The sequence below is a fragment of the Triturus cristatus genome, chromosome 9 (assembly GCF_964204655.1).
Source record: "Triturus cristatus chromosome 9, aTriCri1.1, whole genome shotgun sequence".
In the NCBI taxonomy this organism is placed as follows: domain Eukaryota; kingdom Metazoa; phylum Chordata; class Amphibia; order Caudata; family Salamandridae; genus Triturus; species Triturus cristatus.
The window spans coordinates 580,467,771-580,756,128 of NC_140592.1; the positions used below are offsets into that span (position 1 = coordinate 580,467,771).

Sequence of the window (288,358 nt, forward strand, 5' to 3'; positions counted from 1 at the left end):
ATCTACAGGTTACTCACTTCACAGTATGCCTTATACAAAAGTAATATGATTAGGCTGTCCGGTTTTAGGTTTAAACCTATAATAACTGATAAAACTTCACCGAAAGGGAAATAGCCCTCACCAGTGTAAACATATAAACACTGGAAAAACACCTGCAGAACCACAAACTAAATGCTACTCAAAGAAAGGAAGAGGAGAGTGAAAGTGTCATTTTGTTCTTCCTGAAAGGGCCAATACAATGTAACTTTGTTATACAAGCTAGCAGCAAGAAAGACTGGGCTAACATTATTCTGCTTGAATTTTGTTGTCTAGGGGTATCACTAAAATACTATTTCTTCTTCCTTTTGCTTTTTTCAGTTTTGTAGTCTTTGGTCTAAAGATGCAAGGTTTAGAAACATGTTTTAGGTCTTATTTAATGATTTTATAAACTGTAGAGAATCAGGAAACATCAAAATCATATTTGACATTTTGGCTGTGTTCGATTCTTTCACTGATAGGTGAAATGGCTGGCTTCGTAAGAATCTTTCCCAATATGTGCCATCACATTTACCTACAGAGAATGGGTAAAAACCCTTGATATATCTGCCCCCAGATACTAGTGAGTCAGTATTGATACACATTTAATGCAGGGTATAGTGACAAGTATATGTGAAAAGAGTGCTGTCACCAAGCATCTGGGATAGTGGTGAAACCAGACTTTTGGAAAACATGGAACGCAATGTCATTTGGAATGCTGCTGCAAAAAGGTTATTTCCAAGTTCAACAAAGATTTAAGTGATATTGTTTGGCTTGCAGTGATTCAGCTACGTATATGAAAAAGTTGTGTGATGACCTGTCAAATCGATTCCTGATCTGAAGTGCTTCCCTGTAAGAGATCCTTGCCACTTGTTAGATGATATACTGAAAGCATCTTTACAATCTTCAGAGTTATTGAAGAATGCTATTGACTTTTTAGTCCACTCTGGTGCACTGTTTTGTTATGTGTTGGAACTAAAATGCAAATATTCCTCTTTGTGTGGCATCAAAGAAAGAGTCATCCCAACTGTGTCACTTAGCTGATGGTTCTCAGTCCAAGAGGCTGTGAATGCTATATTATCTGATTCTGATTTTTGTCTTTATTTCGATTCTTAAAATCATAAAAGACACATATAATTACAATACAACACTTTAAAGGGAATTCATGCAAATATGCATCATTTATATAAAGACTAAAAATCATATAGTCCTAAAAATACCTTAAAAATCTATTTATAAATTATTTTGCTGAGAACAATAAAACTATTCTATAGCAGCAATCAGTTCCACTATTATCCATGTGGCAACCGTTTACAGAATTGACGATGCCAAAGGCAAGAAATGTGAGGATCTATTATTGCATATTGATAGTGATGTGAAAAAAAGTACACTCTACTGCATTCTTAGACTTTTACAGGAAAACATAACTGCTGTAGCGGACATAATAAAACAACTAGAGTCTGAAAACACCCTTGTCTGCCAAGTGTTCAGCGTAGATGTGAAACATCTCTTTGAGAGTAGGCTGGGCGACATCATTAGTGACTTTGGCACTGCAACATGTTCCATGTTAGAGTGCTTGCTACCTAGTAAGCAAAGCAATGTTGACAAGCAATTCAGGAACTTTCATTTTACAGTTTATGAGAAATGCCTTGCAGTGATGCATAGAAGTGTCCCTTCACCAAACATGGCATTTGAAGTTAATGAAACCTTACTGTGAGGAGTTTTCTCCGTAGTTTCAAAAGTGTTGCTTCATTTTTGACTGCTTCAATAACTCTAATGGCATTAGCGCCCAATTCAACAAAAATGTTCCTGATCCTGCCTAGAGAATCGCAATCTTCAAGTGCACCATTATTGGCATGGAAAGCTATGTCAGTGGCCAGAGTTAGCAAATTGTGTACTGGCTATTTTGGTGTTGCCCATCTCAAGTGCCAATGCTCAGAAGGCCTTTTCACAGATAGCAGTTTACATGGAAAGGAAAGAGCGAGCGCTCATGACTAAAGATTCACTAAAGAAGTATTGTATGGTACACTACAATAAGATTGATTTGCAAAATTGTATTCGGACCTCATATATACTGTATGTACACTGTCTATATACCCTTGACTATCAGTGCAGAAAGCAAGCAATAATAAAAGCAAAACGTTCCAGAAGCACCGGAAAAACACTGTTTCGGTTGTTTTTAATGGCGCGAAAATGTGTAACCACTGATAACCACAGTTTTTTTAAGGTATTGAAATCACTTTAAAACACTGAAAAAACCCCACCAGAATTTACCAAAAATAGAAACTGAAAACAGGAAAGCCTAAATATGATTCATGAAAAACAGCAGAAACAAAACATGCTGTAAAAAGCAAATTAACTTGGAGAATTCAGGAGTAAGGAAAATACGTGAAATATAAACTGGAACATTATAACTGACATAGATCACCTTAATGTTTTTAAAGTCATTGTTCAGAAATCGATCAGTATTTTTGCCTGTGAAGTTAAGGACCTCAATAGAGGGCCTGGTAGGGACCAGTTTCAATGTACATTTTGAACTACTGCTGTGTCTGAGACCCGCCCCACTTAAAGCCTTGCCCTTCAGGCCTCCATCATCAACAACTTCCTTCTCAACTGTCTTTAGTGATACTTATTTATTTTTATTGTTCAGTTCTGTAGCCGACGGATCCACTCCCAACTCCTCTATCACAACTGCACTTACCTTTTTCTAAGTGTCCTTCCTCTCTTGAAATCACTACATCACCCACAACTCCAATGGACCTCTCTCTTATCACCCGCTGCCACCTCCTTTTTATCTCCACTTTTTATTCCCATACCTGGCTTCAGTATGGTGATCTCTCTCCACATCCTTGTGCCCTGCCATTAATGTCTTTTTACTCACCTTAACAGCCTCTCCTCAACCTCCCTAGTGCAGCCTGAAAGACACTAAGCTCCCTTCCTCTGTCAGCACCCTTCAACCCACCCAAATTCCCTTCCCCGAACACCAATCATCCTCTTAACTTTTACCAATCCCTTCAACTACTCAGCAGGGGTCCCGGTCTCCGATGGGTAGCTCTGGAGTTCCTGGAAGCTCAGCAGTGCCCTGGAAGTGGCTCCCTGTACTGCAGTCCAGCCCAGAAAGTAATTCAGAGGGTTTAGTCATTTTAAAGATGAAGCACCACACATGTCCGAATCTTCAAAATAAAATTCAGAAAGAATCTCTTAAGAGTGTGTTGACACAATTTAGAATGTGCACATTAGATAGAAAAAAACATTTTAGGAAACTGATATGCTGATGTTTAAAAACGAATGTATTAAAATCCAAAACATATTTAAAGCCTATATTTGAATGATAGTTCAAACCAAGTTGTGGAGATGTATAGCTGTTAGAATTCTCTTTGTGTCAGGCAGCATTTTCTGCTATAGCTGCTATTTCATATGGCATTTTATATTGATAAAGCCTTTCCCAGCATTCCTGTTAGTAACACTTTCTCTTTTAATTTCTAAAGTTTGTATTCATTTTCAGAGATAAGGTGAATTTTACAAAGCAATGCATGATCTATGTATTATTCATTAGGAAAGACAACATATGATAACAAAATCCCTGTTGTCCAAAGGGTATTGATTGCATAGCTTGGAAATTATAATTTTCACATTGCCATATTCATCAAATTTTCCAAGAAGAAAATTAAACAAGCACTGGCATAGCCAATACGTCTCGCCTTTGGAACCTTATCAGTATTTAGTTATGCAGTACAATATCCTTGGTGCAACAACATCAACTGTTGCATAGCTGAACACTTATAAGGTCCCAAAGGCGAGACCTATTGGCTATGCCAATGCTTGTCTTGTTTCTCTATGTTGAGAAAGGGATATCCAGCAAAAGACGTTGGTGGTCACGTAGCTTTGAGGAAAAGGGTTCGGTTCTGAGAACGAGGCTTGATCCGCAGCTCTGAAGACCCATTTGCCTGTATCCCAGTGATGTCATCAGCCAACAACTTTGCACACGGTGCGGCCCATTGGCGGGAATGTCCTTCCTTCTCTAGGTTGGGAGAAGGCGTCACCAACACTTGCTTCTTGACAGGAAACCCTCACGGCGGCGAATACGCTCTCTGAAAGGCGGGGACAGACAGTTTACACGTCCAATCAGCGGTAATGAGGACAGCATAGCCCTGCCATCTTCACTCTTCGTTAAATAAACTTACCACAAGTATCCCATCTTTTCACTTCAGCTCTCACTCTCCTCAACTTTACAGCAGATAAACTCTGTGTCCTACTCATGTCTTAGTGCTATCATGTCCAGTCTTACCATCATTGACATCTCATCACATTTTCAAAGAACATGAGCATTCCTCTTTGACCCCTCTACATTCATTCACTCTACTGCTAAGCAACCCATTATACTCCACTCCTCCTTTCTTCTTGCTCCAATAGAACTGATCTCCATTGTCCCATCTACCAACACTTCCTTGTTTCTTCTGAACCAATCTGCCTCATACTATCAACCAACCTGCTCTTGTTTTAACAGTTTTACCCAACCTTTCTACGCAGGGAGGGTGGGTTTGCCGTATATTCTCTTCTGAGTGCCTCCGAAGCGGACTAATGCCAGCTGGCAACGGAGGAGCAACAGCCACTGAAATATCCCCGGAGGTGGAAAACGAGCGTCGGGGATTTTACCTGCAGGGGTCCATATTATCGAAGGATAGGGGAGCCGACCGTGAGGAGGAGAGAGCCCCTACAACCGCATGCGTCACGGAATGTACACCCCCTGCTACCCTGCGCTGGCTTATGTGGTACATTTTGTGTGGCTATCAGGCGAAAGAGACAGGTGACGCTGGCCCTGGGCAGAGGGGTGTGTACTGTCTTGAGTTGTTTCTACCCTTGCATTTAGTTTTATCCGTAGCCGTAGACTTGAGGTGATTGCTGCGACAGCTGAAACTAGACTCCACGCCCCCCCACTCCCAGCGCGAAGTAGAAGGTTCGGCTTTTGTCACTGGTGCCAATCTTGGGTGAGCGAGCCCACTGTCAAAACCGAGATCCTTCAACGCGGAGGTAAAAAGTAGACCCGCCCCCTCTTCTTGATTTTGGTCTGCTGTTTTCAAGGCAGTGTAAAGACTGCCGAGTGTATCCTGGTGATCGGAGTGTTGGAGCCGGTCAGCCCCCACCGGAACGCTGTCAGTGATTATGGTGAGGAAACCAGGGAAAAAGGGATCGTTGATGTATGAGCTGATGTTGAGAAATATAATTTACTTCTTTCGTGTGAGTGATTCGTAGTTCAGTCGGCATGTATTACCTCAAGTGATTGAAGTTACGTTGTTGGCAGGGCACAAGTACTAAACAAGCACGCGAGTGGCGCGTGCCACAGCGAGACATCTGTTTTTAATTATCGCGCACGCGTCTGGGCATGATAATTCAAAACAGATGGTGCATGTGCGGGTAACCGTAAGCAATAGGCCATGGGCGGAGCAAAGGCGGGACATGCACCCACCTTTGCCCAATTACATGCTGTCTTTCTTAGAAAGACACACGCAAAGACCAATAGCCTCTGATCAAAAACAAACCACATGCACAAGCGTGTGGTGAGATTTTGAAGCCCCCTTAAAAAAAGTCTCGCAGAGCAACGCATGCGAGCTGGCACAGGGGAGACCTAAAAAGGATAGTGAAAAAAACTAACAGATCAGGATTGTGAGAGAAACAGCGCCCATTACACAAAGGGGGAGAGAGAGGAGGGTGGGCTAAACAGTGGTGTTCGAGGGTAGGGGGATGGAGAGAGGCGTTTGAGGTTCAAGTAGTTCCATAATTAAAAGGGATAGAAAGGATTGTGTAAGCATTAATGGAGGTTTCATCTTGTGTAGGTATAGATCTAAATTGTTCCATATGGGTTTGGAGGATCTAGTGGTGTAGTTCTTATTGATAGAATTTTATCTAAACGTCTCATAAAGCAGACCCATGCCCACCAAGTGTTTTGTGAGATATTGTTGGAGTTATTCCACTGACACAGGATTGTCCTAATATCATTTTTAGGAGTAAGTCTATGAGAGAAAGGTCATTATCTGCAAGTGTGATTGAAGGGTTCATGTGCTAGGGGCCAAATGTAGCACTGCATGGGTTTAAAGCAGAATTTAATTGGAAGATGTCATTTATTACTCGTCCAAGCCCAAAGTATTCTCTAATTAATGCAGTAAAATAGCAAATAATCCAGATCTGCTTGCTTTTCCGAACAGCTCCAACATTTTGAGGCTCAATAAGGTCTTGTTTATGTAGCTTTCCGGGAGACCACTATTTATGTTCAACTGAACTTGCCTTATTCATAGGAACTTAATTTCTTCAAGTTATTTTGTTATAAAATCTACATCTGCATAACCAAAGTTCAAATGACTCATTCCAAGGGTGCAGTGTGACCTCCCCACTACAGGACTTTACCAGAATGTATATACCATGGCGGATGTCATGAATGCTGTGGCAATGCCTTCAACCTACCTAGAGTTACCAGGACCACCCAGGGCACGATTAATTCCTTAAGTTAGAAGTATTGAAATGCATTTGATGGCTCAGAGTACAGTGTGGAACGTAAATGACCATTGCTGTACAGCTGTCTGAGTGCTGAAGGAAGATGTCTTTTTGATAACGTAGCACACGCAGTGAAACCAGAAGTTAAAATCAACTTATTACATTGAAGCAAAAGAAGGTTGGAAGAACATTTCAAAATATCTCCCAGCATCATAAGGGAACATCACAGTTTTTACTACTGATACCAGGCCCTTGGAGAGCCAGTTTAAGCATATCTAGCTGAATTGCTCATGTTAGCGCTAACATGTGCACTTAGCAACATGAATGAAATGATCTTGATAAGGTAGTCATGCGCAATACCTGCACCAAAGCACAAGAGAGGCTATTGTGCCACAAGAACCCAGGTCTTGAAAAGTTTGTGAACACAATCAAAAGTGGGGGGCATGGCCAGGCAAGATGACCAACAGGACATGCTAGAGGCGAGCTCCTCAGCACCCTGTCCACATCCGGTCTCATCCTCTGAATTAGACAGCTGGTGAGGCCTTTTGTACTCCCCACGGGACGCCGCTCTAGGGTCGAGCATGAAGAGCCCCTTGCGGAGCCGCTGGATGCTGCCGGCCTGGTGTGGCTGCTCCTGGGCTTGGCCGACCGAGGAGCGATGTGGCAGTAGAGGGCAGCCCTGCCAAGTACCATGCATCAGGCATGAGACTAACGCATTTCAGTGTGCTGGTCTGCACCACTGCACTGAAATGCAAAGTCACGCATAATAGCACCTCCTCAGCTGTCGAGTTGGAGAGCTAGTATTCATGCATAAACTGGAGTGGCAGCACTGCTCCCGCATGCTTGGGGGCTGGCTCAGAGTCCATGGCTCTAGCTGGTACTCTGACACAATGTAACAATGTTCACCCGACACTGCACCGCTCATCTTTGTTACAGGCTGCAGTTGCCATGGCAGTGCTGCTCGCACCGTGTGTGCCACAGAAAATTATCTAAAAATTGAGTTCCCGCGAACGGGTCCCCCAACGACCACCACCGGTGGTTGCGTGAACCGTACGGAACAGGGAAGAGGCCCAGGTCCGTCCTCCTGCTCAGCTGCCGCCCGCAGTGGAAGTGGGCAGCATAAGTAAATTTCGGCTGCACTTTGAAGTTTTGGGATTAAGAAGAGGGCCGCAGTAGCTCCTCTGACCTTGCTGCTCGCACCGTAATGGGGAGCCAGGCCGTTGTTTGGTGCATGTGTCCTGCAGTGTTGGGCGCCACAGCAAGGCAAAACCAGCAGCTGCTCACCAATGCCACAGCCTGTAATATAATAATTAATATTGGAATATGGGATTCGGCCCGCGGGACTCGACCCCAGTCCCACCAATGCCGACCAAGAGGGACTCAGTATGAGGCAGGCCATTGTCACTACAGTCAGTAAGAGGAGTTAATGCAGCAAATATAGGTCACAAGGCAGTGTAACTGCACATTTGAGCAGGAGGGACCGGACACAACCCCAGGCAACTGGGCCGGTACGCATGCTGCATGATATGTGCATGAGAGAGTGAACGCTGGTAAAGGGTATTTGTCCAAATTCAACTAACTAAACATTATTTGTGCCACAAATTGTGTGTTAATTTCTTATATGAATAGTAGCCTGTGCAACGTAATTTTTTTTGTACTACTCAGTCTGTGTCTCTTTTTAAAAATAAATTTGAGCCTGTGACCTCTAGGCTGTGAGTGTGCCTCTGTCAGCCTTTCCTGCCCTTCCATTTCTGGTGCTTCGCAGCAGTTCTAAGATCTTCTTAGGGTTTCCCGTTTCTCAAAAGGGTGTCATTTCTGTTATTTATGTGTTTCCCTCGTCTTCATTGCTTTATTTTGCTTGTGAGAAAGTGTCACTCATAGTTGTTGAAAGGTCACTCACAATTACACTAACATTATGAAAATGTCACACATGGCATCTGAAACCTTGGCAGCTATGAGATGGCATAGCCTGGAAGACTGCAAGATGCTGCGGGCCCATTGCTGGGGCTGCCCCTGGTGCTGATCTGCAGTGCCTGGCTAGCGAGGCATAGATCTGTCGGCTGCCACGAGCGGTGCCAGGTGGCCCGTGTGGTGGTGCTTTGTGGCCCGAGACTGCCCACTTGGAAGTTCGTCGGAGGCCTCTGCTCTCCTCTCCAAATTGCTGAGTCAGAGGAGTGCTGTTGGACAGGGTCCTGGTGAGAGAGGTCCTGTGGCTGCAGGTGCCACACTTGGGAGTCGTTGAGGCCTGTGGAGCAGTGGGAGGCTCAGACGGCATCTGAAGGCATGGCCTGTGTCTGGGGACCGCTGCTACGGGGAGAGAGATGCCGAATGCCACTGGAGTCAGGGACTGGGCCCCTGGGCTTCGTGGGACCTCCTCTGAATCCGCCCGTTGCGGCTGTACTGTTGATGATTGCCACTGGGCGCAGCCAAGTGCCCTCAGGATGAACTGCTGAAGTGCCATGGATGGGGGAATTGGGGGAGGGTTCATAAATTCTGCCACACAACACCAGGTAATCAGGACTGACCTGGAGGAGTTTGAAACTCCGGGAGGGAGCCCCTAGCGTGAACAGAGCACTTTCTTGGAGGTCAGAGAACTATATCTTGCCCTGCGGACTGGTGGCTACAGAGGCCAGGACAACACGGGTGAGGCTGGAGCCAGAGGCCTCCCCCTTGCTTCATGTGGTGCTCACTTTGCCACTGGATTCAAGCTAGCCTGGCTGATGATGGCTGATTAGCCAGAAACCGATCCCAGGGTGCTTGTTTCCGGTCCAGGGAAGACATGGCTTGGCAGTTCGGGCTGGACTGTTCCCATGAGGCACAGGGTCAGACTGATTTGCATATGGCCATGTCTGAACTGGGGTGGTGGAGTGAGCTAAAGAATGATGATGGATTAAACCCAGATCAGTTGACTGGGGGTGAGTGCTTGCAATGTTCAACACTCCGTCCATCATCCCCTTTGGTTTGGTCAAGTGGTGTGAGGGCACCTGCAGAATCCAATTTGGAAGTGACAGAGGACATACTATCAGCTGAGACAGCAAAGATTTCTGCACCCCTCCCCCACATTGACTGTCCTGAGTGGATGGTGACTTGTCACCCCGGTGAGGTCTGGCAGGCTGGAGAACACGAGGTATGGCGCCTACTGACTTTGATTGGGTGAGTGTTCATATGGTGCACCTTCCCTGGGAGTATCTGCCCAGAGAGCACAGAGATTGGCAAAACCAGGGTGAAAGACACTGACGCTGCCCCAGTCTCTCAGGGATTTCAGACGGCTGACTGCTAGCAATCCGCAAGCGGTATGGAACAGGTGTCCCCTGCCCTACAGCTGAGTCTTGACAAGATACTGGCTGCCATTTTGGATTCAAAAGCTACCCTGCAAATGCAGATCGTCAGGGTCTCGGAGGAATAGGGCCTATGTTAACAGACAGGGTCAAGGTGACGGAGGTAGTTGTTGGAGAGCTGGAGCAGACTTAACAGTCCCTGCGGTGGCCCCTGTGGCACATGACTTCAAGGACGTGCTGAGTGACTGTGGGGGGGCCCACCAGGCTGTGGCCCGTGTCCATCTGACACTCCTGTGTTATTAATATTGTCATTGTTCTCTTTGCAATGGTTGATGATCTTCCAGAGGGGGAATCTAGCCTTCTGTCACTGCTTGAGGACCTACGAAGGGCTATTGGGGACCCTATTTGCTCCCCGTGTCCCATGGTGGCAATGTGAGTGGTAAAGCTGCCTAGATGTGGGGGTGCTGGATGGGAGCGGTTGCTGACACGTGTTGCTTCTGTGGCTTGCTTACCCCCACATGCATACCCATTACCACTGCTTAGTTGGTAATAGTTTCAAGCTACAAGTTTTTCTTTTCATCAAGGCTAAATTTGAGCGGCTGGCCGTTGCCAATGCAGTGGCATAGATTAGAGTGGCGCAGAGTGCAGTGGCGAAGAGTGGTGGAGAATGGAGTGGCGTGAAGTTGAGTGATGTAGAGGGCAGTGCCACAGAGTAGAGTCGAGTGGTATGGCGTACAGTGATGAAGAGTGCAGAGTAGAGTCTAGAGACAGAGTGCAGTATCTTTGAGTAGCATAGAGTGGTGCAGAGTAAAGTGCTGTGGCATAGAGTGGAATAGTGCAGAGTAGAGTGGCGTAGACTTCAGTGACAGAGTGCAGGGTTGCAGAGTAGAATGTCAGAGTGCAGTGGAGTAGAGTGGAATATAGTACAGTGATGCGGTGTAGAGTGCAGTGACAGAGTGCAGTTGTGTAGAGTGCGCTGACGTAGAGTTCAGTGGTTGAAAGCAGAGTGGAATGGAATAGAGTGGAGCGGAGTGGCATAGAGTGCAGTGGCATAGAGTAGATTGTTTCAGAGTAGAGTGAAGTGCTGTAGAGTGGAGTGGTGCAGGGTAGAGTGCAGTTGCATAGAGTGGCATAGTGTAATGGTGCGGAGTAGAGTTGCATAGAGTTGAGTGATGCAGAGGGAAGTGGCACAGAGTAGAGTCGAGTGGCATAGAGTGCAGTGGAGTAGAGGAGATTAGCACAGAGTGGAACAGAGTAGAGTGCAGTGGTGTTGAGTGGCATATAGTGGACTGGAGTATTCATGGTGTGGTAACACACTGCCATTACATACAACACATTTTCAATTGAAATGACCATTACATTTGCAGGCCATACTGTTTTACTAATAGAACTATATAGTGAATGGCTGAAAATGTGTGAAACCCAGAATGCCGCTTGCCCACTCAGAAGGAGGACCCGCAGAGGGGAGCACTACATTCCTTCCCGCAATGTAAGAAATCACGCTGACGCCATGGCTGGACTTCTGAGCCCAGAATCCCGCTTGCCCACACAGGAGAAGGAGGACCAGTGGGGGATAGTGCTACAAAGTGTGAAGACTCTTTTCGCAATATGGGACGTGCTTGGACAGAGGCCGGAGCAGGCTGGGCTGGTTCACCCTTCTAAGGTGTAGTATCTAGTGTTTATTATGTTGATTTGCTTGTTTATTAATTTTTGCTCTTTTTTGAACTGTAACTGTTACGTGTCACTTTAACAAACACATTTTCGAACATGGCCAAAAGGAAATTATCTGCTCAAACAACAAATAAAGATAGATGCCCTAAAGCTTCCATTGCAAGTTATCAACTGCAAAGGGGCATTACAAACTCCGAGACTGAAAATGTGGAAGAAGACTGGCTACGTCACACTGGGTCCAACAATCCTTATGTGAGGTTCACAATGGTCCAGAGGCCTCAATTCTACTCAGTGGCCCAGAGGGCAGGGGGGCAGCATCCTCACATAAATGTAAGTCCGTAAATCCATGTGCAGGATCTACTTCTGAAACCAATACCAGCGCCTCTTCCCTCCCAAATAGAAAAGAGAAGTGCCATGACTACAATGAAAAAGAGGGAATGTTACGTCTGACATAGAAAGTACCCAAGTCTCCAGCCAGATGACAAACTATTCCAACAAAAATGCGGCATTGGATTGTACCCACTTACCTGATATCGGTGACACTTATGCAGCTTTGCTAAAAGAAGACTTTGTGAAGGAAATGCTGATGGAGGTTATGTTAACATCAATGAATGTTCTTGTGAAAATGAGAAATCCAATTGAATTAGCTTGTTAAAGCTCTGCTGATATCACTAGTACCTCACCCGACTCATCCCAGACCCCATAGCCAGGTGATATTGCACTCAAACTCATAGGCTATAACATCAAACACATGACCACGCTAAAACGGTTAAAGGATGGGGCATTCAAGGGAGCAACTCGTGTGTACAGAAGCATAATGTACCAGAGGAGAAACACGCTCCAATAAATCTTTCCTCTGAGATAAATTTGGTACAGGATAATCAGATAGTACACTTACCTGTCCCGAAACAACTTGATCCTTAAAGGTGTTCCATCCTTGCCCCACAATCAAAATGAACCTGATAATACACTGAGAAATAAATCGATACATTGGCTATCTAATAGATTTAGCAACTCTTAATGGCTAGAAGAGGAAAATTTGTTGGTAATAAGACTATACAGGATAGGTACGCTGAGGAAATCCTGTGAGGTGACTGTATTATTCTTAATTTCAGAGAGCCTGCTTTTGCGAGATATTCCCTCAATACACCAAATTCCTACCCCTACCCCAACACTGGAATATCAATTGTTCCCTTAGGATATTTTTATAAACTTGAGATTTTTGGCAAAAGGGGCACTAACGAGCAAACCCGCTATAGGGGCCCAGAGTCTAGATTTAGCATTCCAACTCACAATAGATATACTTGTTCAGCCACACTGGACGAATAGGGTTGACTCTCAAATATTTTGTGAGCAACATTAGTCCAACCATCAGACCATACCATGGTTTGATATATATGTGGGGCTCCAAATAGTCCAGTGATCGCCAACAAAAGTGCAAACTTTGTCCCTTCTCATGATTATGTAGGCAACGGGAAACTCTTAAACTGGCCTGTCAAGAGGGAGGTAATCTATAAATGTTATGTTATATAATTTTATAACGCGCGCAGCTACTCCGAGGAGTGTCCCGGCGCGAACCAAGAGGAGTCAACAAACTAACACTAGGCAAAAAGGTAAGTTTTTAGATGTTTCATAAAGGCCAAAGGGTCATGAGTATTGCAAAGCACAAAAGGAAGGGCATTCCTTGCCTGAGCGGCTTTCACGGCAAGGGAACAGCCGCCCAGCCTGTGGCGAATGAAGCAGGGAACTTAAGCTGAAAGAAGTGCTGATCAGCCTAATTGTCTCAGCAGGACATGGAAGGAAAACCGCTTCCGCAGATAGGCGGGACCATGGAGGGCGCGATGGGCAATAACAAGGGATTTAACCGTAACTTGTTCGGCCACAGGAAGCCAGTGAAGTGAGCGTAGATGTTTGCGCATGCTACTCCTAATGGGAATTTCAAGGAGAAGCCTGGCAGCCCCATTTTGGACAACCTGGAGTTTATTCAATGAATATCCCGGGATGCCCACATACAGAGCATTGGCATAATCCAAACGGAAGAGAATCAGAGTGCGGATGACGAGGGAGAAGAGGGAGAAATCTCCTTAAGGTTTTAAGGAGACCAAAGCAGCTTCCTGAGAGATTCTTTACCTGGGTAGAAAAGGATAGATTGTCCTAGAACCACACTCCCAGGTTCTTAGCGGATTTCCCATTGGGTATCGGTAGGGGGAACCCTGGAGGCCAGATCGTGTCTCTGAAACTGGGGGGAAAATTACCATAAAGCAGGATCTCCGACTTGTCTTTGTTGCATTTGAGTTGAGCGGCAGCAAGCCACTTGAAGATAGAAGACAAACAGTGCTAGACAGAGGATACAGAGTCTGCATCCTTTTCCCAGGTGAAAAGGAGCTGGGTAACATCTGCGTAGGCAATCACCTTAGCCCCCAAGTCTGTGGCCAAATAGACCAGATGAGTGACATAGATGTTAAAAAGAAGGGGGCTAAGGGAGGACCCGTGTGGGACCCCTGTGGCGACCGGCTGAGGGGCTGACGCGGCCGGCGTCAGCTAGACCTGTTGCACCCACCCTTCCAAGAAGGACCTAAGCCAGCCCCAGGCAGAGCCTGAGACGCCAATCTCAGTGAGCCGGGTGAGCAGCAGTGAGTGTGGGACCATGTCGAACGCTGCCGACAGGAAGGTTTACACTTTTTAACTTGGAATGCGGTAGTGTACTGCTCGATTTTCCCGGCCTTCTTGTGTTGTAGAGCGATTAATATGACTTCAGTCTCTTTCCATCCAAGTCTAAGGATTAGAGTAGTGAATAGAGCCCATTTATTAGACACTTTGACACGATCCTGTGCTCCTCCCCATAGATCAGGGCTTACATACATAGCCTAGGGGATAGATTCGTTAGTATTAAGGATAACCTGCCCTATAGTGAGGGTATTTCATGGAGTCGTGCTGAATTCAGGCCTGGTAGGCCTCAGACAGGAGAGACTCCATCTTTCTTTCTGCCCCGGCAGCTTGGGACATTTCTAGGTGAAGGGTGATATTTTAGTTATGAGGTGTTATTCGCTCGGAGAGAACCGGTTCAGGCCGGCCCTTATCGAAGGAGTGTATTTTTCCCCTGTCGAAGACACTACATCAGGCCGGCCGGCTGGGAACGTGTCCTTGGCACGGGGAGGTACAGGAATTTGGTGGGCGGCAGGTTTCGAGCTGGAATTTTCCATGAGAGAATGCACCTCTATATTAGTGAAAGTCTGAGTTAGATATTTGCACTTGCTTCTAGTCCATAGGCGGCACCTGGCCGTTAGCAGAAAAGCTACTACTTATTTCAGGGAAGACAGATGATGAACTTGAATCTAAAGAGGAGAGAGTAGCCGATGAGGAAGAGGTTCCAGTGACTCGGGGAGGGAGAAGGGAGTAGATCCGCGACTGCGGAGGTGTGACTTCCAGGCGAAGCCGAGGCACAGACGAGAAGGGAACCTAGATGACCATTGAGCACAGGCTACATACGACTAAGGTGATGTCGACCCCTTTTTATTGAAGTGTATAACTTAACCTTTTACTTTCCTTGCAGGTTGTATATATGATGTATTCTGTGAGTGTGCATGTAGCAATTAAATAAAGTATTTAGCTTGTTGTGAGTCAGCATGTGTTGTGTATCCTTGTATAGGAGGATAGCCTATTCTTCTAGTCAGATTCAACTTGACATGAACAGATGTTAATCCTGATCAGGTAAGTGGTAACTGAATGAGGGAGAAAAGAGCCCCTCGAACTAAAGAACAGGTTGTGCTCAACTAATAGTCTTTGTGTGATCTGATACATAGTAACCCCGATTCCCCTGTCGTGTACCACGGTAATAATAGGATGAGCTCGTGCTAAGGCTGCCGTCTGGGTAGGAAGTACTGGGTCTGTTCGAGACCGCGAGGCTAAGGCTGCCGTCTGGGTAGGAAGTTCTGGGTCTGTCTGAGACCGCGAGACTGTGGCTGCCGTCTGGGTAGGAAGTTCTGGGTCTGTCTGAGACCGCGAGACTGTGGCTGCCGTCTGGGTAGGAAGTTCTGGGTCTGTCTGAGACCGCGAGGCTGTGAGGTCTGAGACTGCGAGACTGTGGCTGCTGTCTGGGTAGGAAGTTCTGGGTCTGTCTGAGACCGCGAGACTGTGACTGCCGTCTGGGTAGGAAGTTCTGGGTCTGTCTGATATCGCGAGACTGTGGCTGCCGTCTGGGTAGGAAGTTCTGGGTCTGTCTGAGACCGCGAGACTGTGGCTGCCGTCTGGGTAGGAAGTTCTGGGTCTGCCTGAGACCGCGAGACTGTGGCTGCCGTCTGGGTAGGAAGTTCTGGGTCTGTCTGAGATCGCGAGACTGTGGCTGCCGTTTGGGTAGGAAGTTCTGGGTCTGTCTGAGACCGCGAGACTGTGGCTGCCGTCTGGGTAGGAGGTTCTGGGTCTGTCTGAGATCGCGAGGCTGTGAGGTCTTGATATATATATATATATAATAGGAATTCCCTGTCCTTAGGTGGTACATATATATGTGGTTATTTAGGTGTAAAAAGGCCCTAGGGAGGGGGTAACGTTCTGGTTTGGGTTAGAAAGGCTCTGTTGAGCGGGTTCCACCTGATCCGAAAACCCAAGCAGAACAGGTAGGTATAGGAAATAAATTAGGAATAGAAGTGTGAGCAAACAATTGCACTAAGTATTATAATATCTGCATACAAGAGACAGGGTCGACAGAGGAATTCACAGTTGATAATATATAATTTACAATACACCCGCCCGCGCCGTTGGGGACGGTTAGCTATTTTTGTTTGAATTCTTCTTCCTCTAGAACTGCTATGGTCTAATTTAAAATCACAATTTTTCGAATTAGTATTTGTAGGATGGGGAGAAAAATCACAAACATTTAATTGTGAATTTGTATAAGAATATATATTAAATTCCCACCAGGTGGACCCACTAATATGGCTGGAAAAGCAGTTGGAAAAACTGGTTTGCCCTAATAATAAAATATGATATTTGATATGAATAGGGGACTTCAATGCACATTTATGCATGAAACCTACCAAGGAAATGTGTGGCTACGAAGACATCTGTGGTGACGGTCAACTTCATTTTGTGAGCATCTCCAGTATGTTGCGGAATGACGAACACTTGTAGTTGATGCTGAGTGCTCTACAGCTCTTAACATGTTGCCAACTTTCAATGCTAGAGGGACCTCTTCTAATATTGACCATTTAACAATCACAGATAATCTGATTCCTTTCGCCAGGGAATGTAGGGGATATCACACATTTTGGAGCGATTACAATATTGTATCTACAGAAATAAATTTGCTTAGCCCTGAAACTATGCATCAGCAAAAACATAAGTAATATGGTGACTCATAGAAAAAACTGTTATCAATTAAAGTGGTCTGGGATTAACCAGGAAAATATTTTAGCTGGCCTGGTAGGTCTAACAGCAACTGACTTTGATGAGTGTCTTCAGCTGCATCCCTCTCCTATCAGGTTATTTACTCTTTTGAGAATATTTGTGGAACTATACAACTCCTGCTCACTAAGCCCAACAAGCATTTGCAATGCAACGTTCTCGCCTTTAGGATCTTAAAAGTATTTAGCTATGCAACACATTATCCTGGCTGTTATATTAAGTCTTGTCATTTAGCCTTACACAACTGCTTTAACCGGATGAAAAGAGCATTTGTTTTCAGTAGGGCGCCATGGAAAGGGGTTAAGGTAACTGTTAGTCCCAAACAATAAAGTTTTACAAAAACCAGCATGCATTGACAAAGCTAATGCATTGACAGAGTAAAACGGCTGTCATCATATGTCGGACCAGCTGGACCAAAACGCACAATGCGGCCCTTGTTCCACACAGACATTGTAGCGAGGAGGGCAGAAAAGAAGCGGGTAGTTAGCATTTTTTTTGTTTTAGGTGGAGGAAAAGAAAGAAATAATGAAGCAAAACAATGACAGTGACGTTTACTTACTTGTTGGTTAGGAAGAACGGGGTTTGCAGAGGGAGATTAGAGGGCTTGAACCGAAGGGCGAGGATGAACACAATGACGCAGATGCCGACAGACGGCTTATGTGGTCACACTGAGAAACCTTTTAGAGTATATTAGTTTGTGTTCTAGCAGCTGTGATCTTCTAACAAAGAATTCTTCGAGCAAGTGCCAGACAAACAACCCACCCTGCTTAGAACCCATGATCTTAGCGCCGCCATGTTTGAAGAGAACACCTCCACCCAAAACACGCTTATGGCCAAGCTGAACAAAGCCTTTGAGCCTCAAGCTGAGGTATTCACACCAAGTTATCGCACTTCCAATAAAAAAAAACCCACGCAATAACAAACCCCCCAAAAAAAGGGAAACCTCGCCCCACCCCATACACTATCTCTGTCAGCCTCCTTCTCAAACAGCCTGACTCCCCTGCAGGGATCATAGGGGCCTTTTGTTATGAAGGGGTGACTGCGCGGCTGCTCCCCGGGCCGCAAAGACCCTCTGCTTTTCATTACTCCCCACACACACACACACACACCCTGCCCAAGTCAACCGCTGAGAGCCGATCCAAGCCCCTGCCCTGTGATGTAGGTTTCTTGCCACGTATATTGTTGGTTTTTTTGCAGTTTTTTTATATAGTGCAAACTCGACCCGTAGATATCGGGGCCCTCTATGTGATTCCCAGTTGCGTTGCAGACACATTCATTTTTAGGCACGGTGCGATTTGTCCAGCTTCACAAGATGTTGAGCCTCGCGCCGAGACACGGACCCAGTTCCTCTGCTTCAAAGTCGGCCGCTCGAGCCGATAACGCATCTATTAAAAGCCTCTGCTAGTGACGCTAGAAACTATTGCGGGAAACTATCTGCAAGTGCTAGGAGCTGCATTAATAGGAATTTGAAGAAAGGTACACCCCCTGCCCCGTACAAAAAAGAATAATAGGGCAGAGTTTACTACTAATGTCACTCACAGGTATAGAAAGTGGAAACAGACACAACACAACCAAACCGCTCACAAAGATATCACCACACACGGGTACACGCAAACACACCTGCACCCGCGCACACACGTACGTTCTACTAGATAGTCCGATACCTAAATATATTGAAGTACAAGGCATGTTCATACAAGGCATAACTATGGCAAAAACATAGGCAAACGCACAGTCAGAGAGGCACTGAAGGCAATGCACACATGCAAACACGCATACAGACAGACGCAGGCAAACAGGTGCGGGCACGTAAGTAGACAATCACTTGCAAAAGTGGCACTTGGGCAGATGAGCGTGCGCACCCACAAGGCACACAAAGACCCGCCCACCCAACTCACATACACTCAAACACACAGATACAATACACAGAGGCGAGGAGGCAAAAAGACAGTTGCAAACAAACACGCTGCGAGGCCCAGAAATGCACATAGACAAGCAAGAAGAAACATAGATACCGACACACACACACAAACGCACGCACACACACAGACACCTGCATACAGACACAAGCACAGCCCATCAACAGTCAGCGCCTATCAATCAGACGCATGCCGCGTCTGCCTTTGGCCCTCGCCTTTTCTCATGAAGTGCCCATAAGCCAAATGATAATCGTGTGCCCCGGAGGACGCGTCTATTTAGCCAACAACAAGGACAAGGTATAATTGAACGAGACTGGCCAGCCAAAAAAACATGACTGTTATGTAAATTCCGCAGCGAAATCTCTCACCTGGCAGAAGCTTCCAATGCATGCTTTAATACGGGCGTGGTGTTGTAGAAGCAACAGTGACACACTGCCGCTCGCAAAGGAGTACTTGACCTGTGTTGCCTGCAGCCTTCTGGAGCATCGCACGGCATTGGCTTCATTCGTTGGGCATTGGAATCTGACCGGGGAGCTGCTGTACTGGAGGACGGGACTGCGAGGACCAGCAGGCTGTGCGTGCTCCATCTAGCACACCTGCCGCCTCTTCCCGCGACCCCGCCCCCTGCAGACCGCTGAAAACTCCTCGCGGCCCCCGCTTCGCGGGAGCCGCTCGCAAAGGAGTACTTGACCTGTGTTGCCTGCAGCCTTCTGGAGCATCGCACGGCATTGGCTTCATTCGTTGGGCATTGGAATCTGACCGGGGAGCTGCTGTACTGGAGGACGGGACTGCGAGGACCAGCAGGCTGTGCGTGCTCCATCTAGCACACCTGCCGCCTCTTCCCGCGACTCCGCCCCCTCTATCCACAGCCAGTATAAGACCTGAAGGTATTACGCGTCAGCGGGACGCGTGTGCGGGACATCACCCGGGACAAAGCCCGGACTAAGGGCGGACCCTCTGAGACCCTCCGAGGCCGATCGAGGCTGGGCTGGGCCAGGAGTGACTCTGCTGCATCGTGGTAATTGGGAGTTTCTTCTTCTTCTTTTAAATTTTGCCATGGCTTCTAGTGAGAATGTTATGCCTGGGGAGAAACCAAGGCCAGTGGTAAATGGCCCCCTTGATAGATATTTTAAAAAACCTCTCATAACGGATAAGGAGCTGGACACTACCTTGGAGGAGCGCAGACTAGAACGTCGTCGCTCTATTGAAAACATGAAACGTAGAGCTCCAGAGGTTGCTTCCCCAAACATTCCTGTTGTCGATAGTGGTAGTAATGGTGTAACCGACACCCCCCTCTCGCAAGAGGGTGTTCCGCTATTGTTTCGTGACTGTTCGCCCACAAACTGTGTCCCTAGTGTTCAGGTTATCAGCGATTCTCCCCCCCCCACATGCCATAAGTCATTCTAAAACTCTTAATACGCGGCTCGTGGGACGGGGGGTAGGAAAAAAGGCTAAGAACCCGAAAATGGGGATTATTCACGGCCCCCCTCCCAGGAAAAAAAGGCGTAGGGTGGGGGTGATCAATGGCCCCAGGACACAGCATTCTGAATTTGGCCACTATCTTTCTAATGGGTCTGTTTCAGGGTCTTTAATTGGGCCAGATCATAGCCAGACGGTGGCCATTAGTACCTGTTTAATGGCTGTGAACCCTGCTGTGACCCCCCCAGTGCCTGCTCTATCAGCTGTAGATATTCCACAGGCGCCTATTCCCTTGGATTTTTTACCCCAACTGGGGGACATGATTAGTATTCTCCTTTTACCCATTACTGACACCTTAAGGAAGCTGGAGTATAGGCTAGAGAACATCGAATCTACATTGAGAAATATGGCCGTTGTAGGTAAGGTTACAACGGATGGCACTAGTAAACAGGCTGGAGCCCCCCTTATAAATCCACCTAGGGAACTTCCTGATCTCAGTAGGAATGTAATGCAGACTGTGGGCCACCTAGCCCTGGATCAGGGCAGAAATGGACCTTTGTTGCATAAGGAACATTTAGTTAGTAAGCCCGTTATGGATTTGGTGGAGGAAGCCAGTATTGCCCCAGTAGGGAGTACTGTCCAGGCGCAGGATAACCCTAGGTTGGAGGGGGTCCCTGGGATTCATGGTCTTCGGGTTGATTTACCCCCAGAAGCCGCACCCTTAGTGGTGGTGTTGACTGGGGTTCCTGTTTTAGCTGATAATAAGAGTGAGGATTACGCCCAGCTAAAAAATAAAATTATCCACTGGTTAAGAACATATAGACCTATAAATAGGAAAGTAAACGGTGAGATATTGCATGTTAGACGTCTCCCATGGCTTGGTGGAAGGAATAAAGACGTCGATGGTGATATAGTTCTGATTAATTTCAGAGACCCAGAAGCGGTAGCTCTTATATTGAACTGGCCCCTGGGCAATGGTAATAGTCAAATTCGCCCTCGATCTTTGACCTATTTTTATCCCAGGTCCTTGGTTTTCCCCACATCCTATGTAAGGAAAAATCATTCAGTTTATACAAATGACCCCACTGCCCTTTATGCATCAAATCAGCGTATCGATCACCAAGGTTGGAATATGGTTCCCTTTAGTGGCCACAGGAATAACAACATTCGGAGAATGGAGCACCTGAGGCCTTTTACACCTTTAGAATTAGGGAACAGGTTTGATGTTTTTTCCAGCATGGATGATTGTGATTAAAAATTACAGTGCGGGCAGGGGAAGAGGGAGAGTCAAATTGGAGGTGGAGTTGTGGGGAACGTTACTGTGTTACTCAATGTGGTCGACGACCCTCAAAGCAGTGATGGGTCTCTCCAGGATGTGGAAAATATTACTATAAGAACTTCTAATGACCCAACTGTGTTAGATACCACCATATGTACTGCCGAAAAACGCATGATAAATCCAACTATTCCATCGGCCACAATAGTTATTAACTCATCCCAAGTAGCCTTAGAAGAGAACCTTAGGGCTATTACGTGGAATATAGCCGGGCTAGCCTCTAAGGTAAATACCCCTATATGGGCTGACTTTATCAAACAAGGTTATGATATTATTTGCCTGCAAGAAACTTGGGATAGGGCTGAAGTACATGTTGAGGGTTATACTTCCTTTAACGTGCAGGCTGTGGCATCCCAAGCCGGTCGAGCCAAGGGTGGACTCGTGACCCTGATATCCACTGCACTGACTGAGTTCTGTGCTAGTGATCATGTAGTTCTAGGTGAACATGCCTCGGTTCTGCGTATGATCCATAGTGGATACAGAGACTTAATAATAGTGAACTTTTATAACAACATTGCCGGGCACAAACAGGGAACGTTTATTTCTGACATAGAGCAGGCCATTGATGCCTTTTTATTGAGTACACCCAAACCTGCTGCCATCATATGGGTGGGAGATTTTAACATTAAATCATGTACTTATGCACTCAAGGGGGCGTGTGGCCATAGGGAGGAGTACTCGGGAAGGGAAGCAACAAGTGTATATAATCATTTCCCGCATAACAACTATGGTAGTGCCCTGAATAACCTATTGGCCAAATATGACCTGGACCTCCTAGAATGTAATAAGAACAAAAACAATGTTAGATGTCCGACATTCCATGGGAGGAACAGCCAATCATTTATTGATCATATTATGATATCTTGCTCTGTAGCTTATATCAATGTTTGGGTGATTGAACAAGAGGTCAGTGATCACAACAGTGTAACCGTTGAACTATTGGGTTGGGGAATCAAAAGGAATACCTTTGGTCAACCAATTCAGGATATTGTTGCAGAAAGACCGAATGGGATGAGAGTGAAATGGACAAAAGTTGACCCCACTAAACTTGTTGCCAATGTGATCACAAACTGTTATGGAGAGGTCGAGTATTGTTTATTGCTCGACCCATGCCCACGAATTCTGTTATCCAAATTCCTAATTATTTCAAAAACCATTGAGAAATCCCTGACACACAAACCTCGGAATCCAAGGAAAGTTAAGGCGGTGTGGTTTGATGACCATTGTGCTCAGTCATTAAAAAGGTTAAAAACCTCACTTGATGCCACTCCAAGAGATGTTGGTAAGATCAGGGAAGAACGCCATAACTATAAAACTGCACTTTCTATTAGGAAGAAGGAATTGCAGGATGCGGCATGGGAAAAATTAGATCTGGCTGCAGATACTAAAGATCATAAACTTTTTTGGGACACCATAAATAGTCCATTCCTGAAGAATGACAATGTCCCTGAACTAACCTCGCATGTCAGTTGTCAGGCCTGGATAGCTCACTTCACTGGGATTTTTAATTCTGATTTTACCTCTGATTTTACTTCTGTTCTTAATTCTAATGTCTTAACTGATACTCCAACCTGTTTTAAATGGGAGAAATTACTGTTCTCGGTGACTCTAAGTGAGGTGACTGTGGCAATTGAAAAGAGTAAGGGGGGGAAAGCCCCGGGTCCAGATGGGGTCCCCGTGGACTTTTTCAAATCTGAAATTGTTCTATGGGCCCCCATTTTAACCCGTTATTTTAATGCAGCAATCGAGGACGAGTTACCAACCTCATGGGGTCAATCCATCTTAGTACCACTTTTCAATAAGGGCTCTAGGGCCGAAGCACGAAATTATCGCCCAATTTCACTTTTAGACTCGTCGTTAAAGATTTTGAGTCGTATACTTCTGGTGAGACTAGAGACCTGGGCCGAGGACAATAATGTTCTTTCGCCTGTTCAGTTTGGGTTCCGAAGGGGTCTAGGAACTATGGAGCAGTGCGTGAACCATGAACTTATCATCGGCAAGTACACTAAAGCCAAGGAGGGGAATTTGTTTATGTGCTTTGCCGATCTAAGTTCTGCATTTGATTTAGTGGAACACGCACTGCTCTGGCCAGTACTACTTGACATGGGCGCACCACCTGAAATCATCCACCTCTTGGCCAGAATGTATAGTAACCTTTCAAGTAAGGTTAGATTCGGAACAAATGGTGAATGCACCCCCCTTTTTAAAATTGGTAGAGGGATCCGACAAGGGTGCGTGCTTGCCCCCCTTTTATTCTCACTTTTTATAAATCAGGTTGATCAATTTTTACAAGAATCTTATGCTGATGCTCCCATCATTAATGGAAAGCAAATACCCGTCCTATTATATGCGGACGACGCGGTCCTGATTTCCAGGACTGCGAATGGGTTGCAAAAGTTAATTGAGAAGTTTCATATTTTTATTCAGGGCAGAAAGCTTAAAATTAACAAGGGTAAGACTATGACTATGACTTGTGGTAAGAAAATATTGAAAAACAAGTCATTCTTTTTAGATGGGGATAAACTTGAGGCAGTCCGACATTTCTGCTACTTAGGTATTACCTTTTCAGGTGATGGGAGATGGGTAAACGAGCAATCCTGTGTTGGTCTGAAGATGACCAGAAATACAAATTGCATCTTCAGATTCGCCTCCAAATTGGGGGGTCGCAGGATCCGAGAAATGATTTCCATCTATAATTCAAGGTGTATGTCCTCTGCCTTGTATGGAGCAGGAATATGGGGATATAATCGTCAGATTGCTCTGTCCATCCAGCAAGAGGAAAATAAGTACCTGAAACGATTATTATGCCTCCCCGCTTCCGCCTCAAACGAGATTACCCACAGAGAGCTAGGCATAAATTATGTCGCTGATCTGATTGCATTGCGTCCCTTGTCCCTATGGCGGTCCATATGGGCCAAAGAAGAAACTAGGTTTACCCAGGAAGTAATTTTGGACTGTATTAAACTAGATTGGCATTCGAAAATCCCCTGGCTAGAACATATTCACTCCTGGTATAAGACTCTCTTTGGCCAGGATATTTTTAAAGATATTTTAACAACATCGGTTTTAACAAAGCGTAACCTTAAAACCACCTATTTGGACCATGCAAAAGGGACCAGAACGAAGGAGTATGCAATGCAAAGTACATTCAAATTATACTTGGAGTACAACCTTAGTACAAGTCTCCCACCCTATCTTACATTTGTTAGTATTAATTCTCATCGCTTCGTTCTAGCACGCCTGAGGCTGGGAATAGTCCACCATTTGGTGGCTTTCCCAACTGTAAAAAAACCCGGGTTATGTCTGTGCCCATGCGATGGGAAATCTAAACAGAGCATCTGTCACTTTTTACTCTTTTGTAATTTTTATACTGGTTTTAGAAAGTTTTATTTGAAGCAACTATTTTTAGAATATAAGATATACAACACAAGAGCCGCAATACAATTGTTGTTTGATTTGGCTTCCCCGAATGTGTGCTATCGCGTGGCCACCTATATTTTAAAATGTACCTGGCACAGGAAATCAATTATTATATGATTCCCTCCTTTCGTTATCCCCGTTCACCCGTTGGCTATTATGTTTTATGACTATTGGTGATTTACTGTTAAATTACATTGTTGTTGTGTATTTATTTTTGCATTGGCATTTGCACAAACTTTTATTACAAACAAACTGCTGCTAAAATGTCTAAACTGAATTAACTCCCCCCTTAACAACTACTACTAGAATGTACCTAATGATTAAATTTAACCCTGTACACAAAGTGATATATTACTGATTTAACAATATTGGCATGGATAGTGATGTAATTTTAAATGTTTCATTATTTAACTTTCATAAATTTGATTCTTTACTGTTTTGATGTATGTTGCTATATGGTTGTACTTGTACATACCGAATAAAGCATTTTGAATTGAATTGAATTGAATTGACACACTGACTTCATTCATTCCCTTTCACCTGCACAATCTTTTAATTATGGCTTGTTTTACAGAGCACGACCTCTCCGGGTGCCCCGGAGCTGTCTAATAACGAGTCAACAGATCGACACAGGGTTGGACCAGTCCTGTGGGAATGCAGTCCTGTAACCTACGGGTCACTCAAAGATCTCTGCAGAGCAAGCATTAACCTACTGAACTGCCTTCAAAATTATCACTTTGAGTCAAAACAGTAAGCGCAGTGTCTCTGAAGCAGGCACTATGTTTATCTTTAAAGTAAAGGAGCGCTCCGCCCTCAGCAGAACAGCCGCAACGCTCCAGTGAACACAAACACACCAAATACAATCAAACACGCCCAGAAAGATAAGAAAAACTTTATGACAAATGGAAAGCAGGTGAGCCAGTCCAAGTGGGACGGCATAAAAAGCCAAAAGGAGGCAACATACATAGCTTATTTCCAATGGCTGGCCACCGTTTAGCATAAACGGGGACGCCAGCCAATGGAAATGAGGGGCGGGGCTTAAAGCCCTTTTGGAAAAGTACTCATCTGCATTAAATCTCGCCGAGCGTTGCTACGCATGTGCGCAGCAACTCTAGGCGAGACCTAAAAATGGGAATCCGTGCTGTCAGTGGGGCTGGTTTGATAAGAAGTGTAGACAGGTGCAGGATAACATCCAAACTGCATTGAAATCCACACCAAAACATACAAGTATGATACGGGAAGCAAGTGCAATATATAAAAAAAAGTTATATCTGAGAGGAAAATTACTCTGAGGCAAGAACCATTGGATAATCTTATGAAAGCCAGTGCCACCAGAGATATTTTATCCTAAAGAGTTATTAGTTCTCCTCTTTTTTCTGACTGATGGTATGGTCCCTACACTTAGTGCTGAGGTAACAGAAGCACAATGGATTGCCAATTTTGCCAATATTTTTAATGAGAACAAATGTGTATTAGATAATGCTCTACAGAGGGACCAGAATATGGGATGGATCTTATTTACCACAAATGACGTGCTTTCAGATTTAAGAAAGAGTCCCTCAGCAAAGACAGCAGGCCCAGATGGGGTACATTTGGTTATGTATAGAGGAAATATAGATCTATGGGCATCACTTTTAACTAATGTTTTAAACTCAACAAGAGACGGCCTATTCCCACAAACCTGATATGAGCCAATTATAATGTCTATTTTTTACGAGAGGGAAAAGAGCCAACCCACATCGTTATCGACCAATTTCCTTATCGGACTCATTCATTAAGATTTTCACCAGGATTATTTGGGAAATATTTGGGAAATATTGGAGGATTGGACTGACCAAAATTCGATCATCTTCGATAGTTAATAATTGGCAAAAATAAGGAGGCTAAGAAGGGCATCATCTATTTGAGTTTCATGAACTTGAGCAGCTCTTTCAACTGTGGGAGTCATACTAAACTTTGGAGTATTATGATATCTTTGGGTGTGGACAACTCTTTTATTGTTTTATTAAGCCAGTCATCCCAACATGCCACTACTTGTGTTTGAATTGGGCCTATGGGGAAAGCTCCAAGCCCTTTAGGATTAGAAGTGTAAGACAGGGCTGCGTCCTAGCCCCTCTTTTAGTTAATCTATACATGAATGGACTGGAAAAACCAATCCTCCAAACGCCAGCTGATAAACCCAGGATTGGTGCGCAAAACATTCTGGAATTTTCTATAAGCAGATGATGCTTTCCCTCTAACTTGAACTCCTACTTAAGTTATTGAATGCTTTCATACATTTTATGGAAAATGTAAATTTGAAAGTGAATTTAACAAAAAGTTTCAGCCGCAGCCTGTGCAGGTAAGAGCGGTGGGGCTGGGTGAGGGGGATTTTTACGGATGACGACTAGGGAAAATGTATTATTTATTTTAATTTCCCCTCATCATTGTCCCTCAAAATCCGCCCTCACCCAGACCCACACCCCACCACTCTTACCTGCACAGGCCACGGCTGAATTTCACTATGTTTTGCGGGAAGGGTAAGTTTATGTTAAAAGCTTCTGTTTTACCAAAAGTTGAAACATTCTTCTATATGGGTATGCTATATTATCAAATAGGTAACTGGAGCCACCTCTGTGTTACTAAGGAACACGTTTTAACCCCTTCAGCGCGGCGCGGATTACCGCGATGTGCTGAAGGGTTCGTGCACGGGCGGGGCCGTGACGGAGCGGTTCCGTCATCCGCACAGCGCGACCGATGTGCATGACGGAACCGCTCCGTCACAAGCATCGAAAGGGTTAAAGAAGTATATTGAGGGCATTTTGAGATTTGTCACTAAACGTGACAATAAGCCACTTAAAGAAATGTGCATGATCTCTACAAGTAAATGTATTTCGGCAGCTATATATGGCTCTGGTATTTGGGGTATGCAGACCTACATAGCCTACAGATAATTGAGAACAGTTTCACAAACGGCTGCTAGTGGTACCAAAAAGAGTTCATCCCCTGCACCTCTGGTAAACAATGTGGAATAAACCAGAAACAGAGCTAAACAGGGCACTTATTATGGACTATTTAGGCCTGGATAATGTGTCTAATATTCCATGGTATGTCCTATATTAGGAAAATGTTACAGAATATGGGAATAGCTTTCAATGTGACAAATCCAGGGACATCAATCATAATATCAACAAGCATTGGCATAGCCAATAGGTCTCGCCGATGGGGCCTTATAAGTGCTTGTTTTCAGAAACAGCAATGGAGCAATAACAGCACTCTGTTTATAATGTGCTGCATTGATATTATAGCCAGATATTGATTATAATTTGTTGTAATGGGGGAAAACACAAAAGCAATATTATTTAAGTAAGTAATAAAGATGCATAAAAGTAAATTACGTGCGTGGACGGGCACAGGCTGTCTGAACATGCAAGCTGTAGGGAGAGATGAAGACGGTGTTGTGCAGCTAACACTTGTAAGAAAGTGGCTCTGTATATACTGTTCCCTAATAGGTACAGTGTGCACAGAGTCCACAGACCTCAGAGGTTTGGCAGAGGCTAAAGTTAGATATAACCTTACTCTCTAAAGTGGTAGCTTGGTCGAGCAGTAAGGCAGTATCAGAGGACAGTGTAAAGCATTTGTTGTACACACTCAGTCAGAAAATGGTCTAACACACTCAAGAACTGAACTCTAGACCAATGGTTTGTATATAAAAATATATAGTTGTTTAATTTTAGAACCAACAATAGGTATCAAAATATACTTTCTCAGAATGAGATGCTTTAGATAAATACTTTTCAATAGGCAATAGACTTTTGAATGCCATAGTTACAGTTGTTGCAATAGGCAACACAATTTCAAACACAATTATACATTGAGCTCAATGGGAATTTCTGGTTAAATGCAATTGATTACTTTTTGGGTTACTTTTCTTACCACAGGACTGGATCCTAGATTCAGTCCTGGGACATCTCCTGGTTACAGTTGTGATTTTTTAAGGAATATTATTGTATTTTAAAAGATTACACAGAAACTTTTTCACATAGAATCACCAATATTATCCTATGGGAGGAAATTCACTAAGCAGGTAAGAAGGGTTATCGTTACTTTTTCTTACTCAGTGTTGGATCCTGGATCCAGCACTGATGCAGCTCCTGTAAACAGTTGAAAGAATGCGTTTTTGTTATACAGGCGATTTGTAACGAATATTTGTAAGTTTGCAAAATCGACAGAAGAATTTCTGGCAAAAACCAGGCAATGTTATCCTATGGAGGAAAATCAAGTTAGCAGTAAGTACGGTTGTAATTACTTTGCAGGGTCAGTGCTGGGATCTCTCCTGATAACAGGTGAGTAAAGTTGTTTTCGTAATCTGGCTGATTTTAGGTGAATATTTTAAAGTTTCAAAACTCGACAGAAGAATTTCCAAGTGAAACCAGTCAATGTTACCCTATGGAAGAAAAGTGAGTTATCGGCTTTTGGGTAAGTACTCCCACTGGCAGAGTTAAGGTTCTGGGCACAGACTCAGGGGTCTCCCGGGGTCAGGTAGGTACAGTTGTTACACCCTCAGCGGCACAGGGGCAGCCGGGTGCAGAGTGAGTTAGGCCCAATGTTATCCTATGGGAGGCAGGGGGCCCTTGGTTGGTGGCTGCTGGCTAGCAGGCCACGCGGCTGTGGGAGCTGGGCTCCTGGTCACTTACTCAGGGCAAGTGGGGAAATAGATTAGGATAGAGGTTGCACTGCCAGGGGCACTCGGGCGGCTGGGTGCAGGCTGCTTTTGAGCCGTCGGACGCTCAATGGATTTCATTGGAGAAGCACAGTGACAAACAAAGGCTGCAAGCTCAGGGAGGAAGATTCTTCAAGTGAGACCACCACTTCGAGAGGTAAGTTGGGAAGCTGTGGGTTAGGTTGGCACCCAGGAGCTGGGCACAGGGGACCTGCAGGGCGCCAGGGTGTCGTTTCGCATCGGGAAATCTTACCCTCAGCTGGTCGCGGTTGGGGGAGTCTCTGGCGTTGAGGCTGCAGGCGTCGTCAGAAGCGTCGAGGAGGGTCCTTGGGTCACAGTCGCCGGGGGGACGTCCTTGTGGTCTTTGTCCACTCTGGCACAGGCCAGGCTTTGCGGGTGCAGTGCGTGCAGGAGTCGCGGTTCCTGGCTGATGCCAGGGGCTTTTTATTTGCTTTGAGCAGTACCACTGCTCGTGGGAGTCCCAGTTAGTTAGAGTCACAAGGCAGTCAGGTCCTCCGGGGTTTTGAGGTTGTTGACGACTGGAGACGCCGGGGTTTAGCAGGAGCAGGTTTGAGGGTCGACAGGACGGTAGGCTGGGGCCAAATCAGTTGGTGTCTTCCTCTTGTTAGCAGCTGCATGGCAGGTCTTCTTGTTTCTTGATCTTCTTGCTTGTTTACCAGAATCTGGATCTGAGGAAGGAAGGTTCAGGGTGCCCCTAAATACTAAATTTAGGGGTGTTACAGGTAGGTAAAGGGCAGGGACCAATGGGTCCCTTCCCTGGGGTGGGTACACCCCCTATCCTGCCTCTCCTGTGGGAGGGGGGCAGTAACCTAGTCCTGATTGGGCAGGGCTCCCCATCTTCAAGATGGCGAGAGCCCGGAGATGTGCTTCACCTCGCTTCCCCCCACCTGAGGGGTAGGGTTGGCAGAGGCTGGCACACCCCCTTTCCTTCTTTGGGGTTTCCCGCCACTCTTCCCACCAGAGTGGGGGTCAGAACCAGTGGGGGTCAGTTGCTGAGTACAGCAAGTGGCCTGGAGAAGCTCACAAAGGCGGCATGCCTTTGAAGCTTCCCCTGCCCATCCTGGGGGAGGAGACCGAGCACCTTGCCCAGTATGTGCATTGTTGCAGGCCCAGGAGAGCGGATGGCTCTCTACCCAGGGGTCCAGCAACATGTCTGCTGTGTGGCAGCCTAGGCAGCCTCTCAGAAAAGACGTGGATTGTAGGTTAGGTTCAGGGGGCAACTCTAAGTTGCCCTCTGTCGTGCATTGTACATTAAATCCCACCCTGGCATCAGTGCGGGTTTAATGTGCTGAAAAGTTTGATACAAAACTTCTCAGTCTTCAGTGTTGCCATCATGGTGCTGTGGAGTTCGTGTTGACGACCTCCCAGCACCATATACTCTTAATGGCAGCACTGCACTTACAGTGCCCAGGAATGGACCTGGGTACTGTAGGGGCACAGGGCTCATGCACCTGTACCCACACCACTGGCATAGGGCACCCAGCTAGAGGGGTGACTGAGGTATGCCAGGGCAGTGTGTGTTGTGGGCATGGCACACAGGGATGTGTGCCATGTCGACTCTCTGTTTTGTTCAGCACCCAGACACTCAGCCTGCAAAGGCAGTGTGTGTGTGTCAGGGTGCAGGGCCTCTAAGGGTGGCACAATAAGTGCTGCAGCCCTTAGGGGCCTTCTCTGGTCACAGTGCCCTGGGTACCTATGGTACCATTTACCAGGGGCTAACCTGTGGCCAGAGATGCCAATTGGGTTTAGGCTGTAAGGCAGTTTTTAGCGAAGGAACACAGGCCCTGGGCACCTGATTGGCAGAAGCCCAGGGCACACCAAGGAAAAGTGCATCAGTTACCAGGCATAAGTGGGGTGGTTACTGCAACAGAAACCCACTTCCTTACAACACTGCATTAAAGTTAACTTTTACCCAGTTTGTGGTGTGCAAAGCACAATAGCAGTGAGACCTGCTGCCCTCCCTGGAAATGCCTGCGGCTATTTAATGCAGAGTCCGGGGTGGGAAGTGTTGTTGGGTCCAGAGAGCGTCTTGGCCAGGTTGTTGGGCAGAGTTCACTGAAGCTAAAGGCAGTAGGGCTGTGGTAGCCTTCTGTGCTGCTCTCTCTGGTTGTGGCCCTGTGATGGTCTCGGTCCCGTCCCCGTTCAGTACTGTGAGGCAAACCTGCAAGCAGGGAAGAGAGCAGCACACCATTCTCGTGCACTGCTGATGGCCCAGAAGAATAATTCAGGGACTCCGATGCAACACGGTGGTCCCACAAGGAGTGGTTGCACAAGAAGAGTTCCAACATCCTCTTCATACATGTTCCTAATGCAGAGTGGGGCTGGGAAAGGAGAAGTATTCCCTCCTTTATACACTACTAAAATGAATCATTAATGAACCTTGTGGTTAACACAAGTGTTCTTAAATGAGCAAGAAATAATAACGAAAAATGCTGAAGCAACAATGCTGTTATGCAGTGCATCACCTTGAAGCACTGTATTCAATAAAAGGGAAAGAAAACTTGCAGTACATGTCTAAAGTGGTCTAGCAGAGACATACTTCAGCCACAGCATTATTAATGCAGGGTGCACAAGGCACAGCTCTCAAGGGCTGCATGCAGGGCTCACATACACCCCATTCTTCACCACCCTGGACAAGCCACAGGGGCGGACTTGAGATTACTCCAAACACCTGCCTAACATTATCCACCCATTCCAGGAGACTTCAAAGTGCTGTCCGGGGTGAGGGGTGCACTAGAAAGGGGCGAATGGACCCTGTCTGCATCTGCGGGACCCTCAGAGGTCTAGCGGGCTCCGCCTAAAGCCAATTAGCCATGCTCCGGGCTTGCTGACCAGATGGAGCCTGGTGCAGACAGAGCTGCTGAGAGGTTTACTCTCAGGGGCTGCTCGCCTATTTGCTGCTGTCTGCTCCACTGCAGAGGCAGAGACGCGAAACCTGACTCTCAGGAGCAACGCCTGCCCTCTGATGTGCATCATCATACCAAACTGTCAAGGGATTAGAGTCAACGCTACCAGGCACCATGCACTCAACTATCTAGAGCAGTGCGGCTATAGCGTGTGCTGGCTGCAAACACTGGCAACACAAAAAGAGGAGCATTTAAAACATCAAAATGCCAGGGATGACAGCCAACGTGGAGACAGTAAACCCAGGGGCCTCACTTGTTCCTACTCACTGCTTCTCCATTTTATCAGTTGGTCAAATTACCTCACTCCCTGTATCTTGGCTACCAAGCCTAACATTACTACTTATGTATTAAAAAATAAAACAGGCTGCCACCCAGAAATTAACTGCACTAAGATAAAACTTGAATACTGTAGGTACCCTGTGCAATCTGATCACAGCTTCCAATGTGAAAACGGCTGAACCGGTCTTTCATCCTCACGATGTCGATAAAAGAAGCACAAATGTGACGTCGAGAATGATACCGAAAGTGTTAAAGTGCAACTCCAAACAACGAGCCAGTAATAGTCTTCACACATGCAGCCCAAGTCTTTCTTTAAGCATTGGAGGGTCTTTGGGACAGTCTGATCACTCTCACATTATTAGTTTTTCTACTTGTTTAAGATGCCCAGAAGCTGTTTTTCGTCAGTAGGGGATGGTGGCTCATCATAGGCAGCAGCCGTGCCATCAGGGCTTTGGAGGGCAACCCGGCCCAGGGGGTGGGTCATTTGGCTCGTCGAAGTCAGCTGACTAATTACTGATCACTTCAAAGAAATGACTAGCAGTCCCTCACTGATTTCTCCCCAAAAAAGCTATTTGGCAATCTCAGCTACGCCAGCAGCCAGGCACAGATACAACCACTTTTCCTAACAGTTGATAAAAGCGTGCAGTACCGTTTTTTTCTGCAGACTATAAAGGGTCCTCAATAGAAGCAGGCCTTTAAGAAACAAACTTTAAAAAAAAGAAGCAACATCAGAAATGAGTTAAAAGCCAGGTCATTAATTTTTTTTTACAAAAGAACGGAACATGTCCTTCCGCCCTTAAATGTTCAGGCAGAATGTTTTCTCCCCCACCCCACTTTGTGAACCCGCTGTGTGCAACAGTAATTGCAGTAGTCAATACATGACAAACAAGTAAGCATATGTTCGCCGAGCAGCGTTGTGCTTTAAAACTTTTCTCGCGCACGAACACCATGAAAAAAAAAAAGCACGACCGCAAAAGACAAGATAACGATCAGGGAGGAATGCAGCTGGCACAATGAGCGCCGCTGCTCTCTCCCGAGACCCCTAGGCCATGGGAGTGAAAGTTTTGAGGGAAGGCGGGACATGCACCCGTCTTTGGACATTTGCGTGCTTTCAATTATTGAAAGCCACACGCAAAGGTCAATAGGATGTGTGGGAGGAGGCCGACCCACATGGAGAGGTCTCTTGGAAGTCTGAAGTGATTCCAAGAGGCCCTCTCCTAGCGCAGCGCATGAGATTCGCTAGACGAGACCTAAAAGTGGATATGGAAACTACAGCTTAATTATTACTGGAATGGGAGAGGGAGCACATTGATTATGGCAAGGTAATTGTAGTGCACCATGATTTACTGATAAGTGGAAAAATTCCACCCTATCTTGTACCAGTGACAAACGTTTTTGATCGATTCCTATTGTCTAGATTTCAGCACAACCGGATACATTTTCTAGTTGCTTGCCTGATAATGGGCCAGTGGTTCAGGGATTTGAGGTCCTCTCCTTGTGATAGAGTCTCTTATAAAGCACATAGCACTCTGCATTTATGTGTAAATTTTATAAACATCCACATTCCAGTTTTGTTAAGCCCTTGATTCGGAATTTTAGACAGTGTAGACCGGCCCTTATTGATTTGCTGAGATTAGAAAAAATAGATGTTTGTGCTGCTCTTATAGAATTCTTTAGGACGTCTCTTTGAATGAGGAAAGTGCTTTGATTTCTAAAACTCTGTACGATAACATTTTAATGGTTAACCTATATTACTTCATATGTGTATTGCACATCCAGCTACAGGATGCCAACTATTGCTCTTAAGAATTGATAGAGTTTAAACATACAGAATATTTGGATTAGATGTGGTCGTATTGTAATTGTTTTTATATGTGTATTGTTATGAACTGTGTATGTTTATATGCCAATATGATTTTATGTATGTGTTTGTGGTAGTCGGTATAAAGTATGAAAACCAGATAAAAATATTCGAATTTAGTGCTGTGGTGTTCATTTATTCTCAAGTAAACACTTACAGTCGTCATACCCATGTACTTTAGGTCACAGAACACACGATATAGACAACATTCATAGAGTTGCAATTGGTGAAATGCTTGAGTTGCCAGGGGATGAGTAAGCCTACGGAATTTAGTTGCCTTTTGTGTCAGAGCGCACAGACATAATTCGGCCATTGCCCAGTGGATAACCAGTATCTTGTTTCCCCCACACCCCTACATTTACCGTGGCCATTTTGCCTGTGGCATCCTCCTGCCTAGTTTGTCTGCCCATTCGTAGTTGAACCCTGGGAGGTGTTCCACGTTTAGTGAAAGCCAATAGCCCACGTCCACAGGCCACGAGACTCTTCCAATATGTTTTGTCTTTAGGTCTCTCTTAGCTTGTTAACATAAAGCATAGGCCTTGGTACTGTCAGTTTGTATGTAAAGAAACTAGGAGTCTTATTTACTTATGTGTGCAGAATGCAGAACACATAGAAAGAGGGTAGAAACAAGGATAAATAAAAGTATTTCTCTTTGCTACCCCTCCCCTGGGGAGGCGTAGGATTCTGAAACATTCCCAGGTTTACAAAAGTTTGTAAATCGGGGATTGCGGCAGAATCCATTGGTGCTGCATGGTAACATCCACAACAACATCCATGGCACGCCCCTTTCACACTAAGTGATGCGTGAAAAGGGGCCGTATTTAGAAGGCCATGAAAAGCCACGCAGGTTGGCTTTGCCTGGCCTTGTAAATATGGGGCAGCACACTGTGCCACCGGTCCATCAAAAAAACGGACGCACCAGCAGCGCAAAGTGCTTGTAAATAAGCCCCAAGGTCTCTCCTTATGGTTGTGATTCATTGGTGTTAGGTTTTCTCTATGATTGAGTTAATAATCCTTTGGATGAAAGGTACTGCAGGTGGAGGGTCAGAACTTCTATATAACTTCACATAACTGAAGTCTGTTAAATAAAGGATAGTCCTGCACTGAAATGTTTCTGCCGATCCACAGCTGAATAGATAACTTGACTCAGCTATCAATTACAACCTTCTCCTCGAAGGAGCACTAAGGTTCTATCGCTTTGGGTCTAACTTCTTCTGAAGCACCAAAACACGCTTCCTGCATGGCAAGTGTGTGGATGTTAAGGGGCCAGGGCCTCTAAGGGTGGCACAATAGGTGCTGCAGCCCTTAGAGGCCTTCACTGGTACTTTTTACAAGGGGCTTACCTGTGCTCAGAGATGTGCCAATTTTGGGTACAAAGGTACAGCTTTGGGAAAGAACACAGGTCCTGGGAACGTGATTGGCAGGGACCCAGGGCACATCAAGTCAAAATGCATCAAATGTCTGGCAAATAAAAGTGTGTGGGGGGTTTACTGCAACAGAAACCCACTTTCCTACAGGGGGCTCCTTAGAGGACACCCCCATGTCTACCTGTGTAGCCTTGCAGGGTCCGTGTTCAAGCCAGTGCTGCTGCCGACCCCAAACACGGTTCTGCCCTCCTACTGCTGAGTTTAAGACAGACAACAAACTGCAGAATATAGGATTTCCTGTAGAGGAGAGGTGTAGCCCTTTCTCCTTTAGAAATAGGTGTCTTAAGCTAAGCTGTGGGATGCTTCCGTGTATCTCTAGACTGCTTTGAAGGACACATTTAGTGTCCTCCTTGCATAAACCGGTTTGCCCCAGTCCAGGAGCTCTTGGCTCCTGCTCTGGTGCGAAACTACACAAAGGACAGGGGAGTGACCACCCCCCTGTCCAGCTCCTCATATGGGAAGTGCCCAGAGCTCTACCAGGTAGGCACTTGATTCTGCTATCTTGAATCTTAGTTGTGCAGAGGCCCCTGGGAGCATCAGACTGGTCATTTCATTAGAGTAGTGTCACTGACACCCCCCACCCCTTACCCCCAATAGATAGGTGGGTCACTGCAGACGTACCACTTTATGTATATAAACACCAAACCTTTGCTGAGGCAGGAAGAGGAGAAAAAGGACTTCCATGCTGATGCAAGATGCTGAGGTTCCTGCACGCGGACACTCCAGCTCGCAGTGGTCTGACATCCCTCGCTGGATGTCCATCTCGAGACCAAGATGGGGTCCCACAGTCTCTCACTTCAGGTAATGGGGTTGGCATTATCCTAGAGGGATTCTTGGCTCTACATCTACATACATGCTAGGTACACTTAGGTACAACTAGTTAGGGTTGCATCATAGGAGTAACCATTATTACTGTCATGTATTTTTATACCTGCCTGTATTCATTGTTTTAGCTTTATGGTAGAAATCTACCATCCTTTTACTCTGATGGTGCTTATAATCATTTATATCTGTTTCTGTCTAATAGTTGTTTCAGCACACCTATTTTACACTAGAATGACGCTGGTTCAATAAATACTTATTGAAAACGTCCCCATCGTTTATTCTGTGTATCTCTCTGACACAAAGTGAGCACGAGTGACTGAGCAAAAAGTACTGTATTGTTTCCACGATCCCTGATGGGACAGAGTTGTCATGTTCCATAGCTGCCAAGAACTATTCTCTCCTTGGTAAGAGGGTTTCTAAGGGCACTGTGAGCTAGCTGGTATACAGGCAAACATACCCGGTGGGGGTGTCTGGAATCAGTCTGGACACCAATCCCACAGTCTATGTTGTCTAAACGTGCAGATCCTATAAAGGGTTATAGGCACTACACGACATGGCGCCCAACGTTGGTTTGGCATTTATTTAACAGTCAAATCTGAGTAGTTCAGTCGTGCTATTCTCAGAGACCCCTACTCACATTTTTCCAGAGACATCGGGAGTGGGAAGGGAACAATCCACCGCAGCTGAGTAGGCATATCCTATGTGTTGGCTGTAGGTTTATCAAGCTTGAAAGACAAATAGTTCCGATTGTGCATAAAACCTTATCCCAGTTTCCTTGAAACTTCCTTTTTTTAATAATGGCTGACGAAGACGCCATTGCAAATAAACAAACAGATTCTACCTATTTTAAAATATATCCTTCCTAATCTAGGAATTCTATAATGATGGTGGGAAAATCTGTTAACCCAAAGAGTAATCCTGGGAAACACTATGTGTTTTTGGAAGACGCCATTGCACCAGCATAACGTGCTGCAGCAAGGGAGGAAGAACAAGAAGGTGAAATAAACATTTCAGAAAATGTTAGAACTGCTCTTACTTTGAAATGAGCAGACTATGGAGTCACAGCTAGGGGTGGGACAGTAACATTTCTGATTGAGGCACACGAATCATATAGAACAGAGGTATTCTATTCATGGGTTAAATTCCCACAAGCAGATGCATGCACAAATACATGTCATTCTTACACTGATGATGAAACACCAGATCAATACTGTCCGTATGAGGACATTAAAAAAGGGATAAACAGTAATTTTATCTGCCTTTTCCAACTTCGTTCCCATATACTTAAAACATACATACTCGCAGGAGTGTGCGGTAGCACTTGCTCAAGCATTATATTGCAACCTTGTTGGGTGGGATGCTGAGTTACTTTACCATGAAATCTTAGTAAAAACTACCCCAACTCCACAGAGACAGTATCCAATAAAACAGGAAGCGAAAAAAAAAGGCAGGAAGATTTTAGATCAACTTGAATATCAGGGTGTAATTGAAACTTGCACCTCTTCAATGAATAATCTTTTGTTTCCTGTAATGAAACCTGATAATTCATACCGTCTAGTTTTATACTACAGACATCTGAATACATGCACTAAAACATTTGCAGTACAGAAAGCACACAATGCCGCATTAATGAATAACATTGTGCGGAAAAAATACAAAACAACATTAGATTTATCAAATGGATTTTTCTGGCAAAATATAGTGCCTGAAAGCAGATATTTGACAGCATTCTTAGCTGCTCAATTCTCATCGTCAATTTTGTCGACTACACCTAGGTTATAAGAATAGCCCTGGGATATTCTCCGCTAGGGTAACAGAGTTACTTCAGGATTTGGATGAAGAGGCATTGTCCTATGTAGATATTTATCTGATGGATGATGATTTTAAAAATCACGTGACCAGGATGAGCAACATCATTCTGGGGTTCGCCTCTGAGGGCTACAAATTCAACTTGAAAAAATCAAAAATAGCCCACCTCAATGTCCTATTTTTGGGATATGAGCTTTCAAGTGAAGGGAAAAGCCTGGAAGCTAACTTTTTTTTAAAGTGTGTGCTACTCCCTAATCGTTGAAAAACTTACAATCTATATTAGGATTCTTAAATTTTGGCAGAACTTACATTTTAGCGTATTCAGAAAAAGTTAAACCTTTCTACGACCTAATAAGACCTGATATTTCAGTTAGGCATTGGACACAGGAACACACAGATATCCTTCATTCCTTATAATTTGACATGATAGTTTCCATACACCTACACTCACGTGTAAACACCACAAATTTGGTGATCCGTGTTATCACTGGTCAATCTGGGTATAATTACCTGACCTTCAATGCGAAACAGTACCCATAGCATACAAATCATACTTGTACACAAACGCTGAAATGCATTTTGCTTCTACAGAACAAATTCTGACAGCAGTACAGACTGCTGTAGTGAGGGAAAGAGCACTGGCTCAGGGGAAATGAATAATGATTGTAACTCCAGTACTGGCCTTAGAGGCTGTTACAAAAGCAAGCCTTCCAAATGCTAAAGCTTTACATCCAAGATAGGTACAATGGGCTAATTCTCTCACTGCAACAGTAGATTACAAATTTGCCGCTCAACTTAAGACGCAAGCATTTCTGCAATATGAACAAGAATACCCTCGCACCAATAAAATAATGCCTCTAGATCAGTATGAATATATTTTTTACACTGACGGGTCTGTTCAGCCGGCCATAGGAAGTAAACAACAATACAGCGCAGCATGTGCGATTGTGAAGGGTCTTATGCAGGATGGCAAGTTCCATCCTAGCAGTACGAAAACAGTCTCTAGGAGCACAGCACAGTTGGCAAAATTAAAAGCCCCGTTACTGACACTAATAAATACGGATTGAGAATTCCCGACACTGGTTTTGTGCAATTAATATTAGTGTCCAGTCATACAATGAATATCTTCACTACTGGGGTCAGAAGGGGTTTAAAGACTCAAAAGGTTGCACAATTAAGCATAAATTGCTATGGGAACAGGTAGCTGAGTTGAAAAACGAACTACCAAGAGCTCACGTGATACATACGTTGAGTCATCAACGTGATGGTGTTAACGTTGAAGGGAATTCATTGGCTGATGAAGCCGCAAAAGGGGCAGTACGAACTGCTGCCATAGCTGCAATCACTCGTTCTAAAACAAGAATATACGAACAGATAATGGTAGCTGTCATTACTTCACGCAAAAGCAACACAGCCTTGCCGAATGCATTTCCACTCAAGTACTCCTACAAGATAGATGCAAATAACATTCCGTATGCTCAAATTCCAGGAGTGGGGGATACAGTAATACCAAACATGGCTCGCAGAATAGGTTTGATTCTAGGTGCACACAAAGGTCTAGGTTCTGTGCACACAGAGATTACCGCAAAGGTTTCTTTACTGAAACAATGGTATTGGTGGCCAGGACTAGCTAAATAGATGAAGACTTGTCTTAAAGAGTGACATCTGTCAGCAGCTGAAGGGTTCCACTGTGACGCGTTTACTAATATCTGACAGACCACTCGCTTGTGTCTATTTGGACCACTGCAGCCCCCTACAATCAGATGGAGCTTACAAGTATATCTTGGTGGCAGTGGATTCATGCTCTAGATTTCTGTGGGTTTGATCTCAGCGCTCGGCTGACGCTCTAACTGTTATAAAAGATTTGCGAGTCTTCATAGGGACATACACAGTTGGCACATGACATTCTGACTGTGGCCCTGCATTTTGCTCTAAGGCTTACAAGGAAGCCATGGAAAGTTTGGGTGTTGCACTGCGGTACTCCTCTCCATACCATCCGAAGGGAAATTTGGTCGTGGAAAGACAGAGACTTAAAGCAATCTTTAACAGCAAGAGTATTAGGTGTGGGTGGTAGTTGGGTCAATCACTTGTATGGTGTCCAGAGGGCTCTCAACAATATATGCCAAACAGTTCCCTACAAGGTGTCACTCCTTACGAAGTCCCATTTGGGATGAGAATGTGGGTACCTGATCTCGATTATAAAAGCACAGTGGCAGATGAAAAACCATTTGACATCAATAAACGTTTGGCTGTTTTACAGGATCTAAATGAATTCCGGGCACTATAGAGCAACGTGCAAGTAAAACGCACCACCACTGGGGACATCTTTACTTTAGAAACTTTTTCGATCTTTATCCAATTAAGATCATAAAAGTACATAAAACAAGAATACAAAAACAGCAACAGTTAACATAGAATCCCAATTCCTGTTAGTTAAAGAGTGGGCAGTCAAATTCATTAAACATTTTGTGCATATACACTTGTATCCATTTAAAATACAAGTTAAAATATCAGTTAATAAATGTCGGAGTATGTAAAAATAAAGAATAAACAAGTCCAAATCCTGGTTATGGGCCCACTAAAAAGACGCTACTGAAAACCAGACAAAAGGGTTGGACAGGGATTTAAAAAAATATAATGCAACCCGACATAGTTCAAAATTATGCCGCTTTAAAATCGTAACGATTAATTTCTTTCTTTCCTGGGGAATTCAAATCAATCACAGCAAGACCTGCCTGGATCCCAAAAGTCGGGGATCTGGTCAGAGAAAAGATTGTGGACAAAAACAAATTTAAGCCATCATATAGAAAGTCTGTTCCTGTCCTGGCTGTCGAAGGCACAAGAACAATACTTTTTACGCCTCGAGTCGGCAAAAAAGAAAAGATATTTGTCTCCATCGATCTGATCAAACCACACAATGTAGCCAATACTGAATAGTAGGGCTCTTGGGAAGCCAAAGCTTTCCTCTCACTACTATACAGGAAGTTCAGACAGAAAGACTCATAAAATTTGAAGAGTCACCAATTCAAAATAATGGACATTCCAACAATGAAGTGGAACTTGTTCATTTTATTTTTTTTATTTTTTTTTAAACATCTTTATTCAGACACCATCACATAATCATTTCTCTAACGTACATATTAAGCAAGTATGCATAAAGTGCATAAACTACGTAACGTGTCAATTTTTCAATCTTTGATTAAATAAATCCTCCCACCCCTCCCATGCACCCAAGAGAGAATAAATCCGTGAAATTTTTTTTTTAAACTGTGTTTATTATTTTCACATTCAAGGCACATATCTTTCTGACAAATCGATACAAGTACATATAAACCATTTTTTGACAGTAATGCAAATGATAACACTTGGTCTTGTAAGGTCCCACATCCGGCAAATCAGTTAAATTTGATGCGTACACAGCAATACTTAATTCATAATCATTAAGGTTTCACCGAGTGGTTTGGCTGTAACAATTTAAATCAAATTATATCAAGCTGAGGCATCATTAATCCAATTGGTTATTGGTCCCCACATTTCAAGCCCCCTTTTCTTTGCTTTAATACCAGAACGTAAAATCACTGCTCTCTCCCAGCGATAAGTGGCTAGAAGCTTCCCCAGCCAACAGTGAACTGAGGGGGGTTCTTTGTCTAACCATACAGTAGCTATACAGATCCTAAAGACTGCCATTGCAGCAAAAAGCAAAGCCCGTTTTGAAGCTAACATTTCCTGATTACTTACTCCCAGCATAATAACTTGCGGGGTAAGGGCTACCTCAAAGCCAAATATATTCTCAATATATTTACCCACTTCACACAGCATGATTGACAGTCTAGGGCATGTAGCAAACATATGCAGAATATCTGCAGCAAAGCAATGACAGCGAGGAAAATGTATACCAGAGGAACCTCCCCATTTAGAAATTCTCGCTGGAGTGATATATAAGTTCAACCACGTTTTAAAGCATTGTACTTGCAAATTGGCTGAGACAACCACAGTCTGGCTCATTGATAAAGAGTCCTCACACTTCCCGGTCCCTGCTTGCAGCAGTTCCTGCCAACGATCAGTGTGTTTTATAAAATCATCCTCCATCTCATTAATAAGTAATTTATAAAATTTCGAAATTGGCGAGGAAGCCCCTAAAGTAAGCTCCATTAAAGGAACTTTATGCTCCGTAATAGCTTTTTTAGATAGGTAATCCCTCACTTGTAAAAATTTGAAGAAGTAGTTATTGCCAATTCCATATTTCTCTTTAATTATGTCAAACGAATACATAGCATTCTCCATCATAAGATCACCTATGTGCCTAATGCCCCTAGAGATCCATACCTTCATAAAGCCATCCTGAAAAATTTCTGGCAATAAATCGTTACTTGCAATAGGAGTATATCTATGAATCCTATTCATCTTAAGTTTCTTCCTAACAGTCGTCCAGATCTTAAATACACCTATCATAATTTTAAATGTTACTCTTTTGAAGTAGGCGTAATCGATATGGCGCAAAAGACAGCCATTGGCCTCTGCCCCCATTACTAAGCTAAATATTGAGGTGTACGAGTTTTCCTCTAATACTACTTCCTCCTTCCCCAACAATACCGACATATCTTGTATAGCGACAGCCCAATAATAAATCTGAAGATTGGGAACTGACCACCCCCCCCCTATCTTTAGGCAGCATCATATATTTAAGCGCTCTACGAGGGTGTTTCCCTGCCCACAGAAATTTAGAGATTAAAAGATTAAAAGCAGAGAACCAGGTCTTATTTATTTTTACAGGAATGGCTCTGAAGAAATACAATATTCTGGGCAAAAACAGCATCTTTATAATATTGCATCTCCCTAAAAGCGTAAGATGCAAGCCGTTCATTCTGTTAAAATCACCCCTAGTCTTTTGTAGCAGTGGTTCCAGATTGATTTGTACTATCTCATCCACATTAGAGGAAATCTCAACCCCTAGGTATCTGGCATTTCCCACAATGCGTGTATCCTCCAGGCACGCCTTATAATTTTTAATGATCTTTGTCTTGTTTTTATTAAGAAAATACCCTGAAATGTTACCGAACTCTTCAGCCTCTCTTTCCACTTTCTTTATTTCATCTTGTGGATTAGTTGTTATTACCGAAAGGTCATCTGCATAGGCCAATATCTTTGTATCCCCACCGATACATCGAGCAGCCACAATCCTATTGTTCTCTACTATTTTATTAATTAACGGATCTATGTAAAGCGCGAAAAGCAATGGGGAGCATGGGCACCCCTGGCGCGTACCACGAGTAATCTTAATTATATTGGATAAAGTATTCATCAAACTTATCCTGGCAACAGGTTCTAAATACATACATTTAATTGCCCTAATAAAACCTTTACCAAGGCCTTTCCTCTCCATAATCAGCCATAAAAAGGGCCAGTTGACCCTATCAAATGCTTTTTCAGCGTCCAAAAATATTGCAGCCATAGGGTCTCCTGTCACCTTTGCACTGTCAAAAAGAGTAATAATGCGCCGGATAGACCTGCTGAAAGGGAGAGACCAATTTTAAAATAACCGAGGCTAACCTTTTCGCTAATATTTTAGAATAGATTTTAACATCGCTATTTACCAAGGTAATTGGTCGATACGACCCCAATTCCATGGAAGTTTTCCCTTTTTTCTGAAAAACTATAATATTAGCACTTTTCCAAGAGTCGGGGAAGCTAGTTCAAATTGTGCTCTATGAAATACCTCCATCATAAGGCCCAGAAGTTGAGTCCTAAATTTCTTATAAAATTCCCCTGGGATCAAATCACAGCCGGTAGCTTTACCCGTCGGAAGGGAATCTATAGCCTCGGCTATTTCATCTATTGTAATTGGTGCATCCAGACCCGCTCTCTCCTCAGTAGAGAGTTGATCAAAGATTTGCCCCCTCAAATAATATTCCATTACCTGGTTATCAATCAGCACATCCTCCGTATATAGTCCTTGATTAAAGTTTGGAAATGAGGCGAGAATAGCATCTGGTTCACTTATCAAGCCAACCCCCGGATCTCTAATTTCCCTAATCTGTGTTTGGGCCATTTTCTCCCTTGTACGAACAGCCAGCATATGGCCCACTCTCTCATTGTTCTCATAGACCCTACTTCTCCAAGCAATATATTTACCCGCCGCCATTTTTAGTGATATCTCTGTGATAGCGGATCTCGCAATAGTAATCTTTAATTGTGCCGCCACAGCATCCCCCCCTATATTTAATATCTCAATCAGATCACTTTCTGCCTTACCCAGATTCTCATATAGTGATTGTAGCAGAGTTCTATCCTTTTTCTGCACCTCGCAGCCATACCTAGAAGTTTCTCCTCTAATTCCTGCCTTTAGTGCATCCCATACTATACCAAACTAGTGCTCCCTAGATTCTCCTCAATAAACTTCGGAATCCATACCTTTAATTGTTGTTCATACCCCTCATCACTTAGTAAGGCCCTGTTAAATGTCCAGCGTGTCTGTAGGGGTTGTCCACCCGTTTCTAACTCAATCACCAGGGGATTATGGTCTGACATGACTTTCGAAAATTTACTTATCAAACACCTACCTAAAAGTTCAAATGATACAAAAAAGTAATCCAATCTAGCGTGCATTAAATGTGGTGCAGAAAAATATGTAAAACCTGGATCAGACCCCTTTGTCTCTGCCTAAACATCTACTAGCCCGTGCAATAACTCAAGTTGTTGAAATGATTTAAAAACTCTGGGTTTCCGCCCTTGATACATAAGCCTGTGGGTAGTGACCTGACAGCTCATGTTAATGTTAACCCCTTCAGTGCCCATGACGAGCTGGACTCGTCATGGGCTGCGGTGGCGCTGTGCCCATGACGAGTCCAGCTCGTCATGAACTCCGCCCGCTAATGCAAGGCGCGGCACTGGGCGGGGAAAGGGGCGGGCATGCAAGGGGTTAATATTTACATCCCCGCATAATATCAGGGGAAGAGGCCATCCCACAAGTTCTACTTTCAGCCAATCATACAGTGTAGGATCATCCAACACAGACCCATACACTGCACAGAGAGTGCACATTTTATTATCCAGGTCCATTTGTACAATGGCCCATCTTCCCATTTTATCAGTGAGAACACGTGGATAGCTTCCCATCCCTTTCTTAGCCAAAATCGCCACTTCCCTCGTCCGAGTTTCTTGAGTCGTGTACGCAACAAGTTGATACCCTTCAATCTCTAAAGCCCCTTTCCTACTGCCCTTAATATGGGTTTCTTGAAGGCATAAGATGTCTGCTTTCAAAAATTGGACATCCAGACTGATTCGCCTTCTTTTTGGGGGATTTTTTAATCCACATATATTGACCGATGCGATTCTAATTTTCCTCATTAAACCAAAAACACAAATTTCCATCTATTTCTAAGCCAAACCAAGAGCACCACAAAATACCAGATATTAAACTATGTGCATATCCCATACAAAAAAAAACTCCATCCCCCCTTGAGTCCCCCACTCTTCCCCCCCACCCCAATCAAAAAGGCAAAAAAGGTCAAAGACCCTTATGATGCCTCCTGCATGGTGTTGTGTGTGCCCCCTAACCGCCTCCTACCAGCAGAAAAACCAAAAGAAAAAAATGTACAGAAGAAGAGAAGAAAGAAAAAAGAAAAAAGAAAAAAAAGAAAAGGCATGAGTATACTAAACCAGTTCAATTCTTAAAGGAACACCTTACACCAGTTCTTGAAGGTATTCCTGTGCCTTAACCTCTGATGTAAATACCCTAGTCGAATCTTTATGCACGACCTTGAGTTTGGCCGGATTCATTAGGAACACCTTGCATCCAGATTTCTGAAAAGGAGTGATTAATTGACGAAGCTGCCATCTTCTCTCCACAGTAGAGTGGCAGAAATCGGGCCGTACGAAGAATGAATGTTCTGCTACTGTCCTCCTTGCATTTGGCCTGGCCTTTTCAAAAATAGATTGCCGTAGAAGAAAATTACCCAAAAAAATAAGAATGGCTCTAGGTTTATCATCTTGACCTGCCCTTCTCTTGAGCATTAGGGGAAACCGATGTACCCTTTAGACCTCTGAGTCCCAGTGCGCTAACTCAGGGAATGCTTCCCTAAGAAGCCTCAATGTAAATCCACGGATATCGTCCCGCTCAGCTTTTTCTGCAATACCAAGAAGTTGCAAATTATTCCGGCGCTGCTTATTTTCAAAATCCTCGAGTTCCCAAAGGACATCGGTCATCCTGCTCTCATGGGAGGTCGTCCATTGTTCTGAGGTTTCCACGGTGGCCTCTAATTGCACAATTCGCTCTTCCAGTGCATTGGTGAGCTCCGCAATATCTGAGTAGGTTTAATGACTTTTCGCACCGCACCCTGCAGCTTTTTAGTTGCCAAATGGGCCCTCTTATGCTCTTGACGTGCCTCCATTTGAATTTGTTTTAATGTAGCATATATTAGTTCCATCGAAGGAGGGGATGCCTGACCCCCTAGATCGTTACGAGCATTTACATTGGTTTCTGGGTTAAGCGTAGGAGTATTTTGGTCATCCGTGTGAAAAGTTGGCCTGATGTATGATGTCACTAGTTCTAGTGTACACCTTATATCAGTCCAAACAACCCTTATGGTGATTGGTTGTAAAGTCAACCTTATAGACCAGTTATCCTAGTGGTAGCATGGACAAGAGCAGTCTTAGGCTAAACTCTGAATGGCATGTGAAGCCAGCTGTGATACCATATATAATCCCTTGAATACCAAATGAAAGGACACCACAACAGATATATATATAAAATAAAGTGTATTTATTCTAGTCAAACCCTCAGCACTCTTTATGAGATTAGAGGTAAGTACAACACAGTCTTATTTAAGCATACATTAAGTCACACAGGTAAGTAATACAGTTAGGCTCTAGGGGCCACGCAAACCATATACTAAAGAAGTGGTATAAGGACCACTGTCACGGAAATAGGATAGGCCTAGGCCTAGGGAATCGCTGGGGCTACACTACACTAGCAACAGTTAGGAAGTGGGAGGCCCACGGGATTCAGGTGCAGAGTGGAAACACTCACGCGTAATGCGTAAAAGTCGATAGAATTACTAGCAGTTAAAAATTAACAGTTTAAGGACACTTCTGAAGCAGCTAGAGAGCCGAGACTCGGAAACTAGACCCTAGGATAGTCACTACCCTTGTGAGCACCGAAGTACCCAAGTTACCTAGCCCACGGGCTGCGGGTGCATAGGTGTGAACTTGCGTCGGGTTTCGTCGTGGACTTCTATGGATGCCTGAAGGAAAGTTGCTGACAGGCAGTCAGTGAAGAGTGTCCGGTGGATCCCAAGGCTGGGATCAAGAAGAGAGGATACCTGCAAGCAGAAGGGACAGAGTCAAGGTCACTAGCCAGTGACCACGTGGAACCAGGAAGGAACCAGGCGATGTCGTGAAGATTGCAGGTGAAAGGTGAAGCTTGTCGATGCAGTCACGGGTACCAGGAGACGTCAAGGACGACCAGGACCAGGAGGCGAGCTGTCCCACGAAGGCACTTGCTGTTGGCGGCGTCGAAGTCGAACTAGGACTCACCAAGCCTTGGCAAGCGGAACCCACGAAGAACGGAGGACTTGCTTCTGGTGCAGACCAGGAAGGTCTGGGGTGCTTCTCTTTTGCAAAGAAGCGGGAGCCAGTCTGGAGGAGCCAAACCAGCAGTGAAGATTTCAAGGGGTGTCGTCACAAAGGCCGCTAGCCAACGGGCAAGCAACCGGACAGACGCGGCAAGCAGGAAAATGCAGAAGGGCCCCACGCAGGACTCGTGGAGTGTGGGGGGCTGATCTTCGGTGCAGATGGTGCTTGGGGTTGGGGCTTCTCAATCCCCGGTGCACAACTTCGAGGGTACCTCAGAAGCTGCGCTGGAAGATACTCGTCACTTTTCCCAGGTAGCCGGTCCCACGTCTCTTGTCGCCTCCACGGATCTCAGCTCGGCTGTGGATGTGGATCAGGGTCGGAGAAGTCTGGAAGTCAAGGCTCTGGTCGGGCTCTGCAGTCGGTCCCTCGTAGAACTTCAACAAAGCAAAGGGTAGTCTCTTGATGGTGCCTGTTTGCACAGGGTAGCCACTCCTTGGCCATAAGGGAGATTCTTCAGTCTTCTTCTTTCGTCGAATGTCGAAGGTCCAGAGTTTCTGTTCAAGTTGCAGGTTCAGGATAATCTAATCTCCTGGGGTCCAGCTAACACTCTTATACTAATCTGGGGGGCTGGGTTGCCTGCTAGGTCACGCCTTATGGGTGGGACCTGGGAGGTGGGTTACACCCCCTTCCCTTTGTCCAGTTTCGCGCCAGGACTGGGGCTGGAGTGCCCCAGCACCGGTTTGAACTGGACTATGCATGGAGCACCTTGTGTGCCCCAGGCAGTGTCTCGTTTCATTCATCCCTCCCTGCCCCAATACACTAAGGCCTGTCTGGGGTGGTGCTCGCACCTCCCAAGGCCGGAAACCTATTGTCCAAGCCTCCCTTGCCGGGATCACTCCCAGCAGCAGGAGGTCAGACTTGTGTCTGTGGCAGCAGCATCCATTTTGTGATGCTGGGGCTCTGGTTAACTTTAACCGGGTAAGTAGGTTACAACATGTCTTCTCCCTCTAGAAGGGAGGGATAATATCCTCATCCCCAGAAATGGGATGGGGGTATTATTCCAAAGTGTTAGACAGCTTACATGACATGTTTTGATAAAGCCAAACCATAGTTACCATAACCGTTTAAGATTATAAGGCACTTTAAGAGTATATGGTAGACTACATCATAGAACAGCTATAAGGACATGGTTCCGAAAGCTGCAGACAGGCTCAGCTCATGCTAGAGCACCATCTCACATGTTACCAAGCACTCTGCCTCCAGGATTGTTAAGGCCTGCCATAGGAGTGGCTGATAGGTACACATGTGTCTATATGTAAGTTAGATATAGGAATACTACACCTAAGCAAGGAGTGATTACACGACCTTGCCCCAGCTGAGTGATCAGCCAGTTGTGTCATAATGGAAGGCCAGGCCAGGGGTGGCATAATACGTGTTGCAGCCCCTGGTAGGCCTAGGGTACACCTATGCCCTGGGTACCTAAGGTACACTGTACAGGGGCCAATAAGGTGATCCTATCCAAATGGGTTATGCACCTAAAGTACATAGTATCAATTTAGAGAGAGAACAGCAGGGCTGTGGGTCTGATTAGCAGGCCCACAGCCACATCTAAGTCGAAAACCAGTAAAGCAAAAGCAAAAAGTGGGGGTGAACATAGAAAGCAGACCCTACTCTCCTACAATCCGCCATTCTTCTATTGAAATGGGACGCATAGTAATCCCATTTCATCAAACTTGACTGGCTATTATCTGATGTAATCCCATTATCCTTATCCTTGTCATATCCCCTCACACTCTTCTTCTTTGTGCGACATGATTTACGTTTCTGGGTATCCGGCTTGAATGTGAGGCTGCTACTATCTTCTGTAAGATCATCCTCCATCATATCTTTACTGCTATTAGAGGATACATCAGAATCATCGGTCAGCGAGAAGAACTTGTCACCTTCCGGTGTCCCTAGAATTGTGCCTTCATCCGGAGCGGGGTCTCCATGTATCTTTTTAGAGACTGGAATCTTAATTAGCGTGAAAGGGGCCTGCATTGTAGTATTATCCCCCTCTGCTGGGATATACCCGTCTCTTGAGGCAGCTTTTCTGTTGCTCCCTGTGTGGCTGCATCCAAAATATCTGAGCCCCCAAAATCACATCCAATGGTAATAGACTCCTCACCCCCAGGGCCATAAATTAATGATATTCCTGCTGGAGCCTTTGTACTACCGCTGCCATTATTATTATTCATTAAGGCATTAATGCTTTTACCTTTGGGCGATTCCGTTCCCACAGAAGCAGACGATGGACCTCGCCCCGCAAACATCCCCGGAACTATCGGTTGTTTGGGTCGGGTAGTTTTTTCCGGCCTCTTTTCCCTTGGCTCGGTATCACACAGTACTTTCTTGGAAGCTCCGCTCTTACACAGTCCTGCCTGTAGAGCGCTGTTTGCAGCCTGACTCGAAATCGGATTCAGGCTTCTCCCCTCATCAGCTGCACGCAGAATCATCAATGCTCCTCTGGCTCCTCCAGACACGCTTGGCTCCTTCTGCAGAGTTTTTCCTTTCGGCGGCATCACAGCAATAGCAACGACAGAGTTTCTCTTTGCCGTAGGAAGTCTGAGCGAATCCCTTTTAGATACTATGTATCGGCGAAGACCTTTGGACTCCCACAGCACCTCGTGTGTAGTCACGAACGCCGCCGCTGTCAAAAGGCGTCTTAAAGTCTGCACCGCAAAGAAACCAGCCTCCGTCAACAGCCTCATCGATTTCCCCCAGTCAAATACAGCCGTGAGTAGATATTAGAGTTTGAGTTGCCACATTTCCCTCTTCACTTCATAACCTTATGAACACTGGTAAAGAGACGGCTACCCGCAACACTCACACAGCCGCCATCTTGCCTCGCATAAAAAGCCAACTCTGGAGAGCGGAACTCGTTCCTATTAAAACAGACATCAAAATACAAATGAAAGACAAATATCAATTCGGCTTACCACCGATATCTACATAAATATACCTCTACAAGAGACATCTGCCAGTTCAGCAAAACCTGCTGAGCTACCAAAAATAGACTGAACTGTGTCTGGCTACTTCATTGATTTTGATACCTTCTCTCTTGATCCCAGTGAACCTGAGACGTCAGTTACAGTGTCCCATAAGCAACAACTTCATGATTTTTATATTTTTCTGAAAAAGATTTACCTGGTCTCAACATGGCTACAACTCTGGATAATAACTGCAATACTGTTTTTTCTAATCTGGATTGGCCTAGTTGCTGTCTTTTGCTTACTCATGAACGGTAACTCTTTCCCAGAACGCTCTGCAGTATCAAAGGTTAAATTGGTAATGAAACCTCATATGTCATCTCGTCGTGAACAAAGAGACCGTCCTTCGTGAACATTACAGCTGTTCTAATTCCTGATGGTATCGTTTGGAACAGAGTTTCATATGATATATTTGGTCCCACTGAACTTTTGAAAATACTTCTTGTATTCAAAATTTCTTTAAATGATATCATTACCTCCAGTACATTTTCAGCAATTGGGATTTTGAAACTGTAAATAATATGTGGTCTGATTTAGAACAATCTGCTGCATTTTTAAGCATTGAAATGTTAGACGACACAACTGATTACAACACTATGTACTGTTACCAACCTTATGGTAATCACTTTTTACATAAATCCAGTATCCCACGTAATGTTATTACATACCACCAATGGGAACATTGCCCAACACCGCCGAAAGGTAGTTCACAAATGTTTGCACAGAAATGTTCTTATTTTTCAGGGTTTAACACTTCTGACCCAACCTCATGTTACTATTAGGTTGCACCTACAACTGCACAGAAAAATATGCTAACGCCAAACAGATTTATTCTGCATCCTTTATTTCCCAACTGTCTGAACAGGGTTTCGATTTATGGAAGGACACTATAGACATAAAAATCAGTCTCAGGGTTCAAAGGAATGGCAAGTTCAGGGAAAATAAGCACTATTTTGAGCATGCCTCATTCCACAGCAGATAATTTTTCTGAATGACACTGTACAACAGACTTTGTCTTGGACTAGCCAAGAACAAAGACTTGAACACACCTCGGATCCTCACACCATCCCACTTTGAGGGGTGGCAAAACTTTATGACACATGGTGGGGATACAGTAGATGACATCATACATGTAGTTACATACAATTAATCAGAATCCAATTGGAAGGGATGGTTAGTTTGGCCTACAGACACAAATAGATGTCAGTCAAGATTCAGAGGTACCACCGAAGGGTTTAGTATCCATAGGCCAGAACAACGATATGTACAAAGAGAACATCCAGGGGTGGTGACAACATACAGTGTGGGGAAGTTATGCCTCGATTGGCTTAAAACCTTGCCTCTGTCCCATGTAAAACAACACTTATCCTTAAAATCAGAAGACATGGATCTAAGGGACTTTTTATTAGGCCCCCGAAAGTCACATCAGAATCGTTTCTTATACGCTGTTTATAATTAAATCTGGAAAATCTCTCAACAAGAAGCTGCGGAGAGACTTCGTGAAATTGATAGAATTAACCAAGAAAAGCATTATTTGTAGTTGATAATGGTATGACTACATTAACTTCCAGGATTTATTCACTGGGCAACATTGTATCTTCTGCTATAGATGTACTAGAACAGGATTTGTCCATACTACAGCACGGACAGTCTCAATTACGTTCTATTATGCTGTTAAGCTGGACGCTACAATCTTTGCGTTTCGGTTATGTGCCTTGGCGATTTATCAACAGTACGTCTCGACTCTCTGCATACAATATAACTAAGAATCAGATAATGATGGCACAAAGGGGTGCAACATATACAATGCTGTGTATTGAAAAACTGGACCAGTTACCTTTCACTGTGGCAGAGTCACCATCCACATAATGGTTAATCCATGGCCATACAACATTACCGGTCACAACTTTCCAGTTTCAGTATTGCCTAGAACAACAACAGGCAGGCAGATGTGAAGCGATGGGTAGGGAATTCATCAAGGAATCTTGGGAATTGCCTTACAGATTTCGATGCAGGAGTAGGGACTGGGGACATGGAAGTGTTTCTAAGTGGTACAAACTGCGAAAACTCTAAGTGGATCTCTCATATGCCTGGATATCATGCTTCACAGGCCTGTAATGGTTCAGTTGCAAACCTATCCTGTCAGTGAAAGGTTCCCCAGCTGCCGTGATGAATCCAGTGTTCAAGTTGCTCTCAAATGGAAGTTACTTGGTGCTGAATGATTATGGTTGTTGTGGGATGCTTCCGGGCATCGCATATCTTGTCACTGTAAACTCCAGGGTTATTTGTTGTATGCAAGCATTGATTTCACAGACCCACACAGTCAGGGAGGCACCGTTATGCCCTTTGTTGAATGATTCCTTTATACCGTTTGATACTCTGAGCTGAATGAAAGCCATGCTTTTACAGAAAACTGTGCCCTTAACCTCCGCCAAAGAGACTTTTGATCTCCAGGTCGCAATGTTCTCAGCTGAGATACAGGCACTAGTACGAACAAACTGCCCTTTCCATTTCACAGAAATGGTACAACGTATCTTCACATGTCTGATAAGATGGGTATAGTACACCTATTTAAGACCATAGGTTCTGGACTGCTGAGCACCTTTCAGACAGTCTTCAGAGTGATTCCAAACTTCATGCATTTTTGGAGGACTTCCGCTGATCCTGTTCCTAATAGTAGGAATCCTGATTGTAATTTTTCTGCTACGCAATTACCTCCCAGTCACCAAGGATATGGAAAAAAATGCTCCTGAAGCACCGATACAGTGATCGCATGGTATTCCATCTGGGCACACCTCACCTTCGCGAACTGCGCGAGTCTTAGTTCCTGTCCTTTAGACCAGTCTGGATCTACTGTGTTCTGCCTGTCCTCCGATGCCTGTTCTGCAGACAAGAATGCGTGTTGGATCTCTGTCTAACATTTCTATCCGTTGTGCCACCGGACGTGGATGCTTTACTGGACCCGATAACGGCCCATGTACTGCTGCGTCCTCAGCGTATTCCCATGTTGATGTCTGCATTCTTAGAGCCACCAGATGATGCTTCAGCTCCTGTTGGAACTGATACCGGCTCCTCTACAAACACTCAGGCCTTGGATATAACACAGGCTTCCCCAGCATCGGCTGTGGACAATACAGAAGATTATCTGTGCTCAATTGACCTGATCTGTGAAGTGTTGCAGAGACCGTCGTCTGCGATGGCAAGCAACAGTGATTTTGTATCTCCCAGCCAGGACACATAAACCTTTGTCTCATCGTGTGCTGGAAAAAATTTGTCTTTTCTCAAAACAACCAATTTTGGAATTTTAAACAATAGACACGTTTTCTTGCTGAACTGCATGGCTTTCAGACACTCATAGTTGTTCGAACTATATATACAAACATATTTTAGTAAGACTTCTACTGCTTAAAATACAATTTTAGCATTTCTAATTTATTTCATTTTTTACACACTATTATATGGACTAATTAGTTGTTTGCGTACAATGCCTAGAAGTACATTAAAATTTTAGCATGCCGTCCAGTCGGATGAGGAGTGGGTGTTATGTTTCATATAGGTACCCCAATATAGGCTCACGTAGCAACCAAACCTTTTAGCTATATTTCCCCTGCCATTACACTAACTGACGGTTCTTGGGACTGACCTTTTACCTAGTTACAGTTAACAGGACATGGGGTTTTCCCTGAAAACTAGCGTCATTCATTATGCATGAGGATTCTTGGAAACTCAGCAGGACTACCATCTCCTGCATATAAGGGTCATTCCTTCCGTCATCCTAAGTCCGACATGACAAAGCAATTTAGATACCCTCAGGGTACCACTTTGGGTATATAAACACCATACCTTTGCTGAGGCAGGAAGAGGAGAAAAAGGACTTCCATGCTGACACACTGACACGAAACGCAGAGGTTTCTGCAAAAAGACACTCCAGCTCACAGTGGTCTGACATCCCTTGCGGGGTGTCCATCTTGAGACCAAGACGGGGTTCCACAGTCTCTCACTTGAGGTAATGGGGTTGACATTATCCTAGAGGGATTCTTGGCTCTACACGTACATACATGATAGGTACATTAAGATACATATACTTAGGGTTGCATCGTAAGAGTACGCATTATTACTGTCATGTATTTTTATACCTGCCTGTATTCATTGTTGCAGCACTATGGTAGAAATCTACCATACTTTTACTCTGTTGACGCTTATAATCATTTATATCTGTTTTTATCTAATGGTTGTTTCAGCGCACCTATTTTACACTAGAATAATGCTGGTTCAAGAAATACTTATTGAAAACGTGCCCACCGTTTATTCTTTGTATCTCTCTGAGCCAAAGTGAGCACAAGGGACTGAGCGAAAAGTACTGTACTGTTTCCACGATCCCTGAAGGGACAGAGTTATCATGTTCGATAGTTGTCAAGAACTATTCTCTCCTTAGTAAGAGGTGTTTCTGGTGGCACTGTGAGCTAGCTGGTATACAGGCGGACATGCCCGGTGGGAGTGTCTGGAATCAGTCTGGACACCGATCCCACAGTCTATGTTGTCTAAACGTGCAGATCCTATATAGGGTTATAGGAACTACAAGACAGTAGTCCTACCCCCTTTCCGGTTTAGGACCCCCTGAAGGTGGATCCTTAGATACGTGTGGACTTTGTCTTCAAGAACCGACTGGCTTCATGTGAAGATTTGTCTAAAGACTCTTCTGCTGCTGAACACAGAACTCTGCTGCTGGACCGAGCCAGGAACCAAGACAAAGAGTGCTTCTGGTAGAAAGGCTCCAACTGCAACCTTTGTCTCCGTGCTCTTCCAAGCTCTGCAACCTGTGCTGTGCATCCTGCTTAGTCCCCCACGACTTTGCATGCATCAAGATAGCATGAAAGAATCTCCCTTGGAGTGAAAAAGTCACTCCCCTGCATGCACAGGCACCTCAACGATAACAACCGACTTATGGATCCTGCTGCCTCATGGAAACCTCCCACCTCTACAACACAGGTTGTGGTATGTTGACTCTCCAGAGGCCCGACCAGTCGTGCCTGCTACTTGGGAGACTATAATCCCTCTCCAGTCGACCGGAACCGTATCCTTATGCACTCCGTCTGTTTTCCGTTGCCAGGGCGTGTTGTCACTCCTGACCAAAGATCTTCGAGCTCCAAGAAGCCCCAGCCTCAAGCATCACACAGCTCCAAGAGTGACGTCCCTACTGCATCTCCTGCAATGTGGGCATCCATCTTCTGTGCACTGCCGAGGCCTCCCTGCGACTCAGGGTGCCTGCTCCCAGAGGGCCCTCCTGAGGTCTCCGTTGATTTCTGCTGGCTCTCCTGCTTCCTGAGGGGTGGCCTTAACTTATCTTTGCTGGGTGAGTCCCCCAGACCTTGCAAGTCTGCAACTACACATGGTTTCCTGCAACATGTCTGTTGCATTTGCCAAAGGCTCTTTGATTGTACTGCTGGCCACTGACCCTCCTGCATTAATCGACCGGAGAGGGTCAGCTCGTGGATGGCTCCGCAGCTGCATCCTCAAGACCACCGTGCTACGGTATAGTACCTCAGACAAGTGCTGGCATTGTGCTCCTGTTCTTCCTGGACACCTCTGGGTGGTCTGGACTCTGTCCCCTCTTTTTACAGGTACTCCGCATCTGGAATCCATGTCTAGGTTCCATTGACCTGGTCCACAAGACTCTGTAGCAGCTGGACATCCGAGGTTCCCTATTGACATCAACAGGCGGTTCTGACACCACTTCGCACCTATGCACCCGGGCTCCCTTGTGTAGCTATCCTGGTTCTCTGGGTATCCAAGGGTGAGGGTGTCCTCAAACCTCCCTGGTTTCAACAGGTTTCCTCTGGGAAGGGTCCTGAAACAATAAAACTCCAACCATGAGTTCCATACATTAGTCTATGGACACTGACCCAGGGTTCACCTCTGCACACGGACACCTACCAACTATTACCTACTTATCTGTGGTGGTTCCATGCTCCTTCTGTTCCCTAGTTCCTTGGGTATTAGTCTTGGTTTGATACTTACCTTGCATTCCATTTACTTAGTGTGAGAAGGTGCCTCTTTTTGCATGGATAGCCCCAAACTGGTTTTGATGTGGTTTCAATTGTAGTGCACAGGGTCCCTGCCATCAAGGTCCCCTGTGCCAGTGCTTCTTCCCTAAAAAAAGATCCCCAATTCGTTCTTCTGTCCCCTGTAAGTCCCTAGTAAATGGTACCCTGGGTGCCTAGGAACTGAAGAAGGTCCCCCATGACCCCCTCACAGAGACCATGCCGCTGCCCTTGCAGCTTTCAGACCCGTGTAAGAGGAAAAATGACAGTCGACATGGCACCCTACCTGGGTGCTATGCCAGTTAGCACTGTCTGATGGTATAGGGGAGTCACCTCTCTAGCAGGCCTCACAGTCCTAAGGCTAGGTGCGCTATACCACAGGTGAGGGCAGATCTGCATGAGCAGATATGCCCATACAATATTAGGGGTCATTCCTTGATATTTTAAGTGCCAGTGAAGCCACAGATAGTACGTGGGCTCGAAATTCGACAACTCGAGTTCTAAAGCACCGTGATGGCTTCACTGAACAAAGGAGTGTTGGGTACCAAACTACTTCTCTCAATAAATCCACACTGATGCCAGTGTGAGATTTGCTGTACCATGTACTCTCAGGGCACCTCAGAGGTGTCCCCCTGAAAACCTACCAACCCTGGTGTGGTCGCTGACCGGTTCTAGGCAACCAGCCACCACCAGATATGTTTCTGGTCCCCTTGGGTAGAGAGCCCCTGCTCTCTGGGACCAGAAACAATGCACATCCTGGGTAGAGGTGTCACTCCTCCTCCCCTAGGATGGGCCAGAGCTCAAAGGAGGAAGCTTCAAAGGCCTGCCGCCTGTTTAATGCGAGCCCCGGCCTCTAGTTCATTCCCCCACTTTGGGTGGGAAACCTCAGGAGAATAATAGGTGCGCACACCTCTGCCAACTCCACCCCTAATGTTTCAGTCCCCGCCATCTTAAAGATGGGGAGACCCCTCCAATGAGGGTTAGGTCTATGCTCCCTTCCACAGAAGGGTGGCATAATAAAAGGTGTAGTCCCCCCCCCAGGTAAGGTGCCCATTGACCCTACCTGCTACTCCCCTAAAACATCCCTAAATCTAGTAATTTGGTTTCTCCTCAAGACCTAAAAACTAGATCTACGATGACCTAAGACGAAAGAAGACGACTGCCTTGGCCCCAGCCTTACCGGCCTGTCTCCAGCTTCCGTGAACCTGTGACCTGTCATACAGTCAGCGACCTCTGAATCCCTGGGAGGACTGCTGAAAAAAAACTCCAATCTCCCTGTCCAGAAGAAATCAACTTCAAGGACTCCAGATCCAGGCAGATCCGCGTTTCCTGCCTGTGCTGCACCCGACGTCCATGGCTCGAGTCTGAGTGGCTCACCTATGCAGTGAAGTCTCCCTGGCGACTCTGACATCAAGTCCAGCGTTGGCTGACCTCTCCAGGGCTCCCCCTGACTGCGACCGTCTCCAGTAATAAGACTCTGACGTCGATAGGCACACTTGCACCCGAAGCCCATGGGCCTTGGTGAGCTGAACCGACTGTGTCCCCATGACCCCCTACATCTCTACGTACCTCTGCTTTCGTTGGTCTCCCTACTGCACCCTCCATTGCCACGTCTGCAGCCTGTTTGCCAAAAGAAGAAACCCCATTGAAAAGCATTCGGCGCACAATGCTGAATTTGCACCCTGTACCCGTCTGCTCCTGTGCCGCTGTTGGTGTATGTTTGGTGCTGCATTGTGGCCCCGTGCTTGTCCTAACCCCCTGTAACTGATTTACCTACCTGCAAGCAGTGTGGCTCCAGGCACCCCCAGCATCCATTGAAAAGCATTGGGCCGAACTTCGAATTTGACTTCTGCTCCCAGCCACCCCTGTGCTGCTGGTAGTGCAGTTTTGGTACTCACTTTACCCTTGCTGACCTTTGGTCCCAAAGACTAGAAGTGTAAGTGTATTACTTATCTTTTTAACCGCACTATTATTTTCCCTATAGGATAACATTGAACTGTTCTGAAGTTTCTAAGTGTCGATTTTTCAAAGTGAAAAGCTTTTTATTTTCTTTAATGTAATTACCTTATTGCGAAGATCTTGGTCTAAAAATAAAGTACCAACAAAGCATATTTTTCTAAAATTGGTCTGGATCTCCTCCTTGAGTAGTGTGTCCATTATTGGTCAATGTTGTGCAATAAATGCACTTCTCTGTGTTGGGCCTCAGGCTACCCGCCCACACTACCACTAATAGATCACTTTGGGTTTTACATTGAGCCCTGTACACTTTTGGGGAACCCCTGGACTCTGTGCACGGTATAACCACCTAGTGGCAATACCATATACAGAGCAAGTTCCCTACACTCAGTCTATGGTTTGGCCACACCTTAGGGGCCCATGGGTTTTATGTGCTTAACTTACCTGTTTTGAAGTGTATTTTATTTTTGTATTGATATCTCCAGGTAGGTAATATACCAAAGTAGTTTTAGTGTTGGTGTATAATAAATACACTGGTGTGAGTCTTTCCTGTGTGTAAGCTTCACTGACTGACTGTGTGTTACGGTACCCGCATTACACCCTCCTGACTACGCCTTCGCTGATCTCCACAGCTACCCCTTGAGAGCTCTGGTTATCAGGGACCACTAAGGGTTGCCTGGACTCAGTATAGGGTGCCTCACCAATAGGTGTACACCATATACTGAGCCAGCTTCCTACGGGAAGGAACTCCACATTTGCAGGATATCTTTCTGAGCTGCTTGTCTGACAACTCCCACTCGCGAGATTCTTTCAGGGACCTGCTTAACTTGTTCGTCCACCCACTGGCTGGCTGTGCCTGTAACGTGATCTGTCTTCATGGAGGTTTTGTCTCTTAGACACCAGCTCCAAATGTCCTGTGCTTCCTGGGTTAGAGGACATGATCTTGCTACACCCTGTTTAAGTCAAACATTGTGGTCATGTCTGTTAGAACCAATGCTTCTGACCCCTGCAGTCTCTGCAAGAAGGCTTTGAGCCCTAACTCTACTGCCTTCAGTTCCAGTATTAGGATGTATTTCTTCTTTTCTTTGTATCACCATTTTCTGTGGACTTCCACCTCTTGGAGATGAGTTCCCATCCTTCCATTGAAGGATCCGTTTTCATAATGAGACCTGGAGTACTTATAAGGAATGTTGACCCTCACTGCAATGTTTCTTTGCTCTTCCTCCACTGCATCACACGCACCAATTCTGGTGTTATCAGTACAATGCTGGGTCATCGATGAGCCAGTGTCCTGCACCCATTGCTTGTCCAAGTGTTCTTGCAATGGTCTTGTGCACAACCAACAGATTGGGATGAGTAGGATGCATGACATTATTGTTCCTAGGATTTATTTAAATTGCCTTACTAAAGTGGACCCTTTTCTTGAAAGGAAAGATCCCAGTGTCACAATCTGTTTGACCCTCTCTTCTGTCTGTTATACCTTGCAAATGTGTGTCAATGACAGCTCCCAGAAAAGAGACTGCTGTTTGTGGAATAATACAATATTTGTCCCTGTTTAGATGGAGGCCCAGGTTCTGGAAGAGGTGCAAGCATGCACTTGTAGATTACCTTTGAAGAATTTGCCATTATCAGCCAATCTTCCAGGTATGGAAATACCTGGTGTCCTTGTCATCTGAGATAGGCTGCTACTTGTGGCATGCAGTTGGTGAAATTTCTCTGGGCTGATTTTAGAACTCTGAATTGGTAGTGACTTTTGGCCACCTCGAATCGGAGATATCTTCTGTGGCCTGGCGGAGATCGAACACCTGTCGCCATTTGCTATTCTTCTTCCTTGGGAGAAAGAAGTTAGAGTAGAAACATGCGTGCCTGCAGTTTTGTGGGACTTCTTCTACTGCTCCCTTGGACATCAGAGTTGATTTCCTCTCTTAACAGCTGAAGATGCTTGTGCTATCATCTGACAGGAGGATGATACAGTTGATTCTGGACAAACTCCTGGGTGTGACAAACTTTATTATGTCCAGCACCCACCTGTCTGAGGAGAAGCAAGTCCAATGTTTAGGTCGAGCTTTAGCAGCAGCGCGCATGTGCTGCTCGCTCTGCAAGGCATGCAGTAGTCTGGTATGGGAAGACAAGCTTCCCACACTCTCCGCTCATATTTTTCATTGGCTTCTATGTTAGTCCTTCGTAAATTTTGTCTTCTGATTAATGAAGAGGCTTGTTAGTCCCGCCTTATCATGCCATGTTGTCATTTGTATCCTTCTGTGGCAATTGGCCCTCTACGTCGAGTGTAGCATGAGCACTCTTTTCTTTCCATGACTTCTCTTCCCCATTCCGCTGTTCATGCCTTCTCTCCCCCCTCCCCCTCCCGTTGTTCGTGCCTTCTCACCCCCTTGCCCCCCCACCAGCCTGCACTCCCGTTTGCAATGCAATAGGTCTCGCGTAAATTAGAGTCCAATCACATTGCAAATGCTTGTTCCTTCAGCCCCTCCTTTGCCGTTTCACCTTGCCTGCTGAGAAACATTTAGCTGTAGCCATCGTAAAGCGTGGCGGCCATAATTTAGTGTAGATGTTCTGCATTTTACAATGTATTAATTACCAATGTAAATGTCCTGCGATGTAATTTTTTTTTTAATGAACAGCTTTTTAAATTTTTTTACACCACGACCTTTCAAGACAGCTTGTCTATTTTCGAGGAACGATTCTTTGTATAATGATTTCATTTTTCCGACTTTTTTTTTACTCCCAATTGGGATTCAACTTTCGGATATTCATTCAGGTTTGATCTTTTCCAGTTAAAGAAGGTGGGATAACAAGAAGGGGTACACAGTACAGAAAAGTACCCCCTACGAAGCGGAAAATAACTTTGGATGTTTGAAGTAAATTACAGTGGGGTGGTTATTGGGGGTCGTGTTAAAGCACGCAAATAACTATTTCATGGCACTCTCCCATACAACAATAGCTGGCTGTCACCGACAAAAAAGGGGAGCGAGGTTGTGGTACAGAACCAGGTCAGAAATTCAAATATGTGATCCTGATATATAAGTGTGACCAGGAAACGAACCGCAGAGCTTAAAGATCTTTACTGACCCGGAAGTGATTTAGGGTGTGTTACTCATTCTAGACAGAAGGGGGCATTCAAAGGAGTTTTTGTAGTGTGCGTTACGTACATTAACTTTCATTTCATGTACTACTGATATCAACATGCTTTACTTTAGATCATTAAAATCATCCTAAGCAGTATAAAAAGAACACTCATGCAAATCAAAATGCATACACTCTTGCAGGTTGTCCAAAAAGTTGCAGAAAATAAACACCATTAGTCAGGTCCATTGAAGGCCGTTATTCGCCTAGCTTCCTTCTATTCAAAAACATATATTCATTTGAATTATTTGTTTAATTTGTGCTGTGACATGGTAAAACACTGCCATAGATTACCACTTTTTGGACTAGTAGATGACTCAACTGTGTATGTTAATTGAACTAAGTTTCCCAGCCTTGGCGTGAACATTTCATACTATTTTATCACTTTGGTCTTAGTCACATTAGCTATTTGTACGTCAATAGGCATGAATAGCACAAAATGATCTTTGTAGTCCAACCGGAATATGATCTAAAATAATTATACCATCCATATACAGTTGGGAGAGGGACGTGCTGATCGCCTATTTTTGGTAGGAAACATTTTAAGCCCTGACAATTCAAATCCAGACGGTGTATAAAATGGGCAATAAAGGGACTAGTATTGCGCCCCTGTGTAAGGCATGGTTGGGATCCTCTTAGTGACTGTAATCATCTTTGACCTTGACACAAACCCATGTTTTCCAGTGTAGCATTTGGATAGCTTTAGGAGGGAGTAAGCATTTACCAATTCAGCGAGCTTTAGCCAGAGTATTGTACAATGTATCATATCAAATGCAGCAGAGTAGACTAAAAAAACGAGACATAAAGAGGAATTGATCAGATTCCCGATTTTGTTCTAAGATGTTTTGGGCTGTTGCTGTATCTGTCTTCCTGACACCTAACACTTTGCTTAAGTAGAAACCCGAACTCTGGCTAGCTTAGGGAATTTAGGCTTCAGACTCCATTTTGTCCATGACGTTTTATTATACCACATGAATAGACTTGTATTTTCACGTCTCACTATAATAAAAAGTACTTGTGTTCCACAGGCAAGGCCAATGACCCTCACAAGCTGCTCTGAAAAAAATGATAAACATTCAAGTTTAAACCTATCTGTCCCAAGGAAAATCCCACACGATGTAACCACTTTGTTCAATATGCAGGTCGTGTCTGTGACACCTCTATGTTGTAGTTTTGGCCAATGTATTTAGTTGCAAATGTTTCTCTTTAATGTTGATTGGTCTAGGCTACGGGAACCATACACAACTGTAGTAAATATATCAAATGCATTGTCCAGCAGCCCTGCCAAGCAGCACACATCAGGCGTTAGTCTAACGCATTTTTCTGGTGTCCTTATTTATCACTGCACTACAATGCAGTAGTCACGCAATTTGCACCCAAGGCCTGCCCACGAGGCGCACTCAATAAGGAGCTGCAATTAAAAGGATTGCGCCGATAATCATTGCGCTGTGCTGAGACTGTCTCACTTGTTTACTTTACTGAAGGGAGCTTCCAGTCTTTCGCCGTGTGTCTTTGTTTGTCCATGGCACAGTCTGCAGCAGGTCCTGTAATTGTCTCTCGCCCTCTGCTTACATCCCCTACGTGTCCCGGTCTGGTTTTGTTGCCCTTGGTTTGCCTCTTGGGCTTTAGAGCACAAGAGCGGTGAAAGGTTCACCATCGCAGTAGTGGTTGGCACAATTGAGATGAAGAAATTGGCATAAGTGAGCGACCTGTAGTTGTAACTGACTGAGGATTGCCACAGCTATTGTGTCATATAAATTTAATCCAAGCTTAATCCATAACAGGCTACCGATGCCTGATAGTTCCTTAAATATGAATGGTGCACTTAGGACAGCAGAGCAGGTCCGTTTGAAACCTCTGCATTCCTTTTATTAACAATTAACACCTTTGCAAAGTATGCGTTGTTACGGGTTCCTCCAAAGCCCTCGTACATCTAATGTAAATTTGTCTAATGCACACACTTTTTTTTTCTTTCTCACGCTGTCCAAGGCACAGTTCCTGTCAGTAGCAATAGTTAGAGTTCTATTGTCGGCGTTGCCTCAACATCCTGTGGTTCTGGGCAAATCACTTAATCTTGCTGTGGCTAAAAAATAAATATGGGCTTCTGTAAGATAACGATACGGTCAAGATAAACTGGTGGTGCTCATGCAAAGGGCTCCAACACGGAGCTTGCGCTACATAAAACTAAGAAGCACAGTTTCAAGCACTATGACCCTTGTATCAAATCTAAATCAGCAGAGGGCGAGTCAGCAACATAGATTCAGTCAGCCAAGTTTTTTTCTTCTGGTTCATGTGTGATGGATGGTCAAGGCTGGGTTTTTTATTTGAATGCTGGGACTTGTAGTCTTGCTTACTTCATTATAAAACAGGACCACAAGTCTCAGAATTCAAATAAAAAAACCTGGATTGAAATAGCACATCACGGATGGAACCAGGAAAGTTGGAAGCTATGAAGACTGTATTTAACATTGTTTGATATAACTTATATTACTGGTATTTGTACAGCACTTTCAACCTTTGTCATGGCACTGTACCACTATTTTCATCTGGGCAGAACTAAAGAGACCATCTTTTAACAATGGGGGATATTTTATTCACTCTATAATTTTGACAGGCATTTGTGTAGTAGGAATGAGCAGTGCTCTTCATAGTCACATAACATGACCACATGAACTCTAGCACCACACAGGCGAATGATTCATATTAATGAAATGAAAATAGGATTTCTAAAGCGCACTCATACCTGTGGGTGAGTAGGCGCTGAAGCTCCAAGGGGAGAGAGAGGAAGGGTAGCAAAACCACAGACAGCAGCGAGGCTCCCAAGACATGAAGGAACATATTTGAACTAATTATTAAAAAGCGCTTTGCGAAAGGTGGGCAGATTGCTTGAGGTTTTGAGGGTAAGTGGCATAGTATTCCAGAGTTTAGCAGTTGTGACTGCAAAACTCTTTCCACCCCAGGTAGCCCTCCTGAACTTGGGGCCAACCAGATTAGCCTGGGCGTCCGATCTTAGGTTTCTGGCCAGGATATAGCGATGGAAGAGTTGCCTAATAGAGACTGGTCCCTCGGAGTAGAGGGCTTTAAAAGCTAAGCACAAGGATTACAACATAACCCTTTTCTTAACCGGGAGCCAGTGAAGTGATGGGAGAGACTTGGATACCGACTGATAGTTTGGAATCCCTAATAGCAGCCTGGCAGCCGCGTTCTGGACCTATTGTAGTTTGTCTAAGGCTTTCTTGTGGGCTGTCAGGAAGAGCCTGTGGCAATAGTCTACATTAGCAAAGACTAGAGTGGTGCTCACCGCTTTCTGCAGTTCCAGAGGGATGCAGGGGAAGATCTTCCTGAGAGATTTAAAAATGAAAAAACAAGATGAGGTGATAGCATTGGCATGTCCCACAAAGGAAAGTTTTTCATCAAACTGAATTCCCAGATTTTTCACCTTTGGCACAGGAGTACGGTGTGGACCCATTTCTTGGGGCCACCAACTGGGGCCCCAAAATTATGGATTGCTGCCAAACAGTAGCACCTCCGTTTTATTGAAGTTCAGTTTCAAGCAGTTGGTAGATCTCCATGTCCCTATTTGCAGCATAGAGTTGTGGAAACAGTTAGCTGTGTTGTCAGCATTCTCTGTGACTGACACCACAATCTGGGTGTCGTCAGCATAGGAGACAACCGAGAAGCCAAGGCCTTTGATCACTAAGGCCAGAGGTGTAACTTACAGATTAAAAAGAGTGGGACTCAGTGAAGACACCAGTGGAACACCACAGGGAAGGGTGAAAGAAGTAGCTCTGTGGCCGTTACATTCCACGTACTGCATTCTGTCAGAGAGAGAAATGAGCTAAGGAGACTAAGCACAGTACCTCCGACACCCATCTCGAACAACCATTTGATCAGGAGTTGATGGTTTACAGTATTGAACGCTGCAGAAAGATCAAGAAAAGTGAGGGCAGCGTTCCCTCCTTTGTCAAAAGTTGCTCAGACATATTCTGCAGCTGTGATCAAAGCTGTCTCAGTGCTATGTTGGCCTCTGAAGCCAAACTAGGAGGAGTCCAGTAGATCGTGTTCCTGGATGTAAAGAGAGAGTATTGATCGCGGTGTGATCTTATTTATAAAGAAATTGTATTTAGTTTTGGTCAGGAGTTTTTTGTACTGTTGCACTTTCTCTTTATAGGAGTCGTTGTCCTCCCTGCAGTAATTCAGCCTCTATTTCCTTTCTAGCCTGCTGTATAGTTGTTTGGCCAGTCTAAGCTCTTCATTGAACCAGGGTTCAGATGGAGAGGTTCTCTTATTGTTTCCTCGTTTGGCCGGAGCTAAGCTATCAATAGAGCCACTGATCCATGTATGGTAGTCCACCGTTGCTTGATCCAGGTAAGGAGCTATTGGCATGATGAGGTCTTTAAGGGCCCTTGAGAAAGTGCCTTCAGAGATCAAGTGCCAGGGTTGATGACTAGTCCTAGGTACGCTCTTGGGCTCTTTCAGGCTGTGATCTCCAAAGTTCAGGTTGAACATTACCGCCCTATGGTCGGACCAGGTTAACGATAAAGACTGGGTGAGCTGAATGAGGGGACAGTCTGAGAAGATGCCGTCTAGGGTATGGCCTGCGGAATGCGTAGGACCGCGGACTAGTTGTGATAGCCCTAGAAGAGAGAAAGAGGCAGTAAGATCAAGAGTATCTGGATCCTCCATTTTCTCCAGGTGAAAGTTGAAATCACCAAGAATAGTGAAATCGAAGGAGTTGGATTTTATGTCCCATGGGGACTTATCCATATCTAGGAAGGGCTTTCTAGGGCCAGGAGGGCAATAAATCAGGACTCCATTGAAGGAGTAGTGGCTGGTAAGATTAATTTTAAAGATCAAGGCTTCGCATCCAGGGTGAGGTAGCGGGTCAAATCTTAGTTTAAAGTTGACTCTAGAGATAATTGCTAGGCCACAGCCTCTATTCCCAATGCGGTCCAGTCTGGTTAGCAAGTAACCAGGAGGGGTGGCAGTAACCAGGCCTGGGCCAGATGCGACATCAGCCCATGTCTCTGTTATAAAAGCTATGTCAATAATCAGGCTGTCTAAGAAGTCAGTCATTTCCATTGCATGTTTGGTAAGAGACAGGGCATTGTAGTTTAATCGTCCTGCCGTGCATTTTTGCGAGCTGCGCGCGGATTGTTCAAGAGATTTTATTGTTAGGTGCTTGAGCTTTAGAGAACAAACTGGGCAAAAATAGCAAAATGGTGTATCCCCAAGGGACAGAGGGGGGCCTGAGCAGTGCTGTGTTTCAGTATTACAGGAGAGTAATTCTTCTCTGCTGTAATTCCAACCAGCCTGGTGCTGAAAAGCAGACCCGCTGACTCGGGGCCAATCATGGGGGGCCACAACTGGTAGGGGGGCTGGCGCTGAGCACGCCAGGAGCGCGGACGGGCGAAGACTAACTTGCCTCAGGTGCGCCTGCTGCGACCCAGATGCCGAGCCTGAGCGCATATATCATGTGTCTGTCTGTGTCACGAAAAACAACTCCAGAGTGTCACAAATTTGGCTGTAGAATGTCACTGCTGAGTACACTGAAACCATATAAATTGCACACATAAGCAAACTGAAAACTTGTAAGCTATGGTCTAGAGCACTATAAAAGTGTGTGTTTTCTTGATGTAACAGGAGATCTTTTCCCACTTATCTTAGGAAGCAAATCCATGCCGGGTCGCTTCCCCATTCTCTACATTGCATCTTGATGCTTAGAGCTTTGAATTTTTATTTGATTCTGTACCTTAACTGAGCTTTGCACTTTGATTTATCAACTATTTGATTTGGGCTATGTGAAATTGATTTCTGTATGACTCAAATTCTAAAATAGAGCCTTTAAGATTAATACTTCCCTGCACGGGAGTAACCAGAAAAACAAAATACTCCCCACTCGAACCATAAATCTAATCTCACACCAAGCACTCAAGGCAAGCAAACCTGACCCTCCCTAGAAATGTTCTCTGCACACTTATCCTACTTCCATCCATTTCAACATTCTAACTAGTAAATCTTTCATTCATCTGTAAATATCTTCACCTTTCCAGGTGTGAGCACTATTTTCTTCCCGTGCCTTCTCCCCCACCCTCTTGCAGTCCGTGCCTTCTCGCCCCCCGCACTCCCGTTTTTCATGCCTTCTCGCCCCCTGACCCCTACCCGCACTCCCGTCTGCAATGCAGTAGGTCTTGCGTAAATGTGAGTCCTATTGCAGTGCAAATGCTTGTTTCATCCGACTTAAACCCCTGGATAGTCTGACGGACGGATAGAGCACACATTATCATGGTAATACCACTTTAAAAAACATAAAATGTCAACAACAAAAAAATCAACAGATTCTGGTCAGGAATTCCAAAACACTGGCAAGAACCTGGCCTCGCAACAAATCGACTTCGGCCTCCGTAGAATAAGAAGACTGCTTTTAAGCCAAAAGTAAACTGTATGAATAAAAAACCTGTTTTAGGTACTATGGAAGCAGCCAGACATCGCGGATTATAAAATGATCGGAAAAGAAAGCCATTCCATGATGGCAGCCCGTAAAACATAGTGTGAATGATTGAGTTTCCTCGTCTTACACCACTTTAAAGAATGACTACAAGAGGCGTGATCTCACTTCTGGTTTTTCTTCTTATAAGCATTACGAAAGAAGTGCCTTATTCAAGTGTGTTCTGAAGTTGTGACATTCCGAAGGACAGTGTAGCCTGTATCATAGGTTTCAGAGTTAGCATCATACTGACAGCCCAGACTGCAGAGTCGTTTCCAGATGGAGAATGTGAGTCATATTCCCTAAGGCACCGTGGTCCTTCTGAGCCGGTTGATAACCACCATCTCATCAGACGGCCTGGACTTATGCAGCCTCTTGGAGCAGGAGGGGAAGTGTACCCGGTGCTTGAAAACACCATTATTGTGAAGGGCGATGAGTGGAATGCAAAAGACCCTTTACCAGACTTGGGGGGCTCGCCCCCAGTCCGTAAGGGGCAGGAATAGCGAGCCAGTCACCGGTGAAGGGGGGCACTGCGTTGCAGGCCCTCGGCTTTCTGCCCTACCGTCCTTAAAAGTAGAGCAAGAGGAGGATGACGATGATGACCACCTTCTGGTTGTGGTTAATGAGGCGGAGAAGACCCTGGCTCCCACCTGTTAGCAGGCTTCGGAAAGACAGGCTGAAGTGTGCTCTGGGGCGGGGCTCTTGCAGGCAGGCTCCGAGACCCTGTCAGGGTTCGATCTGGCAGCCGTGAGTGCCTGGATTTACCCTACCAATGTGCCGATCAGAGACTATCAGTTCAACATCGTCTACAGCGCCCTGCTGCAGAACACCCTGGTTTGTCTACCCACTGGCCTGGGAAAAACCTTCATCGCAGCTGTGGTCCTGTACAACTTCTACAGGTGGTATCAATCTGGCAAGATCCTATTTATGGCCCCCACCAAGCCTCTAGTGGCCCAGCAGATTGGAGCCTGCTACAATGTAATGGGTATCCTGCAGGAACATATGGCTGAAATGACAGGTGAGAATAGTTGTAATGTATTGTAGTTTCTGTGCAACTATTACTACCCCTATGTGGTGTGCCAAAGCGCTTGCCAATGCTTGTAGCTCGCAACACTGTGTGGGTGTGTGCTAGAAAATGTGTTGCTTTTGCTGTGAGCCTATGTGTGATGGGTTTCTATGTATAGCATGATGACCACCACACAGTTGAAGTGTTATGGGTTGCAGGTAGAAGTGGTCAACCAACAAATTATAAGGGCGAGCCAAGCCAGAACCCAGCCAAAAGCATGACTTTGTTCTTACAACCCATGCATGAGCCTAGCCTTGAAAATGTATGCCATGTAAATCATACAACCAACATCACGTAAAATATGATAAAGTTTTTTCAAAATTCGAAAGCCTTGATGTGAATACCTCACCTAGCACTGCACAGAGAGGTACTTATTAAAAGTGATAGATTTTAAATTTGAACTTAGAAGAACTATTCCCATCCCGGCCCTCTCCATGGCGACAGTGCCATTAGTGAACTAAAAGGCAAGAAAGTTGTCATGCGATACCTGTAATCCTAGATTTTTATAGATAGAGCAACATTATACATTATTAACTCATTAACAATGGGTTTTTGTACAGTTCGTATTCTAAGATCACATATTTGAAGGTGCTCTCGTATGCGATAGTGAATTAAAAGGAGGATTTGTAAAATAAAATGTTTGCCTTATATTATACTTTGTGTTAAGCGGTAAGTGTTCAACTGCCTCCATTTAACTGTCTTGATAGAAAACGACCGGTAGAGGTCAGTAGAATACCAGAATTGCTTTCTGCTGAGGGACTTTCTTGTTTTAATTTTTCTGGCAACTGACTCTATTTAACTTTTTTGATAGAAAACGAACAGCAGAGGTCAGTAAAATTCCAGAATCACTTTAGCTTTCTCTAGATACCTGTCCATAGATATTGTCTTCCATGAGCACCCGTAGACAATATTTTTTTCGAATCTTGTATTTTCAGTGATATGACTACCGACGGCCCTGATTTTATATTAAAAACCGAGCTTTGAACTATACAATTTCTGGCTGAAAGGCAATATTTTTCTCCATTCGTTCCCATACCTGGCGTGTCACGCAGTTTGGTGCTTAGTTTCCCTCCGTGTTATAGACCAGTAGTTGTTTCAGTACCCAGGCTAAAGTGCTGCATAGCTAAATACGTATAAGGTCCCAAAGGCGAGACCGATTGCATTGCAAATGCTTGTTGTAACAGCTGAGAAGAGTGTCTCTGAAATGCAAGGGAGGTGAAGGCACTGAGGTGACCGGTATCACGGTCTTGTCACTGTCTTCTGGAGGATTCTTGACCCTTTACTGCAGCTCGTCATTTACCTCCTTGTCTGGAGTAGGTTGAGGTCGGAGCTGGCCTATATTGTTGGGAGAATTGCTGACGGTAACCCTGTGCTTGTTAATGATACGGTTGGTGCTGATAAGGTTGATATCCCCCACGAAAGGAGTATTGTCCTCTGCCTCGACCACCTAGAGAAGATGGCATTTTTTTCTGTTGGAGGGATCCCAAGGATTGAGTAGTCTCTGGGTCAGCCTTGATGGATTGCAAGTTGTCAATGTGCTTTCCAAACAAGGCCTCTCCATTATACGCATGTATAAGATTTCTGACTGCTCCACCGGCCAAAAACTAGGTTCCCTTGAGCCAGCCCTGTCTTCTCAAGACTTCTGTCCCTGCCATCTGTCTGAAGCTTGTTAGGGCTACATCTATCTGTATCTATCATCTCTGAAGATGTGATTTCCCCTTCTTGTAGGATGGTTCTAGCTTCCGTTTACTATCTTCCGGCAAAAACATCTAGGACCTGAGCGAGGTCCAACCACATTTGTTGGTCATATATGCCTATGATGGCTCGAGCATTAGACACCCTTATAGTGATCGCTGTCATGAGGGACAATCGTTTCTCTATATTGGCTAAGTCGCCTGTCCTCTTTGTCTGGAGGAGGGGAACATGGTGCTGCCGCATTCTTTGATCTTCTTTGTGACACTTGCATCACAACAGAGGCCGGCTTAGGATGGCCCATCAAGCAGGCTGGCGAGTCCTCTGGGGCCTTGTACTTCTTGTCCAATGTCGGTATCGCTGCGGCCACTGCGACTGTTCTACATGACCTTGAGGCCATAATTTCAAATGTAATCAACAATGGTTATGGATCGTACTGATTTCTTGTTTGATTCTTTAAAATTGTATAAGAAGCACTCCATCTGCTGTACTGGAATTTGCAGATCAGAACACTTCGCCATTCTTTCAAGAAGCACATGGAACCCTCCAATGTCATCAGGAGGCGAACTAGCACCTGGAGGTGTTGGTGTCGCTGATATGGCGGTTACATAGTTGTCCCATTCCCTATCCACAGTAGTGGTTTGGTCCTGCTATATTTCTTCCTCTTCGGGTTCTTTGTCATTGCATCCTTGGTCCACATAATCACGTATGCCAATGGTTTCTAATTGCTTTGGCTGTGAATTCTCTGTATGCTCTGGTGTCGGAGATGATTGCTGCAAAGGAGGTTCTCTTTGTGGTGCCTCTGCTTGCCCCATTTCTGAAAGCGTTGTTCCCTTTGGGGGAGCCTCTGATAGTCCTGCAACATTATTTGAAGACCTGTAATCAAAGCTACAGGGATTTCCATTGTTGGTTCCTGCGATTGTTGTGCCACTAAAGCAACATCATAAGGCTCATTTCAGGAATCCATCCATCATAGGTTTTCTTTCTTTGTCTGTCCTGAAACACAAATTCACCCTGCATGTACTGTCATTCCTGTTCGTCATCATCGGAGTCTTGATATTTGACATGGAGTTGAGAAGGTCTTGTGGCATCCCCCCAAAATCCATTATTATCATAGTCATCCTCATTTTCTCCTATGTCTCCCATTTCAAGATGTACAGGTGTCAATGGTGAAACCAAGCATTCGTTGTGAAGATCTTCTGAGAAGAGCATCTTCCCACGGGTCTTACAAGGCCGAAATAAACGATTTTCTTGGGCACTCTGACATGCTGGTAGAATCTTTCAGAGTATCTACTAAAGGTCAAATAAATATCCAAGTTCACCTGGAGGACACCAGTGTACAAAGTCAGGTTCTGAAAGAAAAAGAACTGAGCAGAGCTCAGGGAGACTCCCTAACCACAACGCACAGTAAGAAATCTGAGGTGTGAAGTCACTGCACAGGAGGAAAGGGTGCAAGCTCTGCTCTGATTGTTTAAAGTACTAAACGATGTGGATTGCTACTCAATCCTATGAAGCAGTGCTCCATTTAAATGGAAGATATTTACTTCTAGCTAGAATTACTGTGGGAATCCCACCTCGGTGACGGGGAAGATTCAAGCATGTGAATCTATGAAAGATTCAATACTAGAGAATCTAGGATGTGTTGGGTGGGTGTTATGAAATACTAATATCCATACAAGTTGTATTCTTGTACATTGTTGAATGTGTCGGAGGTGATGACTAATTGATTGTGTTGTAAGTTCATATATATTGTTAATTTGTGTAACATGTTGGGAGAAGATGTGCACCAAACAATACAGCAGGTCTGTTCTGTGTTGCTTGTACAGAGTTCTTTCTGCCTAACATGTTCCTCAAAGTATGTGCTAGTGCCGTTGAGGCTCCATGATGGTCATTTTTGTAAGATTTAAGATTAATTGGGTTTGTGTTTTTTTATTCTCTTTCCAATGTACTGCTGGAAAGTGTGCATGTTCCCTTACCAATGCAAGTAATCCAGAGACTAGGTAGGATGTGTCTTCCAGGCATGTTGATATGCAAATATAGTGCATCTAAGGCAGCCTGTCACATTAGGCAAGTACCATAGATTATCAGCAGAAACAGGACACACATATTTTGTCATTCGTGGCAGGATACCATGAAGAATTAGTGAACAAAGAACTCAAGACAACCTGTGTTGCTGGATCTGTTACCATGTAGATGTGTGTTACGTTATTAGTAAGGCACCAAAGGGCTCTCTTAATCTACGCATTTTTGTCTTACACTTGGTAGGCTGGTGCTTACCAATAAGACACAATAGAGCAAGTGTGACAGAGAAAGAAAGTGGCTGTCTGCTGGCAGACACTGGAACTATCATGCAATTAAATTTAAGGAAAGCTGGGTAAAGGGATACTAGGCCACGGGAATCCCAGGGGAGTATCAGGATGACACCTCTTTACCCTCTCATGATGCATACCACTAGTCTACACACTAACCTGTGCTACCAACAAGCTGAAGATGGAGCTGGTGAGAGTTAAAAGATGGGGCTAGTTCATTTCCTGTTAATTTCTCTTGGTCTCTTGACTTCAGAGATTGCACAAGCATCAGATTTAAAACAAAAAGAAAAAAAGGAGAAGAGTGGTCTAACACTCACATAGCTTTAGGCATCTTTAGATGAGTGTAGGGTCCCATCCAAGGTTACCTTGACGAATCTCGTATAGGAGCCCATATGCTCCAGGCTACAGTTGGTCTGGGCTCAATTAGGGAATAGACTGGCATTTGTGACGAGTTAAAGGGCACTGGGTGCAGACCCCTGCCATGTTTCCTTTAAGATCTTTAACAAGTAGAGGGTGACTGCGTGAATGAGCAACCGCAGAGTCTCTTAAGATACAGAGTATGGCAGGGAGCACAGGAGCATTTTAAATCATGAATTGGTAAATGAGCAAGCAGGTAAATGAGTCAATGAATGAATCCACCCTATATGTCTGTGGCATACATAGATGGAAGAGGAAGCATGAGTGTCTGAAAGACAGGTTATAGAGGAGCATTTCAAAATAAAAACTGCTACCTCAGCACCCTTCCCCAACTTACCAAATCCAAAGCAAGCATAAAATCCTTGTGAGCCTCTTTGCCCCATTTGATCGGTCACTTGCAAACAAGAGTTCTGAAAAGTGCACAAAGGACAGCAGATACATCACGAAACTCACCTCTCTCTCCCCCTTTCAATCTTCGGCCAGCCAGTATCTCTGAACAGAAAGTTAAAATATATTGGCATACATAACTACAGTGAAAACAATTAGCACACCTTCAGTAATTAATATGCACATTCAACCATGTAAAATATATGATACATTTTCACATAACCCCAGCACCCAGAAGTACATATAGTTTATAGCTCATCCACTAAAGAAAAGCAAGCATGAAAACGCTTCATGGCTCAGTAAAGAAGAGTATAATGTCAGAGAAACCAGATTTCAATGAAATGTAATTGGCAGGGCTGCCAATGTCAATCTATTGGGGCTAGGCTCGATTTTACCTTCATGTGAAAGCTTGCCAGCAAGATTCAAAAGTGAGCAACGATCAATCAATGGCGACATAGTGAGAAAAGAAAATTCTTTAGTATAAATAAGGAATTTTTGCAGAACATCCAGTTTCATAATTTAACACTTCATAACATCCAATTACAGCAGGTAGTTAAGGTGGCGAGGAGCCAATGTCCTCTGGACAGCAAGGTTGGTTCCTGTAGTCTTTCTTCGTGTGGCAGGGAGTTAGTTCACAGACATTCATCAAGAACAGTTCCTCACAATAAGTTTTGTGCAGCTGGCAGTCAAGCCAAATTGTAATCTTCCTCCGCCGTGGTTAGTCAAAGCACAGTGAAATCCCAATGAAATGTAAGACTCCATGGTTTATCATGCAACTATGCCATGCTACTTTAAGGAAGGAGTTTTTAAACTCCAACTACCCTGCAGGTCCTCTTTTTCTTTGGAAAGAAAACGTAAAAAGTATTCGCAGAAGTCGGGGAAAATATTCAGTGGTATTTTGAGTTCTTCACTGTCACGAGGAAGAGTGTCATTTTCCACCACTAGTCAAAAGATGTAGAGATGAAAGAAAACTGGTCCAGGCATTTCCAGATGGCATTTTTTGAGTAGGCATATGGCAAACAGGGCAAGAGTTCTACATATAAAGTTCCATCTGATAACAGAGCAGTGCCTTAGACCCTCGCACTGCAGCAGAATATAAACGACTCACTGGTTAGCACAAGAAATAAGGTGTAGTTCACAATATCGCAGTCTCCCCTATCAACATCTATTAATCATGATTTGCACAGTAGACATAAAGGCAATATTAAATAACTGGATAGGACAAAGACTTGCGTGTTACATATATTTGGGTAGCGAGAGAACAGCTCACTCAATATAACAATAGGACTGTTGATGGTATAGTTAACTGTAAATGACATAAAACTGGAACTTACTGCCCCACAATTACATCTAACCCTGAACCCACTTAGTGCATTTACGACAAAGGTGTTTTTTTTCATAGCAACCTTCAGAAATAAGCACTCACTGTTCAGAATTTTCAAATCAATTAAACAGCATGACACCGGGTCATGGTACCTACAGATTGCTCTTAAAAGACGGTACCTGATATATCAGTTGTGACCACCCTCACATATCTGGCATATATGCATGTGAGCCTGCTTTACTTTTCATACTTCAGACATACCTCAAATAAAAAGTGCATATACTTTCCACCATCAAAACAAATCTATCAGTTACTGTTGTTGTATAGGAACAAATTATGTTCATTCATGGCAAAGGTCAAACTGTCCGTGATAATGGCTCTGCAAAAAACTGGCTAATTTGGCAGAAAAACAGACCTGTCATTCTAATGTTAAACATATTTGGTCTCTAGGACTCCAACATCCGATACCCCTCTGTGCTGGAGGTTTAGGGCTAATAATTTCGTCACATGCTGCCTTTCTTCCCTCAAAAGGTATTATATGAAATGTCTGCCAAACAAGTGTAACCTCTGTAAGACATTTCTTTAAAAGCATTTCAGAACTCCCATTAGAAGACCCACGTCATCAGCACCTAACATGACTTCCCTGCAGCAGTGTGACACAACACGGTGCCTCAGCACTATCCACCCACTCCAATGTTGCCAGAAAAGGCGTCCAGGCAATTCCAAGTGGCATAATAAAGATGGAAGTGAAATAATACTGGGAGGTATACCTCCTTCTTTGACAGAATTAGAGTTTCCAATAAGTTTCTGCAGAACAGTGAAAAGCATGAATGGAACAAATGGGCATGGTAATCTCAATTAATGAAAACATTCTTTGTTATTTTTTTAAACTAAAGGGATCAAAAGTTAAATATAAAATTTGTAGCTGGCCCCAAGAGATCTTGCTCTCTATACCCTAATGTGGCTTCCTTTTCATGTAACAATTGACTTGAGGTGAGGTTAGGTTACAAAAAAAGCCTTGAATAGACGGTCGGCTGTGCTGTGGTAAAGCAGATAATTGCACCTTCTAATAGGTGTTAGATTTTATCTCCTGATGGATACATTGAAATTGCTTTAGGATGAATCCTTCCAAAAGCCTGCTTCTACTTCTCCCAAACAATCCTAGCATCTTGGATGGCATACTATGGCCTACGTCCATGATTCTATTATACACTCGGCCGATGCACTGTGCAATTTAGGGAGTTAAGTTTGATTCAGAACTGCCACAGACAAACCGATTTAATCTGTTTTCAAATATTGCTTTGATAATTTAAGAACGCTATGGAATTCTTCCCCATAGGATCCTAATAATGATACGTTCCATCATAATTTCTGCAATTTGGTTTACCTTAGTTGACCCATTAAGTAATGAAAACGATTGCAACGTAATATGAGCACGCATGAATGAACGCTGCCGCAAGAAATTGATTTGATTTCGGTTCAGATTCTCAAAATGTATTGTCTTCGCAGAAGGACACAAGACTTTGAATCTGAGATGTGCATCATTTCTATCACACTTAAAATATTTTACCTTCAAACACTATAAAACATTACAGCAGAATATTTGCTCTGCTTCTAATGAATTGCTTGCTACTCCCAAATTCAGGGGGGGGGGATCTTTCAGAGTACAAGGATCCGGGTCTTTTTCAACTCTATTACCCAGCAATTAAAATCAGAACTAAATCATCTTTCTTTTGTAAAGGAAATGAATACATGGCTTTTCGGTGAATTGGCATGTCAGCAGCAGCAGTTTGTACCCTCCGGGCAGAACACGTTTTTTCTAAAGAGACAAGAGACTTGTTGCAGTGAACATCTGCAGATCTAGAAGCACGACCGTAGCTTGAGGGCTAGACAGAGTTCAGTTCTAATGAACCAGAATTCTTACAATATCTGGGTTGCAATCCACATGACAACATGAGTAGTGTTATTTTCCTGTATGTTTTTGATTTCTCTCATTTATGTTGTCATTCATGTTTGCAGCTTCCCTGTACTTTTGAGCTAAAAAAGTTATGTATTCTTCAGTAATGCCTTTTCTGGTGGATACTTTAACTGCAGATTCCTCACCTTTTAAAAACCCCAGGTGCCAGATATGATCTGGATTTTTTCAAGCAGCTGCTCCAGCATGCTGGTAGGTAGCACCATCGGATTCTGCAGCAGTCTTACACCGCTTCTGGCAGTGATGGTGTGGAGTTGCAGATAGGCACCTCCGTGAGCACTGACGTTAGTTCATCATCAACTTGTCTGCTCCCTGAGACACAGTTCTAGTATGAAATATTGGAGGCAACAGTGGGACAAATCTAACGCGACACATTTTTATGATCACCACATAGAGTGGGGAGGAGGGAGTGCGGTGAGGAATCTGTGATTAAAGATTCCATCAGAAAAAGTGTTACTGAAAAACTTAACTTGTTCTCTGGACAGATATCTCTAACCACGGCGCAGTCACCTTCTGAACAGACACCCAAGCAGCAACAGCTGCCAAAAGGTGAAGTGTCTGAGGAGGGGACTCGCAGCAAGAAATCCTGGGTTACTGAGTGGCCAAAAAAGGCCCTCTCCATGGACTTCATTATAGAGGTAGTAGTGCTTTGTGCACATATGCAAAGACACCAATGTAGCTGGGCAAAAGATAGGATGAGCAACAAAACATCAGATAACTTTGCCCTTAGAGGATCAAGTTGACAGTCCCCACACCAGGCCCCAATTACACCCCCAGAACTGAAGCAATACATTAGGCAAAAGGCACTTAACCACAAGAATCCCATCCACTACTTCAGGAGGTACAATAAAACTAGAAGGACAAAAGATTGGTGATCATCGTCTGGAGTTGGCCTGAGCCTGACTGCCGCAAGCTCTCCTTCAGCATCTAATTGTCGAGGTACAAGAAAATGTATATTCCCGACCTGCTAAGATGAACCATGAACCCTGTCATTATTTTCATGAAAATCTGACGGCCACAGGTAAGGCCGAAGCGTAAAATGGCAAATTGGAAATGCTGCCGACCTCACTCCAAATCAAGGATGGCTGGCGCCTGTGGGACTGCAGTACAAGCACATGGAAGTATGCATTCTGCAGGTCCAAGGACTCAATCCCATCCCCTCGAACAGAAGTGAAAAGCACCTGGGCAAGAGTTAGCATCTGGAATATTCCTTCCGCAGGAAGACATTCAAGGAGACAAAGATTCAAAATCAGCCTGAGCGCTCCACCTTTATTTGCCACCAAAAAATAGTCAGTGTAACATCCCTTTCCTTTTTCTGCCCATGGCAATTTCTATGGCCCTATGTCCAAAGATGACTGAACATCTTCTGGAAGGATGGCAGCAAGAACTGCTTAAGTTAATAGTGAAAACAGGTGGGATGTCGGCAGAGGGAGATGTGAAGAGCAGAGCATAACTCTTCTGAACAAATTGCACCACCCTCTCAGCTGATATTCTAGCTCTCCACGTGGGTAGAAGAAATCGAATTCTTCCCCCTACCAGACAATCTTAGTCATGGCTTGATGACTGTTGAGGCAGGTAAGGGTGAAGATTGTCGTCCTTGGTGGTGCAGACGAACTCTACAATCACCATGTCCACTGTGGCATAAAACAAAATTGGCTGACTGCTGTACGAGCTGCGACGGATGCCTTTGGGGGTAAGCTAGGCTCTACAAGTATCTTTGGAATTTTTTGTACTGTTGGTGGAACTGATGGGTCAGTGAGAGTCAGCCTGTAATGTTGCTATTGTTAAAATTCTCAATCACTGGAGAAACAGGTGCACACAACCAGGCATTGCATCTGGTCAGGACACTGGTGCCCATGGCATAGCCCACACAGTCGGTGGTGTCCAGGGCAGTCACATTTTGCAGCGTCCTATCCATCTTGGATTGTTTGGGCAAGGGTGTTTCTGAATTTGTCAGGGACAAACAAAGTTCTTGCTGGCCAAATCCCAAAGGAGATTTGCATATTAGCAAAGGAGACCAACAGCTTTCAGGGACCTTAAAGCCAAGCTTGCAGAAAATAGCCCTTTTGCCAAATGCATAAATGCGTTTTTACTCAATGTCTGGCAGTGCAGAAGAGAAAGCATGAAGGTTGACTTTACTAAGGAAACTTAGACCACCAAGCTGTCAAGAGTTTGGGACACAGTTAGAAATGCCGGGTTTCCAGAGATTCTGCTATGCTGTGTGGCCACTCTGAGACTAACTGGGGGGGGGGGGGGGGGGGGGGTGCTAAGCACAGCTTCCTCCATGATATCATGTTAGGGCCTCATTAAATGATAGTAAGAGCTCAAATGTAGCACGTCCAGGCTGCAAAATCTCTGGTAAAAGGCAGAGTTTAGTTTACATAGTCAGAAGTTAGAGGTCTAGCACTTCTGCTGTATTCCAGACAAAAACTGTGAAAGATGCAATTTCCTCAGTGGGGAAGGTTGTGGGGATTCCAAGTCTGTTTTGAAGAGAGATATCTAAGCTCCTAGCAGTTTGTAAACCTAGGTATAGTTCAGCATGAGTATAATGAGGGAGGGGGACACGTTATCAGCTTTCTAATCGCTGTTCTCTTCCTGTGAACTATTTTGGAGCCCTTGCACCGTGGTTAGCTCAATGTGAGACATGGAACTGGTGTAGGAGGACGTTGGTTTCACATTGGAAATGGGTGTCTGAACTAGATCCGGATCGGGTGCCGCTGCAATCTGTGTAGGTGCTGGAGTGGTCATGACTGGCGTGGCCTCAGAGACCGGAAGCAGGAAGTGGCTCAATGGGGTCAGTTGGTACCAAGGAAGGGGTCGGCATGGTTCCATGGGAGCTGAAGGTGCACCAGAGGGAGCCATCAGCACTAACTTGGCCTTCATGCGCTTAATGGAGCAACTTGGTCTTTGACTTACCCAAAGACTTGGAATGCAACCAGGCCTTGGTGCAGCATCAGTCCATGACTTGGAACAAGAATGGCTCTGTGACTTGGAGCAAGTCTGTTGTTTAGAGCGCGATCTGCCCTGCTTTTTGTGTTCTGTGAAAGAGTTTCATCTCCCGCTCCCTGATTGCCATCGGGAAGCATGTGCCGCATAAGTTGAGTCATAAACAGAACCCAGATACGGGAGGCAAACACGTGCGCATCGTGACCAATATCTGCTTCCTACAGATGTCAACTCAAGGATCCGCACAACCAGACTGCAGTTTCAGCAAGGCTTAAAATCTGTGGTCTTGGGGCGAGAGATTTTCCGAGCCACACTGTTAAATTTATGTAAAATTTGGGGTCAGAAGAAACGTCAAAAGTTTGGAGCAGCCCTGTAGATCCGCATCCAAGGATGCATAAAGAAAGGCCTAGATGTCAGTGCAGAAGCACCTCCTACTTGCAAGTCTGGCGCCACTCTTCCGGAGGCGATTCAAGGCCGCTGTGAACTCAGATGGTGCCACCTACTGACAGGAGAAGCAATTTAGTGTAAAAAATCTGGATCAAGTCTGACACATGGGGAATCTGCAGTTAGAAATAGCGTTTCCATCTAATAATTACACTTTAGTTGCAATAGACTTTTTTCTGCATCCTTGATTTTGGGCTCCATTCCACATAGTTTCAAACTGCCAATCCAGAGCCTTTTGTGAAAATCTTTTAAATTCAAATGGTTGCATAAGGGAATGTGTGTGCAGTCATTTGAACAATAATGTGCAAATCTAAAATCTAGTGGAGTGGTTTACTTAGCCACCTTTGTATCATCTGAAGCATTTCAGTGCAATAAACTTTACCCTGAACGAGAGTAAGTCAGGACAAAGATCAGAATAGCAAACCTTATTTTTAGGTATAGACAGCCATAAAACGGTTGGGAAGTGCCAATTCTTGGCGGACGTCTGTCAGTTGTTGCCTGTCTTGTGCATTTCCACCCTTGGTTAATCGAAGTTCCAAAGAATTCATTACGTTCTATTTACAGCAACCAACTTGAAAGATTTGATTTATTTACCAAATCAATCTAGAGTATAGCAACGTGATCTAGTTATTTTTAAGAACAATTTTGTTGAGAGACACACCACACTCCTTTCTTTCTCAATAATAGTCTCTTTTGTAAATTAATGGTATGATTGTAGGGTGTCACCTTCTGATCCTAGGTGCACATTTATAATGTTCAATAGCACTAATTCCGACGTAGGATAGTGTCTCTCTTTAGCACCACCAGTTGTAGCGGATGGGTTTCTATACGCAATACTTTTTGAATGCCAAGAGACTGTCGCTGTCTGAAAACGCCCCCGTGAAGGACCTTCATGGGTCTGAATTGCATTGGGGGCTGGATTTGCTCTAAATCACATGGGGAATTTGGAATGCCCCTTTGGCAGTATGTATAAGGGATTTATAAAAATAAAGAGATCGAATAACAATTGAACTCTAGATTACTTATTGGATTATGAATGTTTTACTCACTGCAATAACAATAGTAGACTTAAGTATCAAATTTAGAAACCCATCAGGGTCAACAGGTGGTGCCAGAGGAAGACACTAGCCTAGGTCAGGATTCATGCTATTGAACAACTAGTTTATTTTTAAACCATGATCATTACTACCTGAAAACTATCTTGTATGAAACGTTCTAGCCTAACCTCCTTGTTCAAATTGTGTTGCTGCTTTTCATCCCCAATTTAAGAACCATCTTCGCAAGTGCCGCCTGCACATCATCACTAAGGTTCACTATTAGTCATGCGTCTTAAGGAGCACTTGGTTCCTCTCCATATGGTGTGATGACCTTTCTGACTCAGGCGGTCACCTTTCAGGAGTCTTCACTCCGAGCACAAAAGGGGCTGCACCAGAGGGGTGGGGTTTAAAACCCTGCACTGGCCCCAGGCTACTGTAGCAGCGGCTACACAAGGCTAGGCATATACTCCACCCACATCCTAATGGTCTACTAGGCACAAGTGCAGTAATGATGCCAAAAAAAATACGTTTTGTGACCTCCAATAACTTGATTTATCTCAAACATATTCAAGAGGGTTTACGCTGGGCACATGGCTGGCTGGAGGGGGGCTGACCTGCTGGTGAATTTCAGGGTTCAACACGGTATGATCTTTTATGGTGTGATTGATGGCAGTTATGTGAAGAGCTGATCAGAGACCGTGTGGGAAGAGGCTTCTGGATTACTGGTTCTGTAAACATGCTGCTGCGCTGCAGGTCATGTGCTTGTCTTGTCTGTATATCACCTATTTCGATGTCTCGGCCATGCCGCCTAGCCTTAAGAGGAATGTAAATATTGAACGTGTGAAGTGTTATGCCAACATTGTGCACGCTGTCTAGGTATGTTATTCATTGTGCCTGCATATAATCGGCACCCCTTGTAACATGCAATATCCTGATATGTTTGGAAATAATTTTGAGCTATGCCCTTCTATTAAATAACACAAATTTGGCAAGTGTACTTTTGTGATAAATGGTTGAAGGATGGGAACCTCAACACTACATATGTGCACGCTTTGGACAGGTACCAAATTTGATTTGTGGGCTGGAAACCACATGGTCTATGCTCCTTGACTGGAGTGCAAAGCTGAACAGTAGTTCTGCTAATTTCTGTGTTAAGAGAAGATGCAGTGTTTACCGGCAGTACTAGTCCACGGGTGCAAAGGAGATTAATGACGCGCACACACAATGAATAATTATTTGTAAATATGATCATCTTCACACACACAATAGTTTGTGAAAGGGTGGGGAGTGAGTCCAAAACAAAGTCCTGCGGCTGGGTAACATAAATTGGCATAGATAAAGATCACTTTTCCAGTTTTAGGCGCTCCGGTCAGAGGAAAATTAACTGAAGACTTACCAAGCAGTGTATGAAGATAATTTTTGCACTTATCTATCACATTCCTTAGCTGAAATGCCATTTCTGCACAAATCAACCAGTGGAAATGTAACTTTGAGCTGTTTTTTCAGTACTAAATATTATTGTAACATTTGTCATCATTAGTGCAAATCTGGTTTTAAAGCTATTAAAGGCTTCTTCTTCTGCACCTCATGGTACATCTGTCAATCTCTGAGCTTCCTTGGACTTCTAGATCCTAACATACCATAAAAACATGTACTGCAGGAGCAAAAATAGTTCGTCTAATGACTGACAAATATTTAGAATCATTTCACTAGGCATTTAATTTGGACCATGATAGCTAATTACATAGGCAAAAGTAAGAATGGTTATAAACTTAAGCGACCAATACAATTAGCCAATTTAAGTTTAGAAAACTCCTGTCTCAGCCTAAAGAATTTACTACCACTATCAGAACGAACACAGATAAAAAAAAAAAAACATGGTCCTATTCACCATAATTTACGCTAGGTCGTTTGAGACTTTATAGCTGGAAGTGTGGGGAAATGCTTCAAGTTCAGACTTGGCTGCATCTTTATGTAAAAACCTACATCTATCATAATTTAATTCACTGTATCCAAATAACTATTCATATACATATTTGACTAACTATTCTATGGAAGAGATGGTGCAGGCTCAGGCAAAATCATGTGTGCACATCAAAGGTATGCATTCGCATCACTAACAGTAGCTTTGAAGGACCGCTCTGAAACAGGCAACCGTAAACTTGCAAGACAACAACTAGATCGGAAAATATTTGTTAGCATTTTGATGTGCCCCAGGCAGTGGCAGCAAATTTTTCTGCTATAAGGCAACAACTTTATTCTGGTAAGCATTAAAAAGGAATATTCTTTGGACACTGGAACCCTTGGTTTGGGGAGAAACACGGTCATGGAAAATCTAAACTAATTGCGAAGTGCCAGGGACTTTAGAAAAACAAAGATACGTCTGGTGAGGAGCCCTAAAGAAGTCAAATAACCAGAATGTTTTTTTCCAAACACTGAAAAAGCAAAAAAATATGCCATGTTCAAAGACAGTGATTTAGAGGAGGAAGGAGAATAGAGTGCAGGGCAAAAAGAGACTAACATTTATTGTTTTAGTTCGTAGCTGCCCAAAAAAGTGCAATGGAGGCGCGGAAGGTATTGCTGCAACAGAGAGCATATTTGTTGGACAATATCCTGGAGTTTTAGTTAATGATAAGAGTAATTTAAAGGCAGTAAAGACAAACAAAAGATCATACTCTGTTCTTTACACATTAGTAAAGGAAGAATTAGGAATCGTAGATGGAAGTTTCCATGAACAAGGAAGTACAAATAGATTTACAAAAACGAAAGTTTTGTGCTTAATTAAGAAGCCTGGAACAGAGCCGTGCGGGGTTTTTTGTGTGTGGGCATATGTATACACACATACAGGTGTTTGTAGGGAGGCATAGGGGTGTATCCGTGAGTGTGTGAGCATGCAAGTGTGTGTCTTTTTTCATGTTCACAAGCTAAGATTTCAACAGGTCAAGGAATTGAAACTTGGTTGTCAGGTTCAACGCAAGGAGAGTTCTACGATATATTTAAGGAACACAGAGGAAGGAGTGACAAGTAAAAAATCTGGAGGCAGGTGGACATTAATGAGGAGTATATGGGCCCAAGCTTGTCTACAGGAAGAACATTACAGCATGGCTATGTGAAACTGGAGTGAGACAGAGCTCTGAGCACAAGGACATTCACATTTTCAGGAGTATAACATCTTTGAAACGGAAGGTATGGACATAATTAAAGATGAGACACCGTGATGGAGTTGGATTATACATAGAGGAAAGAGATCAGAAATGATAGGATGGAACACAGAAAAAAACACAAACTATGAACAATCAGCAACATATACCCATGGAGATAAGGTGAAGGGATATCACCCAGTATGCAGCAGGAGACTAGCTACTTTAAAGACAGATTTCCAAATGAACGAATGGGAACTCCATTACTGGAACAAACATGGTCCTGTGCTGTTCTCAGTACAGGGTGCTGAGTACTTCGGAGGGGAAGCCAATAAGCTATAACAGAGGCTTTTAGTATCACTAAGCAATGGTTCGACATACAAGAAAAAGAGCACACATTCTTAAGTCAGATGGGAAGAGAGGTTGGTGAGTGGGTGCAGGTATCTTTTAACAGTATGACAAATATTCACTTTAGGAGAGCAGGAGTCAAGTAAACATGAGGGAAATGCGAAAGAATTGCTGCCATACAAAAACACAATGCAATCAAGATGGGGTAAGCCAAAACGGGCAAGATGAAATGCTCAGATCGAGGCATTGTTGGGATAGCATTTCCCCATTAGTTTGTTCAAACAAGTTCAATCTGCCAATACGTTATTTGTTCTCTATAATGACTGATAGATCTCTTTTTTGTAAAAACTGATACTATTTACAGGGATGACTGTGTGTGCGTGTGTATGTATATATATATATATATATATATATATATTATCTCCTTCATTAATATTTTAATACAATTAATAGCTCTGTATATACATCTTAAATTAAACATTTAAATATTAAGTTAGGTGACTGTTGCAGCTTGGCACCGAAGCGAAGGAGCTTCTGGTGAGGTTCCATGGTGTGCTACATGAAAGTGGGTGGCATTAGGGCGCCAGAAGCACGGTTTTGAAGGGACCAGATAAGGGAGTCGGTAAGATCACAGCATTTGGCTCATACCACTGTCCCACTTGGTGAGTTACCGTTCTGTGCCGTCAATGTCTGTAAGAAAAAACACAACAAAAGGCTTTAGTCACAGACCCACCCATTAAGTTATTCTCCTGAAAATAACCTTTTTATCAACATACATTCAGTATCGCCATGCAGAGCTATTTTCCAACATGATTATGCGATTTACATTATCTTTTGGTAAATAACGTTGCAGTTACATTGTACAGATGGTTCCCCTAACTTATGTACAGCCCAAAGGATAGCTTTTTTTGCACAGATATCCAGTTAGGAAAGCAAATACAAATTTGAGACCCTTTTTTAACTTCCTAATAAGTGTCTGAACTATGAAATACATAGAGGTGGAAATTTCCTTATTATTAAGCACGCATTACTATTAACCACTGCAAGAAGCCAACATGCATTGGGTGGATCGACCTATCCCATTTTTCCAGACTCAATGCATACTTGGTAAGTCGTATGCTGCACAAGTCAGCATCACTAATCGTATGGAAACGCTGGAAATTTAGAATCTGTCTAAAAATGAGAATTGGCAAAAATGTAATCACATGGGTCCCATATGCAATGATCATTAATTGCACAAATTCAACAGCTGTTACAGACAGCTCTGAGAGTAAGCAGTTCTACGTAAGCTTCGGGCATAGGTCTATACATATGCTGCCAAAGCACATTGTTTTTGATTATTCTCTCTAGTGTAGCACTATTGTTTGTAGTGACAAACACAGATTCTGGTCTGGCACAAGAATGTGCAGCCCACTTGATCTCAGCTTCTCCAACTAGTCTCTCCTTTTGGACAGCCCTAAAAAGAAAAGTGAAAGATTTTCACCATAATTACTTCAGTATTTTTAGGCCTACAGTCATCCGTTGAGGCATCAAACAAGTCACTAAGAGTTTGCAGCGTTGCTGCATCACAGGCTCTTCCCAGTGAAGCATCCTGCTCCTGGATGCCATGTATCCCTTTTTCTGGGCTCAAGTCTATTATTAGAATGAAAGACTAGATACCATCGTAACAACATTTCGGTGGGCAGACTCATCCCCTATATTCTTCATCTTATGAAGGAGTCCCTGGCAGTGGGATCGGAGTAGTGCCAGTAAGCCAATAAAGGCATGCAACACAGCTCAGGCAAAGTACCCATCAATGTGTATCAGAGACATAAGGCTGCAGTACTTCAGACAGTTCTAGGTTATTATTTTGGATCCATTAATTACTAAGGTATTAATCCCCCCCTCCCCCACACCCTCCTCGCCTGGCGGTTGCCACTACGTAGTTATAGTTCAGACCATGTTTCCATAGGCAGAGGATTTTTTGAATACCTACAGTGATTCTAGTTGTGTATGAAATGTTTATTGGCGATCTGTCAAGTGGGGCTGAGGGGGGGTCCAAAAAAAAAGTGCATTTGACATGTTAATTCCCATAGGGATTTTGAACATGCCTACAGCCCGATCCACTGGTCGGACTTACACCACATTTGGCAAAACGCTAGCTCTTGGTCCACAAAGAGTGCTTTTTCTTATTTGGGGTAAATCCGTTCAGTAGTTTTTGAGTTATTTAACCCTCCAGATCTCGTGCTGAGATCTGATTGGTTGCCAACTTTTGTGACTCTGCTTCAGCCAAGTCCCTCAAATAAGGTTAAGGAAAAAAAGGAAAATGGGGCACAGTAGGAATACCCTGGCCCCTAGCTCTAGTACTGGGGTCCCAGAGGAACCTTGGAAGGACAAAAACAAAAGCATTTTGGGGATGAGCATTTTCACCAAAAATCGTAGGCAATTTGAGACTCCCGCAACTTTTTAAATTTTTGTTTTAAACTAACAAGCACAGTCTCCCGCACTTGTTTACAGTTTAGCTTCTAGGTGGGCAGTTCCAGGGGCATGCGGGAATAAAGAAAGAAAAAATTGATGGATTATTAATGCATATCCTTACATTCAAGCATCCACTCAATTAGTTTTCAATTGTCTGGCACATTTGTAGTACTGTTTAAATACATTTTCCAGTTATATGCACAGGTGAAGATTTCCTTTGAAAAGTGCAAGATAACAGTAACCTAAAGAAAACAAAATAGGCAAGCACATGGTCAGCTCTGCTGGGCTGTGTCTGTGAATAGCGGGTTGATTCTTCCAGACGTGGCTCACTGTCGCTGCAAGAAATTGCCTTAAGTGACTGAGCGACGCGTTCCCTCACTATCTCGCCAAGCATTTCCCCAAGTCCAGTCTGCAACCACTCATTCTCATTCAATGCGTAACAGAGGGAGGCTGGTCCGATGTTCTGTGAAAAAGCAGCTTTGGATATCGGGGGAGGTCAAGGCAGGGACTTTCGGCCAAGCAGCCGTGAGCAGCCTGGGCTTCAGGGCGCTGTGCTAAACGTCACCAAAGGCGGAGAGGTGCTGGAGAAGATAGAAATGTCTCTAGATTATATCATTAGAATGAACAGGGCACAGCAACACTAGCTGAATAGCAGATTCTATCCATATGCAAATGGCTATTTCAGACCAAGACGGAGCAAGTAGGGATTCCAACAACAGAAAGGTTTTGGCCGGGGTCACTATGGTTACAGATTGCGTATAATGGTTGGAAGGAGGAACCCTTATAAAGACTGGCCTGGCAGCTTGGAAGTCATAAAACCTTTGGCAAGAAGTCAGTTCTCTCAACCGCCTGCCTCTCAGCAAGAGAAGTATACAGCGTCCGATGTATAAAATGAGAATTACCCCACCGAGTTCAACAGAGTGATGGAAACCCATGCCAGGTCTACAGTGAGGGTTGGATTGGTAAGGCGGGCACTTGGGCAATGGGCCAGTATCTGAGTTGAAGCTGTGGGTTGCCTATTTGGCCAGCATGGTGGCCGATTTGGGCTGTCTCTGTTCAGAGGCTGCTGGAGGCCTGCGAGGCCTTTCCGGAAGAAGATGGGCCTCTACTGCCACCCTTTTAGAGGTGTCATTCCCAGGCGCTTGCTGGGCCAGCCCATTAACGTATGCAGACTGAGCAGGGGCAAGGGGCCTGAGCAGAAGTGGCCTTACTTATATTGGGGTGTGGTTAACCATTGTAAACTAATCTACGAACAAATAATCCTGGGAACTTTTTTTTTTTATTATCCCAGTGTAGTTAAAAAAGCATGCCTATTGAGGAAACCCCTCCCTCCCTTCTTTCCACTACACTTAAAACACTGAACTAACAATTAACCCAGCCAGATGCGTGATTATCCCGTCCTATTCTGGGTCCATTTTTAATGAAGAACCCATCGCAACAGAAAGCTTTCAAAGGAGTAGCATTACAGTTTGACATAAACAGCGTAGGTATACAGACTGAAATAACATTGAACGAACGATTCCGAATCCTGTAAGAGCAAAGAATTACCTTGACTCCGAGCAAAGGAACCAGATTTGTCACTACGGGATAGCATAATATTTTGCTTTTTTTTAGGCTGGGAGAGAGCTAAGGATGCCAGAAGACTGGGATCATACAGCCTTTACTAATCTTTGTTTTGTGAATTATTCACCAGAGCTCCACAACTGGAGGATAGGGTAGGCTTACGGAAACACGAGCCCTGCACAATTCGTTTTCTGTAAAGGTGCACATGGGACATTATTTTGTAATGGTTTTTACTCTAGAATTGTTGAAAATAATGAGGGCTATCTTCAAATGAAATAGTGGGTGGACGCTGCTAAATTAAATCATGTAGATCAGTGCAATTTGTTCTGAAAAGTAAATTTTTATTAAAGGCGCACCATAATGTTATTAAATTCCCATTGCTTCAATCATCAATACTCAAGCTTAAATTTTTATTCCGAATGACTCTTAGAGGACACTGTTTAGAGCTGACCTGGGAAGTCCGCAATCAACTTGACAGGAACGTTATCCCAACTTGAATGTAAGATTTTACGTCTCAAGACTAAGGTAGTGCAAAACTCAACAACCTCCTCTTGCTTGTTCGCGGGACAACAGGAACACGTCTCGCTGCTGGAACTTCTACACTGCTTGAACTAGGTGGCACACTCCACCAAAACTCATGCCACTGCCAACAAGTCTGGGTCACTACTGGCGTGTCTGACACGCTCTGAACAACTAAGACACCCCATCGTGGCACTACGCTCCACTGCTGGCCACTTGCTTTATACCCAATGTGACATACACCGTGAGCTGACTAGCCACTATGTCTTTTTCTAAGGATCGCACACTACCGATACATCACAAGATATTGCCTCCTTCCTCTTCACCGTACCACTTCCCTATAGCACACCAGACCAGCGGGAGGAACTAGATGACCCTATGACACACTTCGAAATACAGGAGGCCATTGGATCTCTTGCTACTGGTAGTGGCTCGGATGGCCAACCCACCGAGTTTTACAAGACCTATGTCCGCTTCTGGCTCCCCAGCTGCTGACAGTTTACGAGGAGGCCTTATCGTCCTCTTGTCTTCCCGCTCACCTACGTGAAGCGCCACTTGTATCTCTTCCTAAGCCAGACGAAGATAACAATGATCTGAATTCTTACAGGCCTTTGGCACTGCTCAACATAACTACAAAATACTGGCGGACTGGCTAGCACCTCTGGTGCAGACTCTGGCTCACCCGGACCAGAACAGGTTTGTGCCAGCCCACAAGACATCTCTGAACTTATGATGCTTCTTTTGTGTTCCCATGGTATGCTGCAAGCCAATAGCCCCGGGTGAGATGTCTGTTGCTGGATTTGGCCAAGGCCTTTGACTCACTGGAATGGACTTTCATGTTTGAACACTCGACGGCATTGGAAATCTCTTTCTAAGGCTCATCAAGCTCCAATACACTTGTCCAGTGGCTAGAGTCAAGAGACGTCTTTTGATTACGGATTCAATACAAATACAAGGGGGCACCCGTCATGGCCGCCTGCTCTACCCCTAGCTCTTCTCCCTAGTAATAGAACCACAGGCCCTTGCGCTTCGTGAGAGCAGCGGAAACTGGGGTATACCTCTGGGCAACAGGCTTCACTCCATCTCACTTTATGCAGACATTCTGCTTATTTACCTCAGATGTGCATTCACATACTGGCGTGACTGCCCTGACGCTTGACCGTTTTGCTGACCTCCCCAGCCTACGAGTCAACTGAGCTAAGTCCTGCTCTTTTCTCTTTGATCCTGAACTGCTGGAACCCACATCTCACAATTAATGGGATCTGCGTGATCTGGCAACCCATCATGTTTCTGTATTTGGGCATCCAAGTGTATCACTCCCCTACAGATTTATTCCATGGAAACCTGACTCGGGCCATAACGTCTTTGCAGGCACAGATGAAAGTTTAGCGTACGCTGCCATGATCGGAAGTAGGGTATTTTTCTTCAGAAAATGGTCATCCTTCCCAGTCTTAGCTAATATTTTGCCAGACTACCCCTCTTCCTACAGCCAGACTTCCTTTTTTTACCACCTTGAACAGCTGACAAGGGAGTTTATATGAAACAACTTGAGCTGTAGTGTTGCCCTGTCGAAGTTATATCTCCCCACGGACCAGGGTGGGCTTGCTGTGGCTAACTTCGAACATTATTACCTAGCTTCCCAACTCCAATGGATAGGTAAATGATTGGCAGGCCTGCAACGTCCAGACACTGCAACAAAACGAACTGCTTAGTGTCTGCCGGATGCCTATCATCTGTTCCACACTTGGACGCAAGTGCCACTACCTGACCCCTTACTGTTGGCAGTGGTGTGCCACTATCTTCGCCGGAGCCTCTGACTCAAACAATGACCCACTACGCTCTAGCATTGGCTCTGCTTGGCACTCTTAGAGGTCGGATTTCCATCTCGTTGGCAGAACTAAATCTCTGGAATGCAGTATGCATCCATACCCTTGGTGATCACAACCTTGATGGAGGCCTTCTCCTATACGAATCCCTGACAGAAGATACAGGTCTGCCCTCAGGGCAATTCCTTTTATACAACTCCTTGGTTACTGCATTAGGGAACAAATGGGGCAACATGATACAAGAAAGTCCGGTACACCTCACATTACAATATCTACATGTGATGGGGTTGGGCAGGCACTTAAGCCATTGGTTTGCAGAGTCACTCTGCATCCACGCAGCACAACCACTTAAACGTCTCGGACGCTGCAGGAGGTAGGATGTTCTGGCTCGTCCTGCACAGACAAAGAATGGGCAGCCTTGCTGGAAAGCATGGTTCATGTTCCCTGTAATGCCTGTTTCTGTCGTATTCAGTTTTACATTGTACACACTGCCAAGATCAACCGGTACTTCCACCGCACGGATGCTGCCTGCCCCCTTTGTCACTTGATAGATGCTGATTTTCTCCACATGTTGTAGGCATGCCCACCCCTGCAATTATACTAGTGAGGTGTCACGCGCCTTCTGGCCACCTGCACTGGTCGCCCGGCACTTCATACATGGGAAACATGTCTCCTTGGCCTTTACAGTAGACGCAAGAAGCAGAGAGTCATGTCTCGCTTTCTTGACCTGGGGTTTCTGAAGGTAAAAACAACTCATTCCCCATCGTTGGAAATTGCATGAGCCCTCAACCTCGAAGCCTGGATGCAAACCCTTATAGTGTGGGCTGTGGTGGAAAGTGTTGCCCTACAGCGCGAAGACTATTTTGACTGACCCGCAAACGACTGCTCGGGATACCCCCGATGCCTCAACAAACAATTGAGAGAAAAAAAAGTTGTGTAACACAAATAACGCATTGTTCCTCTACACGCCATACACCAAGTGTGCAACACTCTCCCCACGCACGCCGTTCCAGAAGTTCACTCCATTGCCCTGAACATACATAAATAGCTAATAAGTATGGTAAATCTGTACATTGTACTTCGAGAAATGGGTAGACCGGAAATAAACAATGTACAGAGATGCCGCATTTAGAATGTGGCCTATCTGAAAACCCAATTAGCAAGAGGCGAGATCCTAGAGTACAAAAGCAAAAAAACATTTATTGAAATTTGAGGTCTTAGTGAAAAGTATTCAAATACCTAATGGCAGTCCTGTTGTGCTAAAAATTGCTAAAGAAGAAAAGGTCCTAAGTTAGCCTCTACCATCCTATCTCGAGATACTGCTCTTTTTACAATTAACCGTGCAATAGTTTACTACAATCGCATCAATATGGACCATAATGTTGCACAGGTAAAATTAAAGCATTACTCAAGTGTTTGCTTTAGGATTGCACAGCTAGACTTTTTGTGCTTAATGGAAGCAAGTTTTATAAATGTTTAAGGGCAGTCCATTGAGAGAACATGATGAAATGTAGGGATGGAGGAAAATGTCCCCCATATGGCTCTCGACAACATGCAACTCTTGCTATCACCATAGAGGTCGCTTTCTGACCCACTACCTGCTAAGGATTGTGGTTTTCTGGCTTCTCCCGTGCTTTCAGATTTCTAAAAGGGTTTCTCAGTCCTCTATAACCCGGTCCTTTGCCTATTCATATGGGAGCTTGATTTCGTGTGTGTACATTACTTTGATATGTAAAGCCTTATTGAGGAGCATGAGTGACGCTTCTGGCTGTGGACATACTAAGTTCTATTATTCGAATTTCCAAGATGGAGGGCTAGAGGGTAGAGACAGACCCTTTCAGGGATCCTTTGCTGTGGGTCAGACTCTGGATCGTTAAGGAGAGGAGACAGTGGGCCCCTTTGAAGATAGAGAGCTTCCCCCTGCCCTTCCCTGGAACATTGTTCCATGAAGGGCTACGTCCTTCCTCCTCAGTTTAACAGGTAAAGGGGGACAGCCTCCATTGCCCTTGACTTCTGAGTTGCCTCAGGAGACTCCCAGCTCCACCCCACCTCCTGCTCGCACTTCGGGACAAATACTTCACCTAGACCAGTCTGAATGAAATAAACAATACAGCACTGCTTCTCACCCTGAACCAGACTCAAAATTGACAACTGAAAAACACCATGGCTATTTGCAATTTTGATATAAACAAAGAGACAGAAACTTATAGGCATCAATAACTCTCAACTAGATTGACATCTCCATACCAGTGGTGCATAGAAAACCTTTGCCCCAGGGTTGATTTATGCACGGTTATCTCCCATTGCCAGGTTCAGGTCTAGTAAATGTGGGAAACTTCACGTTGGACAGCCAGAAGTTGCTGTTTGGACCGTACCCTGAAAAAGAGAATGGACCCCACTTATCAGGAGGGACCTGAGGAGCCCCTGCTGGAGGCAGAAGTTGCTCAGAGGAAGTAGGGCCATCGAGGAGCTGATTCAGGATAATCAAAAGAAATCCTGTGCATATCAGTGGGAGAGATGTGCCTCTCAGTGAGGTTGGAATCCAAGAGCAGCAGAGGTGATGCTAGAGCATGACTTAAATCCATATCATGTGGACGAAGAGTTACCTGGGAAAGCCAAGTCTGTAGAAACCCCTTAAAAGTGGTAACCACCACAAGAAGCCATCTGAGGAGCTTCAAGAAATTAGACCCGCTGTCGGTGCTCTACACTGAAAAGAAATCTTAGAGCATTGTCCAAGAAGACAGCATTCTAAACATAGTACTCATTTGGGATGCGCACCTACCTGTTTGGGTGGTGGGTTTGTGTCTGGGCAAGAGGAAGGTTCCCCAGCCGCAAGATCCATTAAGGTGTGACAACCCAATCTTCTCACAGCTGCCTCTGTTCACCTGATCTATCTGCCTTGCTACAGATTCCAGCCGCACACCAGTCAGTTAAGCTGGGATGAGACCACTGCTCCCTGAAAATAGAGGTCCATGCGAATCACTCCACGAGCAGCGAGGATCAACAAAAGACCCAAGTCACACAGGCACATCCTGTGACAAAACTCATCTAAAGAGCTATACAAGAGCCTGCATGGAAAGGGGGGGGTCAACTCTTAGGCAAAGGAGAGGACTCTAGTTCTGACAGCCCCATTGACCTCCTGAAACAACCTCATTATCAGGGGAATCCCGAGAGACTGCTAAAGGTAGCACCCTGCGGGGGTTGTCACACAAGAGTAGCCTAAGCGGCCTTCAGTGTTAATCCCGGTGATGGGTAATATAGACACCCATTTTAGCCTTTGCTTCTGAACGATGTATTTACAGTATTGTGTTGTGTGTGATTTACAGTAAAGTACAGTTTCTTTTTAAAAGGTTAAGACTGGTTTGACATTCAGTTAACTTAGGGTGATGCTCTGTTTAGATCTGAGTCTCTAACTCCACACTACCTCCTATAGTAAGTCTTTAACTACATGCTTTAGGAATCTTAAAGGTCATGTGCTAAAGGGGTGCACTTGATGCTAGGTTTTGGGGTGCAACAGTAATATTAAGCTCTTGGACACCAGCAGTAACACAACATACAATTAGATCTTTAAATAACGTATGTGGGGAAACTAAAAAGTTCTTCTCTAAGGAGAATAAAGGTAGGCTCATTAGTAGCAACAAAACTGAATGGTATGATGAGAATTGCAAAGCTTCTAGAGCCGAGTTAATGGCCACTGTCAAAAATGAAAATAGGATTCTTTTCAGCAAAATGCAGGAAAAAAATATAAAGCAGCACACAAAATGGGCAAAAGAAACTGGGAGGAAGCCCTGTGGCGAGGCCTCCTTTATGCAGCAACAGTAAAAGATGGCAATCAGTTTTATGGTAGCAGAGGGTACCAGGAATAGCATAATGGATAAAACATCTCACATTCAACCACATCTCTGAGTTCATCATTTTAGTGCGTTATACGCAAACTTATCTGAGACACTCCGATGGAAAAGACTGCCTAGGGGTGTTGTGTTTTGTTGCCTCAGATATTTTCAGTTTAGATGATACAAGGATGTCCCATTCCACACTACAGAAGAATAAGACTGCAGGCTGGACAAAATTCAGAGTGACCTTTAACTCTCTGAACTAATAATTCGGAGCTTTATCCTTAATCAATGTATCATTGCAATTTTATTGGCGGGCGGAGGGGGGTGGGGTGATGCCAAATTACCTGGTTAGGTGCTGATGCGGTGCCAGTTTAAAAAAAAAAGCATTTGCAATGCAATCGGTCTCGCCTTTGGGACCTTATAAGTGTGAGAAGTTGGCCTGATATATGATGTCACTAATTCTAGTGTACACCTTGTATCAGTCCAAACAACCCTTATGGTGATTGGTTGTAAAGTCAACCTTATAGACCAGCTATCCTAGTGGTAGCATGGACAAGAGCAGTCTTAGGCTAAACTCTGAATGGCATGTGAAGCCAGCTGTTATACCATATATAATCCCTTGAATACCAAATGAAAGGACACCACAACAGATATATATAAAAATAGAATGTATTTATTCTAGTCAAACCCTCAGCACTCTTTGAGATTCGAGGTAAGTACAACACAGTCTTATTTAAGCATACATTAAGTCACACAGGTAAGTAATACAGTTAGGCCCTAGGGGCCACGCAAACCATATACTAAGTAAGTGGTATAAGGACCACTGTCACGAACACAGGATAGGCCTAGGGAATCGCTGGGGCTACACTATACTACCAAAGGTTAGGAAGTGGGAGGCCCACGGGATTCAGGTGCAGAGTGGAAACACTCACGCGTAATGCGTAAAAGTCGATAGAATTACTAGCAGTTAGAAATTAACAGTTTTAGGACACTTCTGGCATAGCTAGAAAGTCGAGACTCGGAAACTAGACCCTAGGATAGTCACTACCCTTGTGAGCACCGGAGTACTCAAGTTACCAAGCCCACGGGCTGCGGGTGCATAGGTGTGAACTTGCGTCGGGTTTCGTCGTGGATTTCTATGGATGCCTGAAGGAAAGTTGCTGACAGGCAGTCAGTGAAGAGTGTCCGGTGGATCCCAAGGTGGAGATCAAGAAGGAAGGAACCTGTAAGCAGAAGGGACAGAGTCTAGGTCACCAGCCAGGAGCCGGGAAGGAACCAGGAAGGAACCAGGCGATGTCGTGAAGATGCAGGTGAAGAGGTGAAGCTTGTCGCAGCAGCCACGGGTACCAGGAGACGTCGAGGACGACTAGGACCAGGAGGTGAGCTGTCCTACGAAGGCTCTTGCTGTCGGCGGCGGCGAAGTCGAGTCAGGACCCAACAAGCCTTGGCAAGCGGAACCCACGCAGGATGGAGGACTTGCTTCTGGTGCAGACCAGGAAGGTCTGGGGTGCTTCTCTTTCACAGAGGAGCGGGTGCCAGTCTGGAGGAGCCGGACCAGCAAGATGAAAGTAAAGGTTCGTCGTCGCAGAGGCAACTAGCCAGCGGGCCAGCAACCGGACAACACGTCGAGCAACACAGGTTCAGAAGGGCCCCACGCAGAACACGTGAAGTGTGGGGAGCTGGTCTTCTTTGCAGATGGTCCTCGGGAGTGGGGCTTCTCAATTCCCCAAGCACAGCCTCGAGGGAGCCTCGGAAGTCGCGCTAGTCAGTTACTAGCCACTTTTCCCAAGTCGCCGGTCCCACGTCCCTCGTCGCCTCCACGGGTCTCAGCTTCGCTGGAGATGTGGATCTGGTTCAGAGGTGTCTGGAAGTCTCGGCGCTGGTCAGTCTCTGCAGTCGTCCCTCGTAGGATTCAGTCGCAAAGCAAGCAGCGGTCGCTGGATGGTGCCTGGTTGCCCAGGGTGGTCACTCCTTGGCCACAAGGGAGATTTCTTCAGTCTTCTTCCTGAGTTCGAATGTCGAAGGTCCAGAGTTTCTGTTCAAGTTGCAGATTCAGGTTAATCTAATTTAGCAGGGCTCAGCTAGCTACTAATATACTGGGCTAGTGGGCTGGGCTACCTGCAAGGTCCCTCCTATGGGTGGGACCAGGAAGGGGAGTGGCTACACCCCCTTTCCTTTGTCCAGTTTCGCGCCAGAGCTGGGGCTGGAGTGCCCCAGCACCGGTTTGAACTGGACTATGCATGGGACACCTTGTGTGCCCCAGGCAGTGTCTAGTTTCATTCAACCCTCCCTGCCCCAATACACTAAATCCTGTCTAGGGTGGTGGTCGCACCTCCCAAGGCAGGAAACCTATTGTCCAAGCCTCCCTCGCTGGAAGGACTCCCAGCAGCAGGAGGTCAGACTTGTGTCTGTGGCAGCCGCATCCATTTTGTGATGCTGGGGCTCTGGTTTACTTTAACCGGGGAAGTAGGTTTCAACATATCTTCTCCCTCTAGAAGGGAGGAATAATATCCTCATTGCCAGAAATGGAAAAGGGTATTATTCCAAAGTGTTAGACACCTTACACAACATGTTTCGATAAAGCCAAACCATAGTTACCATAACCGTTTAAGATTATAAGGTACTTTAAGAGTATATGGTAGGCTATATCATAGAACAACTATAAGGACATGGTTCCAAAAGCTGCAGACAGGCTCAGCTCATGCTAGAGCACCATCTCACATGTTACCAAGCACTCTGCCTCCAGGATTGTTAAGGCCTGCCATAGGAGTGGCTGATAGGTACACATGTGTCTATATATAAGGTAGGTATAGGAATACTACACCTAAGCAAGGGGTGATTACACGACCTTGCCCCAGCTGAGTGATCAGCCAGTTGTGTCATAATGGAAGGCAAGGGGTGGCATAATACATGCTGCCGCCCCTGGTAGGCCTAGGGTACACCTATGTACTGGGTACCTAAGGTACACTGTACAGGGGCCAATAAGGTGATCCTATCCAATTGGGTTATGCACCTAAAGTACATAGTATCAGTTTAGAGAGAACAGCTGGGCTGTGGGTCTGATTAGCAGGCCCACAGCCACATCTAAGTCGAAAACCAGTGAAGCAAAAGCAAAAAGTGGGGGTGAACATAGAAAGCAGACCCTACTCTCTTACAATAAGTATTTAGCTATGCAGCACATTAGCCTGGGTGCGGCTACATCTACTGTTCTTTAACATGGAGGTAAAGTAAGCACCAAACTGCGTGACATGCCAGGTATGGAAACATATGGAGAGAAATATTGCCTTTCAGTGGGAACTGGTATAGTCCAAAGCTCTGTTTTTAATATTAAATCAGGGCCTTCGGTGGTCATATCACTGAAAATACAATATTTAAAAAAAAATCTTATTGTCTACGGGTGCTCGTGGAAGACTATTTCTATGGATTGGAATCTAGAGAACCTAAAGTGATGCTGGTATTTTACTGACCTCTGCTGGTCGTTTTCTATCAAGAAAGTTTGTAGTATCTTGTTAATGTTAATATCCTGTTATCTCTCTACCTGCTTAGCTCAGTGTGAATGTGCCGTGTGCTCTGTGGAATGTTGGAGTGATGATGTTGAATGGAATGTTTGGGTGCCTGTGAGGTAAAGTGTAACAGTCGGAGCATGGGCTGAGCAGCAGGCAGGCTGCTCCTGGCGGGGCTGCTTCACAATAACTCAACAACCTGTAACTGAACTTAATAAATCTACTGAAACTACATCTTGCCTGCTGGACTTAATAACTACAAAGTTACATAGTGGCAGTTGCCAGCAAAATAAAAAAAGAAAGTCCCTCAGCACAAATCAATTCTGGTTTTTTACTGACCTCTACTGATCGTTTTCTATCAAGAAAGTTAGAGGCAGTTGAATAGGAACAAAGTCCCAAAGCGGAAGCAGACAAGTCCTAGGGCTGATCTCCAGAGCCCACAAAGTACATAGACATATAAGTATATACTAAAGTATATACAAGAGGTCTTGAATGCTCAACCTAAATGGAGACAAGCGCTTTCAAATTACAGGCCAATATGCCTTTTTGATATATCCCAGAATTGCTAGCAGGGTTTAGAGCAAACAAGTACTATGGACCACATTTTTAAACTTCCTCTAATTCTTTGGAAATATGGGACCATCAATAAAGAACATATACATGTAGTATTTGTTGGTTTACGTGCAGCGTTTGACCTTATCCCTGCCCTAAAACATATGGGGGTGTCCCTGCATGTCATAATAAGACTCCACACCAATAATTATGCCCAGACAAGATAGGGGTCAGAAAGATGAACTGACCAAACTTATTAGGGTGGACAGGTGAGTCCAACAAGGTTGTGTATTGGCACCTACCCTGTTCACCTTATACATTAATGGGTTGATAGAGTCATTGGTTAATTGTACTGGGGATCTCCCTACGATTGCTGGCCAGAGGATATTGTCACTATTATTTGCTAACTATACCCTTTTAGTTTCTAATCCTCTATGGGGCTGCAGAACCTACTGAATCGATTTTCGCTTTTCTGAAGGTATTTTGGGTTAGAAACAAATGTAGCCAAAACTAAATTCATGACATTCAACCCACATAGGTCTTTTAAAGGGAAGATTAGGCTGGGTGATACATATCTGGAACAGGTGAAACGATTTGATTATTTAGGGGTCAGGTTTATCAATACGTTAGCTTGGTCCCCACAAATATCTAGGAGCCAGACAACACTACAACATGTGTGGTACTCCATTTCCAAAAAGCTAGAGAATTCAAACTTTAGACCCATACTACCGTTTATTGACATTAATAGGGCTAAAGACAGTACCATAATTGAGAACAATTTCATATGAACTGTTCTTGCTCTTCCTCGCTATGGCCACAAACTCCAATTCACTTAGACCTTGGTTTGAAAAATGTATCTCAATTGGCTGCATTTAGGCCTTTGGCTTTTAGGGTTAGACTCTGGACAAATGACTCTCCTCTCTCCCTACGAGAACCAGTTGTGAAGATTCTTGCTTCAGATACAAAAAGGACAATACCCTGGTTTAAGCATGTCAAGAAATGGTTAAATAGTCTGGGGATGTCTGAGTTCTGGACTAACTCTGCAGCAATGTCGGGACCATATTAACAACCAGTGGTTAGGCCGCTCCCATGTTGGAGAGCTAACAAGCAGATTTCTGGACTTTAAAAACAGAATGATCTGTGAGGCTTTTCTTAATTGAATCAAACCACTAGAGGAAAGATCCTTGTACTTAAAATTCAGATAGGGAAGTTTTCCATTGAATGTGATTCGGAGCAGATGGATGGGAAGAACTAGCTCGCCAAACTGTCTCTTCTGCCCTGCTAAGTCTGAATCTCTGGACAATTTCCTGATTTTTTTTTGTCATAAATACACAGCTACCAGAAGAGTTTGGTTGTACCCAATCAGTCGTACTCTATCCCCAAGGCACGTAACGGAGGTTGTCAGAATTCTTAAGAGCAATACCACGTCTTAGTTAGTGTTCGCTGTGTCAAGATACTTGTATGCCTGGCGGGTGAGACGTAAAAACAATCCACCTACATCAGGGACATAAGCTGGCATCCAGATGGTCATTTTGTAACATGATTGTTCCCCTGCGTATAATATCAGATTACATAAGAAGGCATTTATAGATAAATAAGAGCATTACTAAGCATTTGCACTTTATAGAATCACACTGACAATGGAACAGGTCGCATGCCTTTTAGTATTGAGAAGCATCTATATTTTTGTATTAGAGTGGTATAATTGTAGGGTATTTATTCATTGTTTGCTGCTTTACCTCTTGATAAGTCGAATATTTTATGGGCACTGTGATGAATTGAATTGTTTTTATGTATCAGGATGTATGATGTGTGTTTATTGCATTTCATGTGGTTTTATTGTTTTAAGTGATATCACACTTTGTAATTATTTGTTTTACTATTAATGCACTTTTATGGTTTCTAATCGATACAGAATAAAGAAAGATTACACCAGCTGTAAATGCTTCTGACTGAGGTCCCCGACTTAAGTTCCTTGGGATATTGAGTTGTCTACCGAAAACTTTGCCCAGTTTTCTTTTCAGACTTTGTAGGACACTGTTAACCAGATACCCAAAACTTGATGCTCTGCCCACTCTACTGTTTTTGCCAAATAAATAGCACCCCGAAACCTAGGGGGTTGAGGATTAAAATGGGGGCCAAATTAGTTTGGGAACACAACTGATGTAGCACTGGTTCAGGCCCACTATGCAAAACAGAAATGTGATAGGATGAATGCTTGAATTAATGTCAGTCACTGGAAATTATCCAGGTACTTCTGAAAAAGTTCCCACATGCCAGTATAATTGTCATTATAAAGCATACTGAGCTAAGGCCAACTAAGCACAAGAATTGTGTTATAGGTTCAATGTTTGAATTAACATTAGCTGGGCCGTATGCCAGTCTTTTTGGTTATTGTGCCACTAAATATTTAGACCAACCATGTGGACATCAGAATTGGTCCTGCTCTATTTTGAGCAGAACCAAGGCACAGTTAGCAATAGAGTCTGAACACTGACGTGCAGCAATACAAAGAGAATTTGTCACACTTTTGTAACTGATAAATCTGAAGAGTCCTCTTGGTCAACTAATGACACAAATAGTGAACTGCAGAATGACTGCACTGATCACAATCTGTGGATACTGCAATATCACTTTTAGCAGATTATTTGGAGTTTACAGGGCAATGTTTTCTATGTGGTGGCAACCTTCTTGGGGGGTGATAGGCGCAAATGACTTTGTTTTCCACATACTGCTAAAGAAACAGAAAAGGCTTCACCACCAGTGGGCCACCCCTAAATCTAAACAATAATTACATACAGTATGGATACAAGTCAAGTACCACTTTAGAACGTCTTGAATTGGTGCTATAACGACATTTAACCCTGAATAAGAAAAATTAAAAGTATGATGAAAGATTCAAAGTATAATTTTTCTTCTTACATTGTGGAATTCTAGAACATGTAATAAATGACTAGGTTTTCGTTTTAACAATAACTCAATTACATTCAATAAAGTATGCTTGGCAATTGGGTACAATGCTGCTAAAATTGGGAAAAGCCTCCCTTCAAGGTGCTGTATGAACCTCCAAATAAAGCACGGGAAGATCCATACCCTGTTAACTGTTGGTGAGGTTATTGTACTGTAGCTACAGAGGGACAGAAGGCAGGTTTAAAGTGACCTACACCTTGTTTTAAGAATTGGACTGGAGCTTCACCTGTTGCCCAAACTTTGTCACAGAGAACAGTTCAGGTCAAATTGTTTCAGAATGGACGAACTGGCACTGAATGATTTTGCTTCAATCTGAATTGTCAGCAGCGGATAAGGGAACATTTCCATGAAAAGCTAAGACAGTGACTTGGTCAGTACCTTTTTCCATTAGACCCCCTGGGACATAGCATGAGCTAGTTATTAGTTAGAACTCTACTGAAAAACAAGTGTTTAAACCACCTCCTGAGCCTATGATGAGCTTAAAATTACAGACCTCCGTTCCATTCCGAAGGAGGATTTCACTTTGTCTCCATCTCAAACCTAACAGCTATTAAAACTATCCACCACAGTCCATTCACTTACCTGAAATTCAAATGTGCAGTTAGATAACTGTTTTTATCCTGTCGTTTCCAACTCTTGCGCACTTCCTAAAAAAGCCTAAACCAGTTGGAACTGTCAGCCTCCCAATATCAGCCAAAACAACTACTAAGTTGGCACGAAGACGGTCTCATACTGATGGGTTTATTATTTGAAGTACTGTATTAACTGTCAAGCTAGAGGCTTTCACTTGAAAGAACAACTTAATTCTTGTGTGGAGTGCTTGTTGACGGAACTTCCCACTTTCTGATAATGTTGTACAACACATCATAATAAAGAGAATTAATGCCAACAGGTGATGATTAAAAAAACAAGTATTAAAGGGGAAAAAAAAGAAGAAAATAAATTACCAAAGGACTAGATTTTAAAGCAGATCCTTGAAACTGGTTTTGGGAGTAACGTTCACAAAAAGCATGCAAGGCACTGTACTTGAGTGCAAGAAAAGAAAACCCCACTAAAATGATTAACTGATTAGAAGAAATAGGAACTATTCTCAACCACATAAATCCTTTGGTGGATCTCAAATAACAAGACAAGTTAAGGTGTTAGGCTGCAAATATGCCCCCATTACCACCACAAATGCCAAGCACTTCTTTCTGAATTGGAGATGAATGGATAAAAGTATAAACAGCGGGCTAATTAACCCTGGCTTTTAGGTAGGCCCAAGGGTTTCCTTTCAAGCTCGAAGGTGTTTCTGCAACCACTGGAAGGCGGTGATGCCAAATCTCTCACAAAGTCACATGTTTTCCCCTTAAACATGTTTGGACTACTAAGGCAAATTTGCACTTTTAAGGTAGGGGCACTATCTAAATGCCATCAGATCAGAGTAAGGTTTCAGAAAATAGACTGCCTCAGGCACCAATCGTAGGAATTCAGCTCAGATTCTGCTATACGTTTAGGAAGATTCACCCAAAGTTGAATAAAACGGGCCAGTTCAGTGTTGTACCAAGGACACGGATCCCCACAAAGTAGTGCAATCTTCTTGTCAGGGAAGAACACAGGCTCCCATAATAAGGACTTCACAGACCTCATGCAGAAATCTCTCACTGCTAGTGGAGCCTGGAAAAACCTGTCGATGGATACCAAGGCCCTCATTACGATGTCGGGCGGGTTGAGGAATCGGGACCGACTGACCTCTGGTCGGCAGTCCAGACCGCATTATTAGGATGCGACCGCACATGGATTGGTCGCACACTCTAATTTCTCTATGGGAGCTTGTGCTGCGGCTGTAAACCAATGTTTTTGTTAATCCCTGCACCACGTGGTAGGGATTAACAGGGAGGCATCATAGGTGCCCCCCCCCAGGCCTCAAACCGGAGGCCGCTGTGGCAAGGGGACCCTGTTAGGGGCCCCCTTAGTCGCTTTCCGACAGGCTTTTAATGCTGAAAAGCCCGGCATAAAAAGCCTGTCGGAAACAGACATCCCAATACCCCCGGCAGAAATGCTGCACATAGGGGATTATGAGCGGCCTCAGACTGTCTGGCTGCAAATCCGACAGCCTACATCGTAATAAGGCTGTCGGTATTGAAACCAAAGATGTAAGTCCGAAAGCCTTACATGGTAATCGGACCCGAAGTGTCCTCTACATGGGCAATAAATTTTGGTGGTGTATGCGAAGCATAAATATGTAAATAAGTAAAGTTTATTTCTACAGTTAGGATTTTAAAAATGATCAACAATCTCTAACAAGCATTTGCAGTGCAATAGGTCTCGCCTTTACGAGAGTTTGAGCTATTGGCATTGTAAATGACAATGCCTTTTATTTATGTGGTTTGAATACATGGAAGAGGTGCGTAAACACACACTTTGTACTTAGTCACGTTTGTGAGTGATATACAACTCATATACAACGTTTAAATTACACAAACGCGAATTGTGGACTCAATTGCTGTACATCGACCTCAAAATTGGATTAGTTGAAGAATTCCTTCTCTTGTACACATTGGAAATTAAAGAAGAATTTTCGTACGATTGTTCAGCAAATCAAGCTGGGATCTTTTTTGATACATGATTGGACTAGTTTCGAATTTTGCCCTGAGGAAGCCCGTTGTCGGGCGTAACGCGTTGGCTGTCTTGCTGCTGCTATACACGGTCACCTTGCAACATTAAAGAAAACATTTTGTATTAATGAACAATTTGGACTCAAATGTCTATTGTACAGTTTTTGTATTTTGGAGTTTTGCCTCTCTATGTGTTATCTATATGTGCTAGAGTTATATGGTCTTAAGGCAGTGGACCAGAGAGGAGGGCAAACTGAATCTAGAAATCTTTTTCACATTTTGTGTGTATAGGAGGGTGGTGCAGCTGGTGTTTTCCTTAACTGCCTAATTTTGCTGGGGGCTCATTATGATATCGGGCAGATCGCCACCGCCGATCCCCCCGCCAAATGTCCCTGGTTCACCCCCGCCATATTATTATGGCGCGGGGCACCGCAGCGGACGGAAAGACCGTCTGCCGCTTATACGCCGGTCTGATTACCAGCCGGGCGGAAAAGGGACACAATATGGTGGCGGTGCCTTGCAGGCACCGCCATCCATATTAGTATGCTTGCGGTTGGATGCCTTTCCATGGCGGAGACTCTGCCATTGAAAGGCATGCGGGGAAAACTTTGGGGGCCTGTTGCGGGCCCCCAGGGGGTTGGGGGGGTGAGTGGCTGCACTTGGGGGGTACCTATGGTACCCGTCCAACTTTGTCATGCACAAGGTGGCAGGCACCGCCCGCCACAATGTTAAATATACGGGAAGCGACCGCCAGGGTGTCGGTCGCATCCTAATGGGCACAGCAGGACTGCCGCACCTCTGGCGGTCGGTCCCGTTTACCGTTACGGTGGCGGACCCCTTTGTGTTTAAGCCTTCATAACCTTTTCCCACAAAAGGTATCAACTAAAACTTTGTGATATTTCTTCCCAACCTCTCCCCCACACACACACATTTTGGGGATTCCAGTATTATCCAGGATTTGTGTTTCTCCTGGACGTAAAATAGAAAATAGACAAAATAAAGCAATTTTTGTTTAAGAAATGGGGGAAAGTATTCTGCGAGAAAGTATGTCTAATTTTTGTAAAAATTGCATAAACACAAGGTTTGCTCTGCTAACATCACAATTTCCCCAGCTTTCAGGAGCTAGCAGTGTTGTAAAAGAAAAACAATGTTGTACCATAGTTTTTACATTTCTCAAAGTAGTAGTCCATTTTCCTATTTTTTTTTGCAGTTTATACTCATTTGCAGGTTGTATTGGAAACAGATGTGAAACCCAAGGGTGAACCTAAAATCCTACATATTTCTTTAAAAGAGAGCAAATTCTGAATTTAGTAAGGGGCAATTTGTGTAGATTGCTTATGGTTTTCCCAAATAAACTAATTATTACAATAACACAAGTAAACCGTGGAGAAAATAATTTAATCTATATCCTTTGCCCTGAAAGTGAAGGCCAAACTACAAAAGTAATATATTATTATGTCCTTCAGACGACGCTGGTTGCAAGGATATACAGTGTTTGCTGGATGACCAACAACAAGTGAAAAGCAGAGCCAACAACTGAGCTGCAGCTTATAATGATTTGCCATGCAGCAATTAAAATCTAGTGAATGAAATATGGGTACGAAGGAAAGTTATGTATTTAAGGTGCACAAGATACTTAAGTAAGGAATAGTGGTTTGTCGTACACCTGTATTTAGAGTTACCCATACTATCATGTGATTCAGAGGGTATTTTGCAAAATGTGTGCCTTGTTGAACTTGTTTTTTTTTTTTTTTTTGAAACCGTTTATTACAAATCTCAAGAATATACAGGTATGGGCCTACAACCTTCCGGCCGGCCGCTAGGATGACAGGAGCATATGACATACGTTCAGAAAACACTTGGTGTTGCAGAGGAGCATAATCAGGAGGTATCAATGCCGTAAGCCATATCAGTCAGACCCCACAATACGGTTTCATTTTATATAAACAACAAGAAAAAACCACACCCACAAGGCAACCCGCAATCGACAGTAGCAGCACGTGCTCCCCGAATGGGGGACCCCAAGTAGCCACAGGAGTCTAAAGAGGGGAAGGGGAACAGAGCAAGGACTGGGGGAACCCTGTGCCCGGGGCTGGGGGAAGGAGTCAGCTAAGGGGACGGGGCTGGTGAGGCAGCAGGCAGCAGTGGTGGCGCGCAGATACCCCCACGATAGGCGTTCCAGGGGCCCCATACTTTCACCCATGTCCCAGGCTTACCCCTCGCCACATACACCACCTTCTCTCGAAACATGCACCAGTCCATGTGTTCTTTCCAGGCCGACACCGCCGGGGGCTTCTGGGATCCCCACAGTTGAGCAATATCATGCTTAGCTACCATATATCCCAGAGTCACCCACCACATCTGCGGAGCCGAGTAGTCAGTCGGTTCCCACACATTCAACAGGCACCTCCTCGCTTCAGGCAGCAGCGCGACACGCGTAACCACTCGCAGGACCTCGTGCACACCACGCCAAAATCGCTCCACCTTCGGACATTCCCACAAAATATGCAGAAAGGTCGCCAAAGCACCACACCCACGCTTACACAGCCCATCCTCAGCATAGCCCATACGCAGAAGCCTTGGCCCCGTCATGTAGACCCGGTGGAGTATCTTCAGCTGGACGAAGCGAAGGCGAGCCGGTATGGCCACCTCCTTCGGAGAGGCCACCGCGGAGGTCCAGTCCTCGTCGTCCAACTCCAGCCCATCGGCAACCCAAGCCTCTCGGAGGCCGGTTAGCAAGCCCGAGCGGTCATTAATCAGCTTTTTGTAAATAAGGGAGATCGTGCTGTCTGGGACATGGCCATCTAGCACTCTGTCCTCCAGGGGGGAAGACTCCGGGATGGAGGCAACGTCTGGGAAGACGGAGCCCAGTGCATGACGGACCTGCAGGTACCGAAAGTATTCACTGTCCTGCAGCTGAAACTCCGTCTGCAGCATCTCGAATGTTTTAAATCCCCCCCTCGTCCAGAGATCCCCGACTTTACTGATGCCTATCATGTCCCACTTCTCGAAGCCCTTCGAGGTCCACAGGGAGCCCAACCTCTCAGATGCGTACAGCGGTGACGCCCGGGTCAAACGGTCCTTCCACCCCATAGCTGCATTAGCCGCGTGCCATACTCGCACCATGACACGCGTAGGTCCCGTCAGGCGATCGTCGGGCGCGCCAGAGTAGAGCGCTCGATTGTAGTCGCCACCGGGCAGTAGCATCTTGTCCATTTCAAAGGCCGGGTTCAAGGCGGGTCCGTAGAGGCCATGGTTGATTGCAGCTAACTGGGAGGCCCAGTAATACCGTTTAATATCCGGGAGGGCAATCCCCCCGTCGTACCATGGGAGCGTCAACTTCGCCAGGGCAATACGTGGCCTCCCGTCCCAGAACAGGCGGCGCTGTAGACTCTCCACCTCACGGAAGTAGCGCGCCGGGACTAAGTCCATAGTGTTCTGGAGAGCGTACAGGAAGCGTGGCAACGACATCATTTTAAACAGCGCCGCCCGGCCGAGCGGCGAAAGCGGCAGGCGCCGCCAGCGCGCGACGTCCTCCTTCAAGCGCTGGAGGGGGGGAAGCAAGTTCCGCTCATAGCGGGCCTCCGGGTCCAGAGTAATGTAGACACCCAGGTACCTAAACCCCTGAGCGGCAATCTGGATCGGACAGCCCCGCGGGAGGACGGGAGCCTCCCCGGAGAGCACATACACACATGATTTAGCCCAGTTGATGACAAGGCCTGAGTTGCGGCCAAATGAACGTAAAACATCAACCAGGACTATTAGTGATTTACGTGGGGAGGCTAGGTACAAAAGGATGTCATCAGCGTATAGGGACACGCGGTCCTCGTACTCGGGGGTCCAACGGAGACCACGGATGGAAGGATGCCACCGCAGCCACTCCGCCAGGGGCTCCAAGGCCAGCGCAAACAGGAGCGGCGACAAGGGGCAGCCCTGCCGCGTGCCCCGGCCCAGCTCGAATGGGGCCGATACTCTTCCGTTTACCACCACCTGCGCCAATGGGCCCGAATACAACAATTTGACCCAACTGATGAAACCCGGGCCAAATCCAAACTTCGCCAGCATCGCCCAAATGTATGGCCACTCAAGCGTGTCAAACGCCATGGTGGCGTCTAAGGACGCCAGTATGGCCGGCTCCCGCACGAATGGAACACGTGCGAGCACCCCGTGCAAGCGCCGCAGATTAAGGGCTGTGTTGCGATGGGGATTAAAGCCGGACTGGTCTTGATGGACCAGATCGCCCACCACGCCGACCAGCCGATTGGCCAGCACCTTGGCAAGAATTTTGGGCTCCGCATTTAAGAGCGAGATAGGCCGATAGGATGTAACCCGGTCCCGAGGTCTCCCTTCCTTGTGGATCACCACGATTGTAGCCAGACGCTGGTCCAGCGGGAGGGAGCCCAGCGAGTGGGCCGCTAGGAACATCGCGCGAAGGTGGGGTGCCAATGCATCCGGTCGCAACTTATACAACTCGATAGGGATGCCATTCGGGCCCATGGCCTTGCCAGAAGCGACCGAGCGTATGGCGAGGGCAATTTCGTCGGAGGTGGGAGCGGCATCCAACGACACCCTGTCCTCCTCCGAAAGGGAAGGGAGCGCGATATCCCTAAGCAGGGCATGGGAATCCTCCTCCGAGCAGGGAGAAACCGGGGAATACACTTCACGGAAATAGTCCGCGAAACAGGAGACAATTTCTTCTGGCTCGGTTACACTCACTCCATCCATCCTCTCAATCAGCGGGACCACACGATTCGCTCTCTCCTTTTTATCCAACCACGCCAGCAGTTTACCAGCCTTATCACCCACATCATACAGTCGCCCCTATTGCTCCCTACTGAGGCCCCTGGCCGCCTCCGTGACGAGGGCCCTGTAGGCCGCCTGCTTAAGCTGTAGGACATGTAGCGCAGCATCTGTCACCCCACCCTCTAGATCACCCTCCAATTCGACAATTTCGGCCTCCACCCGGGTCACCTCCTCCCGCTCGCGCCTCCGGGCATGGGAAATAAGGGATAGGGCCTCCCCTCTGAGAACTGTCTTGAAGGCTTCCCACAGGGAGATAGCCGAAGAGACGGACCCCACATTCTCATCAAAGTATCGCTGTAAGGATTTAATCAAGTCAGCGCGAATGATGGGGTCGCGCAGGTACCAGGCATTGATTGGAACTACCCTGCCCTCACCCCTCGGGAAGACATCAATGTGTAACAGGAGCGGGGAGTGATCTGAAATACCCCGCGCCAAATGGCGCACCTCTCCTACCCTCCCAACATAGGCCGCCGGGACAAGGACATAATCAAGCCGTGAGAGGCTACCATGGGCCCCCGAGTGGAAAGTGTACTGCAGCTGCGTGGGATGTTTTAAGCGCCAGCAGTCCACCAATCCCAGTGTATCCAAGAGGCCGGACAGCCACGCCTGTGCCCGGGGGAGGTCCCTAGGGGGGTGACGATCCACAGTCCCAGAAACCACCGCATTGAAGTCCCCCCCAACCACCAGAAGCCCCCCCGGAAGGCCAAGGAGGAGGCGCCCCAAGTCTGCAAAAGTGGTCGACTGTAGCCCCGGTGGGACGTATACTGATACAAAGACAACTACTTTGCCCTCCATTCTCCCCACCAAGACAGTGTAGCGTCCCCTATCATCATGAAGCACCTCATCAATTTCCAACGGGAGCGAGTTCTTCACCATGATGCCCACACCCCGTGAGCCCGACGTGAAGCCCGAGTGGGCCACTAAACGGTAGCCACGCCGATTCATGGCACAAAAAGAATTACCAATAAGGTGTGTCTCCTGCAAGAAGACTACATCGGGTGAGATTCGTTTCAAATACTGCAGGACCACACCTCGTTTGATCCTATCCCCCAGTCCATTAACGTTCCAAGACAACAAAGTCAAGTCCCTACCCCCCATCACACACAAAAGCCATCATTCGTCCCCCGAAGAGCACCTTAAGACCAATACAAAAAAGGGTTTGCCTTGTGGTAAAAACAAACACCCCACCCCAACCCACCCACCCCAACGGAACTCCCCCCTCCCTGCACCCCTGCATGAGCCCAAACAGCCCCCCCAAAGTGCAGTGTGCCTGTCGCCCCATAGATGGTTAAACTAACTAAGCCCCCAGAGGAGGAGGGAGAACCCCCAAGAGACCCCACACGACCTCCACAGGAGGGGAACTTACTCGAACAGACGAACAGTCCAAAGTGACATCAATTTTGTCCAGAGCGAGGCCTAATATTAGTCCCTCAGTCCTGATCCGGCGAGCCCTCTCCCCCAACCGCTCCCCCCCCGCCCCCCCGAGCCCGATCCCCAGGCAAAGTATCCAGCCAGTCCCCAGCCGCTTCGGGACGATCAAAAAAGTGTGTGCGGCCATCCACCTCCACCCGCAACTTAGCTGGGAAAAGCATCGCATACTTGAGGTTAAGGTCTCGTAGGCGACGTTTGACTCCGAGAAAGCTCAGTCTCTGCTTTTGGACCGCTGGGGTGAAATCAGGATAAAAATTGATGTCCATGTTGTCGAGTCTGACCGGTCCCTGTAGTCTGGAGGATTGCAGAATAGCATCTCTGTCCCGAAAGTTGAAAATCCGGGCAATGAGAGGCCTCGGAGGGGCTCCGGTCTTAGGCCTTCCCCCGGGAACCCTGTGGGCCCGTTCCACCGCGAAGAATTTACTCAGTCCCCGGGGATGGAGATGAGTGAGAATCAAGTCCTCCACGAATAGGTCCGCCGCCGCCTCCTCACGTCCCTCAGGCACCCCGATAATGCGGACATTGTTCCTCCGGGCCCGACCCTCGGAATCCTCCAAGCGGCGGTCCATCAGCACACTCGCCTGGCCAAGCCGGCGCACCTCCTTTTGGAGGATCGCCACATCTGTCGTGAGGCCCGATGTGGTGTGGGCCAAAGAATCGACCCGATCATTGGTCTTGGATAGATCGTCCCTCACCAAGCCAACATCCACGAGGACCGAGTCTATCTTCTGCGCCAGTGTATCAAAACGCTGGCTCACCGAGGCCTTCATCTCGGCGATAGCACCCATGACATCCCGCAGGGTCAGATCCGCGGGCAGGGCAGGAGCATCAGTCGGGCCCTCGGGGGACCTACGCGGCACCTCAGGAGATCCCTTCTGGAGGGTGTAGCGGTCCATGCTGTTAGACTGCTGGGCTGCGCCACGTCGGGTCGATTTCACCTTTGCCCGGTCACCATCCTGCTTTGTGGACATGGTTCCAGTCCCCCGATCGTGCCAATCACGTCGTAAAGGGCAGGCAAGCCGGTTCTCGGGCTCGGGGGGGGGGCCACCACAGACCCGCGGGGTGGATCACAGCCGGCGGGCCGGCAGGGCACCCCAACGAGGCCACACCACCTCACAGTGCCCCGCGACCCAACCTCGCCAAGACAGCAAGGAGGGTGCAAAAGCGAAAGTGAAAGTGCGGGGTACGCGAGTCGCCGAGCCCTGCCCGCCGCTGTTGTTCACTTTGTCTCCGGATAGCCCCACAGATCTAATCCGGGGTCCGGCGTGGAGAAGGCCGCAAACCTCGATCGATGTTCCCGCCGGTGTCCGAGGTCCAATTTGGAAGCGGAAAACGGGTGCCGCCTCAGCTCGGGCTCACCAAAACAGCCCCCTCATCTAGGACAGGATATTTTCAGGATATGTGTAGGCGGTCACGGAGGTCCTCGGGAGCCTCGCACCTACGCGGCCATCTTGGTTGCGCGCTAGGCTCCTCCTCCCTTGTTGAACTTGTTGTTACCAAACTTCTCCTGATAAAAAAGGCACCCAACTTGTTTTGCAGTGCCTAGGTTCTACAAATGGAAAGGCCTCAAAATAAGACATGGAGAGAAATATATTAAACCCAGACTCTTCTGAAAATTAGAAACGCAAGGCAGGCCGGGGTGATGCAACCTGTGTTGATTCCATTAACTTTTCCTACTCAGAATGGACGGCAAACCACAAACTTTGGAGAAGAAAAAAAATAAAACCACATTATCCTCACCTCTCTGTGTAAAACATCCAGTCCACCCTCCCCAGAGACTGTTAGGCTCATCCTAGGGTGGGGGCAAGGCCTTAAGACTGGACAGCCCCCCCCCCCCACACCCCCATCCCATCCTTGTCCATTTTTTTTATCTGGTGGTTCGTGGGCTTTGTCACTCCAGCACCCTGGGAAGGAAGTCTATGGTTAAAACTCCCTTATCCACTCTGGGAAGAGGGCGCCGCAATGCCTTGGGTTGCTGGAGAAGCTCATCAGAAGCTAGCCAAGCGCAGAGATACCCCTCCGGGAGTAGATTCTGACGCTTAATAAATAAATAAGTAAAATAAAAATAGCCTGACCTGAAGAAATGAAAAACGAATGCCTCCGATGCCAGTACCAGAAGGATTTCCTGGCCAAATGCTTTTGATATATGGTAAGCCAAGAGAGTACAAGCCAATATTGCCAACACAGTATTTCCTTTGGTGCATCCCCACTATACAGCACATATTAAACAATTGGTAACCACATACTAATGTGAAAATCCTCCAACACCACCCGTCCTATGTAAATCTCCTCGTTTGAGATCATACAGATTATACCTTCCTAGGTCGTTGTCAAGTGTCCAGGGCTGCCTGCCACATGGTTCTATGAAAATGCCTCTGTATTGACACCAGTCTTTCCAGATCCGTTGATCTTTATATGGGCATTCCCTAGCAGCATAACTTGGTCTTTCTAAACTCCTAGTGGTCCAGCCCTGTTTTCCACCTCTCAAATGACTGAGGGTCCAAATCATTCCATGCTTTCGCAATGCCTCTCTCAGCCACTAAGACACAGCCACAGCAAGGCCGTTTTGTATCGATCACTGTCTCTATTTACTATGACATGTAGAGGTGCTAAATTAGGGACTAGGTGAACCTTTGAACCCATTACCCCTCTTAGGGAACCAAGCACCCCAGGAGTAATCTCACAGCTTCATACAGTGCTTAACAAGTTTCATTGTAGGGATGCACACCACAGACAATACAGTGGCTCCACCACCCCATCGTCCACAATCTATTGTGTGTAAAATAGGCCCTATGAAGATACTTTAATTGTATGGCTCAAAATTATGATGCTGTTGCCACTTCGTGTGGAGCAGCCCTGGCCCCTCCAAAACATCCCCAGAAGGGGCCTAGGTCTCCTTCCCAAGCCTCCTGCAACTTATCAAAGGAAGCTGGGGCGAATTAACCACTAGAGGTGGATAAATATTGGAAATCTTATGATACACAAGCTCCCCCAACAGGACCCTAGCTTCCAATGGGCCATATTCTGGGAGTTCCATCAAGTCAGCAAGATATGGTGTAAGTGCAAACCAGAGCAGTAGGTATCGGAAGAACTGGCTGAAGTGAAGATCATATTCCACCTACAGCTCTGCAAATGATTTTATCACCACACCAGATATGACATCTCCACCTTTTGATATACCAATAATATCCCACCTCCTAAAGTCCTGTAGCTCAGACACCTGCTGAAGCCAGCGCCTTTGCCAGAGTCTTTTGAGGTGACCTCTATATCCATAGCACTCAAAATGTTGGGCTGCGAATGTGGAGATCACATCAACAGCATCAGATGGATTAATCACCATGAGTTACAGTAGCAGAGACTTAAATCATAATATTTGCTTTACGTTATTAGTTTGGAGGTGTATTTCACCTGAAACAGCCATTTTGACGCAACCGTTACAACGCATGCAATTACATCGCATGCCGTTGCAACGCAAAAGGTGTGCAGCAGTGGGTAGAAGGTGTTGGATTGAACTCCAACACCTTCCCTACTGTTGCACACACTGGAGTTGGAATAGAAAATTAATCTATTCCAACTTCCAGCTCTCCCTCCCAGAAAGTAGGGGGTAAAGTTTTGCGTTGCAACGGCATGCGATGTAATCGCATGCGTTGTAACATCACATATTCGTATTTCACGCATGAATTCGCCGAATCACTTAAATTCATCACCCTGCCATGGAGCACAAGGTGGCAGCCATGCACAAGCAAAGACTTTGTTGAGCAGGGACTTGAACCAAAAATCTAAAATCAATCTCCAATGTGAGCAGGAACACAAAATGGTGGTGTGTGTGTGTGTTCTGTAGTTACATAAAGGGCAGTCTCTTTATTAAAAAAAAAAAAACCATACACACGCAATAGTTATTTCCAATACCTTTTAAATTTTCCTGATCGTATTAGTAAGAACCACCAGTGAAATCATTTGTCGCTAATCAAGGAGGAGAATGAAAAATTTCCTAGCTATCGTAACGAAAAGTTTCAAATCTATTAAGGACTCGAAGGCGAGGATTATGCGATCCTTTCTCTGGTTTGTTCAATAGCAGCCATTTTTTTTTTTAATCAAACCTAAAGAACTATAACTCCCATGCGACATTTGGGAATGTTAAAAACAATAGAGTTCAACAGGATGACAGTCCCACTTTCCAAACAATCAGCTGTCTCCAACACGGGTCAGAGGCAATCATCTCAGACCACTCGTCCTCTTTCACCGTGCAAGATCAGCCTCAGCCTTCAACTCACATGTCCTGTTTATTCGCATCCATTCCTACAATCAAAGGACATTTTTAAAACCCGTTCATGACTAAGGTTTAAGCCTCAAAAAGAAAAGGCAAAGACCACAGACCCGCAGATAAAGCAATACAGTCAATGCAAATTAGCATAGTGAGAAAACTCAAACCTTGTTACTTACAAAGTATAGGGAGGGCTCCAACAATCTGTGTTCTCTGGGTGAGATAATCCTCACCTCCTAGTCCTTAATAGAATTGAAACTTTGTTACGATAGCTAGAAAATGTTTCATTCTATGTCAGGACCAGAGGCGAGGATTATGCAAGTTTAAAGCCTATTTACCACCAAGAGGGCCAAAGCCAGGATCGGTCTGAAGTAAAACCTTTTGAACGTAGAGTCCGAAGACCAATCTGTGGCGTTAAGTATATCTTCCAAACGAGCCCCTAACGCAGAGGCCTTTGAAGCAATCACTCCATGGAATGAGCTCCAAACAACTGCAAGACAATGCCCACTTCCTGCAGCACCCACCTCATGCAACGGTCGAGTGTTGGAGAGGAGATCGCTCTTCTGCAGAGCCATAAGGAGTTGTCGTTCCCTGGAGAGGAAGGGGGGTGGGGCGGTGGGGGGGGGAGGGGGTTGGGAGTGGCAGGGTGAAATCAGCAATTCCTCCGACATCTTTTCATAGGCTTTATGACAAGACACCGTGCACAATTATGGAGGGTCTGGAGATAGACTTCGTCCCGCATTTGATCTGTCTACGGATCATGACAGTTACCCCTGAAGGGGAGCAAATCCGGTCAGTGATGGCCAGAGCTCTAACATCAGACACCCAGATGCAAGAGATTAGGCAGAGTAGGATGGTCAGCTTTGCCGAAAGCTCCTTTCTGGATAGGAATCTATTCGGCAGCCAAGAGCGAAAAAGGTTCAGCACCTGGTTCACATCCCAGAGTGCTGAGTACCTAGGTTCCGGGAGAAGGGATGGTCTGATCCCCGCAACGGGACCATCTTCTCCAGGTAGACTTCTAGCGCTTGTGCCATCTGCCCAGGCCTTGGACATGAATATCTCAGCTGGGCCCGAAAGGCCTGGGATCGACCATCGTCCCCGATAATCTGCCACGCCATGAGTAACAGTGACCCCTGCAGGGTGAGTGGGTGGGGTTGCTGCACTTCATTGAGTAACAGTCTGATCCCCCGCAAGAGACTACAAAGAAACAGGTGCTCCCCTGCCGATGACCCATCAAACACTGCATGTCCCGCCAAGATAGAGGACCGGAAGGTGTTAATGGTCCTGTAGGCCAAACCCTGCACGGCCAAAGAGGCCAGGAAATTCAAGGCATGGGTCACATCCACTGCCACGGGATCGAGATCAAATCGCAGACACCAACAGGACCATCTTCTTCAGGTAGACTTATAGCGCTTGATTGTGCTGTCTGCCAGGCCTTAGACATGAACTTCTCAGCTGTGCCCGAAATGCCTGGGATCGACCACCGTCCCCAGTAATCTGCCATGCTATGAATGACAACACTGCAGGATGAGTGGGTGGGGTTGCTGTGCTGGATTGAGTAGCAGCACTGGAAACAGGGAGAGAGATTGGAGAATCCCAAGAAAGTTCCAGAAGAACTGGAAACCAGACTTGTGACTTCCAAATCAGCGTAACAATCAACAAGTCCGACAACTGCCTCCGGACTTGTGCCGAGACTCTTGTGATCAAGGTGAACCGGGGAAAAGGCATAACCCTTCATCTCCCTCCAATCCTAGTGAAACACATCCATGGCCACCACTAGGGGATCCAATCTCCAGCTGAAGAACCTGGGAAATTGATGGTCCGGGCAGGAGGCAAATAGATCCACTGAAAAAGGACCCCATTTGTCCCAAAAATCTGAGAATACCCCCACATAAAGCTTCCACATGCTCACATCCTGGAAGTTGCAGGACTGAAAGTCTGCTACCTGGTTGTCCTGACCCAGAAGGTATTTTGCCGTAACAGAGATCTGACGATCCAGGCAATATTGCCAGAAGCTGGAGGCGAGGTCGGAGAGGGCCTTCGAGCGAGTGCCCCTAGGTGGTTGATGTAACGAGCCGCCAACACATTGTCCATCCTGAGCAGAACACAAGGTTGGATTGTGTCTAGGGCTCAACATCGGATCGCAAAGGACACCGTGAGAAGCTTCAAGCAGTTGTTATGTAAATGTTGTTCAAGAGGGGACCACAAACCTCTTGTGGAAAACTCGCCACATCTGGCACCCTAGCCTAACTTGCTGGCGTCGGACTCCATGACGATGTCCGGAGCGGAACCGAATATTGCCCGACCATTCCATGCTTCCATGCTGGCCAACCACCAGTGGATCTCTTCCCTGGCCTCCATGGAGAGAGTCACCTGTTGAGAGTACAAGGGCCCCTAGCGCAGGTTAGCGGCCATCAAGCATAGGAGTGCATGGTAATGAAGAGGTCCTGGAAAGATGGCCTGAATGGAGGAAGAGAGCAGGCCCACCAGGTGTGCTACCTGCCTCAGAGTGATTCGAGGTTTGGTGAGTGCCTGTCGCAATTCGTGGAAATTTTGGTCACTTTCCAGGAAGGAAGGCTGAGTGAAGTCTCAACTGAGTCGATCAAGAAACACAGAAAAATCACCTTCTGAGATGGAACTAGCAGGGATTTGGACTTGATTACGAATCCCAGGTTCTGCAGGATGTCAACCGCCGTCCAAAGTAGCAGCGCCAGCTTGTTAGGGCACTGAGCCATTATCAGGATGTAGTTGAGATAGACAATGTTTCTCATCCCCTGCGACCGCAGGTGTTCCACTACCGGCCTGAGGACCTTTGTGAAGAATCATAGTGCTGAGGGGTGGGTAAGGGGGGTGGGGGGTGTTTAGCCAGCAGCTGAGAAGCTGGGAATCGGGGTCGGAAGGGGCCTGCATCTTCTCATGTGTCCCTATGGCCCTCGTCTTCCGGTGTGGCAATTAGGCACCCTCTATCTGTGGGAAGACTGCACTGCAGAGCTGCACTAGATGCAAGCGGCTGCGAAGGCTTGCATCTGCTACCGCCCGCCCTGCGGTTACATAAAGAAATATGGTAAACAATAGAAACAAAAGAGGCATAAATCAGTAACGTGTGAACCCAGTTGGCAAATTAGCATGCACTAGAGGATATCGAGGATCAACAAAACATTATCAACATTGTAAAGTTGAGAGCAAAAACACCACTTATCTTTGGCTGCAAGCAGCGAAGACAGGTGGCAAGAGATGATGGACTATGGCCTATGTTGGAGACACCTGATTGGTTGGAAGGAGGGACTGTCATCCTGTTGGACTATTATTATTGTTAACATTCCAACGGTCTCATGGGCATTGTAGTTTAAGTTTGGTTTAAAAAAAATAAATAAATAAAAAAGTGGTGGCTGCTATTCAATAAAGTGGAAACAGGATAGCATAATCCTCGCCTCCGGTCCCGACATAGAATGAGTCATAAATAGCTTTGAGCATTGCTTAAAGAATACATATTAACTATAAACTACGAGTGATTGTTAGAAAAAAAACTCAGGGAACTCTCCTTACTAAGATTCTCGGTTAATCGTTTGCATTAGTTCCTCCTTTAGTGTCAAATATGAAACTTGCCACCGTAAGTGTTGCAAAGTCATCCTGTGCCCTGGGCACCCCCCACATTTTTGCTGAATGGTACTGGTGGTAACTGACTGTCCTTGGGCTCTGCCTAACCAGGCCCAAGGCAAGTGCTATGCTGAAAGAGACACAATAGTTAAAAACACCTACATACACTAGGGTACACAATGGTATGGTGGGGGTACCCCTGTGATTGGCATGACCTCCCCTATAGGACCCTAGTATATAATAGGGCAGGGGGGTTGAAACTACCTAGAAGTCCCACATACCCTGGCAGTTTAAAACCCAGCAGCCTTTTTCTGCACTTGCATGTGTGCACTGCTGAAGACTGAGGTCAGTTTAAAAACAGCCCTGGGTGCCAGGACTGCTTTTAAAAGGTAAATTGTGCCCAAACTCGACTTTGATGTTTGGGGCACTTAAACATGGATACCCTACAATTTTTTGGCATATTAGGGACCCCCAGGGTCTCCCCTGGGTATCCCAGGGGTGGGGGTGTCAGGTATTTATAAGGTACACCCTTATAAAATGAATTTTTATATGCCTGGGTAAAGTGAAATTTCACATTTCACTCCCCACATTGTAGTAAAGTGCTGCTCAAATTCGACGTTGATGCTAAGAGCACTGTGGAGGGATGATCTGCAATATTTCTACAGATTCAGAACCCCTAATGTCTCCCCTAGTTGTCCCATGGGGTGGGGGTCCTGTAGCTTAAAGCAAAGTACTTATAAAATATGTTTTTGTAAGTCCTGGTGCTGGAAAAATGGCCCAAGTCATTTTTCCATTGTAAATCCCCTCCCACATAGGTTAACATGGTAGGAAGTTATGGATTGATAACTCTTGATATGAGAGGGCTAGAAATGCCATTCAAAGACTTCCCAGAATGGTATTCATAAATCCAACAATATCATATTGTTGAATTTCTCCTAAAGTGTACATACAAGAAGTTATAAGACTTTGTAAGTCCCAATTCAGCCTTCCAGTGGTCTGTCCTGATTGGTCAGAGTTAAGTGGATTAGCCAGGCTGCCTTGTAGAGGTGATAAAGAGCCCCTGGGGTTAACCAGCTCTGCTGGCAGAGCAGTGTGCTGTCCCATAGGAATGCCAGGCCAGGGGGAGGAGTTGTAAACTATGTTCTTCAAAGAGGAGAGCAGAGAACAGTGTCATTTACAACTCTAAACTTCCCACCTTAGGCAGGTGGTAGGATTAAGGAAGGTATGAGCAGATGCAAGGGGGGGGGTGAGAGTCTAAGTGAAGTAGCCATCCTAGGGGTGTGTTTAGCCAGATCTTAACTCCTGGCTGGAAAATCAGCCATTATGGATTTGGAAGATTTGATGCACTCTGGGACAAAATAATGCCACACTCTACAGGATATGATCAAATCTTTGAGGAGTTACCCTGCTCCCATTGGTCAGAAGTGACCTCCTGCTTGACCCAGAGAACTTGGAATAAATATCTGAGAGGGGCAGAGCCCTCCAGATCTGCTGCTTGAAACTTATTGAAGCAAGAAGTGCCCTGCTGAGAAGTTTTACTGTGCAAAGATTTCTAAGGCCTAACCTCGGAAGACAGCACCATCTGAAAACTCCAGCTCTGTGGATTATCTTGCTGAAAAGGAACTAAAGAGTGGACACCCTACATGTTAAAAGAGCTCATCTGGAACATCACCAACTAAATCTACACCTAGGAGAACCATCAGTGGATGTGTAAGGGTTTTGTACCAGTGGATTGTGGGAACGGACGTCCTTAACTTTCAAGGACCATCTTGGAGCTTCCAGACCCTTGGAGTAAGTTTGAGACACTTTTGGACCCCTTGAGGAACTTCATGAAGAAGTTCAAGAAGTTTGGAGAACTTTGGAGCAACTTTGAAAAAAAGCTCCAACAAGGGACCGACTCAACCTGGCCAGCCAGGCTGCCTGCCTTCAACCAAGAGCCGGCCAAGCCATCCAGGTTGTCCCGCTAAAAGCTCCATGGGTCCAACTTCCATAGTTTGACCGGGACTAGAAGAAAACTGAAGCCGGCGAACCCTCACCGGATCCGGCTACATGAGTAGCATCGAGAGACCCCGCGAGAAAAAGCTCCAGAAAAGTTTCTAAGTCTGCTCATAGAAAAGGTGACCGGGAGCAACCACGAGAGCCAAGCCGCCTGCCCTACATTGCATGCCGGCCTGGATTCCTGGGTTGTCCCGCTTAAGCAATCTTGAGAAATTTGCTACGTCCGCTCCAGGGAATTTAACCGAGACCTCGTCACAAGTCAATCCCGCGTACCCTCACTGGATCCGACTGGCTGGGAGCTTTGAGGGCCCTCGGGAAGAAAAGCTTCAGAAAAAGTTTCTAAGTGTGAAGGTAGAAACTAAGACCGGGACCGCCGTGAGCAGTAGCCGCTCAGGGCTCCATCACACCCGGCCTATCGCGACAGGTATCACAATATGGTGCTATAATCTTCTAAGTGCTATATTTTATTAAATCTTTGAAAATTCATATCTCCGGTTCCCTACATTGGATTTTTGTCGTTTTGGTGTCATTTCAAAGATAAAAATATTTCCTATTTTTATAATCGGTGTTAGATTTTTATTATGTGTTGTGTCTTAATTATTTACTGAAATGGGGTTTTTAAATTCTTTACATACCGATCTTTGAAGTTAAGCCCGTCTGCTCGCAACCACGTTACCAAAGGTTGAGCATGGGAATAATTTTCTAAGACCTATGGTGAGTCCTATCATGTGTTATTGGCCTTATTGCCAGTGGCAGACCTACATTTGCCCTTACCAATAACCCACTTTCCAACAGTAAGCTTCAACCGCACATCAACGCCCGTGTCATAGTTCGAGAAATTCGAGAACTTGTCCATAGACCAAACACGTTGTCTTCTTGACACTGCCAGATCAGGGTCACCATTTGACCCTTGTCCAGTGGCTGTTACCAAACTAGCAGTAGAACCCTTCAGCATGGCACTTACACCAGTTTTTAATGCCATGATTGATACCGGGTTCTTTCCCAGGCTCTGGAAGAGGGCATCAATTCTACCCCTTCTAAAAAAGCCTAATTTAGACCTGGCCAATCCCACTAATTTTCGCCCAATATCTAGGCTCCCTCTTCCAGCAAAAATGATAGAAAAGGAATTAAATGCACAGTTGGGTGCATTTCTCCATAGAACCCAGACCCTGGATCCAACCCAATATGGCTTCAGAAGTGGCCACAGCACAGTCAGCCATCATAAAATCCACTGATGAGATCAGGAAAGTTGTTCATCAAGGTGGAAAGGTCGCCCTGATCTTACTAGACTTGTCCGCGGCCTTTGATACGGTACATCATGATCTTTTGGTGGACCGGCTAAAGTCATGCGGACTTCGGGGCAAAGGCCCTGAATCTTATAAAATCCTTCCTCATGGATAGATCTCAAGTGGTATCAATGGGTGACTACCATTCAAGGCCATTTGTGCTGCCCTGCGGGTTTCCACAGGGGTCATCATTAAGCCCGACGTTGTTCAATGTTTAGTCTCTGGCCCCTATTATTAAGACCTTGGGTTTTGATCTCACATCCTATGCCGACGACACCCAAATTGTGGTGTCTCTTCGGCCAGGACAGGAGGGGGGCATGGACAACCGTTTTCCTAAGGACAACCTTGTCCAGATGAACAGCCAGGAAAGGAGGCTTAGTCTGGAGGTGGGCGACGACAGCCTGGAGTGAACCTGCCTTCAACAGCCAGTCGTCGGGATCTGGGAAGACTAGAACCCCTGATCTGCGCAGATGAGCTGTGATCACCGCCATCACTTTTGTGAACACCCGATTGGCGCTGGTAAGGCCGAAGCGGAGCATAGTAAACTGAAAGTGCTCGTAGCCTACCCTGAACCGCAGGTAACGCCGGTGGGCCGACAGCACAGGGATGTGAAAATAGGCATCCTGCAAGTCCAATGCTACCATCCAGTCTCCAGGGTCGAGGGCAGACAAGACCTGGACTAACGTTAACATTTTGAACTTCTTCGGGGAAAGCGGTTGACGTCCCTGAGATCCAAGATAGGACGCAGGCCTTTGTCCTTCTTGGGCACTAGAAAGTAGTGAGAATAGCAACCACAACCTACTTCTGGGGCAGGAACTCGCTCGATAGCCCCCTTGGCCAAGAGAGCCTAACTTCCTGATGGAGAAGGCCAAGTGATCCTCCGACATGTGATGAATTGGAGGTGGCATGGATGGAGGGGTAGTCTCAAAGGGGAGGGAGTAGCCCCTTCGTACTATCTGCAAAGCCCACCTGTCTGATCTGATGTTGCGCCAGTGGGGGAGGTGATGGCGGATCCTGCAGCCCACTGGCAGCCCTGAAAGGACAGACTAGGAGGGTTTGGAGGCTGCAGAAGAGGGGGTGCTGGCGGACCGCCCAGCTCGCTGGCCCCCTGACCCACGACACTGCGTCCCCGGCCACGTAGGGGCTGAACAGTATGTGCAGGCCTGTGGTTCTGGTTGGGACATCACTTCCTTAGCCATGAAAGGGGCGAAAAGCAGACTGCGCGGGGCGAGAGGTGGTAGCAAGGCCCAAGCATCTGGCCGTAGCCCTAGAATCCTTAAATAGCTCAAGCGCGTTGTCCGCTTTGTCGCCAAACAAGTGACCGCCATCAAAGGGCATGTCCAAAAGAGTCAACTGAACATCACCTGAAAAGCCAGTGGATCTCAGCCAGGCCTAGCGTCATAGGGCTACCGACGTTGAAATTGTTCTGCCTAGCAAGTCGGTGGTGTCCAGCCCACACCTAATGGCAAACTTTTCTGTATCTCTACCCTCGGCAACTGCGTGGGAGAGAGTGGCCCGGGCCTCCTTCAGGCACTGTGGCAGCACCTGCACAACTGTATCCCACACTGAGTGAGAATAACGGCCCAAAAGACATGCGGTGTTCACCTACCGCAGTCCCAAGCAGGCAGAAGAAAACATCTTCTTCCCAAGATGGTCCAGCTTTTTGGAATCCCTATCTGGGGGAGCAGAAGAGAATGTGCTCTTAGAAGTAGAGGCTCTCAGGGGTAGGGTGTTGGGGAGAGGAAAAGTGGGTCACCCAGGGCCGGGCCGTAGCTTCGGGCAATCATCCTATCCACAGGAGCCCATGTGCTGGGCTTGGACCAGGTGCCCAGAAGGATGTCAGTAAGGGCCACACTGAACCGCAGCAGGGGCTTAGAAGAGGCCGCTGTCAGTTGAAGCACCTCGGTCAGGAGGTTAGTCCTGACGGCCACTGTAAGAAGCTCAAGGTTTAAGGCTTCAGACGCCCTATGCAACATCACTGCGTATGACGCTCCCTCCTCCTTAGCCACAATAGGGGGAGAAAGCATACCACAGTCTGGCAAAGTATCCAGACCACTGTCATCACCCAACTCCTCTCACCAGTCCGGTTCACTCAACTGGTCAGCTAGTGGGTCACCAGACCCCTCCCAGTCCTCTTCATCCTCTTTCGGCTGCCACTCAGGAAGGAACACTAGCACAAAAGTACCACTCTGTGCCGGATCCGGCGTTGGCCGGCGCCGGTCCGGCTCCGTGTCCGGGTCAGGATGGAGGCCGGGATCACCGCCAGCTGGGAACACAACCGGAATCAGACAGGGAGGAGGTGTCATCAGTGTATTCGACACGGGAGGAGTCGTCGTAAGGCTGACCGGGGGCCGATCCAGATCTGGATCCCTGGGCGCCCTGAGGCGCCAGCACCAAAGCCGGTGGCATCAAAGATCTAGAGCCCCCAGCAGAGTCCGAGGGGCCCAAAGGCGCGCCAGCAGAGGCGGGCTGCCCAAAGGACTGAGTTGAGGCCTTTGTAAAAACTATGTAGTTGGGCAGGGGTTGCCCCGTCTCCCGCAGGGAGGGAGGCTCAGAGTCGACCCAACAGGCTCCGCGGGTGGAGCCGGACGACTACTATCCACATCCCGCGTCACGTCGGCCGACGGACGGGGAAATGCGAAGAGCGACGATGCTTCTTCACCTTCTGTTTGTGCTTTGACTTACACGAAGACTTCGACGAGGAGTGGTGGTGATGGCTCTGCCACCGGTCCCGCAACCTCCCTCTCGACCGGGACCTCAAGTGGCTTGGATCGGACTGCTTGGCCTTGAGAAGCCTTCGGGACCGCTCCTGCAAAGACTTCGTGTTTATGGCCCGGAAGTCGGAGCACGACTTCGGGTCGTAGTCGTGCTCCAAACACCAAAGGCACACGAGGTGCTGGTCCATAACCGACATCAATATGCGACAGGAGTCGCAAGTCTTGAAGCCGGTTTGAGAAAGGGGACATCCCTGCGTGAACCAGGAGTCGAACGACTCGAAAGGAAGTCGACAAAAGTAAAAAAGTAGAAGTAAATAAAAGTGACTAGAGGTACCGCTCTCCCCAGATCTGCGCTGGCTGGAGCAGAAAAAGAAAGAACCGACATCAGGGCACGAGGGCGATGTCTAAGTAGATACCGCAACGTCATCCCGGCGATCTCGACGCACGCGGTGTTGACCAATGCCACCTACCGACGCGCAGGGGTACTGCTACGAAAACATTTCTCCAGATCCAGTCTGACTCCTAGGGGTAATTCTAAAGTAAGTAATCCGTAACTAATTGTCTCTTTAAGATAGCAGGATCAGCTTTTAATTTTGTTAGGATGGTTGTATGTAAAATAGATTCATGTGTCAGGTCCAGTAGATGTCTGCAGGCTAAATAATAAATAAGGGCAAAGTCAATTAGCAGGCAAGAGGGATATACTTACAATACCGTGGATAATAGATCAGGAGGTCATTGTTCCCTAGAAACAATAGTCTCACAAATGAGCTATCTGTTCAAGGGAGACAAAAGTTTATTTTTTTAACACTTGAGGAAAGGGGATTTTCTTTTTAATTGGGAGCATTTAATATTTTCAAATGAATGTTCTAAACATCAAATAAAGGTATTTCCTTTGTTAGTGGACTTTGGGTTTTATAACCATTTTTAAAAGGTCAAAACACTTTGACTTTTTCCCTGCAAATACACCATGGCTAATTATTATGGTCTCTCATACAGTGTCCTTTCATTAGTTTTTGACACCATTAATTTTGATGTATTCCCCCAGTGCCTTGCCTGCAAATTAGCTTACTTCAAAATAATCTCAGAGCTAGTCTTAATGAGAATTGTCAAAATAAAATCCATACTGAGCTCATCTACAGGATTGTCTAACTCAAATGCACATATATATTAGATTAGGATTTAAAACAATTGTTTGTGGTACACGTAAGACTTTATATTCTCAAAAGCTACATATGCAATGTCTAATATGCTGGGATGCATCTTTTACTTCATCTATAAATAGAAGTTTTAGATGGCATACTTAAACCAAGGACTAATTCACCATAATTTAGGGAAATTAATTGTGTAATGCAATTACCTTGAAAAACCATTTTGGAAAACCAGGTAACACTGCTTTCAGTGACCTAGTGAAGTAGCAGATTTAGCTGTACTGCTTTCACAATTGCCATGTAACCTAAAATTTCACAACAGTCCTCTTCAGACAATTCTGATATAAATCTGCAATGGGACAGAGGGGAAGGGGTGTATAGCTGTGGTGAATGTGTGGGACTTTCAGCTTCCACTTCTTCACTGAAACCTCAAAAATACATGTGTACCGTGAATTCAAGCAATTTCGGATGCCATTAGACAGGGGCTGTAAACCGAGAGAGCTATTACAATTCGCTGTTGGACCACTGTGAATGAGTGCCCTCATGCAGACAACTCTGGAAGTGGCTAGTGTGTGAAGAGATGATGTGATTGCGATTAGGAGTGCTAAAAAAAAAATGAGTAGCTAAAGAGTGAGCTTCCAAAGCAAGGAAGAGGCTTGGATGAAAAGGAAAAATAAAAAGCACCCTAACGTTGCCCAGCAGAAACTGTGCGGACAGTCACAGAAAAGTTAGCTGCGACTGCAACCACGGTTACATATTATAGACTAGGAAACCAGGCCTGCCCCAGATCCTGCACACGTATTTTCCCAAAAAAGAATGTAGGCAAAACCCCTGGCTTCACTATTCAAATGTTCAATAGACTCTCTCGCACAACTGGCTCCAGTTCAATCCAAAGACCATTGCTTTCAAACCATCCACAACTAAAAGAGTGGAGAGGTAACCCATGCTGCTACGTGGATCAGAATGAAAAAATATAGAATTCTGTTCGAAGATTATAAACGTATCTTTTTGGGTGTTCAGAGAGTATCCAACTATAAACTGCAGGCGGTCCTGAGGAAAAAGAAAAGCCTAACTTGGCTACAGGACTGGGTTACCCCGCGATTGTGAGGAGACACGATATCAGAACTCTAAAACGAGTTCTTTATCAGTGAATGAAATGCCACGACGGAGTGCATTAACAAAATGCAGGAAAGGAGACCGACTCAATTTTACATATGCAGCGAGAGCATGGTTTCCCAAGGCACGTTCGAGCAGCAGGCTCAATATAGACCCGTGCACTAAGAGGAGGACCATAAAAAATGTTAAGCCACGGCCTTTTTGATAAGATCGTTAGTTAAAATCGTATTGTTTTTCTTTGCAGTTTTCATGAAAATCCCAGGAAACAATGTTTCAAGCCACTTTATTGGAGTAAGTTATCTCCAACAGAAGTGATGCTCTTGCTTTATGTAAAAATACAGAATATGCAGCTTATAATTCAGCAAATGAAATTTGTAAAGCATGGAGAACAAGCATTGACAAAGCTAACAGGTCCACTGGCTTTGTCGATTTTTTTTTAGCCACACTGCCATGTTGCACAGCTGTGCTGCTGTGCACATGGCAAAATAATAATTGACAAAACCGTAAGATCTAGACATAGGCGAGCTCTATTGGCTTTGCCAATGCTTGTTAAAAGTGTGTGGATTCCTTGCCTGGAAGTAAACTGAAACCACATCTTACTTCAATACAGCAGAGGCTCTGTATTCGAGTAGAAGCAACTGCAGCTGGTGCCTGCCTCAGTATTCACATCGTGCTAAGTTAACAAAGCCTGAAAGCCTGAAAAGAGTTGGAGTGGGACAGGAGGGACTTGGAGTGAGTATCATTTCTTCCATCTGAAAAGCTGAAGAATCTTCCAGCTCAGCAAAACTCATCGACGGTTGTAACTTCTTCGCTTGAAACTTAACAGAGTACAAGTTAACCCCAACTTTTGCTGGAATTGGAGTGATATTTGCTGGCCATCTAATCAACGCGAAACCTAACTCCTCACAGAAAAATAAAAACAGCTGCTGACCAATGAAAACAAAATAAATGAGTGACAAGTCAACCAATGGCAAGTAGGGGGTTGTCTCTAAGCTTTACCTTGCAAGCGACAGCACATGCGCTGTCTTAGGTGAGACTTAAAAATTGGTTGTGTAACCTCTGCAGCAAGATCGCAAATATTATCTGGTAAAGAGAAAAATGAAGGGTATGGGAGTGGTATACATATTGGTTTAGTAGAAGGGAATTAGCAATTGATCAATTTAAACCCAATTTGTAAAATCATGGCTAAATGCTATTGCTGGACATGAGAAACAAATGGGAAAAGTTTGGCCTTTTCAATACGTTTCATCTGAGGTATGGTCCTTTAGTGTTTTATTGTATATCAACAACAACAAATTCTTTATTTTGATTTAACAAACCATAAAAGAAACAATCCTACAAATCATGAGTGTATATCATAAACTGTATCGATTACCAATTGACTCCCTAAAGAGTATGGTTTACTAGTAAAAGTGGAAGCCGCCCTGTGTCAACACTTTCAAGCTTGTAGACGTGTGGGCTTGGCAGTGGGGGGGCAGACAGTGGTCCAGAAAACACTGCAGATCCCTCTCAAACGCTCCCCCTATACGACTATAGCCAAACATATTTTTTAAAGTCGGCTTGACAAGTAAAAAGACATGGGCTCATTTAAGAAGGAAATGAAGGTATTCAGTGAATGCAGAATCAAAAAAGGAGGCCTGCTGCCCAGCTCAAACATTAAAAGGGCCTAACAAAAGAACTCTCCCCTCAAATAATAACGATGCACTAGCTCATGCAACTCACTACAAATGGACATTTTTCTATGCAACCATTTACAGTAGTTGCAGCAAAAAAATAACGGGGGTTGTTTCAAAACGAGCAGTATGCAGAGAACAGCAGTTTTAAAATTCACCTAAATGCATCGGGCCTGAGATTACCCCAAGCCGGGAATTACGTTTTTTAGTTAATCTAAGCTTACTTAACTCAAAAATGTGCAAAGTAAGGAAAATATTTATCAACTGTACGTCTTACAACACAGCACCTTTCTTTGGGGGTCACAGAAGTCAGAATTCCAGCAAATCATCAAATCTTATCCTTTATTTGTAATATAACACTTGCCGAGAATGCTTGAAGGGATTTTAACCACCTGCAGTCTGAAGTCAAATCTGCTGCGGTAAAACCCAGGATATTGGTGTGAGGGCCAGAAACAGCTCCTTCCTTTATAAGAGCAACCCATTGCATTTTTAGTCATTTAAGACAAAATATTTGGCAAACGCAGACAAAATTAAATATGCACTTCTGTTTAGTAAAATCAAATGTAATGCAACAATGAGTAAAATGTATATGTTGGTTAAGGAACCATCCACTTCGGTTTCTTGCATTAGTTCTCACTGTATATTTGATGTCTGGAGAAACGGAGGAAAGAAGCAACATGTGTGTTGCATTCACGTCATTCAGACCCTCTGCCTTAATAAAGGCTAGTGTGAATAAATGCTAAGAGCAACAGCTGGAGAGTGATAGGAGACAGCACAGAGGATGTTTGTATGCAAGGACATTGGAAAAGAGCTAAAATGGGGGCAGGAAGGGAGAGAGTCCATATCAAAGCAGAGAATTCGTGAGGGAGAACAAGGAAGAGCCATTAAAGACAAGCATTTGCAATGCAATAGGTCTCGCATTAACGTGAGTTTAAGCTATTGGCATTGTCAATGACAATGTCTTTTATTTATGTTTTAAAAACAAAAAACAAAATAAAAGGCATTATTATTTGCAATACCAATAGCTCAAACTTGCATAAATGCGAGACCTATTGCAGGGTAAGCTAGTTAAGACTCTTTTTGGAGCCCTTAATCCATTGTGTACCCATTCAGAGCAGGCTATTTGGTGGCTATTCAGTCATTCTGCATAGTATCAACCCAATAAGGCAGGGGTTGCTAACGTAGTACCAGGAAGACTTCCCTTTAACAGGTTTTCTAGATTTAGACACGACAAAGGTATATACATTTAATCTAAATAAAACTAGTTTAAATATTCAGTGGGTAACCAGAAAGTTTTGCAGGTGTGGCTTTCTGTCGTACACACGACACCCCTGAGATAAGGTATCCACGTACATTTTCCCTAACTACCAAACAGATGGCAATGAAGAACTAAGTAGCTTACACTGTACAGCACCATCCCTCGCCTCCCTGACTGCTGTAGTGGAGATGAATGCATCGCACACGGTGTCCCTCACTGCACCTTGCCTCCCTTTCTGCTGCAGTGAGGCTACTACACTGCGCACTGGTACCCGCACTGTACTGCACCCATCCCTTGCCTCCCTCACTGCTGCAGTGAATGCTCATCACTGTACAGGGGGGCTTCCTCATGGCAGCAGAGGGGGTGTCACTGTACTCGCGGACTACAAAACTGACAGAGCAGTGGGGCGCCCATGTGCGTTTTATTTGAAACTGCCTAGGCCCTCACAGTGCAGCAGTGACAAGCGGTGACTGAACCATACCTTGCCCCCACAACACTACACCAGAGACAAGGTGCCACTGAACATGTACCTGCATTGCTCACACTACAACAGCAGCAATCAAAGTAAAGTGAGGGGAGGGGCGGGGTGGAAGAGTCACTGCTCACCTAACCGAGCAGCGCTCACCAAAAAGCAGTGATGATGTGTCTATATTCCTTTTTTAAAAAAAAATATTTTTATTCTTACATTTTTCCATATACATACATCCCCTCCTTATCCACCCCCCACCCTATCCTGAACATTATTATTCTTTGTACACGCATGAATCAGGTAAATTTATAATAACATAAGCATTACATTATACTTCAACTGTCAAATAATTATATTATAGTATTTCAAGGGTTCGCCAAACCGGAGACTTTTTGGCCGTGTATTATCAGAGCCTTTCCATTACATTTCATAGTTTGAATTGTTTAACACCTACTCTCGTGGGTCAAGGTTTTGCATCCACTGCAACAAGGGATCCCAGATTCCCAGCCCTTGTTTCTTTTTATTCCGCCCCTTCCTTCTATAGATAGCTATCTCGAGGCTATAAGACGCCAATAATTGGGCCCGCCACTGTTGAAAAGCCGGTGGATTTGGGTCCAACCAGACCGAAGCCAGACATATTCTAAGGCTTGCCATAGATATAAATATCAACCCTTGCATGTTATTTGGTCGAATATTGCCGTCTATACCTAGCATTATTTCTCCTGTTGTAATTTCGATTCTTACATTGAAGATTTCGGAAAAAAAGCCGGAGATATCCCTGATCAGGCCTTGTAATATGTCACAGGTTGCAAATATATGTACAATGTCGGCCTCATACAATGAGCATCGTGGGCATTCTGTACCTTTACCCGACCCCCATTTGGCTATCTTATTTGGTGTATAGTATAATTGAAAAAACGTTTTATAATATTGGGCTTGCAATCTTGCAGATATTAATATGGATTGGGAAAATTCATAAGATCTCATGCATGACTCTGTTGTGATCCCCAGTTATTCCTGCCATTTTGCGACAAATTTATTCATGTCATCGGGGAGTACGGTGACCAAACTATCATACATTTCACAGATCTTTATTGCTTTGTTCCCCTTTATTATTTCAACGGTCTGAATGCTCTGAAATTTAGAGCGTCCGCCCCCTTTCTTTATCAAAAAATCTCTAACCTGAAGAAATTTAAAAAAGTCTCTATGCTCTAGCATGTATTCATTTCTTAAGTCTTCAAATGATTTGATCCCCAATGATGAATAGAAGCAACCAATTTGGGTGATCCCAGCATTTAGCCAGTTATTCATATAAGTATCATTAAAGATCTCTGGGAGATTACTATTTTCCGATAAAGGAGTGTAATAGCAAAACCTTCAGATTCCAAGCAGTTTACGTATATTATTCCAGGCGATATGTATGCCGGTTAAGGTTTTGAATCGTACTCTTTTAAAGTAGCAGTTGTGTACATGTCGCCATAGGTACCCACTAGCCTCATTACCCAAGATTAGCTCTTGTGGTGTTGGTATATCCCTGTTTGGCCTGTTGTCCCTATTAGAGATTAATAGTACTTTACAGTATTTCAGGATTGTGGCCCACCAATATACTCTGAGGTTGGGCAGGGCGAGGCCACCTCTTTCTTTTGGGAGAAAGATGTATCTAAGTGCCCTGCGAGGTCTTCTATATCCCCATATAAAGCATGAAAACATGTTGTCTATGATTTTAAATGTTTGTGGTCTAAACTCCAAGCATATCGTCCTGAGAAAATATAGAAATGTTGGGAAGAAGAGCATCTTTATCACATTGCATCTACCTCCAATCGTTAAGTGCAGGTTATTTAATCTATTTAGGTCTTTTTCGGTTTGTTTTATAAGCGGATCTAGATTAATCTTAACCAGATTTTTCAGATTGGCCGTTATATTTACCCCCAGATAGATGGCACTCTCTACCACCCGATCGCCGTTGCTCATGGATTTATCATTAAGAACTATCTGGGTTTTATCCTGATTCAGCTTATACACGGATACCTTCCCAAAGTTTGCCTCCTCTTCCATCGCATTCATTGCTGTGCCTGGGTCGCTTGTAACCAGAGCAATATCATCTGCATAGGCTAAGGTCTTTGTGTCGCCATTTGGGGACTTTATTGGTGGGATTGCTGGATTATTTTCAAGTCTATGGATAAAGGAATCAATAAAGATTGCGAACAATAGGGGGGAGCATGGGCATCCTTGCCTTGTTCCTCTGGTTATATCTATTTTTCCTGATACTGCCCCATTCACCATTACTACTGCTTCTGGATTTATATATAACATTTGAATAGCTTGATTCCCCTATACCGCACTTCGACATTGCTAACCAAAGATATCGCCAGGAGACCCTATCGAAGGCTTTCTCTGCGTCTAATAATATAAGTGCCATAGGGTCTCCTGCAATCTCGGTAATGTCAAACAGTGTGATCACTCTCTGTACATGGTCGGTGGTTGATCTTCCCGGGATAAATCCAGGTTGTCGGTTCGATACGATTTTGTGAATGATTGGTGCTAATCTGCTGGCAAGTAATTTTGCATATATTTTAGAGTCGCAATTTATTAGAGTGATAGGGCGATAGGATCAAAGTTCTGCCGCGTCTTTATTTTTCTTCAAAAAAACTACAATTTTGGCGCGAGCCCAGGATCCCGGCGGATGTCTTTGAATAAGTCACTTAAAATCCCTTTTAGTGATTTATGGAATTTAACATAAAACTCTGCTGGTATACCATCCAACCCGGCTGCCTTCCCTATAGCTAAGCTGTTTATTGACAGTAATATTTCCTCCCATAGTGGTGTTACATCCAGACTGACTCGATCCTCTTGTGACAACTTTGGTTTTGATGTCTGATCGAGATATTCCTCAATCTCTTTCTGTTGAATATAGCTTTCCTCATATAATTCTTGGTAATAGCTCTGGAATGCAGCTCTTATCTCTTTGGGGTCAGTTCTAAGGCCATATTTTGGGTCTCTGATCTCCATAATCATATTGGCTGTATTTTGTTGTCTTGTACGCACTGCAAGTTGATGCCCCACTTGTTCGCTCAACTCATACATATTCTCCCGATTCATTACGGCCTTACATATCGCTTTTTCCATAAATATGTCGATAATGTTATTTTTAGCCAACGCTACCCTAGTCAGTGCCCCTTCGACATTCTGGCCTTCTTGTACCACCCTTATCAGTCAATCCTCTACTTCAGCCAGCTTTTTTTGTAGCATCCCCATTTTTAATTTAGCCTCATGGTTAAGTTTTAATGAAAACAGTAGAGTTTCTCCTCTAATTCCTGCTTTGAGAGTGTCCCAGACTATCGCTATTGAGGTACTTCCCAAGTTATCCTCTAAAAATTCAGGTATCCACTTATTTATATGTTGACAGTACTCTTTATTTAAGAGCAATGCCCTTTCGAATGTCCACATATTCTGTTCGTCATTCCTTTTCCCACTGTTAAAGCTCATGATTAGGGGAATATGATCGGATAACACTCGTGGTAATTTGTCTATTATACAGTCTGAAATGATGGCGTTAGTTACAAACACATAATCTAATCTGGCAAATTTAGTATGTGGATTGGAGAAAAAGGTGTAACCTGGATCTTTAGGGTGTTTTGCTTGCCAACAGTCCCTCAGACCGTGTGTATTACATAGTTCTTTAAGGGCCTGATATACCTTAGGTTTCCTCCCTTTATATATAAATCCCGGCTCTAATGACCAATCACATGGCAAATTCAGATTAAAATCTCCACACACAATCAGTGGAAGTGGCCAGTGAGCCAGTTCATTAGTAATATATTCAAATACAGCTGGGTCATCTGTGACATTACCATATATGGAGCATATAGTTAATTTTTTCCCATTGTTAAGTTGGCATTCCGTGATTGTCCATCTACCATATTTATCGGCTGCAGATCTAACAAATTGCATACCCCTCCCTGTAGCAAGAATGGCTACCCCCCGTGTTTTTGTCGCTTGCGTAGTGGCAATAACCAGCCTATATCCTAGAGTTTTAAGGAGATGTAGTTGCGACCCTTCCATATGTGTCTCTTGGAGACAGATAATATCAGCCCCTGTTGCTCTTATTCCGACCGCCACTCTGTCTTTTTTTCGGGTCATTAAGGCCACAAATATTAATAGACAGAATTTTTTATTTAGCCATTTAAGATTCTAAATCCCTTTTCCTCGATCGATCTTATCTTCCCTTTGTGCCATTCATACTCAGCTTGACCTTTATACATTTTAATGCCCCACAGTTTGTTTATCCTGATTGTGTGCTTTATATCTGTTGAATACTTATACCCCTGACACCCCACCCCCACCACCAGACTGTAAATTCACTCCCTCCTCCTACCCCCTTCCCCCACCCCTCTTGAGGCAGTCAAGCTCAATCCTGAGCTTGTGTGATAGCATCTGAATTGTCCCCCACTCCCTCCATTCTCCCGCGACTTTACCATATGCTCCATCCAGTTTATATGTAAGGGAGATAGATTAGTTACTGTTCAATTCTCTCATTTAGTCTCAGTAGATTTCTTCCCTCCTGCTATAATTTCATCTAGCAATTTTTGTGCTTGTATTTCGGATGTAAAGAAAAAGTTCCGTCCTTGATGAATAATTTTTAGTTTAGCCGGATTTTGTAAAAAAACTGATGCACCAATTTTTTGAAAAGGGGTTATGAGCTGCCTGAGTCTCCATCTCTTTTTCACGGTGGCATGTGCAAAATTCGGTTTAGCGAAATAGGAGAAATTTTCCCCCTTCCTTTTCATGTTGGGTCTGGCCAGATCATAAACAGCCTGTCGGAGTAAAAAGTTTCCAAAGTATATTAGAATCACACGTGGATATCCTTGTGAGTTTGCAGGACGCTTGGGGGCCGACAGGGGAAACCTATGCACCCGTCGAACTTCCTTATCCCAGTCCCAATGCGTTAGTTCTGGTAATGAATTTTCAATAAGTTAATTGTGAACCCCCTAATATCCTCTCCTTCAATATTTTCCGGAATTCCCAGCAGTCTCAGGTTATTCCGGCGCTGGCGGTTTTCTGCTTCCTCCAGCTTCCACATCTTATCTTTTACCATACTGTCTTGTGAGGACGTCTGTTTTTTTGTGTATCCACCGTGTTTTCTAGATCTTCTGTACGTTTCTCCACCATGGCCAACCTCTCTGCGATCTCAGTGCAGGTTTTCCCGACCTTGCGCATAGTGCCTTGCAGCTTCTTTGAGGCAAGCCGTGCTGGATGATTTTCGGTCTTTATCTCATCCTGAAAAAACTTTAATGACAGCAAGATCATTGACAAGGAGGTTTCTGGGGTTTCATCCCGGATCGGTTCCATCCTCTGATCGGGCTGTTGTTTTTTTGGATATTTTTCTGCTCCTTTAGGGCTATTAAGGAATAGCATTTGAGTTGCTGAGTAGTCCCATCCAAGCTCTCCTTCCTCAACTGGGTTTTTCTTGTGGCTATGTCTCTTCCCTTCTGACCCCCGTTTGGTCCTTTTCTGTATCTTTTTTTCCTCCGGTTGACTGGGGTCACTTGTAGAGGTATCCTCTTCCATCCCATCACTGCTGCCAGAGAGCCCGAATTCTGAATCTACTGACTCTGCCGATTCTTCGTTCAGGGAATAAAAAATTTCCATGGAGTCGGGGGAGAGATAACCTGCCTCATAAGACTTTTTTGGAATAGCCCCCTCTTCATTGGCTATCCGGTGAAGCTGTTCAAGTCCAGTTTCCCTTGTCTTACCGATTCCGGGATTCTCTCTCAGGCGATCCTCCGTAGGAGACCCCAGGACCGTGTTTTCGTCGCATGACCCCCAAGATGGCCGATTTTCAGTGAACATTACTTCCTGGGTGTCCAAATCTCTTTCCTTCGGTGGCGCACCTGGCGCTCTCACCCCTTTGTTACTGTCAATAGGGGAAAACATAGAAGTTATTGCAGTTTGTTTTTTCTCTCCCATCCCTCCCGGCAGCATACCTTTCAAATCTGTAACTTTTGAGTATTTAATAGCCTTCGTCTTATCTTTGCCCCTTTCTTGTTTGGCCCCTTTACTGGCACGAGTATCTGTCTTCTTCGCCTCCATCTCACTCTTAGGGGCAATCTCCTTTCGAGATATGCCTATCGTGTTTAACCTCGCCCTACCACAACCTCCTCTCACAGCCATGAGCTCTGTGGGGTAGTTGCCACAATCTTTCTCTGTCTCTGCTCCCCCGCTCCTAAGCAACCCCTGGATTTCATTGCATTTTCTGACTCGGCGTGAATAGGAAGGGTCCGGCTGTCCTCGCATTTCTTGCCTGCAGCCTGACCTCCCCAAACCCTCGGTATCCACTACTCACGTTCCGCCGTACCGTTCTGTAACCAAGTCGGAGATCAGCGATCGGCAGTCGGATGATAATCTCCTGACATCACAACACCAGACCAGCGACCCGCAGTCAGCAATGAGCTCTGCAACCCCCCGGTATCCACTTCTCACGTTCTATCTGGGTCACTCTGACCCCACGAATTTCCCGCTGCACCGCTTTTCAGCCAAGTCGGAGATCAGCAACCTGCAGCAGGCGGGTGATAATCTCCCCCACACATCGGCATCAAACCTTCAGGTCTTCATTTCTGCATCGCTCCTGTCATCACCGGAGCTGCCCTTCGCCAGAACAACCCGCAGTCGGCACAGAGCTCGGTAAGCCAGCGGAACGGAATGGAGGTGAGTGATGTGAATCTCACTCAGACGCCATCTTGCCCCCTCTTTTCTTCTTCTCAATCAAAGTAAAGGGAGGGGAGGGGAGGGGCGGGGTGGAAGAGTCACTGCTCACCTAACCGAGCAACGCTCACCAAAAAGCAGTGATGTTGTGTCTATATTCCTATCGAACCTCCCTCACACTGCAGCAGGGGCCAGAAGTTTCTGCATTCATACCTCAACTCTGATACTAGTAGTGGCAGGCTACCCTCATACGTCGAGCTCTCGCACTGCAGCAGTGATCAGATGTTACTGCATTCACTGCTCGGCTCTGCAGCACCGATTAGCTGCCCTCGCACACGTGGATCCCTTGAGTCATAGGGCAGCAGTGGGCAGTTGTTACTGCATTCATATTTCGGCTCTGTAGCATAGATTGACCCACCCGGTACGTACTTCAGGCTCTTGGGCTATACCAGTGACCGGTGGTACTGCACTCACTGCATCAGCTCCCCGTTACTGTAGCACCGAGGCTTTCCCCGTACGCTTTAAGTGATTTGCCCAGAATCACAGGATGTTGAGCGGACGCTTTGGTAGCTCTGGTTGTTACGTCACATCTCCACTTTTTTGTTTACCTCAAACCAACATTTGCGTTAAGTAAACCTCAATATAATGCTTAATTAAAATAAATACAGCAGAGAAAACACATCAACAACTTGGCAGTCGTGATAAACATTTGCGCTGCATGGAAAAGTGTTGAACAGAGGAGATTACTGGATCAATCCATTCACTCCTTCTCAACAATGCATGCGTGTGGGTTAATAAGAATCGTTCTAAGCTCCCTTTATGTCGGGCTGAAGCAAGCACAAGGCACTACAAAACTAAAGTGATAATGTTTTGGAGAGCGCACTGCAGAAGCGGAGGGACTCTGGGCCAGGGCCGGTTCTAGAACGGTTCAGTGGCCCAGCGCCGATATTACCCGATGAATGTGCTGTATAGAAAATATACCTGCAGGTCTGTGGGCTGTGAGGGTCGGTGAGAAGTAGGGGGGGGAAGCAGCGCACTGAGTACAGGGTCACCAGTAGCGCCTGCCTGTGACAGGGGGAAGGTATCATCGCAGCACACCCTGACTACCGTTCAGCGCAGGCTTTCTTCTCAGGGCTTTATAGTTTAATTTGGTATCAGTATAGCGCTGTCCGCGGCCCACGACCCCAAAGCGCTTGTAAATGCCGCAATCCTGAGAGAGGGCCCTTGTTGTGCTGCAGAGCCGAGCGACCTCGGCCGCGCTCACTGAAGCCGGCAACGCTGTCCGCGCTCATTTCACAGAGGGGAGAGTCTTTCCTCTGCAGCTCTAGTCCCGCACCAGGACTCTGACCCCGCGTTTAGCTCGAGTTTAGCAAGGGTCTTCCTGAAGCGGCTCGGAAGTGTGCTTTTAAGGGACGCTGGCACCAATGTGCCCGTCCTTGCCACTTCTGATTACGTGAACGGTTCAGCGGCCCAGTGCCGATATTACCCGATGAGCGAATGCGCCAAAAATGATTTTTATTCAGTAAGCATTTTAATTGCCAAGAAAGGGCTCTTCTTAAATTATTTGTAAATGCTTCCACCGTCCCTCTAAAATCATCTTGTTAAGCATTCTTCTGTCGGAGCAGCTGCGACTTGCGGGAGGTGGTGGGGGATGCCCCAGGGAAATGAGGTGATTTATGGCAAACAAAGCGCGGCCGCCCGGCACAATTCTATCATCCAATGCTGCTGCTGTAGTTACAGAGGCTGATCCCACAAAGGAGCGTCTCCAGTTAGACGCAGGGGGTGATCTACAAAATAAATAAACAACTCTGCACACTGCACGCAATTAAAACAAGTGCGAGCAGAGCGGATGAGAACTGTAGTTAGGCGCCACTGCTTCGGGACTACACGGAAGTCAGCATAGGATCAAGAGCAAACCGAAAGCTAGATAACAACAGCAATGATACAGGTAAACCAATCACAAGAGGAAAAAGAAATTACATGGAGTTTGAGCCAACATCCAGATTACTTTAGGTCTCGCTGAGACAACTCGCTGAGACAGCGCATGCAGCGCACGCGCTGCCAAGGCGAGACCTAAAAAAGGAGAAAATGGAAGGGGAGAGAGGAGCGAGGAGGGGGGAGTGAGCAGGTTAGAATAAGGTTGAGGGAGAAGGGGGGTGTGGCCAGGCAAGATGGAGGGAGAAGGGGGAGAGAATTAAGGAGACCGAGCACAAATGATACGGAGACAAGTAGCTAAAGTATGAACAGTTACCACTGCTCCAGTTAATCCCCTTGATCAGTGGCTTTGAACTGAGGTCCGGGGACCCCTGGGGGCCGCAAAGCCGTGTTGGGGGAGGGGGGGGGGGTGGGGTGGTTAGTGACTGCTTGGAAAATTAAATAATATTAACAGATTAATAACGTGTATATAAATAAAGAAGCAAAATGTAACAATGAACATTTTTCAAAGTTCTGGAAATTTGAAGGCATTTCAAATTAGAGCCTAAAACTTAAGTTAGTATCTTCAGATTGACCATGGGAGAAGGGCAAGCGTATCAAACAGAATAAAGTATGGACAAAGAGTGGACTCAATTGAATTTAGAAAAACTCCAACCTTCCCATTAAAATTTAAGTTTTTAATTGTATGTGAATTAAATAAGATATTTCATAATTTGTGTATTTGTTTGATGAATGATCGTTTCTGCATCTCTTATGTATTGCTTTGCGGTTCAAATCATCAAAAATGCTTAGGCTGGGGCCTGGGGCTTTCAGTAATGACTCAGTGAGGGGTCCTCAGATTCCACTTATGATTCAGCATATATCCCCGGTTTCCAGTAATTATTAATTGGGGGTCCACAGAAGACAAAAGGTTAAAGACCACTGCCCATAATCATAAAAAAATTCCCACCATGCCCAACTACCAAGATAAACCCATCTAGGCCTTTCCTGGATAAGCAGGGGTCGAACATTAAGTACAAGCTGCAGGAGGCCTCAATCTCACCACTCTAACTCCTCTCTTTTCTTTAAATTATCACCTTGATTCGGTGCCAAGATAAGTCTCATTGTTCTGCCTTTTCTGTCAAACCAGAAATCATATCAATTAAAACGGTCATATTCATACCATAACCCCATTATTTTTTACTCTTGTCAAGCAGTTTCTGATATTCAGAGTCCACTCCAAGGATACATGGGAGTCTAACAGCCCTTTAAAGCAGAGCTTTCCAAAATGTGTTGCGACACGGTACTGTGTCGCCTCCCATCTGTGGGTGTGTCGCGCGCCGATGACGTCTGCGGCCAGATTAGGGCGAATGCTCTTGCATTCAGTGACGCAGTACGGCGTAGGAAGGAGAAGCGTGCAGTGACCACCGAGCCTCCTCTGCTCCCCAGGTACATTTTCGAACTTTTAAAACTCTGTTTAGGCCCCAGGCGATCGTTCTTGTTTAGTTCCAATATTATGTGCATTCAGGGAGGTTGAGTTGTATGACGCTGGGGGGGGGGGGGGCGAGGGGGGGTGTCTGCTGTTAACCTGCTCTGTAGCGCCTCCCTCCACCCTGGGCCCAGCAGGCACCAGTCTCGCCTGTCAAGCGCCAGCCTCAGCCAGCCGGGGGCACCGGCTGCTGCGAACAGGATTCCTGCTCCTTGTCGGACACCTGGCAATGGCAGCTTCCGAGCAGTGTCGGAAGGAGTCTCTGCTTGGCTCACTGGTTCAAGGCGCTGCATCTTATTACTTAGAAAACTCAGGCGTTAGCAGAGAGGCGGGGACTCTGTCCAGCCTCAGGTCTATGGGCTTTTTATCCTATGACCTCCGCATTGATTTACGAAACGTTACATAACATTTTATGTCTGTCTATTTTGTTGAATTTATTTCTCAGTAGTTGCACTTAATAATTATATCAGAATCAACGGCTCCTTGTAATGCACAATCAGCAGAGGCAATGCTTTTCCAGGGGCGGCTCCGGCAAGAAGTTCCTGAGAGAAGAGTAACGACGAAAGGGTGCCACAGAGATATTGGGGGGGGGGGGGGCGGGGTGGGTGAGAGACAGAGCGAGAGAGCGGAGAGAGACAGACAGAGAGAGAGAGTGAGAGACAGACAGAGAGAGAGAGTGAGAGAAAGAGAGAGAGAGAGAGAGAGAAAGAGAGAGAGAGAGAGAGAGAGAGACAGACAGAGAGAGAGAGAGAAGGGCTAGAGAGACAAAGATGGGGAGAGAGAGAAGAAAGGGAGAGAAAGAGGGAGAGAGAGGAGGGGAAGAGGGAGAGAGACTGAAGGATGGAGGGGGATGGAGGGGGAGGGAGAGGGAGGGAGAGGGAGAGGGAGCGAGAGATGGATAGTAAGGCACAGTGATGTAAGGATGATGTGCCTTTTGGTGCGCTGCGCTGAGGAAAGCGGTCCCACCTGAGTTCACTGCGCAGAGACCGGCTGATAAGTATAAGTTGCACGATTGTTTTACCACTCACAATTCCCCCCTTCCTGAACGGATTTTCGTATAACTCATATTCAGCAAGGCAGCAGGCTGACTTTGTGCATGGTTGAAGGGTTGGCAGTGCGTGCACCCGCCCTTTTTGTGCCGTAAATCACTGGGGCATGTGTCAATGTGTGCATGATTATATTCTTGTTTCAGGCACAAACCTAACCTTGCTTACACCCAGTTTTGCCAGTCACTGTCTTTGTTAGAATAGATTCACAATTGCTTTATTAACCTTCCTGCTTTCTCAAATTTGATTGAAAATGCACCATTTGCCCACTATTTTTTCTATTTTTTCTCGGGGGAGATCCCCCCCCCCGAACACCCCTTAGGTGGTTTGGGCTCACTCGCTATACCGTGTCGCAAGATGAAGATTGTCTAAAAGGTGTATCACCAACATAAAAAGTTTGGAAAGCTTTGGAAAGCTGTGCTTTAAAATATGTAACGCGTATTAAAATAAGACAATGCAGAGGTAGCAAGCATTACTCACTGCTTTTCCCGGCCTGGCCCAAGTGCACAGTGACCCCTCCTGGCATGCAGTGATGATGCAATCTTCCAAGAAAAGAAGGACAGTCAGTCTCTCATGGGCAATCTTCTTGCATATCAGGGGCTCCAGGAGTGGCACCTCATTGATACGTGGGCATAGCCCAGTACCCAGGATTTTGGTAGTGTCCAACTTGTTTCTCGGTGCCATGTTGATCTTATCATTACTCTTGCTAATATTGCCAAGGCTGTGATAGCGTTTGTGCTCCTTGTCAGCATTTTTGTCCTTCCTATCCTGCAGGGTCAGTGTAGCAAATCTCCCAATGCTGAACGGAATAGCACCATCAGTCACATGGCTCTTGTTGGCGCTTGCAACAGCAGGGTGTGGCAAGCTGTTGGAGCGGGATAGGGAACGGGGAATAAGTGGAACAGTGGCAGTCACTTCATTAGCCAGATTGCTGCCCCCACTTACTGATGGTGGTATGCCGGCACTGAAGGTGTTTGTGAGAGTGCGTGCCCTGGAAAGAGGTGGGTGCGGGTACAGTACATCCTCTGTAAGGTCCCAGAGACAGAATTGGGTGTCCTGACCAGCAGAGCCAAATCGATACGTCACAGAGGGGCTGCTTTTGGCGCTGTGCTTTGAAAGACGAGACAGTGTACTGCTAGTCCTCACTCTGCTAAAGTGTGTGGCATCATTTAGGTCATCATCACTTCCGCTGAATTCTTCAGGTTCATCGCAGTCTTCCACATTGCTAGTGTATGGGTCAAACGCCACTGCATTGACCCAGGACTTATGACCATGGCCTCGGGCAATGACACGTCCCTCGCTAAAGGACCACACAGTTACAAGATCATCCTCACCACCAGTGACAACATACCGCCCATCAGGACTCCAACAGACACAAAGCAGTCCTCCAAAGTAGCTCTTCATCATGCCATGCAACTCCATGGAATCAAAGTGGAAGACCCGCAGACATCCATCCTGGCTCACACAGGCTAGGTATCGACCATCTGGTGAAAAGGAAAACTCATTCAAAGCCCCTTCACCAACGGCCCATTTTACCAGTGGGTTGCGGGCATTTTTGCTTTTGCAGGTGTGCACTGCAAATCCCTCCCCTTGCTTTAAAAGAGTGTACTGTGGGGAAGCAGAGCTGCAAGGATGATCAACATTGTAGAGGTAGAGGTGGCCGCTGGCATGCGAGGCGAGAAACAGGCTCTCCGACTCTGGGATCCACTTCACGCAAGTTAGCTTTGTTTTATCAATGAGCCTCTGAATAAAATATAAAAAAGGAAAAAAAAGAGAACAGTAAATAAAGACGAACAGGAAGGTTATTAAATAACATGCATCAGGGCTACTAAGAGCCTAAGGACATTTGAATTCATTAATTTGTGAAGAAAATTCAGACACGTCATGAGCTTGTATGAGGTGATGCAGGGGTCTTTGACCCGAAAAAAAGAGTTCAACATTTTCTTGCAACTATTAACATATACTTCTATAGGAAGAAGTCTGTATATCTGAATAATACGTTGATCACGTGCAACTGTAGGTGTAGGCAGGTAACTCAGATAGCACAAAGATTCTTTTCTGGGAAGATATGACTAACATAAACCCTCTCCTTTAATGATCACCCCCCCAAAAAAAAGGAGGGGGTGTCAAATCATTACCACACCGAAGTGAGTGTAGTAAGAACACTGTAGCCTAATACCAAAAGTACAACAGTGAGGCAATGGCAAGAATATTTATCTATTTACCATTATCAGTAAAACATTTACATCCTGTGGAATTTCAAAACTGTGCAAAGATGGTGATGATGGAAAATATTTTATCAAAGGAGGATAAATGATTTAATAAATAAAGGTATCTGAGCAACTCTACACACCGGGTAATTTAGTCTCACAACACTTGCCTAAAAGTGGAAAGGATAGACCTGCAATGAGAATATAAGTAAATTTAGCACTTTACTGATCAGCGCGTTCCTAAGAGGCCTACGGGGTTGTTGATCAAGGCATACTGCCTATAAGAGCTTGCTGATTAGAGTGAGAATTTGCTTCTTGAGCATAAACAAATGTTGATGGTTTGCGAATGGTTCTTTTTAAAATGAAGGTAGGTTATGAGAAGGGATGGAAGAAATGCTGGATGAGAATGGATGGAAGAAATGTTGGATTTGAAGTGATGGAAGAAATGTTGAATTTCTCCTTTAAGCTCGGAACACGCTTCGAGGATGAGGTTAGTAGATTTACAAGCAGACCCTGAATGCAACCATTCACTGAAAAGATTCGGGCTGAAATTTGAAGCCTCCTGGCGTTTGCACCTGGATACCTTTTTAATTCTGGCATTTGCAGATTAGCTGCATTTTGTGCAAATTGCTCTTACATATTGAACTGCAGGGTTTTTGTTACTTGGAAATGGAGAAAGGTTTCCGCTCTTAACTGGTTCAGGAGAGTATATAGGAATTCAAGATGGCTAGCTTGCAGCCGTGGCTGCTGCAGGTAAGAGCGGTGGGGCCAGGTGAGGGGGGGCGGGTTTCGAGAGCCGACCACAAGGGAAAATTAAAAAAATAATTTTATCTCGTGGTCGTTTCTCGGAAAAAAAAAAAAAAGAAAAGAAAAAAAACCAAAAAACTCACTTGGCCTGCCGTGCTTACCTGCAGCGGCCGCGGGTGATGGCTTGGAATATCTTCCGGGCAGTATGTACAGGAAAACTGGACACTAGAGAAAAGGGATGCCTTCAAGAGCAAGAGCTATGCTTTTGGTTTTCTGGCAGTTAACTTTGAGAAAGTTCAGTAGCATCCAGTCATCACTTTCTTAGTGGTACTCTACTTTAACAGACAACAGTGGTGACTTGTTTATCAACAGCATAGATGTATTTTTGGAGCGTTAATTTATGGAGATTGCAATTCAAGGTCTTGAGGTATATTTTCAAGAGTAGTATGCAGAGGTTTGTGCCCCGTGTTATTACAAAGGAGATTTGGCTCGTGTGGAGATTAAAGTTTTAAAATGTACTTTTTAATTAAAATATATTCTGTGAAGAAAAGGGCATTTAAGGTACTGCATCACAACTGTGCCTCGATTGTGGCTGCTTTAGTAATATAGAAATGTCAAGCGAGAGGAAGGTCAAAAGTAGAAGAGCTGCATTTGTTCACGGTATCAGAATGCCATCCAGGAAGCAAGCAAAGTTGGTTTAAATGTTTTTGAACTTGGAACGAGTATAAGTGATGCTGAAACCTCAATTTCAAGGATATTACCGAAGAAGAGCAGGTTAGCAAATAAACACAGGCTCTCTGCTATGGTGCGGGGTCAATATTTTTCAAAAGGGAAATAACCACTTCTATTTTAAGTTTATTTTGCAGTATTCCCACCTGTAAAGATGACTTTTGAACTATGAGCCATGTTTATCAATATCTTTCTCCGTGGAGGAGCTAGAGAATATGTTGACCAGGGAGGACTAGGATTTGCCAGATTTGACAATTTTTTGTAAGTGTAGAAGAGTAAACAAATGCATTCAATAGAAACCTCCCAAGTATGCTCACAGGATTGTGCTTTCTTTAACAGTTAATGTAAAAGATGCCAATGCACCACGTTTAAACCCCCGCCAATGGGGTGGCACTAGTTGACCTCATTAAAAAAATAAAAAAAAGTATTTCTCCTGGTCTACTTCTGATGTGCCACTAGTTCACACGTCAGGTGTCTGTCTGACAAAATGTTTGAGTGTTTATCATGGAGCAATTAAGGGTGTTCATGCCCATTACTATGTTCCCGAGTAGGGAACTGTGATTTCTGGTTTGTATTGAGAACATAGACTATATTAATGCCTCCACAACACAGATATTGCCTGCTCGGATAATATGCTTTCAAGGTGTGCAACTGTAGAGAGGAATGGCACACTCCAGTTCTTTCTCAAAAGGGCCTAAGAAGGAACCACTCTCCAGTTCTTTCTCAAATGGGCCTAAAAAGGAGCCAGGCACCATCTCCAAAGAAAGGAACTCAGGTAACCAGAACCTGGCATGGGAAGCTTTGAGAATTATCCATCACTACATGCAGTCTTTGAATTTCAGGAGTAAAGGATCATGTGGATCTTCAGTAAGTGGAAGAGGAACTGAATTTAACGCTGATGCATCATAAAGAAATGGAGCTGTGCTTGACATCTTGACCTAAAAGATCGAGCTAACAATTCTTTTGTTGAATTCCCACTTTGTGCAAAGTCTACACCTGCTGTTACATGCAGCACGGGAACCACTGTAATGTAGAACACAAGAAGAATATTCTCTGCTCTTTGTGTAACAGAGTAATTACTTGTATATGACAGACAGTTACCATATTTGATGAGATAATTTGGGATAAAGGGTCTCAAGGACCGCATTCAACTTTAACGTTTATCTGATCTGTCCTACAAAGTTTTTATAAAGAGATTCCCATTGTGCTTCATTCGGTAGAACTCGAGACAGCCAATCAGAGGAGACTTCCGGAGGAGGAAAGAGATGCCTATAAGGTTGGGAGCATGTATGTACTTGTATGGTATTTCTATAGTGCAAACCTAGCCAAAAGGGAGCAGGGTGCTGTACACGACCAAAGACAAGCATAAAGTCAATGAGTAATAGGAGAGAAAACTCGGATGTGGATGGTTAATGCATTGCGATGTATGTTCTGTAAATAGATGAGGCTTTAACTGTTTTATGAATTGGATCAGCCTTGGGCCTTGTGGATACAGGGCTGCTGTTTCAGCTGCTGGGTGCATAGGTGGAAGACTTCCTAATCTGCAGTCTGATTGTGTCCTGGCTCTGGGTGGACTGAGCACCACCAGAGATGGGGAGATTGTCTGCATAAGTATGCAACCACCAATTTAGAGACAAAGGAAGGGCAGTTGGACTGAGTGAGGTTGGTTGTCAGAGTGTGAGTGAGGACTTCTGTAACTTGAAATGGAAAACCACTGTTCTTTGCAAAGCCGAAAGGCGAACAACCCTCTGAACCCAGTGATTAGGCTGTCAATGTTGTATAAGAAGTATAGATGCAGAAAGTTAGAGTCTAGCAGATGTCCCGTCTGTCCTACTTAAAGGGGTAGAGGATGAGTGGTTTTCAAAGTAAAGGTCACACAGGAAACCCTGTTCAACACTGCAAACCCTTGTGAGAAAGTGCCATCTTTCTTGCATGGTATACCCCACTTTTTACTGAAATTCTGATGTACTTTGACTGAGTGTGCCCTGGGCTCCTGCCAATCAGGTACCCAGGACCTATGTTCCTTCCCTAAAACTGTGTTGAAGCCTAAACCCAATTGGCATCTCTGGCCACATGTCAGCCCCTGGTGCTGCTGCTACTGGTCGAAAAGCCAGGTCTTGAGTTGTCTCTTGAAGGTCAGTAGGTGTTCGGCTTGTCGTAGGTAGAGGGGGTGGGTGTTCGAGGTCTTGGCGGCACGGTGGGAGAAGGATCTGCCTCCTGAAGTGGTTCTATGGATGCGCGGGACCGACCGTGGCCCGGGCGTGGTCAGCGGAGCGGAGTATCCTGTTGGGTACGTAGAAGGAGAGTTGGCTGTTGAGGTAGGCTGGGCCGGTTTTGTGGAGTGCCTTGTGTGCGTAGATCAGGAGCTTGAAGGAGATCCTTCTGTCGATGGGGAGCCAGTGTAGGTTCCTCAGGTGGGGGGTGATGTGGTCGCGGGATGTCAAGGATCTGGCGTGCAGAGGCGTTCTGGATTCTTTGCAGTCTGTTGATGAGCTTGGACGAGGCTCCGGCGTAGAGGGCGTTTCCGTAGTCGAGTCTGCTGCTGACTAGGGCCTGGGTGACTGTTTTCCTAGTGTTTGTCGGGATCCATCTGTAGATCTTGCAGAGCATGCGGAGGGTGTTGAAGCAGGTGGAGGAGACTGCGTTGACTTGTTTGGTCATGGTGAGTTTCGAGTTGAGGATGACTCCCAGGTTGCGTGCGTGGTCGGTAGGGGCCGGGGGTCCCCAGTGATGCGGGCCACCAGGAGTCGTCCCCTGCTGAGGGATTGGACCCGAGGATGAGAATCTCCGCCTGGTCTGATATTCAGCTTAAGTCGGATTTCCTTCATTCAGTCGGCGACAGCCTTCATTCCCTGGTGGAGGCTGGATTTGGCGGTGAGAGGGTCCTTGGTGAGGGAGAGGATCAGCTTCGGGTCGTCGGCGTACGAGCTTATGTTGAGGTCGTACTCTCGGGTGATGCGTGCTAGTGGTGCCATGTAGACGTTGAACAGCGTCCGGCTGAGGGAGGATCCCTGTGGGACGCCGCAGATGATCTTGGAGACCTCGGACCGGAACGGGGGGAGGCAGACTCTCTGAGTTCTGCCAGAGAGGAAGGAGGTGGTCCAGTCCAAGGCCTTCTCCCAGATCCCTGTGTCTTGGAGGCGCGTGCGTAGTGTGTGGTGGCAGAAGGTGTCGAAGGCGGCGGAGAGATCCAGGAGGATGAGGGCCGCCGTCTCGCCGTTATCTAGAAGGATCCTGATGTCGTCCGTGGCGGCGATGAGGGTGGTTTCGGTGCTGTGGTTGCTGCGGAATCCTGATTGGGAGGTGTCCAGGATGTTGTGGTCTTCGAGGTGATGGGTGAGCTGGATGTTAACTATCTTCGCGATGACCTTACCTGGGAATGGAAGCAGGGAGATGGGCCGGAAGTTCTTGAGGTCGCTCGGATCCGCCTTGGGTTTCTTCAGTAGGGCGTTGATCTCTGCGTGCTTCCAGTTCTCAGGAAAGGTAGCGGTCTCGAAGGAGAGGTTGATGATGTTGCACAGGTGGGGTGCGATGGAATTGCCGGCTTTGTTGAAGATGTGGTGTGGGAGAGGGTCGGACGGGGATCCAGAGTGGATTGTGCTCATGGTCTTTATTGTGTCCTCGGTGCTCACGATGTCCCAGGTTGTCAGGGAGTCGTGGACGGTGGAGTGCGGTGGGTCCGGTGCGACGAGGCCCGCAGGGGTTGTCCGGGGTTTGAAGCCGTCATGGATGTCGGTGATTTTTCGGTGAAAGAAGGTGGCGAGGGAGTCGCACAGGTCTTGCAATGGCAGGATGTCGTTGGCGCTGGAGCTGGGGTTGGAGAGTTCCTTCACGATGTTGAGAGCGTTGTTGTCAAGGCGGTCTGTGAAGGAGGTCCTTTCAGCGGTCCTGATGAGGTGGTGGTGGTGGCTGCGGATGGCGTTTTTGTGGGCAGCGCGGCTGTCCGGCGTCTTGTCGCTATGCCATATGTTCTCCAATTTCCGGCAGGTGCGCTTTGAGGCGAGGAGTTCCGGGGTGAACCAGGTGGCTCTTTTGCTGGTGTCTTTGTTGGTGTTTTTTTTTCAGCGGGGCTATGGTGTTGGCGCAGTCGTTCATCCAGCGTTCGAGGGTGAGTGCACCATCATCGGGGTTGGTGGGGTTGGTCGGAAGGTTGAGTGAGAGGCTGGTCTGTAGTTGTTCTTCAGTGACTTTGCCCCAGCAGCGGCGGGGGATCTGTAGGGTGCGGTGGTGTGTGGGGGGTTTTCGGAAGGAGAAGTGGATGCAGTGGTGGTCTGTCCAGGTGAGTTCGGAGGCGTGGCTGAAGGTGATGTGGGGGTTTGAGGAGAAGATGGCATCAAGTGTGTGACCGGCGATGTGGGTCGGCGTCGTGAAGTGCTGTTTTAGTCCGAGGTTGTAGATCAGGGTGGAGGAGTTGTCGTCGTTGTTGTTCTCCAGATGATAGTTCAGGTCTCCAAGCAGGATGTAGTCGGTGGAGGTCAGCGCGTGCGTGCTGATGCTTTAATGTACAATGCACGACAGAGGGCATCTTAGAGATGCCCCCTGAACCTAACCTACAATCCACGTCTTGTCTGAGGGGCTGCCTAGGCTGCCACACAGCAGATATGTTGCTGGACCCCTGGGTAGAGAGCCATCCGCTCTCCTGGGCCTGCAACAATGCACATCCTAGGCGAGGTGCTAGGTCTCATCCCCCAGGATGGGTAGGGGAAGCGTGAAAGGCATGCCGCTTTTTGTGAGCTTCTCCAGGCCACTTGCTGTACTCAGCAACTGGCCCCTACCGGTTCTGACCCCCACTCTGGCGGGAAGACTGTCCGGAAACCCCAAAGAAGGAAATGGGCTGTGCCAGCCTCTGCCAACCCCACCCCTCAGGTGGGGGAGGCGAGGTAAAGCACATCTCTGGGCTCTCGCCATCTTGAAGATGGGAAGCCCTGCCCAATCAGGACTAGGCTACTGCCCCCCTCCCACAGGAGAGTGGCAGGATAGGGGGTGTACCCACCCCAAGGAAGGGACTCATTGGTCGCTGCCCTCTACCTACCTGTAACACCCCTAAATTTAGTATTTAGGGGCACGCTGAACCTTCCTTCCTCAGATCCCGAATCAGAAACAAGCAAGAACATTAAGAAACAAGAAAATCTGCTGTGCAGCTGCTAACAAGAGGAAGACACCAACTGATTTGGCCCCAGCTCTACAGGCCTGTCGACCCTCGAACCTGCTCGTGTTAAACCCCGGCGTCTCCAGTGGTCAGCAACCTCAAAAACCCCGGAGGACCTGACTGCCTTGTGACTCTGACTACCTGGGACTTACACGAGCAGTGGTACTGCTCAAAGCAAGTAACTGACCCCTAGCATCAGCCAGGAACCGCGAACCCTGCACACGCCAAGCCTGGCCTGTGCTGGAGTGAACAAGGAACAGGAGGACGTCTGTGAGCCCGAATCCAGCACCCAAGGACCCACCTCAACGCTCCTGACGACGCCTGCAGCCTCAGATCCATGGACCCCTCCAACCGCGACCAGCAGAGGGTAAGATTTCCTAACACCAAAAGGCACCCTTACACCCGGCGGCCCCCGGTGCCAACTCCTGGGTGCCTACTTATCCTCCAACTACCCAACTTACCTCTCGAAGTGGTAGTCGCACCTGAAGAATCTTCGTCCCTGAGCTTGCAGCCTTTGTTCGTTCTTGAACTTCTCCATTGCAATCCATTGAGCGTCCAACGGCTCAAAAGCACCCTGCACCCAGCCGCCCGAGGGCCCCTGGCCATGCAACTTCTACTCTAATCTACTTCCCCATTTGCCCTGAGCAAGTGACCAGGAGCCCAGCTCCCACAGCCGCGTGGCCTACTAGCCAGCAGCCACCAACCAAAGGCCCCCTGCCACCCATAGGATAACAGTGGGCCTAAATTCACTATGCACCCGGCTGCCCCTGTGCCGCTGAGGGTGAAACAACTGTACTTACCTGACCCTGGGAGACCCTTGAGTCTATGCCCAGAACCTTAACTCTGCCAGTCTAGTACTTATCCAAAAGCCGATAACTCTCTTTTCTTCCATAGGGTAACATTGACTGGTTTCACTTGGAAATTCTTCTAAGTGTCGAGTTTTGAAACTTTAAAATATTCATCTAAAATCAGCCGAATTACGAAAACGAATTTACTCACTTGTTATCAGGAGAGATCCCAGTGCTGGATCTTGGTGCCCAGAACTGACCTTGAAAAGTAATTACAACCGTACTTACCTAAACCTGATTTTCCTTACATAGGATAACATTGCCTGGTTTTCACCAGAATGTCTTCTAAGTGTCAATTTTGCAAACTTACAAATACTCGTTAAACGTCGCCTGCATAACAAAATCACATTCTTTCAACTGTTTACAGGAGATGCCCCAGTGCTGGATCCAGGATCCAACACGGAGTTAGAAAAGGTAACCATAACCCCACTTACCTGCTAAGTGAATTTCCTCCCATATGATAACATTGGTGATTCTATGTGAAAAAGTTTCTAAGTGTCAACTTTTAAAATACAATAATATTCCTAAAAAATCACTACTGTAACCAAAACGTTTTTACTCAACTGTTTACAGGAACTGTCCCAGGACTGAATCTAGCATCCAGTCCTGTGGTAAGAAAAGTAATCCAAAAAGTTATCTATTTCATTTAACTAGAAATTCCCATTGAGCTCAATGGATAATTGTGTTTGAAATTGTGTTGCCTATTGCAACAACTGTAACATTACATTCAAAAGTCTATTGCCTATTGAAAAGTATTTATCTAAAGCATCTAATTCTGAGTAAGTATATTTTGATACCTATTGTTGGTTCTAAAATAAAACAAGCATATCTTTTTATATACAAACCTTTGGCCTAGAGTTCAGTTCTTGAGTGTGTGAGACCATTTGCTGACTGTGTACAACAAATGCTTTACACTGTCCTTTGATACTGCCTTACTGATCGACCAAGCTACCACTTTAGAGATTAAGGTTATATCTAACTTTAACCTCTGTTAAACCCTTGGGGTCTGTGGACTCTGTACACCCTGTACCTATTTGGGAACAGTATATTCAGAGCCACTTTCTTACAACCCTTTCTTATGGTTCCACTTTGGAGGGCAATCACAACCCTAAGATCAAACAAGAGAAAACATTTCCAAATAATGCAACTAAAATTAGCAATGTGCATTAAGCTGGATAAACTCACTCAGGACTGTCTCTTAAAACCTCTAATTATTCTTTGGCAGCCACCAGTGTATTCCCTTCTACCACTTCTGTGGTATCCTGAACTAAATAGTTACTTACCTTTGGTGCTGTATGTACAAGTTACTTACCTTCAGTTTCTAGTGGGTAAACTATCTAAACGCAGAATCTTCACCCTGTGTATCCTCCCATACTCCAGACTTGATCCAGAAGTATGCAATAGCTCTGGTATGACAGCAAGGGCCAACATCAAACTCTGTGTCCTGCATGCTCACGTCAGGTTATCACTATATCTTTTGCACCCTCAGACAAGGAGCAAGGGACAGATTAGAATAGACAGTGTGCAAAATGTAACATGGGACCTTTTTAACATGAAATATCCATTCCACAAAAAGCAAAGAGAACATAAGGAATCTGCAGTCAAGAGTATACACCAGAAACAGTGTCATAGTAGGTAAGTAACTTGTTCTTCTGATGGAGACCTCTAACCACAGAATCCTCACCATGTGAATCGATGCAGTACCTCCAAAAAGCTGGAGGGTCTGTGAAGTGCACTTTAAAACAGGAAGACCCACAGAATGAAGTAGTCAAACTACATCTCACAATGGACCTCAAATTCAAGGCATTAGTGCCTGGTGAAAATGAGGACAGACACCAATGTAGCAGCCTAGCAGATGTCTAACGACGAAACATCTCTAGCCAGAGCTGTAGTCGTAGCCTTGACAGGCCAAATGAGCCCAAAAGTCCTTAGGAGGCTCTTTTCTGGCCAAAGATGGGCAAGTATTGATAAGAAGGACAATCCATCTCAACAGGGTCCTCTTCTGGGCTGCTCTTCCTTTCTTTGCCCCAGTGAAGACAACAAAAAGCTAATCACCCAGTGTTCCCTAGTCCTATTAATGTAAAAACTTGGGATCCGCTTAGAATTCAACTAGAGGCACCTCTCCGTCTCCTTAGAGGTATGTCGCAAAAAGAAGAACATGGGGAGTTCAATAGACTGCCCCAAAGTGATGGGCAACACCACTTTTGAGACAAAGAACACAAGAGTCTGGAAATTCAAATTATGAGGGAAGAATATGGTGTAAGGCGGCTGCACAGATTATGTTTGCAGCTCACCGACATGTTGTGCACAAGTGAGTTCGACAAAAGACAGTTCAAGCATTAGCACCCTCAGGGAGCAACTGTGTATGGACTCCAATGGGGTGCACATCGCAAATTTAAGAAAACTAAGGTCTCACACAGTGGCAAATAATAGGGCACAGGATAAAACATAACTAAGACCATTCAAAAAATGCATCACACTAGGTTCTTTGAACGAGGAGGGGTGATCAAGCAAATGCAGGAATCCCAGAGGAAAACAATAGGTAATCCTTAACAGTGTCTTGGTCCAGGCAAGGCCATGCGTGGACCAAGACAAAACAAACCGGAGTATGTTAAATAATTTAACGTGAAGAAGTTTTATGCATCAGCCCCCACACCAGGCCACTAACTTAGCATTAGTGAACTTAATGACAGGGCATCGAGCTGCCAAGATCATACTCACAACATCTGTCAGCATAACAAAACAATTAAGCTGGTTCCACTCAAGCTGGTTCCACTCAATCTCCCTGCAAGCAGGTGTAGACTGTGGAGCTTCGGAAAACTGATCTGCTGCTGCAACAGAAGAACGTTACGAAGGATGTAGCCAGATGGAAAAGGACTGATGCTCATGCTCAGAAGTTGTTACACGAGAAGGGTATACAGTTCCTCTAGTTGTACAGGAGTGTGAAGAATACACTCATCCTTGGGATCGAGACAAAGTGGGGCGCAATGTCTAGTTGGCCTGGGAGTGTACTAGCATGTGTAGGGCACCCAAAGATGGGGCTCTTTAGCGGAGATCTTTTGTTCCTTGCCGAAGGTGAGTGCAAGTGAGGGCCAGGTAGGTGTAGACGTTAGTGAGTGTGTTTTAAAACGGGGTTGGTTAGTCTGAATAATGGATTTTATTCGGTCAGTAAACCACCCTATTAAAAACGAAATGAGAGGCGGTTGTCTCTACTCTATGGGTCAGGGACTACTCTGCTCTACTCAGATGGTCAACATGTTTCAGAAGTTCCCAGTACAACTCCCCTGACCCAATTCGGAGCCCCTAGGATGGGTTGGGACATTTAATTACTGATCTTCTTTGGAACTCGGGACAGGAGGCAGTGCTGGAAAGGCGTAGAGGAGTCCCATGCTGACCTGTAGCCAGAATGAGTCTCCAAAAAGAACCTTCGTGGAAACTCCTACACAAACGTTTTTACATTGTGCGTTTCCAACAGTGGGGAAAAGAGCTATCCAGGGTTTTCTTCACTAATGGAAGATGCTCTGTGTGCATAGTCACCATTTGGGATCTGCCAGGCATCGCAGGCTGAGCTCATCCACCTTTGCATTTTAAGATGCTGCCAAGTGGGTCATGATTAAGATGATTTGCTGCTTCAGCCAACTCTAGAGCTCTAGAGAATCTTGGTATAGGACCCAAGATCCACTCTTCCTGCTTGCTGCAGTATCATAGCAGTGGTGTTGTCCGTGAGAATCCCCTGAGTGTAACTACCATTTGGGATCTGCCAGGCACTACATGCGAAGCACGTCCACCTTGGCATTTAAAGATCTTGCTGGCTTGATCATGGTAGGAAGGCCTTCAACACCTGGGGTAAATGGCCGACAACTCCAACAAACCGATGTGGAGTCTGGTTTCTGCCGAAGAACAGAGTCCCCAGTTCTCAGCCACTCCCAGATCACCAGCCTAGAAATGATGCATCAGTCACTACAGGTAGCACTGGGTGGGGAGGGAGAGCATCTGCTGCTGGTCCAATTGTGGTCAAGTAGCCATCACTGCAGATCTTTTGCAGTCTCCACCAAAATCTAGATGAGATCAGACATTTTCCCATGGTGCTGGGCCTACTGAGACTTTAGGTTCCACTGCCTGTGTATGCCACCAGGCATAGTCAACTAGTAGGATGCTGGAGGCTAAGAAGCCTTAAAGTCAATCTAATCGAGACCCAGGACTGAGGCTGAATCATCAGGATCATGTCCCAGACTCATTGCTAGGGAGTGAAGGCACTGAACTACACCATATCCAAGATCGTTCCAATGAAAGACAGCCTCTGTGAAAGAATCAGGTGTGACTTCATTAGGATGATTGAGAATCTAAATTATGTCAGGAATTTTGGAATTATCTGGAGGTGATCTACAGTGGACTGTGGGTAGTCTGCCTTCAACAGTCCAAGGTAGGAGAAAAATGGTATCTCCAATCACCGAAAGAGTGCTGCGACCACCACCATCGCTTTCGTGAACACCCAAGGGGCAGCGGTGAGGTCAAACGGGAGCACTGTAAACAAACTGCTTCTGGCCCATCCTCAACTTCAGGTAAGGCCTGTGGGATTACAGGACGGTTACATGAAAGTAGGCATTCTGCAACTCCAAGACACCATCAAATCACTTGGGTCCTATGCAGACAGATTCTAGGCCAGTGTGAACATTTTGAATCTGTCCATCTGCCTGCAGAAAGGTATTCAGAGAGTGTAGATCTAACCTAGGAAGGACTCATTCCTTTTTCAGCACCAACAAATAGCAGTAGTAATAACCATACCAATTTCCAAGACCAGTACTCTATGGCCCATTTGGTCAGAAGAGTCTGCATTTCTTTTAATAAATTGGATAAGTGCTCTTCTGAAAGCCACTCTGACATAGGCAGAAGTTGCAGCGGGTCGGAAAGGAATGGCAAGGCATAGGACAGATAGCGGTTGAATGCAAAATGTTCCCCTTTGAAGTACAGCACACTGTTTGTATTGAATATAGTGCGCCAAGGTCACACGAGGACATCAAATTGATTACAGAGCACTGGTCTGTTCAGGAGGTATGCCAGTAAAAAGTACTAAAATAGCAGGATGCAGTAGGAAATAAAAATACTTAAAGATGCCCATAACCCCTTAGATCATTAAACATAGTAGGACATGGGGGCGTGGCCTAGCGAGCCATAATGGCGGTCGCACTGTAGGCAAGCTCTGCTGAGCCAGTCACTAAAATCCTGTAATTATCCTGCTTCGACAATTTGTGCTGTGGAAACGCTGTGAGGGGGGGCTGAGTGCCGTGAGTACTCAGCGGCGGTGTCATCGACTGGCCCCGGGCGTGCTCCGGCCCATTCTGTCGAGGTGCGTGGCCGGAGGGCCCTGTGATGAGTCTGAGGCGGTGTGTCGTGGCGTGGCTGGGCCAGGCGCGAAAGGAACTGGAGCAAGGTGCGGCCTTGCCCTGTGGTACAGACATTGAGCCCCGGCTGTGGGCCCCTATCTGCGGTGATGTGGCGGACTGTGCAGTGCTTACATGCTGTTACGGAGGGGGTGAGGCGGCCTGTTGAGTCTGCGGAGAAACTCTTCCCCCCTCCCCCGCATCCCTACTGAGCTCTGCCTCTCTCGGGCCCGAGGGTTCCGTTGCTTTGGTGAGGCTCCTGACCATCTGATCCTGGGGATGTGTGTGCACCCCGTCCTTGTTACCCTGCCCCAGTGGTCGGATCGGGAGAGGCTGGCGACGCTGAGTGTGACGCACGTCAAGGAAGACTGTGTTTCAGCCGGCCTCTGTGCTGGGGGTCTCCGGCGTTTGCCCCGTGGTGCCGATATTGCGCCCCGGCTGTGGGTCCCTGCTTGCAGTGGAGTGGCGAAGGGTGCAGGGCTGGTGTGCCATTGTGGAGGGGGTGAGGCAGCCCGGTGGACCTGCGGAGAGCCCTCCCCCGCATCCTTACAGGGATCTACCGCTCTCAGGCCTCGAGGGATCCGTCACCTCTGTAGGGCTCCTGGTCGGCCTATCCTGGGGGTGCTTGTGGACCCCGTCCTTGTCGCCCAGCCCCCGCATCGGTGGTCGGACCGGGCCACGCATTTGGGTGTGGGGTGGTGTGGGGTGGGGGATGTGGTGGTGGCGCTGTGCAGTGACGCATCTTAGGGGTGACTGTGAGCGTTGTGGCCGGCTTTAGTGCTTTGCTGTATCCTGCTCCACCCCCCCCCCCCCGCCCCAACTGTATTGGCATACTGTCGGCGGTCATATCGGGCCGTGTGCGCATTTGGGGGTGTGAGGGTAGCTTTGGGGGCTGCACTGTGGCCCACTCTGCCTTGTGTGGTGGAGCCACCTCCGGTGGGGCTGTGGCCTTCCTCACCCCGCATGTGCTTTCCTCCCCCTTGCAAGATCCGCGATTGGAGTGAGTGCGTGGGGGCTCCTGCAACATCCTGTGCAGCCCGGTCGAGATGGCACGGTTACTTGACTGGGGGCCTACTCCGGTGTGGTGGTGACGTGCCCCTCCCATGTAGGGGTGGACTGGTTGTGGCCTCTTTATCATTTGTGTTGTGCATACGGTGGAGTGGAGGTTTCACCAGGGGTTGGGGTCCTAGTACCACCATGACAAGGGATAAACACACGGTTGGCCCGGCTAAGCAAAGCACCATAGCCGCTTTACTGGTTCTGCGGCCTCGGCTGCGGAGCATGAGGGTGCGCAGGGAGGAGTCCCGGACAATTCTGGCCTTATGGTGGCAATTACGCAGTCCCGAACAGCCTTTGAGACCAAAATAGGGGAGGTAGGTTCTGAGGTCTTACTCTTTCGCCAGGACCTGTGCAACGCTACTGAGCACATTACAGCGGCTGAAGACAGGGTCTCTGGTGTGGAGGACTCGGCAGTACATTGCAAAAAAAGTAGCATCATTGGTGACCCTCACTAGGGGCCTGGCATCTCGTGTTGAGGGTGCAGAAGGGAGGGCACGGAGAAGCATCTGCGCTTTGTGGGGTTCCCGGAGGGCTGTGGGGGGGGGGTGGGGGATATGGAACAGCCCAAATGGCTAGTCAGTTGGCTTCCCCCAGAATCTATGTCTAATTGCTTTATCATTGAGAGGGCGCATCAGGCCCTCATGCAGAAGCCGCCACCGGGAGCTCATCCACGACCAGTCATAGCAAAAATCCTAAATTATCATGATCGGGACGCTATCCTGACACAAGCCCGCCTTAAGAAACCATTGCATTTTGACAATGCTCAGATCCTTATATTTCCAGACTATACTCGCCTGGTTCAGCAGAATCGCCAATCCTTTATGGCGGCGAAGGCCCGCCTACGTGACTTAAAGCTGCCATACGCTCTCCTGTATCCTGCTAAGCTGAGGTCTGTTTTTTGATTCCCCTGAGGACATCTTTCAAAGGACAGATGAGACAGTAAGGGTGCGTTCGCATACACCGCCAAGACTGGAGTCAATGAGTAAATCCACCCGCAACCCACCTAAAGTTAAAGGGAACAGGGGCTCAAGATCCAGACGCCGCTCGCAGTCCCATAGTGATGCCAGTAGATTGGCCTCGGTACCCCACTCGGGGAAGACAGCCTCGTAACTTCTTCGGGACTTTCGTGGTGGACAAAAATACGTACATATTTGTTTAGGCTGTCAAAGCATATGTTCGGGCTACTTTTCCCCCTCGGCCTTAGCGGTCCGGGGGACAGCCCATATTTCATGTGGGGGCTTATGAGGATCCATTGGTGGTGGTGGGCCGGGGGCTCCCGTTGGGGTCACCATGCCGCCTTCACCGCTACAGATACTTCAGTGGTTTTGAAGTATTGGGGTGGGGGGGGGGGGGGGTTCGGGGTTTGTGGGTTTGTTCTGGTTCATTATTTGCAGGTCTTCTAGCCGTTCTTCAGCTGTTTTTTTCTCTAATTGTTACATTTTGGGGGATTGTTTTGATTTCACTGCACTGTCATATTGCTGCTACGTGCCGCTGTGTATTTGCATGTCACCGCAGGTCCTGCTCATTGTGTTGATTGTTTCTCTGGATGTCCGCCCCTGTGGTTAGCCAACGGCCTACTGCCAGGGCCCTTGGGATTGTGAGTTGGAATGTCAGGGAGACACTGGATAAAGTAAAGAGGGGGGCTATCCTTAACCAGGCTAAGCGTTATCAGGCTGATGTTCTTATGCTGCAGGAGACATTTATTGGGGCCAAAGCGCTTTGCTTACGGAGATATGGGAATTCCCAGGTTTTCCACTCTGGGTTCACGAGGGGTTCCCGTTGGGTGGCTCTTCTCATCCATCACAGGGTCCCATATGTTCATTCCAAGACGTGGGCAGACACCCAGGGGAGGTATGTCTTTATCAAAGGCTCTATTTATGAGGAACGGGTGGTACTGGGTAGTGTCTACGCCCCTCCCACCCTGTCCTGGACATTGGCTGAACGTATTATGACTTTGTGGGCGGATGTTCCGGATGGGGTGACAGCTGTGGGGGGTGACTAGAATTATATGATGGATGGGGCTCGGAATAGATGGCGACGAGGGGGGGGGGGACGCCAGCTGCTGGACAAACAACTAAATTATACTCCTTGGTGTCGGGTCGGGGCTAGGTGGACTCCTGGCGATGACAGCATGTGGAGGAGCAGGGTTATACATATTTCTCTGCTGTGCATGAATCGTTCTCATGATTGGACTATGTCTTTGTACCGGCTGCAGTGGCTGGGAGAGTGACGGATCCGGAGATCCTTCCCAGGGGTCTGTCTGACCACTTCCCAGTTGCGCTCATGCAACGGTTTAGTCCTGCGAGGCCACCTTTTCGTTGGAGTCTCTCCCCCTGGCATCTGCAAGATGACCAGTATAGGGATCATTTGGGACAGGCCATTGATCGATATCTGGATCTAAACGTGGGCGACCGTTGCGGGAAGCGATGAAGTCTACTATTCGGGGAGTGGACATATCTTATTGCTCCGCGGCAAGGCGGTCTAAGAAGGAGTCCATGGTGCGCTCGGAGGCCCAAATGTTCGAACTGGAATGCACAGGTAGGGAGGATGGCGTGTCGACAGTTGCTAGTGGCGAGACAAACGAACGTGGATTTATTGCTGGATGTTGCTCGGTTCGCGTCCCATAGTAGGATCTATCAATGGGGCGATAAGTCCAGTAAATTGCTCCATCATTTGTGTCAGGGGGCTGCGAGTTCCCTGGTTCTCCCTGGGCTTTTGGGGCCGGATGGGAGGGCATTGGGAGATCCCTCAGTTATAGTGGAGAGCTTCGCGCACTACTATGCTGATCTGTATGCCCCACGGGAGTCCCTGTCAGAAGACATGGTCTGCCGATTTATTTTGGATCTTCCGCCCCGGTCTGTCTCAGATGAGTCTCGGGCGGAATTAGATCTCCCGCCCACGGTGGAGGAACTTGGTACGGCATTAGGGGAACTTAACTCTGGGAAGGCCCGCTAATTCCCTGGTGAGTTAAGAGATATTTTTCGAAACTGGGACCCCATCTCCTTCGGGTGGTGGAGGAGGCGCGAGAGCGTGGGTGCCTTGCGCGGGACTGGAGACACGCCGAGGTGGTCGTGCTCCAAAAGCCTGGCCGTCCTCCGGACCAACACTCTTCATACCGCCCCATTTCACTGCTAAATATTGAGGCCAAGATTTTGGCCACTCGCCTTCGCTCCCATATCACCTCGCTGGTCAATATTCGGCGGGCGCATATAGCTATAGACAGGATTCGGAGGCTGGATGTGCCAGCGGCTCTTCTGTTGGCGGTTATGGATAGGGCTTTTGATTCCCTTAGTTCGATGTACCTCTTTGCGCTCTTGGATAATTTGAATTTGGGATCACGCTTCTTGGCCTACTTAAAATTTCTTTATATACATATCACGGCTTCGGTCTGGGTTGCGGGTGCTGCCTCCTTCACTTTTCCTACTGGACGGGGCACCCGTAAGGGATGCCCACTGTCGCCATTTCTTTACGCCCTCGCGATGGAGCCCTTGGCGGCTTGGGTGCAGATTGACGCACAAGTGGCGGGCTCTGAATGGGTACAGGGACTATCAGACCGCATCGCGCTCTTTGCGGATGATGTTCTTTTCTTTTTGACCAACGTCAATAGGACGGGCTCCAGATTGCTGGGTATTATGGAAATATTCGGGGAGACTTCCGGTCTATTCAGGAACGCGAGTTAGTCTGTGCTGTGGATGCTGGGGCGTCAGGTGGAATTGGGTACCTGGGCCTCTGCGGAGCAGGTTACCGCGGTCGGTATTAAATATCTTAGGGTTTTTCTGTCCGGTCAGGGGAGTCCTGGGACCGTAAGGTCGCATCGGTTTGGGCGCGGGTGCGCGACGAATTGAGAACTTGGTCTCATATGCCCCTTTCCCTTCCAGGTCAGTCATCTTTAAAATGGTCTCGTTGCCGCGTTTGCTCTACCAGCTACAGAATTATTCATTCCCTGTTAGGGCGTCTTGGTTCCGCCAGGTCAATTTGGTTCTGGGACAGTTTCTTTGGGTAGGAGGGGCCCCCAGAGCAGCGCTACGGACGTGTTTTCAGTCGAAGAACTGTGGTGAGCCAGCCACCTCGGACGTCCAGTCCTACTACGCGGCCTTAGAACTCCTGATATTGAATGAATGGTGGTATGGGGATCGCTCTGTTCCTGCATATGCAGTGGAGCGGTGCCAGATGGAATCCTATTCCCTACACACAGTCTTATACTCTGCTTCTATTCGCAAGACACTGCCGTCCACCACAAGGGTAGTTTTCCAAGTGTGGAGGCAGGCCCTGCGCAGGATGGGGTGGTGGGGCAGGCTGACAAGGGAGACTCCCCTTTGGTCCAAAGGTAGATTGCCACAACTTGCGGGGTTTCAGAGAATGGGATAACATTGGGATATCTACCTTAGGGGACGATATGCGGGGCACGGTTTTAAAATCTTTCCAGGACCTCCAGAATGAATATCAGATGCCGAAAACACAATTTTTAAAATACTTGCAGTTTAGACATGTCATTCTTCCCAGCGTTGCAGAGTTGGAGTCTCTTCCTCGAGTTCAGTCCAGTTGAAGCTAAACTATTTATGGGGCACCTACAAGACCATAAAATCTCCAAGATATATCAAACCCTGGTGACAAATTGTCCCACTACATTAGATAAACTTAGGGGGAGGTGGGAGGATGACCTTGGTCCCCTGGATGAGGAGGACTGGACGGAAGCGCTGGTGTCCCCTCGAGGAGCGGCGATAGCCATGCACCTTCGGTTGATCCAATTTAATTATCTTCACTCTGTATATTATACTCGCGTCAGGCTGCTGAGGGTGGGTTTGATAGAGACCCCGGTGTGCCTATGATGCGGCTCTGCGGATGGTACCCTGTTTCACACAATTTGGCAGTGCGCGGTGTTCGAAAGGTTCTGGCCGGCGGGGGGGGGGTGGGGGGGGGGGGGGGGGGCTGGGCGGTTGGCCTGGTTTGCTGAGGTATTGGGGTGGGAGCTCCCTTATTCCCCAAAATTGGTGTGGTTACATATAATGGAGGGGGTGGGGGGAAATATTTATAAGCGCCATCTGATGCTACTGGGCTTTACGCTGGCACATTGCTCGTAAGTGGAAGGCTGGGGCCCCAGCTTTGCTCTCGGCATGGAAAAATAGTTTGGATTTCAATATGGGTTTGGAGGTTCCTATTTTCCAAGCACGTGGGTGCCCGTTGAAACATTTTAAGATCTGGAAGAGGTGGGCGACATATCGGGGTTTGGACCTAGAGCCCCCTGCTGTGAGGATGTGGCAGTTGAGAGTTCAATTGTGCAGTTGTGGTTCTGCGGATAATGTTCTTTATGTGCGGGCGAATTTGTATTATTAATTGTGTGGTGCAAAGACAGTGCGGGGGGTTGTTTCTTTATTATTTCAGTTTTTGCATAATGTATATGTTAAAAGTCAATGCAATACTTCTTGTGTATCATGTGGAAGTCTGTCTCTGGGTTACAGAGCTCTCCATTGTATTTGACAATTGACATAATAAAAATTGTTGTAAAAAAAAATAATAAAAAAACATAGGAGGACAAAGGGGCCAGATATTGACATAGTTCCACGAGTACAGCAATGGTCATTTTGCAGACGTGGCATCAAGTGGCATTGTAGATACAACAGAGCAATGGCAGCATCCCGCTAAAGCCTGGCAATCCCTTTTGGAAAATATAGAAGCTCTCTGTGCTTCCCACCTGCATTGACCATGCTAAGCTGTACTGATGTTTTGACCCGATTTACTGAGGATTTGGTGCAGTGGTTGGAGCTTCTCTTGGTCCTTCCTGTTGTTTTTTGATGGCATCCATGCGAATTTAGCGCCGATGTCAAAGTGCTCAAGATGAGGACTTTTGAGGTCACAGAACCATTGGAGCTGGATGTTTTCCTCCAGTGAGCGCCTGTACAGCGAGACAGTTTTATGTACAAAGGCCCACCACAACTCTTTGGGGGAACAGTAACTGCTTGCAATATATATTCATATTTGTACTGGCGCTGGCTTGGAGTGGCTGGTTAATGACGACGTGGACTGGAGCACTCCTTAGACATCTGCACTTGTGTATTAGGCTCATTCCACGCAACAGAAGAAAACTGGATAGTGGTCTCTAAATTTCTTTTTAAGGTACTCGGACTACTAGGTCCCTCAGATTCCAGATGTGATGTTGGAGGTTCCAGGTGATCTCTCTCAATTTATTTCACCATTGAAGCTGGCAACCTTGTTGTGGTTAATAGTCAAGTGATCTAGCCTTAAAAGTTTAATACAGCAAGTGGATTACATAATATTACTGCTCAAGACACTTAGTAATCCAACTGTTAGCCTTGGATCTGTGATAACTGACTTGATGTCCAAGGGCAAGACTATCAGTCAGCTTTTCTCAGAGACATTGTAGCAGGCACGTCGAAGCCTGATGCTCTGAAGATGGCAGGTATCACCTATAGAGAACTTACAAGCATAAAGACAACAAAGGATCAAATGCATGCAGATACAAACTCCACAGCGGATTAGCTTAAATCCCCGAGATAAGACCTTTGCATAAGCGACTCGATGAGACGGATCACACTGGAAATTAGTCTTAACATGAGGAGTGAGGTGTGGCATCTGCGCAAGAAGTTAAAAGTAGTTGAAGATGGCAGATCTAATGTTTGCTTGTTTTGGAGTGCCAGAAGATGTGGAGGCTAAAGACTTGGAAAGCTTTCTTTCTGTTTTCCTTCTAGCGCTTACTGGACTGGCTTTTACACCTCCGTTGGAATTCCAGAGGGCACATCGGATCCAAGAGAGAGGTGCCACATGACAGAATACCTCACAATCAATTATAGCTTGCTTTCTAAGGCATCAGCAAGCTCGCCAGGTGATTACAGAGGCCAAACCCGCTGAGGTGTGGGGCCCGGGGCCCACCACTTCCCAGGGACTATTTTAAAAATGTTGTTCTCGGCCCTGGAAACCACCACTTTCCCAGGGCTGCCTGTGATGACTCTTCTAACCCACCTTTATTTCTTTACTTATTATTCCATATTGGGATCGGATTTATTATAGTGTTTATGAGGTACATGGTGGGGTGTTTTGTACGTTATTACAATTGTTTTAGTGCATTACAAAAAAATCGCAATGAAGAAATGGTAAAATAAAAAAATAAAAAATAAAGAATGGCAAAGCATAGCAAGCACCATTGCAAGATCTATAGGATCCATTTGCCAGATGTTATATTTGCCCATCCTTGAAAAAAACGTCTGCTCCTGCCTCCTATACGGTGGCAGTGCACCACTAAGGGCAAACTTAAGCAGTTTTAAGGCTGACGTCACAAGGGTAAGGCACTGGGAATGTAGTTGCCCTTCATGGTCTGTATGAGGTCTGCTTATTCTCGTCCCTAACCCCGAAATAACTAGGGGTGCCTGCTGGGGCAGCGTTGCCTGTACACCAAACCCTGGAACAAAACTACTCGGAAAACTCTAGCAGGAGTTGAGAAGCCAAAGAAACTCATCACGGCCGGACACTCTTAGAAGCGTTCCAGGCCAGTATCAGCCTTTTCACCCAATAGGCGAAATCCATTGAAAGGCATAACCATGCGGGATGCATGCACGTCCACAAAAATTATCCAGGTTTCATCCATGCACGGTGATGAAGCACATTATTGCCACCTCCTGACCATCTTGGATTCTTCAGGAACTGTATATGAGATCTTCCCAAAGAGCATGTGTATATCACCCAAGCAGGCAGCTGGCATTACCCACCATAGGCTGGCTGAGAACATCTGTTTCTCGAATGCCTCAATTCTCTTTGATTCGATCAGGGGCCAGAGGGGGTTGTAGGGAATTAATTGGATGAAGTGGAAGCTTATACCACCAGAGTTTCTTGTGTAGGATACAGCATCAAATCAAATCTGGGCTGTCTGGAGCAGGCGTGTGAAATCTGGCTACCTGCCTGTTCACCAGTGGCCAAGCATAAAGCTTTAACCAGGTACCCATTAAGGTGTTGGATAGGGCCTCATTAGACAGTAGCGAAGGTTCAGAGGAAGCTTGTCCATCCTGCAAAACCTCTGAAAGCACATTTGTCTTAACTGTCACGAAGAAAGTTGCAAGTACAACTCTTCTTCTGCAAGTTTTATCACCAAAGCAAAAGGAGCAGTGGCTTCCGTTGATGGTCCAGTGGGTCACCAGCCCAGTATCTGGGGACATGTCCAATCCACTGGCCTCATGTAAATCTATGTATAAAATTGTCATCAGAATGAGTTAGTAAATAGTTCTCATCATCCCATGGTCATCTTCAAAGGCTGGCTGACTTTGGTGGCAACCTCGGTTGAGGCCAGGACAAGTTCAGCTCGGAGTCACATTGGAATAGGTAAAGATTTCTCCACCCAGAACCATCAGGACTGGGGTTGGACAAACGAACATGTGGATTTTGGCACTGGAGTCAAAGCCTGCTTCGAAGTCAGTGTGGTACCCGCGACAGGTTTGGGAAGCACACACCATACTGAAGACAGATCTGCCAGCAGTAACCAGACTGCAGGCCTCCATGGATCCTTAGAACCCAAAGGCACGCCAGAGGGAGTCAGAAGAGTGCCAAAGATTTGCAGCATAGCCTTTTTAACAGCCCCAATATGTTGCAACTTTGCTGACTACATGAGGAACTCTGGGTGCTTCACAAACAATTGCAGAATTTGCTCCTTGGAAGGTGTTTCGGAGTGAGACCAAGTGGCATCTTGACGCCCTGATGACTTCTCAGTCATGAGGAGAGGTCCTGCTTGGCCTTCTTGTGCTTCCGCTTTGAAAACAGGTCTGCACCCTTGACTGAGTGGGAGATGGACTTTCTTGTCTTTTTCTGCCGATGATCAGACATGTACAGCTAAGCGTCACGATCCCAGAACACCTTTGAGTTCATAAGAGCGCTCCCCTCGCACAACTTGGAGTCGTGCCCCGTACCCAACCACCAAAGACATACCTCATGTGGGTGTGCACAGGCAATTGTTTGCAACAGTTCCGACAAGGTTTTAACCCTGCAGTCTTTGGAGGGGACATAGGTAGTTTTGTTTGAACACATTTTTTGAAGAAAAAGACACTTGCTAATAGACAAGATAAAGTAGGAGCGGAGCTCCAGCACCACATTCAAATGTGTGGAAATAAATAAACTGAAGCTCGTGCACAGGGGTGGCACTTCAATGCAGCTCTGTTTGTCACACCCAGAGTCGAACAAAGTAAACACTGAGTCTCATGAGGCCAATTACCAGAGTGCAGGAGCAATGGTGTTGAAAGATTCTGGACCCAGTCAGGTAGCTGGAGATATTCTAAAGGCGAGGAATCTGTGGTTAGAAGGATCCATCAGAAGTGGTTAGCTCATGGAAGAGAAGAACAAGTTACTTACCTTCAATCACGTTTCCAACAGAAAGTGGTAGAGAACTTCATCTTTTGGAATCTAAGAAACTGAAGGATCTTTCACCACCCTGTGATCTTTTAATGTGCAGTATGACCAAAATATTGGCACCTGAAGAGAAAGTTGGATTGTATATTACCAAGCACTTAGGAATAAAGAAAGGTCTGTTGTGGGAAACACCTTATGGCAAATGCATAACGTTTTATAAAGAATGTGTGTGCCTATGGGGTGCCAGTGAAGATGTAAATAGTGATGTGTGTTCAGATAGAGGAAGATCAAAGATGAAGCAAGTTGCTGCATCTTGCATCTGCTGTAGTGAATTTGTTAGATAATTGGGGGAGTCCGGAGTCAAGAGCATTCGATTATTCCATTCTAGAGGAGATAAGAGTCAAAGCTACTGGTTTCCTGCAGATTAGGCCTGGAGAGCATCTTCTTTAAAACATGGAGGAGCAGAAAACAGGAACAAGAAGTTAGAAATTTGTTGACAAATTTGTCAAATGCTTGGATTGCAGGACTGACTAACTGGAGTGGGAGCACTGTTCATGCAGGATGGCAACCAAGTATCAATACTGGGAACTGCAGTACCTAAGTAATGACTTTCGTTTTATCAGCATTTAGTTTTATTCTTCTGCTGTCCATCTAACAATTAATATCCCCAGGCATTAGCTTAGGTGATTTTAAAGGGGAGCGGAGTCAGAGACTGTACTAAAGGAAAAGACCAGATGTGTATCATCAGCACAGCAATAGATGCCTATTCTTAATCAGACGAGGAAGTGGGTCTAGCTAAAGATTAAATAGAGTGGGCTCTGAGCGGAACCTATGGATGGAAAGACGACTGAGGCGGTAGATGTTTGGCAACTCGAGAAGTCTTTTGAAGGACAGAAGAGAACCAGTCTAACGCTACGCTTCTCATCAGTACCTACTGGAGACATTGCTGGAGGTGGACGTGAGAGACTGTATTAAATCTGATCAAGTAGTCAAGAAGTACAATTACCCCCGATTAACCTCGGTCCATAAAACTCCAAAGGTCGTCAAGTGCACCTGGCACAATGATTTTAGTTTAATGACTGGACCTGATTCTAGCTAGTGCTTCATCTAAATGTCCATAATTTTTTTTAGTAAAAGCGGAGATGTTTACAGTGGATTCTGTAATCTTAGCAGAGTAATTAATGAATGTATTCGAAAATTAGGAGAATCTGTGGATAGGCACTATTTTTTTTTGGGTAGAGGTATCACAATTGCATGTTTCAGTACAGCAGGCACAATACCGGTACTAGGAAATAAATTGAAGATCTTTAACACAGTTGAGCCAAAGGCATCTTTAAAGGACTAGAAATCTTTAAGGGTCAGAGTCAACCGGGGAGCCAGACTAGATGGATGGTATTTTGGCTGACAGGGGAAGGTTATTTAAATGAATAAAATAATGCAGAGTGGTGTCAGCAGTATTAGGAGTGCTATTACTGTCAAGAAATGAAGCATTTTCAAAGATTAGTGCAAATCATCGTTTTCAATTTTCTTACAATAAATCCCTTATGTGAAATGTAAAATATTTTGCTAGCTAAAGAGCCAAAATATGTGAATGACTTTCAAGAGCATCCAAGAAATTTTGAAATAAACATGTATGTTCATTCTTGCCTTCTATTTTTTCCAATGGATCAAACCCAGCTGAAAGTTGGCCCTATGTCATATGCAGGACCTCCGGTCACTCCTAGCTATTTAGCAAAAAGCACCTTGTATGCTGAGATTTTTTAGCCCATAAGAACGTTAAATTTGAAACTACAAGTCATAAAATGCAATGCACTGCAAGCTAAAATATCGGGATATATGTATATGGTATTTATATAACTCATACCTAGCCAAAAGGCAACAGAGCACTATTCAGGGTCAAGGACAAGCATATTCTCAATGAGTGGTAGTAGAGTAGCTTGGTTCTGGAGGGTCAATGAATTGTGATGTAGTGTTCTTCAAAGAGGAGACTCTAGGACCAGCAGAAGATATGTTCCACAAGACATGGGGCCACTTGGCATATGAACATTTTGAGCTTACATTTATCAATTAAATATGCACTCAAATAAATTATCTGCAACATGCTTATGGCAGACATTTCACCATAAAAATGTCCTTTGTGTGAAACTTTATTACAACTGGGTTGAGGTGTTGGCAAACATTTAGAGGCCCTCCACTGATAGCCGCTTCCAGCCAGGGGAATACAATTCAAAAGAGGCTCGGATTTCCCAGTGCAGGATGGCAAATAGCCACTATGTTGTTTCATTACATCGCAGCAACTTTTTCTGCTTGTTGTGTTGTGAGAACATGCTTAGTGCTCCTCTCTGCCAGATCGTGGCACCCCGCCCTGACATTAATTCAAGGCTGCAGCGGACTGAGGATAAAGTTTGAGGAGTACAACTTTTTAGGGGTTGGTATACAGTACCATGAAACGGAATTGTTTGCTCAGCAAAGATTTGCTTGAGTTGATCTGGAGACCAGTTGGATAATGACAGTGGTCTCTGCAGCTTGCGTGCCGAACTAAATGTGATAGACCAGTAGTCCACTAAGAGCATATGAAGATGCCTTGCCCGACGCAAGGTGACTGCTATCTATGCCCGTTATGCACCTGCAAAATGTCAGAGGAGCAGACTTCTGCTAGAAATGAAGAACCTTTTTCCAGGTATTTAGGAGATCCCTACTTGGAATCATAGACAATAAATTGGTTCAAGTTATTTTCATTATATCCACTGCCACGTATTAAACTTGTAAACTTTAGGAAGACCACTGCATCTCTGGCTATAGTTGAATCGTGGAAAGAGTAGGGGGTAACAGCTGAAGTTACAATTTTGACACCTGGTTAAATCGACACAAAAAGTCTCAGGGTGATTCACCAGATGAACTAAGGGTTCTAACATTTACCTACATCACCACAATTAATGTGAATGACATCCTGGAATCCCACACTCAAACAAAGCAGACAATGCACACACAGCAGTGACCACCTGATGAATCACATTTAAAGATGTACTGAAAATACGAAATACAGTGAACATCATACATGAGGTTTGGAGAATTTCTACACCCAATTTACTCACTAATGGCAGAACTGTCACATTACCCACCCCGGTTCACAAAATGAAGGTATTTGTGCCTTTAAAGTTTAAGCTACAGTAAATTATGAAATGCCCTGTATTTTTTCGGCAGAGGTGCAGACACACAGAGATTATGAAAGATAATGTAGTGCTGCTATTTAGAAGTGGCAGGTAGATTGTTTAAGTTTACACATCAGCTATGTCAGTAGTAATAGCATGGTCTTTTCTGTGGACAGGTTGGTAAACAGAATAGGTGAAAAAGTGAAAACGAATCTACTGACAAACAGTAATGATACAAGTAAATATAGGTTTTGGGTGAGAGGTTATGCTAGGGGTAGCAGAAACCGCTGGATAACCTTTTATGAAGTTTTAAAATTGAGCAAATGCACCCTGCTGCATGCCTGCACACACAAACTCACCTCTTCGTTAAAGAGCTTGCTGGTTTCCTTCTTGACCAGATCCAGATATTGCACCTGTCCAGCGGAGAAGCCCACCAACAATGAGATGCTCTCAGTTGAAGCATTGAACTGGTTAAAATCATGACAGGTAGGCTGTGTGCCTTTATAGATGCGCTTATCAATGGGCTTATTGAGGTCAATGGCCTGTGGGAGAAAGTACACAATGCGTCAAAAGAGGAGCTAGTGATAATTGAAGATAAGATTGATACAGTAAAAAAACAAGAAACAAAATTAATTATGTGAAAACTGACATTTTTATAAGGAAACAAATTATCATTCTCATATAAAAACAGAAGATCAGATCTGACAAGGGGGTATTTTTTTCAATCTTAGCACAAAATGTTGTGTACTTACACAAAAAAAGTGTTTACGATTCACAGCTGTGATCTTTTTGTTTGTTTTTCCAGCTGCCTAAGGTTGAACTTTCAGGGCAAACAAATGGCACTGTAGTGCTATTAAAGTGTCTTCGAAAACTAGATAATTTATGATGTTTTTCAGTAGCAGAGATGAGGCAGTCAATAACGTACAGCATTTTTAGGTATTGCTTGTCAGTGCAATCATAACCTAACGCTACCGGCATTGCCAATGCTTGTTTTTAGTATCAGCAGTTGGATTGTGCCTCATATCATTAGCATAAAACAATATACCTTTTGTAATCTGGGTGGCCTTTTGGAATTAGCATCAATTAGTAGTGTATGGGGACTACAAATTTGTTAAATATCTTATGTAGTAATGATTTATGTTACAAAAGATGAAAGTAACAAGAGGCTGAGCCTGCTAGCTGATATTTTGCTATGCTCAAAGCCAAAGGACGTCAGCTTTTTCATTGAGCTAGGTGGCAGTAGTCCATAAACTTGCCTAAGAATTTCTTTTTTCTAGACTGCATCATTAGCCAGGTAAATAGCTGTGACGTGTTGATATGTGCATGAAGGTGTGGTATGTTTAAGAAAACTTTAACTTAATGATTCCAAAATGTATGCTGGTGTGGTGCGAGTGAGTGAAGCAGAATTGGCGGAGCTGTAATAGTCATTTGTCTATAAAGCAGTGTGGTGCACATATGGTAACCCTCCCGAGGCTTCTATATTACTTCAGGACCTTACCAATTTGGATCTCGGCAACGTACTTCAAGCAGCTCCGTTCCATGATCACAGCTTTCCTATGGGGCAAGGGCAAACACAAGGTGGCGCTCAGCACATTCATGCGGCCAAGAGAAGAGGGCGGTCTAGCGGTCCCAGACTACGAGACCTATTACTTGGCAGCCCAATTTCAATGGCTCACACAATGGATGGCGAGGGCCACTAGGTAGAAGAAGAGCCCAGGGAGGACTTGGGGCCTCTGTTGTTGTTGTCCCGCATTATACTGCGACTCCTGGTCAACACCACAACCCCCACCCTGGAACTTACCACAGCACTAAAATGCTGGAACTGATATTTGTGGAGAGCCTCTATTAAGTGCCCCTATATACCGGAAATACCATTGATAATGTGCATGGCCCTGCCACACAGTGGCAACTGGCAGAGATTGGAGACATGGGCGCAGCGGGGGCTTACTACTTTGGGGGACCTCTATGAGGAGGGAGCCATGATCCCGTTTAGTGATCTGCAAACCCACTATGACTTACCAGGGGGTGATTTCCTACAGTACACGCCCCTCACTACGGCCATCAGGAAGCACGGAGGTGGGGGACTTACAGAACCATCAACTTCCATGGGCTGCCAATATGTAGTGTTGGCAGCAGGCACTTTTAAATCAGTGACATGTCTCTATAGACGCAGTACGCTGGAATCCTTACCCTCCCCGTCTGCCCTGAAGCTCAAATGGGAAACTGATATAGGGGAGGTCATCCCACATAAGGTGTGGGAAGAGCTAGTGGAGAGAGCCTGGAAGAGCACGAGGAATGCGCGGTTTCAATTGGTGCACTTCCATATTTTACACAGAGCATATCTTACCCCAGCAAAACTACACGCATATTTCCCGGCCCAGCCAGCCACCTGTCCGAGATGTAATGCAGAAAGCGCAGATTTTAAACACGTTAGGGGACTGTTCGTTCCTTGACAGTTATTGGGAGGATATAACAACAATACTGTCAGACCTCACTGATAGAGAGCTAGAACCAACCATGGCTTACTGTATCTTACACTGGTTTCCCCATACGTCAAAGAACAAAATTACTAGTAAATTTCTAGATTTGGGTCTGCTCCTGGCCAAGAGAAACATCACCACACACTGGAAGGCGAAACAGGGCCCTAGCATCACAAAGTGGAAAGCAGAATTCCTAAAATGGGCTGAGTGTGAGGGGGTGATTAGATTACAAATAGCAAATCACATGAAGAGTGAAAAGGCCCTGGAAAGGGCGAGAGCTTGGGAAGCGCTCAAATCCACCGAAGAGGATGCGGATGACGCATCTGTAGGTGAACAACAAAACCAATTAGACCTGATCATCTAGGGCAATACATTATTTTAACTTTTTGAGTAGGAGTGGGAGTTCATTTTCTACCCCAACAACAACCCTTCATATTTCTTAGGTATTGTCCCTACTCATACTAGACCTATTTTCTCATTAATTTAAAAAGAACCACCCTCATATTTAAAATTAACTGCATGCTTGCAGACCATGTAATGATGGACCGACATCTTTCATTGCCTGTGTATAGTAGTGGCAATTTCTTCAGGGCATGAGATCTTAATTCACCTTTTCTGAACCTTTGTTTGGTATACACAGTGACCGGTAGTAGCCAAGGCCCCTCATACCAGCTATCCACCACGTCAAACAGGGACTCTATTCTATTATAAGCCCTGTTAACACATGAAGGACACTTGTGTTGTCCCAGTTTGCGTATCCAACCGGACGAGTGTTGTCTCGTTCCCTTGTCGGTCCATCATTACATGGCCTGCAAGCATGCAGTTTGGTTTTAATTTTTATATAATTTTTGCGAGATAGCGACCAATGATGAAAAACGTGAGTATAACTGGTGATGATTAACCAGTAAGTTCCTCTGGTGTTGCACACGTGATGTGCTATCTCGTTTTTTCACAATTATTTTAAAGAAATTTATTTCACAAAACTTGGTTCACATTTGTGTGTTCTATATACCTGTTGAAGTGGAGGGTATTGGTGAAGTACACAGTGACTGTAAAATCAGAGGGTCGTTCTTTTTAAATTAATGAGAAGATAGGGCTAGTATGAGTAGGGACAATACCTAAGATATATGAAGGGGTATTGTTGGGGTAGAAAACGAACTCCCACTCAGAAAGTGAAAATAATTTATTGCCCTAGATGATCAGGTCTCATTGGTTTGTTGTTTGCTTTGAGTGGAGGGCGACCTGATCTAATTTTCCCTCTATAGCTCCTTTGTGTGTTTAAGCATCTGTAGGTAACCCTGTGGCAGCCATGGTTTAACGTATAGGTAGCTCTACGCCCACCTCGCTATGTAGCCTCATGATTGGCAGTGGCGCTAGACACGCAAGTCTGATAACACTCAGCTGCAGCTGCCTCCCATTCAAATAAGTCACCCCACAGAGATAACAGTTCTACTGACCTCTTGCAGTCAGCACTTAAGTGACACGCCTGGGGGGATAGGGAGGGAGGAAGGGTGGGGGGTCAGCTGTGGATGAGAATTTTCAAAGGTTGACAAATACTTACTGTAATGATTGTAAGCTTTGCCCGAAAAATTGGCATGGACATCTTATGGCGCTATAACTGTGCCTTAAATAACCTGATTTAAACTAGGACTTTGCTAACTATCTGGGGTATGTAACCGAAACCCCTTTTCTCCATTCTTTATTTCCTTTTTAGATGTATGAAAAATCAGTTAAAAAAAAAATAAAAGCTGTGTGGTGCACACAAGAGGGGGAAGAGAATGTGGCCTAACGACTAGGGCGGTCGACCTCTGAGCTGGGGAACCGGGTTCGAGTCTCGGCAGGGACGCTAAACATTCTGTGATTCTGGACAAATTACTTAATCTCCCCGTGCCCAAAAAAAAAATGAATGTGTCCGTCTGTAACGTAACTGGTGCTCATGTAAAGTGCTCTAATACCTCCGGGTCTAGTTCGCGCTATATAAAACTCCACACAAAAAAAAAAAAAAGAAAGCCTCTGAAGGTCTGTCTAGCGTATTTTATTTGATGTACACGGCAAACTAGAAAGGTGTTATGTATCGAGGAAAGCAGACTAGAAAATGCTGGTGGGTGTCCAATAGCAGCCAACTGTGGCTGTTCATAGGTGGGTTGTATAAGACAGTTGCACCTTCCAATACCTGGTGAAACTATCACATACCCAAAAGCATCCTCACATGTTCTGCTACAGTGGTATATAACAGGTACTGCTATCTTATGTGAGGCCTTATCCAGATGCAGCTGTGTGCTCACTCAAGTCACCAGGAAATTTAGTAATTAATGCAATTGTTCTAGATTTCTTGTATCAAATATCCATATTTGTTTGCACTGATTATATACAACTCGTCTATTGTGCCTAATATGTTACTGATTGTCAATTATGGGTTAATTACTTTATAGTTTAAACTGAATTGATTATCTGATTAAGTAAATTCAAAGCATTTTTTGCCTGATCTGCTAACAAATATATTTTACAGTCTATTGGAAGTAAACTCCATCTCTTGATGCAACATCCTAACAACCCTCTCATTGCGACAATATTCTTAGTGGCTATATGTTACATCCAATTTATAGTCAAGTATGTTTTTCTATTCTCTTAATTTGCATTGTTCACGTCTTTTTCAACCTTTTTGTTAATGTCATCAATATATGTTTATTTTGTATTTATAATTGCAGCTCATCTGTTAGTCTTTCAAAGGAAAATAATCTATCACTTTAGCTTGCACAGCATTTCATTTTTCACAGCATCCTTGGTGGTGTGAGGAAGAAGGAGGAGGAGGACTGCAATTCCCGACCAGCCCCACATCCAGCCACGCATAAAAGCGCCTCGCGTCTCCCACGGCAGGGTAGCCACTTTTGACATTTCACTTACTGTGAGGGAGGAGGACTGCAATTCCTGGCCAGCACCGCTTCCAGCCTCACATAAAAGCGCCTCGCGTCTAAAGCAGTGTGGGATGCGTCCAGGCCACACCCAGGCAAAGCCCGGGCCAAGGGCGGGCCCGTCCAAGCCCGGAGGAGGCTGGGCCCTCCCTCTTGGTTTTCAGGTCTCCGCTTTCCTGCCCTCAAAGCATCACTCCTGCTAGAGTTTCTTCGGGACCTAGTGGCGGAGCGTGGCTCATAGAGAATGGCAGGGAACTTTGGGAATCTTACCTGGTTTCTTATGGACACTTACTTGGGTGATGTGCAGGTAAGCGCCATCTTTCCAGCTTATTGGTGAACGCTTGTTGGCAAATACCCGCATACCAGCCTATTTTGTATTGGAGGGGGTACCCGAGGACCCTGAATGGCACTTGCTGGTATCCTTTGGTCATTTATTCCCATTTACCGGACATCACTCGCCATGGGAAAATGTAAATTGGAAGCGGGTGGCACCTTAAAAGAGCCTCCCCGAGTGCTGTGAGCACGAAGGATACCTTCTTACAGCGAGTGGTAGGAGTTGTGGACAAGGAGATTGAACTGGCTACCTGGCGTCTGTTTCGTTCACCCATCCCTCCTACCTCACAGGGCTCCTCTGATCCACGAGTAGGCTCCTTAATACCAGCCCAAGATGCATGTGCCGTCATAGCCTACGGCTAGGCTGTGGTCTCTGTGCCCTTCTTTTGTACGACTGCATCCTTCCTATCACGGAATATGGTAGGATACATATCTGTACTCCTAATCCTCTGGTACTTTCTATGCATGTGCATTGGCATATTGCAAGGCTACAGATAGTAGTAGCATTGAGCTGGTGAATAACTTCTCACTAAGCAGGTTCCTTATGGTCATAGGGGTATTGATGGGATGACCATGCACCATAGCTACAGTCTATGCTCCCAAAGCCAGCCAGTCGGAATTTCTCCTCACATTTTTATCTACTTTGGAGGGCTTTGCCACGGGGGACATAATCTTACTGGGAGATTTTATTCTCATCTGGGACCCTACAATAGACACTACCCACCCACAGCGGTCAACGGGGTTGGGGGTGGGGGGGGCTTGTCTTTAGTAAGTCTCTTAAATCCTCTTTACAACGTATGGGACTTATAGATACACGGAGGGCCCTCAATCCCTCAACAGGAGATTACTCCTTTTTCTCCCACTCCCACAGATCTTACTCTAGGATTGGCCATATCTTCGCCAGCCAAGCATTCCAGCAGATTCTCGAGTGCTCACACGCACAAGATTTGTCTCTCGGAATACACCCCACTATAAAACCTGATCAACTGGCCGTCTCCACGCTCTAAACTTGCTAGGTGGTACTTTCCTAATATTTTTAGCAGAAATGGGCTTCAACGACCCCGCAGACATCTCTCATTGGAATAATTGGGACACTTTTAAGGCAGTCATAAGGGGAAAATGCATTGCGTTTGCTACCACTTTGTAAAAGCAACAGACGGGGAGTTGTGAGATGCGAAAGGGCGCACAAGGATACCCCATCGGTACCAACAGTACGGAAAGTAACTGCCCTAAAAGGGAAACTCCAAGTAATATATACCAATAGGGCAGAAAAAAAAAAAAAAACATACTATGCCTCCAGTCTCTGGGATACGATGGGAACGACAAAATAGGCCCTCTACTAGTACAACAGCTTAGAGCGAAACAAGAAAAAGAATATGTTAAGTAAATTGTTGACAACAATGGCACCACACACCTTAGCGAGTGAGGGAAAGTGAGGGCCTTTCCTAACTTTTACCGCTCACTCTATGCAGCAGATCACCTCATAGAACAAGAACAAGACCAAGCTCCTTACCTAGACTCACTAGTGCTCCCACAGGTCTCCCCTACCAATAATGACAACCTTAGCAGACCTATTTCAAGGGAAGAGGTCCAGAAGGCAATTGACGGTCTCAAATGCCTGAAAGCCTCAGGGCCTGATGGGCTTAATGCCCAATTCTACCGAACATTTGCAGCTTAGTTACCGCCGCACCCGTCAGACCACTTTAACAAAATAGCAACTACCCAACACCTATCTCCACCATGGGGGAAACGTTAATCACTATAGTCCCCAAGGCAGGGAAGATCCCCATTTATGCACTTCATACAGGCCCATAGCACTACTGAATCTGGACGCCAAACTATACTCCAAGAAATTGGCCAGCAGACTAGAATGTATTTTACCTACACTAATTCACCCCGTCCAATCGGGTTTTATCAAGGGACGTCGGACCCACGATAACTTACGCAGGAAAATGCACCCAATTGATAAAGTTCAGAAGAAATGTATCCCAGCGGCCCTCTTATCATTGGATGCAGAAAAGGCCTTCGACCGGGTTGAATGGCCCTTCTTAATGTGCACCCTCCGCCGCTTAGGGTTTGTAGAGGCCTTCCTGGGTTCTAGTAAATAGAGTTCTCAGACTTTTTCAAACTATCACGAGGCACAAGGAAGGGCTGTCCCCTATCTCCCATGCTCTTAGCCCTCTGTATCGAACCACGTGCAGCGCGGATAAGATCTAATCTAGAGATCAGCGGCATCAGATTCGGACCAGATGAACACAAAATTCCGCTCTTCGCGAATGATGTATTGCTACCCATCACGACTCTAGTGCTTCCCTGCCGGCTATACAGGTCGAACTTAATTATTTTGAAGGAGTAGGGGGTCTAAATGTAATCTTTCCAAATCCTTCTTACTTAACCTGACAATGCCCCAAGAAATGATGGCAACAATCGAGGAAACTTCGTTGTTCCGATGTGCACGCAAAGAAATTACCTACCTGGACATTACCCCCACACTAACAAACCTCTATAAGGCTAACTTCCACCCCCCCTTGCTGCGACAGCTCAAAACAGATTTAGCTCCGCACATATAACAAGGCTGTGCTCCTAACGACTTTTACCATCTCCCCCCCCATTAATTTTAACCCTGCCTTCCCTCCAGCGCTACTAGAAGGTCCCTTATTGTAGGGTGGTTGCCTCATGTTATCTGATCTCTTCAAGCTAGGAGAACTACGCTCCTACGCAGATAGTGCTGCTCTTTTTGAACTGCTGCCCACAGAAGAATACCACTATTTCCAGTGAAAACAGTGGGTGCAACAACCCCAGGAGCGGCTGTCCGCAACCAGGGACTTGCTCCCAATACAGAGGGCTGCATATCCTTTCTGTACTCTCTCCTTCCAACAGTGGGTCCACATCAAGCTCTGTGTCACAGAGTGTTCTGGTTTGCCATGCTACACACCCCCATAGCACAGTAACAGCAGAGCTTTCTATACAAAGACATTGCTAAATATAACCGGTCCATGTTAGAGAGAAGCCCATTACAAAATCACGTATGAATGGTATCTACACCCCCAGAAACGACATACTATTTTCCCAAACACCTCCGATAGATGCTGGCGGGGCTGTGCGCTTTTGGAAGATTTGTCATATTTGGTGGGACTGCCCTTAAATTCAACCCTTCTAGAAAGAAATTCTTTCCCAAACCAAACAGATTCTGGGGTACCCAATCCCTGCTTCCCTAGAACACACACTTTTGGGGGTGCGTGATCCCAGTCTGAAGTATCAAACACAGGGGGACCGCTCTTATGTGGCTATGTCTGGGGGCAGACAAAATGGCAATAGCATTATAAGCTAATGGGGTGACCCAATTAACGTCCTTGGACCCGGGTATCGTGTGATATAGAACAACAATTGGTCCTTGGACTTCTTTGTTTTTGAAATAGATCAAAACACGTTTTCCAATTTAGTTTGATTGCAAAAACATTAAGCATATAATAGTCAGTATACAACATAATGCACCTTGCTCAAGAAGAAAAGGAAATGTCGATACCCACCGTTTTCAAACAAAACTGTCTATTTTATTCATAGTATAGAAAACATAAGTTAGGACATAGTTATACAATTGGTTGGTAGGAAGGAGGAGGGAAGTGAGAAGTGTGCTCTTGTGCGTGATAGGAAAGGACAAGGAATGAAAGCAATTCAGACGTAGGGTTTGTTGATTTAACACGAAAAACTGGTTATAACATCAGAACCAGTTATTTATGGCCTGGTCATGTAGAGACATCTTTCCATTCCATTTCCATTCCAACACAAGGGATGGTGGGCCAGATTAAATTCAAACAGGAAATGGATCAAATTTTTGTTGAGTAAAGTTGTAGAGTACGGTCTACGGAGACTCCCTGAGCAGTTACAGTAGGGGGAATAGAGTGATTTACTCACCGAATATTTGATACATTTTCTGTTTGAATTTAATCCGGCCCACCACCCCTTGTGTTTGGGGTGCCCTTCCTCCATGCTCCCCACCGCGAGTGCGATGCGGAAACTGCGCTCGTGGGAGCTGACAGCAGGGCCTAAAATCGCCAGGCTCCTGATTTAGGTTGCCCCACCCCCTCCCTGTCCTGAGGAAGACCCGCATGCAGAGGCTCTAAAGTACCCTCACGTGCCGAGACGGATCGAAACGTCGACTTTTAACCCCTAAAAAGGCCTGCACCATTGGTTACCACCACCCAGTCCCTTGAACAGATGATACATTTCTCTGGAACAGCACAAACCTTTCTTTTGAAAAAATGGAAAGATGTCTGTGCACGGACAGGCCATAAATAACTGGTGCTGATTTTTTTTTTTATAACAAATGTTATTGATTTTCTGGATAGTACAATTTCTCGGAGTTTATCATTGCTTATAGATCCTCATTTGGCAGTATGGCACATACACAGTACCCTCGTTAAGTTACATAGATAACATGACTATACCCCTGTTCATACATTAGTGTACTTGTACATGTGCAAACCAAGACTGTTCAATATCTCCCGGGCCATTTCCATGTGTACTAACAACTGGTTATGATTTTCTTACTGTATTTCACAACTCTGTCTTACCTGTACATCTAACCCCAGTTTAATCAGAACTCCCCCACCCTCACGTACTCATATCTGCTTCTGTACAACAGTTGTGGCAATCATCTCTACCTTCTTTATCCAGGGCAGGCAGAACACCTCACCAACAGTGAATAACAAAGTCCTGATACAACAATATCACATCCTGAACTTCCCGTACATCTTTTGTGGTAGGGTTAAAGGACATCAATAGAACATGGTCTCTCTCATTATACTGTTGACACCTCTGTTGCTATAAATTCCTCCAGCAGCACATTCCATTCTAATGATATGGGTTTTTTGCGCAAACCTCTGCGCTCCTCTCTCTAACTCTGTACTCTCGGCCCTGCCCCATCTGACCATCTCATTATACCAATCCAGCACTGTTGGTGCTTTTGTTGCTTTCCATCTCATGGTTATTGTACATTTCGCTAAAATCAAAGCCAGGTCTATATGTGGGGTTACCACTTCTAGATTTGGGACCAAGAACCAGTACGTAGTGTTCTATTGAAGCTCCCCTGCTCAACTGGTGCTGATGTTATAACCAGTTTTTCGTGTTAAATCAAGAAACCCTACGTCTGAATTACTTTCATTGCTTGTCCTTTCCTATTCCTATCACGCACAAGAGCACACTTTTCACTTCCCTCCTTTCTGGAGCAACCTTCCTACCAACCAATTGTATAACTATGTCCTAACTTCTATATCATGAATAAAATAGACAGTTTTGTTTGAATTCAGTGGGAATCAACATTTCCTTTTCTTTTTGCGCAAGGTGCATTATGTTGTATATTGACTATTACATGCTTAATATGTTTTTGCATTCAAACTAAATTGGCAAACGTGTTTTGATCTATTCCTAAAACAAAGGAGTCCAAGGATCAATTGTTGTTCTATGTCACAAAACGGCAATAGCAGCAGCTTGGAAGAAACCAGAGGCCCCCCTCTCTTACCCAATGGCATGCCAGTTTGTGGCAAGCCCTAGCCCTTGGACGGATGACAGATGTTATTGAAAATTCCCTCCAGAGCTTGGATTACATTTAGAGTCCCTTGGTGGGTTACCTGTTTGGGGGTGGGGGGGGGGGGGTTGTTACCTTCATTTGCCTGTGGGCCTAAGTTGCGGGCCCTCCACCTCTTTCAGATATAACAGATTTGGCCCCAGTTTTGAATTCCCAGGAAGTCAAAGCATCTAGGCCTTCTACTGACTCTTCCGAGGGTGACCCCAGTCTCCCCCACCCCCGAGCTTGGAGCGGTAGACCCCTTGGGTCCTCCAAGCTCTGGATAACGGCCGCCCTACACTCCCCTCACCCACGTTAGGGTCATATACACGGGGACCACGGAAATGTTTAGTTTTATGTTATGTTTAATTTGTTAGCTCCCAAGTGTAGACCGCAGACGCAACATCATACATGTAAAGTATGCATGTAAGGCACTGTAATGATGGAACATCTGCGCCTAGTTCAGGTGAATAGTCATTCTGAGAACTTGTGGAAAAGCTGCGTATTGTCTTTAGGTAACTGATGATCATGGCATGCAAACTAATCTCGGCCGAGCTACAAATGTTGTGTATCTTTTTAAAAACCAATAAAAACATTTTGACCAAAAAAAAGTGACAGAGAGCAAAAGTGCATGACACAATACCATACAAATTTTTTTTACATGAAACAAAAAGATGTTCGTCCTTCTTGTATCAACTGGTTCAACATAGACCCTATCTCATCATTAATTTAAAGGATGGTTGACCAAGAACATGGACCAATAAGATTGTGGTCGACGTTTCAACATTTTGTGTATGTGTATCCACAAACACATCATGGTGGTTCTTCCTCAGGGCTAGTAAATTAAGGACAGCCTGTACGAAGAAAAAAAAGCCTCACATAAGATAGGTGTGCGTTGTCCAGTAGAATAAATAAAATACTATAAGGATGATGCCAACTGACCCAAGCTGTAACAAGATTATTTAGGGAACAGGAAACAGGGGACTCAACCAGTATCCACACAATTATCTTTCAACGAGAGAAAGTATTCAAAAATAACAGTATTTTTCTGTGGGATAATATTTGATAACATGAGTGCCTGAGTTACATGGTTTACAATGCACAAGCAAATGTGCGTGTAACCAAGTGGGACATATTTATATGTCCAGGACCACTGTACAAGGGGAGAAAATTCTTTGACTCCTCCAGCTCAAGATGGACAATATTCTTTTCAAGGAAAGGGTTAAATTCCAAAAATGCCTATGAACTAAAGACTTATGTGTATATTAATAATAATCTCACACCAGACATGAGGAGGTGCTCCCATTATACAGAGCGTGGGAAAACTCACCGTTCTGTAGCCAAATTCAAAAGCCACTGTGTGGAGTGTGGATAAATGAATTCAACTTCCAGAGTCTCCAGAAAATTGTAACACTAAAATAAAAGATCATGCGGTGATAGAATTACATTAGGGACACGGGATGGCAGCAACCCACTCAAGATGACTCTATTCTCCGAATGAAATCGTCCTGCGGCGCATTGAAACCAAACGAAGCCTGGAAGATTCATCTGATTTGTAAGGAAGAAAGCTGGTATGAAAGCGTGCTTGTTTTTCCATAGCAAAGGTTGGAATGCATCGAAGTCAGAACGTCACAATCAGACCTTTAACTCACAACAGAAAGATGGCTGCTTGCAAACACGTGCACATCTAACTAGCAGAAGGTGAAATGGCAAATGCAAAGGGAACCACTAAATTTAAAATTAATATTGTTTTAACTCTGATATGAGAGAGCAAGAGTGCGGGAGAGAGAGACTTAGCACCCATTAGGTTCTCAAAATTAGTCTTATCTTAAACAAGCTTTATTCGATTACAATTAAAAAGACATTTCATGAAAAAAGTACATAAGATTACATTTACAAAGTGATTTACACAATAAAAAAGGGGTACGATTAGATATAGTCAGTGTTTTCAGATTTCATTTCAATTATGGCAGATAAAGTGCGATAATCAAATGAAAGTTATTTTACTGCATTTGCCTAAACATCATAAGAACGACGTGACTAGTTTAAACTCTATTTGTCATGTTCTTGATGTTGACCGCTCATATTATTATTATTTTTTTCAAGCGTAAAAAACAGCCCATAAAATGACGTCATTCCACAGCACAACTCTAGTGTTGGTAATGATTGCATATACAGATATGCAGGGGTGACATCGAGTAAAAGACATGTGTTTAAAAAGTAGTAGAACATACCTCTTTCTATATGCTGTATAAAATTTATAAAATAGCACCACATACATTGTATTCTGGGGCATGTTCTTATTACAGGGGTAGTTAATCAGATTTTAAGACCAGTCATTCATAGTGGGGAAGGTAATTAATCTATGGAATAAATCTAGTCTTAAGCGTGTCAGAAGAAACCTATGGCGAGCATTTAAAACAAATTTAAGATATGGCTGGATGGTAAAAGTAGTTAATATCAATTGGTTTTTAGGACACTGGGCTTAGAGAGTTCGGTTGTCAATTTGAGTGTTTCCAAGTGTGCCATAGCTTCCTTTTTTTAGCGATTTTCTGTTAGTACCCAGTGTTTCAGGGTTCTCAAAATACTCGGGATGAGCCATGTCACTGAAAAAAATCGTTCGGCATATGCCAGCCATGGGATGTGTGAATAAAATGATGCTTTTAAACAGTCGCCAATAATTGCTTTGTTGAGCTCGGTGTGGTCAGAAGTCCAGATTTTATGCAATAACAGTATTGGTTCTATCTTGATCATATCTTCGACAAAGGGGATGCCAAGTTCAGTGTGGGATACATATACTGCCGTGCTTTTGGGGCTCGCTAGGAGAAATCTAATGAAATCATTTTCTGTAACTTGTACACCTTCGCATTTCTTATATCCCCATATGCCCGCCGAGTATAATGCTATGCTGAGGCACTTTGCTTTATACATCTTCAGCAGTCTCACGGGGATTTGAGCCCAATTGTATCGTAAAGCGTCTGAGAGCTCAACATGCCTTGCTGAACAGATTGTCTATTTTCTATTGCATTATTCCATGTACTGGCTTTGTCGAATAGGACCCCCAAGTACGAGAAAGTGTCAGTGAACCCAATCTTTTTTCCTGTTATTACTATACCCCTACATTGCATGGTTTTCTTCCCACACTTCATGATGTAGGTTTTTGATTGGTTCATGTGGTGCCCCAGATCCTTAGCACCTATTAGGTTCTCAAAAGTAGTCATAAGCGATAGAAGATTACTGGTCAGTATCAAGACCAAAAGGTCAAGATAGTACATAACATATTAACAGACATTAAATGTTTCAAAAAACACATTCTGTGTTCTCAAAACATCATGGATTGGCCCATTTGTACATTTTAAGTCATAGATGTTTACAGAGTATCTATTTAGCATTATTACATTTTCAGAGGCAGAGGGATGCGATGCAGCAGGTGAGTAAACAGACACCTCGCCAGCTCACTGATCCAGTCCTTTTTTTTTGGCTCAGTATTCAACATTGGGGCAAGAAAAGTAATTTTGCAGGCACTTCTGTGAAAAGCACAGCCTTTTTAAAAAACCTGCTGATTGTGATTTGTATTGCAAATCGCAAAATCTTGGACGGTCTGTATCCAACATAAGATCAATGGTTAAAATTGCAACCCGCAATAAAACATCATTAAAACCATAAATCATCCTATAATAAACAGATCTATCCTTAAACTTTATACACAGACAATAAAAGATAATCCCCCAGTTAAAACCTCAGTTCCTCCTTCACAAGAATAATCAATTTACCCTTAGACATGAAACTACATACAAGAAAAAAAAAAGAACAATCGCCCCATTGACAGGTTACATCCAGGAATCGCCTCTCCACAAGTAATTTAATCGCTTGCCCCCTATCCCTCATGTTGTACTTTTAAAAAAACTGGTTTTAACAAAAACTTCAGTTGAGCTAAGAACCACAGGCAATCCACAAAATGATGTGTTAGATCTCCCTACATATTGAGACCACATTTACAGATTTTGTCATTATTTATCAAGATACCATGAACATCCGACAAAAACTTGATTTACCCCACATCTAAATCTCAAGAGACATTGTTGCAACAATACATTTGGAAGTTTCTCCAAGTAGGGAAATGTCTCATCCCCCCCAAACATGAATTTATCAAGAGGGGTACAGAATTCTTATTGCCTAGGTACATTAAATCCTCCCCTCTAGATACTGGTTTAGATAATCTTCTAAGCTCAGATTTACTCACACCTACCTGATCACCATCACCTATTTTTAATTTCCTACAACAGTTAAGGATCCTTCCTCTGACTAGTCGTGCCCAGGTTAACTCACTTTGTAGTATCTCACTTTTGCATAACAATGAGATTTTTGGAATCTCCTCACTATCTACTGTTATCCAAAATTATATTATCTCTTCATATGCTAGGTGGGTCCATCCAGTCAGTCCCGCTTCTATTCTGACTGCACCATTGCAGAAGGAGGGTGAGAAAGTAATATTTTTAAGCACCTATCCTTTTCCGAATCCCAGCTTGATTTCCCTCCGATATCGACCACCTCTGCACCGTAGTGGAACTGCGGCCTTATCATAGTCTGGTAGGCTACCAGCACCAGTCTAAGGGAAGGCCCCAGAGCGATTATCACATTTTTAAGTCCACCTATGGCAAGGCGTTCCTTCCACCATAGATCATTTGGGAACCACATCCCCAAATATTTATTATTTTCTGACTGGCAATTTCGAGTTTATTTATAGCCCAGACCAACCTTATCCTCTTCTAATCTATTGGCAGTACTTTGGTCTTTTCCATATTAACTATTAGTTTTTTCTTCTTAAAATAGTCTGAGAAGACATCTCGTTTTCTCTAAAGGCTGTTTTTTGTACTGTCAAAAATTACTAAGTCATCTGCATATTAGAGACAGCTTACATACGTGCCGTTCATTTTAGGGCTGAAGCTGTTCGATTGGCTGATTCTTTTTCATAGGTCAGCCAGGAATAAGGAAAACGGGGGTCGGACCAGGACATACTCCTGTCTCAGACCATTTCTTATAATCGATCCTCTTTGAGAGAGGTCGATCAAAATCTAAATCCACCTGGGGCCAGTCAATCCTAGGAAGTTCTTGTAAGATTTGGAGTACACCGTCCCACAACAAGGCCTGATCAACTGAATCAAACATGGAACTAAGGTCCACATAGCAGCAATCCAATACTTCACCTTGCTATATTGATTTTTCGGCTAAAGTCCATAAACTAAAACAGTGGTGGACGTTGAGTGCCCCCCCCCTTTAAAACCACCTTGCTTTTGTGGGATTATTGAATTTGTTTCTACCCAGTCCCTCAGCATCCCCATTAGGATTTTTTTAAACGACTTTCCCACTCACATCTAGCAGATTTATTTGCGGATAGTTTCCCTGGGGGGAATACTCCCCATTTATATTAAATGAAATGAAATGAAAAGAGAAATTTAATAAAGCGCACTGCGGCCAAAGCGGCTTCCTGGCGCTGGGGACTCAAACATACTCACAGAAAAAACCCAAAAGGACTAGCCAGGAAAAGCCTGAGAAAAAAGAAAAGTTTTAAGAGCCTTGCGGAAGGGACGGTAGATGGGGATGGAGCGGATAGCAAGAGGAAGGCTATTCCAAAACCGAGGGGCCAGAACCGAGAAGCGGGTGCCCCCGGTACGAGATTTACGAAAGCGGGGAATGTGAAGCAAAGACAGTGATGAGGAACGAAAAGTGCGAGCAGGGGCATGAGAAGTGATAAGGGAATTAATGAACTGTGGGGCGGAACGATGGTGAGCCAGGAAGGCCAGGCAGGCGAGTTTAAAAAAAGATCTGAAATGTACAGGGAGCCAGTGAAGAGACCTGAGAGCAGGAGTGATGTGAGAACATTTGGGTAAACGAAGAATAAGTCGGGCCACCTGATTTTGGATGGCCTGAAGACGGCGGGTTTCATAGGCCGGGATGCCAACGTACAGGCCATTCCCATAGTCAAGGCGGGAGATGATTAAAGCGATGACTATAGTTTTAAGCGCATCAACCGAGAACAACCGAGAGATCTTGCGAATGATACGAAGGGAAAGGAAACATGAAGAAACAACAGAACTAATTTGTGAGTGCATGGACAAGTCTTGGCTGATCTTAATGCCCAAGGTCCGAACAGAAGAGACAGGTACCGGGGGAGGACCAAAAGAAAGAGGCCAATGAACAGGGGACCAGGGGTTGGAAGGGCCACCGGTGAGGACAAGCTCCGTTTTATCCGGATTGAGCTTCAAATGATTGGAGCTCATCCACTGCGAAATGAAAACTAGAGTAGAGCAAAATTTAGGAAGGGAAAGAAGGGGGGGATGAAAGATCGAAAACAAGCTGGAGGTCATCAGCGTAATTATACACGGAAACCCCCAGCTCAAGAAGAGAAGAAACAAGAGGGCGGATATAAAGATTAAAAAGAAGAGGGGAAAGAGAAGAGCCCTGCGGCACCCCACAGGTGACCGAGCGAGGAGGAGCGGAAAATCCGGAGAGATGAACCGCTTGCGTCCTGCCTAGAAGGAAGGACGCGATCCAAGAAAGGGCAGTGCCCTGAATGCCCGCTGCGCTGACACGGTCGAGAAGAATGGCATGATCGAGAGGTTTAATAACCGCCCCCTTCCAGCTATCCGGAAAGCTTCATGTCAAGAGAATTTTTTGAAAAAGGAGATGGAGCAAGCCGGTTCACCAAGGAATGTTCGTTTTTATTACAACTACTGGTAAGTTATGCAGGCCGGATGCCCTTGTGAGTTTTAGCAATCAATTGTTTTCTTAATTATTGTTACTGAAAATCACTCCTTTATCTCTTCATTAACAAGAAATGTTATTGGGCCCAGGGAAATGATGGCATCTTTATTGTAGACCTCCAAGTGTCCTCTCCCACTGAACAAGTTAGTTTCTCCTGTGCTTTTTTCATCTCATTCTGTACCAGTCTCCAAAATGTCCTTACATTGTTTGAGTCTACCGTTTCAAGTTTCAAGCATTACTTTTCAGCATTCCGCTTTAAATGTCCGCTTCTTACCTGCTACCATGTTTTAAGCTCTTTCCTTAAATTATCAAGATGTAATATACCCACTTTATTTCTAAAGAACTATATACATTATACGTATATACATCTTTCAAGCTTCCTTATTCTTAGTTTTAAAAGTCTGCATTCCATATCAAACTAGCTATTTAAGGAATACTTCTCACTATTATTTTTATCTTGAATGGTATAAAACGCCTTCAATTCGACTTTTAGGCATACAACATCTTTAATTACGTCCTCATACCAGAAGGAAAAAAACTGAGGATACGTCTTCAGCAGTGAATTCCATGCAGGAGAGCCTCCAATAAATGTAGATGTTTTTCAAAGAATCTCGTCCTTAGTCGTTTCTGATACCGAACCTTTATAGGGAGTACCTTCATCTTCCTTGGAACGTTGTCCAAATTAAGAGTGGTACTTAGTGGATAGTGGTCACAACTCTACTTTTAGAAACTCAAATTTCCTAATTAAATTGAAGGCCCATGCCTGCACAAAAACAATCTATTGGGCGATTGCCATACTATAAGGTATTCCTATCAGGGATGTCTGCAAACACAGGATCATTAAGTCTTAACAACCCATTTGAAGTAAGAAAATCTAACAGGGCTACGTCCCTTCCTGTAGTATTGTTAGCGGGGAATCAGGCATGTTGTAGATTAAAAGCAGATAGTAACTCCTTGTACCTTTGGTCCACCATCTCTAATTTATTATTAAAATCCCACATTAGGACTAACAAATATTGGGGGTACTAAGCACCTATATTAACCACATCTTCTTTGAACAATTCCATTTCTTCATTATAATCAAGGCGGTTTCTTGCATGCAGATAGACATTAAAAATGATAATACATTCTTGGCCCGTCCTAGAACATTTTTATACCTTAGGCAAGGGGCCACTTGCAACGGGTTTTAATTTCCCATACCCTAAAGACAATTTTGGTAGATATCAGAGTTAACATCCCCCGAAGAGCGTCCTGTTGCGTGATTGCGTTATTTAACCCCTTCGATGCGGCGCCGATTCCCGCTCAGCGCTGACCGATTCTTGCGCGGGCGTGGTCATGACGGAACGGTTCCGTCATGAGCACAGCTCAACCGACGCTCATGACGGAACCGTTCCGTCATGAGCACCGAAGGGGCTAAAGCCTTCAGGTGGATTTCCAAAAATGGATCTATCTGCGAGAGTTTCCTCCACAGCCATGTCTCCTAGAAACACATGATTGAATGCAGATTCTGTTATTTTCCACAAACTCTGCTGCTTAAGCAAGTTATTAAGCCCATGCATATTGCAGGAGAGCAAAGTGATAGTGTGCATGGATTCCCATCCCTAGTCTATATTACTTAAGCTATCCCATCCTTCACCTGCGTCGTACCAGCCCAGGCACTCATACCTATTTTGATTACGGGGATATTCCAATTCCCATCCCCTTGATACAGAGTGATTTGAATAGGTTAGAACACTGGCACTGAGGTCTGGTTAGCAGGCTTCAGTGCACTCTCAGGGTTGAAAAAGACAGCAGCATCTGTCTAAAACTTTGGGGGTGAGCATGAAAAAAAGGAATTTCCTTACAGCTGCAAACTGTATGCGAAGCTTTAATCCAACGACATAATAGTTTCTGATCAAACCAAAGGAAATCCTTTCAGTTCATGAAACAAGCCTGTTTAGATGCCTGGGCCATACAGCTCGTATTTGAAATCAGAATACAATGTAACAAATACACCAGTTTATGTACATGAAGCCAAGCATATTTCTTAAAGATGACTGTATACATGAAATCTACCAGTTTACCCAATGCTTAACAGGGAAACCTCTGATATCCCCTTAACCAACTAAAAGTGGCATCCATACACATTAAGGAACACGGTGCTTGCACTAGATTTCAAACAGGTTTAATCTAGAGTTCACACAGCTGAATCCAACAAGGATGACCATCCATCACCCAAATATTTAGGTATTAGCATGTACAATATTCCCCCTTGAACAACAGATCAGTCCTAAAGTTTAAAAAAAAAAACTGCTTGTTTTTTCGTCCCCATAATCAATGGGATACAAATGGGCATTCAAAAGCTCAACAGTGGGAATCTTTAACATAATATCCTTAGCAGAACAGATATTTAGTGACCATAACACAATTAAAAAAGCCAACCCCTTCACTCCAACCGACATCTTGCAAAATGATGCTACATTCGCTACCACCTATATGTGCAATACAAATATATCCACTTACAATATGTTCTCTTCCTTTAAAATCCGAGCCTTGGTCTTTCAAACTCGGCAAAAATTGTCTTCCTTCTTGCACTCAAAACAGGCTGGTAGAGTTCCTGGATATACAATGAAACTTGCTAAATGCCTTTTGCTCTGCACCTAGCAAATCATTCTCTTACACAGCACAGATACTGGAATCTGCTCTATAGTGGATCCAACCTTTACTCCAAAAACTGAATGAAATAGCCGGATCAGAAATTTATTTATTCAAAATGCCAGTCCTAGCAAAATTCACTAGGAAAAAAAACGATGTGAGGAGGAGCCAAGATAGCTGCCTTTTAAGACACAATTTGAGTTGGCTTCAGCATACTTCCACCAACGGAGGACTACAGCTGAACCCTACAGAATACACCCAAACAGATCTGAGATAGCTTGTGTTTACTCTGGCAGTTAGGGCTGAACTGTTTCTATTGGGGCATGACCAAGGCTGATTAACATACTGCTAGTCTCTCTCTGAAGTGGCAAGGTGGTAAAAAAAAAAAAAAAAAATGGACTGGATTGCAGCCCAGAGTATTTACAGGCTGATGGGATCAATTTTAGGCGTACATCCTTCACTTTTGTTTTCCTTTGTGCGACCTCAGCAACTACGAAAAACATCACAGTGCTAAAAAGTCACATTTTTCACCAAGACAAACGCTGTTGTTTATCTAAAGAACTGATTTTGAACAAGTATCAGTTGATCCATTTTGCACGCATGCATTTATTTTAATTTAGGAGCTTTCTTTTGAATTTGACTAGATTCCCTGACATGGCTAATGCACTGAGCATTGATACCTGAAAGTCAAGAGGTGTATCACTGTTCAATAGAGATTTGAACACTGTTGATTACCACTCAAACATTGCCACTAAATTAGGTTAAAGAATCTAGAGTGATTTAAACTTTCTGTGGACTTGTTTGGAAAACCTCCAGAGGGGAAGTAAATTGAGGGAAGCAAAATCCCTGATTAACTATATTGATCAACACATTATATTTAAACTCATGTTCCCAAACTATGCTAAAAGGGATTATATAAAAATTTTTAAAAGGGTCAATAAGGCTATAAGACAGTCGCACTAGTATTTATTTGCGATAGTTCATTAGCTAGACCCAGACACTCAACTGTTTGTGATCCTACTGCCAACTAATTACTAAACAAAAATACTTAACACATACAGGCCAGGAGTGTCTATTATCTAAACATGTGTTATCATTGATAGTATTATTAATCCTTTTTAAACTTTACATTTCCTTTGTTGAGAATACCCAGACATCATAATTAATATAGACAAAATCTATAAATTATCCAACCCGTAATCATGAGAATGTACATTAGTAGTACAAGTAGTACACAGGAGTCACGGAATCTTGACGGGAAAAAAATCTTGATTTATTTCTATTCTTTTTGTAGATGCAAATATGAATTCGCCCCAGACAATGTGTTACGTCCTAAAAACGGACTTCATCAGGGTTGTAAGTGAATGCACAAAACCGGGTGTATCATCTCTACTTAGGCTTTGCGTTGTAATTGATTGGATCCCAGCCGATTATATCTAAAATGAGTCATCCAATATTCTATGCTCAACTCCAATTCATTAATTCCAACCCTCCATCTTCCACATCAGAAGTGAATTCATTGTGATTAGTTATATTTTTCTTCCATGGATCCAAAGTAACAGCTACCATCTACTGGGTTCAGGGTATGCTAAAAGGGAATTCAGATGTATTTAAATAATGGGAGGTGGAGTTTAAGGAATAATTCCTCCATTTACCTAATACCTTGCTAAACATGATAAGATTGAAGATACCCAATAAATAAAAGGTATACAATGGAAGGTCAATAATTGCCCCCCCCCAAAAAAAATCAAGAACTAAAAGAGAATACAATTTCCAAAAGAAATGATTATCTAGAAATTAGAAACTTTTCGAACAAAAACTGGCTTCACAATATAGCAGATGTCTTCAAACTGTGGGGCAGCCCTCCCTTGAAGGAGCCAGAATTGTTCTTAGGGAGATGCCTGGGTCTGGCCAGGAGGAGTATTTATTATGCCACTGGGGAACATGCTGAAAGCAGTGCTGCATTTTTACTGAAGGAAGGCACAGTGGCTGTGACACATTCTGCAGATCTTTTGTCACACTCATCCTGGTTGGAACTGGGTGGGGTATGGCAAGGGGAAAACTCCATATAATTCTCAAAGTACCCCCCTCCCTATTTCAGCTAAAGGATCACACTGTATGCATTTTCAGGGTGACGGGTCTGCCAATAGTATGTAGAGAATCATGTACTGTATAGCATTTCTAAAAGAGATAACTGAACATGACTGCAATATTTGAATAGTTAAATATGTCGAGGAGGTGCCAATTTCAAAGAGCTATTGTGAGAAATAGGTTTGTCGCTATTGAGGGCCCCAATGATTTTTGTATTTAATTTCACAAAGGGTGTGCTGCATTATAAGGTTTGAATATAATTGTAGCATAGTCTGTCCTGCTCTTCTGAAGTGGTCTCTTTTGACAATGAAGTAGTAGACCGCCCAAAAGAAAAATACCCAGTTTGAAGACAAAATGAGGATGATATTTGGAGGATTTAACTGACAAGGATCAAAGAACAAAACTAATAAAAGAAAAAGACAAACAAGAAAAGATCATGAAAAACTTCATGAAAACACCAACGTGAGAAACCCAGAACAGAAACGCACATATCCAAAGAGAAACATCAAATGCAAGCAACGGACTATAAGTCTGGTGAGGATCTGAATATCATTTTTATTTCCACTTGATCATTCAGAGAAACAGAATATAATGTACTACTTATAGAACTGCTTTTTGACCCACTAAAATTCACCTACTGTTGATGTGAATTTGCTTCAGTTCATGCACAAATTGTGCTATTAAAAAAAAAAAAAAAGGGTAGTTCCACTACTATAAGGCACTCATACGGTTAGTAATCCATGCATCAATAAAAAAGTGGATATGGATAATGTCCAAGATGCTGAACAACAAAGGTAATTGTACGAGACATAGTGATCCAAATAATCTACCTAAAAAAAAACCCAGAACCTTATATACAGAATTATGGCAACAGAATATTACAGACATTTCGGAAGGGAAATTGCAATTAAAGAAGTATCCAGCAATAGCAGGCATTTATTGTTTGCTTAAAATGACCCAGAGGATAGGGCAATTTTCAGCTGTTCTGGTAAGTTAACAGAAAACGTCTCACTACATGGACAAATTCCTTACACCAAATGTGACGTCCCTGTGACAGTATTAAACAGCACTGGAGATTTTATTAGAAATGTTGAGCTTTATCAATAGAGGGAGATTGGTGCATAGTTACTCTGGATTTTGTGCTCTGTCAAATACAGGTTCTGTAGTATTTTTATTCTGACATATCTGTATCCTATCTGGGACATACAAAGAGATTCCTCATTAAGGATCCATTATGTTGAAAAATAGCTTCTTTCTATTTAGTGGAGAGTATTTTCTACAACTGTGTGGTACCACCAAGAGGACATCATTTGCTCCATTGTATGTCAATGTAATGATGGGATATTTTGTAAAAGACACATGCCTTGGGTCCTTAACTGCTTGGAAATTATAAGAATGTCCATGACTGGATTAAGTATATTGATGACCTTTTCTTATTTTAGAGTTCCAGCGAAGACAGACTTTGACAATATAATATGTTGCCTTGTTCAAGAATAACCAAAAGGGAGCTAAAATGTACTAGTTCCATTTCCAGAACCTCAGTAGAATATTTAGACCTTAAGCTCAAAGTCATTATGGGCCTTGAAAAATCTACTCACTCATTCGCTCTGGCAATTCAGATTTTATCAGAACGAGATTTTTTAGGGCCCACTGGTCCGTTCTTTATGGCGAGAGAATTCGAACTGGCAAAGGATAGGTGTTCATTCAGAAATTGAACGAGCAATAACAACGCCTTTAAAACTTGCACGTATCTTGTCACATTTGCTGCACGTTCAAGAAAAGGTCCAAAGCCAGCCTATGTCTTCTTACAAATTGCTGTTTATTTCATCCTAGACATTGGTGTTTATATTTCTTTATCTGACTGCTAAGTTAGAGAGTTTTGCAAAGTGAACTGTCAGACAATTGTGTCAGAGAACAGGGAGTGTGAAATAAAAGGCAGTAGGATGTCAGTTTTTTCTACCACACATTTGAATAGCTTGTAAATGAACTGTACAAATATTTCAAAAATGTATAAGGAGTGAGAAAAGCACTTTTTACATAATTCTCAAGTGGGGTAGAAACAAGGATATTAATAGGGTCAACGCAAATCAGAACACTTTACTTGTTGATACGAGAGTAAAATATATGCTGAAAATTTCTATACATTATTGTTTAGACACTATACAGTTTAACAATAAAACTACATGTCAGTAGGAAAGCGTACAGCCATTTCAATGGAAGAATGTGCTACCACATCTTGCTTTAGTAATATATTCATGAAAAGTAAGATTTATTTTTAGGTCTCGGCCAGCGAAGGCTGCGCTTGCGCAGTCTTACTTGCGAGATTTAATGACTTGGAGAAGAGGGGCTTGAACCCGCCCCTCTTCTCCATTGGCTGGCCTCTTAAATGCTGGCCAGCCATTGGAGAAGAGGTTTGTCTCGCAAAACAAGCCCCGTCCTTTTCGGATTCGGGGGCGTGTTTTTTCCGATGTTTTCTCTGGGCGTGTTTTTCTCTCCTCCAGCCAATGGCAAGAGGATAGAAAAAGAAAAACACGCCCCCGAATCCGAAAACGCCACTGCGTTTCTCCGAGGCATTTCTGCTTCACCTCGGAGAAAGGCAGTGGTGTGCTTGTTTCTCTTCGAACTATGGGTGCTGGAGTCTTTGTCCCACTGTACCCTTTTGTCAATTTTGCTATGTTGACATGCCTGCTAAGGTATAAAAGCAGAGAAAGGAGTGCATAACTTTGCTTCGTGTCCACAGTAGAACTGAAAATTTTTGTTCACAAAGTATTCGAGTCTCATGTAAACATGGTCGTTACACGAACAATACCAACTGCAGCCATTATTTTTTTCATTTCGTTGTTGTTATAAACACTTTCCAAGATAGGCGTTAATGTCTCAACCTAGTATCCTAGGGCAGGCCATAAGCCTGCGATAAGGACACTTACGCATACCCACCAAATTCCCTTCTTGAGACGAGTCAGTGGAACAATCTTCAAACGCTAAAGTCAAGATGGCATCCATTGTGACACCCCAGGCGTGGGCAAGAGCCACATACACCTTTCAAGATGTCCGCCAAAGTGACGCAAAAGGAGGGACGTTTTGACTGAAGTCAAGCCACCGCTGCTTCTGATGATAGTCTCTTTTCTACTTCTACGGAGCGAAACAGGCGCTGGGACTCCTGTGGATACCGGCTACAGCGGGCGGCGGTGCTGCAGAGGCTCTTGTAGCGGCACTGGTGGCCGCTCCTTGTGTACGGTGTGTGAAGCGACAGGCATGCCAAGCAAGAAGAAGAAGTACAATGCGCGCTTCCCACCGGTGAGCTCCCATGCTTTATTCTCTGCCTACACCCCCCCCCAAAAAAATTGTCTTAACCCCGTGTAACCCACTCACCTCAAACCAGGTACTGCAAAATCAAGAGCTTCTCTCCCACAAACCCGTCTTCTATACAAAACCCTCCCCATTTTAATGAATCTCCCATTCCATCCCTCAAATTGTTAGCTCAGCGATAGCGTGACGTGCCCGGAAATTGGCCTAATATACTGAGTTCAGTCTGCCGCCTTTGTTGCGAGTAGAAATAACTTGGTGCCTTGAGAACAGTTACCGATCTCTGCATAGCCTCCACCTATGACGAGGGTTCTTCCTGGTCCCCTCCTGCGGCTGTCTTCAGCACCCAGTCTCCTTGTGAGCTTATCCCCTCTAAGAGTCGAATCTTGTTTTCTAAGCATCCAACACTCTCTAGGTATCCTTATTTTGAGACCGCCGCTACCACTTTTACCTTTAAAATCTTTCGACCACACCACATCATTTCCCCATCTGGGACGGTATATTTGAGACTGGAGCCCACTACAACGCACTTTGTTGATCACCTCGAGCCCTGTCCCATTTTAGGACACCAATTGTCAGTTTTAATGTGCTGATTACTATACAGAGCACTCTCACTGATACACCTGTACTCAGTGGATTACCCATGGACATCTGAAGCTGGACATATGACCTGTCCATCCAACTTGATTTATACATGTGAGTTCAGAGGACGTTAAGGGTTCAGGATATGCTTCCTCGGTTTTTTTTCCCTTTAGGCAAGAACATTGAAACATAAATGGAGTTTGCACTGGAGTATATATGATGTAGTAGGAAGGTCAGTTGTAATCATATATCTGATGTATTCATCACGTCCCTTTGTAATGAAATAGTGATGAGAGACAGGTAAGAGGTGCATAAGAAAGATTGTCTGTAGAGAGAAAGAAGCAAAAAAAGGTAAACTTTATAGAATGGTATACTAGTACGTTAAGCAGGTCCCAGTTAGATAATTACAAAGTGCCCCCATTGTATTGTGTACAGTACGGAACCGGAGTAGTCTGAGAATCGAGTCAAGGTGGGAATGGAATGTGATTTAATCAAACCAAAGTGGATGAAGGAATTTCCTTGACAGGGAAAGTCAGTTAGCGTGTGATTGGTTGGAAAAAAAAATGTATTTATGAGGAAAAAACAATTTGTGACGTGTGAAGGTAAAAGATGTTTGATACAAGTTATCTTCAGAAAGTAAACTTTAGTTGCTTCAGTTATTAAAACACTTGCAACAATATACAAAACATTCGAGTTTAAAAGAATCTATTTAAAATAGCAGATTAAGATAGTCAAAAGTTGGCGCCCCAGATGGTACAAAAGAGTTCTTTTAAAGTGCGGTGGTGCAAGTTGCTTTTTGGCATAGGCAAAAGTACACAGGTTTTGTGGAGCTTGCTTATGAGTTCTTCATAGGAGCCAAGATAGCACAAGGGTGTGCTGTAAGTTTCCTCTCCCAGACTAGCAGCCTGGCCCCTGGAAACAAGATACAGGTTTTATTTACGGGTTATCGTCGGACTGCACTCAACGCTTTTTCCATCTTGCTAATTTTTCGTTCAAATCTGTTTAGATATTTCGGAAGCGGCAGTTCTTGTCTTTGTTTTCCCGGGGCTTGCAACTAGTGCACCAATCCTGGAGGTACTGCAAAGTGTGGATTGGAAAACAAAATGTGTACTGCGGCTCTGCGTCCAGGGATGTGGTCTTTTTACCATACTGCTAACATTTTGTAAGGATATCAGCAATGGACATTGAAATGGGACCATTCAAGGCCCCTTGCAGGCAAAAGCACTCACTGATTTCTGAATAGTGAGTGTAAAAGCGTTAAGGTAACAATGTTGTTCCTGCTTGCATTTCACATGGTTTGCTAAATTTTGCATTCCCCTATGAGTGTTTGCTTTTTCCAGGATGATGTTACTTTTTTTTTTGTAGGCCGCATATTGCTCTTGTCTATTGCGTCATTTAAATTGAGCCTCATCCAGGTGTTTATAGCCGGCAGCAATTGGGTTGTAGTTGAAGGCAGTGTGAGTTTCTCTCAGTGGGACAGTATGGTGTTCAATGGGGGAGAGGATGTGGCACTATGGCCAGAGCTGCTGAATTTGGAACTGTGTCCTTATGAATTGTGTGTGGGAGGCTCTATGTGTGTGTGTGTGTGGGTGGCTTTTTTTGTAGGTGTCTCTATGCGTGGGTGGCTCTGTCTGTGTGTGGGTAACTGTGTGTGTAGGTGGCTCTGTGTGGGCGGCTCTATTTGTGTGTGGGTTGCTCTATGTGAATAGCTCTGTGTAGGTGGCTCTGTGTGGGTGGCTCTGTGTGTGTGGGTGGCTTTGTGTGTGTGGCTCTGTGAGTGGGTGCAAATGCAATAGGTCTCGCATCTGAGAGAGATTAAGCTATTGACATTGTAAATAATGCCATTTCTTTAACCCCTTCGGTGCCACGCCCTTTCCCCCTCCTGTGCCGGGCGTTTCATTAGTGGGTGGGGGGTTCATGACGAGATAGTCTCGTCATGGGCACAGCGCGACCGTGCTCCATGACGAGACTATCTCGTCATGGGCACAGAAGAGGTTAACCCCTCCCCTGCTCATGACGGAGCCATTCCGTCATGAGCCACGGTTGCCGTGTGCTCATGACGGAGTGGTTCCGTCATGCCGCGACCGTTGGCGGCCGCTCCGCCCACGCGGCGCTGTTTCCCCGCCTGTGCGGGGGGACAACGCAACTGGGCGGAGTCATGACGGAACCACTCCGTCATGAGCACAGCTCAACCGTGGTTCATGACGGAGTGGCTCCGTCATGAGCACAGCGCCACCGCGCTGCCCCCCAGCGCTGCGGCGGAATTCCCGCCGCAGCGAAAGGGTTAAATGTTTTAAAAACAAAAACATAAACAAAAATAATGTCATGAGCAATGCCAATAGCTCTAACTTTAACAATGCCGAGACCATTGCATTGTAAATGCTTGTTTAAATATGAATTGAGAAACATTGTGGCCTCGCCCTTGCTGGCAATACGATTAGTGATAGAAGAGGCAAGTCCGAGGTGATGTGCACCCTATACGTGGGCAAGGTTTTTATTATACATGGAGCAATGGTATCCATAAAAGGTCCCCCCTATATATGCTTTAAGGTCCAAGAGCCAGGCACACGGATAGCCGTCCACAGAATAAACTAAACTTAAAAATCTCTACAGTGTGGTACAACTAAGCTCATAAGACTGGCCTTGTATATTTCCTTAGATTAGATGGAGTCAGGCGTGCAACGCCCATTGGGCTCAAAGGGCTTCAGCCCCCTCCCCCCACCCCGGGCTGAGACAGCTTCCCAGGAACACACACAGCCGCACTTCACAGGTCTTTAAAAGGCCATTTACTTGCCAACGAGGCTTTTCTTGCGTTTACGCCCCTTTTTAGAGCCCCTGCATCTCCACTCTGCATATTGCTGGAAGAACCAGCCCCCCCTCCCCAAAATTTTTAGTAGCCCCCCCACCCCAAATTTAGCTCTAGTTGCGCCTCTGGATGGAGTAGAACCACTGTACAGCATGAGGAGCTCAATACCGACGCATCATAAAGCTAATTCCACTTCAGATTAATAAGGAATCGTCTGTCTTGCAAAGATCGACACTCAACGAAAGTGTCACCACTATTGCCTGCGATCTGCGAGTATCAGACATGTACCTATAAGAGTGAAGACTCCCATCTTTGTATAATAAGAAAACCACGTCCACTCATTTGAAAAGCTAACTACCAACAGTGGTCCTGATGAAGGTTGTAGTAATGCACAGCCACCGAAACGTATGTTGAGCATATGTGGGAAACCTCCTAAAGACAACACAATAGTGGATAATTTTGAGATTGAGTCAATCCACAGAACTACCATCAGTGTATGTCACATGAATAAACAGAAGTTTCCCTAGGATTGTTGTCTGTGTGTGAGTGTGTTGCCTGTGCCAGTGTGTCCTGGTTGGTGAGAGTGGTTGCTTGTTTTGCTTTTGGGTTCATATGTATGAATGCATATAGTGATTTTTCATGTCTTTGTGTATTTTATCTGTAATAAGGTCTTCGTTCATGTGAAACATGAAATGTTTTCTACCAAACTTGTATTTTGCTGTTTCGGTCATTGCATCCACATATATGATACAAAAAGTAACATCATACCTACAAGTCAGGACTACTGGCTTTGTCAATGGCTAATAGTTGCATAAGATAAATAAGCAGCAACTATGGCTTGTATCTCATATTGAAGAAGCTTCCACTTAAAGCCCTGCTCACACCACGACAGTGTTGCTGCTCCTGAGTTTCAAAAAGAGAAGGGAAATCCAGAGAGAAAATGACTCTCTTGAAAGGATTTCCCTTCCCTTACAACGCTCACCTGGCGTCATGCCCTAACTTCTCCATTAGTGAGCAGTGTGAGCACGCGCACATCGATGTGCCTGCTGTCACTGCAGTCCGGAAAAAACGCACCGCCTGTGCCAGGGCGCAAAACAGAGCCCGCTAGAGGCCCGTTTCGAGGCCTCCTTTAAAAAAACACTGTGGGTGCCCACCACCGATGAGACCCCGCCCACATAAAGACCTACCTAAGGGTGATGTCAATATAACATATCTTTGACCATGTAAGTGTACTTCGAAATATTATAGTGGTGCATATGTGCATTAGCTTTACAACGTGAACGGGGTTGTTAAGCATTTCTAACACACATATTGGTTTGGGGTGATCAAAAATAAGCTATCTCGGTCAACCTCAAAATGTTGACCACGTGCTGCTTGATGGTGCTAGGGGCATGATCTCAGTAACTATGTAAACTGGTGATCGGGTTCTATATGATACAACCAAGTAGGTCTTCTGATGTCACTTGGAAGGGTGTGCTCTGGTTCGTCTGCATCTATGCGTTATGCCACTCCTGGGTGCCAATGGTCCTGTGTTCCCTGACTCGGCATACTGGAGACAGTTCGATTGGACTATTAGGACGTGACATTATATACAACTCCACTCCTCTTACCCGGCGACTTCCCCGGCACTGGTAGAAATAAAGCTCTCGGCCGAGGTTGAAACAGGCCCTATCGGGCTCCTCTCGGGCGGGTCCAGAGGGCGGGGTGGGAGGCTGTTCCTCGGTGGCTGATTCTGGGTGCAACAGACGGACCAGGGAGAGACGGACGGGGGGCAAAGCTCCAGAGCCCAGGCCCCCGCCGGTTGACCCTCCTCCCGGCAGAGGGGTGGCAGAGCCTGGAGGGAGGGGGGGCGCGGAGGGCGGTGCTCCGGAGGAGGTGCCACTCCCGGCCCCCCGCCGCGCACCCTCCGGCCCCCCTGCCAGTAGCTTATAGAAGCCCTCCCGGGTCCTGAATTGGCTTTTGATCTCCGGGAACTCCTTCCCCGCGGCCCCCTCCGCCGCCGCCATCTTACCCCGGAACTAACAACCCTTCACCTCCGACCCTTCAACTACAGCGCCGGAAAATGAGCGGCTGTAGCCTAGCAACGGAGCGATGCATCCTATTTAGCAGCTGTGTGCGACAACGATAAGGCAGTAGTATGAGGACTGGCGTGATTGCCAGCGTAAACATTTGCTATATGGTAATGGCTGTTTTCGAAAGCACTAATGATAGGGGACCTATAACTTTAACCGTGGAATGATGCTTCTCTGTATAGCGCGTAATTGGAAAAGAAGTGGCATTGTGGGGTGTTATGTGTCCCTACTGTCGTGGGGCAGGTAGGCACCGCCTGATGTCGCGCTATGTAAATGCACGTAATATTACTAGTAATGAGATGACACAACACTCGTGGTCAGTGGTATGAGCCGGAAGGTCATGAGTGACCCCGGCTCCTTTATTTATGCTCTCTGGCCACGCCTGGCCAGAGAGTGATACATTGTGTGGTGGTGCTTCCGGGACAGGGATATTTTAGGATAAGCTAGACCGCTACATCCCATCCCAAATCAGTTCTTTTCCAACTTGTGTTAGAACAAGTCTACCATGCAAACTCAGCCAGTCTGTGGTTCGATCGAGGGTTAGGCCTGAGGTTATAACGATGTTGGTGATTACTTGAACCTCTGGTAGGGCTGACGGTTTCTCCTCCATTGACCACGACTTGAGGGTTGTACTTCACCTCAGGGGCTGATGGTATTTGACTCCGAGATACGTCATCAGTGAGAATGGGCTCTGCCTCTCCAAGTGTGGTGTCGTTACCTGATGCGTGTTCGGGGCCTTGTTCTTGGACACTTGCCACCGGTACTCTCTTAAACCATGAGATGTTTCTGGTTATTACTTCTCCGTTCCGCTCGGCAGTCACGGCTGTCCCTTGGACTTTCCTCACAGTCCACAGCTCTGTCTCGTATGGGGTGCGGAACTTTCCTCCACTCCTGCGATTTTTTTATTAGGACCGTACATCCTCGCATCAGTGTTTGAATCTTTGCTCGCCTTCGGTGACTCGTTTTTTTCGTTGTTTCACTATTCTTCGGGCTTGAGTGCTTGCTGGGTTGTATGGCTCGGGCTCCCAGTTGTCAGCCACTGGGAAGAGTCCCCGTCAAGGCCCTGCCAGCATCAGGGACCATGGAGACCTCTGTGTTGTGCAGTCAGGTGTGCTGCGGTATTCTCGTAAGAATTTCTGCAACTCGACTTCTGGGTCGGTGTGTTCCGCGACCGCTATGCGTAGAATCTTATTCACTGTCCGCATAAAGCGCTCCACTTCTCCATTGGCTTGTGGCCACTGTGGTGTAATGCGGTGATGTTTTATCCCCAAACGGGTGAGGAAATCTTTGAACTCATTACCTCGTCTGTCTTGATCACATGCAGTAGACCAAATAATGCAAAGATTTTCGTCAACACCGTCTCTAGATGGTTAAATGCTGTGGACGGCAGGACTGCAACGCACGGATATTTAGTGTAGCTGTCGACTAAAACCTCTGTGACCCTACCATCTGGGAAGTTCCCGAAGTCAAGGCTCACCCATGACCAGGGTGATGGGGCAGGGTCTTCAGTTATCACTGGAGCTGGTGCTTCTGCGTTTCCAGTGAGTTGGCATGCTCTGCAGTTCCTTACGACAGTGTCTACCGCTTCCTCTAGCTCCGGAAACCACACCTTTTCTCTCATCCGGGATTTCATCCTTCCTGTGCCTTGATGACCCTCGTGCGCTAATACAGTCATGCATTCTTGGAGGACTTGAGGGATGACGATGCGTGACCCCCTCAGCAGTATTCCACACTTAGCGATGCTGAATTAATCTCGGATTCTCCATATTTTTCCCAGTCGGGACCTGTCGACCTCGTTCCATCCTTGGATGTCCTGGAGAAAGCCCTCCCAGGAGCCTTTCTATATTGCGTCTTTCACCCTTTTGATTACCATGTCTGAGTCCATGTGGGACTAAAATTCGTCAATTGAAATCGCCTGTGGGTACGACCACTGGGAGATCATGTTGACGAATTCTTCTGTCTTTCGCTCTTGATCAGAATCCGCTTCCGCGTTCTATTTGAGAATAACGAGTCTCGGTCGCTGTCAGCGCCTTGCTAGCAAAAGCCAGCAGAACCCAGGTACCTGGCTCAGTCTCTTGAGTTAGTAATGCCCCTAACCCCAGTGGGCTGGCATCCACTATCCGTTCCGTTGGCCGAGTCGTGTTGAAGTATTCCATGGTTGTGCTTGCTAGCAGTGCTGACTTTACTTTTTGGAACGCTTCTTCCTCCACTTGAGTCCATCGCCAGGCAGAGTCTTTTTTCATCAGATTTCATAGTGGTTCTGCAATTGTGGCAAGATTTGGAATGAACCTCCCGCAGTATGTTGACTTCCGATGCAGTGGTGGGAGCTGGGGCAAGTTGAATCGCCTGCGACTTCCTGGGGTCTACTTTCACTCCGTCTTGACTGAAGACATAACCGAAGAATTCGATGGACCTTTTGAAAAATTGGCATTTCTCCTTGTGGAGAGTCACTCCATGTTCCGCCAGACGTTTTAGGGTTACTCTGAGTCGACGATGATGATCTTCAAGTGTTGCTGAGTGAATGAAGATGTCATCACTGACATTAATAACTCCTTGAAGTCCCGACAGAAGTTCTTTCACCGCGTTCTGGAATATTTCAGCTGCTGAAGATATCCCGAAATTCAGCCTTTTTTATCGTCGCAGACCTAAGTGCGTTGAAAATGTGGTAATATACCTGCTTTCTTTGTCTAATTTCAGCTGGTGGTATCCAGCATTTAAGTCCAGCTTAGAAAACCACTGCGACCCATTGAGGTCAGCCAGTATGTCGTCGACTGTAGGCGTCAAGTGCCTCTCCCTCCTAATCGCTTGATTAGGAATTCTCATGTCGCTGCAGATCCTAATTTTCCCTGGATGCCGGGTCTTCTCGGCGATAACCATGGGAGACACACACAGGGTTGGGCCCGTCACTTTTTCTATAACACCCTGCCGCTCAAGCTTCAACAGCTCTTGTTCTACCAATGGCCTCAGGTGAAATGGTTTTCGTAAATGCCGTAGAGCGACAGGTTTCACAGCGGTGTGAATGTGTAGCTTTATGGGTGGTCTTTTTACACTCCCTAGGCCTTCAAATAGCTGTGGGAACAGCTCCAGTATGTCCTCAGTTTGAAGTGTTTTCACTGCGTTCGCAAACGTGACCAGGCACAGATCTTCGGCAGTGTGACTCCCAACTAATATGTCTGCTTCCCTGTCAACTATATGGAATGTGGTGGTGACCTCATGGTCTTCTGATTTGACCTGTACAGACATTTTTCCGTTCAGAGGAAGTGGAGTCTGGCTTCCGTACGTGAGGATCTTGACTTTGGATGGCGTTAGTGCCGGCCTTGGATTTAGTGTCTAGTAGTGTTGACATCCCATGACATTCACCGATGCCCCTGTGTCAATGAGGGCTGATACACGTTTCCCGGCTATCTCGATAGCACACGTCGGTTGTGGACGACGTTTCCGCTTGAGATCATTTACGAACGACACAAAGTGACATTCTTCCTCGCCCTCTGAGGATGAGTCTTCCAGATAGTGTGGACGGTGTGCTGTTGTCATTGTTGTCTTTGGAGTGGCAGGTTCGTCCAGTGTGAGGTGCCTCACATGTTTGGATGGTGGTTTCCGCCCTGTGGTTCCTCTGTACCAAGTACCTCCCCGGCACACACTCACAAAATGGTTGGGAATGCCGCATTTTGTGCAGGTCTTTCCTCTCGCCGGGCAGTTGTCTTGGGGGCGCTCCTCCTTCCCGCAGTATCCGCACCGCGGTTGTCGTGGATTCCTATTGGGCCACCTTCCTCGCCCTCCGCGAGTCGTCGCGCAAACAGCGTCTACTCGTCTGTCTTGACGGTCACTGCTTGTTCGATTGTTGAGTTGAGTGAGGCTTCCATGGCAGATGCTCGGATGTCTGATAGCTCATGCGATCGAGCTAGGATCAGTATGTCTTCAAGAGATATACGAGGTTGTTGAAGGATGAGAGTCCGCAGAGTCTTGTTGCGACATCCTTGGATGAGTTGCGCCTGTACTTCCTTCACCTGGTCATCCTCGGTACACGTGCTGGCTAACTCACGGAGGCGAGCGTGAAACATGTCCATTGACTCCCCTTCCCTCTGCCGAGCCTGTCGGAGTTTGAAACGTTCATAATCAGGGTTAAGTTGAGGGTCAAAATGGGCATTTAAAGCTCTGACAGCTGCGTCATAGTCCGTCTGTGGTCCTGTATTCTGTAAGTGTGCGAACAGCTTGTATATTTTGTCCCCCGCAAAGTGCAACAGAAGTGATCTTTTTACTGCCCCATCTGTTTCTCTGGTGGCTATAAAGTAGTTGTTGAGACGGCCAATCCACACTTTCTACCTAGGTGACGCCGTTGCAGGGTCGATCAATTCACTAAACGGGAGAAGTATGCTGACTTGTGAATGTAGGTGAAGAGGTGGAGCTGCAGGGGCGACTGGCTGTTGGGCTGGCGCTGCTGCTGCCTGATCAACCATAGCTGGTGCTTATTTTGCTGTCTTTTCTAGTGTGGTTTAGTTCTTGTGTGGTCACTGTGTGATTTTGGACGCTGCTGCCAGTTCTCTGTGCCACTTCCAACTTTACTGGGGGCGCTGCTGCCGCTGTTATTCTGCTATTTCTCTGCCCTGGAGCTTGTATTAGCCAGTGCTTTGTTGTGTGTTGCGCCCAATATACATTTATTATTTGAATTTCCAGTGTCCATTGCCTCTTTTGCAGTTTGAGGCTTGCATTAACTAGGGCTTGTTTGAAATCCGCCCCTCTCTGTGTTGTGCGCCACTCGCGTTGATTTATTAGAGCGCTGACAATGTGCTCATGTCTTTTTAATTGCTCTTCTCTGCCTGGAGGCAGCAGGGGGCTAATGCGCATGCGCGTGCTGGTTTCAATGACGCGTGCTCGACCGCCCTGTGTCCTGGGAGCATCGAACGCGTCCTCAGCTGGCTGCGCAAGCGGGCACTGGGATCTCCGCTTGCGATCAGTTACTGGCAGCGTGGAAGACGCGGGCAGCCTGGGCTCTTTAATCTTCGCCCTCAGCAGGAGTCCTCCGTTGAGAGCGGGTGCTTTTTCCGCCACGGCAGCAACGTCCTTGTCTCTTACCGGCAGAGTGCTTCAGCGGCTGGAATGTCTCGGAGTCATGAGCATGACGTATCCCACCCTCGTCGCCAGTGTCATGGGGCAGGTAGGCACCGCCTGATGTCGCGCTTTGCCAATGCACGTAATATTACTAGTAATGAGATGACACAATACTCGTGGTCGGTGGTATGAGCCGGAAGGTCACGAGCGACCCCGGCTCCATTATCTATGCTCTCTGGCCACGCCTGGCCAGAGAGTGATACATTGTGTGGTGGTGCTTCCTGGACAGGGATATTTTAGGATAAGCTAGACCGCTACACCTACGTAGAGAGGGGGAACACTGTAATAGACATTTCCCTTATGTGACGTGTATATGGAATGACTCAAGTGACGTAGAAGAAGGATTAACTAAAAGATGATAGAACCAAGCACAAGATCGTTTTCCACGCTCACGTTAAAGCTAACACGCATTTGCAATGCAATAGGTCTCACATTTGTAAATATTAATGCCTTTTATTTGTGGGTTTTGAAAACCTGCAAGCGGTGCGTAAGCATGCTGTCATATGCTATGCAGCACGCGGCCTGTTAGAGCGTGCTGCATACTCCGGCCTTCACAGGTGCCTTGTTGTTATGAATTGTATGCCAGCCGTGGCCACTGTAGTTAAGAGCGGTAGGGCGGTGGGGCCCGGTGGGGGGGATTTCGAGAGACGACCACGAGGGAATATTAATTAATTATTTATTTAATTTTCCCTCGTAGTCGTCTCTCGAAATTCCTCCTCACCTGGCCCCACCGGTCTCACCTGCAGCGGGTGCGGCTGTGGTATGCCGCACCCTGCAAGCGCCGTTCTGTGTTCCACAGGGTTCGTTGCTGAATTGGTTATTTGGAATGCAATTCAGCAACGGAGTTGCGGACACAGAGGACACTGGAGGATGGCCCCCACACGTGTATCTTATGCCGAGGAATAAATCTTCATACCCAGGGCTTTAAGTGGGTCGAGTCTGAGCACCGGCAGTTAATTTCAGGGGGCCTCGAAACGGGTCTCTATTGGGCTCTATTTTCGGGCCTCGCAGAGGTTGTCCGTTTTCTTTTTTTTTTTTCTTGCACCAAACTTATTTTGCTCTAGCTGGAATTGCCAGGCTAGATCGTGAGGCCACTGACCTTTGTGCACGCTGTAGATCAGGCACGCAATGCCCATTGGACTGAAAGGGCTTCAGCCCCCCTCCCGCGTGTGTGGCAGCCCGGGCTGAGACAGGTTCCCGGGCACACACACAGCCGCACCCAAGTACTTCACAGGTCTTTAAAAGACCATATATGTTAACAAGGCTTTGTTGTTTTCCACCCCTCGTTGTACAGAGTTTGAATTCTCACACTTATTTTCTCATGGTTTTTACTGCTGTCTCAAATAGACAGAAGTCTCTTGGGTGAAGGAGGAGTAATGAATCAAATCATTGCCTTCACCTTAAGCTGTAAACACTGTGCTCTGCTACTCTCGCAGTATAACTTGTTCATAACCACTTCTCTGGCGTATTTCATTATTTTTCTCCCTCTTTTCATTCTTTTACCAAGCGAGGTTTGGGTTCCTTTTCACCTTTTTGATTCTTTTATTTTACTTTCTTTTCTCCTTTGATTTATTTCCTCTTCTTCGATTAACTTTCTGTCCAGTTCTTTTTATCACCTTTGAACGACTTTCTCTCCAGTTTTTGTTTGTTCTTTCTATTCTTTTTTTTCTACGTTTCTCTTATTTTAATCTTCCGTCGTTGTCACCTTAGATTCATTTCCTATTCATTTATTTTTCTGCCCTTAGAATCGGTTGTTATCCAAGTCTTTTTCTGTTCTTTGATTCTCTTTTAGCCCTTGGATTTCTTTTGTTTCCTTTGCTCCTCGATGTTTCCACGCCTGTTTTGTTCCGTTCGGTTTTTACACTGTCCCTTGATTCTTTATCGCACTTTTTAACACCCTCAATTGATAGTCTGCTATGTTTATGTTTCTGTAAACACTACTACTGTCGGGTTTTAGAAAAACGGCGTAGTATGCTAACCCTTTGTGTTACCAGCCAACACTTTACCTTTTTTTTTACACACCAGACAGCCAGCTCTAGGGACAATCTGAAGTGTTGAAGATGGGAAAGAAGAACGAAATGGCAAAAGCAAAATCCACACTTTGCTCTTTGCAGACAACTCTTTCAAAAACAGAGCAGGTACAAGGAAATAACATAAAGAAAGCCCATTGATTTCCAAGAACAAATCACTGCGATCAGGCACCTAAACACAACAGATTCATCATTCATACAATTGGCACAGCATGCAGTCAAGTTGTCTCCTTATCAGGATAACGAATGCTGCTTAGATATAGGAGTCGTTACCATGACTTACTGTGATATCATTGGCAGAAAGAGTGGCCCATGAGATCAGAAAAAAATCCCTTTGCATGCCATGGTCGCTGCTGCATGACGGTGGAAGATTATAGTTCCGAACATATTTTAGTAATTACCAGCCATCTCTTTCAAAACGTAAGAATACCTCTGAAATGCCCCACACTGTGCACTGCTCAACAGGCAGGTCAGTCAGTCTAATAGACGTGCAGATGTTGTATTCATCAGTTTCTTCAACCTGGGGGATTTCACTGTTTGACTTAAAACATAATAATTTTGAGGAGTTTTGCTGGTTGGTGTAAATGAAATTGATACCCATTTCTGGTGTGTGCTTTCTTTCTGCGACATGCTTCCACCAACCATCTGGAGGACACTTAAAGTGAAGATATGTTTAAATTCAAGGATGTGGCAGAGTAAAATGTGCTAGTCATTTATGTCAAATTAATGCATAAAGTTCTTTTTAGCGGAAAGTTAGAGGGCACACAGATCAGTAAGAACAGGACTTTAAGTGGGCCGGGTCTGAGCATCGGCCATACATATCTTTGTTTAGACCATGCCCCTACTTAGATAGGCCACACCCCTTAAAGAGGTTTGCCCCGCCCCTTTTAGAGCACCCCCAGTTTCTTTTTCCCATTTAAAGCCCTGTTCATACCACAAGTTTCTGCTGCCCGAATATTCATTACCTACCTACAACAACATTTTGGTGACATGATTTTAGGATTTGGAACCGTCTGCTCATTATCACTGTCTTCACGGAAGGGTGTTTATTCCGCAGAAGCAGTGCGAGTGCGAATCAGCTGCCATTTTTCTTGCTCCAATGGCTGGGAGATTCCTAGGATTGGTGGTAATGTCCATCGCTCATCTACTTTCCTTACTCCATTTGCTGCCCGTTTTTTCTTCAGCCTCCTCAATTCCTGTTCTGTGCACTGATATACGGAGTTTGTCAGGCATTCATGAGTGTGTATTTGTCAATCTTGTGTACATTCCTCAACAGCTGCTCATTGCCTCATTTCATCAATTAACTCTTCGGATGCCAGGGCACAAGTCCTATAAAAAGAAGTGGGGGGAATAACCTAGTTAGGCAGTATACAAGTGAATTCATGGCACGCGATATCACGGCGCATGACATCACGGCGCACGACATCACGGCGCATGACATCACGCATGGCATCACAGGAATTGACATCATAGAAAGTGGCCTCACAAGCCACGACTTTACAGGAAGTGGCATCACAAGAAGTGACATCAGATCTAAAGCCATCACATATATGTTTAGCAGGTCTATTGTGTACTTTTGAGCGCATTGCAAGGATAATAGCACAGTGAGCTACGGAAGATGATATGTGACTTCTACACCTTGCAATCCCCCAGTTTTATGTAACACATCCTGTACATTCATTTACAAACATATAATGTATTGTACATGTATTATGCACGTGTCGATGTAAAGCACTCTGACACCCCGCATTGGAATGAGTAGGGCTATACAAGAAAAAATAGTGGTACTTAAATTATTTCAACACCTCCTCAAGGGAAGTAAGCTCTATATAAATGCAATTTGCTTTGTGTAAATACAGAGAAAGACCAGCACATCTGATATTCTTACAGTGCATGCATATCTCCTAACCAGGGACTGAACAAAGGGAAAAGCTGCCTCTCTTAAGTATGTATGAAGTGCTAACAAGGTGTGAGCCTTTGTTTCCCCTCCGCTTCATTTGCATCAGGTGTGAGGCTCCTGAATGCTCCCAGCCAAGAGATTCGAACAAAAGGAGACCTGATGACCCCTCAAATTCAGCCTTTGTTATGGGCCCAGCATGAGTCTTAAATAAGAAAGCCTCGTCCACACCTGCACATTGTTGCTTGCTGCAGAAGAAAAGCAGACAATGTGCAAGCACCTCTGAAAGTGTCCCGGTTTTTGTAAATTACACCAGGACGAGTTCAGCATATTATTCAGTGGGGCCCAAATTCCTGGCAAGGTGGACGGCGTTCACCCTGTGAAAGAAGTGGGTGGACACCGTCCTCTCGTGTGTACCCCTGGCTCGTGCCCTGTCGGATGCCATACGTGCCGTACCTGTGATGTATTAAGCATGACTGTGTGACTGCTTGCCTCCATATGTTACTGTTGCTATTTGTTCATGTGTGCTTGCTTACGCATACAATTGACTATACTGTCACCCAGTCTCATATTTTATTTAGCTTATTTTTAATTTTTCTTGCTTAATACCAATGTCTGGAGGAAGTCATTCACACCAGCAACCTCCAAAATCTTTAGACTGTCCAGGAAATCCCAAATTAGAGTGGAAACATTGGTTCAAAGTATTTAGGAACTATCTTGTGGCTATTGACGGTGTGGAGTACATTCCAACAAGGAAGCAAGCCATTCTATATGGTTATTTAGGTACCAAGAGGCAAAAAGTCTTTGATAACCTTCCTGTAATCCCTGCTCCTGGAGGAGAAGCTGCTGGTGATGCTTGGAATGTCTTTGTGGAAGCTGAGACAAGACTAGAGAAACAATTTATTGCTGAACCAAATGTTGTATTAGAACGTTTTACATTTTATTCCAAGAAGTAATTATCCAAATAAAGTATTGAACAATATGTAGCTAGTTTACATATTTTAGCCAGTACTTGTTTTGAAAATGCTAGTGACCAGTACTTAAGGGATCCATTTGTACTTAATTTCAATTCAAAGAAAGTACAAGAGCAACGTTTATGTTCCACTAACCCTACTCTGGCCAAACTGTTAAAATTCTTCAAGGCATTAAATGGTCTGTTTCATCAGTTAAAGCTCTGACATTTGCATCCCCTACATCCTCTATTACAAATTGTGCAAGTAATACAGAAGTCAATGCAGTTAAGTATATCAGAAGTAATAAGGTTAACAAACCCAATGTGTGGTACAGGTGTGGCTTTTATAATCACTTAAGTAACAATACTTGTTGTCCTGCTATGGGAAAAAGGTGCAACAAGTGTAGGAAAATAGGTCATTTTATGAAAGTATGTTGGAGTACTGCCTCCAGTGCAGTTAGAGTGAATTTCATGCCTGAAGTTTATCAGCATGTTACATATGAGGGTGATGAAAGTGTCAACAATGTCAAATTTTTAACGTTAGAAGCCAAAGTGTCTGAAGTTACAATGTCTACAGTATCCTGCAAACAGGATTCTGCAAATATTGCTAAAAAATGGTCCATTTTGTAATGTTTCCATAGGTATTGTGAATCTACAGATAATGGTGGACTCTGGTTCACCTGTAACAATGCATTCAGAAGAAACCTTTCAATTGCGATGGAGTGATACGGTACCTCAAACCCTTGATATCAAAGCTGTAGCTTATGGTGAATCTGAGATCATTACTAAGGGGTATTTTGTGGATGTTTTAAAGTTTTCTGGCAAATCTATTACCACAAAGATTTATGTAGCTGTGAATGGATGGGATATCATGGGCTGGATTGACCACGGCAGGCTTGGCATTGTCCTAAGACCAGGTACTACTGTGCCTGTTATGTTTGTCGAAAGTGTTCCCTCGGATATTGATACAATTCTTCTAAAACATTCTCAAGTGTTTTCTGACACTATTGGCACCGTTAAAGGTTTTGAGCATGAGATTGTGTTGAAACCAGGTGCCATTCCGGTTAAACATAAAGTCATTGATGTTCCTCTTTCAATCAGGCTGATCTGAGATTACACATAGATCAGTTGTGTGCAGAAAAGTACATTCTGCTGAGTGGGTCAGTGCTGTTGTCATCACAAAAAAAAAGTTGGAAAAAGTTGTCTGTGTGCTGACTTACGTGCTCAGAACAAAAATATTTTAAATTGATTACTACCCCCTTCCTAAAATTAATTGATTAATTTCTACCTTGGACGGGGCTACCATTTTCAACAGTCCCAAGCTCTTTGCACTTTCATCACACCATTTGGTGCTTTTAAATATTTATGCATGCGTTCTGTCTTGCATCAGCGGCAAGCGTATTTTAAAAGTTGATGTTTTCCTTATTCAAGGATGTGCAGGGGGTCTTGGCTTTTCAAGACGATATTCTCATATTTGCCAAGTATATCTGTGAACACAATTGTATCTTAGACAATGTGTGGAGAATATTGTCCAACTATGGAATGACTGTGTCCAAGAATAAATGCAAATTTCTGACAGACAATGTGGAGTATTTAGGTCATCACATAACTGTGCAGGGTATTAAGCCGAAAGAGGATCTCATTAAAGCCTTGAAAGAAGTTCCTGCCCCAACCGATAAGGATGAGTTAAGATCCTTTTTAGGATTAGGCGCTTATTATGCTAGGTTTGTCAATGGGTATGCCACTCTTATGGAACCACTTAAAAGAATGCAAAGGAAGAATGAGAGTTTCACTTGGGGTACTATGGAACAAAATGTTTTCCAAGAGATAAAAAACATTTTGTACAGTGTTCCCGCTCTCGAGTCGTATGTGAACGGTCATAAATGTATCATGGGTGCTGTCTTCTGTCAGAGAATTGGCTCATCTGAAACCACCACTGCTTTCGCTTCCAGAGTCCTGACCTCGGCAGAAAGGAAGTATAGTACCATAGAAAGGTAGGCACTGGCTTATGCATGGGCTATCGCGAAGTTTAAAACTTATGTTTGGGGAACTACTTTCACTCTATGCACAGTTCACAAGCCTCTTATTTATTGACTTGGAGACAAAGGAACATATTGTACCTCTTCTAGGCTGATTAGAATTTTGTCCAAACTTCAAATAATACAATTTTGATGTCATGTACATACCTGGTGCTACCAATTCCAGGGCTGACTGCCTATCTAGGTTGCCTGCTCTTTTGGAAGGGACTTATGACATTGATTTGTTTGAAAATGAAAGCATCGTTGCCAATGTAGATGTGACACAACTGTGTGAAGGTACCATTTCTGAAACAGAATGGGTTACTGTGTGTTCCAAGGATGTTATATTGAATAGAGTAAAACAATTTGTTCAACTGATTTGGCCACATGTCAAGAACCGCAAGGGGGACCTACTCACTGTTGAAAATAATATCCTTATGAGAGGCGACAAAATAGTGGTTCCCAGTCAGCTTCGCTCAAAAATTCTAAAGGTCACTTGGGAGCAACCTCTACCAAGAAGACTTTGATGTGCTACTTTTGGTGGCCTTACATGGTTTCTAATGTGGACACATTTGTTGATAATTGTCAAGAATGCATTTTATCTAACAAGTACTGGAAGTGCCAAGGTACCCCTTTGGTACTACGCCATTACCCTTGCACTCGACTTAGCTGGCCCAGTGGGGTCCTTATCCTTTGATAAAAAGCATGTGATCGTAGTCCTAGATTATTTTTGAAAATAGATTTACTATGACTTTGTGCACAAAACATCCACACAAGAAGTCATCAAATTTTGTAATAAAATATTTGCCTGTGAGGGGTATCCTGAGGAACTTGTCACCGACAATGGTGTGCAACTAGTTTCCGATGCCATGGAATCATTCTTAAAGGATAGAGGAATTAAACATCACAATATTCCTCTGTTTTGAGAGAGCAAATAGATTGATTAAGGAAGGTATAATTATATATGAAGCATCTACATGGGCTCTTTTATTGTGTCCTTTGTTTAAATATTGTTACCTGACTGGGGTCATTCCATCTACATGGGAGGGCAGTGGTGTTGTACCCTTGTATAAAAATAGACCCAAAATCTCTCTCGCAAGTTTTAGTCAGATTGGCCTACTGGACGCGACTTGGAAATTGTTTGCCAAAAGTATTCTTCATTATCTCCAGGATTGGGCATTTGGTAATAACATTATTCCTATTGAGTAGACTAATTTCCGCAAACGGCTCTGGCTCTCCAAACGATGACTGAAAAGTACCCTGTGGGTAAGGGCATGCCTGTATATTCTGCCTTCATTGAAATTGTTAGTATTGGGGATTCCTGTTCACCTCTTAAGGCTACTCATTGCCAGGTCTTGATGGGAGGGAATCAGGGTCTGTCTAGCAAAGTGGAGACATATGACTGCTCGAATCAAGGGTGCCTGCTTACGCCCATTTACCATGCAGAGTTGGACAAATTAAAGGGGATCCACCTAAATTGGGATTAATGAATGTTGGTTGTCTAGTCTATGCTGACGACGTTGGTTTATTAGATTTAATCCCAATAGGATTACAGTGGCGTCTTGCTGTGCTGGAAAAGTATGCTTACGAGTATTTCCTAAAAATACATATTTTTAAGAGGAAAGTTATGGGCTTTAGGTCTCAGGGGTGTAGATTCTGGAAAGATTTATATTGTTTTTTGGGCAATGGTAAGTTGGAAGTGGTGAAGCTCTACCCCTATTTAGGTAGACTTTTTTCTAGTAATTGCCTAAGTAAAGAACATATTAGTCAGTGCAGAAGCAGGGCATTGTCCCAAGCTTCAGCCACTCATAGGCTGTGTATGTGCTGTGGGCAAAGGCATTTTGTCCATTTTCTTTCGGTTTACAAGATTAAAATACCGCCCTCACTGAGTTATGCCTGTGAAGTAATGAAGGAGTGGCATTGGTCCTTTTTCAAGAAGGTTGAAGGGCATATTTGACATCAGATTTGTACTTTGAATCATTCCGTTGCTCCTTTCGCCCTCCGGCTCGAATTTGGACTTCTTTCTACCACTGTGTTTGCTATGGCAGCTGCCATGAGGTGGGGGAATAATTTACCGAGTAGTGATCTGGGCTCTGTCCATGATGCACTAAAGCACAAGATCTTATACAGTATGAAGGGAAGAAGTGTCCTCTTCTCAAATTATTCGAAATCTTTGGATATGTTTGTTATTAGTCGGAATGAAGTGGCTCGTCTCCCCAAGCTTCTCCTAAAAATGTGATAAAGTAAATCCATTTATGAAGTGGGTCTGAATAGGGACATTTTTCTTTGTGCTCAGCATACCCGAAATTAAATTTTAATGAGGAGCAGTTGTTGTAAAAAAAAAAAAAAACGTATGCCATATGGATATTATCACATGGCATGCGTAGAACAATTTTATTATTTAGGCTGAACTTGCCCTGCTATGAGTTGTTACTGGATCCTGGGAAGGTGCACCAAGGAATGAGAGGTTTTGTGATCTTTGTTTGAACTATGTCAGGGATCTAAATCATGTCATATGTGTATGTCCTGTCTTACATTCGTCAATTGTTAAGGCCACTCTTTATGAAGCATGGTAAATCATCGGCAGCGGAAATTTTTTAAACATTTTAAAATATGTTCACACATTGTAATTTTTGTTTCACTGTTTATTTGCTTTGGCTCTGTATTTGCTCAGTTGAACTAGTAAAGGTTTTTAGTACTTTGTCCTCAAAAACTGTATTTTATATGGTGTAGATTAAGCCGGATGCTCAACAGATGCAAGGAGTGTTGTGTGTCACATTGTCTTTTTGCAAACTTTTTTTTGTAATTTTATAGTAACTTAACAGTTGTGTTGCACTTTATATAGTATGTGTCTTAGACTAGCTTGCATTTTATTATTAGCATTTTATGCATGCATAATTAAATTCTTTCACGTATTTGCACAAGTAAAAAGAGCCTGCTCTATTGTCATTGAATAAGGGTTCTATACTAGCAGGTATTTTATCAGCATTGCATTGTAATGTTCAATTGAATTATTTGTTGCCTTTGTACAGTATTTTATTTTGCTTAATATAGGACTATTTAGTCTTTGTACTGTATCAAAGGATGCATATTTCTTATCATTTATAAGCATTGCACTGTACTGTCCGATCAAATTCTCTTTCGCATTTGCACTTTATTTGATTCTGAATTTCTAATGTAATTGTATTTATATAGTGCTTACTACCCCTGACGAGGTGTCGAAGCGCTTTTTCGGCGAGGAGCATGTACTCTGGAACCCAAAGAGGATTAGTGGTGAATTAATATAGGAAGATATGAGATTAATTTGTGTGGTGGACGTGTGAGTTTGTTATTTGGATTGAAAAAAGATAGTGGAGGGATAGAAGCGGGAAGGGTTTGCATTTATATAGAACTTGCTACCCCTGATGAGGTGTTGAAATGCTTTTCGCGGGTAGTATGCTACTCCAGAACCAAAAAAGGATTAGTAGGGAATTAGTATGGGGAAATATTAAATTAATTTTAGTGGTGGACATGTGATCTGTTAGCTGGATTGAAAAGGATAGAAGAGGGAATGTTCTGGTAAGTGTTTTGTTGGAGCTCATAACAGTAGGTTTGGGATGAGTAAAGGGGAGGCGGAGGGGTAAGAGTCTGAAAGATTGGTTTAAAAAGGCTTGTTTGGGAGATCAGAATAGCAAAACAGGTATGAGATGATGCAAGGAGGGGTAAAAGAGGGAAGAGTTAGAAAGGGTTATTTTGGGGACCACAGTAATAAAATGGGGTTTGGGATGAGTCAGAGAGTGGAGGTAGAGGATATGTTGAGAGGTATAGGGGAAGAAATATCAGTGCATTGGAGAGAGTGGTAGAATGAGGTTTGGGACGAGTCTGAAAGTGGAGGTAGAGGATGTATTGCAAGCGGTATAGAGTGAGATATAGAGTAGTACATTTGAGATGCTGAATTAGAAGTAAAGTAATAAAGATACATAAGTTAATGGAAGGTATATATGTATAATGAAATATATGTAGATTTAAGTTATATTTAATAAACTCAGATTTTCAAGTGTTGCTGTACTTTAAGTTCATTTATTAGTTTTTATATATTTTTTTTAAATTCAAGAGTGAAGCAATTTTAGATAAATAGGTATGATAAAGATGTACTTATTTATGCAGAATGAGAGCTAGGACTTGTGCTCCACTGGGCTCAGCACACACTGCCCATGCCACAACGGTCTGAAAGAATGATCTTGCTGCTGCCAACCTGCAGCCCCTAACAGATCCCAGAGCAAACGGAAAAGAATGTATGGAAGACGAATGTCGTATGATGGTCCACAGATATGGTGGTCTGCACAGCCTGAATGGAAAGGCTGACTGCACTGCCTGCAGACATGAACATTTTTGGAATTAAGATAAATCTACCACTGCATTCATTAAGGTCAATAAATACTTCAATATTACTCTATAGCAAATATATACCATGCACAGATTAAACAGAAACTGCAGCTATGAATTCCAAACCTAAAATTAGAAAAAACCTAAACTATTCCAAGTTAGAGGGAAAAATAGCACTCATCTTAGACTGCTGACCAGAAAAGACAAGCATTCGCAAAGCCATTAGGTCTCACCTATGCAAGAGCCACTGGCTTTGCCAATTTGTTGTAGCCATGTTAGAGTGGCTAACACTCAAGAGTGTTGTAGAGTGGAATGGTGAAGAGCAGAATGTTGTGGAGTGGCATAGAGTCTCATGTAATGGAGTGGCATAGAGTGGAGTTGTGTACAGTGGAGCAGAGTATTGTGGACTGGGTTAGAGTACATTGGCGTACAGGGTTGTATAGTAAAGTGGCGGAGAGTGCAGTGGCGTATAGTGCAGCAGCATAGAATTCAGCTGTGTACATTGCAGCATCGTAGAATGCAGTGGCATAGAGTGTTGCATAGTAGAGTGCAGTGGCATAGAGTGCAGTGGTGCCGAGTATAGTGGTATAGGGTGCAGTTGCGTAGATTGTTGCAGAGTATAGTGCCGTAGCGTGCAGTGGCATACAGTACAGTGGCATAGAATGAAGTGATGCAGAGTGGCAAAAAACTGCAGTGACAAAGAATGCAGTATTGCAGAGTAGAGGGCGTTGAGTTCAGTGGTGTAGAGTGCAGTGTTACAGAGTAGATTGTCATAGAGTAGAGCGGTGTAGAGTGGAGTAGAGTTCTTTGGTGCAGAAGAGTGACGAAGAGTAGAGTGCAGTGGCAACCGGGGTAACAATGGAGTGGCGCAGAGTAGAGTGGACTGATGTAGAGTGCATTGGCATCGAGTGCAGTGGTATGGAATTCAGTGGTTTAGAGTGCAGTGGGGCAGAGTATAGTGGCATAGAGTGCAGTGGCATACAGTGGTGCAGAGCAGAGTGGCATAGAGTGCAGTGGTGTAGAGTGGAGTGCTGCAGAGTGCAGCGGCATAGAGTGCAGTCGAGTGGCAGAGAGTTCAGTGATGGAGAGTGCAGAGTAGAGTGTTGTAGAGTGCAGTGGAGTAGAGTAGAGCAGCATAGAGTAGAGTGATATAGAGAGCGGTTGGGTAGACTTCAGTGGTGCAGAGTAGAGCTCAGTGATGTTGAGTGCACTGGTGTAAAATGCTGTGGCACAGAGTGCAGTGGTGCACAGTGCAGTTGTGCGCAGTGCAGCTGCGCACTGGTCAGTGGCGTACAGTGGAGTTGTACATATTAGAGTGGCGTGGTGTAGGCTGGAGTGTTGTAGAGTGCAGTTGGGAAGAATGAAGTGGTGTGGAGTGGCATAGAATGTATTGGTGTAGAGTGGTGCAGAGTTGAGTAGAGAGGAGTGGAATAGTGCAGCATGGATTAGAATGCAGTGGTGTTGTGTAAAGTGGAGGGGTTCAGAGTAGAGCCCAGTTGCGTAGAGTGGAATATGTATGGTGGGGTAGCACACTTTCATTATAGACAACACATCTTTAATTGAAATCACCATTACATTTGCAGACACGCAGTTTCACTGATAAATGTAGAGTGACAAACGATAATGTGTGGAAATCTCATCATCTAGTGTATTGATTGGTTATGATTTTTTAAAATATTTGTTTCCACCACACTTCAGAATTGTAAAAAATGTGCTTCATTTGGGCCTTTCTAATTATGAAATGAAATATCTGCACAGTTAATTTACAGACATTTAAATTTTGTTGAGTGCTATTAAAAAATACCATTGCATAGCCTTCCTCAAGCACTGCCCCAAAGCCAGCATGATTGTCATATAAATCCTACCACTTTGAAGTCAGAGAAAAAAAAAGTAAACACCAAGCTCCCTGGAAGAGAGAGCCTGACGTTTGACCTCTTTCTTTAAATGAACAGCAAATGTGTCATGATAAGAACAAGATTTAAAGGCCGGTTTACAGAAATCGAGCACTGATGCAGGAATACAGTAAATAGACTTACGTGAAGGGAAGAGACAAACTTAAGCTGGACAGTGAGGAAATATGAATTTTGTGATCAGTTATGTCCCCTATCGTAGACCCCAACGGCTCCATGTGCATGCTATAAGTACATGTATGTTCCCTCCAGTTCCAGTTTTGAAGACGCAAATACATGTGCGTCCACCGTCAACATGTCCTCTTTCAGATCCGCCATGAATGGGTCAGATATTCCATTCCTAAGTATGAAAGGCCACCGACTTTATGTGGTTCATTTTCCACATTTTACAGATTCAGGCGAGTAGGCCCTGAATTCTGTCATCAAGCCTTTTCCTGCCTTCTGCCTCTGAAAGCTCCAGTCTGAGCCTGCATCTGTATCCATGAACTTTGTCCTACTCCCTGCGCGGCTAACGGTGTCTGATCCAGCCTGTTGCCTGCCAAAAACTGTATTTCACCTTCAAGATTATCTGCTCCGCTCCTCATCCGATGCATTCCTGTCTAGTAGTTTAGGTAAACATTCCTCCAGCTACCGTGCAAAGGGCCAGGCCTCGTTGTCCACATGCAAGTAATTCATAGCCCCCGTTACCATGGAATATTCTTACCCCCTCGCATCTCATGTAGACACTTAGACGCTTGTACACGCACTAACAGTCAGTATAGAATAGATTCTATCCTAGAGACCTTTCCTTTTGGATAACACAGTTCTTTAAACATAGCATATTAGATATGATTTGGGATTAGGTTGACATGACCCCCAGACTTCTGTCTCCACATGTAGAGCTAAATGTCAAGTCCCCTTCACCCTCTAGTTGCACGTCAATCACACGTCATGCGGCTGCGCGCGCATCTCTGCCAAATATTTCTGCTGACATTACAGGATTCTCTTATGGATCCACCCACTTGTGACATCATGTATAATGACGTTTATTAAATTACGCCTATATGCCCGCCTCTATTAGTTACGTATGCAAATTTTATCTGTATTATCAGCTGTTACGCCTCCTGCATCTGTTTCACTGTAATGCATTTCCTATAAAACTAATTATCTGTCAATAATATATGCCCTTCCTTCCTGAACTTTCGTGGTGATGGAATAGAAGCCTGCAATTCGAATTGTATTCCTTTGTATAGGAATAAAGCCTTTTAGAACCTCTAATACCACGGATTCTGCCTCTTATATTTACTGAGTTATTCTTACTAGACTTTACCGCATAAAAAATAGTACCGGTAATGAAATATTTACCACATAAATTGGCGCCCGAATAGGGACACTTTCTCATCTCACGCGCCGGCGGTGCGTTGCAGGCCCGGTCTCCTGCCACAGCTGAACGGACAAAAACGCGTACCTGCAGGATTTCCTGTATCTCCCTCCGGCCAAGCGGGGGCGACTGAGGCTGCGATCAACACCCAGACGAGGCGGTGAGAAGTGCGAAGTATCCCGACCAGAGCCTAGCTGAGAGAGCAAGATCCGAGGTATACAGAGGCCCACCAGGTTCCGAAGTTCCGAGCCCAGTCGAGTCGAGTCCAGTCCGGTCCAGTTTCAGTTCCGTTCCGAGGCCTTCCGTTCCGAGCTACCCGGTGAGTACCATTACCGGGGAGGCATTTAACGTGCACATAGTCTGTGCCGGTCAAGACGGGTTTGGGTACACAAATCCGGTCTGCACTGTTTCAGCAGTGTATCTGTACTGTTCAGCAGTATATATAGTATGTCTTGCATAGAAATAAGTATTATCTAGTGTCAGTATTATGTCGGTAACTAGTTTTCTATTAGTTATCATCATTCGTTAAACTGTTAAATGTTAAATGTTTTAATACGTTCTATATATTGTGGTGTGAATGACTGTTCATTATTGTGTTTATTCTATAAAGTGTGTTCTAGTAATAAGGTCTAAAAATGCCGCTCTTTTCGAAACTAAGACAGATCAAAACCAGAAAAGGGGTACTCGAAGAAGCTGTTCCCATCCCACCTAGGGACACTCCAGGGTACTTTATGTATCATAAACATGGCCTAGATGCCGTATTATTTCTTGATTTATGGGTGGACTACACCAAGGATTTGCCAGAAAATCAGAGATGGCCCGCAGCGGGGACCTGGGATGCAGATTGCATCATGAGAGTAGAAGAAGAATTATGGAAAAAGAAAGCCAGACAGTCACAGAAAGATGCCATTGAATTATGGCGTAAAGAATCATATAGACGTACAGAAAAAGCACTCAGACAGGAAGAGAAAGGTAGAGAGAATTCAAATAACACTCGAGAAAATCTATTACTTGAGGAAGGTACCCGAGTAAAATCAGAGCAAGTAGATAGACAAAGAAACATTCTTATGAATGGTATGTATCCTCTTCTGGCCGAAGGGTTACCTAAGGCTATCCCGGAAATACCAAAAGACTTAACTCCTCCATTGCTCCCGATAAAAGCACATCCCAAAACACATCCCAAAACAGCAAAGGACGTTTTCCTTTCCTCCTATTTAGATGACGTAGCTCCCGAGTATGCTAATGCCATACCACACACACCGCTTGCCGATGGTGTTCAACACCAAGAGCATCCGTCTGTATCCCCGCAACTACAAACTCCTACACAAGTTCCCACAGGTCCGTCCGTTTCTACAGTTTTTCCCACATCTACAATCTCTATCCTACGTCCAACGAATCCTTTCGTGCCCAGCACCTCAGAGGGTGCTACAGGAGGTACGACAGACATGTTTGCCACACCGCCGCGAAATAAACAGACCCTTAGAGATTTAGCACTCCAACGTACACCCCAACTAGCGACATCCGACATGTTTAAAGAACAGCTTGTGGATTGTAGATACGACCCAGTACCAGGTAGACAGGACAAATTGCTCATATCATCACTACGTATACGACGAGCTACATTGTATTTAATGACGATACCAGGAATGGTTGAACACCTAGACGATATATATCGCTTTGTCCAAACAGGGCGAGGTCCAGAAAGTATTAACGAAGCTATGGAATACCAGAAAGTGGATGTACAAAGACAACTACTACGTTTCTTCATAAATTGCGTGATTAGGAATCAAGACAGGCCTGGGGCAGATCACGATACCATGCAAAGACTTGCCAAATGGGGTCAGAACATATCAGAAGAGAAACATGATAGACAAGCGTGTATAATCGCCATGTGTCGAAAGATCCGCAAGGAAGTAGAACGAATACATAAAGAAAGACGAGAAACAAACAGAGTAGAATCAGAAGAAGAGGAGGAGCAAGAATCAGAACAATTAGAAACGATAGCTTATGTAGGTAGAGGAAGACCCCATAGTAATACTAGAGGTTTTAATGACCCGATACGTCCGATACGTCCAGAATATAATCAACATTTTCAAACCCCTATGTTAAATACAAAGTCCCCCGAACACCTATTCCAAGCCGCTGATAAATTACTCCGAGATCGAAGGGGGTACCATATGCTCGATTCCATGGACGAACAAGAATTAGCCAGGTCAGCAGTACAATGGGCTGACAGTCCCAGCGAATACAATGATGATGTACTTGCACACACGTTTCTGAATCTTGACCCATACGAACAGCGTTTAGCTAGTATATACATGATTCAACACCTCCTTATATTATATAAAAGCCAACACTCCGATCCAGGACCCTTACCTGACATATTGACAGAACTACTCACGAATATATGGAGAGGGTCAGGTACTGATTTGATTAAAGAAATTCTAGAATTCCGAAACCAATATTTAACTTTCGTATGCCCAGAACACGTTCCAGTTCCCATCATGGGAAGAAAAATGTATCACATAGATAGACAGAATCCGTTACGCGAAGTACACCCAATCAGAGGTGACGGTAATAACTTTACACGCGTGTTTGTGTACACGCCTATAACTAAACTGGAATTATTAGAAATGAAGAAAGTAGTACCCAGCCATGACAAGGACCCAGCAGGTTTCCACCGTGAGATAAAAGACATGTTACTCATGGGAGAGTATACCTACCCCGACATTATGAAAATATTAAAAGTCCTATTACCCGCCGGTGTTTACGAGAAACTCAAAGAAAAGGAATGGGAGGTGGGAGACCAAAAGATAGATTGGACAGCATTAGAAAACGAAGAAAGGGCCCGAGCTGCAGGAGCAGGGCTTGGGGAAAAGACTACAGCACTAGCAGGGCTACTAGTGCAGGTACTGCCACGTTTATTAACTACGAAAAAGGAAGACTGGGGTGCAATATCAGCCTGTAAACAAAAGCCAGATGAAGACACTAGTGATTTCTATTCCCGATTTGAAAAATGTTTTGGTATAAATAGTGGCATAAAAGCCAGTAGTGAATCATATCCACATCTGTTTGTGACAAAATTAGTTGAAAATTCTCTGCTGCAAGTCAAGAATAGAATATTAAAATTCGAAAGTACCTGGCAAGGTAATACCCCATCACAGATGTTACAGATGTTACAATATCACCACAATAGAATTAGAGAAGAACAAGAACACGAACAAAGACGTATGAAAGATACAAAAATGAAAATGCTTGTTGCACAGTCAGTTCCAGCTGATGGTCATCAAAAGGGTGATTCCGTAGGTCCAACGAAAGGGACATGCAACTATTGTAAACAACAAGGTCATTATATACACGATTGTCCAGTCCTGAAACATAATATTGCTACAGGTAGAACCCAGGAAAGACCACGTCCACCTAGACAGGATCAGAATCAACAACAAATCCCTCAGCATGCACAACCTAGGTTAGCTCCGCAACAATTAGCTCCGCAACAAGCAGCTCCACAACAGATCGTAGCACCACCACAAGCGCAGCCTATTGCTGCAACACAAGCAACAACACAACAGATGTATCAGTATGCACAAGCAGATTATCCCGATTATCAGCGATATACATGAAATAGCCTAGAGAGGGAAGTTGGCTTACCCCTTATTGAGGTTCCTGTAGACCAAGAGGGACCTTATGTACATAGTGAACTATTAGGGGAAGACAGAAAGTTTTTACTTGATACAGGGGCAAGCAGAACAACTATAAGACGCAGTGAAGTTCCAGTGGCACCCCTCTCAGGCTCACAGAATATTTCCCTTGGATTCTCAGGAAAACCTATCATTAATGAAGTAACACAACCTCTTCCATTGACGGTTGGTCCATTAACACGTACTACAGATTTATTGCTTACTAAATCATGTCCAGAAAACTTGTTAGGTATAAAAACATTGAAAGCTCTAGGAGCCATAATATGTTGTTCTCCGGAAGGAGTACAACTATTTTTACGTGACTTTAAAGGTCACTACGTGTCCAGAGACATGGATCACCGACTGCAGAATTTACCTACACATTTATGGGCACAAGGCCCCACTGATGTTGGTTGCATGAATATTACACCATATCGTGTCACACTAAAAACAGGAGTAGTACTACCACGAATGCGACAATACAAGTTACCACCAGATGCTGTTGTGGCTTTGCTGCAAATCATTGACGAGCTCATTGCACAAGGAGTGGTTGTCGAAACTGACTCCAATGTATGTAATTCCCCGATAATTCCGATTCTTAAAAGAACGGATCCAAAAGCACCACCAGTATATCGATTAGTTATTGATCTGCGCGAATTAAACAAATGTATTGTACCACAATACCCTGTGGTCCCAGATATCTCTTCATTACTAACAGCTATTGACTCAGAAGCAACGTTCTTCACTGTAATTGATCTCAAAAATGCTTTCTTTAGCGTCCCAATAGATCCGGAAAGTCAATATCTGTTCGGATTCAGTTTAAATGGACGAAGTTTTAAATTCACACGCGCACCTCAAGGATTTACAGAAAGCCCCAGCATCTATAGCCAAGCACTGAAACGAGAACTTGACAGTATCCACATGCCAGTTAACACTGCCTTGCTTCAATATGTCGATGATCTGCTGATCACCGCCCGAAGCGAACCTGAATGTGAAAAAGCGTCACTGACGGTTTTAAAATTTCTGGCCGACAAGGGGCACAAGGTGTCCCCTTCTAAGCTGCAATTCTGTGTCCAGCGAGTTGTTTACCTTGGGCACTCGCTGTCCAAGGAGGGAAGGCAGCTTACACCCGACCGCATCCAGTTAATTGCTAACATGTCACCACCCAAGACACAAAAGGAGGTGCGGGCTTTTATAGGCCTCACTTCATACTGTAGGCAGTGGATCCCTCAATATGCATTTCTAGCAAAACCACTCATCCAGTTGCCAACACAGGAGGCAGCCACATCCACTGTCCTCCCTTGGACTCAAGAACATACACACGCCTTTGAAAGCTTAAAGAAAGCTTTATGCCAAGCACCTGTTTTAGAAACACCATGTTACAGTAAACAGTTTACACTCTTTGTTACAGAACGCGAAGGTACTGCCTTGTCAGTACTCACTCAGGAACAAGCAGGATCACACAAACCATGTGCTTATTTCTCTAGTACATTAGATCCAGTAGCTCAGGCTCTTCCTGCGTGCCTGAAATCGGTGGCAGCAACAGCTTTAGCAATCAGACAAAGCGATGCCATAGTGTTAGGACACCAATTGACAGTACAAGTTCCACACGCAGTAGAGGTTCTTTTGAACCGCACACAAACACAACACTTGACTATAGCGAGACTCACCGGCTACGAATTGACATTATTTCAGCCACACATAGAAATCAGACGTTGTAATACGTTAAATCCTGCCACACTGTTACCAGTAGGCGGAACTGATCCATTGGCACATGATTGTGTCGAAGTCATTACTATCACGACGAAACCCAGACAAGACTTGACAGATATCCCTTTGTCAGATCCAGACTTAACATTGTATGTAGATGGGTCATGTATGAGAACAAGTACAGGAGAGTTAGTGGCCGCTTACGCAGTCACAACAGACACTGAAGTCATTGAAACAAATTGTATTAACACTTTGTCAGCTCAAGCAGCAGAGCTCATCGCTCTGACACAAGCCTGTACTCAAGCCAAAAATAAGAAAGTCAACATATACACAGATTCACGTTACGCATTCGGAGTCGTCCATGACTTCGGCGTACTGTGGCGAGAGAGAGGTTATTTAACTTCTCACGGTGCCCACATCCAACACGGACCCCTCATTCAAGCCCTATTAGACGCGATTCATCTACCTACTGCAATATCGATTATGAAATGCAAAGCCCACACAAAGGTTACCGATATCATTTCTCAGGGTAATGACCTAGCTGACAGAACAGCTAAACAGACTGCTCAGAATCAGACTCATACAACTGACGCGACAAAGACAATAGTTCCGACACCAACACATTGCATGACAGTTAAGGATCCCGCCCTTGATGTAATTGACATACAGACACATGCTACACCAGAAGAAATAAAGAAATGGACTGAATTAGGAGGGATCCAAACGGATCAAGGATGGATGACGAAGGAAAAATCTATATGGTTTCTTCCCGACTCCATGGTTCAAGTCATTATTAACACAATACATAGTCCAGCGCACCTAGGAGAAAAAGCTATGCTAGACAGCATTCAACACATTTGGTTCAACAAACACTTGCGAGCAGCAGCTAAACAAAAAGTTCGTACCTGTATGATATGTTGTCAGTTTAATCCAGGTAAAAGCATCCCCGTAGAGCAGGGTGGATTTCAACCTCCCGACCATGCTTTTGAAGTCCTCCAGATGGATTATATCCAGATGGAACGATGTCGAGGATTCAAATATGTTCTCGTAGTTGTCTGTGCTCTTTCCCGTTGGACAGAAGCCTACCCGGTTTCAGATTACACTGCCCCGACTACTGCCAAACAGTTAGTCCGAGAATTCTTCCCACGGTACGGTTTACCACGTGTTGTCTACTCAGATAACGGCCAGCCGTTCTCCTCCGAACTGATGAAACATGTTTCCCTTTTGTTAGGCTACCAATGGAAATTCCACTGTGTCCGACATCCCGAGGCAGCAGGTCTCGTGGAACGCCATAATCAAACTCTGAAAATTAGATTGTCCAAAATATGTAGAGAAAAAGGTGTCGATTGGATAGTAGCCTTACCAGTTGCGCTCTTTTACATGAGAATGGTAGCACATTCTCGAACAGGACTATCCCCGTACGAGGTGATCTTCGGTAGACCACCAAATATGTGGGGAACGCCTATACCTCGCAAAATCACTGATGTTGACTGTAATATGCTGACAGATTACCTGGCTTCCTTGATGTCTGCACTACAATCTTGTCGTTCACAGGTAGCCGCAGCTTTTCCCGATAATACTGAGGTGAAGCCCCATGACGTGGTTCCTGGTGACCTGGTTCTGGTCCGGAATTTCGACCGGAAGACCCAACTGGAGCCTAGGTGGAAGTCACCGAAGCTTGTTCTACTAACTACAAGGACAGCCGTGAAGATCGAGGGACGTAAAGGGTGGTTGCACTCGAGTCACATCAAGAAATTTTATGGACTACCATCCAGTGTGAATACTCAACCCTGTATTCCCTCACAGACAGACTCAAAGCTCCTCTTGGTTGAGCAGTCAAAACCAGAACTTTACAAACTAAAATTAAGGTCTAGCAAGTCAGACAATTTGATTGTTTAAGTCCTCTCCAAGGTGAATCGGTTGAATTTGTCTCTGACATGTATCCTCTAGACCGAAATAGAGAAAGAAATCAACAGATGCAGCTTAAAAAGCATGCGTATTGTAAATCACTTCGTAGTCACTGCACAGTAACATTATTAATGTTGTTTTTTCTAAGTCTTCTGATCATTATTTCCAGTATACTATTGCACATGTATTACCCTATTTTTAAGCGTGTTTACAATGTAACTGCAGAACATTCTTTTAGCGAATTACCTCCGCATGAGTTGTCCTATAGATTTGCGCTGCGCAACAACACATTCATTAGTATGTTACATCATTCCCATCAGACCAGCAATGCCACAAATTGTTGGATATGTGGCCGACTCCCTCCCTATCAGAACTATAAGGGAGTCTTGCCCCTCTTTCCCTATCCGTTCACACACAATGGCTCCTGTGGAGCATGGTTTAGTTTGATTAATTCCCTAGATTCAAATTCCGCAGTTTATCAAGACAACTGGGTATGGGGAAACCTGAACTTAGTTTTGCTTAAAGTCTGCTACCCTAACAAGGAGGGACTTCCCAAAAGAACAGGAACTGATCTAGAAAATGAAGTATATGGATTAGGTAATTTTACACTTAACCTCATGATCCTGAACGTTGAATCTGAAGCTACACCAATCTTGCCCGCCATGTCAGTATTCCCAGTAAAAGGGGATTATGTGTAAGAAAGAATGGTTCCATACACATGGGCCATAGTAAATGCACCACTGTAATAAAATTCAGTGATCAAGGCAAGTCTACATTTAGAGCTTCCCATCATTCCTACTTCATATGTGGCCAGACCGCATATATATGTCTACCTTTAGATTGGGATGGTACCTGTTACATAGCATTCCTTCTGCCACCTGTTTTCCTAGCTCCTCCTGATTATCATAGAAATACCCATTTAGTACACAATAGACAGCAGAGAGATCTCCCAATTGTCGATTATACTGAAACAGCATGGGAACAATACACAGATTTCAATAAAGGTTTCTTTCCCTATATAGGTACAGTCACTAATAGTAAGCTGATACGTAGATTAACCAGAACCCTTGAAGCAGTAGTGAACGAAACTACTTCCGCCTTAGGCAATTTAACAGAAGAGCAGTCTGCTATGCGGATTGTTGTGCTTCAAAATCGTCTTGTCCTTGACGTCATCCTGGCCGATAGGGGCGGAGCTTGTAGGGTCATCGGATCAAGTTGCTGCATTTTCATACCAGAAAATTCGCCGTCAGTATATAAAGCCATAACTCGCCTTCATAAGATTATGAGCCAGATACACCAGAGTCCAGGCACCTGGACTTGGTCCGGTTGGTTTTGGAGCGTGTTGTCAGCCTGGGGATGGAGAATCCTATCCTTCCTAGGTATTGGCTTTCTCATACTATTCAGTTGCTGCTTATGTCTACAATGTGGGCCAGCGATTTGTGGTCTGTGTGCCACATCGTGTATCCCACATCCAAGTTTTCGTTCAAGATCCTGGAAGAAGAAAGAAGAACAAATGATGCTATATGAACAGATCGATGGATTGATGAAGATCGATATCTCCTGAGGGTCCGTAGGGGACAAGGAGGGAATGAGGAAATATGAATTTTGTGATCAGTTATGTCCCCTATCGTAGACCCCAACGGCTCCATGTGCATGCTATAAGTACATGTATGTTCCCTCCAGTTCCAGTTTTGAAGACGCAAATACATGTGCGTCCACCGTCAACATGTCCTCTTTCAGATCCGCCATGAATGGGTCAGATATTCCATTCCTAAGTATGAAAGGCCACCGACGTTATGTGGTTCACTTTCCACATTTTACAGATTCAGGCGAGTAGGCCCTGAATTCTGTCATCAAGCCTTTTCCTGCCTTCTGCCTCTGAAAGCTCCAGTCTGAGCCTGCATCTGTATCCATGAACTTTGTCCTACTCCCTGCGCGGCTAACGGTGTCTGATCCAGCCTGTTGCCTGCCAAAAACTGTATTTCACCTTCAAGATTATCTGCTCCGCTCCTCATCCGATGCATTCCTGTCTAGTAGTTTAGGTAAACATTCCTCCAGCTACCGTGCAAAGGGCCAGGCCTCGTTGTCCACATGCAAGTAATTCATAGCCCCCGTTACCATGGAATATTCTTACCCCCTCGCATCTCATGTAGACACTTAGACGCTTGTACACGCACTAACAGTCAGTACAGAATAGATTCTATCCTAGAGACCTTTCCTTTTGGATAACACAGTTCTTTAAACATAGGATATTAGATATGATTTGGGATTAGGTTGACATGACCCCCAGACTTCTGTCTCCACATGTAGAGCTAAATGTCAAGTCCCCTTCACCCTCTAGTTGCACGTCAATCACACGTCATGCGGCTGCGCGCGCATCTCTGCCAAATATTTCTGCTGACATTACAGGATTCTCTTATGGATCCACCCACTTGTGACATCATGTATAATGACGTTTATTAAATTACGCCTATATGCCCGCCTCTATTAGTTACGTATGCACATTTTATCTGTATTATCAGCTGTTACGCCTCCTGCATCTGTTTCACTGTAATGCATTTCCTATAAAACTAATTATCTGTCAATAATGTATGCCCTTCCTTCCTGAACTTTCGTGGTGATGGAATAGAAGCCTGCAATTCGAATTGTATTCCTTTGTATAGGAATAAAGCCTTTTAGAACCTCTAATACCACGGATTCTGCCTCTTATATTTACTGAGTTATTCTTACTAGACTTTACCGCATAAAAAATAGTACCGGTAATGGTACCACAACAGCCTAAAAGAAATAGAGCCAGCAAATAGAAAGCAAGCACATTGTGTTACAAACCACAAAGTCAATGGTAAACAACAGGTGGAATGCATTTCCAGGGAAGCTTTCCAAATGCATCCAAGAGTTTGTTAGCATACAAAAGACCTTCAAAATGGTGGCATCAGATGGTATGGACTTGGTGTTTTATGATTGGTGTTTTTATACCATGTACGCCTATGACGCGGTCCTCATGGCACTGACTGCTGTGGGTTTGCAGTTATTACTGGACAAGTTTCTTGCCTTTATGGTTAGCCTGGAACTTGCAGTAAACTTTACAAAGTCGTATGTGATGGTAGTTGGCCCACAGTTCACCGGATCAAAGACTTTTAAGGTGGGAAACCACCCCTTGGCTGAAGTTCCGGTCTTGTTGTATCTTGGGGTCCTGTTTGAATCGAATAAAAACTGGAAGCCTCTGACTGATGCTAAGAAAGTGTCGCTTATTAATGCCACAGGTGCAGTGACTAGTTTTGCCCAGAGGCTGGGCTCCAGGCTCCATATTATTTTAACCAAGGTTTACCAGACTAAATGCGTCTCTAAGATTTTATATGGCAGTAAGGTATGGGGATACACGAAAGCTGATAATATCCAGGGTGAAGAAAAATTAATTTAAGGTGTATGTTGTAGGTTCCCAAAAGTACTTTGCCTGTTTGTGTCCACGAGGAGCTAGGAGCAAAATATATAGTAGACGTAACTGCTCTCAGACCATTGTTATTTTGGATCAAGGTATGGATCAGGGAGAAATCTCTGCTGAACAGGCTGATCCTCACTGATTGTCTGACTCTTGACCCAGTGGAAAAGGTCCCTTGGATCGCATACTTGAAGGCCGCTTTTCGCTGAAGTGGGTGAGGGACCAGTTTTAGCACTGAAATCACTACAAATAGAGCAGATAGCACTGATGAAACCTATGGCCAGGAAGCATATGCTTTTTAAAACAGTTTGGTCAATGGAACTGTATTTATTCACTGTCACTAGTGATAGGGAGACATTTCTGTTGGCCAGATTTCTATTTAACATGCTGCATCATCTTCTGGCCTCTCCTAAGTGTCTTGTAACCTGCCTGCCATCTTAGGTCCCTGCGGCTGTGACATTGTGTCTCCACAGGACACCCTACATTTCACGATGTTCTGCAGATGTTTTAGCTCACCTAGAAGATTATCATGCCACTACTGAAATCCCTGAATTTTATGCAAGTTCGATCTGCTCTTATTTTTCTTCAGCTTCTATCCAATGAACACGTTACATTCACAGATTCTTGCTATTTAGGAGCTGAGTTAAGAGTGAGGCATTCTAGGCCTGATTAATTTTGTTGCTGATATCTGAGGATTTCTTATCTTTACTGATTTTTATTTATTGTTTTTATAATCTTTTAGAACTTGTATTTTTATTGTGTGTTTCCTGTTCTTATGCTTAATATGTATGTATATTGATACTATATTCTTTTATGGTTATGAATAAAACCGAATAAAGATTTACTAACTTGCATCACGCAGAGGTGGATAAGGACTGTAGTGTGGTCTTTTAGCATTGTGCAGTGGTGGATGGTGGTTTACCTTCGTGCAGTGGTGGATAAGGACTGTAGTGGGGTGGTTTACCCATCATGCAGCGTAAGGAGTGTAGTGTGGTGGTTTAGCATCATGCAGCAGTGGATAAGGACTGCAGTGCGGTGGTTTACCATCATGCAGCATAAGGAGCGTAGTGTGGTGGTTTAGCATCATGCAGCAGTGGATAAGGACTGCAGTGCGGTGGTTTACCATCATGCAGCGTGGGTGAGGAGCGTAGTGTGGTGGTATACCACCATGCAGTGGTGGATAAGGACTGCAGTGTGGTGGTTTAGCATTATGCAGTGGTGGATAAGGAGTGTAGTGTGGTGGTTTACCATCATGCAGCGTGGATAAGGACTGCAGTGCGGTGGTTTACCATCATGCAGCGTAAGGAGTGTAGTGTGGTGGTTTAGCATCATGCAGCAGTGGGTAAGGACTGCGTGCAGTGGTTTACCATCATGCAGCGTGGGTAAGGAGTGTAGAGTGGTGGTTTACCATCATGCAGTAGTGGATAAGGACTGCAGTGTGCTGGTTTAGTATCATGCAGCAGTGGATAAGGAGTGTAGTGTGGTGGTTTAGCATCATGCAGCGGTGGATAAGGACTGCAGTGTGGTGGTTTAGCATCATGCAGCAGTGGATAAGGAGTAATGTGGTGGTTTAGCATCGTGCAGCGATGGATAAGGAGTGTAGTGTGGTGGTTTAGCATCATGCAGCGATGGATAAGGAGGGCAGTGTGGTGGTTTAGCATCATGCAGCAGTGGATAAGGAGTGTAATGTGGTGGTTTAGCATCGTGCAGCGATGGATAAGGAGTGTAGTGTGGTGGTTTAGTATCATGCAGCGATGGATAAGGAGTGTAGTGTGGTGATTTAGCATCGTGCAACGTTGGATAAGGAGTGTAATGTGGTGGTTTAACATCGTGCAGCGATGTATAAGGATTGTAATGTGGTGGTTTAGCATCGTGCAGCGATGGATAAGCAGCGTAGTGTGGTGCTTTAGCATCATGCAGTGGTGGATAAGGAGTGTAGTGTGCTGGTTTAGCATCGTGCAGCGATGGATAAGGACTGCAGTGTGCTGGTTTAGCATCATGCAGTGGTGGATAAGGAGTGTAGTGTGGTGGTTTAGCATCGTGCAGTGATGGATAAGGAGTGTAGTGTGCTGGTTTAGCATCATGCAGCAGTGGATAAGGAGTGTAATGTGGTGGTTTAGCATCATGCAGCAGTGGATAAGTCGCGTAGTGTGGTGATTTAGTATCGTGTAGCGGTGGATAAGGACTGCAGTGTGCTGGTTTAGCATCGTGCAGCGATGGATAAGGAGTGTAGTGTGGTGGTTTAGTATCATGCAGCGATGGATAAGGAGTGTAGTGTGGTGATTTAGCATTGTGCAGCGGTGGATAAGGAGTGTAATGTGGTGGTTTAGCATCGTGCAGCGATGTATAAGGAGTGTAATGTGGTGGTTTAGCATCGTGCAGCGATGGATAAGGAGCGTAGTGTCGTGCTTTAGCATCATGCAGTAGTGGATAAGGACTGTAATGTGGTGATTTAGCATTGTGCAGCGGTGGATAAGGACTGCAGTGTGCTGGTTTAGCATCATGAAGCAGTGGATAAGGAGTGTAGTGTGGTGGTTTAGCATCATGCAGTGGTGGATAAGGAGTGTAGTGTTGTGGTTTCCCATCGTGCAGCGTTGGTAAGGAGTGTAGTGTGGTGGTTTACCATCATGCAGCAGTGGATAAGGAGTGTAGTGTGGTGCTTTAGCATCATGCAGCAGTGGATAAGGAGTGTAGTGTGGTGGTTTAGCATCGTGCAGTGGTGGATAAGGACTGCAGTGTGGTGATTTAGCATCATGCAGTGGTGGATAAGGAGTGTAGTGTGGTGGTTTAGCATCGTGCAGCGGTGGATAAGGACTGCAGTGTGGTGGTTTAGCATCATGCAGTGGTGGATAAGGAGTGTAGTGTGGTGGTTTAGCATCGTGCAGCGGTGGATAAGGAGTGTAATGTGGTGGTTTAGCATCGTGCAGCGATGTATAAGGAGAGTAATGTGGTGGTTTAGCATCGTGCAGCGATGGATAAGGAGCGTAGTGTGGTGCTTTAGCATCATGCAGTAGTGGATAAGGACTGTAATGTGGTGATTTAGCATTGTCCAGCGGTGGATAAGGACTGCAGTGTGCTGGTGTAGCATCATGCAGCAGTGGATAAGGAGTGTAGTGTGGTGGTTTAGCATCATGCAGTGGTGGATAAGGAGTGTAGTGTTGTGGTTTATCATCATGCAGCATGGGTAAGGAGTGTAGTGTGGTGGTTTACCATCATGCAGCAGTGGATAAGGAGTGTAGTGTGGTGCTTTAGCATCATGCAGCAGTGGATAAGGAGTGTAGTGTGGTGGTTTAGCATCGTGCAGCGGTGGATAAGGACTGCAGTGTGGTGATTTAGCATCATGCAGTGGTGGATAAGGAGTGTAGTGTGGTGGTTTAGCATCGTGCAGCAGTGGATAAGGACTGCAGTGTGGTGGTTTAGCATCATGCAGTGGTGGATAAGGAGTGTAGTGTTGTGGTTTACCATCATGCAGCGTGGATAAGGAGTGTAGTGTTGTGGTTTACCATCATGCAGCAGTGGATAAGGAGTGTAGTGTGGTGCTTTAGCATCATGCAGCAGTGGATAAGGAGTGTAGTGTGGTGGTTTAGCATCGTGCAGCGGTGGATAAGGACTGCAGTGTGGTGATTTAGCATCATGCAGTGGTGGATCAGGAGTGTAGTGCGGTGGTTTAGCATCGTGCAGCAGTGGATAAGGACTGCAGTGTGGTGGTTTAGCATCATGCAGTGGTGGATAAGAAGTGTAGTGTTGTGGTTTACCATCATGCAGCGTGGGTAAGGAGTGTAGTGTGGTGGTTTACCATCATGCAGCAGTGGATAAGGAGTGTAGTGTGGGGGTTGACCATCATGCAGCAGTGGATAAGGACTGCAGTGTGGTGATTTAGCATCATGCAGTGGTGGATAAGGAGTGTAGTGTGGTGGTTTAGCATCATGCAGTGGTGGATAAGGAGTGTAGTGTGGTGGTTTACCATCATGCAGCAGTGGATAAGGAGTGTAGTGTGGTGGTTTAACATCATGCAGCAGAGGATAAGGAGTGTAGTGTGGTGCTCTAGCATCATGCAGCAGTGGATAAGGAGTGTAGTGTGGTGGTTTAGCATCGTGCAGTGGTGGATAAGGACTGCAGTGTGGTGATTTAGCTTCATGCAGTGGTGGATAAGGAGTGTAGTGTGGTGGTTTAGCATCGGGCAGCGGTGGATAAGGACTGCAGTGTGGTGGTTTAGCATCATGCAGCGTGGGTAAGGAGTGTAGTGTGGTGGTTTAGCATCGTGCAGCGGTGAATAAGGACTGCAGTGTGGTGGTTTAGCATCATGCAGTGGTGGATAAGGAGTGTAGTGTTGTGGTTTACCATCATGCAGCAGTGGATAAGGAGTGTAGTGTGGTGGTTTACCATTATGCAGCAGTGGATAAGGTCTGCAGTGTGGTGATTTAGCATCATGCAGTGGTGGATAAGGAGTGTAGTGTGGTGGTTTAGCATCATGCAGTGGTGGATAAGGAGTGTAGTGTGGTGGTTTACCATCATGCAGCAGTGGATAAGGAGTGTAGTGTGGTGGTTTAGCATCGTGCAGCGGTGGATAAGGACTGCAGTGTGGTGGTTTAGCATCATGCAGTGGTGGATAAGGAGTGTAGTGTTGTTGTTTACCATCATGCAGCAGTGGATAAGGAGTGTAGTGTGGTGGTTTACAATCATGGAGCAGTGGATAAGGACTGCAGTGTGGTGATTTAGCATCATGCAGTGGTGGATAAGGAGTGTAGTGTGGTGGTTTAGCATCATGCAGTGGTGGATAAGGAGTGTAGTGTGGTGGTTTACCATCATGCAGTAGTGGATAAGGAGTGTAGTGTGGTGGTTTACCATCATGCAGCAGTGGATAAGGAGTGTAGTGTGGTGGTTTAGCATCGTGCAGCAGTGGATAAGGACTGCAGTGTGGTGGTTTAGCATCATGCAGTGGTGGATAAGGAGTGTAGTGTTGTGGTTTACCATCATGCAGCGTGGGTAAGGAGTGTAGTGTGGTGGTTTACCATCATGCAGCAGTGGATAAGGAGTGTAGTGTGGTGGTTTACCATCATGCAGCAGTGGATAAGGAGTGTAGTGTGGTGGTAGAGCTCGGTATCAAGATTGTTACAGTATTTTTTGTACTTTACTACCCATATATATTTTTATCTCATATGTGCCACTGTTTGGCCCATGTACAGTTGTGTCTGTCTTTATGTGGACCTCTTTTGAGTTCTATATCATAATGAATAAAAACTGAAAAAAACTATTTGGCAATGCATTTATACATAGTCCTCACACAGCAAGCTCAGAGCCAAACAGATCTCCTAGGAAGTTGTCCAGACCTAGCACTTTCCCGGGCTTCAAGGACTGAAAGGCCCTGAGCGTGTCATTCAATTACAAATTATAATGGATCTTGATTTATGATGCTCCCCAAGCCCTGTACGCCAGTACAATTTCTGCAGTAATAAAAGTCCCTGGTAGTTGGTGCATACGTTTCCTCAAAGTGCCATGTGCAAAGATATGCCAAAAAGTTTTGGAATATTTTCTCTTTTCTCTTAGAAGCCTTACCAAAGCCAACCGGTTGGAATCAATCAATCTCTGCTTTAAAGAGTATGCAATTTACTTACACTGTCCAGGAGCTTCTCTGGCTGACTTGTGAACCCCCTGCTTAATGGCCTTAATAAGTTTTACGTTTGACTTGTGAATACCAAGGAAGTGGCTGGTGTGTTTTTTTACTACAGTTTCAATGTAGTTTATTAGTATTGCTTGATTAATTAAAACCATTGCAACGTTAAACATTATAAAACATAATTAAAATAAGTTCTATAGAAATAGAACCATGCAACTTTTGAGAGAGTCTCCATATTTGAAGCAATCCTTACCACTACCTGTCCGGGTGTATCTTCTATGGCTACTGATGAAGCTTCAGGCAGGGTAGCGGGTGAGGACTGCTCTTGGCTGTGCGCAGATGAAAGATTTTGTGCAACACAATATAATGTTGTTATATGGTTTATCCATATTTCACAAGCGATCACATTGCACCTAACATGGCCATGCCCAGATAGTTTGTTAATATGTGCCCAAAACTCTGCCTGTTTGTTTGGTTTTAACAAGGAAAAAACAGGTAGCCACTCCAATTCTTGTTGTTTTCTTTTATTATCCCATACGTTTTTCTTATGTTTTTTCTTTGCTAAAAGTTGGTTTTGATAAGTTACGTGATTTCCGTTTTGCTTGTACAGCCGTGTTGCTGTTCTAAGCAGCTTTTTACTTTGCTCCACTTTTTCACATCTTTGCTGAAATTGGCGACCAAAGATTTCTATAGAGTGAGAATGATGTTTCTTACCTTTCAGGAGTTGATATACTACGGACGTTAGTTTGGTCCAGTTTGCGTTAATATTGCCTATCATAAAATCTTCGGCTATGCCAGGCCAATTATTTTTCCACCATGTTAACGCTACTGTATCTATTTTAGTCCATTTTAACCTCCTTGGCAAAACGTATATTTCCTCTCCATTAGTGTTGCCCAAGGTGCTAGTGGACTGGAGGCGGGCAGTGTTTAAAGTAATAGAAATGGCGAGTGGGAAATGGTCGCTGGTTGGGATGAAAGGTTTTTGAAATTCTGTCACTTGCCCAAAAAGACGACCACATATGAACATATAGTCAATTGGTGATTTAGGATGGCCCTGTGTATCATTGCCAGGGACCAGTTTGGTTCTGGAGAGCATTTGTATTGATTTCAAACTATGTGTACTTAAGAATGTATTCATCGTCACTCCAGCCTTGTCAAGGGGCAATGCTTCTTCTAAGTTTGTACCAAGGTTTTTCGTATTGAAATCTCTGACTATTATAATCCCGCAATTAGGTCGGCTACTCAGTAGTTCCTCTAGGGTGTCCACTAGCAGTTTCATTTCGGTATGTCTGGGTGCCTTTTTGGGATTAAAATAGATATTCATGAGAATAATCTTAATTGGGCATCCGTTATTTTCAGTCCCTGTACTAGGACTGCCTGAGCCATAACCGTGTTTAATAGAGATTTTATTTCTATATTGCTGCTGATCCGTGTATATATTGATAAACCCCCTGACGGTCTTCCAAATATGTTATGCTTTCTTGCGGGCTGTTAAAATTCCGTAAAGGCTGGTATGGTCGTTGGAGTGAGCGACCAAGTTTCTTGCAAACATAACAGATCACCTGACTGCAAGAATTCGAAGGCTTCCTTATTCTGTAGAGAAGCTTTTAGCCCATAGATGTTCCATGATATTATTTTAAAAGTGTTGCCAGGTCTATTATTCATGTATCCTTTACCTTGTGTGCTAGGAGCACATGTGCTTTGTTTGGAGGGACTCGGTCTGGAATTGTATTTTTATATTGGAAAATGCTGTTGTACGAGGGACATGTTTTGTCCCTTTTAAGATGGACTTTCGTAGGCTCTGTGCTGAGCTTTTTGCTGTCCGCTGCTAGCATAAATGGGTATTTTTCTTCCTGTACGATATGAACGTTGATCCCCCAGTGTGCGAACCTTTCTTTTTCTTTCATGATTTTTTGTACAAACGAATCATCAGTCCATTTTAGTTTTGTTGATTCTCTAGTTGTATTATTGTTCAAGATTTTAAATTGGACTTGGATTAGGTCTTCACTAGAGATGGTGGAAAGCTCTGTGATATGGTGGAAAATTTGTAGAATATTCGACCGATTTATTATGTCCATACTTCCACGTGACGTATATTCTGGTGTAAAAATGACTGTGTTGTTCTTCGCCTCCATATGCTCTTGTACTAGTGGGCTAACTGCAAAAGAATGTGTGTCCAATTGACGTGTGTTTGTTGGAAAAACATCCTGCTTGTTGGTGGCTTCTTGAAGCACGCTACTACTCAGTGATTTGCATGCTGTCACTATTCTATTTGGTCTAGTCTGCTGAGTTATTATTGAGCTTTCTTCGTGCTGTACCGTGGTCAGGCAGCCTGTACCGGCCAATTGCAAAGGTTCGTTTGGTTTGTGCTGTGATAGCTTTTCCTCATTATTATTGGCTGGTCCATACGAAGCTATTTGAGGTATCTGATCGTTTGTAAGATCATTTGATATAATATGATGTTTTACCCGATTTTCCCTTTGGAAGATTGGGTATAGTTTCTGTAGTTCCAGGTTCTTATTAGTGGGCGCTTGTACTGCCGGTATTTTTTTTGATCCAGCATCAATAAATTCTCTCGCGGCCTGTTGTTGTGCCTTTACCTTTTTTTGTTGTTTTAGGTTTTTAGCCTGTTTTTTCAGGCGTTTCTTTGCCCTTTTCGAAAAGTTTTTGCTCAAATCTGCAGTGTGCTCTAAATGTATAGCCCCACTGTCATTGCCATGTGAGCTCTCTTGATTTGTGGATTCCTCAGATGGTGTTTTGGTTTGGCTGGAGGCTGCTGATAATTGCTGAACAGGCGATGATGTGCCCACACACAAGGTTTGTGTACTTTGTTGGGTGTTCATCGGTGTCTTATCGATTTCTACTATGCCAGTTTTCCCCTCATAGTCGTGTACGATACTCCCTTCAACTTCAGTGTATGGACCATTTGGGGGGATTGTGGCTGCTACCGAGCTAATCTTGGTTTCTTGAGTGACATCTTTTGCGGACCCATCAGCTTCTCTTTGCGTGCTCTGAACTATGGTTGCCTCTTGCCTTTGTTTTAACTCTTTTATGATTGATGTTAGCACTTCCGGCAAGGTGCTGAGTTTTTCCACAATTGGGAGGCAAGAACACCTAACGTTCGGTTGCAGCCTGAGCAACTCCATCTTTTTATCTAAATGATTGATTTTGATTTCGATGTAAACCATGGCTACTTCGAGAGCCTGTATTGTATCCATTTGGGTTTCAAGTTTTTGCGTTTGCCAAGTAAGTGCATTAATGGTTGTTGCCAATGTGGAATTTATGGAGGATAACAAAGAATTTTGATTCAGACATCCATTATGTGGTGTACATCTTGATTCAGTGGTAGAGTGGAGGAGGTCCTCATTTCCCATAACGCTAATCTCTTTCTGTCCCTCCAACGACATATGTGAGTTTTGGTCCAAGGCGAAGCTTTGCGTTATTGATGGATGTGGTTTTATTATGGCTTCTACACACGTTTCTGGAGTGTCGCTTTTTATCTGGTCCAGAGTTGAAGATATTTCCAAGACTTCTAGTCTCCTCTGGTTTGATTCCTCTTGTGCCCTTCTCGAAGCTTCCATATGCTCCAAAACCGATGAGATTTCCAAAATTTCTTGGGGTGCCTGCCCCTCTGAGGCTTGCTCTGTCTCCCCTATCGAGGGGGGATCTAGGGCTCCTTGCCTTATCTCTTGCGTGCCCAGGCATTCGGGCCGTACCGCAGTTTCGAAAACTTCAGAATCTCCCAGCTCCAATTCGTCTTTCTCCAATCTAATACAAGACTCATTAGAATGCCATTTGTCATAATCCATGTTTCCTATGTCGCAAATCGAGCCATTAGTGGTTTGTGGTGTTGAGTGTACTAGTGCCCTGATGTATAACATGCTTTTCCCTTGTTGTTTTTCGGCGGGCTCCACTGGTGCTGGTATCGGTGAAGATGCTGACGTTTTTGAGTTTGGCGTTGATGTTGTTGATGTTATTGTTGTTGTTGTAGGTGTTGTAGATGTTGCGAGCATTACTGTTGTTAATGCTGTTGGCATAATATATTTACTGATCGATTTATTTGACAGGTGTGGACTTAAGGTTGATGATTGCACTATGGGTTCCAGCCTTGATTGCCCCCTCGTCAATGGCTTTGGCTTCGGTCTGGAGCCTATGCCGTTTAATTTGCCCATGCTGATTTCTGTGAATATATGTATTTTCCCCTCTTGTCTTCACCTCTTGTTAACCTAGTTGCCAGCAAGTCAGTCAGACCAAATGGCGACTAAAAAAGTGAATAAAAGTCTGCGCCTTATCAGGATGTAGCAGGATGTAGCAGAGGCTTGCAATAAGCAACGGGGTGTCCAAGCACGAGATGCCCCGTACACACGGGGGGTAAGAGCAGGAGCAGGGCACACTGAGGCTCCACAGGCCGGGCCCAGACCTAGTTGGGACACCTACACGGAGACCCCGGGCACTACACTGTGTACCCCCCAGTAGGGAGAGCACTCTCCTTGCTCACACGTTCCCAAGTTGCTCCAAAAAGGAAAAAAAAAAGACAGTAATGGCGTTTTTGGCGTATTTAGGCGTGTAAAAGATCGTACTTGCCTCCTCTCTCGGCCAGCCCAGTCTCTTCAAACACCTCAGTCATCCAGGCACAGGAGGGAGAGTGGGGGGAGGAGGAGAAAGATGATGCAGTCTCAGCAGGAGGAGCCTGGGCCCTCACGCTCGTAACTCCCGGAATTGGCCGTCCCGTAGCTGCTTGCCCTGCTACGATCCGAGCTCACAGCTCGCCTGTCACTCTCCCCCGCTGACCGATGACCGGAGCTGTGAAGCTAAGCTTTCAGCTAGCCTGCCTCTCCCCCCGCTAACCGGGCACACAGGCCAGGAGCAGAGCACAGAACAAAAAAGCAGCGTCCGTCCTGCTCGCCAAACAAAACTGCTTTCGCCAATAGCCTTGAACACATCAACTGCTGAGCGTACAAGCGAATCTTCCAGATCCCAGCCCATACACGTAACGTTCTGGTGCGACTGGAATTCGGGCTGAATACGCAAAACTATGAGCACTGAGCAATGTTTGTGCGGTATTATCGAGGAGTTTGTGCGGCTACCCCCAATACTCTGAAGTCAACTCTGAAAGTGATCTTCATGCAACCTAACAACCTATGGAGAAATGGCCTGAAAACTGCCTGCACTGTACTACATCTTGACATGACTAAATTACAGAACTTAATCCACCTGCCAGGCACATTAAAATCTATCCTAAAGAAGCAGGTCGGTGCACTCTCGAAGGAAGAAGACATGAAAGAGCTGACTAGATCTAAAAGCAACATCGGGTTTCTCATCACTTCCTACGAGGATCGGCAATGACAAGCATACCTCGACGCTGCACTAAATAAGTCAATTTTAAGGCAAATTCTAACAGCAAGGCTCATGGTATTGCCGATAAAAGATATCAACAGGCAATGGAAAACACTAGAGACGATTACCAACTGCAGACTATGTAACCAATATGTAGAATCCATGGTACATCTGGTCTGTACATGCAACTGCCTAACACATGCACGTCGTACTTTTTTAAGACCATTGTTTTTGAAATATGGGATACGTAAGACTGCACCTTGGGCATGTCTAGACTTGACTTGTATGTTGTGACAAGACTCATTTAGTACTTATTGAATCTATATCTTACTTCTTAAATAGGTCTTCGAATGTTTTATTCACATGAATTTCTCTGTATCGTGACGCTCCTGCTCAGGGGGACAGATGTTCTGAGCTTTTTAACTTGATACACGAGTTACACTATCATTTTATAAATTGATGATTTTATTTCTTCTTTTAGAACTTATTGATTAGATTTTTAGTATTTAATTGTGTCCATTGCAGTAAATAAGCTCTTGTATATTATATTGGAGATATTTTTGTAACAATTTTTGTTAATTGATACAATAAAATGTACTTACTCAATAGAACCATACATCAATTACAACAATGAGATCGACAGGTACAGATAAAAATTGATTAAAAGCTGGTGCGAAATCAAAGTGCACTTTAGATCTTTAAGTGCATTGTGGTAATCCTTTACAAATTTGAGCTTTAAGGTTATTTAAAACGAGAGAACGTGCATTTGTTGATCGTAAAGTACAAAGTGGAAAACCTTTACAAATTTGAGATTTAAAGTTATTTAAGATGAGAGATTCAGTAACAAAAACATCGTAGTTCTGCTGCAAGTTTACCATCCGCAGTTATGGTAAAATTGAAAAGATGCTAACATATAGGTAAAGTGCATGTCAATTCATAAAGTGCATGATAAACGAGCCCCAAAGTTTATCTATCAAAAAGTGCTAGCCGTATATAAAATCTTTCTGTGCAATCCAGGCGAGCTTCTAATCAATTCTTAAGGGGGGTACAATAACAAATCAGCACAGATAGGGAAGGTAAGAGGTTCCCTAATGCTGCCCTCACACTTACTATATACCTGTTGATCAAATTGCAAAGACACCCGTCCGGCTCCAACGCTGCTTATTGGAGTGTGCACAAAGTGTCACACAGATGTCTGACTCATGAGCTTGAAACAGGGCAGCTCATCAGGCCTTTTTTTTAGGAGGAAGAATATATTATGGAAGGTCCGAGGGCTTTATCCTGAACATGTACACTGTCAGCTGCTACCATTTTCCCTTCCACCTTTTTCAGAAACCTCATGAGGTGGCAATTCAGCTGCAAATCTCCTGGAGCGAAGCAGGCCAACACAGCCTACCTTCGTGTGCGGAATCCTCTTTGGTTGAGCTATGTTTTTAGCACTAGTCCTTGTTCAACCATTAGCACCTAATCGGAACATATAAGTTGCATCAGATCTTCTTTACCATCATCACATAAGCGGCGACTGGTCAGAGCTGGGTTTCGCTATCAAGGCGGTATATGTAATAAAGATGGAAATATGACTAGGCGATATTCCAAAAAGCTCTCTTTGACTGAGTTGGTGTGCCTCGTATAAAAGTAAGATTACAGAGTCGCAGTTCTGTAGTTGTTCAACCCAAGTGTGGGCTCTTCTTGCCAAAGCTGCCTTGTCTTCGATTACTGGGAGGGATTTTATGGTTTTGTTGACCAGTTTTTAGGTCTCGCCTGACCCAGCGCATGCGCTGGGCTGGAGAGACTTATTGAGAGGGCTCCAAAAAGTGCTACCAGGCCAGCCTAGAGCTACAGTGCATGTGCGTGGGCGCGCGCGCCGCACTTTACCGCAATTACTTTCACTTTCGGCCGCACGGCCGCTTTGATGTTTGATCGCGATCACTTTCGCGGCTGCACTGCCGCTTTGCATAGCCAATAGGTCTCGCTTTTGGGACCTTATAAGTATTTAGTTATGCAACTGTTGCATGGCTAAACACTTATATGGTCCCAAAGGTGCGACCTATTGGCTATGCCAATGCTTGTTTTTAAACATGCGTGGGTGGTGGAAGTTTCCCAGAGCTAGTTAAGACCTGTTTCGTTTAGCGACCCATTGAGGTGATCTCTAGTGGGAGAGTTATCCCTGCTCTGCAGCTCAGTCCAAAGATGAGAGTTGAGGGAATTTCGGCTCTGCCCTCCTGATTTCATGCCAGCAGTTAATTTAAGCCCCTCGCCTGGCCAGAGATTGCTTCTGGACACCGAGTTCAAGCCTAATCTGCACTGGAGATGTATATTTGGGAAAGTTAAAGATCATTCTGAACGTCCTTACTATGATTCTGTCCAAGGTGGATGCATCCCTCCTCGCAGGGGTTAACTCCCGTACATAATAGCTGGTGCCAACTTTGCCTGGATCAATGGGGACAACATGGGGCCTGATGCTTTTCTCTTTAAGTTTTTAAAAGTTAAGGCCAGTGCATAACCTTTCCTCATCAGAGCCTCTTTTTGGCGATTAAATGACCCACTTTTATCTATTATGACTCCCAGATATTTATTTTCACCTACTGACTCCAGCCGCTGCTTGGCCAAGTACCAGCTTGATGGTCTTCTCATTTTGCTGTTAATTGGCAACATTTTTGTTTTCTCTAAATTGATGACCAGACCATTTTCTATAGAGTAGTCCTGTGTGATGCCAAGCAGGCACTGCAGCCTCACCTGGTTGTGGCTTATTGAGACCAGGTCGTCGTCGTATAGCAGACTGTAGAGGACCATGCCTCCCAGTTTCGGGGCATGGGACTGCAGGTGTTTAATTATAATGTTGAATTATCAAGAAGAGATTAAACACAGTGGACATGAGAACACATCCCTCCTACAGCCCTTTAGTTGTTGGAATAGGTTGGAATACGTCTGGAGAGGTGTGTCTCAGTACCCAGCCTGACCTTATATTGGTTGTGATTCCAGGGTGTTGGGTGAATCCCGTATGGTTTGGCGTTATTATGGGCTCTCCAGGGGGGCAAGATGTTAATTCTACAAGGAGTGTGCCTGAAAAGTACCTTGGCTTTGTTGTTGATAAGTGCCACCAAATGAAAGTGTTTTTGCAGAAGATTATCTCCACTCTTGAAGATGGGGTAATTTATAGACCCTCTCCATGATGCTGGTATTGCTCCCTCAGTTGCTATTTGTTGGGGAACAGGAACAAGTTTCTCAGCCCAGTATCCTGCGTCATGCTTAAACAAAGCTGGAGGAATGCCATTAGGGCCCGGGCCACACTTGCGTCTGCCTTGGGCTATTTGCAAGTTAGCTGCAGTGCGAAAGATGGTCGGCAGTCTGCCTTCAAGTCATGGCTATTGGGGCTAGTTGTAGGATTGTCTTCAACGGCCTTTTTGATAGCTGCTCCTGCAGCAATCTGGTTGAAGTGATCGAAACAGAAATTTGGCCCAGGTCCCCTCTGACAAGTGTGAACTGGTTCCTTCTTGAGCAGGCCCTAAAACCTTGCTGATTGTGCTCCAGAACCGTGTGCTGTTGTTGTTCTTTACATCATGGAGCAATTTGGTCCAAAGCGAGTTGGCCTGTTGCCTTTTCATGACCCATTTAAAAATTTGTAGCCCAGTTTTGTTGTGCTTCAGCGGTTCTTGCAGTGTTACGTCTCTCAGCCTCCAGTGGAGGGCTCTTAGTGTTTTATTGATAGCCTTTTTTAGCGACTTCAGTTACTTGATTTGTGGTAGTGGAATTAAGCCCTGTTGCCGATCACCGTGTGTTGAGCTCGTTGGTTTTATTGGGGCGAAAAATGTGTCAGCAAGCTCTTTGAAAAACGACTCCCACGCGATTAGAGCATTGTTAAACAATTCCAAATGCAGATGTAGCAGACCCTTCGCTGATTACAAGTTGTCTATAGACGAAGGGGAAAATGTAATTATTTTATTGTTTATGATGAAATTTGAGCCGGGAGTTTCAGCCAGATGGCGAAAGATGCGAAAAAACACAACTCATGGAGAGCACGAGCCATGTCTGGGAATACCCGTCCCACTTGGGGGAAAATGCAAAAAAGAACAATTGATGGACAGAATGTTCTACAATGTCAAACATTCACCCCAGTACAGAAATCTGGGCCTAAATCTATCGTTTTTTAGTCCCCATGCCATTCCTGTTTAAACCCAGCCATATGCAAATGAGTCTTGACCCTGCTCCACATGGGAACAGTTCAGCCCGAACTGCCAGACCAAATGTTCTCCCCGCCCTGCTCATCCATTGTTCCATGTTGCTTAAAGACATTTTAAGTATTCAGCGTTCTCTCTGGCTACTTTGTCTAATTGCATTGGTTTTAGTTAAGTTGCAGATTAAGTTTTCTCCAGTCCCTCAATGCTTAGTCTTTATTCTACTGGCCCTGGTCCTCCTTGTCTTCATCGTCCTCATAGTGGAAATAGTTCTTCTGGTGAGCCAGGTCCTCCTCCTTCTGGTTTTCTTCCCAATGGTCTTTGGTCTACTGTTCCTGGTCCTTATCCTCCTACTCAGAAGCCTACCTCCTGTTCCTGGCTCTCATCTACCTTAACAAGAAGGAGATTTGCTGGTGGTATACCCTGTCATTTCCCATTTCTACATTCTGCTGAATAATGTCAAGGTTAGGAGGCCACCGGCAGGCCAGCTACTTGGCAGGGTATGCCCAGATGTGGTTCCCTTGCTCACTTTGCCACTGGAATCAAGCTAGCCTGGCTGATGAGGGGTGCTACTCTGAAACCTGTCCCAGGATGCTTGTTTCCGGTCCAGGAAAGACCTGGCTTGGCAGTTCGGGCTGGACTGTCCCTATGAGGCACATGGTCTAGACTGATTTGCATTTAGCTGGCTCTGACCTGGGGTGGCAAAGTGAGCTAAAGAAGGATGATGGTTTCAACCCAGATATGTGACTGGGGATGAGAGTTTGAAAAGTTTCAGCACTCCATCCATCTTCTCCTTGTGTTTGCACCTGCAGGCCACCCATTGTAACAGGCTTCAGCTTCCTGTATGAACCTTTTGTCCCAGTTATGCGATCAGTTGTTGAAACTCAAAGTATTCAAATTACTGCTTTTTTTTTTTTGTTTTTTTTTTTTTTGTTTAAATGTATTTATTGACTGCAAACAAGGCACAGTAATGTACATATCCGTGCGCCACCAACCAGGGGCTCGCCACCTTTTCTCATATAACAACCAACTGTATCGGCTATCCCACATCCCGGAGGTCGGGCATCGCCGTGCATAACTGATTTAATACCCACTGCTTACCGAGTGTCCCTCCACCTCGACGCTCGTTTGCGGGGCAGTCCCCCTGTCGGCGGCTAGGCTCTAGCGTGTTCCTCCCTCAGAACGTAGGGCACAGTCACGCGTTTGTGGCCGTAAACTCCAAACCCCCTCCCTCCCCCCACGATTCCCCCAACTCCCCTAACCCACCCACCCCAGCTAAACAATTGAGGTCCTAAGTCAGTCGCAGCCCCATTCGCTTCCCGCACTCAGCCGCCACTCATCTTCCGCCCGAGTGGCACCCCAGCACCTTCCGTCGTCTCCTCCCTGATCGCCGCCGTTGGGTCATCTTGCGTCCCCCACACAAACACCTCCCCCGGGAGCTTCCTCTTCTGCAATCTCCGTAACGGGACCCCCATCAGGGCCCCTATTACTGCTTTTTTTTACTCAAGTACAAACAGAGTAGTGGATGATATGCTCAGGACCAATGAGCGAACCCATTCGATTCTCATCTTCTTTATCACTGATCTATTTGATTTCTTCAGATATGAAAATAACCTTTATCATCAGGTGTGCAGCACTTCCATCCCCACACCAGCAAACCTCGCTTACCTCTAGTTTGAGACACAGTAGATATATGGAGATCAAACCCCTTACAAATACAACACCAAAGTCTGGCTCAGCCAAAGGACATGTCAGTCATTTGGACATGCAATGAGTTAGAAATCGAGAGTTTGACAATTGGATAATAGGTATAACCATCATCTAAAGTTTACCCGTAATGTAAATACCTTGGCTGTTTTAACTTTTTAAAAGACATCTAAGTGTATTTCATCCCTGTTTTTATGGCAATGATTTTAAGTAATCTCACTATGAATTTTTCATTCATTAAACTGCTGTTGCTTAACATTTATGTACTGATTATTGCAAAAAAATAGCAGGTTGACAACTGAGATGGTCCTCCAGTAGCTAGCAACCCCTGCTGCACCGGCAGTGACCCAGACTCCAACACACAGTCTGCTGCGAGGGCCTCATCTTTCACTGTCTCGAGCAGTGTCGATGGGCCTCATGGTCAGTGGCTTCTCAGAGCCTGTCTTGGGCCGCACTGTACTAGCTGTCCTGGTGCTCCCACCCTTCCCCTGAGCCTGATGTGCAACACAGCCGACGTTGTCCAGGCCATGTATGTAGGAGAGTAGGGTCTGCTTTCTATGTTCACCCCCACTTTTTGCTTTTGCTTTACTGGTTTTCGACTTAGATGTGGCTGTGGGCCTGCTAATCAGACCCACAGCCCTGCTGTTCTCTCTCTAAATTGATACTATGTACTTTAGGTGCATAACCCATTTGGATAGGATCACCTTATTGGCCCCTGTACAGTGTACCTTAGGTACCCAGGGCATAGGTGTACCCTAGGCCTACCAGGGGCTGCAGCATGTAGTATGCCACCCCTGGCCTGGCCTTCCATTATGACACAACTGGCTGGTCACTCAGCTGGGGCAAGGTCGTGTAATCACTCCTTGCTTAGGTGTAGTATTCCTATACCTAACTTACATATAGACACATGTGTACCTATCAGCCACTCCTATGGCAGGCCTTAACAATCCTGGAGGCAGAGTGCTTGGTAACATGTGAGATGGTGCTCTAGCATGAGCTGAGCCTGTCTGCAGCTTTCGGAACCATGTCCTTATAGCTGTTCTATGATATAACCTACCATATACTCTTAAAGTGCCTTATAATCTTAAACGGTTATGGTAACTATGGTTTGGCTTTATCAAAACATGTCGTGTAAGGTGTCTAACACTTTGGATGGAATAATACCCCCATCCCATTTCTGGGGATGAGGATATTATCCCTCCCTTCTAGAGGGAGAAGACATGTTGTAACCTACTTACCCGGTTAAAGTTAACCAGAGCCCCAGCATCACAAAATGGATGCTGCTGCCACGACACAAGTCTGACCTCCTGCTGCTGGGAGTGATCCCGGCAAGGGAGGCTTGGACAATAGGTTTCCTGCCTTGGGAGGTGCGAGCACCACCCCAGACAGGCCTTAGTGTATTGGGGCAGGGAGGGATGAATGGAATGAGACATGCCTGGGGCACACAAGGTGTCCCGTGCATAGTCCAGTTCAAACCGGTGCTGGGGCACTCCAGCCCCAGTCCTGGCACGAAACTGGACAAAGGGAAGGGGGTGTAACCACCCCCCTCCCAGGTCCCACCCATAAGGCATGACCTAGCAGGCAACCCAGCCCCCTAGATTAGTATAAGAGTGGTAGCTGGGCCCCAGGAGATTAGATTATCCTGAACCTGCAACTTGAACAGAAACTCTGGACCTTCGACATTCGACGAAAGAAGAAGACTGAAGAATCTCCCTTGTGGCCAAGGAGTGGCTACCCTGTGCAAACAGGCACCATCAAGAGACTACCCTTTGCTTTGCTGAAGTTCTACGAGGGACTGACAGCAGAGCCCGACCAGAGCCTTGACTTCCAGACTTCTCCGACCCTGATCCACATCCACAGCCGAGCTGAGATCCGTGGAGGCGACGAGAGACGTGGGACCGGCTACCTGGGAAAAGTGGCTAGTATCTTCCAGCGCAGCTTCTGAGGCACCCTCGAAGTTGTGCACCGGGGATTGAGAAGCCCCAACCCCAAGCACCATCTGCACCGAAGATCAGCCCCCCACACTCCACGAGTCCTGCGTGGGGCCCTTCTGCATTTTCCTGCTTGCCGCGTCTGTCCGGTTGCTTGCCCGTTGGCTAGCGGCCTTTGTGACGACACACCTTGAAATCTTCACCGCTGGTTTCGCTCCTCCAGACTGGCTCCCGCTTCTTTGCAAAAGAGAAGCACCCCAGACCTTCCTGGTCTGCACCAGAAGCAAGTCCTCCGTTCTTTGTGGGTTCCGCTTGCCAAGGCTTGGTGAGTCCTAGTTCGACTTCGACACCGCCGACAGCAAGAGCCTTTGTGGAACAGCTCGCCTCCTGGTCCTGGTCGTCCTCGACGTCTCCTGGTACCCGTGGCTGCAGCAACAAGCTTCACCTTTCACCTGCAATCTTCACGACATCGCCTGGTTCCTTCCTGGTTCCACGTGGTCACTGGCTAGTGACCTTGACTCTGTCCCTTCTGCTTGCAGGTATCCTCTCTTCTTGATCCCAGCCTTGGGATCCACCGGACACTCTTGACTGACCGCCTGTCAGCAACTTTCCTTCAGGCATCCATAGAAGTCCACGACGAAACCCGACGCAAGTTCACACCTATGCACCCGCAGTCCGTGGGCTAGGTAACTTGGGTACTTCGGTGCTCACAAGGGTAGTGACTATCCTAGGGTCTAGTTTCCGAGTCTCGACTCTCTAGCTGCTTCAGAAGTGTCCTTAAACTGTTAATTTCTAACTGCTAGTAATTCTATCGACTTTTACGCATTACGCGTGAGTGTTTCCACTCTGCACCTGAATCCCGTGGGCCTCCCACTTCCTAACTGTTGCTAGTGTAGTGTAGCCCCAGCGATTCCCTAGGCCTAGGCCTATCCCATTTCCGCGACAGTGGTCCTTATACCACTTCTTTAGTATATGGTTTGCGTGGCCCCTAGGCCCTAACTGTATTACTTACCTGTGTGACTTAATGTATGCTTGAATAAGACTGTGTTGTACTTACCTCTAATCTCATAAAGAGTGCTGAGGGTTTGACTAGAATAAATACACTTTATTTTATATATATATCTGTTGTGGTGTCCTTTCATTTGGTATTCAAGGGGTTATATATGGTATCACAGCTGGCTTCACATGCCATTCAGAGTTTAGCCTAAGACTGCTCTTGTCCATGCTACCACTAGGATAGCTGGTCTATAAGGTTGCCTTTACAACCAATCACCATAAGGGTTGTTTGGACTGATATAAGGTGTACACTAGAACTAGTGACATCATACATCAGGCCAACTTCTCACATTGGTGAGCAGCGGTTGGGATCTGAGCCTGCTGTTGTAATACCATTGTAATCTTGAGATACTAGATTGAAAGATCACACAGATATTGTTTAGGTACATATAACATAGATTATAATACTTAAGTCCTACTGGACTTAGTGGTTGTAAGTTGAAGGGAGTAACACACCCTGACTACAACTACTAGAGAGGTTTAGTAGAAACAACTAGTGTAGGTAGGTGCACACACCACACCCTCACTAGATCATGTCTCTGGGAGTAGATCAAGTAGATGCTCTCTCAGGAGGGGCAGGTCTGAAGAAGACCCCCTCTAGATATGATACCCTAACTTTTCAGGAGATGAGACAATTGTGTACCTCCAGAAAGTTAAAACAGGGTGCAAACCCTACCCTCCTTCAGCTAGTACAACTCCTAGAGGAGTATGATACTCTTAGGGCCTCACAGGTCAGTACCCTAGGTACAAAGGAGGGTCTACCCACCACAGATGAGTCAGAAGGGACTTCAGATGAAGAGGTAGACAGCCAGGGCCAAGTAGGAAGACTTAGCCAGGCTAACCTCAGCTTACATGGGAGTTTGCATGGGATCCCCCCATACAGACCCCCAAGTGGGCTTAACCAGAGAAGCAGGAGAGACAGATCCCCTTCAAGGGAATCCATCCACTCCCATGTCTCTAGCATCTCTAATGCCTCTTCTCACAGGGGAATGACTTCACCTGAGAGAAAGGAGCATGAAGCCAGAATGAAGGAAGCTAATCTGAGGATTCAGAGGGAAGAACTTGCCCTTGCCAAGGAGAAGCTTGCTCTGGCCAGATGCCAAAAGTTAAGTGGGTCAGAACCCACTGGTGGCAGCAATATCCCTAAGGATAGAGACAGGCACTATGATAATAGAAACCTGAGCAAGATTGTTCCTCCCTACAAGTGTGGGGATGACATCCACAAATGGATAACTGCTTTGGAGAGGGCTTGCAAAGTACAGCAGGTACCCCAAAGTCAGTGGGCAGCTATCTTGTGGCTCTCCTTCTCTGAGAAAGGTAGAGACAAGCTCCTCACAGTTAGTGATGAGGATGCAGACAATTACACTGTCCTGAAGAGTGCTCTGATTGATGGGTTTGGCCTAACCACTGAACAATACAGGTTGTTGTTCAGGGATACCCAGAAGACACAGACTCAGGACTGGACTGACTTTGTAGATTGTGCCACTAAGGCTCTGGAAGGCTGGCTAGTGGGAAGTAAGGTTAAGGACTATACAGGATTGTATAATTTGATCATGAGAGAACAAATCCTTAACAACTGTCAAAACCAGCTACTGCATCAACACCTGATTGATTCTGATCTGACTTTTCCCCAAGAATTGGGAAAGAAGACAGATAGATGGGTCAGGACTAGAGTTAAGCAGAAAAACCAGAACCAGGGCGGTGATCAGAAAAAGGCAGACCAGAAGGGTAATGATCAGAAACAAAAAGACCAGAAGTCTTCACCAGGCCCCCAAAAGGCTCAGGGGGAGGGTGGTTCCAAAAAGGATAAGAAGAAAGATGGCCAAAAGAAACCCTGGTGCAACTATTGTAAGTCAAACTCACATTGGTTTAGTGAGTGCACCAAAAAGGATAAGCCCCCAGCCACCATTGCCCCTACGGCAACTGTACCCCCTAGTTCAGCTGTAAGTGGTGGTTTCCAGCAAAAGGGTGTAGTAGGGTTAACCCTGGGAACTGAGGAGGATGCTGGCTTAGTCAGGATACCTACTCAGGCTGTTCTGATCTGTGAAGGGGACATAGCTTTGTCCTCTACTATAGGTCCCAGTAACCTGGGCAAGTACAGACAGACTCCTTTTATCAATAATAGAATGGCTCAGGCCTACAGGGACACAGGGCTAGTGTCACAAAGGTGACACCTGCCTTTGTGGACCCTGGACAGATCATATTAGGTGAGAATTACCTAGTGACCAACGCTAGCAATGCCACTACCTCCCATAGTGTGGCTATTGTTAACTTCTCCTGGGGAGGGGTAACTGGCCTCAAGAAAGTTGTTGTTAGTTCAGACCTTCCTGTAGAGTGTTTACTGGGCAATGATCTTGAAACTTCAGTTTGGTCTGAAGTGGAGTATAGGACCCATGCAGAAATGCTGGGGATAGATGCACATGTCCTTGCTGTGACCAGGTCACAGGCCAAAAAGTGCACCACTGAACAAGTGCTGGATCCTGAAACTATGGACCAGTCACAACCCAAGAGAAAGAGCAGTAGGGTTAAGGCTGTGCCTTCCCCCCTGCCTCAGGTGGTGGATCAGCCCTCCAAGGAGGATGATTCTGAGAGCCCTGAAGGAACTGTCCTAGAAGAACTTGAACCTGATCAGGTTGAGTTTCTTGGGACAGGGGGACCTTCAAGGGCAGATCTGAGGCAGGCTCAATTAGACTGCCCCACTCTTGAACCCCTCAGACAACAGGCTGCTGCTGAGGCTGCAGGGAATGCTCAAGGTACCCATAGAGTGTATTGGGATGAAGGGCTACTGTATTCAGAGGCTAGAGACCCCAAGCCTGGTGCATCCAGGAGGTTGGTCATACGACTGAAGTTCAGAGGCTTCCTTCTTACCTTGGCCCATGATATTCCCCTTGCAGGACACTTAGGCCAGAACAAGACCTGGGACAGGCTTGTCCCTCACTTTCACTGGCCCCATATGTCAGAAGATACCAAGGAGTTTTGTCGCTCCTGTGTCACCTGCCAAGCCAGTGGCAAATCAGGTGGCACCAAAAAGGCCCCCCTCATACCACTACCTGTGGTGGGGGTTCCCTTTGAAAGAGTAGGCATAGATATTGTAGGACCAATGGACCCACAAACAGCATCTGGGCACAGATTTATACTGGTGATAGTGGACCATGCCACCAGGTATCCAGAAGCTATTCCCCTGAGGACCACAACAGCTCCTGTTGTGGCAAGGGCCCTGCTTGGAGTATTCTCCAGAGTGGGCTTTCCAAAGGAGGTCATTTCTGACAGAGGTGCCAACTTCATGTCAGGATACTTGACTGCAATGTGGAAGGAGTGTGGTGTGAACTACAAGTTCACCACACCCTATCACCCACAGTGCAATGGGCTTGTTGAGAGATTCAACAAGACCCTAAAGGGAATGATAAAAGGTTTACCAGACAAGCTTAGGCGAAGATGGGACATCCTTTTACCCTGCCTTCTGTTTGCTTACAGAGAGGTCCCACAAAAGGGGGTTGGCTACAGCCCTTTTGAGCTTTTGTTTGGGCATCCTGTAAGAGGACCCCTATGTTTAGTAAGGGAAGGATGGGAGAGACCTCTCAGACAACCCAAACTTGATATAGTGGATTATGTACCTGGTCTCTGCTCCAGGATGGCAGAGTATATGAAGAAGGCTTCTAAAAACCTCGAGGCAAGCCAAGAACTCCAAAAAGCTTGGCATGACCAAAAGGCTGTACTGACTGTTTACCAGCCAGGGCAGAAAGTGTGGGTGTTGGAGCCAGTGGCCTCAGCAGCACTCCAAGACAAATGGTCTGGACCCCATACTATTGTTGAGAAAAAGGGAGAAGTCACCTACTTGGTGGACCTTGGGACTCCCAGAAGCCCCCACAGGGTGCTTCATGTCAACAGATTGAAGGCATATGTTGACAGGGCAGACATGGGCTTACTCATGGCTACAGATGAGGGGCAGGAGGAAGAGAGTGACCCTTTCCCAGACCTGTTGACTCAGAACCCTGATGATGGCTCAGTGGATGGTGTGGTCTTTTCTGACAGCCTCACTGTCCATCAGCAACGGGACTGCAGACAAGTTCTGCAATCCTACAGACATATGTTCTCTCTGACCCCAAGTCAGACAAACTGGTGCACCCATGAGGTGGACACTGGTGACAGTCTGCCTGTGAAGAGTAAAATCTACAGGCAACCTGACCATGTCAGGGACTGCATAAAAGTTGAGGTACAAAAGATGTTGGAGCTGGGAGTCATTGAACCTTCAGAGAGCCCTTGGGCTAGTCCTGTAGTCCTTGTGCCAAAACCTCACACCCAAGATGGTAAGAGAGAGATGAGGTTTTGCGTGGATTACAGAGGTCTCAATGCTGTCACTAGGACAGATGCCCACCCAATACCTAGGGCAGATGAGCTCATTGACAGACTGGCAGCTGCTAAGTTTTTGAGCACATTTGACCTGACAGCAGGCTACTGGCAAATCAGACTAGCTGAGAATGCAAAGGCCAAAACTGCTTTCTCGACCCCAGGAGCACATTATCAATTTGTGGTAATGCCCTTTGGTTTGAAGAATGCACCTGCCACTTTCCAAAGGTTGGTGAATCAAGTCCTTACTTGGTTGGATGATTATTGTGCAGCTTATCTTGATGATATTGCTGTCTTTAGCTCCACCTGGGAGGATCACCAGGTCCACCTGAGGAATGTTTTAGAGGCCCTGCAAAAGGCAGGCCTCACTATCAAGGCCACTAAGTGCCAGATAGGGCAGAACAAGGTTGTATACCTGGGCCACCTAGTTGGTGGGGGTCAGGTTCAACCACTGGAGAGCAAGATCCAGATCATAAAGGACTGGACTCCTCCAACTACCCAGACTCAGGTCAGAGCTTTCTTGGGCCTGACTGGGTACTACAGAAAGTTTGTTAAGAACTATGGGTCCATTGTGACACCACTTAATGACTTGACGTCCAAGAAAATGCCAAAGAAAGTTCAGTGGACAGTAAGCTGTCAAAAAGCATTTGATGACCTGAAGCAGGCCATGTGCAGTGCACCTATTCTGAAAAGTCCAGACTACTCCAAAGAGTTCATTGTCCAGACAGATGCTTCTGAGTTAGGTGTGGGAGCTGTTATTTCACAACTTAATAATGATGGTCAAGACCAGCCCATTGCTTTTATAAGTAGAAGGCTGACCCCTAGAGAGAAACGTTGGTCAGCTATTGAGAGGGAGGCCTTGGCTGTGGTTTGGGCCCTGAAGAAGCTGAGGCCATACTTGTTTGGCACTCACTTCAAGATTCAGACAGACCATAAGCCCCTCTTGTGGCTAAATCAGATGAAGGGTGAAAATCCCAAACTTCTTAGGTGGTCCATTTCCCTACAGGGGATGGACTTCACAGTGGAACATAGACCTGGGACTGACCATGCCAATGCAGATGGACTCTCCAGATATTTCCACTTAGAACATGAAGACTCAACTGGTCAAGGTTAGTTTAATGTCCCTAAGTTTGGGGGGGGGGTTGTGTAGGAGAGTAGGGTCTGCTTTCTATGTTCACCCCCACTTTTTGCTTTTGCTTTACTGGTTTTCGACTTAGATGTGGCTGTGGGCCTGCTAATCAGACCCACAGCCCTGCTGTTCTCTCTCTAAATTGATACTATGTACTTTAGGTGCATAACCCGTTTGGATAGGATCACCTTATTGGCCCCTGTACAGTGTACCTTAGGTACCCAGGGCATAGGTGTACCCTAGGCCTACCAGGGGCTGCAGCATGTATTATGCCACCCCTGGCCTGGCCTTCCATTATGACACAACTGGCTGGTCACTCAGCTGGGGCAAGGTCGTGTAATCACTCCTTGCTTAGGTGTAGTATTCCTATACCTAACTTACATATAGACACATGTGTACCTATCAGCCACTCCTATGGCAGGCCTTAACAATCCTGGAGGCAGAGTGCTTGGTAACATGTGAGATGGTGCTCTAGCATGAGCTGAGCCTGTCTGCAGCTTTCGGAACCATGTCCTTATAGCTGTTCTATGATATAGCCTACCATATACTCTTAAAGTGCCTTATAATCTTAAACGGTTATGGTAACTATGGTTTGGCTTTATCAAAACATGTCGTGTAAGGTGTCTAACACTTTGGAATAATACCCCCATCCCATTTCTGGGGATGAGGATATTATCCCTCCTTTCTAGAGGGAGAAGACATGTTGTAACCTACTTACCCGGTTAAAGTTAACCAGAGCCCCAGCATCACAAAATGGATGCTGCTGCCACGACACAAGTCTGACCTCCTGCTGCTGGGAGTGATCCCGGCAAGGGAGGCTTGGACAATAGGTTTCCTGCCTTGGGAGGTGCGAGCACCACCCCAGACAGGCCTTAGTGTATTGGGGCAGGGAGGGATGAATGGAATGAGACATGCCTGGGGCACACAAGGTGTCCCGTGCATAGTCCAGTTCAAACCGGTGCTGGGGCACAAAGGGAATGGGGTGTAACCACCCCCCTCCCAGGTCCCACCCATAAGGCGTGACCTAGCAGGCAACCCAGCCCCCTAGATTAGTATAAGAGTGGTAGCTGGGCCCCAGGAGATTAGATTATCCTGAACCTGCAACTTGAACAGAAACTCTGGACCTTCGACATTCGACGAAAGAGGAAGACTGAAGAATCTCCCTTGTGGCCAAGGAGTGGCTACCCTGTGCAAACAGGCACCATCAAGAGACTACCCTTTGCTTCGCTGAAGTTCTACGAGGGACCGACTGCAGAGCCCGACCAGAGCCTTGACTTCCAGACTTCTCCGACCCTGATCCACATCCACAGCCGAGCTGAGATCCGTGGAGGCGACGAGAGACGTGGGACCGGCTACCTGGGAAAAGTGGCTAGTATCTTGCAGCGCAGCTTCTGAGGCACCCTCGAAGTTGTGCACCGGGGATTGAGAAGCCCCAACCCCAAGCACCATCTGCACCGAAGATCAGCCCCCCACACTCCACGAGTCCTGCGTGGGGCCCTTCTGCATTTTCCTGCTTGCCGCGTCTGTCCGGTTGCTTGCCCGTTGGCTAGCGGCCTTTGTGTCGACACACCTTGAAATCTTCACCGCTGGTTTGGCTCCTCCAGACTGGCTCCCGCTTCTTTGCAAAAGAGAAGCACCCCAGACCTTCCTGGTCTGCACCAGAAGCAAGTCCTCCGTTCTTCGTGGGTTCCGCTTGCCAAGGCTTGGTGAGTCCTAGTTCGACTTTGACGCCGCCGACAGCAAGAGCCTTTGTGGGACAGCTCGCCTCCTGGTCCTGGTCGTCCTCGACGTCTCCTGGTACCCGTGGCTGCAGCGACAAGCTTCACCTTTCACCTGCAATCTTCACGACATCGCCTGGTTCCTTCCTGGTTCCACGTGGTCACTGGCTAGTGACCTTGACTCTGTCCCTTCTGCTTGCAGGTATCCTCTCTTCTTGATCCCAGCCTTGGGATCCACCGGACACTCTTCACTGACCGCCTGTCAGCAACTTTCCTTCAGGCATCCATAGAAGTCCACGACGAAACCCGACGCAAGTTCACACCAGTCCGTGGGCTAGGTAACTTGGGTACTTCGGTGCTCACAAGGGTAGTGACTATCCTAGGGTCTAGTTTCCGAGTCTCGACTCTTTAGCTGCTTCAGAAGTGTCCTTAAACTGTTAATTTCTAACTGCTAGTAATTCTATCAACTTTTACGCATTACGCGTGAGTGTTTCTACTCTGCACCTGAATCCCGTGGGCCTCCCACTTCCTAACTGTTGCTAGTGTAGTGTAGCCCCAGCGATTCCCTAGGCCTAGGCCTATCCCATTTCCGTGACAGTGGTCCTTATACCACTTCTTTAGTATATGGTTTGCGTGGCCTCTAGGGCCTAACTGTATTAATTACCTGTGTGACTTAATGTATGCTTGAATAAGACTGTGTTGTACTTACCTCTAATCTCATAGAGAGTGCTGAGGGTTTGACTAGAATAAATACACTTTATTTTATATATATATATCTGTTGTGGTGTCCTTTCATTTGGTGTTCAAGGGATTATATATGGTATCGCAGCTGGCTTCACATGCCATTCAGAGTTTAGCCTAAGACTGCTCTTGTCCATGCTACCACTAGGATAGCTGGTCTATAAGGTTGACTTTACAACCAATCACCATAAGGGTTGTTTGGACTGATATAAGGTGTACACTATAACTAGTGACATCATACATCAGGCCAACTTCTCACAATGTAGGTCTTTAGCTAGCCTGGGTGCAACCTGGTAAATTCCCAACAAGCTCTTAGCAGCCTGTGTCTCTCACACCCATACGTCAACCTCACAGCCCTTAACTGGACAATAATTCTTGTAACAGCGTCACTGCGTGTCGTGTCGTAAAACAAGTTGCAAACTTGGGCGGAGAAGGTGAGGGTGGGGGAGAGTCTCTTTTTCTCCCTTCTTTTTTGTTATGACTTGGAACATAGCTCCCCTTAGGCTTCTGTCATGACCAGGAACTGTTGGAACCATTATAGCTGTTTCCCTTTCAGTCCTCTGTCGTTTAGCTTGGAATCCTGCTGCTACAGCCCCTTACTTACCCTGTTAGATAAACAACTGTGCCCCAACACAGTCAACATTTCTTGATCCTTATCCAGGAAAGTCAGTCAACTAAGTCTGAGCAGGTTCTAACACTCCTCTCTAAATCACTCTGTAGGAATAACTGATTAGAGTTGGAAATCCTTTGCTTCTACACCTCTTACCCAGTCATTCCAATCATCCCTTTGTCACGTTATGTTATGCTTATTTGTACGGTGCGCATCTCACACGGGTGGGTAAACTGGCACCTTAGACGGGTGGTGCAGCCCTGACTGAAACCTATTGTAATAGCCATGTTTTAGTTACCTGCAGAATTCTAAGATGAAGCTGGTGGCTCTGATGTGGAAGGAGGTAATTCCAGGCTTTGGAGGCCAGGTAGGAAAAGGCGCTACCCCACTCTCAGGCACGGAGGATGAAGGGGACGTTACTTAGGTTATCCTTCCCTGCCATCCTAAAATGTTTTGATGCTGTCTGGCATTCAGTGTCCCCTGTGTAGGTATCTGTAAATGTCTCCTATTTCCTTTCCTGTAAATATTGGTATGTATGTAGACCCTATTTGCATTTGCTCTATTCTGGTTGCAGATTCCGTTCTTGCAGTGAAACCTCATTCATTAATCGTTTGGAATTGAGATGCCCAGTTAAAGACTCTGATGTCGGGAAGAGCAATACCCCTATTGAGGGTTTGGAGACGATTCTCAGGGCCCTTTCATCCCAGAGGAAGTCTTCAGCATTCTATTCAATCTGTTAAAGTATGACTCAGGTAGCCCAAAGGGCTGTAGTATGTTATGTTTGATAATTTAGGTAGAGTAGTAATTTTGAAGATTAAAGTAGGAGTTTTCGCCATCTCTCCATATCTCTCTGAAATTCTCAGAGAACCACCTCCAGGAGACACTCCAAGAATAGGTTCCTATCTGCCGTTATCTCACTAATCAGATATTTAAAGCCACTTCTGGTTACCCAGAAGTCTTTGATCATATGTTCCACCCCATCCCAGTTCCCCATTTTATAAAGATTGTCATATCCCAGTTGATTCGGTAGCCTGAGTATCTTTGAAAATTGCAGAAAATGGACAAGACTGTTGGAACCGATGTCCCCGGGCTCGTAAGGTAAAGGAAGACATAATTTGCGTACAATTAATTTTTTTGCCGTTTTCTTGACTCTTCCAGAAACCCCAGGACATCAACCTTGATTCCGGATGGCTTCAGAAACAGCACAAACAACAGGGGTGAAAGTGGGCATACCTGATTGGTGCCCCATCCAAATTGAATTGCCCCATCATCCTAACTGTTGCCTTGGGCAATTTATAGAGAAGGGCGACCCACCTAAGGAAGTTGGAACAAACCAACTCGTTGCAAAGTTAAAAGCAGATATGGACAATCAATTGAATCAAACGACTTTTCGGTATCTAATGATAATGTGGACTTGGGGTCACCATCAGACTTTGTTCTGTAGTTCTGCCTAGTCAGATCTTTAGCTTTCTGAGGTTAAGCCTTATCACCGTCCCAGGCAAAAGCCCTGTCTGATCTTCATGTAGGATTGTATTAATAACCCTGTTCACCCTCCTCGCCAATATTTTTGCCAGAACTTTAAATTCGATATTCAGAAGCCTAGTATGCCTGTATGAGGTACAACGATTCTTGGACTTGTCTTTCCTGTAAATTACCACTATTATTGCATGCCTAAGATATGGGAGCAACTCCCCTTGATCCCTAGCTACCTGGAACATACTCAAGAGATAAGGAGCCAGGAGCAGGGACAGCTTCTCATACAGTCCTACTGCAAAGGTGTTAGCGCCATGCATGTTCCCTGTTGGCATTTGTGTCAGGGTGTCTCCAATTTCTTTCAAATGAAGATCTTCTTTTAGTTTTCCCTGATTTAACCCATCTAGGGTCGGGACTTGTAGCTCACCCAGAAACTCCCCCTCCTTTTCTGTATGTGTGCGAATGACTTTGTTTAGTAATTGATAATATTGTGCAAAGATGTGTGCTATGTCATGGTCTTTCTTGGCCATCTCCCCATTCTCATTCTGGATCTCACCCACCCATCTTCACCACCTCCACCCTCCTTCCCAGCTTGGATAGAGATGGGCTGTTTTTTTCTCCGATTTCAGAAGATTTCCTCTACACAGATAAAATACTGTCGGGCGGCACTCTGGTCTTAATTTTGATATTCTTCCTTCATCTCTTTGAACTGCTGTAACTTATCGGGAGCTCTTGTCATTGCCTATAGTTTTTCAAGGTATAGAACCTGCTTCTCTAGTTCCAGCACCCTGTTCGCCCTTTCTTTTGGGCAATTATTTTTTGCACTCTATTCCGGAGTATCACCTTGAATGACTTCCAGTGTATTTCCAGACACTCCACGGATCCCATGTTCTCGGCAAAGTATAATTAGGAATCAATTTCCAAACCTTTAACAGTGTCTTTGTTCTGTAGTTCCCAGGTATCGAGCTTCCACCCCTGTGGTGTAGAATGCCTTTTGGACTCGATGCTAAAGTTCAAAGGGGGATAAGGTCATAGATGCCCCTAGCTAGGTATTCCACCTCTTGCATCCGAACAGCCTCCTGTGTTGAAGTGAATATGTAGTCTCGGTGGAAGAGTGTCATAGGAGCTCCGGAGAGGAAAAAATAGGTCCTGTCTGACAAGTGCTTGAGTGTCCATTGCATGAGTGAATTGTGCTAGACCTGTAGGTGCGTGTTATGTCTCTGTGTGGGTTGAGTTTCTTTCCAAATCAAGGTTCATAACATCATTACAATCTCTTCCTACAATGTGTAGCCCAGCATCCATCTCCAGGAGTATGGGAGCACAACCCATTGAGAACATTTTGCTGCAGTTTTGGGGGCTCTTATACAATCACTATTATGATATCTTGTCTAGCCCATGATCCCTGCGCAGCCACATAGCAGCCCTCAATGTCCGCCCATTGTTTCTTAACTTGGAAAGGAGGGCTATGATGGCCACCCCTGGTGATCCTCTTGTAAACCCCGCATGTGCCACCAACAACACATATTGGCCCCTATTCAGGGATCTCCAGGTGTTGGCCATTAATTGAGTTTCTTGCGGCATTACCAGGTCTGCTGCTTTTCTTTGAATGTATTGTGCCACCACCCCTCTTTTGATCTAGCATCCAAATCTGTTGACGTTCCAGGAGAGGACCATCAGATTGTCAGCCATTGAATGGGTAGTCGTTGTCATGCTGTGTACTTTTCTTATGGTGGGTGTTGACATGCTGTGTATTTTTCTCATGAATCCCGTCTATCTCAATGGGGAGATCTTCTAGCTCATGTTCATTCTTGAGAAACCTGTACTAATGTATGTGCAACTTGCTTCTACTGTGGATTATAACTACAGCAGTTGTAAACCCCCCTACCCTACTTTTCCTGTATGTGTGATCCAATCTACTAGCAATCCCAGCTCTGGGTAGGTCTACCCCTCACCCTCCACCTTAACTTCTGTCTTAGAACTCAAATCAGTCCTTAAGATCCATGTCCCAACCAACCATATAGTTACCTATCATTTATTATTATCACCACTCCTTTCTCAATAGAATTACATCCTTCATCACAGTTCAGTTTTGCTATCCCTGGTTCTTGTTAGGGGTTTCTGTTGTGAGTTGATCAGTTTGTAGTTATTATCAGTTCATGTGACTGGTTCCTTATCACCATTTCTCCCAGATCTCTAGATGGCGAGTCTTCCTTTCTCTACTTTCCCAGACATCTTTGCTCCTGAGCGTCCTTTCAGCATAGTTGGAAGCCAGGCAGATTTCTTTTTTGCACAGAAACCCAGTTTCTTACTGACCCATGTCCATATCTCATCTGGAGTGCTAACAGCAGGGTTTTATTACTAAATATCACTTTGAACAGGGCCAGAAAAAAGAACATGTATTGGATGCTCAACTCTCATTTTCATTGGACTTCTTCAAAGAAGCGTCTCCCTTGTTGCACTGACACTGTATAGTCCCGAAAAAACATAACTTATTAATAGATCATCTCTTGGTGTTCCCTGGCCTCTCTGAGGATGATTTCCCTGTTCCTATAATTAAACAGCCCGGTCATGAGTAGATGAGGCACCTGATGGGGACCTCGGTACGAGACCTCTGTGAACCCTTTCTATCATGAAAGCTTGAGAACATCTTCTCAGGGCCGATCTGAGAGCCCAGACAGACCTCAATGAAAGACTCCAGATGATTACCTTCAATTCCTTCAGGGATACCCACAGTCCGTATGGTATTCCAGCGTGCTCTCCCTTCCACATCTTCTGTCAGGTGTTCAAGCATCTTTTTGATTGTGGTGAATTATTTCAGAGTTGTCTGTGTTTGCGACAAGGAGTCTTCGAGACCCAGTAGTCTCTGTTCTGCCTCTGTGACCCTATCCATCCTGCTTCTCAGGTCTTGCTTCAAAAGGAGATCCTCCTGCTGCACTTCTCCCATTTTGGCTGCAAGTATTGAGTAGTCGTCTCTGACAGCTTGGAGACCATTTCTCTGTCTGTAGTTGTGTTTGGAGGACCCTCTCTGTCCCTGTTTCTTTGAGCCGAGTCATTCTCTAATCTTGGTTTCATTAGGGAGGATTCTGGCATACTTCTCTATTTTACTCTGAACTTGTTGACTTTTATCTCTTACCATCATTAGTTCAGTTCACATGCCACCAGTGGGCTATGTGATCCTCTATGCACATATCTCAAATTATCAATGGCCTCTGGACCCAGATATCAAGGTGAGATACTAGTGTGCTGCTGGTGCAATACTAGTCACCAAAGAGTACCACCAGCTCAGGATCACACAGGTTTATAATTGCATAGCCTCCTGTGTTGTCAATTGTTCATTGAGCCTGGTGGGTTTTGAGGTGTCTTATATGTAATCCCAATTTTAAATATGAACCAAGACCCAGTGTCCGGTCGGGTCCCAGACAGTCCCTTAGTGGTGCCCCACACCTAACCGATCTTCCACCTTCCTCATGCTTGCACAGGCCTTGCTTCTACCTTCCTGGTGGCCTCACCTATCTCTGGAGCTCTGGTTTCCCCTCTCATCTCCGGGTCCTCCTACAAGGTGATATCTGTTCCCTCCACCTTTGTCTGCTTTTACACTATGTTTCCTCCAGGCCTCAGACTGGGACCAGTCTCCATAGTCCCTCTGGGCTCCTGCTTATGTCCTACAGCAATCCAACAGTCCCACGGGCCGAGCCTCACACTCACTGCTATGTTTCACTAGTTCCTGGCTTTGCGGGGTCTCACCACCACAGGGTAAAATCACTCCACTTTCTCTGCTGAGGTCATGGAGGCAGTCAAGCCTACAATAGGCTGCATCTGTTGGCTCGGCCTTCAGGTTCCCCTGCTCTCTGGCAGCAGAGCTGTCCAGGTGGGTATGGCAGGTGACCGACTTGCCTCTCTCTCCCTGTAACGCCCTAACCCTCTTTCATGTGCCAGCCCCAGCAATCTTGCTGCCCACCCCACACACAGCCAGTGAGGCAGCTAAGCCCTTACATGTGGCGTGTTCTGAGGTCCTGGCCTCCAGCTCCTCACACACCGGTGCCACTGATTTGCCAGTCCACTCTCCCGGCACTTCTTCTGGGACTGAACTTTGCAGCACTTTCCCCAACTTGCTAAATTAATTATTTTCACTCGAGGGGGTTGATAGAGAGCGGATATTGTAGGATCGATTAGACTGTTGCCGGAGTTTGGGCAGACACGTCCACCATGTTGCACCGCTGGCACCAGGGTCATAGCTTCAGGGGGTGTGACACCCCCCTAATAAATATATTTTCTGATAAATAGTTGGAGACAGGTGCTTTCAGTTGGGGATGGTGAGGTGGTTGTTGGATTTCACCTTAGATTTTTGCAACCATACATTGACAAAAAAAACACACTCTCATCTCTGTTTTGAAAGCCTTCCCTAAAAATGATGATTATGATCTATCCCTTAGTACTCCTACCAATCCACATTCTTCTCCCTTTCCACTGCCTCTTGAGCCTCTCTCATATGCCCAGATTGTCGTATAATTAATTTTAACATTCTATGCCAGTGTGATTGTTGGGAAATCTGAAGCTCCGCCCCTCTCCCCCATGTTACTGACCATGCTACATCCCGGGCTGGCCCATCATCTCCTGTTACTTGTACTCCTCTTCAACCTGGTCATTGTTAACATCAGCACAGTGAACATAAGTACTGAGATCAGATCTTGTTTTTCAGTTCTCTTTAAGAGAGATAAGCAGAAACATCCAGCTCTCTACAAAATATTCACTTGAAAAAAATATTTGTCCTTTGGCCTACATACATCAAGGTCCTGTACAGTTTCATTAGCTAAATGGTTATTAAGTATATGGGAAGGCTCTTCTAGATTTCAAGTAGAAAGACCAATTTCTTCAAAGACTGGTCAGCACACTGCCCAAAAAAGAAAACAAAACTGTTAAAGACCCTGAGGTAAATACATGCCTCCTTTTTATACTTTGCCAATGTCCCGCATTAGCTATGGGTCTGGACGGATGTTTTCCTTTGTCTTTCATTGGATCCTTTAAATGTGTAACTGAGTAGGGGGAAATTAGCATTTTTCTTATATTGCAGACCCTGATCCTAATGGGGAAGTTAGGGATCTTTGCTCTAAACTTTGAGCTATGGACCAATTGAAAGAGTTAGGGGCCTCCGTGCAAATGAGATTTCCGGCTGTATTAAAAGTTATGATGAATAGCAAGATGCATAACTTCAGAGGAGTGAGTGAAGTAGATGATTTAAAGCATCTTGTAAATAGGTAAAAAGAAAACAATGTTTGTTTTAAGAGTTAGGACTCCTGTAGTAGAATCATAGTTGGGGTTAAAGCACACTTGGGTGGTTAACCCATAGGGTAAGACCATTATTAAGGGGGGTAGGTTCTCCCGGGGGGGGGGGGCGGAGGGAATGGGTAGGGATCACTGGGGGAAGGGGGAAGGGGGTTCTTAGGGAGAAAAGAAAAAAAATCCTCAGAAGCCGCTGATTTACCTTTAGAGAAGGGCAGGGAGATAGCGAAATGGGAAAGGGACAGAAGCTAGAATTGAAGGTTCTATCTTGGAATGTCAATGGGTTAAGGGTGAGGTCTAGGAGAGAGCGAATTATGCAATACATTAAAGATTGTACTGCCCAGGTCTGTATACTACAGGAGACGCATCTGGCGGAGAAAGAGTGTAAAGAGGTTTTTGAGTCTAGAAGGTGGGTGCAGCAGTTGGTGTGTACTAAACAACTTCTGTTACAAAAGGGGTGGCGATACTAGTTAAAAGAGACCCAAAAGTTGCAATTATAGAAAGTATTTCAGATAGTAGAGGTAAGTGGATTATAGCAAAATTAAAAGCCGGGGACCATGTTTATACTTTAGTAGGATATTATGGGGCAAACTTGGATGATATAGTTCCTTTACAAGAACTGTTGGTGGAGTTGGCTTGTTTCCCGGACCCAATAATTTGGGCAGGGGACTTTGATGTAGTAATAGATAGTACCCTTGATAGTAGCAGAGCGACTGTTAACCATAAAATGAGAGCACAAGTTAAGTTAATGATGAATCAACTTGGTTTGTGCGATATATCGAGATGGAGAATGGGGGACAAAAGAGGTTACACATATTCTAACAGGAAGTACCATCATCAGTCTGGGATAGACTATTGTTTGTTGGATTCCGGCTTAAGGGAACAAGTAAAAAATATCGAACACATAGGAATTCATTTGTCCGACCATTCAGCAGTAGTTTTCTCATGGAGGATAACATTCCTACCAGATGGACTTTGGATTGTACCTTATTGCTGGATCAGGTGGTAGTGAAGCGATTGAAAGAGGAGATGGTTGATTTTTTCAAGGTTAAGTGGGGTTCGGCTCCTGCGGGAGTGGTATGGGACTCCTATAAAGCCTATTTAAGGGGGATCTTGATAAGATGTGGAGCAGCTAAGAGAAAGGTCTTACGGGAGGAAATTAGAGAGGTGGAGGAGAAAATAAGAGCAGCTGAAGAAGACCTGGTTAGCAACAATCCGATAGAATCCAGACAACTCGAATTGTTGGACCTGAAACTCAAGTTAGCTTCTATCCTCGAAAAAAGAGTAAGGGAGAGATGGGAAACATGTAAACTAAGATATTTTGAGTATCGGGAAAATTGTGGGAAGTTATTAGCTTGGCAGACTAAGAAGGATCAAGTAAAGAATTTAATACAGGAAATAAAGTGTCAGAGTACGGGGAGGATTCTAACAAATAGAAAAGAGGTGGAGGTGGCTTTTAATAGTTGCTTAAAAAAATTGTATGAAGAGGGTCTAGTGACATCAGAAGAAGAAAGGGAAAGGTGGTTGAGTCAGGGTTTGGTGGATGTATTAGAGGAGGAAAAAATCTTGACTCTGAACTCGGAAATTCAGGAAAGGGAAGTGGAACGAGCTATGAAAAAGGGTAAATGGGGGAAAGCTCCTGGCCCAGATAGTTTACCATTGGAACTGTATAGTGCACTAGCAGACACACTGTCCCCAATTTTAACTAAGTTGTATAATGAGATCTTTATGGCAGGGGCACCTCAACCAGAATCGTGGGTGGAAGCCACAATTTCTATAATCCTGAAACCTGGCAAGAGCAAGAAGAACAAGTTACTTACCTTCGGTAATGCTTTTTCTGGTGGATACAGTATCTGCCTGTGGATTCCTCACCTTGTGAATATCCCTTGCGCCAGCAACAATCGGAAACTTTTGTAGCAGTCCACGCCGATGGGGTCGAAGACGACGTCACAGAGACACGGCTCCACTCGCGACTCCGCTGACGTCACCGGCTCCATAAGAAGACCTCGTCGGCGTGATGACGTCAGTTCCCTTTTTTCCGCGCCGTCGACGCCAAGGCTTTCGGGAATTGCTGTTGGTAGCTTCACTGTTACTTTGTGTTTTTCTGGTTTTCTCTGTTTCTCTTTCGAGAAATATGTCGACAAGGAAGTCGGGCTTCAAGCCTTGTCGGGAATGTGGCAAGCACATGTCAATTACAGACCCACATGAAGACTGTGTTTGGTGTCTCTCGTCCGACCATGATGTGGATGGTTGTTCTTGTTGCCGGAAGATGAGCTCTAAGGCTCTTAAAGAAAGGGAGGAAACCTGTTTGTGAGGCCCTTGAGAAATCTAAGCACAATAGGTGATTTGAACAATGACGGCTGATCCGGCAAGCAAAGGAAAGCCGACAAAGCTGATAAGTATCCCTTTACAGTAGCCACAGCAAAGCCTTGCTGGGCAAGCGAAAGGGCAAACTGTAGAATGTCAGATAAACGAGCCTTTAAAGGATCAATTGACTTTTCTCCACACCAAAGTACAAATTTAGACCACCTATAGGAATATATAGATTTGGTGGAATGACGTCTGGCAGACAAAATTACATCTACCACATCAGGTGGGAGAGAAAAAGAATTCAGGTTGCCCCGTTCAATCTCCAGGCATGAAGGTGTAAGCTCTGGAGGTGGGGGTGTAGAACCTGCCCCTCCGATTGCAAGAGGAGGTCTGCCCTGAGAGGGAGACGGAGCGGAGGGCACGAGGAGAGGTGGAGAAGATCTGTGTACCACACCCTTCTTGGCCAGTCCGGGGCGATCAATATGACTTGGGCCCGGTCTTGGCGAATCTTCCTCAGAACCCGAGGAATCATGGGTATGGGAGGAAACTCGTAAAGGAGTCGTGAGCCCCAACTCAACTGAAACGCGTCCCCCAACGCTCCCTGCATCGGACACTGGAGACTGCAGAATGACGGGTAGTGAGCGTTCTCGTGAGTGGTGAACAGGTCCACCCGAGGGGTTCCCCACATTCGAAAGACGTGACGAACCACCTCTGGATGAAGCCTCCACTCGTGGTCGGCGGAGAACTGCCGACTGAGACTGTCTGCACGCACGTTCAGCACCCCGGCCAGATGATTTGCCATCAGACAAATCTGATGGTCCTGAGCCCAAGACCATAGACGCAGGGCCTCTCTGCAGAGACAAAGAGACCCCACTCCTCCCTGTTTGTTGACATACCACATCGCGGTCGTGTTGTCCGTCAGGACTTGAACAGACTGACCGCGAAGGGAAGGGAGGAAGGCCTTGAGTGCCAAACGAATCGCCCGTAACTCCAGAAGGTTGATGTGAAGCAACCTTTCCTCTGGAGACCAAAGACCTTTGATCTCCAGATCCCCCAGATGCGCACCCCACCCTAAAGTGGATGCATCCGTTATTACTGTGGCCACCGATGGAGGTAGATGAAAAGGCTTTCCTTGAGACAGATTGCCCTCCACGCTCCACCAAGACAGATCTGCTGCAGCTTCTCTGGAGATCCTCACAGACTCCCTGAGATCTCCTTTGTGCTGATACCACTGCCTGCAGAGGCACCACTGGAGAGCCCTCATGTGCCAGCGTGCATGGTTGACCAACAGAATGCAGGAAGCAAACAGACCGAGCAGGCGAAGGACTTTCAGAACTGGAACGACCGCTCCATTGTAAAACAAAGGAATCATTTCCTGTATGTCGAGAATACTTTGAGGAGGAGGGAATGCACGACACACAGTAGTGTCCAGTACCGCACCTATGAACAGGTTGCGCTGAGAGGGCACCAGGTGAGATTTGGGCACATTTATTGAGAAACCCAATTTGTACAACAGCTGAGTTGTATCCTGCAGATGATACAGCACCCTCTCTGGCGACTCCGCTTTTATCAGCCAGTCGTCCAGATAGAGGAAAACCGAGATCCCCGACCTCCTGAGATGGGCTGCCACCACTGCCATCACCTTCGTGAAGACTCGGTGTGCAGTAGTAAGACCAAACGGAAGGGCCGCAAACTGATAATGTTGCGACGCTGCCGTAAACCGGAGATACTTCCTGAGCGACTTCAGGATGGGGTTGTGAAAGTACGCATCCTGCAAGTCGATCGACACCATCCAGTCCTCCTGATTCAGCGCTTGAAGAACCTGAGCAAGGGGGTGCATCTTGAACTGCTCTTGCTTTAGAAAAAGATTCAAGATTCTGAGGTCCAATATCGAACGCAATCTGACGTCCTTTTTCGTAATCAGGAAATACCGGGAGTAGCATCCGTGACCCCTCTCCTGCTCTGGAACCACCTCTATCGCACCTTTTTGAAACAACTTCAGGACTTCCTCCTGCAGGAGAAGACGGTGGTCCTACAAGTAAGCCCCTTAACAAGGAGGGTAATTTGGATGGAATTCCCGAAAGGGAAGGGCGTACCTATTTTCCACAAGGTCCAGAACCCAGAGATCTGTAGTTACAGATTCCCAATCTTGTAGAAAAATGGGTAAGCCGGCCCCCCACAGGACCAGCATGATCCAGAATGGCGGATCTAGGGCTGCTTTGCGGTGGTGGGAGGGGCTGAGGAGGAGGAAGAGGAGGAGGAGAGTTGATGGCCACGTGAGCGACCCCTGATTCTGCCTCTGTATCCTTTGGACAAAGAGCTTTGATGCTGTTGCTGCTGCTGCTGCTGGGTCTGTCTGTAGGTAAGAAAGGTTGCCCTTCCGAAGCCTCTATATCTCTTAAAAGACCCCCTTGGCTGGGATTGAAGGCCCAACGACCTAGCTGTAGCCTTGCTCTCCTTAAAGCGTTCGAGAGCAGCATCCGCCTTCATACCGAACAAACCAGACCCATCAAACGGCAGGTCCAACAAAGTTGACTGTACATCCGAGGAGAACTCAGAAGACTTCAGCCACGCACCCCTCCTAGTCTGCCGTGTCCAGTCCACTTTGAATGACTTGGCATGCTGCCGCCTGGGCATCAGTCAAAACTTCATTGAAGCCGACCCTATCCTCCTCAGATAACTTTGGTGCCAATTTTTTCACCGAGTCCATGAGCGCATGGATATAGCGTCCCAACAGACAAGTTGCATTCGTCGACTTTAAGGCCATGCTGGCCGATGAAAAGACCTTTTTGGCCGACTGGTCTATCTTTTTAGCCTCTCTGTCCCCTGGAACCTGAGGGAAGGCACCCTTGGATTTACCCGAGCAAGCCGCCTGAACCACCAGGCTCTCAGGTGATGGGTGCGACGTTAAAAACTCAGGATCCCCTGGAGCCGCCCTATACCTCCTCGCGACTGTCTTAGAGACTGCGGGAGCAGAAAAAGGTTTACGCCATACCTCCAATACAGGGTCAATAATGGCCTCATTAAAGGGCAACAAAGGCTCCGAGACTGCAGTAGGCGAATGCAGCACTTCAGTAAGAACATTAGACCTGAATTCTGTGGTTGGTAACTGAAGGTCTAGCAGCTCCGCAGCCTTCCTGATGACCGCATGATACGGTGCTGCATACTTTGAGGGTTCATCTGAAGGTGGAGTGATTTACCACTCAGGAGACAAAAAATCCAGTCCACTAGCCTCCTCAAGCTCCTCAAACACCTAATCAGACTCAACCAGCTCTCCGTCTTCAGCTTCTTCCAACAGGAACCTCCTTTCATCCACCACTCTCTGTGCTTCTCTTCTAGATCGAATCCGCACCAGTGGCGTTGGCGGCGCCGTGATCGAATCCGACGGCGCCGGCACCGGCGTCGAACACGGATCCGCAGGAGCAGCCGGCGTCGAACGAGTTCGAGCCGGCGCCAGTGAAGAGGGAAGCGGCGTCGACGTCCTCGGCGCCGGTAGATGCCAAGACGACGTCTCCGGAAAGAACGGCATGAATGGAGCTTGAGGATAGACCTGCGGCACTCCCAAATTAAAAGCCATTAGACCCATCGGACCCGCAGGTGCACCAGTGGTATACATGGCCCTCGAAAACACCCCGTACATGGCATTTAGGTAATGCGAGGGGTCCTGACCTGGACCAGGGAATGCAGGGTACTGCTCAGGCATCACCAGACTCGGGCCAACCGGCGCCGACGGTGGAACAAACTGCGTCGCAGGCTCACCCGGGACTTGAAGATCCTCAACCGGGGCCGGAGACGGAGCCGGAGATGAAGCCGGAGCCGGAGATGGAACTGGCGTCGGGGATGGCCTCGGAACCGGAGATGAAGCCGGAGCCAGCGAAGCCACTGGAGAAGAAGGAACTGGAGGTGAAGTCGGAACTGGAGAAGGAGACACGGATTCCCTCCGGCGTCGAGCCGGCGACTTCGACTTCGGAGCCGAACTCTTATCGGAGTGATGATGAGTGTGAGAAGTTGGCCTGATGTATGATGTCACTAGTTCTAGTGTACACCTTATATCAGTCCAAACAACCCTTATGGTGATTGGTTGTAAAGTCAACCTTATAGACCAGCTATCCTAGTGGTAGCATGGACAAGAGCAGTCTTAGGCTAAACTCTGAATGGCATGTGAAGCCAGCTGTGATACCACATATAATCCCTTGAATACCAAATGAAAGGACACCACAACAGATGTATATATAAAATTAAGTGTATTTATTCTAGTCAAACCCTCAGCACTCTTTATGAGATTAGAGGTAAGTACAACACAGTCTTATTTAAGCATACATTAAGTCACACAGGTAAGTAATACAGTTAGGCCCTAGGGGCCACGCAAACCATATACTAAAGAAGTGGTATAAGGACCACTGTCACGGAAATAGGATAGGCCTAGGCCTAGGGAATCGCTGGGGCTACACTACACTAGCAACAGTTAGGAAGTGGGAGGCCCACGGGATTCAGGTGCAGAGTGGAAACACTCACGCGTAATGCGTAAAAGTCGATAGAATTACTAGCAGTTAGAAATTAACAGTTTAAGGACACTTCTGAAGCAGCTAGAGAGTCGAGACTCGGAAACTAGACCCTAGGATAGTCACTACCCTTGTGAGCACCGAAGTACCCAAGTTACCTAGCCCACAGGCTGCGGGTGCATAGGTGTGAACTTGCGTCGGGTTTCGTCGTGGACTTCTATGGATGCCTGAAGGAAAGTTGCTGACAGGCAGTCAGTGAAGAGTGTCCGGTGGATCCCAAGGCTGGGATCAAGAAGAGAGGATACCTGCAAGCAGAAGGGACAGAGTCTGGGTCACTAGCCAGTGACCCCGTGGAACCAGGAAGGAACCAGGCGATGTCGTGAAGATTGCAGGTGAAGGGTGAAGCTTGTCGCTGCAGCCACGGGTACCAGGAGACGTCGAGGACGACCAGGACCAGGAGGCGAGCTGTCCCACGAAGGCTCTTGCTGTCGGCGGCGTCGAATTCGAACTAGGACTCACCAAGCCTTGGCAAGCGGAACCCACGAAGAACGGAGGACTTGCTTCTGGTGCAGACCAGGAAGGTCTGGGGTGCTTCTCTTTTGCAAAGAAGCGGGAGCCAGTCTGGAGGAGCCAAACCAGCGGTGAAGATTTCAAGGTGTGTCGTCACAGAGGCCGCTAGCCAACGGGCAAGCAACCGGACAGACGCGGCAAGCAGGAAAATGCAGAAGGGCCCCACGCAGGACTCGTGGAGTGTGGGAGGCTGATCTTCGGTGCAGATGGTGCTTGGGGTTGGAGCTTCTCAATCCCCGGTGCACAACTTCGAGGGTGCCTCAGAAGCTGCGCTGGAAGATACTCGCCACTTTTCCCAGGTAGCCGGTCCCACATCTCTCGTCGCCTCCACGGATCTCAGCTCGGCTGTGGATGTGGATCAGGGTCGGAGAAGTCTGGAAGTCAAGGCTCTGGTCGGGCTCTGCAGTCGGTCCCTCGTAGAACTTCAGCAAAGCAAAGGGTAGTCTCTTGATGGTGCCTGTTTGCACAGGGTAGCCACTCCTTGGCCACAAGGGAGATTCTTCAGTCTTCTTCTTTTGTCGAATGTCGAAGGTCCAGAGTTTCTGTTCAAGTTGCAGGTTCAGGATAATCCAATCTCCTGGGGCCCAGCTACCACTCTTATCCAAATCTGGGGGGCTGGGTTACCTGCTAGGTCACGCCTTATGGGTGGGACCTGGGAGGGGGGTGGTTACACCCCCTTCCCTTTGTCCAGTTTCGCGCCAGGACTGGGGCTGGTGTGCCCCAGCACCGGTTTGAACTGGACTATGCATGGGACACCTTGTGTGCCCCAGGCAGTGTCTCGTTTCATTCATCCCTCCCTGCCCCAATACACTAAGGCCTGTCTGGGGTGGTGCTCGCACCTCCCAAGGCAGGAAACCTATTGTCCAAGCCTCCCTTGCCGGGATCACTCCCAGCAGCAGGAGGTCAGACTTGTGTCGTGGCAGCAGCATCCATTTTGTGATGCTGGGGCTCTGGTTAACTTTAACCGGGTAAGTAGGTTACAACATGTCTTCTCCCTCTAGAAGGGAGGGATAATATCCTCATCCCCAGAAATGGGATGGGGGTATTATTCCAAAGTGTTAGACACCTTACACGACATGTTTTGATAAAGCCAAACCATAGTTACCATAACCGTTTAAGATTATAAGGCACTTTAAGAGTATATGGTAGGCTATATCATAGAACAGCTATAAGGACATGGTTCCGAAAGCTGCAGACAGGCTCAGCTCATGCTAGAGCACCATCTCACATGTTACCAAGCACTCTGCCTCCAGGATTGTCAAGGCCTGCCATAGGAGTGGCTGATAGGTACACATGTGTCTATATGTAAGATAGGTATAGGAATACTACACCTAAGCAAGGGGTGATTACACGACCTTGCCCCAGATGAGTGATCAGCCAGCTGTGTCATAATGGAAGGCCAGGCCAGGGGTGGCATAATACATGCTGCAGCCCCTGGTAGGCCTAGGGTACACCTATGCCCTGGGTACCTAAGGTACACTGTACAGGGGCCAATAAGGTGATCCTATCCAAATGGGTTATGCACCTAAAGTACATAGTATCAATTTAGAGAGAGAACAGCAGGGCTGTGGGTCTGATTAGCAGGCCCACAGCCACATCTAAGTCGAAAACCAGTAAAGCAAAAGCAAAAAGTGGGGGTGAACATAGAAAGCAGACCCTACTCTCCTACAATGCGAAGAATGCCTCCTCTTCTTCTTATGCTTCTTGCTTCGCGAAGCATGCCCCGAAGTCGACTTGGACGCCGACCTCGACCTCGACCTGGACTTTCTTCTTCCTCTCTTATCTTTTTTTATCCTAGCGATGAAAAGCTTCGCCTCCCTTTCTTTAAGAGCTTTAGAGCTCATCTTGCGGCAGCATGAGCAGCCCTCCACATCGTGGTCGGATGAGAGACACCAAACACAGTCTTCATGAGGATCTGTAATCGACATGTGTTTGCCACATTCCCGACAGGGCTTGAAACCCGACTTCTTTGTTGACATCTTCTCGAAGAGAAACAGATGAAACTCAGAAGAATACACAAAGTATCAGTAAAGCTACTAGCAACGATTCCCGAAATCCGTTGGCGTCGACGGCGCGGAAAAAAGGGAACTGACGTCATCACGCTGACGAGGTCTTCTTATGGAGCTAGTGAGGTCAGCGGAGTCGCGAGCGGAACTGTGTCTCTGTGACGTCGTCTTCGACCCCATCGGCGTGGACTGCTACAAAAGTTTCTGAACGTTGCTGGCGCAGGGGATATTCACAAGGTGAGGAATCCACTGGCAGATATATCCATCAGAACAGCTGCGACTCATACAGGCCAGTGTCACTCTTGAATAGTGACCATAAAATGTTCTAAAAAATTCTAGCGGATAGGCTAAATGGAGTTATGGAGGATTTGGTGCATGACGACCAGAAGGGGTTTATGTAAGGAAGGTCACTACATGAGCTTACTTATTCCCTTATAGGGGCAATAGATTTGGCTACAGCAAACAAAGTTCCTTTAGCAGTGATTGCGATAGATGCAACCAAAGTGTTTGATCAGGTTAATTGGGAGTTCTGAAAGCTGCTAAGCTGGGGGATAGATTTTGTAGAGCAATAGCAGGATTCTATAAGACCCCAAAGGCAAAAAACCTTAGTAAATGGGACATTAACACCAGCTTTTAACATCATGAGAGGGACAAGACAAGGATCCCCTTTATCCCCATTATTGTTCAATCTTTATATGGAGCCATTCACAAGGAAGCTGAGGGCAGATCGGAGGATTTTTCCATTTCAATGTGAAGGCTGGGAAAGGAAACTGACATTGTATGCCAACGACCTGATGATATATACGGCAGACTTGCAAAATACAATGGTGCAGGTAGAATAGCTGAGGATTTTGGAAGAGTTTCTGGGTATGAGATAAATAGGGGAAAGACGGAGATTATGATTTGGAATCTGGATTGTGGGGAAGACAGACCCACAACTAAGATGATATATTTGGGAATTAGAGTGACTCAGGATATAAATAAAATGGAGGAAACAAATTTTAATAGAATCAAGAAAGAAGTATGTGATTTGATGGCAGGTTGGGCACACCTAACCCTTACAATATTTGGGAGAGTGAACTTAGTAAAAATTATTATTCTCCCGAAGCTCACTTACCTATTTAATTCTTTACCTTTGCCCTTTAAAGAAGCATGACTTATGAAATTGCAGGGAAAAATTGGTTCATTCATATGGGCAGCTAAAGGCTCACGTATTTCGTGGAAGAAACTGCGGAGGAGGAGAGAAAAGGGGGGCCTGGCTCTCCCAGTTCTGCAATTATATGCATGGGCCTTCCAACTTAAAAATAGTAGGATGCTATTGGACAAACCTTGGGGATCAGAAATTGGAAGGCTATTCTCTGGATTGCTAAAACGAGTAGAGGGAGGCGACTCTGGCTTCATGATGAAGTTCTCTGACCCAAAATACTTCAAAAAGGTTAAGTTAAAAATTCTTCAGGGGTTGGCGGAAACCTGGTACAAGATAAGAAGGAGACTAAAAATGCCATGTTATAGTAATATGGCTTCTATTTGGGATTCACCAGGGTCACCTGATTGGACGAAGGATAAATTGGCAGGAGCTTTAAGGAATGCCGGTATAGAGAAATGGGAAGATCTATTAGAGGGAGAGCAACTGATTTCCAGGAAAGTTTTCAACGTACAACAAACTATAAAGTTTAAAAATTTAAATATATACAAATTCAGAGTTGGTTTCAGTCTTTGGACAACAGGGAAGGAGGTTCGAGTGATTTCGAAGAAGCTCTGATTTCTGATGGACCAAAGAAAAAGGAAACATCACAGTGGTATTGGCGACTGAAGGAGGAAGTCGAGGGGGAGTTTACGATGCCTCAAGAACTGTGGGGGAGAAGCTTGCCGGAACCAACTTCGGAGAAATTATGGCAACTATCTTTTTCTGTGCTATACCAAGTGATCAAACCTGCCTATTTAAGGAGGAACCATCTTGTCTCTATATACAGGGTATATTGGACGCCACATAAGCTGTCAAAATTCGGAGACAGAGGAGAAGTGGCGTGTCCTAAATGTTGCCAGAGGATGGCAGATGATTTACACATGTTCTTGAGATGTTCAAAGATTCAGGTATTTTGGGGCGAGGTGAATAAGGCATTGACAGATATTTTGAAGATAAAGCTTCAGGTAAGCCCTATACTTGTTTTCTTTGGTGTGGCACAGGAAGTGAGCGAACATGATAAAGGTAAGCAAAAATTAATATTTTATGCAGTGTTGTTGGCACATAGAGAAATATGCAAGAAGTTGACTAACTCAAATCCTCCCATATATATAGAGTGGAGAGCATCTTTAGAATACTTTTTTAGGTTGGATGCAGTCTCTTTAGAAAAGAAGAGATAAGCCTTTTGGCTCCCGGTGGTGGAATGGACGGAACAGAACAGATAGGGATTAGGATGAGGATAGGAAGGGATGGTCAAATGATTAAACCTAAACTAAACCTCAATAAAGCACATATCACTCCCATTCCTTTATCGTCCTCCCATTTCTGTTTCACTTTCTCCATGGGTGTTTAGTAGGGAGAGTCGAATATAAGAGAAAATGTGGTGCAGTGCAACTGGCAGGGTTTTTGGACAAGTGTGGATCAGATGCTCCTGTCCCGGCACAAGGGAATGGTTTTCGGATGGAAGTGCTGTGGATAGTGATTCTGAGGCTAATGAGGACAAAAACAACAAAAACAAGAAAACAAAGGTATGGATTTCAGAGTTTTCTAGTTTTTCCAGAACTTTGAATAGACTTAAGACAGCCATTCTACCTGCTATCCTCCTCCACGGACGGAGTCCATGAAACTGGAGCTCTTGCACTCCCATGGAGCTTTCTTTGTCCAAGCTCCAGTAACCTGTTAAGTGGTTTTCAGTGTGTGGTGTAACCTTCTGACTCTGGACAGGACTCTTTATAGTCCTCCCATTCCTGGTCCTCATTGTACTGATCATCTTCTTCCCCTTGGTATTTGTGTGGTCGAGATCCTCCTCTAGTTCCTCTTTCTCCTTGTTCTGCCACTAGTCCTGTTCCCTTTCTTTGTTTTGCTTATGATTCGTGAACTCTTGTTTCTCATCCTTGCTTGTGGTATTCCTGTTCCTCATTCTCCTAGACCCAGTCCTTCAGTTTGTCATGATTTTTTTGGTGGTTGTGGTTCTCCCCCTGTTCCCAGTCCTTCCTCATCTTCCTCCTGGTCCATCTCCTCTTGGGCCTCTGCCTAGTCCTTTTTTAGGTCTTGCCTTGCTATCGCGTAAGCGATCGCAAAGCGAGACTATAGAATACGGGTTTCAAAAGTGCTCCCAAAAAGCGGATTGCATGGCTAGCACGCGCACAATCATGCGCATCGTGCCGCCATGCAATCCGCCTTTTGGGAGCACTTCAAAGGGTCCGCTCCCCCGCCCCCAAGCGCGCGCGCGCCACGCTCCGCCGGGCTTGTTATAAACCTGTTAAAAACCTGTGAGGATGTTGCCGTCATCGACTACCTCGCATAAACCCACCTGCCAGTAGTTATTTGGATCGGATAGCAGTGACTGCAAGAGAACGATAATTGGAGCACGACATTTGAGAGTCGACCAATGGCAGAGGACGCAGTGCGCAATTACATCACAACCACGTCATATAGGAGACTCCCGCCTCCCGCAGACCGCAGTCATTTCCACGCATCTACTTCACGAGGTGTACACCAGTATAGTGTCGTGATACTGTGGTTGTACACCTATCCACTTTGCGTTTTATGTGCAGTGACTACTGCACCTGGGCTAGTTAAGCTCACCTGCTTGTTGTTTATTTCGGCTAGCCGCGCATGGAGGTGAGGCGTAACCGTTGCGGATCACCGAGGGGTGGGTGGTGTGTGTGGTGCGTGTGTGGTGCAGGGTGCTTTGTGATGTGTCCATTTCTAAAGTTTGGTTGTCTGTTAGCTGCATATTTTGCAGATCTTTGACCGTGGTTTATACACTGGCTAGCTGCTATACACCATTTTTATATGCAAAGATTTTTCCGAAAATATTGATTTGAATTATATTTCAAAGCGTTAGCCTGCACAGCGATCAAGTGATCCCTGCAAATACTGTTTTTCTGTCTGCATTTTAGCCAATCGCGCACTGCCTTGTTTTTACCGCAGACCGTACACACATACGTAACTTTTGCCTTTACGTGTACTGCACATGGACGGGAACAAAAGGCATCCCGGCCAATGCTTGTTTTTTTAGCTATAACTGAATCGCTTGGACAGGACCTAAAGTGAAATGTGAGCCGGAGCCTGCTTGTCCTGGACATGCATGTTTCCCTTCCCCCTCCCCGCACACTTTGTTTTTGCCTTTCGCTTACCTGTTCCCCTTTTCTCACCGCCTCTGCCACTCTTCTCCCTGCCCGTGCATCTTTGCCCCTTCCACACTCTGTTTTCACACTTCCTGTACCCTTCCCCCTATCTGTCCTCGGCCTCTTCCCGGTTTCACCTCTTTCTGCCTGTGTCTCCTTTAAATACATATCTTTGCCCTGAACAGTGCCTCTCTCCACAGTCTCCCAATGTTTGAACTTGTCTTCTTTTTTCATAGCGCCTACAATCTAGCTCCCTCTGCCCTTCACGCTGTCTGTGCCCCTCCTGTTTCTGGCTGCCTGTCGCCTCCTCTCCCCTTGCTCTGTGTCTGCTCTCTGCCTGTGCCTCCCCGCCTCCCCACGGCTTGACCTCCTCCGTGGATCGTCGTCTTCCATATCTGCCTTTGCCCCTCCTGTTTCTCACCGCATGATCTCTGTCCGTGGCCCTCCTCTTCCTCAAAGCCTGCAATCCTTCTTTCGCGTCCCTCTACACTCTGTGTTCTTTAACAGCTTGCTCTAGTTGGCATCTTTCCCAGAATGCTTTGGAAAACAAGCATTTGCAATGCAATAGGTCTCGCAGTTATACGAGTTTGAGCTATTGGCATTATAAATGACAGTGCCTTTTATTTATGTTTTAAAAAAACCAAACTTAAATAAAAAGCATTGTCATTTACAATGTCAGTAGCTCAAACTCCTATAAATGCGAGACCTATTGCATTGCAAATGCTTGTTTCTTATATTTATCCTTCTGGTCCTTGTCCTCATGGTTTTCTTTATCCTGGTCCTGCTTTCCCTCCAGGTGCTCCTCATTTTCCTGGACAAGGTCCTCTTGGCTGTACTTGTTCTGTTCTAAGTGGTCCTAATCATGCTGCTAGTTCTGGTCGTCTGGTAATCCTTTTGTTATATCCCTTTCTGGAATGTATTCTCATATGCCGATTGGCATTGGTGGTCCTAGTCACTCTTCTTCCTTCACCTGGCCCTATACCTCTCAGACCTGGCTAAGCTCATTTGGTGCAACACAAAAAGATGATGGACGGTATGTTGAACATTGTCAAACATTCACCCACAGTCACAGATCTGGGTTTAATCCATCATTATTTTGCTCACCACGCCACCCCAGTTCAGACATAGCCATATGCAAATCAGTCTTGACCCTGTGCCTCATGGGAACAGTCCAGACCAAACTGCCAGGCCATGTTTTCCCTGGACAGGAATCAAGCATCCTAGGTCCGGTTTCGGACTTTAAGCCCTCATCAGCCAGGATAGCTTGACTCCAGTGGCGTAGTGAGCACGGGACTCACGTCTGGGCATACCCTTCCCACTTAGGGTGAAAATGCAACACAAAAAGATGATGGACGGAATGTTGAACATTGTCAAACATTCACCCCCAGTTACAGACCTGGGTTTAATCCATCGTTATTTTGCTCACCACGCCACCCCAGTTCAGACATAGCCATATGCAAATCAGTCTTCACCCTGTGCCTCATGGGAACAGTCCAGACCGAACTGCCAGGCCATGTCTTCCCTGGACAGGAATCAAGCATCCTAGGACCGGTTTTGGGCTTTCAGCCCTCATCGGCCAGGATAGCTTGACTCCAGTGGCGTAGTGAGCACGGGACCCACGTCTGGGCATACCCTTCCCACTTAGGGTGAAAACGCAACACAAAAAGATGATGGACGGAATGTTGAACATTGTCAAACATTCATCCCCAGTCACAGATCTGGGTTTAATCCATCGTTATTTTGCTCACCACGCCACCCCAGTTCAGACATAGCCATATGCAAATCAGTCTTGACCCTGTGCCTCTTGGGAACAGTCCAGACCGAACTGCCAGGCCATGTCTTCCCTGGACAGGAATCAAGCATCCTAGGACCGGTTTTGGGCTTTCGGCCCTCATCAGCCGGGATAGCTTGACTCCAGTGGCATAGTGAGCACGGGACCCACGCCTGGGCACACCAAGCTCATTTGGTGCCTTATTCTAATTGCCATGGATCTCTTGGATCTGCAGCCCTTCAGCATTGTCCTAATTGTGGTCCTTGTCCTCCTGCTGATCCTCTTCCTGGTTCTAGTCACCCTAGTCCTGGTAGTCGACAACCTCCCATCTTCATCATTCTAGACCTTCTGTGTTTAGTCCTCCTTCTCCTCGTTCTGCTGGCCCTCACCTTTTTGGTGATATTGTACCTTCTTCAATAGTCTTACTCTTGGTCCTGTTACTGCACCCAGCTACACTCCATATGGAGAGAACCCCCCTCTACCTGCAAATACAGATAGATTAATCAAAAAGTGAGAACAGAAGAAGAAAAGAAAATCATAAGAACATCTTAAAACGGCCCTTCAACTCTCAACTCTTTTCAATAGACTCAATGTCTCTTCTAGAGCTGAACATAAGTGAAATTGACTTTTAAACAAAACTATCAGTTATAACTGTTGTACTATCGAGGCCTGGGCCCACATTACACTAAATTGTCCCAGAAGGCCTATAAAGTCTCTCTGGCTACATGCGCTACAGCAGCAGACATGTCAGAAAATTCACAGATCTGCAGTTTATCAGCAAACATGAATGATTTATTTTGGATCACCCTCGTAGAATTAACTCTTTTACACTATAATACACAAAGTTCACAATGAGAATGTGAGGAGATCCCATGGGCCCTCATAATAGAGAGATCTGGCAGGGCATCTTCCAGAATGTGTGATTTAATCAATGATTCCAAAAATTGAAGCATGTTCTGATGATTGCCAATGTTCTCTGCCCCTTCTGGTATTCCTACAAAGAGATAAGATCTTCTAGCATACTTTTCCATTTCATCAATTTTATTTTGTGCATCAAGCAGCTTTTTTGGATATTGCTCATCTCCTTCTCCCAAATGAGAGAGCAATCTTCTAAATCTGATCACTTTGCTGAATTCCTTGCAATCGTGCTGGTATCTGAAGCACACTTTCCTCTATTTTATTCAGTCTTTGGTACAGAGCAGTGAGTTCCTTAGTCTGAGTGCTCTTCAGCTCCCGAATTTCTAGCAAAATAATTTTTAGAAGGGTCTGAGACTTATCCTGTGCGCACTAGACATTTGTGCTTTTGAGACTCAAAGTCGATGCAGCATTACCAACCACCAATGAAGATTGATCAGCAATTTGATTTAGGCCGTTTAACGGGCTCCTCTAACCCAGGCCGCATTGGTGATCGGTCCCTAATTCCTCAGATTCCCTCTCCTCTGCCTGATGACTAAGAGTAGAGACTCCGGTCCACCCTTCAAGTATCTTGCGAAGAGTGGATAGTCCTGCTTAGTTGCTCTTGATAAATTCTCCAGGTTGGGGCCAGAGTAGCCCCCCCTCCTGAATAGTCACAACCCCTTCAGCTTGCGCCAGTATCCAAAGAGAGCAGGCAAATTACTGCCCAGCTGTAGAGCTATTGGACTCACTGTATGTCTTGAATCTACATTAGGGGAGATGCTTAACGATTCTTCGCTAGCCTCTACAACATAGTCTAGGGACTGACCAGTCGGAGTAAGCTTCGCCATGATAGCGCTCTGCATATTATCAATCTGATTAACAGATTTTTTCCTCCACGATGCAGTGGAACGTGCAATACGTCTCTTCACTGTCTGAAGCTTTAGCGTCGAGTTAGTTTTGCCCCCATAGCGGGTAACTGCCTCATATTCAGCCAGTATTCGGACAATGAAGAGGGATTTCCTCCTGAAAATGGGGCCAGAGTAGAATAGTGCAGGCCTGCCCAGCGACCCTCAGCCGGGTAGTCGAACGCGCCCTGCCTCAGCTGCTTTGAGTGCGCCTTATTTATCCACCGGCGAGAAACCTGTAGGCTCTCCTGCGTTGCCTTGTAGCAGCTGCAGACACCAGAGCCTTTGCCTTCAGCCCGGCTGCCGCTTTGCCTGCCTTGCCAAATCATGCCCTTTGCGAGCGGCTTGACACGAGCACTGAATGCCCCCAGCCACCAAGCACCAGAGACTCGATGTGGGCTGGAAAGAATCTTCACACAGACGTGAGTGTCCTCGCCTCTGACCTAGAAGGAGATGCCAGTAGGTAGTGAGGGGAGGTCCCTGGAGTAAGTCTAGCAGCGGATCATGTGGGGTCTGCCCGCTGCCATACAGCACTGAGGGAACCCAATTAGTTGGTGAGGGCAGTGGGTATGGTGAGCAATTCTCCCTTTAGGGGTGGTGGGTCACCTAGGGTGTAAAGGTTCAGGGTGGGGCAACACATGGAGTGTGGGGAGTGGCATATGCATAAAAAAGAGCAGATACACCATCAAGAGTTCGGTTTTTGAAAGAAAAAAAAAAGAGAGTTCGGTGTTGGGCATAAGCAAGCTAGAAAGGCAATATTAATGGGCGAGGCAGGATGCTGGGTCCTCCAGACAATGTAACGCAGAGGGGGAATACGTCAGAGAATATGGAGACTATGTAATAATGTGGAATATGGGTGTAATCTTGTGTAATGTTAATGGCATTCTAAATAGGTAGAAATATGGGGCTATTATTAATTGGCTGCCTTCATTTAATTCGGAAGTGATCTTCTCAAAGATAATTGTCCTAAGCTTCTCATCCCAAAGAAATACTCACATGCTTTTTTGCTTCAACCGGGGCAGCTATACATGGAGTGGCAATATACCTGACTATATCAAAAGAATGGGAGGTGAAATAAGTAATAAGGTATAATCAGGACAGAAGGATCTAGTTAAAGGTGTGTGTACAAGCGGTTCCTTTAAATTTGCTGAATTATTATGGTCTAATACAAGATGATGTAATCCCCCCCTTAGGGATTTGTTTTGCATAGCTATGGGGGCAGAAGCTCTTATGATATGTGGAGGGGACTTCAATTTTATCCAAGATCTCAAATTAGATACTTTGAATGAGAGGAAAAAACAACGAAAGTCTAAAACTGCATTTGCTCTTGTTTCAATTAAGCATGATTTCAATTTGGTTGATCCTTAGCATATGGATCATCCAGACCGGACAAAATTTACGTTTGTCTCTCGTCAATATAATATTGCTTCATGCCTAGATTTCCTTTTAGTGACACAGTCGAATGGCTGGAGAAGTAAACATATATTTTTGAATGCCTTTTCAGATCATTCGGCCATAGTCAAATATATCAACCTGGGAAGTGAAGAGTTAGGTACTCCAGGATTAGGTGACAGTTTGATTGAACCCTTTTGGTAGATCAGGTCTGACTGTCTGAAATGTGAATATTTATCAGACAGTTCTTCAAAGCGAATCAAAATACTGCCTCAGCCTTTGCAGTTTGGGTGGCCTTTAAGGCAACATTTGGCAGCCCGGTGATCGCGTTCAAATCGAATTAGAACAAATTGCGCAGCACCCACATTCGCGAACTACAATAAGCAGTTGATGCTGCCAAAGGTGCATTTTGGAGGGCAAGGATAGATGATAGAGCTAGATTAAAAGAGCAGCTAGCTGTGACTAAGGAATTTGAGAGAGTTTTTCATTCTGCAGGAAATTATTAACTCAAGAACCTTCCAGCAAAAGCAATACCTGTAGAACCAGCTGATAGGCAGGCTTCTGCCTTAGTCTACATGACTCATGCAATTAGATTTGCAGCATGTTTCACGAATTGAAAATCTATTCTCTTATACCGTTCAGGTAGATGATCAAGAATTTGCATCGATATTTTTTCAACATTTTAAGAACATATACAAAAGAGCTCAAGCAGTTTCTACATCGAGTATGGAAGATTTTTTTTAGGGTAATTAGGTTTCCACATTTGTCTAATGATCAGAAGAAGAAGTTAGTAGAGGATATCTCAGCACAAAAAGTGGCTCTAGTGTTACAAAAAATACCTAATGCCAAAGCCAGTGGCAATGAGTGGATACCGTTGGAGGTCTACAAGCTATTCTTGAAAGAATTGTTCTCATATTTGACGGGACTGTTTAATGTAATAAAGGTTTGGATTCCCAGGTAGCATGGTTAAAACTTCTGAATGCGTTTCAGGGTGCAGAGGCATGACTTATTATAAATGCAAAAGAAGCAGGAACTGTTAAAATTATTTGGGCACCGGTCAGGGGTGCCGTGCCCGATGTTACCTATAGTCCCCGCCCAATTCATTGAGCCTTTGGCGGTAAGAATTCGCAGTACAGAATTGATTGTCTCCCTGATAGAAGGAATGCCTAAGGTCAAATTATTTGCAGACAATATGGTCC

General features: G+C 45.4%; 1 protein-coding gene across 1 annotated transcript; it reads right to left on the reverse strand.

Annotated features, from left to right (window-relative positions):
• Positions 1–86,509: 86,509 nt before the first annotated feature.
• LOC146798344 (WD repeat-containing protein 20-like) lies at positions 86,510–202,950 on the reverse strand. The gene is made up of 4 exons (XM_085625607.1): positions 202,529–202,950; positions 171,803–171,985; positions 143,304–144,566; positions 86,510–86,779 (listed from the first exon to the last, which is right to left on the reverse strand). The coding sequence occupies exons 1-4, from the start codon at positions 202,922–202,924 to the stop codon at positions 86,732–86,734; spliced, it is 1,890 nt and encodes a 629-aa protein (XP_085481733.1). The 5' UTR covers positions 202,925–202,950; the 3' UTR covers positions 86,510–86,731.
• Positions 202,951–288,358: the final 85,408 nt, after the last annotated feature.

Bases quoted from the DNA above. Each gene is read 5' to 3' on its own strand.
- LOC146798344 (XM_085625607.1), bottom strand. From the start codon at position 202,924: ATGGCGGCGGCGGAGGGGGCCGCGGGGAAGGAGTTCCCGGAGATCAAA. The intron at 171,986-202,528 runs GTAAGAGGAGTG...TTTCTCCCACAG, and splicing joins AGTGCCGGGGAAGTCGCCGG to GCCATTGACCTCAATAAGCC. The intron at 144,567-171,802 runs GTGAGTTTGTGT...TATTTTATTCAG, and splicing joins GCAAGCTCTTTAACGAAGAG to AGGCTCATTGATAAAACAAA.